Genomic DNA, 264,721 nt, shown 5'->3' on the forward strand with positions numbered 1-264,721 from the left:
CACCATATTTGAAGGGTCATAGGGTCACCAAGTTTTCTGTTTGCTGCATTAAATAAAGATCATAACAGAGTCCAAAAAAATGAAATTTTGTCCTTATCTGCTCTCTAACCCTACTGTTGAGCACAGCCAACAACATGAAATTGTTCTTCTTTCATGCTCACTTAATCTCTTCTAGTTTATTTAGTTATGCTTTTTCCTAGGCAAATACATCAATAGACAAAGAAAAAGAAAAAAAAATCTGTATCAATAAAAGTACATTGCTGTTGCCAAGCAGTCTTCTATTTAATCAACAGATCCCTTCAGATCTATCCATGTGAAGCCACAGAAGGACTACAGAGAACATGTCACCAAAGGGTTATTTAATCTTAGTGAATGGGGGAAGGGAAAAAGAGGTGTATTTACCAAAGAACATACTGTTTTTAGAACACTGAAGGAACACTTCCCAAGGTCTATATACCGAATACTCCCTGTGAGGAACAGAAAAATTTCTGCATGCCAGGCAAGAAGGGAACTTACACAACAGGATTTCAGTCTCACCTGCTCGCATCAATCCTGTCTAGTAAAGTCAGTGGAATAAAATGCAAAAAGGGGGAGTGCAGTTTCTTCAGCAACAGTGCTCAGACAGTAAGAAAAAGGCTTCTATCAGCCAGCATCCAAAATAACCCAAGGTCAGATTTCCTGGAACGCAACTGTAGAGGGCATGCACTTGAGCATACAACCCTCTGCTGTTCTCATATCTCCTGATTCTCTCCAAGCTACTGATTTACATCTCCCACCTGCTGGGTAATCATACACTATCAGGAAGACTTGTTTGCACTATCTCAAGGATTGCTGGTTTTAATTTCTGCATTCTTGGGGTCCAAAATCTCAGGTGACTACCCTCCTACACAGTTCCAAAAGTAATCCGAAGGAGTTTCTAGTTGCCTGAGACAATATTCTACAAGTCCTGCTTGGCAGGTGTTTTTAAAGGATTTTCAATCTCATATTGTTGCCTGTCAGCAATCAGATGAAAAACTTCTTGAGCATCTGGGGTTACATGTACTTGGGGTTTTACACTTAGTTGAAAAAAAATAATATTTATCCAACAGATGGAAACGTGATACACTAGAATCTAAAGTAAGCATGCCTTTTGAAAATCTCATGCCTAAGTCAACACCAGTAGTCAGCAATAGATGGCTAAGATTTCAAAAGTGTCATTGCACACAACAGAGAAAATGTCATAATTGGTCTTGTTATTGTTTTTACTTAAGAAATATTGTCTCTATAATCTAAAAAAAAAAATAATAATTCTGATTAATGGAGAAAAATCAAATACGTTAGTGAATTTGCTTTCCATCGAGAAATAAAAGAATCCAACCTGCAAAATTTCTCAATAACACCTGGTACACATTTAAAAGTATTTGCCATCCTAGCCAGGTTGATTAGAAGGACGACAAAAAAACAAATAAAAAAAATTGCATCCCTATTTAATGCTTGTATGCAGCAATGCACCCCATAAAGACATAACTGCACTTGACAAAAAAGAATGGCTTCTGACAGTTTATTTTATTAAGCTGCAGAAGCAAAAGAATTATCTGTTTAAGTTGTCTTTATGCAAGTGGAGATTGCCAATTTATGTGCAGAAAAGCTATAAACTATCACAGGAAACAAACTAAACACTGGACCTAAACAAACAAACAAACAAAAAAAACATAATTTTAACATTGCTAATCTTGGATATTTAGTTCCAGAACTGAACTTTGCAAACAGAATTTTCATCTAACTAGTAAGAGGTGGAACAGCTGTGTTTGTATTAACAGGTGCAAATATTACCTCAATTTCCTTTACTTCAACCACATACTGTGGCCTCAGAGCTACTTATGATAACTGGAAAACATTCTGGGTGTGTAGACTATTATAATAAACTTTCTGAAGAAAAAAAATTAGTCAGCCTAACATTTTGATTGTAAAATTTATCACAAGCCACTGGAAAAAAAGATTTGACATTTCATCCTGAAGAGCCTTTTGACAACTATTATTCATGGAGGTAAAGTTCAGGAAAATTCAGTTCTACTTCCTCAGTGATAACATTTATGAATATCATAAATTAGACTGTAACAGAGTATCTTTAAAGATTTTGTTCTGCCTCAAGACAGTTTACAGATTATATAATACATATTAACACAGTAAGTCATCTGCACATATTACCAGAACATACCTGCCTTTATTCTTCAGACTTCATTTTTATTTAAATAAGCATCTCTGCCTTATATAATAACACTTTATGAAAATAGTCAACCATATTCGTAAATATTTTTTGACCATGTACTTGGAAACCAATTATTTCTATAACAATCTTTGGTAAAATATCTTCCAATCTTGTGCAGGACCTTCAGCTTGTACCCAAGTGCACTTGAGTACATACAAATCATCTATGCAATTACATGCACAGAAATTTCAATACTTGGGAATCTTTTGTGTAGCAATCTTCTTCCCTGGATCTCGTTTACTGATATTGTTTACGTTTCAGATCGAACAATTTAAATTCTGAGGTATTTCCTACTTTCCAAATCCTTTAGATGCAAGGTTAACGTATTTTCTTTTTCTTAAAATATATCTTTCGCAATGTTTTCTACTTGTACTTCTCATGGGTATTTGAAGTTAAGCATATTTCACAATACAGATCAGATCATGGCCCTACAGAATCACAGAAGTTATTCTAAAGAACAAGTAACTTTCCCCCAGCAAAGTCTCTCTGAAATCTACTGGAATCTCTCACTGGTGTAACACGTACTTAGCAGAGCTAATTTACCAATTTTACAGTGCTGCTGATAGATGTTTCTGTCTTAAATGCGTATTGAAAACCACCATTTCTCACAAGCCTTCAGCAGAAACATAATTTTAAGCTTCATTTCAATCAATTATAATGAACAAAGATAACAAGTAAAAAATGTGTAGTTATTTGTTCTCATGGATCTCAAATCAGCTGGCAGTAAAATTCCTGATCCTCCCTGTTGCAGTTACTCTACAAAAGGCTGGAGGAGGGAAATGCCATTTTGGTATTTTACAGTGACTTTTTTTTAGCATAGTTGCTTAGCTGCTAAATAGATAGGAACACACAGAAAGATTCAGAAAATCAGACTGGGAGTTGAAGATAATACAAAAACCCACAGGGAATTAATTAACTCTTGCATATGCTGAAGCCTTTTTTCAAAAAAAAAAAAAACAACCCTGAGGAACCGGATGGCACTTAATAATCAAACAATGGTTACAGTTACTCATATGATTAAAAAGATGTCCACAGTAAGATATCAAAGCTCAAATACTGAGGGGTCAGAGACTTTCCAAATGTGGCGTGCTAGACAATACTCTTGTTTCCCAAATGGGAAGCTGAAGATGGTGACCAAAACCCAATAAAATTTAACTGTATGAAGTTCAACAAGGCCAACTGCCGGGTCCTGCACTTGGGGAGCAACAACCCCAAACAGCACTACAGGCTGGGCGATGAGTGGTTAGAAAGCTGCCTGGAGGAGAAGGACCTGGGAGTATTGGTTGATAGCCGGCTGAATATGAGCCAGCAGTGTGTTCAGGTGGCCAAGAAGGCCAACAGCATCCTGGCTTGTATAGGAAACAGTGTGGCCAGCAGGGCGAGGGAGGTGATTGTCCCCCTGTACTCGGCTCTGGTGAGGCCGCACCTCGAGTACTGTGTTCAGTTTTGGGCCCCTCCCTACAAGAAGGACATGGAGGTGCTCAAGCAAGTCCAGAGAAGGGCAACGAAGCTGGTGAGGGGTCTGGAGAACAAGTCTTACGAGGAGCAGCTGAGGGAGCTGGGATTGTTCAGCCTGGAGAAGAGGAGGCTCAGGGGCGACCTTATCGCATTCTACAGGTACCTTAAAGGAGGCTGTAGCGAGGTGGGGGTCGGTCTGTTCTCCCACGTGCCTGGTGACAGGACGAGGGGGAATGGGCTAAAGTTGTGCCAGGGGAGGTTTAGGTTGGATATTAGGAAGAACTTCTTTACTGAAAGGGCTGTTAGGCATTGGAATGTGCTGCCCAGGGAAGTGGTTGAGTCACCATCCCTGGAGGTCTTCAAAAGACATTTAGATGTAGAGCTTAGTGATATGGTTTAGTGGAGGACTTGTTAGTGTTAGGTCAGAGGTTGGACTAGGTGATCTTGGAGGTCTCTTCCAACCTAGATGATTCTGTGCTTCTGTGAAAATTTAGAAAACCCTCCATCTCAAAGAAATGAAACACTGCTCACCTGCTGTTCTTAAGAAATGACAAGAAATCCTTGGCAAGAAATCCTTAATTTTACTAGTTTCACAAGTGTTTGCATTATGTAACCATCTTCAGTCCCATCATTATTACAGAAGTATCATATTTCTCTGTATTTACTGCTATAATATTTTACAGGAACAACTCAGAAGAATACAAATAACAGCATTGTCTGCAACTAATGCTATAGAAGTAGTTGTGTGCTGGATTTCATACTTAAATTTATGAATTCTCAGGAATTATGGAGAAGAAGAAAAAATTTGAAATCAGGGCAAGTTCTCTTAGTTGGCTTTATAAAAAGGTAAATATTGAAGGCTTTCAAACAGTAAAATTGCATATGTAGAAGACACATTTCTGTCCATGTACTCTCCATTTTGGTATTGAAACAGAATCATCACTTATTAGATTAGTCCTTCATTTTTAACCCAACTACAGATGGCTTCCACTGCTAACACCCCTATTTTGTACTATTTTCCCTCTTTCTCATCCTATCAGAAGGAATAAATGCTGGCATAATTTGCTAAGCATCAGTGAATACAGAGATAATTTATTTTTAAAGGGGAGAAGATACTACTTCCTTACAGTCTGGCTGAGCATGTTAGCTTTTGGAACCATCCACTCAATGGATCCATCAACGTGAGTCCTTATGTTCATATCAGGAGTATCCTTTTGAAGTAAACCTCCTGTTCATTCCCTCTTTCCCTTGTTGACATGGCATAGATCAGAGTGCATCCAGATATCCTCCAAATGAAACAAAGCTGAAAGATGCACTCTGCAGAGTTTGAATGCCCTCTAGACCCCATCAGCATGTTTCCCTCCATTCAGAGAACATAATGTCTATGCATACTTCCAGAAGGGCAAGACTGGGAGGGCTTCAGCATCTCCCTTCCAGTCTCTCACATCCTTGGCACAGATGACAGCACCACTAAAACACTTAACTATAGTGCCATCCTGCAGCTCTTCTCCATCTCCTTCACTTTACTTGCCAGATTGACTCAGTTCCTAAATAGGGCAAGCGAGACTGAAGAGCTGAGGAAAGCAGTGGTGCTGTGTGAGAAACACAAATAAAAGCAGTGTTGTGACAGGAAAGCAGAAAAGAGGGTTTAAACCCTACCTCCACCTGAAGCACCATTCCATGGGATCACCCACAGCATGTGATCATTTCTATTTTTAAATGCTGTATTTTCTAACATGAGTCAATTACCAAGCTATTTCTGATCTGAACAGGAAGGACGGCGGAACAACTTTCATCACAGCTGAACCAAAATTAGAACTGAAAATGGATCAGCTCAGTTCCTTTATTTATACTAACCAACTTTAGGTGTACCTGTGTGAGCCAGTCAGAATTAAAAAGAGTATCCGTAAGCTCCTTCTCTAGATACTGGGGATCAGAATTAGGTTTAAAGTGTTACTCAGAACACAGCTTAAATTGGGCGTTGGAAGGTGCGTGTTCTCTCCCAAGCTTTTACTCAGAAAACTGGCTAAATAATTCAGTCAGCTAAATTAAGTGATCATCTAATAACAATAATTACAGTTACGTGCCTAATCGATGTCCATAAGATTTACCCTTCCATCACCTACAGTGTTTGTGTGGATCCAAGCACACTGAAGCCCTTGATCAGAGATGAGCTTCTGAGCAGGCTTACCCAACAGGACAGTGGGCTCAACAGGAGTCAGCAACGCATCTCTGCTGCCATGAAGGCCAGCCCCATACCAGACTGCATTAGCACGCCCATAGCCAGCATACTGGGGGAAGCTTTTATTCCCGTCTGCTCAGCATCTGTGAGGCCATTTGTAGAGTAGCCTTTTCTGGAACACTGAGGCCAGTTTGGCCACTCAGTATGAGAGAGACACTGACAAACTGGAGGGAGTCCAGAGGCAGGCCACTAAGATGGCAAGGGAATTAGAGCACATTACGTAAACTGAGATTAAAAGATCTGGGTTTGTTTAACTAGTACAAAAAAAAAAAAAAAAGGCTATGAGGAACACAAATGTAGTTTTCTACAGCCTACAGAGGAGTTAGAGAGAACAGAAAAGCAGACGCTTTCCAGAGGTGCACAGTGAAAGAACAAAAGGCAATTCTGACTGTGCACAAGGACAAAAATTCCTCACTATGGGAGAGGCTAAGCATTGCAGCAAGGCCCAGGAGAGGCTATGAAAACTCCATTTGTGGAGATTTTTTAAACTAAATAGGGCAAGGCCCGGAGCCTCTGAAATTAACCATGCGTTCAACAGGACTGTGAACTAAATGACTTCCAACATCCCTTCCAACCTAAATTCTTCTATGTTTCTAAAATTGAGACACACAAATTACACATACAAAAATGTAAGTTAAATTGCATGACATGAATTGGCGAAAATCAATATAAAATTATTTTTTAAAATGGTTGTGCCATTTGGTGATAGCAGAAGCATTTTTCTCTGTGGCAGAATGGAGATACTCTAGCTGTAAAAATGACACAAGTTAAAAAAAATAAATAAATCTTTAGTAATAACGTGGTGATTGTAGTGAGGATGTTTCATTATTAGAAGATTGGCAAAATGGCGCTGGAAATGCAATCAAACACTAAGGTGGCAGATATGAATTCATGAAAATATTAAATGTTTAAGCTGTGTTAAAAATGCAGGAAGACTATTTTCTGTACTGTCTGATGAAGCCCTGCTGCTGTTTTTTTCAGAATAACTGATCTGTCTTACAATTCCTTAGGAAAGCTTGCAAACACAGAATTAGAGTAATCAATATATTACAAAGACATTAGTAAAAATACTGAGGTATCCTGATGTAAAAAGATATAGATCGTGGTGGAAAATATACAAATATAAATATTTTAACAGCCCAAAGACAAAAGTAATTTTATGCACCAAGGTTGTCCTTGAAGCTAGTTACACATGAGGGAAATACTTCTAGAAAAGAAAAAAATCATTGCCTTTTTCCAAACTATTTTGACTACAAATGATTCCGTTTTCATATCAATTCAGTACAATTCAATGCAGCATGTTTACATTTGGAGTTTACACCTGCAATTACATAATTTTATAGATGTATGTATACATAAGTATAGGGTCAGCCATGGATACAGCAAAATGCTTAATACAAAGATTTCTTGTTTAGTTGCCTAGCAATAAGATCTGACTCCAGACAGCTAACAAATACTGATTAGAGGATTGTATAATTATTTAATGCATCCAATGGATCATAGAAAAAGGAACATAAGGCTCTTTAAGAAAGGAAAATGCTAAGTCAGAAAAAATCAGTTCTATCCAGTGAAATCTATTCAGAAAATATGCGATACAAAGAAGCTACAATATCTGTACTATAAAGAAAGCCTCAGTCTGTTCAGGAGGTCAGTATTTTTCATTGTTCCCCTTCTTTTAGCAGAAAGTTTAATTCCATCTTGGCTAGTGGATGTGGCTTTTGAATTGCTGTGTTTAACTTTGTCAACTCCATTCAACAGTGTTTGGAAACTAGAGAGACAGAGAGATTTTCAGAATTTGAACTGGAGGAACATTACAGCATTTCTCTTCCTGGAAAACACAGTATAATAGCAACAGGAAGTTTGACGACATTTACTACACTAGTGGAGAGGTGAAAGTCCACGCTTGTTTTTTATTCTGTAGGAACAGTTTTAAAACTGCAGTGATGCCTTTTAACACATTTATAAGGTCTCTTCTCTCAGTTCTTGTCTTATTGCAAATATTTTTCTCTCAATATTTAAAAGGTAGAACAGGAAGGTCACGAGCCAAAGATAGGAAGCATATTCCAAGTCTAGCGCAGCCTGGAAGTACTTCGTTCCTGAAGTAGTGCTTAGGTTGAACTTCTTCCCTTACAGTCTAAACTGAGTATGTACTTAGGGTTTGTCTACACAAGGAAGTAAAAATAGAGGAAAACTAGTCTCAGTTCAGAGCCAACTCTTTGCTAACTCCCAGTATAAACGTCCTTACCATACAGAAAGTAAAGGCATTCTATCCCATTCTGAAAATGGATTAAGCTACTTTGAACAAAGACAGCCCTAGTAAAATCCAAAGGTATATTCACGCTCCACAATGCAGTGCTATACAAAAAATAAGGGAAGCAAGTTTCAATATCAGAGGCAACATATGTCTTCCACCTACTCATATATATTCTGCTTCTTAAACATTCCCTAATTTCATGGATAGATACTGTACATAGTTTTGCATTTGGGCTTGAAAATATCTTCCAACTGTCTACGTCTGTACAGAATAGGCCATCACTTCATACTTAACACTGATTTTTCCAAGAAGAAAAATCCTTAATTTCTCTGTGTTCTTTCCCCAATATTACACTTTGCTTCATAGACCAATGAACTACATACATATTGATTTGGTCTTGTACTGTGGCCTTTTTGTCTGTGTTATGGCAATGTGAAATACCCTTAAACAGGATATAAATTATATTTACTATATGAAAGTTCTTAATATAACAGGAATTTACATTACTGATTTTTATATGTTGTTCAGACACTACAGTGGTAAAAACTACACAAATACGTAGAAAGCAAATGCAGACAAAAATGAAGGGCATGCAGGTGAAACCATACGAATCATGGTAGGTAACTCAATCAGTGTTAATTTACTGAGATGTGAATTGTGTGGTCATTTCATTACAGTACTTTCTCTGTAATAGTAACTGAAGGATCTCTTAAGTATTGATGCAACTACCTATATACCCACTTCCTATATGCTAAAAAAACTAAGAGCACATAATACTTATTCACACACATGCATTAGAAGATGCTTGTTTAGAGGGATCAGTCAGTAAAGAATAGAAGGACTGGGATGAAAACCATTGTTCCTATATACATCTGCAATTTTCAGACTGTACAAAAAAAGTGCAGTCTCTATTCACCTCTCTCACAGATCTTCAGAACAATATGGCATTAAAGAAATACATGTTGTCAACAAAAAAATTGATAATCTCATTGGAAAAAAATGTAGAGCTACTAGGGATACAGAGTTGGCTCTGGAATCCTGTTGATTTTAACTAGTTTTATATATATTATAAATGTATACATATATATTTATTTATATTATTGTATATATTTTTTATACATCTACACTCCCATGCATGGCCCATCCCTGGAAGTTTTTAAGGCCAGGTTGGATGGGGTTTTCAGCAACCTGGTCTGGTGGAAGGTTTCCTTACTCATGGCAGGGGAGTTGGAATTAGATGATCTTCAAGGTTTCTTTGAACCCAAACCATTTTATGATATTTTGGGTTATGAACAGTGTTTTCAGAGTTTCTAAAAAGGCACAAATTGAATAGAAACCTCCAAGGTGAAAGTAATATCCTTCCATTAGTTTCCTCATTTGGGGCAACACGATAATCTTTGCATTTATTCTGATATTTTAAGTACAGAATCCAACTTTTTTTTACCCTCTGTCATAAGAAATAATAGCTTGAGCTCTTAATTCAATTGACACATGCACCTGTACTTCGAGCTCTGCTCTTCAATTTTTTTATTCTCTTTTGATAAGTCACAAGAAATGTACCATATTAAGTTTGAACTCTTAATTCATTGTGAAAATAGTAGACTGTATAACCCACTTTCATATCTGCAGGTCACTATTAGCTTAATATTAAAAGTTCTGCTACCAACTGCCTAACAAAGGCTGTGTCTAATTTGTAAGATGCACTCAAACCAGTATTTATGAATATATTTACAATACTCACTGCTTGCAAACAAATCCACGTTGTCCATGTGCAACAAGCCAACATATCTTACTTGGTATATTGTGACAATAAAACATTATCCTGCATTTGATATTTTCCAGTGCTTCACATTGCACAGGAAACCAATATACTTCACATTCCTGACCAAGTGATCCTAGCTACTTATGGTTACTCCACCATGGAGAATGTTAAGGGAGATGCTCTGGTGAGTATTTTTACATTCCACATACGAAGTGTGACTAGTCTTTATATCTTCTTATCTAAATTATACACCAGCAAATAACTATGAAATTGTCTTAATAATTTGATAGTAAAAAATGTGTTACACATACGCATAGCCAAAACCTTTTTTTTTTTTTAGTATGACCTAATATCAGATGTTATCAAGGTAAATGTACCATAAATTAGATTCACAGTATCATAAGTAAGGTATCAATTATTACCGCTATTAATTATAAGGCCTGCATAGCTCCTACAACTGAGTAAGGAAAAAGGCATTTTGTTGTAAGCACATTTTGTATACTTCTATATACTACTTTGGAGATCTCTGCTCACCATCTAAGTAACCATACTTAAAAGGTATGCAAAGTAAAGCAAGAGTGTTGTACCCAGTGAAAGTAAAAAATATCAATCCTACTCTGTTTGTTGTCCTCTTAGTCAAGTAAGACCTGCCTGTGGGGCAAGACTTTGTCCCTGAAAGTAAAGCCCTTCAGACTCTCCCTTTAAAAAAAAAACAGTCCATGAAAGCAAAGATCAGTATTTTAATAGTCTGACCACAATTCTTTAGAAACGATGAATGGCAGTTGTTATCTATTTCAACAACACACATTTGTTAATAACACTGTAATAACATGGTCATAACACCATACAGCGGAAATGGCATCATATGTAGCTAGATCATCAAGTGACATCAAAAGGAAACCAACAGTGTTCTCAGGACTTTTTTTTTTTTTTTTTTTGGTCAGACAACCCCAGTTTCATTAGCAGTGATTTTCCTTCAAGAGCTGAGTGAGCAATTCTGAGATGTGACAGTGGAAGTGCCAACTTCGTTTCTTGTAAAAGAAAGAACAGTTTGAAACATCAGTGCCAACACTTTTAAGAACAGCTCTAGCAAGACTGAGGAGTGAGATTTCTGACATTACAGTTTTGTTTGTTTACTCTCCAGTAAAATTTCTGTCTGCAAAAGCTTCGTCTGAATCCTCATACTTGCTGATTCTGAGACCTTGCTGGCCTGGAGTATAAATACCAAAGTGTTTTTTAATCTTTTTCTTGTTAACTGACCAAACCCCAGAGAAAACAATGACTGCTTCTTAGTAATATTTATACAAGGGGATTACAAAACAAAACAAAACAAAACAAAAAAAAACACATTAAATTTCATCAGATCTAATAAATACAGAATATGACTTCACATCTGGGAAACACTAATACCACAGTGATGTTCTGCATTTTTTAAAGAAGTCTGAAGACTTCTTTTAGATTCCTTCTGCCTAAAACACATAGATCAATAATGTAACAGTTTGAATAAAGGAGTGACAACTGACTGATCAAATTTGACCATACTACCTAAGATGTGTTTTCTGTTGAAATATTCCTTGTCTTGATAAAGGCTTTTATCTCATGAAGCCCATCTGTCAAGAAAAGATATCTAGAAAAAGATTCACTATCAGAACAGAGGAAGTCACTAATAAGTTTAGTATATTAGTGGCACAAATATCAGATCTTCAAATGCTGCATCTTACTCGGAATTTCCGCAGATCTGTGTGGGCCTGAACATGGATAACAATTTATTTTTGATTTTTTGACCTTATTTCTATTGAGAAGTGAACACAATCTCCAGCAAGTAGAGAGTTAAATGTCCTGTTCTGCTTTTACACAGGTGCTCAGGGTAGGTTAATGAGGCCACACTGAACTAACTAAGACACAACCAAAGTTTTAGAGAGCTACACAACTTTAACAGAGGAGAGAAAAGCCCTTAGAAGAAGTTTAGAAGAAGTGTCTGACACATAGTTACTACAAGGCAGAGTATATGTACAGGTGGGTTGGTTGTTTTGTCGTTGTTTACTTGGATGTTTCTTTAGCAGTTTTGTTATACTTTGGGCAGGATGAACTTTGGTACAGATAAAATCTGCCTTTTTTAACTTGGCTTCCAACCTTTGCAATTTTTGCTAACACAGTAAAGAAAAGCAGGTAGAGGAGAGCATGCTGCACCCAAAGTTCACTTCCAGTCAATTCAAATGGAGTCTAACTGTTCTTGGTATATTTCTTTGCATTTCCTTTGTATGTTGTACTACTGCTAACAATATTACCAGGGAGCTGAAAGCAATCCCTTTAACTGTAATCTTCTTAAAATAAATATCATTTCTGCAAGTGACTCTCCTGATCTTGTGTTTAGGAGGAAAATGAAAGTGAGGGAAATGTGAAAAAGAACAAAATTGAACTTCATGCTAAATAAAGCACAAATTATCTTTTTTCCATTTTTAGTACACCTGAGCACCATAGTTTACGCCTTTCATATTTGTGCAGGAGCAATGCACCATTTGTTCTCCCTTTTGTAAATGTTAGCAGACAGTTTTACCAAAATAAGTGTGGGGTTTTTGTTGGTGGTGGTTTTCTTCAACATATTCTGCTTAAAACCAATCCCTTGTGGGTTCTGAATGCTGTGAAAAGTGAAACTAGGAAACATAGCTTAGAGCACTGAAAAAGGAAGATTCTTATGAGGACTCACAGAATATAGCTATTGTTCCACTTTAAAAGTAGACAGCTTCAATCACCTACAGAAAATAATAGGTAAATTGCCTTGCTGAAGTCCTTGGACTTCTTCTGTGCCTTCTATGTAGGTACACACAGGAAAAGTAATCTTAGCTATATTTTCTTAATTATCCATTAAACTGTACTATATTTCTAATCAGACAGTCTTACTAGTCAAAGTGAATTTGGTTTAACTGTTTTTTCTAACTTACTTAGAAATTCTTTATGATAATTTAATTTAGGACACCTGACTTAAAGTACTTCTGTTCTAATTTCAATTAATCTATAAATGCAGTGCATTTAGACTCATCTTTCAGAGTGTTCTGCTGACACATTCTCAATCTAGTACTATTTCTATTTGTCATAGTGCAATCATGATTCTCTGTCTGGTCAGCTAAAATACATTCTAGGAATATATTTAACAATATGGTTGCTGGAGTGGGATAAATGGGGAGCTGGCTGAGAACAGAGTTTTTACTTGAGAAAAATCAGGACAATGGCAGAGGATAAGTGTGAGGAACTCCAGAAAGCATTTATTAGGCTGAGAATGGAAATTTTCACTGGCAGAAATAATTTTGACATCATTTATATATGTTTTGGGTTCTCTTTGTGCTTTAGCCCCTTAGAAGAGTAAGAAGCTTAGCTCTTAATGTAGTATTCCACCATAGTTTCTAATCTGCAGAGGTGGTCAAACCACTTTGTCTCCTTTAATTAGAACAGGTATCAAACTTAAATCACCGACTCCTATCTTTCTTAAGCTTTCTGCCAATGTTTTTCCAAAGCAATAGTAATAAATCTGCTATTTTCTAAAGCAGCTAGATGAAAAAGAGTTGGGATGTTTGAAATGGTTTTACTCTTATTTTTAAGCAAGCACTCCATTGCTCTGCTCTCAGCTAATTATCTGAGAGCTACTGCATTTAATAATTGAGTAAATGAGTCAATAAAGTACACAATATGGATAAAATGCTGAGTCAAGTTCATCCCTGATGTAACTAACATGAGTCAGTAGTTGCAAAGATAAGTCCTTTGGTGTTTGTTCAGGGCCTAAACAGAGTTGCAGTTGCTAAAAAATATAGTACTAAGAGTCTATTGAAGGAATAAAAGCTTTTGATTATCTCAAGTGTTTTTTATGTCACTCATCTAAATATTTCAGTCCCAAAAGGCTAACTCTCACAATATCTGAACAATATTGAAACTACAAATTATCTAGGAAGTTAATCTCTAGAAAATGTTGTAATTCAACCTATCATCTCGATTTATGAATCCAGCTATTTACATCTGAATCAAACACATTATCTGTGGGCAGGTATGTTAACTTGGCTTCGTTTTACATGTGACTTCTGTTCTGGATACATAATACGTAAATGTTAAGCAGGAAAGCCTTGCAAGACTTAAATTCTTTCAGCAAGCCATTTTTATTAACCGGAATAACTATCTAGTACGAAATTATGCTTGTTTCTATTTCCTCACTCTTAATTTTGCTTTAAAACTTTCTTTTTATCACGGATGTCCAGAAACAGCATCCCAGTTGGAGATTCTTCTGATTACAGGTATTTTAGAGTACTCATACATATAGATTACATTTCCCTTCTGCTCACCTTGCAGCCTCTCATGAGATTGCTCCCCAGTCATAATAAGACAGCAATTCCTGCTATTCCCACAGCTAAATGTGAGACTGTTGCCAGGTGGCAAGGCCATACTGACTCAGAACTAGCTCAAGAACCAAGCTTTTATCATCTGCTTTCAGACCTTCTGATTTAATTCAAAATTGCACTAAAGAATCTGAACAAATAGGATCATGCTATTTAAATACATCTCTGAAGTATTTTTACCTTTTGTTAGTTATTATTCATTTCCTAAATTCAGTATATTTGTGAAGCTGGCTAACTTGAAATTATTCTCTGTTGCTGAAATAACTTGGATTGCCCCAGGGAATAAAATACTTTAAATCCACAGAACACATTTGACATTTTCTTCCTGAAGTATTGCTGTATGGCATAAAACCATGCCACATGAAGACAGAAATACTTACAGGTTAGTAAAAGCTGGCTTTAGAGTAATTTCTAGCTCCTTCCTAAAGTCTAAGCATCTTCAGATTTTTGGCCTGATTCAGGCCAAACTCTGATAATGTTTTTGGTTCTCTTCTTCCTTCTCTCTTCCAAATCTAGGTATAAGCAACAACTTGGATAGGAATGAGAAAAAGCTTCTTTTATGTGATTCCTTTAGAAACAAAAGCTATTTCACCAAAATAGGAAACAAATAATAATTTCAGTGAGTAGCTGCATTTGCTTTCAGTGGACTAAGGTACAAAGAATGCCAATGTTAAAATATTCTACAGAAATGCAAGACAACATCCTATAAGTAGATTCAATATAATAAAAGGAACTGTCTATTGTAATCTAATGGTTTAATGTTCTCGAATATATTTAAAAATACACATTTGTAATAACATATAAAAGCAGTAATAATCTTTTTATTTTAAGGAAGGGTATTGAACCTTTCGGACAATTAACAAGGGAAAACAGAAGGACTTCACTGACTTCCAAATGGTTAACCTGGATTTCCAACTATTCGACTAATTCCACTGTATTTTTGCTTTCTCTTGATGAAAAATGCGAAGTAGCTTTTCTTCTTCTGCCTTTTAGCTCCAGTGGATCTTTGATCCCCAAATAACAGAAAATCTGTCCCTTACAGAAACCTAACAGACTGTTAATGCTATCCTTTGTCATTAATATAAATTATATTAACAGCAAACATTTCATGATTGCCCTTATATGTGAATACTACTTTAAACGGTAAGAAGATGCCGCGTTTCTGCCAGTGGAATAGCAAAGCAAACAGCTAGGAGTTGCTAACTACCTCCAGTAAAGCCAAACTTTACAAGCAACCAAAAGTATATACATATTCTGTGGGAACTCCTAGTGTTTCCTACACGCAAACCCCAAACTGTGATATAGCATTTTCTACAGTGAAAAAGGAAATACTAAATCATTTTGATAATACCAAGTGCAGCATTTTAATAATAAGTAGTAGTTTCCTATCCATGCTTCTGTGTTCATCAGTAATATATTTCTATAAAGGTAAGAGTAATGCAATGCAGCTATAGGACACTGATGCTTTTCCAACTCAACTGTAATGTGCGTTCAGCTCCATTAGGTGTTTATGATTATGATAAGTATTTCATATATTTCACGTAGAAGGAGACTACTACAAAACCACTTAAGCAAGCAGATTACAATGGAATAAAGCCAATACATTTTCAAACTGATACAAGGATTATTACTTTCTAAACACTGTACAATTAAGCCACAGAACTCCCTGAGGCATGATATTGGAGGTGCCTAGATGATGTCAAAATTTGACATTAACGTTGATTAGACATTGGAATACTAATAACTATAATATTTACAAATAACAAATATGCTTTTAGGTAATTTAAACATAAATTGGCAGTGGTTAGGAGAAAGAAAAGCTCTTCTCTTCACAAATAATGAAAATGGTAAATTTTAAAGCTCCATTACCTTACTGTAAATTTGGTGCTCACCAATGTCTGAAACAGAACATTGCACAATGTTGTCTGGCACGCTTAGCCAGCTGATCCTAAAGAATATGAACAATTCTGTCACTTTAAAAGACTAGAGAATGTAAAAAAAAATAATGCAGTTTACATGGGTCATTGAAATTGATGACTTACTGAGAAGATGGTCACTGTTGTGCGTTTGTTTTTTTTCCCCAAACCACACTGGAAATATATATGCAGTCTTCCTCCTTGAAAGTTAAGATGATCATGCATTAGTGCAATATTGGCTGAGAATATTCACTCTTCTAAATAGGACTGTGAAGGCAAACTAAGCTGGATTGTTATGGGCTTTGCCTCAGTTTCATTAGTTGCCTGTGTAAGCATTCACTGATGAAATACCACTCTCTCTGACACTTCAGTGTGATTCTAGGCAGTTTTCACTGGCTAACTATAAAGTCACACTCCAAATATCTTTAAATATTTCTAGCAAATAAGTACCATTAGAGTCCTGTCAAACAGTAACTACCAGACTAATTGTTATACTTGAAAATCTAGTGAGTCTTCAGGCCCTGAAGTAGAGAATTAGGATAATTTTTTCAAATATACCTGACAAAGCATGAAGGACTGCTTCTGAGTTGCACGAAATCCAGGTGCTGATTTGAGGTATAGGGGCTCATATTTCAGAAGAAAACTGCAAAGGATTTTCCAAAGAAGGGAAAAACAGAGAAGTGACCTCCTAGGTAGTTAGAAGTCAGTAACTCTTTAGAAGGGTAAGAAAGGTCGTGCCTCAGTCAGTATTGTTACATCAGCCACACTGAAGGTCATTTCTACAAGATGTTGAGAAATTTGATACCAATAAATACTCTTCAAATTAAAATCCTGTAAAGCACAATCATTAAGCCTTCTGAAACACTTTCATACCATATTATACAAATGAGGCATGTAATCAATATATCAGTGCATTTTTCCAAAACACCACTGTGAACAATTTTAATAACAGTGCATCTGTACAATATAAATGGGTTTGCCATTATGAGAGTTCCTCTACAGCAGAAGGGGGGGAAAAAAAAAAAGTTGTTTGAATGAAAAATGCAGGTGTGTTTTTCAGGTGTTTTTTTTTTTTTCTTTCTTTCCCAGACCTCCTTTCTACAGTTCAGCCACACTTGAGACAGACTTCTTTCATTGGAAAATCTGTTCGGTTAAATGTTGGTGCCAGCTGCTTCAGTCATGTGTCAGAACTATGTAAGGCTATGGAGAAAAATGAGGGTTACAGACAGAAAAGCTGTTTAGGAAGTAAGAAGGCAGGAGGTCGTTATGTTGGGGACATTAGCATGAAGTAAATTAGCGTGTGAATTTTCAATTACTCTCAAGTAATTCTGTATATGGATGTTTTGGTTAATATTATGTGCATGTCTGTACCACTTAATGGTGCATTCTGCATAAAACCCAACCTAGCCAGATCCACAACCAGTACAGCAGCATCAATATAGAGACGAGGTGCAGTATTTAATGAAGATGGTATGGTGCCACACTGCTACAGTTACCCTGTCATCAGGACTCTGGCTGGAATCTCCACCCAGCAGGGCTCAGCTTTGTAATCACTGCAACGCAACCTACTACACAGGCTAACTCACGGTGATTCCAGCTTGGCAGTAGTAAGGAAAAACTCCCAGTCTTGCAAAGCTCCTTTCCCACATTTTTGGGGTTGTTTTGGTATATGAGAGCAGGCATTCCAAATTCTGAGCTAAGCCATATGTGCAGCAAGGCACATTCCTCTCAGTCAGATGCTGCTTCTGTGGCAGCAATTCCTGTTTCTGTCCCACGCAGCCTGCAACATACTACGTTCCTCACAACACTTCTTTGCAGACCAGCTCTCTCCCCCAAGGAACTAGTGGCAGTACACTCCAGTTGAAATTATACACTGATTCTGCAAGTTCAGACGTGCAGGAATAAATCCAGAAGCACCACTACATAAACTGCAAAACACTTTCTTTGAATGAAAGCATTGCTAATGTTCAGGATAAGGGCTAGAGAAGAAATGAAAGCAAGAAAGTGGGAAAATATATAGACAAAAAATTATGGACAATGAGAAAATGCGACTAATGGGTGAAACTTGAAATTGACAGCTATAAAATTCCAATTGCTTTTGTGTGTATGTGTGTAGTCAGGGGACAAACAGGAAAAAAAACACCTTTAGGTAAATTTGGTACTAAATTGCCATATGAGCAATTAGACTGTCACATCCTCAAACGTGAATAATGATATGTCTTTCACATTAGTTAATGGAATTTAAGAAGCAGGTGAGATGTATAAAATAAAGGGTATTTCATAATATCTTTTGTCCTCCTTACTACAGTTCATTGCCTTCATCAATTGTGCTAGTGCAGCTGGTCTACGAGGCTAACACGCAGATGTGAGGGAAAGCTATAAGCAGCCAAGCACAGAAACTTATGTTCCTACCTGCCAAAACCAGTGTGACCTATCAAATAGCATATAACCTGCCAGTCTTAATATAATGCAGGAATGAGGCCTAAAAAATAAAATAAAAATCACAGTTTTAAGAAAACAAAGATCTTTTGCTACTATTCTCTTACCAAGTAAACATGTTTTTTCCCTGTTGTTTTAGTAATAAATATTTTATAGTATGCTTTAAAATACACAAAAAAACTAATAGTTTAGTCTGTCAATATGCACCAACCATGCTCCATGCTTTGCAGGCTTTCTATCCTTTCAATTAAAAAAAAAAAGGGGGGGGGGGGAGGTTCAAGAGAAATTCTACATAATTGTGGAGTTCTGCCTTAATGCAGCATTGGAATATTTATGTTGCAAACACTGCATGAGAATATTCTGTAGTCCAATGTAAAACAAAATCCTTACTTTCACTTTGTTTTTTTTTAAGATGTACAAGTATTTTTATTACTCTTTCCATTCTGAGAAATATTTATTTGAATAACATCAACTCATTTTAATACTGCTTTAACTCTTGTTGGCCTTGTTACAAATGTGTCCACTGACCCCTTGTTTCCAAATGAATTCCATTGATTTCAATAGGGTTCTGCACAGTTCTGTTCTTGCAAATTCACATGCAAGGTCCAAGTTTTTGTAGTGATCTGACTAGTGTTAAATACAGAAAAGCGCAATTATATAAAAGCTCTAGCATGAGAAGTACCACCTACTGTCATGTTCACCCTTACACTACTTCTATCTACTGAAAACTTACTTTCAGATAGTTTGTTGAAGATTTTGCATAACAATCTGATAGGTAAACTGTTCTTGAAGTTTATGAGTGTGAGAGAGGTTTCCTGATCTTGCACAAAATTTCATCCTAGATAAGATGTGAACTAGGAACTCCTGCATGACAGCACCCTTTAGGCCTTATATAACTCTTGGGACATAGAAGCAGATTGTGTTGAAAGCACTAGGAATGAGGTTGGCTCTGGGAAACTGGAAGTTCTGAAATACCATTTGTTTGGACTTGCTGACTGTACGGTTCATGAGTTATTATATGTATCCCTTTCTCCTAGTCATCTGAATTATGAGTCATGCCAACTGAAAGCGGAAGGTGTATATGTGAACAAAGCAGATGTGTGTGTTTGTGGAGATTTATTGTACGGTTTACTTAGCTCTTGTTTTCTGTCATTTCCCATTTAGGACCAAGAAATTTGATTATTTGGCAAGTCCATCTACCTATTACCTCAGTGACAAATTGGCTGTGACTGTTAAACTCCAAAATCTCAAACTGTTAAATCTTTTGAAGTTTCCCATGACTCCCAACTTTCACCTACCACTAAAAGACTGGCTACCTTCGTTTTGTTCAACATAGAAAGCACGAAAACCCCATCAAACGTGTGCTTAGCACAGCCAATATGTGAAAATGGCTCTCATGTTCAAGACTCCCTGTTGTCTTTTTAGGCTCCTTTTCATGCAGGATGTCTTGTCGTGGATAGGTCAGCTAAAAGCACATGCAGACACGCTTTCTGGGTTTGGAAACTAAACCTGAAATTAGATCTGTACAGACAGGCTTTTGGAGCTCAAATAGCAAGCGTCCTCCTTTGGATCTGATTGCAAGCCCTGGGCCGCAGTCGGTAATGTTTTTACCACAGCCTCACAGAAATTTGAAATGTGCTCTGAATGAAGGGAAGCCTACGCTTAAGAAAAACAAAAAAGAAAACCCAAACACTTATGTACACGCATATAAAACTATCCCTTCTATGACGGTGACAGAACTCACACTCTAGGCCTCTAGAACTGGGGGTTCGGTGATGCTTGAAGCACAGGAACAAACAGGGAAGGAGAGAGGCAGCCAAGCTGCCGCCATTAACCAGGTACGCCACTTGCGCAAATTTCCCTTTCCCCCTTATGCCCTACCGCCACCTATGAGGCGTAAATGCTTTCGCGAATACGGCTGCTGCACTGCGGCGATGGCACGGTTCAACCAACCTCGCTCCCTCCTCCTCCCACTTGGACGTTGAGGCCACCCCCTTCCTCCGTTGTGATTGGCAGGGCAGGCGGAGCCCTTCGCAGCGATTGGCGACCGTTGGCGGCAGGTGGGGTAGGTTGCGTGAAGGGTAATAAAGTTAGTGGGGCCGGCTCGGTGCGCGCTAGACGCGACGGCGAGGCGGCTCTCTATGGAGGTTGCGGAGGGAAGTGTCGGGCGGTTGCTGTTCCTGCTGTGGTGACTCGGAGACTCGCCCTGCCCCGCGCGCTCCCCCCTTCCCCTCCCCGGCCCCGGTCCCCGGCTCCCCTCCCCTCCCCCCCTTCTTTCGCCTTTTCCCCTGCCCTCGCTAGCCGCCGGGACCCGGGGAAGCTGACAAGGCCTGAGGGAAGGTGAGGATTTCGGGCGTGGTGGGAGAGCGGCTTGGGCTTGGGCGCAGGGGGGAGCTGGGACCGCTGCGGCTGCTGCTTAAAATGGCGGCGGCCCGAAATGGCCGCCATTTTCTCGTCGGCGTCTTGTCGCTTTCTGCTGCACAAAATGGCGGCTCCGGTCGGCGGACGCCTTGGCTGTCCGCGCCCGGGCTGCCGTGGGCGCTGAGCGGAGGGGTGGAGGCGATGGGCTGCGGAGGGGAGCCGAGCAGCGGCGTCGGAGATTTGAGCCGCTTATCTGCGGCGAGGGAGGTCGGGCCGGGTAACTGCCGCAGGGAAGGGGGGACTGCGGTGCCCGGGGGGCTGTGGGCTCCTGTGGGAGCCGCGTTGCCGGGGGGGTTGTTTGCTCTGCGGTCCGTGGTGGGAGGACATCGGTACGTAGCTACCTGTGACTTGCGGTTTTTTATTTCTCTTTTTCTTTTCTTTTCGTTTTTTCCCCTTTCTCCGCGTGCCGCGGACGGGAGAGCGGATTACGGAGAAGGTGTTCTGCCGGCGGCACCTTCGCCTCGCCCGCTCGGGCGGGAGGTGGCCGTGCGGGGAGATAGCGGCTTCTCGCACCCTTCTCCGGCGGCCCGGGCCACGTACTGGGAGCGGGGGACGCCCTTTTCCGGCGGCGAGGGAGCGGGGCCCGCTCCGCTCCCTGGTGGAGAACAAAGAGCCAGCTGGGCCCCTGGCGCCGCCTGAGCCTGGAAACGGGCGGCGCCCGTCGCGGGTGGGGGAAGGGGAGGCGGCTCGCCGCGCCCGGAGCCGCCGGCTCCATGCGGCAGGGCAGTGCCTGCGGGGGGCGCCCCCGCGCTCCCGCAGCCCTTTTGTTCGCGGCGGCCATGTTGGGAGCGGAGCGCCCGCTCCTACCGGCTTCGGCTGCGCGTCCCGTTGCGCCTTCCGCGGCCCGTCTCGGCGAGGCCGCGGCTGTGCGCGCCGTCACGGCGTAGCCGAACGGCCGGGGATGGGGCCTTAAATTGTCCGTGATTTTTCCGGGCTTCAGGGGCGTGATCAAACTTCTGCTACGTAAGCAGTGCGATGAAATACTTCGCTGTTTGTCTTACAAGATAAAATTTGGGGTGGGGAAGAACAGTTCTTTTATTTTTTTGGTGGTGGGGTTGGCTGTTTGGGTGTAGATATAAGATACAGCCTATTCGCTAAGTTAAGTGTGCGTTCTGTGGTGTCTTAGTCCTCGCCTTCAAACGTTACTACTTGATCCTGGGATGATTAAAATTAATTTGTATGGTGTATCAATAAAGAACTCTTCCAGTTCTGTTGTATGAGCAATGAAAATTATTTCCTTGCTTTTGGGAGGTTGACAGGGTAAAAGCTTGTTGAGGCATTTGCACTTCCAATCCCTGATTCCTTTTGCTCTTTGGTCCTTCCCCCCCATTTGGAAAACATGGGTATCCTGATGAAATGGGCTTTCCTGTGGGCGGGAAGTGTTATAAGATGGATACTACGATTGCTAGTAAAACAACTATAATGTGAATACTTGATTTGTCTTTCTAGGTTTTGTTTTTCCCCACCCCCGTCAATTTAATTTTATTCTTTTGAAGATTCTTCGTTGTCAAGCCGCCAAAGTGGAGAGTGCGATTGCAGAAGGGGGTGCTTCTCGTTTCAGGTACTAATGCTTTTTTCAGTAAATGAGTATTTGCACTGGAAACTCTCTTTTGGAGTGGATTTTAAATCTGTTGTCTTGAGTTGGCAGTAATTATTGCCAGTACTGACATGCAGTGGAAAATGTTGGTATATTGAACTTATGCAAACTCCATGATTTGTTCTTCAACAGTGCTTCTTCAGGCGGAGGAGGTGGTAGGGGTGCACCTCAGCACTATCCCAAGACTGCCAGCAACAGGTATGTTTTCCTGTTTTTTGAATTGTCATCTTTCAAAGGCAGAGGATAAGTGATGGTGAATAAAGAGCTGAAAATAGTTTATTTTTAGACTTGTGCAAAGAATCCTGTTGAGTTCAAGTCACTGTCCTTCAGTCTGTGGCAAGGTACAATACCTATAAAAAAAAAAAAGCTTGTCATAATATGGTGATGTGAGGTGGACAGAGCATTTTGTGCGTTTAACTTAAAAGGTTTAGAGGAATGGTTTTAGTGTTTTGGGGTGGGGTTTGAGTTTTTTTTATTTTTTAATTGTTGAATGAAGGCTTTGCTGTACAGCATACTGCAGTGTAGATGGGGTATAGGTGCATGTTTTTGGTAAAAGTAAATGTAGTAATAGTCTATTTAAGACAATACTGGAAGGCCTGTTCTTGAAATTGCTTCTGCTTATACAATCTTATTTTTTGAAATTTTACAGCGAGTTCCTGGGGAAAACCCCAGGGCAAAACGCTCAGAAATGGATTCCTTCACGAAGCACTAGACGAGATGACGACTCCGCAAACGACAAAGAACGACATGATGCAATCTTCAGGAAAGTAAGAGGGTAAGTTTTGTGGAAGATGCTTTTCCTTACTATTATGTTTTGCAAGATAGTAACAGCAAGTTGAAGGAGAGGAAGAAGTGCATGTCTTGAGTTCTGCGGAGGGTTGAGGAGACTTCTTTAGAAGGAATGAAGCAGAAATTGATATCGCACACAGCAAGAATTTGCTGTTGCTGGCCTAAGAAGCAAACCTTCTGAGAGAATTAATCCTTGGGAGGACACCTTTTGTTCTTAAAACAAACAAACAAAAAAAGGAAAAATTGGGCTTCCCTTTTCTGCTTAAGAGACTAACTAGTAAAGGTAAACTTAGGTTTAAAATCACTTGTAGTGTGGTTATAAAATTTGTAATAGGAATTTTTGTTTCTGTTTGTTCCTCTTCAGCATACTAAATAAGCTTACTCCTGAAAAGTTTGACAAGCTATGCCTTGAGCTCCTCAATGTGGGTGTAGAGTCTAAGCTCATCCTAAAAGGGGTCATACTGCTGGTAAGCTGGCAGCTTTTGTTTTTTTACAACTGTTTTCTTGCGTGCTAAGAATAAGAGGTTGGATTTTATTGATGAGATACAGAAGTAACGTAGCTGATCTGATGTTTGATAATCCAACCATGTAGAAATGTTGTTACCTCTTGTATGAAAGGAATATACTGGTGAGGAAATAAGAGTTAATGCTCTAACATTCTGTTTGGAAGTTTTGAGAATCACTAAATGGTGCTGGAGATTTTTTTTATTTTAATCTTGAGACACTAGTTAACAGGGTTCATTTCCGTGACCTGACCTCCCTCCCCCTTCCCATCTCACTGTTGAACAAGCCTTAGTGTTCTGGGAAAGCTACCATAGGTAGCTAGCTGTTTGTACACAAGTTAAAACCATCATACTGTTTTCCTAAATCTGAGATCAAATTGGTTTCAGTGTTGTGATGAGTAAATTTAAACTTGTCCCATTGTTGCTTAGTGATTATGGAAGCTCTTTAGTATGCACTAGCTTTTTTTACGTTTCTTCAGCATTAAGAATCATTTGTTAAGCATACAGAAATAATGGATTTTATTTAGCAGAATAGCAAAGAATATTTAGATGTTAGAGATCATGTAGAGTGGTAGTATCTTGAGTGTCTTGCATTCCATTTTCCTAATAAACTTGCATCCTGCTACGTTACCTTACTCTAAATATGTTTATTTAGATCGTAGACAAAGCCCTTGAAGAGCCCAAGTATAGCTCACTGTATGCTCAACTATGTCTGCGACTGGCAGAAGATGCACCCAACTTTGATGGCCCATCTGCAGAGAGTCATCCAGGACAGAAGCAAAGCACAGTGAGTATTTCTCTGGCTGTGGAATGATAAACTTTGCTGGCATGTTTAGTTGCATAGATGAGCTTAACTATTTTCTGTGTTCTGTTTTTGTAGACATTCAGACGCCTCCTAATATCTAAACTTCAAGATGAATTTGAAAACCGAACCAGAAATGTTGATAGTAAGCTTTAAAACCAATTTAATATGGAATTTACTTCTCATCTGTTTTCACAGCCATCTTAAATAGGATTCTTTGTTTTCTAGTCTATGATAAGCATGATGGTCCCCTCCTCCCTGAGGAAGAGGAACAGAGAGCCATTGCCAAGATCAAGATGCTGGGGAACATCAAATTCATTGGAGAACTTGGCAAGCTTGATCTTATTCATGAATCTATCCTTCATAAGTGCATCAAAACAGTAAGTATTTGGGTTGGGTGTGGGCTAAAAGCAAAATAGTATTTCTAACTAAAAATATAAATACTTGTTCTGGGAATCTTTGACCATAAAAATCAGTGTTTACTGTCAATTATACCACTCTTGGAAAGAAACAGTCTTCTGGTCCAATTAAAAAGAAAATCTGGCTTTGTTTAAATTCATGGGAATTGTCTCCAAGTGATACTTTAATCTGGCCTATACATAAGTACTGCAGGTAGTTCAAAGTACGTGGACTTGCATGAGTAACAAGTGCTTCAATTAGCGGTTTTTAATGAAGTTTATTTATCTTCGGAACAACATGTGTTTCTGCATGTCCTGCTGTACACATTTGTTGTTTGTTATAAATAGTCATTTCTACTATGCTGAAACGTTTTAATTCCCTTTTAATGTTTCAGCTTTTGGAAAAGAAGAAGAGAGTCCAACTCAAAGATATGGGGGAGGATTTGGAGTGCCTCTGTCAGATAATGAGGACAGTAGGACCTAGATTAGACCATGCAAAAGCCAAGGTATGTATGTATCTACTGCAGTCTTCAAATTAGTTTGTAAAAGTCTTTCCAGAAGGCTGTTGGGGTATTATTATGCTGTCATAAAAATGAAGAATCAGATTTTTCTAACTGCTATTTGAAGATACATCAGTCCTCATTTGTAACGTCACTTTTTTTTCCCCCTCAGTCCTTAATGGATCAGTACTTTGCCCGTATGCGCTCCTTGATGTCAAGTAAGGAATTGCCAGCAAGGATTCGTTTCCTGCTGCAGGTATAGTGATAAAATGACTTACTACTGCTTTTTTCTCACCAACTTGTCTTGACTCTTAGCCTAATAATCCATTATGTTCCAAGGATACTGTGGAGTTGAGAGAACACAACTGGGTTCCTCGCAAAGCTTTTCTTGACAATGGACCAAAGACTATCAATCAAATCCGTCAAGATGCAGTAAAAGTAAGTGTTCAGTGTAAAATTCCGTGCTTTGCTTCTGCTTACGTGGTAGAGGAAGTCCTTACACTGTTCAGTCCATGGCACAAAACTCATCTTTTGCCACATACAAGTATTTCTCTTAGTGAAATGTGACAGTATGGGTTTATGGGTTAAAATCACAAAGACTTACAGTTTAGATCTGAAAACGTTTAAAAGGACTATTACTCCAAACTGACCAAAACAGTAATTCCTGTTTTAAAGGATCTGGGAGTTTTTATTCCTGCTCCTATGTCTCAAGGGATGAGAAGCGACTTCTTTCTGGAGGGACCCTTTATGCCACCCAGGATGAAACTTGACAGGGACCCACTCGGAGGGCTTGCTGATATGTTTGGACAAATGCCAGGTATGCAGAAACTGCAAGGGTGCTGCTGGTGATCACAACTGTACTGTATTGAAGACAAGAACAACAACAAATGTTTTTCGTCTCCTAATAATATAGGTAGCGGAATTGGTACTGGTCCAGGGGTTATTCAGGATAGATTTTCACCCACCATGGGACGCCATCGTTCAAACCAACTTTTCAATGGCCATGGGGGTCACCTCATGCCTTCTGCTCAATCCCAGTTTGGAGAACTAGGCAAATCTTTTCTGAAAAGTCAGGTAAGGAAGAACATAGAGTGACTTGAGCATGTTAGAAGCTCTTCTACAGATGCGTATGTTATGGATTGTAGCATACTTGTATTGAAAGGCTTCCCTCAGATTAGAGTCTGATAAGAACTGATGCTCAGCTGATGCAGGAACTCTAAACCATTTCTTAAAATAGTGCAACAGATGCAAGGAATACACTTTTCTTTTTACTTTAAGAAAAGGTGCATGTGGCTTTGGTGGGTCAGAATGGTGTGTTTTTTATTTAAAAATTAGCCCTGTTTTTAGGGATAGATGCTACTCTCCCACCACCCCTGCTCCTTCTTTCTCCCTTCCTGGCAAATAGAATCTTTGTTCCTCTGGTCCCTCTGGTACTACTTACCATATGATGTACACCACTCCATCATCTGCACTTCTTTCTCTATATCTCCCTTTCTGAAATAGGGGCAAAGCCAGCTCTACCATAACCAGAATCAGGGACTCTTATCCCAGCAACAAGGACAGTCGAAGGATATGCCACCTCGGTTTTCTAAGAAAGGACAGCTTAATGCAGATGAGGTACATTACATGCCTACATTACTTAAAGCCTATTCTAAATATTGCCCAATGATTATAGCAAGACGCGTTATTATGAGGACTAATGCTGGAACTCTTTCTTCTACTTCTCCTCTTCTTCCTCCTACCTTGTCCCTTCCTCTTTCACCTTACCCCTCACTTTCCTTAGGGTATCCAGCGTCCCATGAGCAAGACTGAGATATGAGGGCAATTTCTTGGGGTGTCCTTTCCTTTTCCCCACACCTCCCCAAGAACACTACTCTGACATCAGTTCCCATGCATCATATTGATAACGATACATTTTAATGAAAACTTCACAAGATCCTAAACTCTAGAAGCCCTGAAGTGCTGGACCAGGCTAAATTCCTTTTTTTTAAGGAACTGGCTAGTAGGCAAAATGTCAAATGCCAAGTAAACTGCATTGTTACTTCCAGTAGGTGTTAAGAGAAATATACGTATCCTGATCTCTGAGCGATTGGCAGAGTTTCATCTTAGCAGTAAAACTTGACAGCGAACACGCTAAATATCTTCTTGGTCTCTAACATACTGCATCTAAAAGGAGCAATTCCAGATCTTAATACAGATGGGACTTAAAAAACAAAACAAAACACCAGTAACTTGCAGCAAGCTGTGATTCACTGAGTCATGCTTTTGGGGGTGTTTCAGTACATATGTGGCTTAGTCTGGACTTGAATGTTACATTGTAGTAAATGGAAATTCATGTTTCAGTGGGGTGAGTTTGCGTGAGTCCATGGCTGTGTAGTTCTTGGTAAAAGTACTTGAATCAGTTTGAGGTTTTTCTGACTGTTCACAGATTAGCCTGAGACCTGCTCAGTCTTTTCTGATGAATAAAAACCAAGTGCCAAAGCTTCAGCCCCAGATAACTATGATTCCTCCCAGTGCTCAACCACCACGCACTCAGACACCACCTTTGGGACAGGTAAATATATGTACTGTATATTAACTAAATTTATTTTGATTATACTTTCTGCATGTGTGTAAAACTTGGGCTACTTTCTAGTATGCAAAGGGAAGGGGGCAGGTTTTCACAACACAGAGCAGGATGTATGGAAAAGAACATCTGAAGACATGAATTTAACATCTGTTTGTACATATTTGATACTAAACTTGATAAAATTTTCTTTGAAGTATAAACAACACTGTACTTCAAAGAAACAACTTCTGGTACTATCTCTTTTCAGCCTCCTCAACTTGGTCTTAAAACAAATCCACCACTTATACAAGAAAAGCCTGCAAAGACCATCAAGAAACCACCACCTTCTAAGGAAGAGCTACTTAAACAAACTGTATGTTAAATATATTACACAGCTTCTTGAAAAAAAAAAAAAAAACCTTTTAAAAATGTATGCTTGTCTAACTATCACTTTTTCTGCAGGAAGCTGTTGTGACCGAGTATCTGAACAATGGAAATGCTAATGATGCTGTCAATACTGTGAGAGAAATGAGAGCTCCAAAACACTTCATTCCTGAGATGTTGAGCAAAGTGATCATTCAATCCCTAGATCGATCAGATGAAGACAAAGAGAAAGCAAGTACTTTGATCAGCTTACTCAAACAGGAGGGAATAGCCACGAGTGACAACTTCATGCAGGTACTGTGGTCTAATAGCTTCCCAGTCCTTGTTACTTGACTGTTCGTGATGTCTAGCTTAGATAAAGGCAGTTAACAAATTTTAAGTCTTGCTGATCTAAGGAAATTGAAGTAGTGTATAATCTTCCGAGAGGTACGATAAGCAATGAAAGAGGAAATGCAGGTATGGGATTTTGCAAGCAGGGAGCCTCTCAGCAAGTGACTTAATGGGAGAGAGAAGAAAGAAAGACAGGCTCCTATGTAGTGAGAGTACTGATACACACAAGAACAAAGTTGCTTCACTGTTCGAACTTCTGTCTTTACTGTTTTGTAGGCATTCCTGAATGTATTGGACCAGTGCCCCAAACTGGAGGTGGACATCCCATTGGTGAAATCCTATTTAGCACAGTTTGCAGCCCGTGCCATTATTTCAGAACTGGTGAGCATTTCCGAACTGGCTCAACCACTGGAAAGTGGCACCCATTTTCCTCTCTTCCTGCTTTGCCTTCAGCAGTTAGCTAAGTTACAAGATCGTGAATGGCTAACAGAATTGTTCCAACAAAGCAAAGTGAATATGCAGAAAATGTTACCAGGTAAGAGTTGTCGTGTAACTGTTATGATATTTAATATTACTGAGAGAGAGAATTTTTCTTCAAGTGTTTTACACCAGAGTAAAATAGTTACTTTGATGCAGTCAGCTCTCGATACATAATGAGGATGGTGTTTCTAACAGGTTTTCATGAATACCAGCACTTAAGCGTATCTTATTTATTTGTCAGAAATCGACCAGAACAAGGACCGCATGCTGGAGATCTTAGAAGGGAAGGGACTTAGCTTCTTATTCCCGCTTCTGAAACTGGAGAAGGAATTGCTAAAGCAAATAAAATTGGATCCATCCCCTCAAGCCATCTATAAGTGGATTAAAGATAACATTTCACCCAAACTTCATGTAGATAAAGGATTTGTGAATATATTGATGACCAGGTGAGATGGTGTCCTGATATAATTCAGGCACATGTTTTGTCAAGCTACCAATAAACAGTTAACTGTACAGAGTAAGGGTATACATTGAGACAGGTATGAAAGTTACTCTAGCTGGACTTCCTCTCTTAACACCAGTTGTATTGGGAAAGAGAAGTAGGTCTCTCCAGGTTTGCGTCAGTGGGAAGTGCTTTGCTTGGGGAGGAGGAATGTAGAACAGAGCGTTTCTAAAATGTTTCAGAGCCTTAGCAGAAGCATAGCTAGGATCTCGCGGTGCAGTCAACTATAATGCTAAAGGTGCTATGCATGCACATAACTGCTGAAATAAGCAGAATACTTAAGAAACAATTCCACCATTTTTAGTAATAGCAAATTGAACATGAGTACTTGTCTTTGATAGTTATAAAGCATAAAATCTAGCTGGCATATCTTAATGTAAAGATTTTTTTGTCCAGTTTCTTGCAGTATATTTCTAGTGAAGTAAACCCACCTAGTGACGAATCAGATTCTTCATCTGCTCCATCAAAAGAGCAACTAGAGCAGGAAAAACAACTGCTTCTTTCCTTCAAGCCAGTAATGCAGAAGTTCCTCCATGACCATGTTGATCTGCAAGTGAGTGCTTTATATGCACTCCAGGTGCACTGCTACAACAGTAACTTTCCAAAAGGTATGTGCATTATCATCTCAAACAAAACATAACTACCGTGCTTGTCTCTGTGTTTTTCAGGCTTGTTTTTGTATCTCTTACAGTCAAGTAAGCTGTTCAGATTATAAACCTAACAATGTAAATTGTATACTTCCGTAGGCATGTTACTGCGCTTCTTTGTTCATTTCTATGATATGGAGATCATTGAAGAAGAAGCCTTTTTGGCATGGAAAGAAGATATTACTCAAGAGTTTCCAGGGAAAGGCAAAGCTTTATTCCAGGTAAACTTGATAGTAGCTCTGTTTCTTGTGGTATCTGCCAGTAAGTCCTTTTTCTTCACTTAGCACTATATATGTAACTCTATAGTATTATAGCAGAAACACTTTCAAAATGAGTTGGGGGGTGGGGAGGAGTAGTCTGCAGAAGTGTATAGAGGGGAAACAATTTCTGTTGCCTTCAACCAGTTTTATGTAACTGCAGGTGAACCAATGGCTAACCTGGCTGGAAACTGCTGAAGAAGAAGAATCTGAAGAAGAAGCTGACTAAAGAACCAGCCAAAGCCTTAAATTGTGCAAACATACTGTTGCTATGATGTTAACTGCATTTGACCTAACCACTGCGAAAATTCATTCCGCTGTAATGTTTCACAATATTTAAAGCAGATGTATGTCAATAGGATATCTTCTGCAAAAGGTTTTTGTAGTATGTCTTAATAGTCTACAATAAAAATATTTTAGAGTATCTTTAATGTTTAGATAACAGTGTATTAGCAGCATGCAATAATTACATCATAAGTTCTCGAGCAGAAGCAGTCTGTTGCAAGGGTCTTCTTTGCTGCCAGTTATCATAGGCTGTTTTTAAGTTAGAAAACTGAATAGCAACACTGAATACTGTAGAAATGCACTTTGCTCAGTGTAATACTTGAGTTGTTGCAATATTTGATTATCCATTTGGTTGTTACAGAGAATCCTTAACTGTAATCGATGGTTGTTGCCGTAATAGTATATTGCCTGTATTTCTACCTCTAGTAATGGGCTTTATGTGCTAGGTTTTAATATCCTTGAGCCTGGGCAAGTGCACAAGTCTTTTTAAAAGAAACAATTTACTTGCACAAAAACTGATCAGCTGGAGAGATGAATTAATGCCCTTTGGAAGAGGTTTTTGTGGGTGTGAAACATGACATGGTGAAAAATTTGAATTGGTCCCCTCTATTATAGTATTGAAATTGAGCCTACTTAATTTATCAAGACATGTTCATGCCCTAATTTTATATACTTGTATCTATCAATAAACATTGTGATACTTGACTTGTTTCTGAATGTCTCCCAGTAGGAAAAACTTAGACAAGTAATTTACTTGCTGAAAGAAACATCAGTAGGTGCTGACTTAGACTGGGACCAGCTTATAATAAATGTGTCTTTATGTGTGAATGAAATTTAAAAAGTCACAGACAAGATTAGACACTGCAGATTTGCTATGACAGGAGGGAAGTTAAGAGATTCTGCTGAAGAAATAGTACGAGCTTGCTTTGTGGTCCAATGTATCCTTTATCAGTGAGTAACTTGCTTTTTTTTAACTTCCTAATGCTGTAAACTTTCCCAGGTCACGTGCATGTTGTTTTTTTTTAAGTGGCACTGATGATTAGCTGCCTGTTTTTCAAGTAATCAAATTGGCAAAAAAAAAAAAACCAACAGTTTAATGTTATTGTATAGGCTTGAAATGTCATCTATTAAATACTCTCAAAATACTTCCTAGAACTTTGTCCCTAGTGAAATTTTGTTTCCTCATTGGTACTTATGATTTAACTGTCAAAAGGTGGTATGTTTGTAATGGCAAAACACTTTTCTTGACTTTTTGCCAGTGCTGGAAGTTCTGTTGGCTGCATAATCTCTCCTGCATAACAGAAAATTAAAATTGAACATGAGAAACAACTTCAGATCTTAAAACATCTTGCTTTGAGGGGAACAATAGTTTGCAGTTGTGCACTTTACAAGTGTTGTGATGAGGGGAGTGGGTGTGATTCTTACTGTTTTTGCTGGCAATTTGCTGTGAAAGACAGGCTTCCTAACCTGCAGCTAAAAATGGCGTCCTCTCTTAACACTTCCAACTTAGATTCCTTCAAGTTTTTTCAGGTGGTAGCTCACTGAGGGTGCTGTATGAGATGTGTACAGTGTGTAGTCCAGTATATTAAAGGTACTGTACTGTAAACCAGGTCATATCCGTAAGTTAATTTGAATTGCTACCAAACATTTCTCTACACTTGAACATTTGCTGTCTGCATTTTGATAGAGCAGTACACAGCTAGTAGTAAACATGAGAGCAGACTGGATTCCAGTTCAACTAAGAGAAAGTATGAAGTACAGTAAGGCAGCCTGAGGTAAGGGAGCTGGCTGCTTTTGATGTAACTGACTTCTGTGTAATAGTGGTGATAGTTCCATCTTTGGGCCTCCTGAAGTTTTTTAACAGAACATGCTACTTCCCAGTCATGTCAGCTTTCATAAATTGAAGGCTATTCTGTATCTCCTTTCTTATTTGTAGAGGAATATAACCAGTGATAGATCTACAGGAGCAGCAATACTCACTTCTGCTTCGTGTCATTTCTCAGATAGAGATGGTCATTGAGTGTTTGTCCTACATTATAAAGTTCAAGCATAAAGTTCAAGTTCATAACTGCTATGGGATAGTAAATGTGGAAAACACACTTTAATTCTTGTTCCTTCATGTTCAGCTGTTTGTTTCAGCTGATCAGTTAAGTGGTGCATGGCCCCATAATACTGCCTTCTGTTTTAGTTGTAGGTTACTGCATACAAAATGCACTCAATCCTAAGTGCTGCAAAGCTGAACCCAGGAGCTGTAAGCACAGTCCTAATTTCTAACTATAAATGTACTGTAGAGGTGAGACAAACACAATGCTATATAGGAGGTGCAAGTAGAACAATCCTTAGTTAAAACTTGCAGAATAGAATCAGAACCTGCCACTAACTTTCACCAAACTTTCCTGGAGAAGGTCAAACTGGCACATGTAGACTGAGTAGCATAAATAAGCCTTGTATTCTTGCCCAGTCTTCAGTCTAATTACTGTGTTCTCAAATAGCTGTGCATGAAGACTTCCTTGTTTTTGTAGCTAGTTGCAGATTAGATGAGGTGAAATCACTTTGGATGCCCTGATTTCTGCTAGAGAAGAATAAAACTCTTAAGAACAATACATACCAACTACATCTTTGAAAAATGTGGAAAAGATTATGTGCAGGACAAAATACCCTTAATTCTGAAACTACTCCATTGGGAAACACACAGCATGCATATAGTCTCTTGAAACTGGTAGAAAAAAGGCTTTTAAAACTGCACTGTCTTACTCAAAGTGTTATTTCCACAGATCAGGAAGAAGAGCATCTTGTTCTAAATCTACTTGTTTCTATTATTTGCATAGTGCAGTCAGTTTGGTAAAAGGGATAGGTGCTCAGTTCATCTAACTTTTGTGTGACAACTATGAGGTACGTTGTATTTTCAGTGTAAATAGTCAAGTCACGGTCCAAATTAAATGTATAACTAATCAATAATGGCTTTTATTAGTATGAATTTTGTGAAGTATTAGGTATAATACACTACATGGATTGGAAAAAATGCTTAATAAACACAGTCAAGAAGTTTACCTTCTGAAATGTTGAAGATGATGTTGAAGAGATGGTTCAGGATCCATCTCTTCCACATCAGTTGCGCAATTCTTGGCAAAGTCCATGAAAAGCATAGTCCTTTAAATGAATTGATCCGTATTAGATTTAAAGATTTGTGCAAGAGTAGTTACTGCTTGCTTAGTGAAAATGAACACCTTTTCTAAGAAGTAGCAAGTATTAGAGCTGGACTGCTGTTTATTTTTACCAGTACCAAAGGCTACACAGTCTCTTTTTTAAGTTGTGCTCTGACCCTGGCAATCGTTTATGTTTTGACTTTTGAGGAAAGTGTACTAACAGAAGTTTCCAAGCATCAGAACATCTTTATGACTTTGCATAGTTGTTTTTTTGTTGTTGGTAGTTTTTGTTTTTAATGAGGAAAACTGCAAGCAGCAGCCTTGTGTTGTGGAGACGAGGTTGGGAACAGAACAAAATTCTGGTTGAGAATGTGAGTTGACTCACGAGCTTTTGGCAGACAGAAGCTTCCATCTGCCTACTATTTAGAGTTGAAAGTTCTAGTGGTTTCTGTAAAGTCTAAGGCTGCATCTGGAACACGAATTATAGTTTACGTTATAATCCAGGCTAGCTGCTGCAGTGACTGATAAAAGTTTATGGCCAGTTCAAATTAGTTCATGCCTTTCACATCAGTTACCACACAGCTGGAGTAGCATCTGAAGGGAAAGCCTGCCTTACCTGTACCTGGACAAACCCACATTTATTAACAGTTGCTTGCTACACTGCTTTTTTTCAAATACTACTCAGATGGCCTTTCCCGTGGCAAACAAATGTGTTGGAATGTTCTTGTTCTGTGGTGTGGGTGTGTTTGGAAAGTGCGGTGCCATTGACATCATAGGTATTCCCCTAAACTAGATTAAATTGGGTGAAGGACTGATGAGGTGGAGGTTAGTATTGTGAAAGTTGATGAACAGCAAGACTAGCTTTTAGAATGTTCTTAGTGTTCTGCTCTGTCTTCCGCCTCATCCCCTTTAGGGTAGGGAATTTTGGACTGTTCCTTTGAACTTACCCAACTTCTCCTTCTGAATAATGTTAACAAAGGAAGGGTGGGGTGGGGCACAATACTGTAATGAACACCTCCTGAAACAAGGGTGACAGTGAGTGTATTTAGGAGAGAATAAAGCAGTAAGAAATACATTGTCCCCTTCTGGGAGCAGAGGGGGCATGCTGTAAAGGAAAAGGAATGTGGTGATGCATGCCAGCTTATGTTGACATAACACAGAACTGGCATAAGTGTATGCTGTTTAAAACATGGTCTGTGCTCAAGTATTTTTGGAACATTATCACCCACAGTTTGAAGAGGAATGCACAGTACACACACGTGAATTTTGAAGGGTTGCTTAAGTTGCAGTGAATGCAAATGAATTTTAAAGCCAGTGAATTCATACAGTTGTAAATTGAACCAACATGGAAGAAGGAAATTAAGAGTGTGAGATTAATTGGCAGAATGCATCAAGATGTCACTCACAGGTAGAGTACTTAATAATATTAAACACACTTATGTGGAGCTACTTCTCCCTCGCTTCACACAAATTGCCATATCTTACAATTTTATTATTGCTGCTTATCTTGAAGGCCATTGGTCAAAAACCAAAGAGTATTCATAGTCATCTTGCCTCTACAGGCAGGTATGGTCTTAGTTCAGTGGGGAAAGGTCTGCTTGTAGGCACATCTTTATATGCTGTAGCCTCAAAAACAAAATAGAAATACCAAGATGCAGCTGAGACTTAGGAATTGCACGGCAGATCTACAGTTGTGGTTACTAGGGTTTAATAGAACTAATAATAGCAATTTAAAGGAGAATATTTTAATATGGCTTTGGGATTTCTAGAGTTCTGCATCTGTTCCCAGTACAACCAAGAAAGGACAACCAAAGCAAGCTTGTCACTGCTTCAAAAACAGCTGCATGGAAGAACTTCGCTATCTAGTAAGACACAAAAAAGTCACTATCTTCTTGGATCTATTACTCTCCAGGTATTACAGAATAAGTTTCACTTCTAAGTGAGTAGGAAGTCTTTGTAATTAAATCAGGCCTTTACCTCTGAAGTTCAGAGACTGAATAAGAATCCTTAGGTAGAAGGACTTCCTTACAATTGGGAAGATTTGCCCTGAACAGCTTGGAAGGATTAATTATAAGACGGATAGCATGTCTTTTAATGTGGAGCTGTTAAATTGATACAGGCTCAGCTGGATTCATTTTACAAAGTCTACACACATTTGTTTTAAAAGGGTCCATACAGTGGGTAGCTGGAGACAAATGAAATGTTATTTTTAACGAGCTGAATAAGCAGCCATGACAACAGAGTTATGCTTGGTGTAAATACATGGTTAGAGTGAGGAAAGCAACTATCTGACAATGATTTTTTCATCTTTAAATATTTTGGACGTAAATCTTGCATTTAACAGTGAATGTGCCTAAAGTATCTGATGGGCAAAACATTCTCAGAATTCTGTTATCTAAGAAGCTATGCTTGTGAAGGGAAAAGTGGTCTTTAACTGCTTATATAAAAGTACGTGGGGGACGAGGAATTTATAGAATTTCAGCTGTTAAAAATATTTATTTCTGTTAGGGCAAAGTGAAACTCAAAAAATGAAGGCCAGGTTATTGAGAACATTAGAATTAAAACCGAAATACAAGGGAAGGATAGATTTGCACTTCCATAACAATTTTCTTTAAACTTTTAAGAAATGGTACTATATTCTCTCAGACTTGATAAATGTATTTCAAGATTTATCAGTTTAGGATGTAGCACAGTGGGGGACCAGCCTTTCTTGAAGAGTAATTGCAATTGCACAAATCTTAATAAAATGTTCAGAATAGTAGTAAATTGCACTAAAGTTAGAGTTCACTGCAGTAGAGTCTTGCTGTTTCCACTGTTAGTCTGATCTAGCACTGTCCTCTGCATCAGTCAGCTCAGGAATACATGGTATGATCAGATACTTGAAAATGCATTTAATTGGAGTTGATCTCTTAACACCTTTCCCATAGATGAGACTTCGAGGTTATAATGGGACTAATATACTTTTGGGTTGAGAATTTACATTGAAGCTTTGCAGCTAACCATGATATTACGTTGCCATTATGATGAATCAGCAATAAAGCCGCATCATACAAATAAAGGTCTGGAGAATCAATTCACAGCTGCCCTTTTAGATGAGTTGATCTCCACAGCAAAGTAATAAACAAGGTGCCAAGCATGCTCATTATTAGACCATCTCTGCATTCCTTCCGAGCCACATGTACAAAGCATAGGAAAGTACTACTAGGGTAGGTATGTTACTTTAAAAAAAAAAAAGTAAAAGCTTGATCAGAGGTGCATCTGCTTTCAAGACGACATGGATACGGTGATTATTTGCTAGTTCAATAATGTATCTCTGTGTTATTTCTTGCTTCAGTGAAAAGTTCCATGGTGACCTGCAGTTTCCGATAGTCTTCCATCTACAGAATGAATATAATGATTAATAATGATACCAACTCATTTAATTCTCAAGACTGTGAAGTATTTAGGTATGAAAAAGGGTCATTCATCCATTCAATTAGATAAACAATGATGTAGAAGTACAATTTTGATAGGTGTCATGCAATAAAAGCCAAAATACCCTACCTCTGAGTTTTGGCATGTCCTCAAGAGGTTAAACCTGTGGCAGCTCATTGAAATCAGGAGTACCATACTGATACATAGCAGCCCATTAGCTGGAATCTCTCTGACAAAATCTATCAGTATTATAAACCATATCAAAGTTTATGTTATTCTATCAGACATTGTTACTGAGTTCTTGTCAATGCAAATTCCATAATAATCATGAAGGGCTGAAAAAAACTCAGAATTTCAGGAAACAGCCCGACATCCAAGTAATTTAATATTTTAAATACTTTCCCAGAAGACTCTGCATCATTATGCCTGTTTATAGGATCAAATTTCATTGAATCCAACTCTTCCTCTCTGTTGTACTTTAAGTGCAATATAGAATATAAATTCAGGCAATACTGTTATTTCTGACATCACACAAGCTTCAAATTTCATCTTTAAGTAGAAAACAGTCAAGATAATAAAAAAGGTTGAATGGAATCCTGGTCATCCACCATTGCACGTCTCTGTGCAATAAAATATGTAACCAGCAGCTGAAAAATTGGACACTACACCCTGAAAACACTTAATAGGATGAGCACAGGCTTTTTTATAAAACAGTACATTTTAAAATGGCTAAACATATAGGTATGCCTGAGACATCTGTGATATCATTACATTGATAGAGTCCCCCACTCACTGCAACTATAAATTTGAGTAAGAGTTATATACTGTAGTGTGAAGAAATCACTTACCATAAAACCTCTGAGAGCTCCATCTTGATTTCTGAGAACACTGATTCACTGAACACTTTCACAAATCCACAAGGATTCTTAAATTGAGCTGACACTATCAGAAAATGAAGCTTGCTGTTAACATTTGCTGAAATAGCAGATTATAAAATCAATTTGGAAAAAAATGCTGAACATAACAAAATCTTATAAAATCCAAAACACGAAGGGAACTAGTAGATAAATATTGTATGCAAATCTGTTCTTGAAAATCTCCAAGTTTCAGCGGGTGATGAAGACATAAGCTACTTGAATCTAATGAACTGCTCGTGGAGAACAGAGGGGTAAATGAAGACTAAAATTGAAAACTAATTCAAATGAGTAACAATACTGTCTTGAGCTACTGTTTTGCAGGGTGGGATTCCTCTTATTTAAGTATCCAAATGTTGAGTGTCTAGACACCCATACGTTCCTTAGGCAACAGACAGAGACAGGTTCCTCAAAGTGATTCATTCCAACTACTTTAGATAATTACCTTAGGATAGGATAACTTGCCCTCTGGGGATGCCTGTCCCTCTCCACGGACTGCACAAGGTGTCTAGGCTGCTAATTTTCAGATGTCTGAAGATAAATGAAATTCATCTAAATCATCTGGTTGTGTAACACTGAAATAAAATTTGCTGTAACTCCATACAAACACACAACTGCACTGTACACAAGTTGTGTGCTGTCCCGGTGTTCTGCCATGATTAGACACATCCATGTTCTGACACTGAAGGCATAGCACAACAGTCTCTAAAAAGCATTAGCATAATAAAAAACATTATGAAGGTCAACAAGGCCAAGTGCCAGGTCCTGCACCTGGGGCACAGCAACCCCAAGCAGTGCTACAGGCTGAGCAATGAGTGGTTAGAAAGCTGCCTGGAGGAGAAGGACCTGGGAGTACTGGTTGGTAGTCGGCTGAATATGAGCCAGCAGTGTGTTCAGGTGGCCAAGAAAGCCAACAGCATCCTGGCTTGTATAGGAAACAGTGTGGCCAGCAGGGCGAGGGAGGTGATTGTCCCCCTGTACTCAGCTCTGGTGAGGCCGCACCTCGAGTACTGTGTTCAGTTTTGGGCCCCTCCCTACAAGAAGGACATGGAGGTGCTCAAGCAAGTCCAGAGAAGGGCAACGAAGCTGGTAAGGGGTCTTTCAATAATTTAATTAAACATAATAAAATGGCTACCAACAGTCTAGCAAAATGTTACTGCGTTGCTATTAGAAATTAAACGCAATATAATGGAAGTAATAATATTTGATTTTAAAATAGTAGCTGAAGACCTGAACAAGTTCGGGTTCTATTATTTTATGTATTGTACAACCTCAGTAGGAAATCATCCTGGCCCAAAGCAGCTTAAGTTGTATTCAAGTCACACAAACTGTGAAAGGGGTAAAAAGACTGAGTGATCATTCCTTAGCATATAGGTAGCAGTGAGAACATACTACGTCTAATTCAGTTCTCCTGATTTACAATTTGGAGCCGATCTCTTTGCCCACCATGTTGTCTTATAGATTTCTTAAAAGTAATCAAAGATGCATGAAAACAGTAAGAAACACTACATCACTTGGGCTGGAATAAATAATTAGGATGTTCTGCAAAAGAAGAATTGAAAGCAACTGCTAACATTTGTAGGCAATCTAGGACAAGACAGTAATTCAAAATTTATATTTCTTTCCCCATTGAGAATCATCCATATATAAATACTGTAGACGTTAACAACCTTTTATGTACTAGCATGCATTGCAGACAGCTGATGTGGGCCATGGTTTCTGTCTGAATCTCAGCACTGTTTGATGGAACTGCACAAATCCTATTTCATGGAACTGGACAAGTCAGCTTAGATCCATGATATAGTTAGAAGGGGTGGTCAAGACATGTTTTTCTTCATGTGGTCCATTACAGCTTAACCTTCAGTTAGAAACACACAATTCTAATAAAAACGCTGCTGCTTATGCAAAAAATACCCATACAATTGCAAACATTGTTTTTGTGTGTTAACTAAGCTGTCTTCAGCTGATGTCTTCTGTAATACATTGTCAATTAATATCTTGCTGTTTCAGCTCAATAAATCGTTAGCTTTTTTTTTTTTTTCTCCAGTGCACATGCAAACCCCATAATGTTTAAGGATGGTGGAAATTGAAAAACTCATGGGTGAAGTAAGCATCTCTTTGGACATTCTCTTCTTCTGGGCTCGCTTTTTCAGAGTGAAAGACAAAATAAAAGATTCAAGGTAGAAATACAAACAAAAGGGCTTTTCCATTAGAAGAAATATATAATTAAGTGTCAAGACCATAAATAATACATCTATTTTAATCACTGATCTGACTTTGTTTGTCTGTGTCCTTTGCCACCACTTCCAATAATACCGCTTCATTTGCATGACAACATGTAATTACATTATATCCATAATTCAGCTAATGTATTGTAAGGTTCTTTCACCTTGTACAAATTATGAACTCTGATAGACCCTTTGTCTTTCAGTTTGCTAACAGTTCTAGGCTCATACAATGTCTCCATGCTACATACAGCATTTTCTAGTTCTGAGACAAGAAAATTTAAGCACTTTCTTTTAATTTCCATACATCAAAATCTAGAAGGACATTTTCTGCAATTATTTTCCTTTAAATTGTTGACTTGCTAGTATCCCACCCTGCACACCCATTTCTAAAACTTTTCTATCCTCCACCTTCTCCTGAAGAGTTCAAAAGCTTATAGTCTACACTCATAGTTTTTCTAGTGATGTCCTCAAAAGCATGAAGTTTAGTGAAAATCACAGCAGAGTTCCAAGTAACAATGCTAGAGATATTCTTCACTAGTATCTCCAACATCCGAAGGATGTTCATTAATCTTCTTTCATTAGTACACTTCTTGTGAAGCAGGCTTTGATATACAGAAGTTGACTCATTTTGGATGACTCACAGCAAGGAATAACAGACAGCTGTCTGTCATGATATGCTGTGCTAAGACTGACTATAGGTCATTCTCTGAACCTCTGCAATCCAAACAGAAGGGACTGACAGGTTGCGATCCATGAACACAGCAAAATAAGAACTGGCCAGAGTTTTAGTAAAAGCAGCGAGTAAAACCCAAGCTCAAATTCACTAGTTAATTTCAACTGATTCAATGAAATTCAGTAACACTGATGGGAAAGATACGTGGTATGTGTCTTAAAGGGCACTTGCCATAGAAAAACAGCAACAACTTGCTATAAAGGCTTGTAATTCCCATTCCTCACAGCTGCATAAAATGACTCTACAAACATAATCACTGGCATACCTTTACATGAAGAAAGCCAAAAGAAGTGCCTGCACACAATTCAGATCTACTGTGATAAAGGGAAAATGCACTTCAATCAAACCCAGCAAAAGCTTAGACTGAAAGAAGAAATGAGGAACCCTCCAAGATTACAGGTTAAGACTCCTGCAAGTACACATTAATCCCCATGATACTGTGAACATAAAATAAAACAGCTGAATGAAGATTAAAGAGACCAGTTCATATGAATAGCAAGAGTAAAATCCAGTGCATACAGCCAGGTATACGTCTAGGGAAATGCTTTTTGTTTTTTTAGCCAGCAGAGTCCTCATCTTCAAGGATCATTTAATAGAACCTCAGCTAAATTATAATCATTTGAGGGAGGTAAGAACTGAGCAGAAATAAGCGCTGATATTGAGACAAAATCCAACATTTTGTAGCTCGTCAGGAGAGTAAACAAGCTGAGTATCTCCATTAGGATACCATAAAAAGCTGAAAAATGCGCCTGACTCCTCAGTATAGCTGTTACAGCAACTTGGACATACGTGAAAAATTTGGGGCTGGCAACAGGTCACCAAACTGAAATATTAACAAATGTAGTCAGTGCCCAACAGTAAGTGCAAATATTCTCAACAAACATGTCCTTGCTGAAATTTAGAAACAGATACACTAGAAGTTAAAACATAGAAAATTGAGATCATTTTGACTAATATCACCAACTTGAATTTCTGCATGAACATGCTTAGTTCCTACAAACTCAAATGATCTAAGTTTCTCCTTCCTTTTTAGTGCTAGAGAACAGCTACTGACTGAAATTCTTCCTCCTCAGCTGATCCAGGACAGGTTCCCACAAGAAAAAGGAGTATAACATAACACCTTTTGCCTAAAGACTCTTGTGAAAATGGGAAGTGTATTAGGCAAAATTTAAAACGGCCTAGTAGATAGAGACAGCATTGAGCGCACCCTCAGTAAGTTTGCAGATGACACCAAGTTAGGTGCGTGTGTCGATCTGCTCGAGGGTAGGAAGGCTCTGCAGGAGGATCTGGATAGGCTGGACCAATGGGCTGAGGCCAACTGTATGAAGTTCAGTAAGGCCAACTGCCGGGTCCTGCACCTGGGGCACAACAACCCCAAGCAGTGCTACAGGCTGGGCGATGAGTGGTTAGAAAGCTGCCTGGCAGAGAAGGACCTGGGAGTACTGGTTGATAGCCGGCTGAATATGAGCCAGCAGTGTGCTCAGGTGGCCAAGAAAGCCAACAGCATCCTGGCTTGCATAAGAAGCAGTGTGGCCAGCAGGGCGAGGGAGGTGATTGTCCCCCTGTACTCGGCTCTGGTGAGGCTGCACCTCGAGTACTGTGTTCGGTTTTGGGCCCCTCCCTACAAGAAGGACATGGAGGTGCTCGAGCGAGTCCAGAGAAGGGCGACCAAGCTGGTGAGGGGTCTGGAGAACAAGTCTTACGAGGAGCGGCTGAGGGAGCTGGGATTGTTCAGCCTGGAGAAGAGGAGGCTCAAGGGCGACCTTATTGCACTCCACAGGTACCTTAAAGGAGGCTGTAGCGAGGTGGGGGTTGGTCTGTTCTCCCACGTGCCTGGTGACAGGACGAGGGGGAATGGGGTAAAGTTGTGCCAGGGGAGGTTTAGGTTGGATATTAGGAAGAACTTCTTTACTGAAAGGGCTGTTAGGCATTGGAATGGGCTGCCCAGGGAAGTGGTTGAGTCACCATCCCTGGAGGTCTTCAAAAAGACATTTAGATGTAGAGCTTAGTGATATGGTTTAGTGGAGGACTTGTTAGTGTTAGGTCAGAGGTTGGACTAGGTGATCTTGGAGGTCTCTTCCAACCTAGACGATTCTATGATTGTGAGATTCAGTATGGCCAGTTTAGAGCAGTTCAGACTGCACTGCAAGTTGGACCAGAAGTGTAATGAGTCCTGAAAGCGTAGAGAGTGGTAGAGATGTTTTGCATTCTCTAACTACATCTTCAGACTTAGTTGTGAACCCTTACCACTGCATGGAAAGTCAAGACCGGTATTCATTAGCAACTTGCCTTTGCTTGAAAGAGATGTGGTTGGTTCTGTGAAGGATCAAGATAAACGTTAAAGAATATTAAAAAAAGCAAGCACTCACAGAAAAATACACACCGATCCTCTCCTACTGTACTTTGAAGAAATTGCATTCACATTTGATGAGAGCAAAATCTTAAGGTGCAACAGAGCTCAAAAGAAAACTGTTAATACAGTCATGCAAATTGTTAGTGGAAGCACAACAGAAGCTAGGAGTAAAAGTAACTTCTATAGTAAAGTAGTATTATAATTCCATGTATTTTACTCGGGAATAAATTACTGCTATAATGAATTTAAGAGCTGCAAGCCATCCAGCTATCTCAGAAGGCAAGAAATGCTGCCAATAGCATGACAGAGGCATTATTCTACCATTTCTATTTAAGTAAAAAAAATTACACATCATGAATTAAGAGAAAATACAACTTCCCCCCCCAATTACAGTGATATGACTTTGTATAACCTTATAGCTCCCATTAACCCTCCTAAGGGGAATAAAAAGCTGTTTTGTTGCTGTTCAGTTAAAAGCAGGTAAAGAGGGTAGTGGGTAGCAAAAGGCTTCTTTTTGTATCCTGCTGATTGGCCGCTTGCTTTTCATCCACTTCAAAGCTTTTCAAGACCCAACCTTCTCCTTTCTGACTGTGGAAAGCTCCAAAAATGCTCTCCCTTCCCAGGTAATATAAAAGGTGTTTCCATATGTATTTTATATTTCGTGAAGGTATTTCTCCAACTGGCTGTTAGATCTGAAGACCCTCTCAATACTTAATCAAGAAAACTTTTACATACAGAAAAGATATATTTTGCTACACTCTACTCCAAACCAAGACCTTCAGATCTTTCATAAGGAAGACAATTAATAACATGACACTGAAGGCTATATTAGTAGAGATGCATCTGAAGCATCAATAAGTTTCTAAAATCCTGTTAAGTGCTGTATGCTTTTTTCCTTATTGTTGTTAAAAAGATGGCAACCCTCACACTTGGCATTGCTGCCAGTTCTTCGTTTGTTTTACCTTGTATATATTAGCTTTCTTTTAGTTACATTTAATCCCTCTCACTTTTTGCTTCATAAAGTAAACCAGTGGTTTGGCATCATACGTACATACCTCATCTGTCCACTGCTTCCTTCTGATTCTGAAAGAAGTGAGGACCAGGGTTGTGACTCTTGACAGGAGAATCATTTCCTGTAAGGGCCACAAATTTTCCTCAAGCATGTGCTTTCAAAGCCATCTAACTTCCAGTTTTGAAGTGTGGCAAATCTTCTACCTAAGTGACTCTATATTAACAAGAAGACTGAGTTAAGATTCAGTTCTGTTTCTAATCCAACAAACAAGGTAGCTGTTCTTCTGTTCTGCATGTTACTACTCAATTAAGTTTACGTAAGACTACTTACAGAAACTTGATACCGTACTGAGCCAGTAAAAGAGATGTCTCAACTGTTCTACATTCGACTTTGTCTGCTGTTGTTACCAACAGCCCATAAGCACATGACAAAACATACACAATGAGAACAGCTAATGCTCACAGCAAACCAGAAATAGCAGCATGGGAAACTTAGCTTTCAGTTAGTACTTGAAGTTAGGTATCAGTAGTGACAATCTGGACTTTCTAAAAAAGAAAAGGAACATAGTTTAGGCTATACAATCTTTTAAAAACAATAGCAATACACGATCTTCTCTTAGTGAATGTCTAACTTGATGACCAATGAATGAAGGTAGAACTCCCCCACCCATACCAGACTGGTGCAGAAGACTTTTCAAAACTTCAGGAAAAGACAACTCTAAAGAGAAATCAGGTTCACTTCAGTCTACAATACAATAATGAACACAGAGCATGAAATACGTTCACTCCAACAGCCATACATTTAAGCTAAAACCCAGTTAAAGACTACTTCCTCAAAACACATTGCTTTGTCAAATTTAACATTTTCAGGTTTTCTGCTTATACCATTTAAGGCTTTAAATAAACCACTCGAAGCAAATGAGCAGGAACATTTTATTGTGACACCGACATCTTCATCTATGTCAGGTAATACGGAAATACCTCAAAGTTTATTTTTTTGACCTGCCAATTTAAATACTCTATCTACATCTGTATCATTACTTTATAAAACTCCTTTAATATTTGCTTCTTTTTCACCTGATTTACCACAGAAACAAAAGCGAAAAAAAATATCAAACTCTTTGAAATATACGGAGTTACATCATGGCAAATATGTTCTCAAATATGTTTTTTAAGAGAAAACATGAAAAACCTCCCTACTGACCTGTAATCAGAATGAGAAAGAGATAAATATCCAAAGCTCTTTGTTTCATTTGTTAGGATTTTTAAGAGTCATCTATGCACGTATAAACACAGAGCACACAATTTCAGCTACACCGGAACAACCTACACCGGAACAACCTAAACTGAGATTTAACTTTCCGTAGTTTTTACACGCATTCCATCCTTGGTGTGCTGATTTTAGTACAGGGCTTCTGTTCCTCATCCACAGCAGTTTGAATTTAATACACCATAATCCAACTTAGAGAAACATCCATTAGCTGCTAATAGAAAGAATCACAGGAAGGTTTCCACAACAGTTTACTAAAACGTTTTTTCCCCATCAGTTTTCAAATATAAAAAATTGGATTTTCACTAGAACGGAAATATATTTACATGAACATTTTAAAAAGACGTCTGTAATTTAGATCTAATCACTGTCATCTGAACCACCTTCAGACCCCTCATTGTTAGATCCTTCTGGTTCAGATTCGTTACCGGATCCTCTGCCAGAACCCTCATTGTCAGATCCTCTCTCAGAATCTCTGTCTGAGTCAGCACTGCGAGAAGCTGGGCGAGATTCATTTTCTGAACCACCAGAACGACTCCTTCCCGACTGCACAGACTCATTGTCAGACTGCTCTGAATCTGACCGTCTCCTTTTTCCGGCTGATCTATCACTGTCAGAATCTTCCTCAGATGCATGGACACTGGATCTCCTCGGACTACCTGCCTCGCTACCGGACTTGTTTCTGTTATCAGAATCACTATCAGAAACAATGTGTTTACTGTGCTGCTGTTCCTCATCATCTGAATCACTGTTGCTATTCCTGGCATGTCTGTAGGGGGAAAAAAACAGTATTAAAAGATGCAATGCTTATCTTAAAAAATAAATTAAGATGCTAGGATTTGAGTAATGTTAGCATTATCTAAATGAGAAAGGGAATGGAATCATTTGTAATGGAAAGTGATGTTATAAGTACAACGAAAGGCTTCTGATTATCTTCTCATTATCTTATTATTATTAATACTGTCATTTCTCTTGAAAGCATACACTAAAACTCCAGTGCTTGAGAAGATAATAAAGCTTCTTACCCATCATCAGCAATTTTAAGTTTATCTTCATCAGAAGAATCATCACTAGATGAAATTATGGCTTTTGATTTGATCTTTCCTTTCATTGAAGGAGGCAGACGTTCTGGTTTGGGCTGCACGGGCAAAAACAAAGGGTTGCTTGTTCACATGTCTGGTTAAATCAGAGTGGCACAAACACTCAAAAAATAAGACGTGCTTCTAACGTTCTAAAATAGTTTGATCAAAATTTTCCGTTTGCTATCAGATATTGCAGAAGGTTTACGAAATATTCTTTTCAACCCCGAAGCAGCTATAGCAATAGGGAAAGGAGGACAAAAGGTAGTTTGCTACAACAAGTTTTGTTGTAATTTTCAGCATTAATAAGTCTGTCAAATAGAGTAGTGCTGGAGTCCAAGTGCATATTTAGGAAAAAAAGCCATTCAGCATTTAACTTACAGCCTTCTTTTTCTCTGCTTTGGGTGGACGTCGTTTTTTAGGTCTAGGACCATTTTCATGTTCTTCATCATCACTTCCCTCATCTGCTTTCTGGGGTCTTAAACAGAATCATATTTATGTGATGTAAAGTATATCACTGCAAAAAAACTTTACACATACAAAACTTCCAGTCTCAAAATTCAGCTGATCAAATGTTATTCATTCTTCTCTTGCATAAGTACTCTTAATTTTTGTTTAAGAATACATAAGACTTAATCCTGCTAACCGCTTAACAAACATTCATTTATGTTACGAAGCACTGCATAAGAATATATTTAGAGCTGTACTATTTCTCATGAGAGTCTAACATTGAAGTACAAGTTACCTCCTCCTCTTTTTCTTCTTTCTCTCTCCCTCTTCTTCTTCCCCATCTTGTTCACTACCACTGCCCTTCCTCTTCTTTTTCTTTCTAGACATTGGCAAATCTTCATCACTGTCATCGTTGACAAACTCATCAAATTCCCCCGCTCCTTTTTTGGAACGCTGTAATAAATAAAAGCCCCACAATATAGCTTGCTATTCATCTTCCAGTTAAAAGCTACCAGACAACAACTCAAAATAGAACCTCTCCGAACACATTTTTGAAGACATAACACAGACCTCATGTCAACTTTCCCATTATCTCTGGACTGGTATCACTGAGAAAGTGATTCCAAATTTACACATTATAATCTTCTGTTATTTTTAAAATTGAACAGAACAGATTTTAGTAATGCTGCCTAGTTCACAACTTAAATGTTAATTTCCAATTTTTACATCAGAGCATTAAATCTGTGCTGTTTCACACAGCAGAGCTTAGGCAGCTTGAAATTAAAACCCCATGCTATACCGAGAGAATGTTTACCAAAGAAAAAAATAGAGGTTAAAAAAAAAAAAAATCTGTTCTACCCTGCCTCCACCACCACCACGTTTTTTCTCCTTTGATCCTTCTACTTCACCAGTGAACATCAGAATATTCTTGGTCTTCTCCACGTATTGAGCTCTTTGTTCCAGAAGTTTCTTCTGTTCTTCTTTCTCTCTTAGGCGCTTCTCTTCCTGAAACAGAGAAGAAACTAACCATTACTATTATAGTTGTATTATTATATTCAGAGGTGTTTTTGTTGACAAGCAACTAGAATATTGACTTCTACAAATTCCACGTCATAAAGGTTTTCTACAAGGCCTGTACTGAAGTAGGCAAAATTCCAAAGTAACTTTTGTACCAAGTGCTCCCTCATTGGTCCCATTAGTACTAAAATTTGATAACCTTAAAAGGTTTGCCAACACTTGGACTTCATTATAAAAATAAAAATCTATTTTTAAGGCAATGGGAAAGAATGAGTATCACCTGTTAGCTGTAACATCTTCTGCTAACATTTACTATACCTAAGAAAAATATCAACTGGATATTTCATCAGTAACACCAGGCACCATCACAGAGCAGTAGGAACACTTTAACACTTTTTTTTTTTTAATTCAGTAAAATGTAACAGAAAAAAACCTGTTCTTTAAGTAGTTTTTGGCGAAGCAGTTCCTTTTCTTGCTCTTGCTTTGCACGCAGCTCCCTCTCTTCTTCATCCTGCTTGCGTGCTCGAGCCACGTGATACTGGGCTTGACTCAGTAAATCAGAGCATTGCCTATAACATGCAAAGGTTTCAAGTAAAGGAAGGTGGCAGACACATACTAAAAGGAGTAACAGTTTCATAAAGGGTATACATCACAAAATTATTTGTGACAAAATAAGCTACCTGAAATACTGCAATAGAAGACCAGTAGAGATTTTTGAGTAAACTAACACATTTAATATTAATATAATTTATCTTTAAGATGCAATACACAACTTGGAACTTACTGGTTTACACTTAAAATTTAGCCAATTCAAATACATAAAAATCACAAAGAAATCATTTCAACCCATCTGAACAGCTTCAGAACTATGGTTAATAAAAAGAAGTCATTTAGTCTGAACTTATTAGCAAACCTAATCAGAAAGGTAGTCACAAACTTTATCTAAAAAAATCCCCACAACTGTATAAGAGTTAAGGTTGCATTAAGTGTTCCAGTCTCGTAAAACATTAATGAAAGGTGCTTTCAGTACCATTCCTTAGCTATGTTACAATGACAAATTCTTTTACTATTAAGAGATAGAAATTTTCTTCTCCATACAAAATGCTTTAATAATATCTATTTAAGATGTATAGTGCATGATTGCCAATAGAAGTTATTTGTATGTCTATGTAAAAATAGGGCAAACTGCATGAAAAACATAAGAAACAGGCTTAAAAGAAAACTGATTTGAACAGGCTTGTGTATGAACACATCACCCTGAACAAAATTTAAAGACTAGACATTGTAAAATATAAGTATTTCATGTTTTAATAAATGATCCACTCTAGTCACCAAAAGTTATCTTAAAAAAATTTCCAAGAAATCAAACCTGTTAAATTATCATTAAAGCCAAAACAGGGAGAGCTAGAGATCTTTAAATAAGTTTTCCACTCTCCCCTTGATGGAAAATCTGCTATTAAAATAGCTGAAGTTTTGCAGCCTCTCGTTGATAGAGGAGAGCACAAGTTTAGAGTTTTAGACTGCACAAAAACATTAGAAAGCAAAGACAGGAAGAGAAAAAAAAACAGTAACAGCAAGTAACCCTGTAGTTAGATTTCTACCGTTCTATGAAATAGCTAAAATTTTGGAAAAGTTTTATTCTGGAAAGAAAAAAAATAGAAAAAAGATAACATTCATTCCAGTTCCTGAATGATTTCTTTTTTTTTTTACCTGGCTTCTGTAGCAGCAAGTGCCAAGTCAAATCTCATCTTATCACCCACTTTACTCAAGTAACTGAAGTACCTAGATGATAAAGACAAGCAAAAAATAGTATTAGTTATATGTTTAGTGCAATTTTGCCTTAAAACATTTGCTCCTGAATTACAATCCTGTACGATGCAACAGAAGACAAAACCCTCAATTTTTTACTTTTAATACAACAAGTACATTCAGAGATCTCAAATGCAAGACATACTAATTTATTTTGTCTCAAATCTGTCCAAAACAGCCTCCCCGAATCTAGTTCACAGGCCCTAGTGAATATAATGTACCCTCAAATAGACAGGTAAGCTATGATGATCACTGCTTTGAAAAGAGTTTGTAACCATTTAAAGGAAAAAGAGAAGGACAGTCCAACTTTTTTGAGGTTGCCAGTTTCCTTTCATGTTTATAATGAAGCGTTTTCATGCTAGATTGAACTCTAAAGGCTTGAGCCTATGAAGTAATTCCCCCCTCAAGTTTAAGCTTACGGAAAGTGTTCTCCAAAAGTTAAATATATCAGACATTTGATTTATTTTTTTTTTTTAGTAAATTGAATACCAAATAAAGACATGAACTCACAAGTTTCCAACTGAATTTAAGATAGAATTTGTTTCTGAATGTACACTGTTTGCATTATGTAAAGCACTAGAATTTCTAAATCCTTGATTATATGAAAAGTTTTCTGTAGCTGATGAAATAATTGGAATACCTTTGTGCCAAAGATCTGTTTTGGTCAATACTATAGCAAATTATAGTTGCAAAGGAAAATGAAGAACTAATCTCAGGCCGCAGTTCCTGCCACTATAAACATCTGAACGCCACTATCTATCCTGGACATAAAAACAGAGCTAGGAGAGAGCTAGCAGAGCTAGCTTTTGTGTTTTTTGCACTGCCCTGCTAGCAAGGAGATTGGTGGTGCACAAGAAGTTGGGAGGGGAACACAGCCAGGAGAGCTGGTCATAAGGGATATGATGTCATACTTAGCAATAGAAGTCGGGGGAAGAGAAGGAAGAAGGGGCTGGGGAAGAGGCTGTTCAGAGTTCTGGCATTTGTCTTCATAACTGTTGTTGTGAAGCAGCTCTGCTTTCCTGGAAATAGCTAAACATCTGCCTGCCAATGGGAAATTGTGAATGAATTCCTTATTCGGTTAATCGGTTATTGTTTTCTCCCCATAAAGCTTTTTTTTTTTTTTAAGCCAAAGACTATAGATTTCAAACAAGTTTCAGAACCAGCTTCTGTTCTTAATTTATTAATGTGCTTAGGCTTTACTTGCCACCGAGAAGACACAGTTATCAAGGACTACTACTCATTAACTAGGCTCATATAATATAAAAAATTTCATTTTGAGATCTAGTTTTAAACTTCACAGGTTATTTTGAAAGAAGTCCTCCAAAAATGTATTAAATTTGCAGAACAATTTTCAATGCATTTTCAACTAAGTTCTTCTAAGAAAAAGTGCCTCAACCATAATACAAAACTCCTTGGGAAATATGTATTGGCCACCTGGCCAAATAAAAATAATTCTGGAGCCAAGTCTGAACACACAGTTTTTGTCAGGCAAAATCATTTTTCTGCTAGAAACTCTAGAATTCCATACAGTGTTTCACTGGAGATAATTGCTCTTCCAATCATAATTTCAGATCTACACTGCACTTTTACTGTAAGGAAACTGAAATATATTATCATGATTAGTAAAAAAAAAAAAAAAATCAGCTTTACCTGTGGGCTAGCTCCAGTTCTTTCACAGCATTAAGCACCTCTTTTAGATTGCTTTTTTCATCTTTCAGGACAGAGGTAGCTAGTCTTTGTAGCACTAAAGCCACATTAAACATAAGGACTGTATCACTTGGTGCAACATGTCTGGCCTGTAAATGAAAAGCGTGTTTTTAAGATACAACATGATACAGAGGTATACAAGTAAGGTACACCGAGGTATACAGAAAATAAGCACCACTATTTCAATTCAAGATACTGAATTTAAAGAGACCTAAATATGCAGCAATTTACGCTAATTTTACTGTGATCTATGATATTCTATATTCATACCTTCAACAAAGTTTGTTTACATTCCTGCAATTTCCCACATTTGAAGAGTGCCCGGGCCAAATATAACAATACTTCAGTGTTTTGATGCTTATAGAACTTCCTGAGGCAGTTCTCATACTGAAATTGAAAAATAAAATTAAGAGGTGACAATGGTTAGTTATTATGGTTAGCTAACTACATCAAATGTTTCCCTTCCTAGAAAGTATTACTGCTAATGTGCTTTTTTTTTTTCCAAAAAAAGCAGCATATCTGAAAATTGGCAGCAGTCCTGAAGGCTCTGTAGGTCCTGAAGTATCATAAAATGCTTTGCAAATACCATCTACTGCAACAAAACCCAGCAAGACTCATTTTTAAGAGCACTCTCAGTTATTTTATGTGGTATGAAAGAAATCTGCTTTCTTGGTTCATAGCTAAAAATATACTTAATGTAGTAACTCCATATATCTGATGCAATTAGTTACAAAAAAATTCCCCACCTTTAAGATAACTCAATATCAAATTAGTCCTGTCCACCTAGCTGAATAACTTGGCATATCTAATTATTTCTTTTACACTGTATTTTCTTTCACACTACAGCTGCTCTAAAGTGTAAAAGACGACTTGTCACTATGTTTTATGGGCCTTCAATTAAAGGTTCCAACAGTTAAGAAACCTCATCCTTTTCAGTAACAAGTGCCTTTTTGCCATACTCTTTTCTCAAGCCATCTTTAAGTGATTCTAAATCTCCAAAATATTAAAAAATACAAAACAACCTTTACTTCCAGCTCAAATACAGAAATCACCCTGTAATGCCTGAAATCACTACAGAGGGGTCGCATGGCATTGTGAGCATCCAATTTTCACTCACACTTAGAGTCAAAGATTTTGCATTTAGCATTAAGTCTGCCCCAGATTTGTATACTTTATGGTAGAGAACTCACTAGAATACTTGTTGTGGCTGCAGCAAGCTACGCTATTAAAATTCAGTTTATCTCCCTTTGAGTGCAATATCATGTATATCAAACTTGGGCTTGTACCAACTGCATAGGAGAAACCAGGGAACAATAAAACACCTCAGTGAACAAACATGGTTCTTCTAATAGCCTCACACAAATATATTGGCAAATAAGTATAATATTTTTCTGACAAATCAAAAGGTGAAAGTTCACTGCATTGCTAAAATTAGATTTCTCATTAGGCTTTTTTCAGTAAAGACAGACAAGGTCTTAAAGAAGACAGACTTGAGTCAAATAACAGAATGCATTACATCACATTAACAAAGACTTTTACCAGTAGTTCACTGGAGGAGAGTAACTACTGAGCTCTTGATCAGGTATAAAAGGTCCAGGATCTTATATTCCTTATAACCATCACAAAAACCTTGAGGATAGTTCTGAGTTAAGTATTTTTGAGCCTTGATGTGGAATAAATCCTCACTAAACAAGTTTTTACTGAGCTTCTATCCTGTCCAACATACAATTTTTTAAGCTTGCTTGTATGTTTTTTAATCAACTAACAGAACAGATTGATACTTGGAAGTTAGTTTGCTTGAGCAGGTTGAACTAGATGACCTCAAGAGATTTCTTCTAACATGATTTACCCTGTGATTTTAATTGTGGCAAAAGAAATCATGCCAGTCAGCTCTTCAGACAGCTCTGATCATTCTTGCAAATGATTGCATAAATAATAAGAATAGGAAGTGCTGGTCTTAAAAAAAAAAAAAAAAAAAGCATCAAATTGCATTTACTAATTTCAGTAACAACTGAAAGTAAGTCACATACAGTAACTACACTGACTGAAACCTCTGACTAAAAACGAATTTCATGACCAAAATTTTAACTCAATCACATTTTAACTCTGCTACATGGAAAAAGGGTACAAGTGGGGAAACGCTTTGTTAACCTTATCTACATTTGGCAGTTTGTTTTTAAGTCTAGAATGGACAGCCAATATTATGCTAGAAATAGACCTATAAATAGTTAAAATATTATTCAGAAAACTAGCAGCTGCCGGGGACAGCTAAGAAACATCAAGAAGTCATCTAACCCAACATATTATGTAGTTCAATTTAGAGATGTTACCATCTGCACAGCACTGATGTACTGTTTTTGTTCTACATAGATATGTGCCAAATTCAGCCACACATCACTGATATCTGCTGTTGCCTCTCTCACTTGTGCAAAAACATCACGAGCTTCACGGAAATATCCTTTATGCGCCAAGACAGCTCCTAAGGGGAAAGTAATATGTACAGTGTAAGCTTCCAGGTTCACATACTATGTACTCCTGCCAAAGAAAACAAAATATTGCCTAAATCAAGCTCCCCGTTAAAAACTGACATAGCTGCCATATGAAAGCTATTCTTTCATGCGCTCTATTAAATAGTGTGCAGGCCCTGCAAAGACAATTCTACAGATATTAAAGCATGAAACATAAGAATATCATCATCACCTCTGACGTAAGGAAAACTAGTCTAACATTCACCTATGCCATTAGCAGCATACAAATTCTTTGGATCATTTCTGAGTACTTGCTTGTAGATTGCTAATGCACGGTCTTGATGACGCTTCTCCTGTGGAAAGAAGTATCCCAGTTGATCACTCATTTCTACAACAAGGTATATAAGAATCTACCCAGTATTTTTATGGGCTGTAATATGCCAAATAGGCAACGAGAAGAGCATTCTGAGTAGCTAACAGCTAACAAAAATAAGTAAAACCATACGCAGGGCAGACAGATGCTCATTACCTTTTCTCTGTCCCTTGTGGGTTGATGTAGAGTCTGCAACCAGACATTGCCAAGAGCCAGCATGGAATAAGTATCATTTTGTGTGGAAGGCTGCTTCAATATTCTTTCAAATTTCTTCTGTCCTGGACCCCACTCTTGTTTGGCCAAATGAAGATTACCAATCAGAGACCAAGCATCTGGATGGTCCTGAATTAAAAACTCACTGTCAATTGCAAAGGCAGCATTTTCCCCTGCAAGGTTACTTTTCCAAGTATAAAATAAATTAAATTCCATATTAAATATATAAATAAAAGAGCAGACTATAGCAGTTCTCTCTCCTTCCCCTAGTTTATGTGAACAGACAAAATAGAATTGCAGCACAAGAACAAAATTGAAAGAAAAACCTGGTATTTCATGTGTTTTAACTTCAAACACTTAAAGGGTTACACACCTGATTTATTTGAAGCGCCTCTTTAAACCAATCAGAAGCCTCATAAAAGTTTCCTTTATCCCTAGCCATAGCTCCCAAGCGTAAGTAGCCTAAAAATAAAGAGAAATAAAACAAACAAGCCCAGAATCAGGAAACAGGTTAAATTCATCTCAAACAAGCAAAATAATGGCAATACATGAATTTCAAAAGCAATCTTTTCTTGACCTGCTAAGGACAGCAAGCATAAAGACACCTTTCATATTCTACTCAGGATGAGATGCACTCTGTAAAGAGGAACTTCTATCCACAGCAATGATAAAGAAATTGCAAATTTCTAACACTTCAATGTAATTTAAATGTTTTAAATTGTTTTCACAAGTTAAAGACAATTCAGAAACCTCAGATAAAGCAGGCTACATCAGTTACACAATTTCTCTCCCCCCACATTAAACAGCTCTCCCACTTCTGCAAGCTTTGGGAAGCGCAGCGGGCAATGATAGACCACCAAAAAAAAAAAACCCAACAGATTATTCTGAAGCATATTGCATGCTGCAGCTTGCTAGGCAAGGGCTACCTCCTCTCCTTTACAGGAAATATCACAGATCAGATACTTGGGGGCAAGAGGAAAGGTAGAGCGAAGAGCAAAAACAGGATGTGCCATAGCAGCTGCACCAATGCCCTCAACAGCTACTCTTCCCTGGAAGACGACCAAGGTCCATGACAGAGACACTTTGGTAGAATCACTATTTCCACTGAGCTAAGTAGTAGGTGTGGTTGCAGAGGCTGGCCACGTCAAGTGGATGGCCTTGATTGTACTTGAGTGCTGAGGTGCTAAGGCTTTTGGGTATGGGTGGAAGGGGAGCAGCAAGGGAGCAAAAAGCATCCAAGTCTAGACAAGCTAGTTTGCTAGACTTTTGGAATACAGTAATGATCTACCAATAATCAGAAGCCTCAAGCCTGGAGACGGGACTATAAAGATGGTTCAGTCCTTAAAAACAGTAGGTATAACAGCAAGTAGGTAAGCAGGCCCCAAAACTACTATGAAAATAACTAAAGATAGATACAGGGAGACAAGAAAACACTGTGGATGGAAACATCTCTGGTATTTTAAGGAGGACGGTGGAACTGAAATATCAAACATTTCTTACAATCAACATAATTAGGATGTTCTCTTAAAATGTTTTTATACAGCTTTTCCGCTTCGTGAAATTCACACATCGCCTCATATAGTCTGGCAAGGTTATAGGACGTTGTTACAGAGATAGCATTGTAATAATGCTCGTCATGTTCAGCTTCTGCTTTTGCACGATCCAACGATGCCAAAAAATATTTCTAAAGTATAAAAAGAAGAAAAGAATAAAGCACTCCAGTATATTCTTAGAGGAAAAGTTCAGGTGATCATAAAATTCAGTTCAAACTTTGAATTATTACATACCTTTGCTTCTCCTAGGTTTCCCAGCCTGAAGTGCAGAGCACCCACATTATTCAAAATCTCTGGTGGGACATCAGCCTGCACTTTCTCTTGCAGAATGCGTGTGGCTGTACCATAAGCTGACAGTGCACCCTTTACAAAGAGAGAGTGGATGACAAACAGGAGAATGAGCTTCATGTGCTCCTATAACAAGCATTGACACAAACAGGGTGAATTACATGTGTAATACCTGTATATCAGTCTGTTCTAGAATTTGGGCTAGCTCAATCCATGCCTCTACATCATCAGGATATTGTTCTGTGACTTTCTTTAGATGTCCCTGAGAAACAGCAGAAAACAATTAAACTTCTTTGTGAACATAGAAATTGTTGTAACAAACCTCAAAGAAAGAGCAAAGGCATTGACCTTAATACTAGAAACCATACTGAACCACACTGGAAAATAAAACATTCTAAACATCTGCACAACTGACTAAAGCTTGGAAATTCAAAAGAAAAAATTCACATTACTTTCCTTCCTTATTTCTCTTTTTTTTTTTTTTTTTTAAATAAGCTGTTCTAGAGAAACAGAAGCACAAACTATTACACATATGAACACAAGAAGCTATAATATGATGGCTAATATTAGGTGCATTTATTTACCCAGCATTAGATTAAAAAAGTCTTTCATTAAAGAAAAAACAAAAAAGCAAAGTAACACCATCCTTTCAGATAAGCTAAGACCAGTGCTTTCAGGAAATCACTAGCTATTATTACACCTTCAGGAAATCACTACTTAATTTGACATTTTCAGATAATATTAACAGACTGGAAGAATTTTGCCTTTTAACAGCATCTAATACAAATGTGAGGCCAGAGCTCCCCTAAATTTCTGGAGTTGTTTTATCCAATGCCCAGTAGGAATCCTAGTTCTATGCAAAAGCTGTGGTTCACCACAGTTAAGAGGATCTCTCATGACAGCCAATATTAAATACTCCACATTTACAGTCAAGAAACCCTGAGCATCTAAAGGTACAGACTCCGATTTCAAGTCTGATTTTCAAGTTCTACTCTTGCATGTAAAAGTATGATGCAGGCAGAGGCAGAACTCACCTTTGCAATATCCCGTTTCTCCTGGTCTTCTGAGGCCGCATAAAGAGATCCAAGGATTTTCATAGTCTCATAATTGTTAGGATAGGCTTTCAAAACTTTTTCAAAGCATTGTGACGCATTCTCCTTATCCCCTCTATAAATGTACATTTGACCCAATCCAAAAAACGGAAGTACAAAAGAAGATGAGGCAAACTGAGTGGCCTGATAGTAATACTGGAAAGCTTGATCATAATCTTCCTAAATAAAAATTAAAGAAAGAGCAGGTAGGGTTTTCACAGGTAAGCTTTGTATGAACTTTTATAGCCAGAATATTAGGTGTAATCTCAAAGGGAGTTTTTAAAAGCTGTCCTACCTGTACATGAAAAGACCTAGCCAGCTGGTAACAACTCTCCGCCTGCATTGCTTCAACTTCGGTATTATGGAAAGCATGAAGGGCCAAATGTTGTACTTTACCGTAATCCTAAAATAAATTTGAAAGCCTTCACTTTATTTGTTGTCAAGTGATGTATTATTTAAACAAGGATAGGTGGTAAATACAGGAAAGCTTTAGACACAGCACTGACTAAATAACGATAGTTTTAGTGGTTTCTTTTCTTTTCTGTATTCCATATCTACAGCATATCTTAAAGCCCAGAAGAGGGAAGAAAAACAACAAAGAGACAAAGAAATCCCTTTAGGACACAAAAGTGAGCTTGATTTAAGAAATAAGTGCACTTTTCTTGGCTTTCCTAAGAAAATAATATTTAAAAAATCTAAGTCAAAAACTTTACACTTACCTATCTATACTAACAGTTCCATATTACGCACCACTTAACCTGATGAAGTGAGATTAAAACTAACATTGGAAACCTTGCTGTTCAGAGGTTATCAAGTATTCGACTGTAAAATTCCACAGGCTTTCTACTTACCTTCTTGAAGAAGAAGTGATTAGCCAAATGGTTCAGCACCATTGGATTACTGGGATCAATTGTGTAAGCCCTAGAGAGAAGTTGGACACCATTCTTGATGGAATCGGCCTAAAAGAAATATTCACAAGTATCATCAGCATCTCAATAGCTGTATCTTACTAAGATTTTAAAAATTATCCTTCAGTGCACACTGCTTCAGGAACCATAACATAGTCCTTGTTAGCCTTGCAGAAGAAAGTAAATTCAGCTGCCAGCTTTCCTCCCTGAAGCACAAAGACCAGAAAATGAAGCCATCACATAGGGTGTGGAAGAGAAGGGAAGAAAACAACAACAAAAAAACACAACACAAAACCCATTAATACAATAAAAGAACAGAACAGGAATTTCTAGAAAAAATAAAATACCCAGCCTTTGTGTCTTTTGGCATTTCACTCTCACACCTCTGATAGCCTTCCTTCTACTGTTCAACATCCCTAACTCCTGTTTGTTTTAGGTTTCAACATTTTACATGTGAACAGAAGTGAAAACGTTTTCATGTTCCAATTCTAAACAAGAAACTCCGATGCTGAATTAAGAAGTACTGTAAATTAAGTTCCAATGAAAAACGGCAGAGGTTACCTACAGGCATTACTACAAAAAACATACCCTTTTATAGAGAAGTCTTACTGTTTAAAGAAAGCTTTCTATGGCTACTAATTTCACTTAAAAGTTCAAGTCCATAACGGGTCAATAGTTGCTACTTATTTGGGACAGCAGAGAGATTTATATCACAAGCACATCAGCTTAAATTTGTATGCGTTTCTGAAAAGAAATATAAAAATAAAAGATATCAAAACAGAGATACCAAAAATGGCATCTAGTAATCATGTAAAAATCTGTGCTATTATTATCAGCAGAAAGCTAAGCAAAGTAATCTTATTGAACTTATTATGTTTTACAAAGTTGAGACATACGGTAAAGTCCAATGAGCAGCAGCTCAAACACAATTTCATTTTAAAATGGCAGTATCTTTCTAATACTATCACAACAACATACCCTGGTTAAGAAATACTGAGTTATTCTTGCCTAACTTTCAAAGGCAAAAGAGGTTTTATAATCACAGTATTTATGTCTGACTTTTCCAGTAATTTGTTTCCTGTCCAATTTCAACTACATCTAGTAGATGGGCAGAGGTCTCAAATCTCCTACACACTTGAATGAAATAAAACCAGAGAGGACAAACCTCAGTAATAATACAGGGTAACCTCAACCCTCATTTGACATCGTAAGATCTTTAAGGAGGGGGGGGGAACACTGCAAATACCTACACATGGAAAAGACATCAATTAGCAGTTGCATCTTAGAGAGAATTTTTTCCCTACAGAAAGCTTTCTTCCTCCCCCATGTCAACTCTTTGATGTTATACTAATTTTGCAGTGCAGTTACGGAGACAGTTTGAAATAAAATACAGACAATACATTCCTCACAACCAAACCTGAGTGGGTCAGCTTTTAATTACAGCTATTCAAAGTTCAATGGGACTTTAATCAAATGAGTTAAAAGACCTCGGGGGGGGGGGGAAGCAGGTTTCATTAGTTGCTTACCCATGGAATTATTTATTATGATCTGATTTTAGAACATTTTTGGTTGTCTCTGTGGTTTTATTGAAAAACTCTCATGGCTACATTCACCCAAATTATTTATGGAGGTCTAAAATATTTTTCTCTATGACTTACTAAACCAAGTCATTTTCAGATATTCTGTACTAAAAGAAGGTCTTTCTAGACAGTTATGTATTCTACAGAAAGCAATACTGGAAGAACATTAAAATTTAGCAACACGCAATTAAGCAAAAAAATTTTTTTTGTTTTGTTTTTTAAATCTTAGAGGTCCTATCCTCCCCAATAACTTTCTTAACATGGAATGACCATCCATGTGATCTGACTGACCATCAGATATTCCGAATTCAATTAAGCTATATTTTTTCTAGTGATACAACATCTAGAGAGGTAGGATCACCAATTTACCATTATTTCAGACTGGTTAAAATTAGTTGTCTATTCTTTAGTTTACTATGCAGCACACATGCCAAGGTAGTTTCAATATAACTTGAACACTTGTTTGAACATTCATATTCCATAAAGCCCTAAAAGCCCAAGACTAACCTCCTGAGACTACGTCTTTTACCTTCTTGCTAGCATAATGCTCTTCCAAAAAAATTCCTGATACTCTGGAATACAGCTGCCATTGCAAATGAGGTCTCCAAGTATTTGGTTACTTTCCGATCATCCTAAGTACAAACTCGTTTAGTTAACCTTCATGGAGTTGCAAATGACTAAGTAAGGCTGGCTACTAAACAGATCTGTAACTGTTGCTCATTAAAGAGAGATTTTTAAAACTGTTTTTTTTTTTACTAGACGCACATTCACACGTCACCAAGGATTTTTATTACTTTAATTAAAATAGAACTAGTTTTCTGTACTTACCATCTCTATTAGCAACAGAGTTGAAGGTTTTTAACCACAGAATAAAGTTATACAGCATGTGCTGCTTACACCTTAAGCACAAATCATTCATCGTTCAATAGTAACACTAGCTAAAATGACTGAACCACAAATTTTATTACACATTTTTAAAAAAGGAGCACCTCTCAAAGGATAAAAAGTTTGCTGTTTTAGGTAAGTCAGGTAAGTATGGTTTCTTGTTAAGTTGGACCCACCTCTTTGTTATTGAGTTCCAGAACAGCCAGTCCAACCAAAGCCCCTACGCATTTTGAATTGAGCTCCAGAGCTCTGCTGAATGCCAAGCGAGCTTTTTCCAACTTGTTCAGTTTTACGAAGCAATGGCCCATACCTAATCGAACCTCAGCTAGAAAACAAGATGACACCATTCAGAATCTGAACATTTCAACAAGAACTTGATTTATTTTACACATTCTGGACATTAATACTTCTTTAAAACCTATAAAGCCTTTTAATGATTTGTTGTTTTTAAGGGTAGCCTCCCAAGCTTGGTAGCAAAATTAATTTTAATAGGTTATTAAGACGTTATTTCCTCATACACTCCAGAAGACCAGTCTGCATCTCCAGAAGATTCAGATAGGAAGCAAATAGAACATTACTTTTATGGAAACATAATAGAAAAAACAAAGACATGAAAAAAAATTGTCAGATGAAAAGGCTGGAAATTTCTTGGGCAGGTCAAGTACAGCTGAGACCAGCAGGCCTCCAGAAAACACAGATGAATAGACAAGTTCGCTAGGTGTTTTGCCTCCATCAACTGATTCAACTGCTAACAAAACGCTGTACGTCACCCTCTAATTTCCACGATCTGTACAGATGAACTAATACAGAAAACTTCACATCATATTGCTCTTTCAAGATGCTTGCAGACTAGGAACGCAGAGACATTTATACGCAGTACCTGAGTGTATGTGAGCAGGGCATGAGCAAAAGATGTCTATTTAAAAGTACAGCTTGCATTTCTAAATCCATTTTGGGAGCAATGGTTCTTATGCTAAGCCAGACTACAGAATACACATCAATTCTGTAATAAGTTATTTTTCAGATATGTTATCAAAAAGCATATCACATCTCTCAAGAGACTTTAGAATATATATGATACCAATGCAAATATCCTGATACTTCTAAATCAAATGCATAGCTTTTACAGCTGTTATACACAAGTCTCCTGGATTTTTGCATTAAGAAAACCATACAACACAAGGAGAGCTCTTAGCGTGCACTACAGCTAGAATTTTAGATTTCAAGTCAATTCATTATTAATGCCAACTTACTAATGTAATTTTCTTAACTTTTATTCCAAGAGATTGTAAATAAATTATTATAGTCTTGAACGGCATCTTCCTCCCCACTCCATACAATTTTAACTTCTCTTACACGCAACTTCTCATTTTGCAATAGCTAATTAGAAGGTAATAATCAGAAAAAACAGAAAAGCATTTTCCTCAGCATGATTGCTTTCTCTAACAATTAAGGAGCACTGCAAGTCAACAAACTAAACTCTTTGATAATGAGGGTGTGTGTTTTTCTTTTTAGTGGAATTTATTTTTTGATTTTTGGACAGCTACAGAACACACACACAAAAAAATTAGATACTTCAGTTAGGAAGATCTGAGTTAGACCTTTCCACTACGAAATAGCTTTTGTCTTACCTGGGCAACCTGGATTGGTACGCAGTGCTTTCTTGTAGTAGGCAAGGGCTCCTCTATAATCTTTCTTGTTGAAAGAAATGCATGCTTTACCTGTTATAACACAACAGTTGCAAATAAATCAAAAATATACACAAAGCAGTTAAAAAACAGCTCAATTCTTATTTGGTGAAGTTGTACCAATTTTCAAATGTTAGAATTAAACACTAATAAACAATTAAAACACTAACAGGAAATTCAGACAACTACAACTGTTTTATCTTAGATAATGTCAAGCATATTGAACAAGCAAAGGAATACATTAAGTTTACATTTTCCTGGTTTTCTGCATAAATTTAGTTCTTTCCTGATCCAGAAGAAAGATGCTTGCTAAGACTAGATTCATTAGTGAACAGAGAAGAATCAGTTTTACAGCTGACCCCTTGGTACTCATGGTATCCTCATCTTAGAAGTATAAAGCTTCACTGATGTCATCAAGAAAATTTAAGTAGCTGGACTGGATGTAGGCAAACAGGTTTTAATGCTGTACCACATGATTACAAGTGAAATTTCCAAATTCCAAAAGCTTCGTTCAGGGGAGAAGTATTTACAGTGTCGGCAGGATAAAAAGCACGCTGCACGCTCGCACTGTGCTCTGAGGGCAAGTTTCACATCGTAGAACTAAAGGCTTTAATTGCTACATGAACACAGCTAAAAAACAAACCCTAACCAAACCAAACAAAAACCCCAAAACAAAGATAAAAGGTGTCAGGATGCTGGCAAACATTGTACTTTTTCCTAGCTTTTCCATCTGCATATGCTTCCCATATTTAAAGTAATCTCCATCACACATTTCTGGTCAAGAGCACATACTTCATACCCTTCTTTATCTCTCTACTTACATACATACCCCCTTCTTAAGCATAACTCATTCCAAAACTCAACTGAAGAGACCAAGTCAAATACTCAAACTCATACCGAGAAGGGCAGGAATATTATTTGGAGACTGGTTAAGCACAAAATGGAATTGTGCATCAGCTTGGTCCATCTTATCACCTTCAAGCAGACAAAAACAGGCTCTTCCCAACAAGTGATTCTAGATAAAGAAAACAAAATGGCCACTACATTTATTGTCATAAAATAGGAAGACTGTGCGATAGAAAAGATTATGCAATAGGACTCTTTCTACGATTAATTGATTTCTCTTGCATCAGAATGAGAGAAAAAAAAAAAAGGCCTTTATCGCCTACTGAAGTTCACACACGATCAGACAAAAGAGTAACAACCAGCCTCCAAACCCCCAAAGGTTGAGTTATATAGTTCTATCAGGTGTCCCAAGCAACAAATAATTATTCCTGGTAGCATCAAAGACATTTCAGATACTTACAAGTTTTACGTACACATACTACGCATCTATAAACAAAAGCCTGAGCATTTTCTACCTTCTCTTTACGGAATTAATACTTGCTTTCTTTAGAAGCGGTTTTTTGAATTCACAGAAAACACTAAAAAATTCAGGTAAAAAGAATGATTAAAACAATTACAAACGTGGATTTTTACACAGATTGTTTTTACCTGATCATACATGATGATTTTGTCAGCCATCGTATATAATAAGGTAGCTTGTGTAATGAGCTCCTTCTTGTTATCTTTGTTCTTCTCCTTTCGAGCTTGCTGTACATAGTATGCTGCCAGAGTATCCAGACATGTCATCTGATCTTTTTCATGGTCTCTGTAGTCCAAGTTTCCATCTATTCGTGCCGCTTCCAACAGCTTCACAAAGTCTTCTGTTTTCCCTTGTTTGTAGTATTCCAGCTATAACATACACAGTTTTAACAGATGGATCCATAAGGCACATAAGTATAGGGATAATCGAAGACATTCTGATATCACCAGTTTTTTTTCTATCATCATCTCAACTTAGTTTTACATTAAAACACAGATGAACTCTTGCAACTATTTATTATAAAGAATCAACTGTTTTTCCTCTGAACGTCTTTATCTTTTTGCATATTTCACCATACTTCAACAGTATGAAGTGCCCCCATCTTTTTATGAAGTACATAATCAAAGAAGCAAAATGGTAAAACTAAGGATTAAGAAAAAAAATTAAAAAGCAGGCCTCCAGCAGCATTGTTTCATTAAAAAAATAAGCTTAAAATGTTAACATGCATATGACAAATCAAAAATATCTGGTCTAGAATTGGTTATCAAATAACCAAATTAAGTTCCAGTTCGGAATTCAGTTATCCCTGGTCATAAAAGTACAGAAGCAGAAATTTTTCTTGGATAATCTGAATAAGCAGTTTGCATATATACTAACCGCTAAGGCGATCCATATGTGTAGTTGCGTGTGTTCCTGTTTCAGTATACTTATAACTTCATCACCCTCAGGTAACTGATCAAAGTCGAGCTCGATAACCTAGAATGAAACAGAGATTTTCTTTTCATAAAGTATTAACAATGTTATTTATTATTGAGCTCAAAGCAAACTGGACGTTTCAGCCTTTAAGACATAAATAATTCCTTCCATTTAAACAGAACTGTGGACAAAGAAGTGACGGCTTATTTTATTCTGCAAAATACAGAAGTGATAGCCTCTCACAAATATCTGAGAAAAGATAGCCCAATTGTCGAGATACTAGTCAGGGAAAATAGAGTTGATACTTCAACTTCTTTCATCACAGCCTTCAGGCTCAGAATGTTCACAGTTCAGCTAATAATCAGATAACCAAGTTGCCTTGAAACATCCCTTCAAGAACTGCTCCATTTTAAAAACTTACAGGTAATACAAATCCTGCAGATAATACAAAGATCTAAGATACAGTTAAAACTTTCCAAGTAGTCAGTTATCAATACCCAAAACGTACCTAAGAACCCTGCAATTTTCGTAAAAACATCCTTATGCCTCAAAAAATCAAGAGATTTATTGAAGTGGCAAACATGACAGATAACAGACTAAATTTCTGATCATTAATAACCATAGTCACTCATAAGCAAATGAAGTCAACAACTTTTCACCATGACGTTGTTATTTTCCAAGTACTATTTTGCCAAGTTGATCTACTCTTCTGATAGGGAAAACAAGGAAAAAGGAACAAATATTCTCAAGGAGGCATGCTCAGGAATGCAATTTGACTGCCTGTTAGTTCACCTGCTACTCAATCACACTACCACCTTTGATATTAGCCATCTATGTTACTATTCAGTTTTAGAGTAAGGAAACAGTGCAATTGTTGCACCCAGGTTTGTCCCATGATACCAACGCAGGTTCTATTACTCCTACAACGGGGTTACAGCCATCCAGTTTATCAGGACTTACTGTTTTGATTACCCAAAATCAGAGTACCAGCAAAAATTTTTTTCTACAACTACTGTTATTTTTAGTTTGAATGTTTTTTAATTTGGGCAATACCAACAACAAACTAAGATCATTATTAATGAAAAATAGGTATTACCTACACAGTAAATAAATATGGAAGTAAAAAAATTGTGATAAGTTATATTTCATAGCAGCCATTAGTGATTAATCCAAAACTTAGGACTCAAGTAGTTCTAAGCATAAGTTGAAGAACACTACCAAGATCAATTATTCATGTTGACACCTATTTCTGTCACAGAACAGCGTTGCTCCCCCACCCCCCATATAACCTACAGAGAATACACCACAGAAACACCTTTGTGAGACTTAAGGACACATTAGCAATTGTCTGGAAACTTGTTAAAGAAAGGACAAGGAGTTAATATATACGTTCACAAAAAGAGTTCTTCAATCCATAAACAACATGTTTCAACACCTTATTCAGGTAAACTACTGAGTTGATGTCTGCTGCGAGGTGCTTCAACTTCAAACTTTCCACTACCCTGTGAATTTCCAACTACTTCTATCAAATCTGCCTAACCTCGGCTTGTGCCAGATTACCTTAAGTACAGTTAAACAAATCCGTGAATCCACCCCGAAATAACATCGCAGAGCAGACCAAGCGCCCCACTTGCGTCTTTGTGAAAACTCCCTCAATGGAAAAATCGGTGCAGTCAGGAACACCGGTGTCTGACCAGGAGGAGACTCGAGGCGGGCAAGGCACGAGCTGAGCGGCAGGTAGCGCTCCCAGCGGGGACCCGGCTCCTCCGCGCCCAGCTGCTCGGCACACCGGCTGCGCGGGGCCGGGGCCGCCCTCCCTCACGGAGGAGCCCCGCGGGCAGCCCCCGGCCCCGCGGACAGGCGACAACCACCTGCACCCCGCAGCCCCTTCCCGTCCCATCCCCAGGCCACACCACCCCGACTCGCCTCATCGGTGTCCCGCAGGGGAATCTCGATAGAGCCCCGCGACATGGTGCCGGTGACGAGGCCGCCACCACCCAGCAGCCGGCCGCAAGCGCGCAACGGCCGCGGCGCGCGCACTTCCCCTCACTGCGCCGACTGACCCGGACGTGCTCGGGCAGAGGGGCGGGGAGAGGAGGCCCGGCTCCGCCCCCGAGACGCAGCGAGCCAATCGCCGCGAAGAACCAGCCGCGAGGGCTGCCTCGCGCCCGCGCGACGGGAGGCGGGAAGGCTCCGGAGTGCCGGTGCGCGCGCGGCCGCGTTGCTGAGGTAACGGCGGCCTCGCGGGCGCCCCTCAGCGAGTGGCGGGGCCCGGGCCCCCTGCTCGTGGCGCCTCCCGCCGCTCTCCGATGGACACCGACCCCTTACGTGGGAGCGGCCCCTTCAGGACGCCGTGAGGGCGCAATGGGGGCTTGCGGGCAAGTATGTGTGTGTCGTGCAGACCTACGCAAGTATACACACAGGGTCACACTGTGTATTTATTCACACACACTGATAAATTCAACAGGTGGCGCCTGGTTGCTCTCTGCTTGTGAGATCATGAGTCCCTCAGGCAACGTCCCGTGGCTTTTTTAAAACGCTAAAGACTTCCAACTGAACATATTAAAAAGATTTTTCCTATGTTGGTGGAAAAACAATCACTTTATAAATCCAGATAAGTGTTATCTGACTAGCTCAGGTAGCGTAGCATCGTTAATACATATTTGCAATTTTCTAGGTACAACTTAGCCAAGTATTAATTTTCAAATTATCTAAGTGTTTTTAATTACAGATACTGAACCTAAAACATTTTTGAACCTGGCTACTGATCCATGAGCTTGTTTTGTGTGGCAGGCCCATTCAGCTGTGTGGAGGTGCATGAGTAAAGAAGAAATTACAGAATTGGGTTCTTAAACTTCCAATTAGCACAGCACATGTATTGATGAGTTTACGTAAAACATGGGATGTATAGCAACATTGAACAAATCTTGAGTATTTCTGAAGCTGTACCAAGGAAAAAAAGACTAGTAAGACTAAAAGCTCCTATTGCATTTCTACTGAGATTAGAAAAAGTGACATATTACTTACACAGCCTATTAAACCCTAAAGCAAACTTGACTTTGGTCTGTAGGTAACCATCCACATAATACAGAATTTTGACTGAACAGAATGTCATAACTGTAAAACATTAAATTGTTAAGTTTCATTTTAAAATTACTTTAAAATTACTATAATAGAATGTAGTATAATATTAAATAACTTGCAGTGTCAGTTGCTTTCTGCAGCAGAATTAATATTTTTAATTACTTAACATTTTGAATTTGAATGTTTATTTGCGCACTAATTATTCTGAACTGAATTGCCTGGTCCAATAAAGTGTAACTACCATGTCTCCTTGAGCTCCATATATACCATAAATACGTTTTGTAGAGCAACTTCAACATGTGACAAGAAAGTGGAGTGACACCAAAATTAATAGAAAGAATTAAAGCGTGTGCTCAAAAAATGGTGGTTTTCATTAAAAAGATGACAAAAATATTATAGAGAGCAAGATGATGATAAAGATCTTAAGCCTTCTTTCTGATTTATAAGCCATTTTTTTTTCACAAAAACTGTTACTTAGATCTGATAATGAATGTTGAAGCAATTTGGACTGAAGAAAGACTTGGGCAGTATGTTCCCAGGGTGTTTTTTCATCAGTTTCTGTGGTTTCCATGGTTTTTTTCCACAGAAAAAAGCTAGCTAGCTTACATGAAAGATTTTATAGAATAATGCCTTAAGAATATTAAACCAAAGTTAGAAGAAAAAAATTATTCTTGCTTTTTGAGGATAAATCTGACAAGACATTTTGTTTAAAACTTTATTACTGCTACAGTGTATATATAGCAAACTCTACTGACTTTCTCCTATTTGCACTTGAAAGCAGGCAGTCTCCTTCTCTCCAGATACACAGAAAGCAATAAATCACTACCAGGTATGTAGAACCTATCTAATGTATAAAAGATTGTACGAGCTGAAGGAGCATAACGTGTTTTTTTTCCCACTAAGTTCTTAAAAACATTTCAAGAAAAGTGACTATTTCTCTTGCTGTCCTGTGTTTTTATTTCATTAAAACCAATTACGAAAATTTAAATTAATACTTTTAAACTTGGATTGTTATATCAAAAGTATTGATATAAATAATAAATCTATAGCAAATTGAAGTTGTACTTGCGACGTGTTATAACAATATAGACAGCAGAAAAGATTTAAAAAATCACTACCACATGTAATTTTAAGCCTTTTTCAGGAATGTAAAATGAGCTCAACTAAGCTACTTTAACAACAGAATAAAAAGGCCTTTACCTACCTGATTATTAATCTTTGGAAACCAATTGCTATTTGTATTTGAGGTGCACGCACGTAAGCTTTTATTTAGAATAGGTGAGTGGTCAGGGCATGGTAGTTCTAATAGTAAAACTTGTTTACTTTGTTAGATAAAGTTGCGCCCCCCCCTTTATTTATTTATTTATTGCATTCTGGGGGAAAGGAGTAGAGATGGGAATGGTTTTAGAAATCTTCAGAGTATAAGTAGTATGAATTGTTGTTCCAACAGTCATTTGCAACCTTTCCATTCAGAGCTATGGAAAACAGAACTGATACTATACTGCATTTTGTAAAGTTCAGGATTGTATCAGGGAGCAGTGAGGGCCAACTGCTCCCTTAAGAAGAGTAGCCAAAAACTGAGCATGACAAGGGCCAGCAGGGCCAAGGCTTTGGTAACTGATACTCGCCCCAGTGTACCTGAGCATAGCAGACATGAGATAAGTCCATAATGATGGGGCAGATCTGAGGTCAAGGTGGTCACCCATCAGTGAGGCAGAATCACATACAGCAACAACAAACAAGATCTAAATGGTCTGTTAGTGACTAAGTAGATTCTTCTTGAAAAGGTAAGCCCTCACCTGAAGCATAAATAAGTTTTTAGACAAAGGTCTAGATCAGTAATAGCTACAGCTAGGCAAATGCATAGTTGTGACTGAACTACAAAGCAAGTTTTCTGCCTTGTAACTCAGGTGAAAGTGTAGGTCCTGGGCTGAGTTTAAATAGGGCTCCTGGGCCCTGTAGGTGGGGATATGGCAGGATGTACCAGGTAAGGCTGGTCAGGGTCATTAGAGCTTATTAATGCACTTCTGGGCCTTCTGGTGTGTGTGTGTGTTGAAGAAAAGGTAAGTGGGTTTAGTAAAATTCTGTTTTTTTTTTTTCTCTCTCTTTTTTATTTATTAATAGAAAATATTAACAACTGAGTTGATAAGCATCTCAGTTTTTTTTTTTTTTTAGGTAGTCTGATAAAATGTTAGCTGTGTTCTAGAAGTTACTGAATTAGCTGTAATTGTAAACTTTCCTGTTGTAAGGAGTTAAAAGTTTTGTCGTAGTAGTAGGAAGAGTATTTCTATAGTAACTAGAGCAAGCTGTATTCAATGTACTTTGAACGTTATAGGTATTGTTTTGTGACTAGTCTTTTTATCTTTTAACAGAATGTAAAGAAGTGTAGATGTTAAGCAGTGTGGAGCTGTAAGAATAGATGGTATTTATTAACATTTGCATGTATTTATATTAATATTTTGTTGAAGGTGTGATGTTTTTACAACCTTTGAAATGTCTTGCATGTTTATCAACATTTGTTTTCACATATGCTGTAAGAAGTAATAACTTCTTTTTGTTTCTCAGAGTTTTCTGCATAATAATTTTCTTTTTTAGGTATTTAATAGAATTAGATCCAATTGAGTTAGTTATTTACTAGAGTCAAAAGAAGTATTTTGTGCGTAAAAGTCATAAGGTGTGTCTGTGATAACTTGAGTTTTGCAAGCAAATTACGTATTCAAAGATGAGAAGAGAATGCTTTTGTATCTAAGGTATAAAATTCTGCAACACTTATATTTTATGCTGAACTGTGCTGGTAAATTCTTCCTGATCTCTCTTTGTCAATTTTAGGTTTGCTAGGCTTTAGTAGCTCTCTTGTTTCCGTTAACAGCGTGTTTTCTTGAATTCCCAGCACCACAAATATTAACAGAGTAGTAGAGTAAGTAACTTGAGTTTTAGCTTCCGCCATCAGTCTCTAGCACGAAAACTTCTGTCTCCTGAAGACCCGAAAAGGAGGAATAGCTTCACAAAAACAAGTTCAACAGCAGACATGTTCTAAATATTCTAGTGTATTCTGTAAGGCTTAAAAACTACTTTCTCACAGACTCTCTTAACCAGCACTAGTGTACTGAGTACTATGGTGTTTTAGAGGTTCTGTTCTCTGCTCTATCATAAAAATACATCTTTGTGTTTATTATCTGAAGGTTGGCTGTATTTTGCCTGAGTTGTGTGAATTGTGACACGTTTGTATTTGGGAATATCGTGGAACTGATGCTACAGCTGTATTTCTATCCACTAGCATTCTTCCTGTGGGGTTTAGGGAAGAATTTCTGTTTATTTTTCCGTAGATACAGAACTTGTTCTGATCCTGGTTTGCTTCCATAGGGTGATTCTTAGCAACAAGTGCTTCTGTGAAGTAATCCTTTAAAATTGTTGTTGCAGTTAACAGTCTTTGCACTGATAACTTATGTATAGATAGACTTCTTCCATCCCTATTGCATTTAGATGTTGTTTAGCAAGTTTAAAAGTGTTTGTTTTGTTTTGTTTTTTTTTTTGAAAAGTACTGTCCTGGTTTTGCTTTGCTTCATAGAATTATTCCTAAAAACTGTAGAGAGGCAGCTGTAGGTTGCAGGAGGTAACATTTTATGGGAAACAAATGATGCCATAAAAAACTAGCAGTAAAAATATAATTCTATGAAGTTATTTTTCATCATTAAAATACCCAAAGTTGCTAAATACAATACTGTTCATGAAATGCTTTGTGAGTGCGGTATCATTACTGCCACCTTCAGGCAATAAAAAGAATGATTAATTTTCAGTCGCTCCTGTTCATGGAGGGAGCTGTGCTTATACTGTACAGTGAAGTTTGGTATTTTTCCAAATCGCTGTCTTGCATTTTTATTTTGGCTTTATTTTCTTCCCATTTATTCTTATTGTAGTATGTTGAAAATAAGCTTACTTATTTTGGGAAGCTGTTATTGATAAATGCCTAACTATTAAATGATAAATTGAAATTGAATGCTAAACATCTCCTATACAAAGACATATCTAGCAAAGAGATTTTTCCCCCTTGGTGAAGACTTGTTTTCAGGAGTTATGCAGTAGCATTACAGATTTAAAATGTATGTCAGCAATTAGTAGGGCACGTGTGGGTTATTCCAAAGACTGTAGAGCTGTCAGGTGAAATTGCAGAGCTGAAATTTCAACTATCCCGTAGTATAGGTTACTTGCTGGAAAAGATTATTGTCTTTTAAGATCTTTATCAGATTTATACCTAGAGAGATTTTTTTTTTTCCCTAACTTATGTACTTATGATGAACTTCAGGAGTTTTGGCATTGTGTATATAATATTTCTTTTATAACACCTCATTTTACAAAAGCTTGCACGTGAACAGGATATAGTTTTTTTTTTTAAAAAAAAAAAAGAAAAGAAAGAAAGAAGTGGAGATAGAGACTTTATACTTGGCCAAAGCTTTCTTCTGGGAGAATTCCTGAGGTTTGATGTAATGTTCTTTCAAATGAAGTTGCTAAACACATAGATCAAAATTACCTAACATCTCAACAGAGCAATTAGTAGCAAACCTAGTATGAGGCATTGATCTCTAGCATCTCCATCATCTTCTACTGTTTTTAAAATATTTTTATTTTTTTTAAATGCTTTTTGAAGGGCTGGGGGAAGCTCATGGGGAGAGTAGAATTTCCATATCAATTCTAGAGGGATTATTTTTAAGCTTTTTTCCTGCAAGCCAACCTCTCCTTATTTGAGGGAATGCTATTTTTGTACTGGAAGTCAAAGGTAAAGCAAGACTACAGAATAGATACAGAAAGCCATGTATTCTGCTCCGATCATTGTACTTGAAAAATGCTGTAGTAGCAGTGGAGGTACTGCATCTTATTTAAAATATTTTTCCTTGCTTTTTGTCACTATTAAAGCAGTTCTTTTCATTCTGAAATCTGTGTATGCTCTCTAAAAAACATTTTGATAACAGAAAGTTAAAGGAAGGGAAAATGCGTTATACAAGCAAGTACTTGAGTATAGAAGTCAGTTCCAAAAATAACAATGAACACTTGTGCTGAAGTTCTCAGGAAGGATGAAGCCTGAGAATCAGCCTGAAGATGAAGAAAGCTTTTGGGAATATGTCAACAAATCTTACTGCTTCCTGTGGGTGGCTGGTTGTTTTTAATGTACTTTTCATGAACTTGTTTTATAATATAAACTACATATTGACTTCTATACATAGAAATTAAATACGAAAAGTAACTTATTTTCTTGTTTCTAACATCCATAGTCTTTTCTCTGGTTATTTACTTTTCTTCTGTGCCCCTTCTCTGTCTTCTACAGAACCACATTAATTCTTGATTTACCTATTTTTTTAAATGCTTAGTGGCAATCTTTAAACAAAACTCTGCTCTGACTTTTTTTATGTAGACCTCTATCCTGCTAAATGAAATCAGAAAATCCGTTTAGTGTTCTGTGACTACAAATGCCCCCAATCTAGTTTAAAAAAATAAAATTTAAAATTTATTTTGAGTTCTGTGTGCTGCAAGAAACTTTCAGAAAATTCAAAGCCTGTTTCTAATGAGCTTGAAAACATCAAGAGTAAAATGCCACGTCTTCATGAGGAATGTCACAGTCTGTGACAGATGTTGTTGTCTGTCTCAAATGTTGCAGAAACTCAGTATTATTTATCTTTTATATCATTTCCTTAGAAGAAAAATAAAAATTATGATGACCATTGTCAGTCTGTCCTATATTTCAGAGGTGTTGATTTAAGGCATTACAAGGAGTGACAAGATTTTACTGTTTCCAAAACTTTTTGAGTTTCTGCTTGTGTAATGTTCTGAATATCTAAATTTTTTAGATATAATTAGGAGACCCAAGCTTGGAAGTCTTGGTCCTCTATTGATTTTTTTTTTGGAACCTGTATTTTTAATGTTTTTGAGTAAACATACAAAGTTATTATTAAAAGCTGGTCCCTGAACCCTTTAAGATCAATTTCATAATGAGGAATGCTAGAATAGGAAAGTTTGTGTTTTTGAAGTAAGGTATATGTACATGCACAGAAGTATTATCCTTCCCTTCATTATGCACACATCTTGTATTTAATATATAGCATTTTATAATATAGCATATAATATATATTTAAAATATTAAACCATGAGCAACCTAGCTCTTCAGTCTATACGAATTCATAAACTTAGATTTCATGCATTTTCCTCTAACGGAAATACTGCTAGAAGACACAGCTGTAAGTTGAACAGTAATTACTCCTAATCACAGCATTAGTTGTCAAAATTTTGGGACTTTATTGAGGTTTACTTTGTTCTCAGTGTACTTTCATATAATTATACCCACCTGGCACACATGAATCTCTAATATTTCATTAACATCTTTCATGCTTTTTTAAGAGTCAGTAATTCTTGCTGGGTACAACAACTTTACGCTGTAGGCAAAAAAAAAATATCTTTTTACAGGCAAAAGATAATAGTTTTAATCTTTTTCTACTCGAAGGTAGAAACTATTATTCTGCTGTAACTAATTACTAACTGTGAAGTTTAGAAATATTTTCTGTATTTTAACTTATCCCAAGATGAAAAAAAAACCTTAAAACTTAAATGCCAATTACTATATAATAACCTAACATTCATCTTTTATATTAATAATTTAAAAATTGTTATCCTCTAATTATGAAAAAGCATAAATCAGACTACTTTAAAGCTCTGTTGTAACAGCGCAACGTGTGGCTAGCTTTTAATTTCATTATGAAATGTCTGTTCTATGTTTCTGTCTTGCACTTCATGTGTTTATTTCCACATTTTTCTTGGAAGGCCAGGGACATTTTGTTCGGTTATTTGAGAAGTAATGTGGATGGATGCCACACTTGTAGAAGACTGTTTTCATACCTCATATCAACATGTAATTCAAGTTTACAATTAACTTGATGCATGCAAGTAGAGCCATATGTTTTTAACTTAACTAGGCATGTACTTAACTACTTTCTTGCATTAAGGCCTCAGATCGGAAGAGAACCAGTAACAGTTACCAGCCAGAAGCAAATCCTATTTTGAGATCCAACATATTTCAGTGCATTCCTCTGAGGGTACTTTCTTGCTCAGATTCTGAAGGTGTATGGTAAGTGGGTAATGGTGTGTAAGCAGCAATGAAAGTCTTTGTAAAAAGTAATTTAATTGAACAAGTACTTGTGAACTGTAACATTCCAGAAGTAGGTCAGAGCATCTAGAAAAGAAAAATAATATACTGTTGTATGTTTTTCAGGTGTTCCTTTCCTCCTCTTCAAAGTACCTTTTTAAGTAGCCGTTTTCTGATACATCAGGCTAGTTACACAGGGAGATACTGGAATTAATATTCTCAACCTGAGTTGTTAATGGAGTCTAGGCTATAGTTCACAGGAGTAACAAGCTACCAGGCTAGAAATACTGTATTGCAACGTGCCTGGAAACTGTTGGTTTTGCATGTTAATAGAACAGTACATATCATTCTTTGAGTAAGACTGACTAGTGTGGGGAGTCAAACTAGCCTCTGAGAAAGCTGGATGTGGCTGTCTGCCTAGAGCTCAGATCTGATTTCACTTGCCAAAGAGCACTAATAGTACTGCTAGTGTCACTTAGTCCTTTGCTGCTGAAGCTGCTGTCCATGATGCAGCATGTTTATAAATATAACTGTTTCCATCTGCAAGCTCAGCCTGGGATGTAATGTTAAGTTGTGTTCTTTCCAGCTTGCACATCATTGCTACTAATAAAGCTGCTGGTGGAACTTAACCAAGAATCCTGTTGATTCAGGAGCCAGTAAAGAAATTCCCAGAACTATGTTGCTTCTGCAAGGGTGAGTAAAAGTTTGTTTATATCAGTCAAGTGACTATGCACATACACAGATCAGATTATTTAAAGGGAGGAGGAATCTGCTTTCACAAGTTACTCCTTCTAATTATTATCTCATTGGATAAAGGGTGGCTTCCGTTTGCATCTCAGCACATTATTTTGCAATTTGAAATTTTGCATGGTAACTCATAACATGCTGAAAATGCACAATTCATAAGGTAAACACTTTTAACCACTTGAATATTGTTCAGGTGTAAATCCTTCATGTTAACTAAACGTGACACTACTCAACAAGATAGGTGACTGATGGAGGTGAAATTGGCAGATACAGTACATGTGACAGCTGTGTGAATGAAGTCTGAAAAAACAGGTGTGTGCGCCTCCAAGATTCTCACTTTTTTAGTCTTTGATATTTGTGATATAAAAAGAACCTTCTTTTTTATCAGTGGGAAGGGTTGTTATTTACTAATTTTTTTAAAATATATGCTACTTAGCTGTGACATGTTGTATGGAGGCTGTACACAAAAAATATTCTGATACTCATCTGGATTAAACCGTAGTGATAGTAAATATTCTCCTCTCATAATCACCAGTTTCATTGTTGAACTTTGCTGCTGAAACTTTTCAGAAAATTTGGCCTGAATTTCACTTCGTGTCATTTAATGCTGTTATGTCCTGTTCAGCAGTACATAGGAAAGATGTTTTTACCTTTCTCTAAGGTAATGTGTATAAATTGTGTCTTGAGCATGTAGGTGGAGTCTGTTTGGCAGTTAGTAAACAGTTGTGGTTTCACAAAAGGCGTTGTGAAACACTGTCATAAGAGATGTGAAAAACTTGAATCCTTTGAATTCACCTACGAGTAGATGTCTCCTCTGCAGATATTTCTCCTAGTAGATCTTAACCCTAAGTTAAAAATACCTGTATTACTTTTCCTCAGAAAAGGTCAATCAAAGTGATTTATAATAACTGCTTTTACTCGTTAACTAGGGAACACAATTAGATCAGTATGATCTGTTATTGACCATTGAAACAGTGTAGGAATACAAAAAAAAAATAAACTCAAGCACAAATTTTGCAATGGTATGTCTAAAATAGAACGCTTCTGCAGAGCTCTTCAAAGATTAGACACTAATGTAAGCACTGCTGAAAAGAATCAATTTGCCTAGAAATTAAACTTAAGTAGACCAAAAGTTTTGAAGGGAAAACTTTGATTTCCTTCTGCAAAACTTTATATCAAATGAAGCAATTCAATTCTCATACAACTAAGAAACTTTAGTAGCAATAAAGTTGATAAGTGTTCAGAAAAGTTGTCTTCGTTTTTTTTCCAAATACATCTTACCTTTTTTTTTTTTTTACAAGCGTTTTTGGTTTTGTCCTCCTAAGTAGAACCTGCCAAGAGTGACAATTGCACAATAACAGTTTATTTATTAAAGACTGTAGGTTTACCAAGTTCTTTTCCCTTTCACTTGTACCATTTTGTATATGTAAAACTATAGCTCAGGCAGCTGGAAGTGAATGGCTGCCAATTCTTCTGATCACTCTGATCTTCTGTGTTTGGGAGATTTCTCCATAATATCCTCTTTTAATCTTCTCCTCCAAGTGACCCATGCAGACTGTTGCTAAATCTTTTTATGTGCTCTGGATAGGGTTGTTTCAGAGCATTGACGAATGCTGTAAAGCATCCTAAACTGTTATGACGTGAGGGAGAGCAGACCTACTTTGTCCTTAAATATACATACTTTTTCCAAACTGGCCTCTTAAAGGTGTTGATCCCTATTGTCCATTACTGTAAACCTAGAGATTCAGCCTACCATACTTTTTTGAATGTTAAAGAAAAAGAGCATTTTTCAATTAAATTTCCTTCCTTCATGTGCAGGAAAAGTGTTAATGCACACAATATAGCCTCACAATTTTTGTGTGTAGATAATCAAGCAGTGTGAATATCGACAGAGGGCAGTATTGAGGTATAAATAGAAGTGCTTTATATTTTAAAAAAAAAAAAAAAAGGTCTTTGTTATTCCAGTTCCTCTTCATAGAATCACAGAATAACTTACAATGAGAAGTATCTCTGAAGGTCATCTGTTTGATCCTTTTCTCAGGAAGCCAAATTCGAAGTTAGATATAATTGATTGTATCTATGGTGATTTCTCTACATTGTTAGTTATTCTATAACAGCCTGCAGTCAGGTTAGTTTTCCCTTGAAACCGCTATTGCATCCAGTTGTGAGACTGAATGCAAAACATGACCAGTGCTAGTGTAGTTATTTTTTTCTGAATATAAAAGGAAAAAAGCCCCTTAGCCATTTTTGCTTACAAGGCCAGAAAATAGCTAGCTTAACTTCTATGTCCTTGTCAACTTTATTAATAAAACTATTTTTAAATGTAGAAAATCTAGAGTTAGGATTGGCTATGTTAAGACAGTTGCCCTGTCTATCACTTTCCAACTCTAGCAGAAGCCTTTAATAAATTGACCAGACTGCAAATATTGTTTGCAGTATCCTTGAGAGAGGTGTGTTTTAATAACAAAAGATCTCCTATTCCTCTAATTTACATGGGACTTACTAAAGTATTAAGTTATCTACTGTGCTAAAGTTAATTTTGGTGTTGCAGGAACAAGTAATAGTTATTGTAAGGGTATGAGAGGCTCAGTTTTAATTGTGCAATACTGTTTGCAGTGTTTGCAGCTTTCTGTGTGTTTCAGAAGACTAAAATTTAGATTACTTTTTATAAATAAAGAATGAAACGAATGAGTGTTCTTATACAGGTATTGAATGACTGCTGGTCTGTAATTGTGTATTCAATTTAGGTGGAATCAAACTTTCAAAACTGTAACTTTAATAACCTCTTTAGTATGAAGAAGCCATTTATACGGCAGTTAAGAGGCTAATGTTCTAGTATGGTAGCACTCAATAAAATATACTTGTTTCATCTTTAAGACGTTGTAGAATTAAGAAACTTAGCAATATGCCATCACGCTTAGTTTTGTTATTTAATGCTAAATTTCATCTAGCTGTTTTGAATTTTCATTATAAATTTGGTAAATTAGCATAGCCAAACATCATTTATAGGGTGTTGAGAAATAAACATGTGTTTGATGTTAGTCATAAATGCAGTTTGCATGATGGAACTTCTGGAAAAACAGCTATTCTCTACCCCATTAACATAAGCAATGGGGTTCAGTTAAATCAGCAGTTTAGATTCCTGGCAACTATCCAAACAAATTAGGTGAAACTAGCTTAGACAAATGCATCACGTGAGCCACAAGCATTTTGGGTGTTGCTGTGTATGTATCCTTCAAGAGAAAATAGTAGTTGATGTGGAATTGAACGAAGTCTAGAAAGTACTGCAGGGACCTTAAGTGAATACAGGTGAGGCAAGCATTGCTCTGTTATCAGTACCCAGCAGACCTTGGGTATGGTATGTCTTTGCTTGTGATCAGAACTCTGGCAGGGATTATATGATTGTTTAGAAGCTATGCTGCTTCCAGGCCTGCGCAGCTTGGGTGGGCCCACTTTGAGTATCAGCACTGTTTCCATGAGTCTCTGGTTCCTGGAGCAGCATGAGACTGCTCTTTGTGCTACTGTTAGAATTATCCAATTAGTGTAAAAGTTGGAGATGGATCCAAAGAAGTAGTCAATATATCTGTCATGGACAAGGAGTGTTTTCCTTCAGTGAATGGGAAAGTTTGTCATGTAATAATTATGTGAAGTGAGAAAATGTACTCAAGTTAGTACATTATATGAAAATTAACAATGTTTATAAAATTTAGAAATATCCTTGATTTTAAATATTTTAAGTCTTAGTTTTTCTCATCTTCAGAGACTGATTATTGAAATCAGGAAAAAAAATAAAGTGTTATCTTAAAAGTACAGATGAGAAATACTAGCTGTAGAATACAAGTAGCCTTAAACATCTGTGAAGGTAGCATGACAGCTGAGTGTGATTGGAAGATGATGACCTGGAGGCAAGAAATAACATATGTATGGAGTTTTAAATGTTGTATGGTATAGAAGACTTGGGCCATGCAAGGTATAGAGAAGGAAAAATCAGCTTTGGAAAGCAGTTAATGATGAAAGCTGGCTATTCTGTGTCCCAGCTGTGAGCGTGTAATACCTGGGCTTCTGGCAACACAAAATTCACAACTTTACAGTTTCAGCAGTGTTAATGTGGGAAAGGCCCCTACTGTACACTTCACTCTCTCCTGCAGTAAGTGTAGCTCAAAAGGGAGATCGGGGCAATGATGAAGAACTGACCAAATCTTAACAATGTGAATGGCCTTTAAATTATTACTCTCAAGTCCCAAGGTACAGCAGTAAACACCACAGTAAGCACATTCATTACTCCTGATGACAGTCCTTCTTGCAGTGAGTGTTGTTGGTAGAAAGGAATGCAAGGCCATTCATTGTATGACCCAGTAACAGGAAAGAGCTGAGATACATGAAATTATGTGGGAAAGCAGGCAAACTACACTTTTTATACTGCAAAAGGAGCATACCTCTAATGCTTTTAGAGTGGGTGTTAAATTTACAAGGAAAACAAGTAATGATTTTAGCTATGACCTGAGATCAGAGTTATTTCTAATCGACTAGGCTGAAGCATGAAACACTATAGATCCTCTGTATATATATATAGATCATCCTGTGTTTTGGGGTTCCCCCTCCTTAGCTCTAGTTTGTTGCTTTCAAATGGCTGCCAAGCAATTTTGTACTTGCATATAAAAATTTTGTCTTGCGCACTCTTTCCAAAAAAAAAAAAAAAAACCAAAAAAAAACAAAACAAAAAAGTGTCTGGCTTTACATGACAAGCTTTACTTCAGTCTTCAATTTCATAGTGAATTATTGGGGCTACTTTGTGATCTTTTTTGTTATCTTAATATTATAAAGCTTCATTGTGACTCTTTTGGTGTACCTATGTTCTGTGATGACCAATTGGACCCTTTTCAGTTTATATTCTGTTACTGTTCTAATGGGATGAGGAACAGAAAAGGATATTGGTTTATTTTTAGCTTTCTTCCTTTGGTCTGTGGCTTGTGACACTTTTCTGTGGAAATTACCCATATGTTGCCTTAGCAGTTTTTAAGGAAGAGTTAAGCTCTTTATTATACAGAGGAGGTTGACATCCAAGGTGCTGCTTTTGTTTTGACAACTTGACTTTTGTTCCAAAAAACTAATTTAAAATAATCAGTGGGATTTACCAACAAGGTATTTACCAAATTTTTTATTAAGTTTTTTAAATTAATTTTTTTAAATTATTTTTAATTAATTTTTAATTAATTTTTTAAATTAATTTTAATTTTGTTATTAAGTTTTATTAATTTTTTATTATTTACCAAATACTTTTTTTACTGTGGGATACAGTAGAATGAATTTTAAATCTTTCCTTTCCCCAAATTTATTTGGAGTCCTTTTTTTTAAAAAAAAAAAAAAAAAAAAAAAAAAGGATATGGGGGGTTTCTTATAAGCACTTGTATAGGCACTTGTAAACATATGTTTCTTGGATTCCTGGAATTGGAAGCAACTGTGTGTATTATGTCTTCCTAAATCTCTGTAGTTAATTATCTAAAACTTTATAAAAACAAACAGATCAGATCAGTATATCTCATAAGAAAGGTTTTATTTAGGTGCTCTGCTGCAGGTCTTTCTGAGGATAAAATTGGTAGGAATTTTCCATTTACTTTGGAAAGACTTTCACTGCTGGTAATGGTGGATTATCTATGGGAGTTTTTTAGGTTGTGGAATGTAGACAGAGCAACCATATAAAGGAATAAGGCAAGCCTTTTGCCTTTCTTTCATTCTCTTAGGCATTTGTCAATCTAATTATAATCTTGTGTAACTTTTTCTAAGAAATGATAAAATACTTGAATGGCTATGGTTTCCGGAAGCGGGGTATGTCTGTCTGATTCTGCAAAGTGCCGGCCTTAATGGGATTCTGAGGCTTTAAGGCTTTTAAATTCAACTAAATTCTAAACCAGTAACTATACTCACAGATATATCATAGAGTAACTTCTTAAAATTTTTTTGCAACATTTCAAGTAAACATGGCGACTAGGTACTGAGCAGATGGTAGAGCACTAAAGAATAATTGATGAGCCACTATTATTTAAGTAATCTATTTTTAAAGTTGTCTTCTCTTACTTATTCCTGAGATAACTAAAATATATATATATATATATATATATTTTAAAAATCTGTAATTCTATGTAATTATGTAGTGGTTAAATGTCTGTAGTGTATGCATGACTAGAGCAGTGGGGAGTAGCTACTTTGCTCTGGGGTGGAGGAAAAAAAAAAAAGCGACTTTGCTTTTATGGACTAATGATAGCCAAATCACTTCAGATGTTTTTTCTGACACTTTCTCAAGTCTGTTTGGAGACTCAGAACACCAATTCAAGGATACTGTAGTGCTTGTGCTTATATCTTGACTTGGCAGTTCAAAACCATAAACGTTGAACAGCCAATGCTAACCCTGTTTACTTGTGAAGAAGATAAGACAGTGCGCAGCTGATGTGGGAGTACACAAGCCTGCTAACTTAGTATGTATATGCTGCTAACACAGTGCTTTCTGTACCATTTGTGTTCTGTGTGATACCAGAACAACTCAAGCAATATGCGTGATGGGAAGGATTGCTATTTTGGAGGCACCATTAGGAATACAAGATGTTTTGCAGTCTGAGTGAGAAAATGGCTTACACAGAGTTAAATGCAATGGATTGTATCATAGAATATCCCGAGTTGGAAGGGACCCATAAGGATCATTGAGTCCAACTCCTGGCACCGCACAGGTCTACCCAAAATTTTAGACCATGTGACTAAGTGCACAGTCCAATCGCTTCTTAAATTCAGGCAGGCTTGGTGCAGTGACTACATCCCTGGGGAGCCTGTTCCAGTGTGCAACCACCCTCTCCGTGAAGAACCTCTTCCTGATGTCCAGCCTAAACTTCCCCTGCCTCAGCTTGTAGGGCTACTTATTGCAGATCCGAAGACCTAAGTACATACATGTACTAAGCTGTGTGCTGCGTGAGCAGCATCCATGTTGTCTAAGCTATGACTGCAAAAATAGTAAGGTTTTTATTAGTGTATTAACAAACCTTTGTAAACTTGGTAGAGTTGTTACATACAATGTTTATAAGCACAGCTACAAACATATGAGCAGTGTACTTGTTTGAAAAGTACAAGCCTCTTACTGAGCAAATGAAAGGTACCTGGAAATGGATGAAATCCTATGCTGAATGTTTAAACATTGCACCTTCTTGTTATACTTAGTAAATCCTGACTAGTTTGCTAAATGCAGAACTTCTTTCATGAAGGTGGCTTAAGACAGTACTTTAAGGGTGGGAAGTAACTGGCAGCTGCTTCTATGGGTGGGAAGCTGGAGCCAGCAACATTGAATATACAAAGTAGTGGCATTGGTTGTGTTGTTTGTCTCTACTGTGTTTATGTCCTCCACCTCTGAGGAATGTGACAGACTGTGGTTTAAGAAATAGTGCTCCTTACAATGGCTTTGCTTTCCGGATGCAGAAAGCTTGGAAGAAGGGAGCAGTGAAGCAGTAGCACATAATTGCTTTTCTGAAGATGGATGGGGGGGGGTCAGTCTGGTTTCCTGTGGGAAGGCAGAAGAAATCCTATATCATATGAGTGCTGGGATGAGTCTCCTGGTGATGGTGGGCATTGTGTAGGGGTTTCATGGAGGCATGGTATTCCTGATTTTGTTGTTGTTTTGGGAGACTCATTCTCTTTGGTGTTATTCTATGTTGGTCAAATGTGTTTGGGAAGCTGAGGGCCTGAAGTCAAGATTCTTAGGCCTAGAAATTTAGGTCTGGCATAAGGTGGAATCTTCTAACCCACTTTATTTTTAAGGGTTCATGTGGAGGAATTAACAAGAAAATAGTTGAATATAGATGTTATATATGTCCTTGTGCTGGATTATACCTTGCCTCACATTACATCTTAAAAATCAACGTAAGTATTGGGGGGGGGGGGGGCCTGTGTGTTTGTTCTTGTTGTTGTTCTCCTGCAATGAACCTTAAGAACTTAATTTCAGTCCAGGTATGAAGCATTTGTGGAAGGTTGAGTGGAATGGCATAACCTTAGTGTATTCTGATTGTGCCATTTCTATTCATAAGAATGTTAGGTGCTATTGAGGAAATAGCTGCTAATGCATGTGCTGCCTCGTATTTGACAAAATACCATGGGACTTGCCTGCTGACATCTGTGTCCGTATTTTTTTTATTTGCTTAAAGTTTCTGGGTAAGGATCTAGGAAAAAAAACAACCAAAAGTACACATAGGAGGGATGCTGTATGACCAGTAAATTTTAAGGACTGAGTATTGTGAACACTTTATTATTTGGTGAAAATTAAGTGAAAATTTGTCTCCTCCTTTGGGGTGTGTGTGCAATTTTATTTGGCTATGGAAGTAGATTGCTTCCCCACTTTTTTTTTTTAAAGTTAGCTTATCTGTGGCTGCCTGTCTCTGAGTTCTATAGTTAAGCAGGTATCAAGTGCTCAGTACAAGCACAGAATTTTATTAAACTTCGGACTGGCCAGATATTTTCTTCGTAGTAAAACTCCATCTTTGTTTGCCAAGTTTAATAATTACCTGTATTTAGGAGGGGAAGCTTGCAGTTGGCTTTGAAGGGTATCACTCTCTGTTCATCAATCAGCTCTTTTTTGAACTTTTCTCCTTATGTCATCCTGAATGTACAGAAGGAGCTGGTATGTTGAATAGATTTACTCTTGAGCTGTTAGCCTTCAGAGAATTATTAGCAATTGCAGATCTCAGTGTGCCCGAAGAGTAGAATAGCGGAGCGGTTATGGATTCAGCTCTGGTGGAGAGGCTTCTATTGCTCTAGAATGATCAACTGGTGATTGTTGGAGGCTGCACAGGACACTGAAGGCAACTCTGGGGATCTGTGAATACCAGTTGAAATGTAAAGAAGCATCTTTAGGACTTCCGCCTCCTTGTTCCTACCATAACTTACCTCTGAAGGAACTGTTCCAAGTCACTGCTGCCTCATTCAATGTCTATAGAAACTTGTAGAGTTCTTTTTCTTTCTTGTCTTTGTCTCATCTGTGTATATCCTTTGTATGTTCCTCATTTTGTCATTTTCAGCCATGAGCATGAAAGTCTCCAGTTCTGAAAGATGAGAGCTGATCTTTTGAATTTCTACATGCCTGTGAAGAAAGTGAAAATGTTAATATTTTCTAAAAAGACAAATATTGAGAAGTAGATTGTTCTCACTTCTGTATGTTGTGTAGGAAATTGAGTAATAATAGAAGCAGATAGAATTTCAAAATACCAGCACAACTACTAAAGTTGGCTGTATTCTCTGTAGGGAAAAAATCTGGAATTTTCATTGGGGGATCATAGTTGGCAGACAAGGATTTTAACGAGACTGAACGCTCAAATACCTTGCAGCATAGAGGTTATGATAGCTGCAGGCAGTGGGTGTGGATGAAGAAGAGATGCTCAGGTGGGAGGCTATTTATGACAATAGCAATTAGATATACTTAAATGAAATACGTAGAGAAGTGAATCATGAAACTACAGTAAAGAAGTTAGCGAGATTATAGCTGTTCAAGTACCAAATGGTACACAGAACATCAATTTACTCAATTATAATCTTCTCTGATTTGTTTATCTGATATGGCCTAGCTGCTGTGATAATCAAATAAAAAGTAATAATTTACGGAATTGTAATTAAGTTGCAAGTTAACATCTAGCTGTGTTGTATTGGTTGGCTTCTTCCTTTTGCTGAGTATTCAGAAGTGGTGTAATTCTTAATGCTTTTAAGAAGTATTTGAGAACATTGCATAAAAATCAAAATCCAAGGTTTTGACTTTTGTCATGACAATTTTTAGATTTTTATGTGAAATTCAATGTCTTAGAATTCTCACTAAGTTTCAGGCAAGTAAGCATTTGTAAACGGAGCCTGCCATGATGGGATAAAGTGAATATATTTTAGTTTCCTAATGTTTAGCTATCTTTCCTGCTGCTACTGCCCTTCTCCTTTTCCTTCCCCTTGCGTAGTCTTCCTGTCATTACCACTTGCCAGGATACTAGTAAACGAGCCATAAAAGCGTTTCCTAAGCACGCTTCCATTGATTTCATTTGGGTTTCAATGTTGAAACCCAGAGAAGAAAAAGAACCACGAGAATTCAACATTCTTCTAATAGCACAGTGCTCCAGAGCATCAGATGTTTAAGTAATCCTATTGTAGTTAAGTTTCTCTTTGTGAGATGGTTTTTTTCTGGGAAACTTTTTTTGGTTTGTTTTTTTAGCCTGCATTTGAACTACAAAATCTGTAGCACATTCAAGCCTAAGTCATTTTAAGTGAAAGTAAAACAGCAGTGTATTTGTCTGTGCAGAACCAGAAGAGCAAGGCAGAAATTATAGTTGAATAGGATTTTAGAAATCAGGTACTGTTAGTTTACAGCCAAGATGATTTTTTTATTTGGATGTTTTTTGTTGTATTGCAGAGTAATATAGTTACGAACAGGAAATATCAAGTGATGCATTTTTTATAGCAATACAGTTTTATAATGTGTAACAAAAAATTGGAGTGATGGCAATGCTAATTACTGTTACAGCCAGTTTATTTATAACTGAAAAACTACTTTTACACTTGTGTTCTAATTGTCTTGTTGTACATGTCATAACATGACATCTGCTTGTATTTTTCTGCAGGAAGTAAGCTGTTTAGATAGTAACCATCTTGAGGATCTGAGAGGGAAAATTTAATCTGCTGTTTAACTAGTCTATATGAGAGGAGAAAATGAGTCATCATAACTAAGGCAGGGGAAGAAAAGGATAAATAAAAGCTGCTTTCAATAGCTAATAATAATTACAAAAAGTAACATGCTGGTCTTATGATCTTGCTGTTCGGAGTAATATTTCTAATAGCAACATTTCTTGGTAAACTCGTGGAAATGAGTGTCAAAACATTTAAAGGAATGCCTGCATTCCCTTTTAAATAATAAGTATTTTGGCAGGCCCTGGTTTTTGGTGAACTGTGAGTACAGCTTTCAACAGGACAGGAATTTGTATGTAGCCACTTGAGGCTTTATCCAGCTCCTACTAAAAACAGTGGCAGAATTTGTGCTGATATCACTGTGTGGGTTTGACCTCAGAAGTATGCATTTTCTCACAGTGATAATGCTTGCTTTCCTTTTCCCTGTAAAGACAGAGTAGTTTTACTTCCATATGAAAAGGTACAGCATGCAATGAATTGTAAGCACTGCTACTTTTGTCTTCTGTTTCAGCTGCAATAGGCCTATACCTAGTAGGTATACCCATATGTCTCTATATATTCCTGGCATGAATTGGCATTGGTTTCATTCAAATGTAGGATTAGGAAATATGCAAGCACTAGGTAAAATTTTAACTCTCCCCCCATATATTTTTTTATTCCCTTAGTTTTGTAGGCTATGTAAGGCAGGGTTTCATACTGAAAGCTGGTTATTTATTTTCAAAGGGCAGTGTCAGAAACAAACATTTTTGTAAAGACATACTTGCCCTTTTCTGTACTTCTTATTTTGGCATATATGATAATCATAAAGATGCTTTTGATTAAAGACAGTTGTTAGGACAGCTATATGAGACAAATGCTGTTGTCTGAATTTTAAGAGAAATGGCTTTATCATTCTCATCAGTTTTGCTCTTTTTTAAGAAAAAGGGAAGCTATGCAAGCTTGTTCTTCACTTACTTTCAGGAGAAAAAATATATGCATCTATTTAAAAATTTGTTACTTGTTTTTAAAACCGTTTATAATAAGAGCATATTTTAAGTATGGATGAGCAGAGAGAGAGTGCACTCTCAGTTCTGAGGGAGTGCTGTAAAAATGCATTGGAACTAGTCTTTGCACAAATGGTGCAAGTGCTTCAAGCAGCTTAGCTGTGGCTTCCTGATGATGGAAAGAATTAGGTTTCCACAATGCCTGATAAAGGTCAAAATCCTTTACAAAACAACATGAGGAATGAGCAGTTGTTCAGCAGGTAGAACATTTAGTTAATGTTTCTTTAGATCATTTTAACTACTGCATATGTGAGTTTTGATATTCAAAATGATAGGAACTGATTTTAACATCTTTCTTTTAACAACTATTGTCATGCATTAACTCCTTACTTATTTGTGTCAATGTCTGATACCAAATTTTTGTTTAACAAGCAGCACCTAAGTCTACAATACAGTTTAACTGTTGAGCATTTTCTGTATTCTGGAGGAAACTGATTACAATAGACCATTATTTATTGTTCGTCAAAATCTAGCTTTTGCAGGCTCGACAGGAATGTAATGGAAATACTGCTGTCAGCATTATTACCTAGCACATCCTTAAGACCTCAGCTGTTCATAAATAAACCTTCCACAAACACGTTACCAGATAAATGTGGAAATACTTAGGGCTTTAGCTGTAATAAATTCAAATGGTACCTGCAGTAGAAGGGGCAGTAGTTGTTTCGTTGATCTCACTGAAGACCTAATAGCTTGAGAAAGCAAACAACTTCCTAAATAAATTGAGAAATGACTAATGTGCTGGGATGTTGTCAGTAAAGTACTCATCAAGCTTAAGTAATTTGAAATCTGTTTGAAGCCTTTTTTTTATATACAAATTTACGAATAAAAGAAAGATTCCTTTCAATAGGAGTACGTTTTCCTGTCTTAGTATAAACACAATATTGGCGATTCTTAACTATATACTGTAATCACATGCAAAGCCTAAATTAGTCTGAAACCTGCTTTTTTTTTTTTCAGGTGATGAATGCTATAACAATTTCCCCTTGGAGATGTTTTTTTCAAACATAAGCATGTAAAATAGTTGTCATAGATAATGCATGCTATTAGTAACAGTTGTATGCCCCCAGAACCTTCAAACAAAACCTGTGAAAGAATTCAAAGCTTGTAAAATTAGGCCCTCAGTTAGGAAGTGATTTTTGTGTGTGTTTAAAGCCTTGTAAGCAGAAGTTAACTAATGCAGTTGCAAACTTGTGTTTGTGTGTGTTGTATAGTATATATCAGTGACCTGACTGTAATAAAAAAAAATGACTATTAAAGGATGTTCTTCTGGAGTCATACTCTCACCCATTGTCAAAGATACACTTAGTGTTTTTTTGATTAGTTAGTATTATGTCTATTTAAAATAAAGCAGTGTTTAATTATCTGTGAGTCTTCAAAAATCTGTTACTGTCTCTTAGGGCACATTCTGGGCCTCTACACATGCTGCTGTCAATCTTTCCCAGCCCTGTCTGGCCTTGGGAACTTTTCCAAGCAATTGTATCTTAAGGTTTGTAAGAAATAAATGGGATATGTGACTTAATGTTCTTTTATTTTTTCTTTATTCCAAAACAGAAGCTCCAGTAATTGTGTCTTAGTCTTCCAAAATATCTTAGGCTTTTATAAATCTCAGCTTTCAGCTGAAGAGGATTTATTCAGCTGATGTTCACAACTTCTAAAAGAAAGTCTTTCTTTATTTAGGCATCTTGCACAAGGAATAAATACTTAAATAATTGCTTGTATTACTTTTAGATCTTTGTCCTCTGAAACATGAATAAACTTGGAAAGTAAAATCAATAGAATGCAGTAGCACTTAACAGAGAAAAGACTGATAGGTCTCTTATGTTCTCAGTACATGTTTTTTTTGGATATGATGCTTGCAGTTGTTGAATAGAACTTTCTATATCAGGTCTTTCAGCTTCACTTGAGTAAAAGACGGTTTGTAATACAAAACTATATCTGACCAACTATTTGTTTCACGCTCTAAACAAAGAGCATTTTTATCCGCACCTGTATATTTCAGGTGGAATTTTCAAAGCACTTACTGCTATAAGACTGTGCCTACTTTGAAAAAAAGAGCTCTATCATCAACTGATTGTGCTGGGAGAGGCATAAAGGCGGTGCACTGGAAAAGAAAATTTCATGCAACTGTTTTTTATTTTTTCTAAGTCTGTTGGGTAAAATCATTTTGCAATAAATGTAAATTTAGTTTTATAGTCTCTATGCCTTGCAAGAGTGATTTCAGTAACATAGTGCAGTTTTACTTTGTGAAGCAAAGTAATACAGCACAACTTTGCAAATGCTTCATAATTGTGAGAATCTTTTCATCCTATGCTAAGGTATTCAGTTTTTCCCTGTCTTAGAGTGGAGCTTCCATGTGTACAGTGTTGCTCATAGTGAAAATACTCAATCCACAAATCCACTTACTGGCTTAGTCAAACCACAAAATGGTTTGACTATGGGGAAAAATGTCTGTATAAGAAACAGACAACCCATATTGGTTCAGATTTGCATGAGTAAGTACTCCCTTTGCTTTATAGAAAAGCTTTAGATCAGCTTTAGATCACTAGGTATAGATTACTAGGAGTCAATTTTTCATGCTTTTTTGAGAGGTGTTCACAGATCTGAGTTTCTTATCAGTAAGCTCTAGATTTTGAATTGGAAATTTTTTTATTTAATTAAAAGTTGAAAACCATGTAGCATGGAAAGTGTAATAGAGTTTCTTATTCTGAGAAAAACAGAAAGCTGAGGAGAGGGAAATGCAGATAAATGAAATCATGAATTATGTAACCTGAGCAATGGAATACTGCGATGGCAAACAATAGCAGTAGAACAACAGTTGAAGGCCAGAGTTTCTCATAGTGGTTGTTTTTTTAGTTAAACATGAGTCATACACTCTTGAGGAGAAAGTTATGCCTTGGAAGAGGACATGTGAAGTATGGTTAATTAGTGTAGTAACATTGTAGCTGGCCCATTCCTTAGGGTATTTTAATGTTGTGCCTATCTGTAGATACATCTTCACTTTACATTATGTATGATGTGACATACATAATGTAAAGTGAAGGGCCAGGTCAGTGAGATGGGGTTATTCAGTATTGTAGACTTGATGATCTTTGTATCTGGCCCCTGATCCCTCAGGATACACATGTCTATAAAATCATCTGCTATGGTCAGAGAGATTTAAAAACTGGATAGGAGGGCTGAGGAGCATATCGTGGCAAATTAGAGCTCAGACTCGGAGCATTTGCCATGTGTCATCTGCTGAAGTAATGAAGCATGTGCTTACCCGCAGCTAAACTGATCAAAACAAATTTATACTATGTGAAGTAAAAATGCATTGCTTAAACCTCAGTTAAATATAACTTATAATTGGTCATTTGTTAAACTGTAACTAGACTCATATGTAATCATTTCTTCTGTCAGCTGTGGCTTTAGAAGTAGCTTAAAATATGAGAAGCGATAAAATGTTTTTACTAACATATCCTAACCTTCTCATAATTTGGAAGGTTAAATTTTTGAACCAATTCTGAGACAACTTTGACATTCACCTAATGTAATTGTTGTTTGCTTTCCTTTTTTTGTTGCTTGCTACTTCGAAGTGTTTTATTTCAGTTTTTAAAATTATGTTAATTTATCTGTTGCTGTCTTTATAGTCTGAAAAGGATGTCAAACTTGCTGAGAAATACAAGTACTACTTGAGGTAATGAAGCAGTGACTTCTCAAAGACTCATTTGATTTGCTTGGTTTTGGCAGTGCTCACTGCTGAACAACACATGGAAACCGGCAAATATGTCAGTTTCAATGGGCACTTAGAAGCAATGGTTGTTGGTAGTTGCCACTTTGTAGCTCTCACCAAGGTGAGAGTTTAGATGGGTGTTGCAGCATTAGAAGACTGTTTTATCCCCTGTGAATTAGTGCTAGTAGTTCATGAATGTTTGTGTTCCTCCTCCTGAGAACCTGTTTCTTCCCCCTTCCCCTTGAAATAGAAAACATTTGCATCTTGACTTTTTACTGTTCAAATTTACTGAAAACACACTCAACTCTGACAACACAGAACTGGCTTTCTCCTTAAACATATGGATACTACCTGCAATCATTGCATTGCTCTTGTGGTCCTTCCTTCTTATCCATTACTTTTCTTCTGAATTACAATATCACCAATACACTTGTTCTGTCTTTTATCATGGCTTTGAGAGAACTTCAGTAAAAGTTAGCTGTAAGCAGGTTTAAAATGTGACTTTGATCAGCGATTTAGACAGCTGACAGTTTTCACTGACCTTTTCCCGGTTTCTGGAATGCAGAAGAAAACTGATGTTTCCTAAACTGGTAAAGGAAGCGTATATCCACCTCTTGTTAATAGTTCAACGGTAGTTCAAAAGTTATTTGTCAATCCCATTCTTTGTGTATGCTGCAAGGGCTACAGTGTAGATTCAATTAAATGTAGTTACAGAATCACAATACTTTGTGCATAAGCAATGTGGTCTCATCTAATAAACTCATGTTTAATATGAAAAGTTCTATATTAACTTCAGTGTATGCTGTATTGTACATATTAATAGTCTCTAAGAAGATATATTGAAGACCCACCTTCTCCATTGGACTTCACAAATATGTTGCCACTTCTTAGTTTCATTTGGTTTTTCTGTATGTGTTAACTGCTACCCCTTCATTGTCAGATTGGTGCTGTTAATTTTCCATGTTAAGAGCTGCCTGCAGAACAACTGGCAGTAACTTTCAAAACATCAGAGTTGTTGTAAAGAAATACAAGCAATGGGATCAAATAAATTCTATTGAAAAGAAAAAAATCTTAAGGTATTCTCAAAGCTAAATGAAAAGTAGCTTTGTAAAAGTATAATAGGAATCCTTCAACTTTCATCTATTTTTCTTTGCTGGGCATTGTAGTCTGTTCGGATATCCCCCAGCCATTTCAAGCAATCTTTGTACTTCGATTGAATGGGAGAAGTATGAGCTATTTGTTCTAAATCTATAGCAAAAGCTGCTCTGCTTCATGGTTGCTAATGAAAATCTTTGTCCTCGCCTCCTTCAGAGGCTAGAAGGGCATCTCTCTGCAAAAGCTGCTAGCAACTTATTTTGTTTCTCTTGGCACCCTGTAGTTTGTCCTTTTTGGGGACAGGGGTTGTTGTGTGTGCATGTATATCTGTTTTCTGGTAGTGTTTTCAAGTTCATAGCAAAATAAGCTTTTGATTTATTTATTTATTTTCCCAATACTGTATCTCAAGTTTCAGCACAGTGACTATTTGGTAGGAGTTGAGACAGTAGTGATAGAGCATGTAATCAAATGTGAAAAGTATTTTTGCTTTATTGGCAAGGTAAATTTTGAGAAGAAAAATAAAGTAACTGTGTGAGCAGATGTGGATAGACTGTTACAGAGCTGTGTTTTGTCTGTGATTATGTAAGAAATATTGCTACTGTTTCTGTATGTAGTTGCAGGGCTTTGTATGATTTGTACATCATTCAAACTGAACTTTAGTCATCCTTTAGACCTGTTGTGTTAGGCTAATCTCTTAACCAGGCAAAATATAATTAAGGAAATCCAATCTATTTCACATTATGCCCTTTAAACCTACTTTAATGTGATGGTTAAGACAGAAGGTGACCTTGAAAAAAGGAATGATGAGTCAGACTTTTGAAAGAGGGGTTAGGAAACTCCCCACCACACACACACCACAGCCCCTCCCAGTTACTCTACCCATGAAATTCTCCAGGGTATGTGACTTGGTATGTGTCAATGTGGAACTACTAGCTGCCCTACATATTACAAGTAAGAGCAGAATTTTACACTGTTAACCAAAGCTGCCACTTATTAGGAACACAGGTGATTGCAACAGGTCAAATTATAAGGGACAAGTGCCAGGTGATATAGTGCAAGGAAATTTAAAGCATTTGTGTAGATTACCAGCTCTGTGCCCATTTGAGGGTGCTGTCCCTGTACGGCTGTAACATGACATCTGTGGTTGAGAATGGAATGTTACAAGTAATGAATTCGAATGTAGATACTTAGATAAAATCCTATAAGTAAACTTGTGCATTCTGAAACAAAAATGCAGGATCACTTTTTATTCTGTATGTCACTCAGTTTGAGGCCTGTGGCAGAAACTAGGTCCACAGTCATTCATTTGCATTTTGCTGTTGAGTTGCTTCTAATCTCACTTTCCATTTCAGCAGAACAGTGTGACTGCTGAAGTCTCCAGATGTCACCATGAAGGCCTTTTCAGTTCCTTAATGTTCACTGAAGGGCCACAAATCCAGAGATCTGTGATGCTGAACTTCCATAGTTTGATTTAGTAGAAGTTTGTCTTCCAAAATGGGATTAAGCTGTGCAGTTGCAGTGTTGTGGAAGCCAAGGTTTTGACTAGTGGTATTGAGAATCTAGTAAAATGTTTGAGTGAGTGGACATGTAGGATGTTAGTGCATCAAGTGGTTTATTGACACAAAAAAATTAATCCTTTTAGCCTTTATACGTCAAAATACAAAGGTTGGAATGATTATTAATAAAGTATTAATGAGATCCAGTGAACTGTGCATATGTCTAAAAAGTATGACACACCAAACAGTAATGCTCAATTTTGAACTTCATGGAAAGATAGTACTGTGAAAGAGAATTAAATGGACAACTGGAAACGAAATTAAACACCATTATATCTCAGAGACATAACATCTTAACTGTGTGTAGCAGATTTTTGAACATCGCTTCCCAAATGAGTAAGTCTGGCCTATCAAGTGGGATGATAAAGAGGTGGATGCTAGATCTAGTCATTTTAATTACTTGGATTTGTTCCATTGAAATGTGGTTGCCAGGATATTGTTGCCTGAGTTATATAGAAGACAAATGCAGATGCTATACTCTTGCTGGTACAGAGTATAGAGATGACAACACTTTTTTCAAAGTTTTCCTATTTGAGCGTTTTTCATGTGGTTTTGGATCAAAAATATTGTTTAATAGTCATACCTTCTACACATGAAGTGTTGCATTATTTCTGTTCGTTAGCGTGAACAGAGAAGTTACTTTGTATGTGAAGAATCCATCTTAAAAATGAGAGACCACAGCAAGGTAAGAGATTAAAATTTGAGATGGATATTTTCCTTCTGTGTCTGGTTTCATACTTGCATAAATCAACATGTTCAGATTATTAATTGAGCATGCTGCTCAACCAAATCTTACTTTTTATAGACTAATACAGGGTTACACAAAGGCTACATGAAAGTAGGATAATTCAGGCTGCTTCAGACCACTTGTCTTGAAAGAATTTATAAAAGCTGTAGCCCCTGTGCACTTCAGACTAGTCTGTGACATGGATACCAAGGCAGCAGAAATGAGCTAGCTCAAGCACTAGCTGAGCAATGACAGCACAGAGCTCGCTAGGTTATTGCAATGCTCAGACTGAATCTTTGTTCAAGTTGAATTAGCTATACTTGACCTGGGAGTCTTAGAATTGTACAGGCTCAGAAGAGGACTACTACTCTGAGTCAATAACATTGAATTTGAAGGGGAGGTGGGGGGTGAAGAATAAAGTTACTCCTACAGAGCAAACATGCAGTTATCCTCTTGTAGATAAGAGAGCACATACCTTCAAAAGCCTAATTGGTATTAAAAGGTCTTCAATTATTCTCTTCTTTCCCTTTCTTGAATTTACTTATATATTTTATTTCAGTGTAGAGTGTGTGGGTTTCTTTAATTGCCTCTGAATGATTGGAAAAGGTAAGTGTCTTCAGGTTAGAAAATGTTGCACAGCCTTTCTGTCATTTGGTTTAGGGGCTACACGTAAGGATCTGACTTCAGTGATTTTAGGTTTTTCCTCTGCTGGTTAATACTGAAGGTTTTCTGGGTTTTGGATTTTTTCTTCAAATCTTTAATCAGAAAGCATATCATAAACTTGTTTTTTAAATATTCTGAAAAGTTATGTATCTAATAACTTCAGGTCCTTTTGTTGGAGTGATGTCTGCTTAATATTGTAATGTTGTATTCTCATTCTACTGTGTGTGTGCAAACAACCCTCCTTCCCTACTCCTTGCTCCTGTTCCTTGCAGGAGTTAAATTTTTAACACTCAGAAGTATTGTCCTGAAGTTACTGTGACCTGCCTAAGAGATGACATATTAGCATGAGGCTTTTCTCATGATCATGTTAAGGCTGAAGAATATTTTATGCATATACTTGTAAGAGGCTCTCTCGCTTCACTTTAAAATCACTTTTAAAAATAGTTATCTGTTTTACCACATCTTTTTATTTATGAGAACAGTGTTGACAACATAATGTTGGAATACTTGCTGTTAAGAATACAGAAATCCAGTGGGCTATAGGTTGATCTAGCTATCTAAGGAGAGGGACAGAACAGGAAAGCTCTAAGTAAATTCTTAAAACTGTGTTTTGTTTTGTTTTGTTTTTCAGGTAGATAGTCACCCAGTGTTTAAAAAAAAAAAAAAAAATTTCCTGTGGAGTCATAACACATGCTACCAAAAACATAAGAGTAAATTAAAGTATATGCAAAAGGGAAAGCAATGTTACTGTACTAAAAAAAGGGACATGAGGTGGCATCAGGTAGTAAGACCTGATATAGAAGAAAGAATTACGTTTTCTTCAAAGACATCTCTAGACTTCTGATCTAAGTGTTTAAAGGCAGGCTAGTAAAATGGTAAATAACTGTTACTTCTGAGAGTGACTTAATCCTAGGCTTTATTTGAGGAAATCCAGGAACTTTTCAAATAGCACTACTGTTTTATGAAATTTCCATCTGCAAGCATAGTTTGGTTTTATTCATGGTGAAACTTATGTCCTTTTCACTCTTTGAAAACCTGAGCAGTAGATTGGAATTTGCTGCATGTTTTAGCAAACAATAGGTATTTGTATGAGTTGTGTTATGACTTACTGCTTATAAGAGTTTTAAAACACGGTCTGCTCTCAAATTGTGCCACAAATGTTGGTTAGAGTACTGAGCCCCAAGGGCTTTCATGCAGTAAGTTTCCAATGGTTTTGATATGCAGTGTCATACTTTCCTCCTTTGGCTCTGGTGCTTTTATTTCTCCTGCTGCTTCACAGCAGTAGGAGTCTGATTCCTAACTGTTCTGGAAACATCCTGAATGTTTTGTTTTCTGTCTTGTCTGTGGGGACAAGCAAGTGTCTAAAAGTTTGCTCACATTAAAATGTACATATGGAGTATAGTTTAGCTCTTCAAAAAATTATGGAAATAACACAGGAAACAATAGTTGTGAGGGAGTCCTAAAACATGGCGCTTTATTTAATGGCATGAGAAGTACCCACTTTCAGCAGCAACAACACCAAAAATCTCACTTTGTCTTCTCTCGTCTGCCTGAATCAGTTGGGGCATGAAAGATAGCATCATAATTGCTTTCTAAACTGTAATGTTCATCCAACTCAATTCATTTTAACCTGACTAGGTTTTTTGCTGTTTACTTTGCCTGTTTCTTAATGATATTTTCCCAGCTAGAACATTATGCTAGTCTCTTATTTGTTTCAGTGGACTTAGAATATGACTTCCCAAGAGACTGCTTTTCCTTTTTTTTTTTTTTTTTTTTTTTTTCCCTCCTTTTAAGGAAAGGCAACTCCTGAATCCCATTCCTAAAATGGATGAAACTGGTAGTCTTTTCTAACTCTGGCCAGTGTATATTCACACTATACTTTTTCTGTGAGATGAGTGAGGAGACTTCAGCCTGTTAAATCATTACATATGTTCTGTTGAATTCCACTTAATTTGCATGTGTACACATGGTCTGTGGTAAGAATATAGTAGGAGAGCTTAAGACTTCCTAAGCAGTATTTTTTGCATGTCATTAATTGATTATCTTTCTTCCAATCCAACATGCAAGTACAATTGGAAGGAGACATTGTCATAAATGAAAGGAAGCTTTATAGATTATTTTTATGTGAAATTTGAATCACTAAGGGTATGTGCATATGATTTCTACACACGTCTCATTGACACCTCAGGTGGTTTAGGCAACTATTTACCAAGCCACTTGTGTAAACACCTTGTGTTTGTTACCTCTTCTATTTCACGGTGATCTTTTTTTCTCCTTGGAAGTACTGGCAGGCTTTGTGTTTATAGCTTATATAAAAAAAATAAAACAAGTGTGGGAGGGATAGTTCCACCATATAGTGATAGTATGAATTATAATTGGGATAATTTGTTATTATAGTCACTTTACTTGGTTTCAGCCGAATGTCAAATATGAATCTTAGAGGAATTTTCTCCAGAGTGTATGGATAAAAACTTGTTGTCCAGTTATACTTAGTTTCTTGCTTTGTCAGGGGAAGAGGCTGCTGGTTTTATTTATTTATTTATTTTTTCTTGGTGGTGGTGGCTTTTGGTGCTTTGGTTAGTACTTGTGTTTTAGTTGGGTTTATATTTCCTTTTTTATTACAGAGCACAAAAGAATCTTTTTTATTCTATATTTGATTGAATTCCAATGAAATTCAAACTAGTAAAATTCTACTGAAGCTTCTGTAGAAGTCCAGTGTAGTTTTAGGCTCTATATAGCTCTATTTATATCCATATCTAGCTAACGTATCCTTCCTTATCCAAGGAAGAAAATGGAGTTACGTAGAACATTATGCAGAGCTATAGTGTTTTCTGATTTCTAGAACTGGTCAAAATGCATGACATTTGTACACACTCATTTAAGATTTCAGTTGTTTTAAACTTGCAATCCGATCATATGAAATTTGACACTACATCTTTATATGTGTTTAACTGCCTGACATAAAATATTTGTACATATTCTCTACTACAGCTTCTCTGCACATCCCTGTCCAATGGACTTAATTGCTGCCAATACATACTGTTTTCTTGCTTGTCTGCTTTTTACTGAAGTTTGTAGGGTTTTATTTCAGTTGAATATAAACTATCAACTATTCAGTCAAGTATAAAACTATTTTTGAAAAGATAAATCTGAGTTAAAGGATTTTTAATGATAAAATTGCCGAAGTAGAAATACATACATTTAAAGAACTTTGGAAAAATGTGTTTTCCAGACACAGCATTCCACTTTTCTTCCTACAAACAATGTAAGACAGTGATTGCTATGTAAACAAAAATACTAATGCCCATTTTGACTTGATCAGACTTTGAGAAGTTGATAAGAAACTACTTGAATATTGGGACTAGTAAACATTCAAGACAATAAAACCTGCAAGGAATTGAGTGAGGCAAAGAAATTTAAATGTAGAAAACATCTACCTTAGAATAAAGCTGAAAAATCATTGCAGGTTGTTTTTGTTTCTGTTTTTTAAGGGACTGGAACCATAGAAGAGCAAGGTAAAATGAAACCAGTTGGCATTAAGGCCAAGTGAGCAGGGACACAGAAGCTCACAGAATAAAATATAACAGTTCTCATACCCCTAGTTTGCAGTAGAATATAGTGGAGTTAGGCCTGACCGCAGACTTCTTCATCTTTGTTCCATTTTCATCATTGAGGTGGGATAGAAAACAAGTTTCGGTAAGTTGAGGTAGAATTCCCCCAGCATGGGAGAGTGAGTTTCCCTTGAGCGTCTTGATTGTTAAATGGGTAGTCAAAATACTAGTATACCACTTGAATTATTGCAAGATGATGTATTTTTGGTCAAAAATAAAACCCTTCAATGAGAAGGTACAAATGTCAGCAAAGATTTTAAAGGGAAGATTTCTCAGCTGCAAAATGTTAACTTCTACTTGGGGAAAGAGAGGAGAGACATGTACCGCAGGGTAGGGGGTAAGTGGTCTTGTTGCTGTGATCTGAAACCATGTACATAAGCACCAGGCTAACCCTGTGCTGATCTTTCAGTGGGGCTTTCCCCATCATCCTTCTGTGAGAAACAAGGGATTTTTTTGTATTCCCTATTTTTATAGGGAAACAAATGGTTATCAGGAAGTGTTAGTCAACTGTGCATTTTTCCAAAGGGGATTTAAATGCTAGAGTGAACAAATAATACTTTGAACCTTAGCACTTCGATACACCTGTTCAGAATGCTTTTTGTTGCTGTTCTCTGAACCAAACTTTGCCTTGCAGAAGCTGGTAGTTCATGGCTATAAAAAGCAGCAGGCCCTATAGTCTAAAAGGCAGACAGGCAAAACGTGTTGAACATCCTTTTCTTCACCAAAGCCCTGTTCTGTTGGGGAAAAAACTTCTGTGCCTAATAATACCTTTATTTTAGTTGTCTTGTTTTTAAAAATAATTTAGTTTTGTCAAAACTTTAACTGCTTAGTTTTCAAAATGTACGAAGATTTCAAATGAATGGGTTGTTAACTTTTAAGGGACATTTAAGGGGAAAAAAAAATCTGCAGGTTATATTTACCTTTGTAATTTAGCGCTATTTCTCCTGGCTTTTTTTTTCCTCAGAAAGAAATTAGGGTTTACATTTGAGTCAAGTAAACAAAGGGTTGGTGGTCTGGATTTATCCTTTTTCTAATTTGTGGTGTCCTATCTGTCCTCACGAACCTGTCTGAAAATATTAAAGGATATCATTTCCTTTCGGGCTACTACAATTCACTGTTTCAAGTTAATTTTACAGATATTTTAAAATAAGTGCCTTTTGTCTGGGGTATTTTGCACTTGTAACTGAGTGTAAAAAGTCTTTTACATACACTTTTAAAAACTTAGTCGTCCATATAAATAATACACAAATTGAGGTCTGTAACTGCATGAATGTATGCTGCATTGCTTGCATATTTTAATGATGTGAGTTAAAAAAAAAAAAAAAAAAAAAAAACCAAGACATTGGCATTATACTGTTAAAGCAATTTTAAGAATACTGCAATGCATGAACTTTCAGTTTGCAGCATAACAAGTACCTGGCATTACCCGTTCTGGTATGAAAGAGCACTATGTATGTTCTGAGGATGCAGACAAGAATGAGACTTATTTTGAGTATTTATATTGAGGAATCACAAAGAAAAAATATTTTTCTTGATGTTTTGAGCAAGTTCCTTTATCCCATACAGTTTGGATACCTTGAAGCATTAGTAAAACTCTTTAAAAGAAACACGTTTCAATAGACAAAGAAGGATGAAAACTGGCAAGTATGTTACACTTGAGGAACTGAGGAACTAAGAGGGTTTTGCTTTTTTTTTTTTTAACTGTCTATTCCTTCAATAGACAATTGAAGGGGGAAAAATACGTCAAATAAGTGAAGTTTTATGTACATTTGCATAGCTTGAGGCAACAGCTTGGAGAGGGGTGAATTGTATTTAAATCTCAGGCTACCTGGAATTCTATAATTCTATAGCTACATAACTTGTCTTCCTCAGTGTCACACAACTGAGCACTTTTGCTGTGGATTTGGATACTTTACAGCTGATACCCATCTTTGTTTTATTTTTCTGCATGCAGCTGCCTTTTCTCCAGCTCTTTCCACAAAGGACATTTAATTGAATCACCTTGTACAATAGCCAGACTTCAGAGGGAAGGGAAAACAGAAGTGCTTTGCAGCTCTCAGCCAGGGAGGAGGGGGATTCATAAACTTAGACTGAAAAGCTGCTTTTGAGAATAATGCAGGCACCCAGGATAAGTATGTGACTTGTGTTGTTTTTGTTTGTTTGTTTTCTTTTGGTTTTGGTTTTTTGAAAATAGCACCTAAAACACTTTGCAAAGCCATGTGACTAACTCAAGAGAAATGGTGGGAGCATTTCCACGGAAAAGGAATGCTGATAATCATTTTAGCCTAACTGAAGAAATCCTCTGCAAATACAACTATTTCTGTCAGTCAGGAGAGGATAATGATGAAGCAATAATGAACAGATTGCTTTTGTCCCTTGGTAAAAACTATGCAGCTTGTTCTAGGGAAAGCATTCTGTCAAAGTTGATGCTATCATCATCCACATCAGCGTGCGGCAGACTGGAGTATGTTTTTGTCCATGCTGCGTTTGCCTTTCTTAGAGTATAGAGGACTGTTTGGGGGGATTTGAGCACATGCTTGTGTTTAAAACTCTTCAGAGTGGAAGAGGAGAACTTTAGATAACAAGTTGCTGCCAGTTGTTATCAATCGTCTAGTAAAAGCCAGATATTCTTCACAACATCTGTGGGGTAGCAAGTAGAAAGTGGACTGACTTTTCACCTGTCCTGTTTTGTTGCTTCTGCATCATCAAAATAGGGAACCTGTTTCTGCTCTGCTTCAACTTCATTGGAGGGAGAAGGTGATATGAGCTCAAAAATCTAGGAACTGTCGGAGTATTGCTATGCCTAGTAAAGTTGGTACCTTTTGCTTTAAAATGTATGTAGTAGTGTGGTGCTAACAGAATCCCAGATACAATACAGAATACAGAATCCCAGATACAAGTCTTTAATTGGTGTATGTGAATATACTTCTTGGCACAGTTAAGTGTGTGTGTATATATGACAAGTAAATTTTTCTTACTACAATGACAGTGTAAGAATATAAAGTGGCTGGACTGAAGACTAATTAATACATTTAACATTCAGTTAAACTCTGTTCCAGCATCATCATAGCTCTTCAAAGTTACTGGCTTCTTACGTACACGCTGCTATTTATATGTTCTCTTTTTCCAAGTGGATAACTGCAAATAGTGTTGGTGGTGTTTTAGTTTTGTTTTGGATTTTTTTCTGTTATGGGATACTACTTGAAAGGAAGGTCTGAGACAGTTGTGGGTGGAGACTGTTATAAATAAAGCAAATGCTATCTCAAAATATAAAACGATAAAAACTTTTTTTGGTGCTTAAAATGCAACACTGAAGGTTTCATTACCTTATTGCAGCATGGCACGATGTAAGTGGTTATGCATTTCTAACTAAAAGAATGTCAGTATCTTGTTTTGTGAAAGTTCAGCGTGTATTGTAAGATGATAAAGATTTTAAAGTATAGCTTCTGGGTATCTGCTTATCAGATTTGTTGATTTTCTGCACACAGAACTGCTGTTAAAGGCTTATGCTATACAGGATTATCAAAAATGTTTGTATGTTTCAGAAAAATAGAAAATCTGGCTAATAACTCACAAGAAAAATTGATCTTGCTGGTGTTTCTGAATAAAAAACGTGACTTTTTTTTTTCACGTTCACTTCAAAGAGATGCCTAGGAAGGGAATGTGCAGAAAAATGGGTCATCTGGTTGTCTAATAAGAAACACCAATCAGGAAATTCCTCTCAGACTTGTCTACAGAAAGAAATGTAGGAATTAGTAGGTTTTAGGAGATAGGAGGTGATAAAGATGTGGTCTAGATCACAGGGAGGAAGGATGAAAAGGGGGGTGGAAAGGAGCAGGCAGACAAAAGAAATTCTAGTGTTGTATTGGTACTAGTATGTCTTTGCAGCTAATCATGAAATAGTGATGTAGGCTGTTTTGGAGGCATGACAGAATGCAAGGTGCTTTAAGGGTGATCTGGCAAAACTTCTCACTGGAAGTGCAACCCTTTAAATGTTGGCAGGGAATGAAGCACCACTCCTATGCTCAACAGCTACTATTGTGCAAAGCTAGGAAAAAGTAAAATAAATTACTCCGTTAATCCCAGCCTTCTCCTTATTATGCTGCTCTCTGGGAGGCAGGCAGATGTTTAGCTATATTCATATACAATATAAATAAGAGGCCAGTGAACCAGGAATGACTGGCTTTGTTTCAGGTGCTTTAGATCTTCTCAAGTGACAGAAAGAATCATAGGATAAAATAATGGCTCTAAAAGAAGCTGTACAGTTCGCTCAGTCAAAAAAGTTTGTGCACAGTTGCTAGATGCTGAATGAGACAAGTTGCATTGAAGTTAATGGTATATGCTGATACTGAATATGCATATCATATACTGAATATGCATAATCAATGTTCCATTCTGAAAAGCTTAACTGCTGAATTATTAGCATATGCTTAGTATAAATCTGTTATTTGAGAGTAAAATAAATGAAAATTGGATAACGCTAAGGGAACAAGCAAAAGTCATGGTTGCATCCCTAGGTTGAATCCTTTCCTTGTCAAACATCAAGTAACTGCTGTATTTTTTTTCCAAAATGTTTTATATATATTTTCAGTGCATAAAATGTTACCTTTATTTTTGGATACAAGAACCATGCTGACCTAAAAACAGTGTTTTCAGGCAGATCGTTTTAACTCAAGTGATTACAATTTTCTCAAAATTTAAGTAACTCAAACTGCAAAACTGGTCTGTCAATGGAAAGTGACAAACATTACTACTGATGCTTTTTTACTGTTTTTTCTTTTGTTTTTCTGTGTTGTGTGGTTTTTTGGGTTTTTTTTGGTTGTTCTTAGTCTCGTGTGTTGAATTGCACTACATTAGATTTCTCTCTTAAGGAAGAGTACAAAAGCATGAAACATCCAATGAGCCCTGCAACAGTCTGGTAGCAGCAGTCCATACAGTCAACAAAAAAAAAAAAGTGAGTTAACAAGACTTTTCTCCAGAATTCTACTTGGAGAGCTGGAATAAGTTTTCTATCCTCATTTTTCTTTATGGGCTGCTTGAAAATTCTAGAATAAATGATGAACAGTAAAATTCCTCTGTTGGTAACAAGTATTAACCAAAATTGGTCTCTGGTAAGAGAAACCCTCCTCTGGCAGGGTTTTAGTTGTTTTACTTTCTGCTATAGGAATGTACTGTGTTCCTGATAAAAGCTTCCAATACTACTTCATAATCATGTTTATTTTTTCACTATGTGGTAAATGTACTTTTCAAGTTGTCTTAAATCCTGGGGCCATTAATTGCATTGGTAAACATGCTGGATCAATATGTGTAGGATATATGCTGATATTAAGTTTCACATGTGATTAAGAATTATTATTTAGGATTAATTTAGGTCAGGAATGTCAGTTCAAAGTCTAAGTATGTCTGTCTTGCATTCTTTTCCTAAGCAAAAGCAAAGTCATGCTTTCTTTCTATGGATTAAAGGATCTTCTTGCAAAATTTTAATTTCCTTTCACTGGGATTAAAATATGATATGAAGTCCAAACCTCTTCCTGAATTCAGTATTCATACTGTAGTATAACTCTACTATTTTGGCCTAGATTAGTGTCTAGTATTAGTCTCGTTCACATGTACTTCAGAGGTCAGCAGTATGCTGTTGTGTGTACACACATCTGTGTGGAAAGAGAAGCCTGTCTTCCTGTGGAATTTTCTCCCTTCTAATATTTCCCTTCTGCCAAACTCCTTGCAGGCAAGGTAAGATGAAGCTTAATATTCAGCTTGGAGTGAAGATTAACCTCTTCAGCTTTTCTGTAGCAATCTCCAGAAAAGTCATTGTAAAACATTATCCTGATTCATCTTTTTTTTTCCCCCCCTCTTGGACTCCTGCTATTATAGGAACTTCACTTTTACGACTTTTAAAAAGAAAAAAGGGGGAAAAATACTTGAATATGGTAAACAAATATCCAGTGGTTTCTGTAAGTACTTTGTGTAACGTTTGTCCAGAAAGACTTGACTAATTAAACTGTGTTTGACAGTTTGGATCATTTTATTGATTATCTAGCAAGGGATGCTAGTAAACAGATTGACATTTTGTTTCTTGGACTCTGTCTCATGTAGAGATGATTAGCTGACTATTTTGAGACTGAGGAAAAAAGGTTAATTTTATAAGTAAAGACTCTTTATGGCGTAATTGGTAGGATTTTGGAAGTGCTTGAGCACTTCTTTCTGAAACATCTTTCCACATAACAGGGACTAGTTCATAGAACTATCTATATGACCTCAAAGCAAATTTTATTTACATTGGTGTCCGTATAAATGTTTTCTGTAAAATGACAGGGCTACAGCATATGTCTCCTTACTGTGTTCCTTTTTGTTGTTTTCTTCTGACATTGCATATTCTTTTAACCCTACATTTCTAATTCATGTAAAGCATTTCTGATATGGAAAGTGGGAAGCGAAAAAAAGAAGACATCTAGAGAAGCTGCTGCACAAACATTGTTAAAAGGACCGTAAAGTTTTGTTATATTTTGCACAAATAATCTAGTATATTTACTCAGCTGACTGACAGTGAGTATTGACTAATACAATCCTGGGGATCCAGCATACGTTTTAGTTCAAGTATTCTAGATTCCAGTTGGGATTTAGTATTCAGAAAAAGAGTTGAGTTCCAGATGTGGAAAGTTGCCTTGTATATTTCTTTCTAATATATTTACTTACCAGACCTGGTAAGACCTTACCAGACCTTACCTTCTTCATTTTTATATTTTGTTTAGATCAATCTGCCAGATAAGATAACAAGACAGTGTTAGCTGCGTACATAAATAATGGATGCCAGCGAGTGTGAAGATTCCGCTTTTCTATGCATTATAGCGGTAGCAGCATACAAGCCAGAAAACCCAGAGAAAACATGAATTTGAAGCAAGATGAATATTTAAATAAACAAGAAAAAAAAGCGTGAGGAAAAAGAAGGCACGTAAGAAATCTGGGCATAAACCTGAGGCTCAGTTAACTAGTTTTTCCAGTTGAGGAGAAATAACATGATGGCAAGAGCTTATGTGGTTGGTTCAACAAGGAAAACTCAGTGCTTACTGGCATTTGTGACACTGGCTTGAAATTGACACAAATGCATTCTATATGTGATAGGGCAAAAGTCTTAAAACTGATTTTAAAAAAGTCTGGATTGTTTTTTACAATGAAATATAAAAAAATTGTATCATAGAACTCTATTTGTAAGTGCAAATATCACTTCTACTGCAAATTTTTAGCTTGTCTGATTAACAATTTTTATATTTTAATCAAAAACCAAACAGTGTACTGCCATATCTTGCCACTTGTATTGTCAGATATAACATGGATCTTTTTTTGTCACATGGATGAAGATTATGTATGGGCAGAAAAGATAATAAGCAGTATTTTAATGTAATCTGTTTTAGAGTCCTGAAGTGTCAGTTCTTCAAGATAGTATGGGAACTTTTATATAGCTATCTTCTAGGCATTTCTCTATACATATGATAGAGAAGAATTTCCAGTTTTGTTTTGAACCCATCAAAAGCTCAAATGAAAACACAAGCTTTTGAGTTAATTTTCATGTCCTGACTGCCCAACTAAAGCCAAAACTAGAGAAAAATAGTTTAGCGAGATTACTTATCTGCTGTTGCCCAAACAAAATAGCTTGCACTTAAAAATGGCTGTGCCCCAGAAAGAAAGATCCTCTCTGAATTATTTCAACATGACTGTGGTGTTCGTACTTGTGGTCATCTCTTCAAAGGCACAAGTAAAAAGTCTTAAATCTAGGAAACCCAGCTCATGAACCTTTGTATTGAAACATACTCTATTGCTTCTTGATGTGGAAATCAAGGAAACAGGAAGTTAACTGGTGGGGGCACATGTATTCTATTTTCAAGCCTTATTTATTCTCCAGATAGCTACATTTGAAGTAGTTCAGAATACTTATAAAAGAAAATTTGATGCTGTTCATGGAGGATAAGTTACCATAATAAGAGCAACATAAACATGTGAGTTCTGTGACAAAGGTATGTGTGAAGGCGAAACAGTTTGCCACTATTGTATGTGGCCAGGCATTTATATCAATGTTTTACAAGAAGGTGATATCACCAGGTTTTATATAAAAATAATTAAAATATATATATATATATAATTATATGGGATGTATTGTTTTATGTCCTTTATACATCTTTATCTAGTTAAAGTAATTGAGATTTTAGCTGCTAAGATTCCCTCATTCAAAAACTTGGATGTTAGCTAGAAAGTTTCACTTGCTTTTGGCCAGAGACCCTTCAGACGTGTTTAACAAATCCATGGGCAAAACACTTGCAAAATGAGCATGCTGTTAGATACAAGAATATACAAGCTGTTTCAGGAGCTGAAGATTGGAAGCATCATTTTCCTTTTGCCTATACTTCTGGGGTCCTTCTGTGTCCCCCATATACTGTCTGAACAGCAGAGGTAATGTTAGTGTGGTGCAAGTAGATGGGCCAGACAAAAGAATTGAGACTCATTTGCTCTAGGTTTCTTCCATAACAAGGGCATTAGCTGAACTTTCTTTATAAGCTGCTTACTTAATGATGATTCTAGAAAACTGAAAATATTGACACCTCCATTTATCAAAAAAATTTGCTTAAATTTGGCCAATGGTATTATAGGATGCTAGACAAATGAACAAGCGATTTAACCAGTTTCCTTTCCTAGGGGAGAGTAGTGTGAACAGGCAGTAAGCAACTTGTTCTTGCCCAAGCTGGGTTCAAAGCAATTCTTGGTATGAAAGGGATGTATGCAGATTGAAGAAATATACAACTTCTGTGCAGGCAAATGGAACACTTGACACTTGCGACCTAGAAACTGAGAAAATTAAACTGAAAAATTATGAATTACAGGTGCTAGCAAGAGACTTCTGTAGTTGCAAATGACTAGATGAGAGACGTGTGTTGTTTCAAAGAGTTAGGTAGAAGGCTAACTGTACTGGGCAAGAGAACATTTGGAAACTCAAGTTTGTGGGTATTAGAACAGTGATCCAAGAAAATGAGCGATGTGTTAAAATGTCTATTGGTGGGCCAGTAAGTGGTACAAAGAACATCAAAACCTCATTTTTGAAACGTGTGTGTACTCTCATCATCTTGATTCAAGTTTAAATGACACTGTTACAAGTTTCTCAGAACTCTTTTCCAGTGTTGATTTTTAGGAACTAAGAATGTCTTAAGTGTAGAATATTAGACCTACTAATGCAAGCTCAATCCTGATATAACACAAATGAGGTTCCCAGCCTTTTATTTTCTTCTTAAAGGGACTGCAATATACTGCAGTCGGTTCATTTGGTTCATTTTCACCCCTTTCTTATACAAGTATTCTCATGTTTCCATCCATCATTCCTATATGGAGCATGCTTTAAGTCATATCATAAAATCCTTACTTTCTTCTGTCTGATCTGTTTCTGCCTTAATGGTTTTGATAACTTCTTTTTGATTATGGCTAATAACTTAGTAGCATCATTTGCTCTAAAGCAGCCTAATATGTCTCTTCTGTAACTCACTATCTGGTCACTTCATATGTATTCACGTGCAATTTTGTGACATTTCCCACTAACAGCTCTTGTGTCCCTACTTGAACTGCAGAAGTTCTTTTGGACAGGATTTGGCTTGCTTAGATTTAAGAACTTAAAACCAAATAATTTGGGAAAAAAAAAAAAAAGCTCCAGGGCTGCAGTAAGATCTATGTCAACTTGCATGTCATTTTCCTGCAGGTACCTGAATATACTGTAGTAAACACTTTGTTCCCCTCTTTGTGCCCCATTTGCAGCTAGATTCTCTAGATTCTCTCATGGGATACAAACAAACAACTTCTGTGAACTTCAGTGGGAATTATTCATTTTCTGTGAGTGGAGAGCAGAGCCCATGACTGGACTGAAGCCAACGTTCTTTAAAAGTTCACATGCCTTGTATTTGCTCTCTAATTTAGACCCTTTCTGACCAAAGGGGGGAAAAAACTGAAAAACAGTAGTAAGAATTTCAGGGGAAAAAAAATCCCCTCAAAAATCTGAGGATTGACATACTGTGATGTAAATTGTATTTAATCTGTTCTTCCTACTTGCCCGCTTTCTTCAGAAACGAGTGAGTAGAGCCTTATATGCAGTGAACTTGAAGAATGCTAATGGGATGTCTACATCACATTGTACTTGGAGTACTTATGCCAGAATAGGAAAGCCTTTTATTCTGTAAGTCCCCGAGGCAAGAAAGAGGCTTTCTGAAGAATTACTTTAAATTTAAGCTCTCATTCTAATGTTAGACAGCCTGTTGGATCTCTGAGTTAAAAATTGCTTCAGCTTTACTTACTAGTGCCAGATGTAACATTGACCTTAAATGGTAAAAGCTCCCAAGAGTGAAAGAGAGGCTGGCCTGAGAGGAAAAAGAGGAATAACTGAAGTTTTAGGTAAGTAATCTCTATTACCGAGAATAAGCTCTCTTTCAGCCGTGGAACAGAACAGAACCATATTTCTTCCTTAAAGGTACAGTGCCTTGTTGTTATGATATCAAGTAGTTCATTTTACCTATCTTCTTCCCCCAACCCCCACCCCAGTCTCCATCCCCATGTCAAATTCTACCCCTTTTTCAAGTTTTAGCTGCTTAAAAAGTGGGTGAGATTAACAAAATGTAGTTCTTTTTATGTACTGTTTGGGAATACACAAGAATGAAAAAGAAAAAGCTTTGTTAATTATACCTGGGTTTGATTAATCAAGGTACGTAGGCAGTAATTCAAGGCAACCTGGTAGACAGATACTGTTATCTGTATGGGGCTAATCGTTGGAGAGTATTAGCTAGCAGGAGTACATATTACAGGGAAACAGACACTGAACAGATTTCTTTTTTCTTTAATTGTATGGCTTTTCTTCCCACATGCTTGCTTTTAACAGTGCTGAAGTTGTTCATTTTGATGGATTACCTACTTGTGTCTGGATCCTGTCTTTTAAAAAGACGTTTCCGGAGCCATTCCTTTATACAGTATATATTTGGTTTTAATCCTATTAGAGGTAAATTAATACCGTGAAGTTGTCTAATTAGAATGCTGTATGGGGGGGGGAGGGCGGGAGAACAACAACAACAAAAAAACACCAACCTTTTAATATTAAAGTATGCTTGCTTTAATATGAAAAACATGTTTACAATTTCCAGTATTTCAGTCTTCGGGTTTGTCTGTGCTGTTTGGTAGCTATTCTGCAGAGAAGCATTTTGTGTTTTCTTGGCAAATTCTAACTTTTGTTTTTCATCTAATATGTATGTTAGGATGTGGCTTTTTTCAGACAGCGGTATGTAAACAATATGTAAGAATGAGGACATTACAAGGAAATGCTAGCTGAAATTGAAGACAGGTTTCTGTTACCAACATATTAGCAACAACTCATGTTAGTGAGTTGATTTTCAAATCACATATGGCACGGTCCCATCTGGTGAAAAATCCTCTGCAATCATCAGAAAATTTTCCTCCTTGTGGAGTGATTAAGCAGTAAAATTAGTTTATGCAATGCAGAAATTGGGATAATTAGGAGTTCTGAGCATAGATAGTGTTTTCTGAAAGTACTAACTGCTACTGCATTTACACTTGATATGGCAAAGGGTTGTCTCTAAGGAAAGTTCACTTAATCCACCTTCAAGAGAATGTGATGAATACGTCTTGTTTACGATGTTGCAAAGCTCATAATTAGTTTTTCTCTGGACTGTCATTAGTGGTAAACAATGTACTACTTTTGATCTCCTGGCTAATCTTCATGTTTTATATCACAATTATAGCCTAAATCAACAATTATACAAAGCTTGGAGCTCTATAATCTAATGACAAATCCCATAGAAATCTGTTAGGCAATTAGATTTAACAGTGGAAATTAAGAAAGTCTGATATATTAAATGCTGAATACTGGGAGTCCTAATTTTTTTAATATTCCTGTAGTTTTCAAGCCTACTAATGCCTTTATCCTGATTTGCTGGTCTTGCATGTGTTACTTAACTGGTGATATTTTATACACCCTTTTAACTTGTGTGAGTATACTCAGTTTCGGTGGTATTTAGAAGGCATTTAGGTCTTAATAAATAGCCATTTTCAACTTTGTATATGGACTAGAATAACTAATGTATGTAACTTGTCCAATCATGAACTGTATATTTCTAAAACATGGTATTTCATAGTATTTCAGCAACTGTTGTTCTTCTCAGTATGTGCAATGCTTTTTTGATAATTTAAAATGTATTACGTAGTGCCCATGTGTAAGTCTATCTTCTGTAGAGATGTCATGATGACGATGTGTAATTTGATACAAGAAGTACAAGTTGCTCATTTGTGCATAGTGAAAATTGTGTTCACATCAGCGTGCTGCTAAGGGACCTAGGGTTATCAGTGTACTTAATTTAAAGCCATTTGCTTTGCAGCCCTCTGGATTAAGCTGCAAGCTTAAGGTTGTTGTGGACAAAAAACTTGCATACTTCCCTAACTATAGTCCTATGTATCTAGGACAAAAGTAGAAAAAAAAAATCTAACCAAAAGGAGGATGGAAGAAGCTGATGGTAAAGACAGTTCCAGTCTGCTCCATGACAGCTTTTAGTGGTAGTTTGGTGACAAATCATTTTTCCAAATGCTGGATAAGGTAGAGTATTGCAGGTGAGATATAAGGAATTGACACTGAAAAGAGACAGCTGTGAAAGCTTTTCATGTCAGGAGTCATGCTTGTATGTTCCTTATACGTCATGGAGTTCTCCTGCCTCATGTAGTCACTGTTCCTAGGGAATTGTACAAGTCCAGGCAAAGAAAGTATCAAGTGGCTTGTGAGTGGAATGGTTAAGAAAATACTTGCCTTTTTTTTTTTTTTGTGGGCCATTTTAAAAATCTGGGACACAGGTGAGCAGAGAAAGATCTTTCTCCCAGCCTGACTTTCAGTCTTCCTGTAAACTAAACAGAAGAAATTGGTTGATGTGTTCTGCTCTTGTACTTCCTTTGAAAAGTGTGTCAAATAGATGTTTTGGATCTCAGTTTCGCTGTCAGAAAGGAAATGTAAGAGTGGGTGATGGATCTTTGTAAGTTTTTACACGAGTGACTCAAGACATGAATTATTGCTTATGGGCACGTGTAGTGGTTTGTGAAGGAGAACTAGAACTGCGACTATTGTGAAATGACTTTGAAATAATAACTGAGTCTCTTCTTGGAAAGTAGAGCCCAAGAATTCTGAAAACAAGAGAGGGATTTTATATTTAGAGCAAGTGGGCTAGTAGCCTTAGGTTTTGTTGGAGATCTTAGGCTGTAACAGCATCCCTAGGTGCTGTACAACAGCATCCTTCTCAGTAGGTAGATGTGACAGGCTTTATCATTTTTCATTGTGTTTTTATTAATTTTATGATCTGGAAATCATTTCAGAAATTCATTTTAAATAGGTAATACCAAATATGATAAGTATGTGAAAGATTTAAAAAACAAAACAAAAAATAATAGCTGAAGTTAAGAATGCTTTACTATCTGCTATAACTCTTACAAGCCTTTAAATATTAAAAAAAAAAAAAAAAAAAAAAACGAAGTCATTAGCTATCACAAGTCAACAGGGACCTGCAATAGTGTAGGTATGATCACTTATGGGCTTGGACAAGTAAGGCTTGTAGAAAAATATATATATGTATATATATTTTTTTTATTCTAACACAGATTGTTTGAGGTGGAGAAAATGAAAAAGAGGAGGGGAGGGAAACATGCAAACTTTACATACGCACTTGACATATGTTACCTGTCAATATGAAATTTTCTTTCCTTAACTACTGTTGAAGCATATTTGGTTGTGTCCTATCTTTACACAAATTAATACTTTAGAATCACTGTGTTCTCCCCTGATTTGTATGCAAATATATTTGTCATGATGATTGTCCAGAGCCACTATATACTGGGGTCTGCTGGGCTAGTTCTTGCAATTTCTGCAGACAGCAAACCAACTGGAAAGTTAATATAACAAATAGTGGGGGTGAAAGTGATTTATGTAAGAGTTGCACAGATTCCTTTACAAGATGTAAGGCTTTGCATCCTGGAAATGGATTTATGGTGCAAACTCTGTGGTGGTGGGTCATGTATGGCAATTGCTTTGGGCTAGGGCCTTCCCTTCACAGTAAAATTTTTAATGTTTAATTATGCAAAGTGTTTGATAATGCTGAAGCTGTACATAGGGAATATGGCTCTGAACCTTTGCTTTTAAAATCAGTGAAGTTTCCAGTGACTGAGTGGTGTCAGGCTCTTGGTGAACACCACAAATGTAAATGATGTGTTAATTAGTGGGAAAAAGTTGGAAATCAAGAGAAATTTGGGTAGGAGCAGAGTGTCTATTTTCACCCATGTTATTTTGGACTCCAAGGGATGCACCAGTGAGGGACAGGATTTGTAGAATGACAGTAGTTTCTGAAGTTTTGGAAAAGAAAACCCCAAGATTTAATTTTTCAAATGTGCTTCTGGTTCCTCTGAAACTTCTCTGAAAAAGGCTTTTTCAGAAAGGTGTGTGTGTGCGCATGTGCACATATAGTAAAATATTAAGTAAGATACATAGATTAAAAATTCCTGTTAAAACTTCCAAAGTTGTGCTGAACTGTGGCCTAGCTGCTGAACACAAATCAAAAAAAGAAGTGTAACTGTAAGGCAAAGGACAGCTTGTGGAGAGGAAGGGAAATATTTTAACAATGTATAAAAATACACACATGCTTCCCAATTACAATCACTGAATTTCCTGTATTTTTCTTTCTACATAGTGAATGAATGTGGGTGACCTCTGGGCTCATGAAAATGGCTCAATATAATTAGTGGCCTAGTTGCAGTGGAGGGTGGAGCTTGCCCCAGGAGGAGGTGCAAAGTCAATGCCCTGTACAGCATCTCAGACTGGCAAATCTTGTGAGCAAATCTAAATATTTTTATTGCCCTATGCGAGTATAGTTGTGCCTATCATCTTAACTTCCCCAAGAGTTGTTGCAGTTAAATTTTATTGTTCCTGTTCTTTGACAGGTATAATTATCAGGATTGCTCTAAAAGCTGTTTTAGTAGGTACAGTAGTTTGTGGAGCAGACTGTAGAAAAACAAGTAAATGTATCAAAATTCCCAAGTATTTTAGATACTTTAAAGCAAGCTTAGAAGACTTGAAAACTGCTCTGTTTACTCACTGAATTAATTGAAAAAAATATTTGTAGGTCAGAGGAAGAATTTGTGGGATACGTTCTCAAGTCTCAGCATGTAAAACTCAATTTTATCTACGTGCTGAGGTTCTGGGGCCTGATGGAAGTCTCTCTTGCATAAAACACAGTATTAAACTATCTGTTCCAAAATGCGTATATTGTGTGCTATAGGAATAGACTCACTGGAGTATGAACAACTTTGTACCCTTCTAAGAAGCTTTTCACATTTCCTGTTTTTTTTTCTTTGACATTTCCTGTTTAACAGATTTAAAATGTTTTTGTTGGTAAAATGGCAAACATCAACCATCCCACTCTATACAAAGTTGACATATAACCATAACAGAAAGGTGAATAATAACTAAAGATTCTTCGGGATATCTGTACAGTTGCAGCTTGGTATTTCCATGTCTAGGAAGGTGTTTGGAAATTACATTCAAATAACACAAGTGTCCTTTTTCACTAATCACTTGTAAAAATGCTAAAGTGATGAAGCCCTCTCCCCTCCCCAGCACTATACCAGAGAAAAGTAGGCTTTATTATGGAAATGATGAATAGTACTTCTTAAACCACATGGCAGATCAGACTCAGTTTTTGTAAATCACTCTTTCTGCATTTGGAATGTTCAGAGCTTTGCATGTGTACATGAACTAAAAGTCTGTCTCAGTGCATTTTGATCCCTCCTCAGAATCTGCTGCCACCTAATATGAAGACTTCTGTTTCTGTTTTTTTTGTGTTTTTTTTTTTTTTCCTGTTACTTAGTAGGTAAAGATCAGACTTTAAGAAATGTTCTTCCCTTCAGAGTAGGATCTGGGAAGTTTCTTTTTCATCTTTATAAAAAAAAAAAGGGCACAAATTGACATAAGATTTTCATCTAACCTTGATTTTAGATGATAGTTACAGTGATATGCTTTCTCAGGACAAAATCCATTGAACTCACAATGTGCCTTATGCTTATCTCTCTGATTTAGAGGTTAAAGTAATGCAAGAAAGGGGGAAAAACCTAACTTCATGAAGTGGATACTGTACAATCATCTTGTATACTTATCTTCTGAGCATCTGCTCAGAAAATAAAACAACATGCCGCTTTGACATCCAAGAAAGTGCTATAAAAAGTCTGTTGCTATGTTTAAATGCCTACACTCAGTTGCTATAGCAATAAAGCTCTCAGAAATGATGTACGAATTGCCACAGTTCATTACCAGCCCTTTCTGGGACAGGGAGATTGTTGGACTGAGAGGATGACAAAGGTCCTCATATTAGAGGAGAAAGCTGCCATGTAGTTCCAGGTGCCTTGTGCTGTCATCTGTGGGCAAAATGTGGCCTAAGTGTACAAATCCCAATGTAGCTGTGTCAAAAGGGACAGTTGTAACCCTACTCGATTCAATTGCCTCTTCATTGCTTGTGTGACAGAGCTCAATATTTTGAGCAATTTCCCATTTCAGTGCAACACAAGTTGCTGAAAATGTTTTTCTCTGAATTCTTCCTGTCCCTTCATAACAAGTGTGAAAATCAGCATACAGTGTGCAGCAGGCAGTATAGGTTTTGTCTATAACAGTACAGTTGTCAGTCTAAAATGCCCTTGATCCTGAAACAGCTATGAGAATCCTGCTCTCAAAAAAAAAAAAAAAAAGGAAAGAAGAGAAAGAATAGCTGATGGAATCTTTAGTATCTCTCTGGGGCTTGATGCCTTGAACATTCACTTGCTTTTTGAAGAAAGCAGGAAATTCAATTTCCTTTATAAAAACAGAAAATTGTTACCTCTAAGCTCAGGATGGGATTGCATTGTTATTTCAGTCATCTCTGTTTTGTTCTAGTCTACTGAGGAAGACTTTTGAAAAAAAAAAAAAAAAATGGGCCAATGTTTGAAAGCAACACAACTATTCTGTTCTCTGTTCCTCGTTGATTGAAGAATCTTCAAGGTCCAGCTGAGGTTGACTCAAACTCTGTAATAATGTTTGTGCACTTCAGTTTGAATGTGATCTTGCTAATTCACAACAGTCACATAACTATTTCAAGTGTTTTCCTTAATGTAAGCTTTGAAGTCCATTTGAGAGGACTCTAATAAACATTTTCACCACTGATACGTTTGTGATATTTCTATGCTTCATTTACACTAATGTAAATTTTACAGTTCATAATATGTGGTTATATGAACAACCTGACTTGAAGGGGAGGGAACAGGGGGAGCAGAGGAGGAGGAGATGTGTGAAACTGTAGCTTTTAAGTTCCATGAACTGTCAAGTACCTGAAATGAAGAAACATGATTTTCTACAAAACACTGTCCTATACCTATAGCATTCTCACCCCAATTGTAACAACATAAATTGATTTTGTATTCCATAGCTCTTCTGTATAGTCTGTTCTGGATGCTCTATTCCTGAATTTGCATCTGCCATGGAAAAACAAGCATCATGATATCTGCCATTCCCTGGGTCAGCCTTGGTTGAAACTGCTCACCAGCTTCAGTTACTGCAGGAATAGATGGGCTTGAACATACAACAGTCTGGCTACATAAGCTTCTTTCCAAGAAAAAAATAAAAATAAAAAAACCTTGTGCCTATGGGCTAGGGATGCATTTCTTGTTAGGTATTGGCCACTAGCCTTCTTTGTTAGCTATGCATGTATTCTTTCCCAAATCTATTTTTGGCTTTGTTTTCCGTGGAATAAAGATTGTGCTATTTTTCTGATTGTCAGCCAGCTATCCTTCCCCCTTCTTCCCTGCCCTCCCTCCTTTCCCTCCCACTTGCCTTTGAACTTGTCTAATATGTTGAGTTGGGCCAGAGAGGATCTCAAAAGTATTAAGTTCCAATAGATTTAGTGAAAAGAGCTGGTGTGGCAAGAGGAGAAACCCAGGTTCGTGCTGCTGAAGGCAAAAGGCTGCACTGTGAGCTGAAATGATCACTGATTCTGTTTGACCGGCTGTTTGCAAACCTGGCATGTGTGAAGCTCAAAACAAGGCACAGCAAGTGCTGTCTTTTGCCCCTTCAGACTGGCAGGAGACTAGGAGACAAGTGGAATTATTTTGGTGGGTGAGAGAAGATACAGGTTTTGTTATTTTAATGATTTTGTTCTTTGTGTATCTTATTTCAGCTACTTGAGAAAAAGCTCTTTTCCTATTTTCCTAATGTGGAGAGACAGAGGTTACAAACAGTCTGTTTGTGCACTGATATCTTAACTTCAGTTTGGAAGACTTTCACAAACTTTTATGAAACACAGATCATGAAAACTACACACTGATAACTCTTCTGTGATTTCACACTGAGTTCTAACAGTTGGTGGCAGTTTTTATGTCCGTCTTCTTTCCAAAGCAGTGCAGAGCACTGTTAGACTGTGGAGCAGACCCTTTTCTGTTTTGCAGATTTTTCCATCAAGGCTGCAGTACCTAAAGGGGAAAGAGCTTAGGTTTCTGTAGTCATTGGGAACAGGCTGTAGACTCTACTTGGTCTGTTCTTTAGTCAGACTCGTGGGCATGTTGTTAATGGACAGGTTCTTCCCATGGCAAATAAATGTCAGTTGCCTGGGAAGAGGCCCCTGTTTTAATCAGTCTTTCCTTATGTAACAGATGTTTTGAAGCTCAGCCAGGGACAATAAAGTATTATCCAGAGAGAGCAGCCCTGATCCTCTTTCTGGCTATTTGAAGAGGGCAGCTGATGGTCAAGAATCTGTTCCCTGAAAATTTCCATGCATCTGAAGTGGTTTCTCCCCTAATTATGCCCCTAAATGTTCATGCATATTGAAGGTCAGTGTGCAAACTCCAAGGCTGAGGAGATTCTGAGTTCCACGTCACAGACACTGCTCACTCACACCTGCTCCCATAGGTACCCTTTTACGAGCTAACTTCCATTCCTGAACCTCCAATGATAAATTCCCACTGAGTTCAGTTCTCCTATGTTTGATGGTTATAGACATAAACATAACTTTTGATTGCTATCCCCTGTCATAGCTTTAGCTTTTCCTTTATAATATGCAGCCTATTTTCCTTTATAATCTGAGGATTGCTCGGTATGCAAATATTGTTTAGTAGGTCAGATCACATGTACTTCATTCTCTTTGCTTCTGCTTTCATGGGTTTAAAGTAACATTGGGAAAATCTTGGCATCAAACAGATGCTTACAAAACTGAAGGGAGATGTTGATCCTGCTCAAAAATAAATAAAGAAAAAATCATCTCCCCCCTCTGGCTTTCTTCAGCTCACTTTACGAGCTGAAGGCCCCTTCTGTTGAAATAAACTCATGTAAAAATGTCAGAACAAGTTCTCATTTGTTCTTAAGTAAACAGTTGAGATACTTTCTGTTAGTAACTGATAAGTTATTCCATGATTATTTCAAAGAAATTAACCTGCGTTAGCATCCTGTTTTCTTCCTTTGCTTTATCTGTTTGGGAGGAGTTATTTGTTTTGCTTAGAAACAAACAAACCTTTGTCTAGATAATGTTAAATTTGTTTCTTTTTCTGCTTAAACATTCCAACAGTTACCCTGTTGAATTTTCACTGTCCTTTCTTCACCTGTGCACCTTCTCTAGGGCACTATGCTGACCATGACAGTTCCTGACCTTGAAATCCACTTACAGGTAATACCTGGCTTTCTGGTTGTATTATTTGTAACTTGAAACAGTTGTACTAATTTCTCATTTGGCGTCTCATTCAGTGAATTTGATTGGAGTCTTGTGCATATAAGAGATGCATAGGTCAGCTACTTGTTATTCTGCTAACTTTTAAAAATATTTCACAGCCATTTTTGATTGATTAACATGTATGTGAGCATTCACTAGTTTTTAAAGTGGGTGCTGCTCAATAAATCTATTTTAATTAAATTGCTCATCAAAATAAATAGTATAAATTAGAAGATATGGAACACCAATGAAATATCTGCATAACAACAGTTTCTGTGTATATACACTTCTATTGAGACAGATGGTAGCTTACTGTCTGTGACAATGTTAATACTTTTTAGTCCAGATCAGACATTGAAGTTAATGAACTAGAAAACAAACAAAAAAATCATTGTTGAATTGCTTAACTAGCAATCAAAAGCGATGTTTTTGTCTGTAACCACCAAACGTAGGAGCGCTGAACTCAGTGGGAATTCATTGTTGGATGTTCAGGAATGGAAGTTAGCTCATAAAACTCTCTATGGGACTGCGCATTCTTGATAACTGAAAAGTACAATAAGTATCTGACAAAAGTGAGATTTACTTCAGAAGAGCACAAGATCAGAAAGGTACTATTAGATAATGTTTTGACTTTAATTATAGTACACTTTAACGATTAGGACCTACCCTAAAGCTGCATTGCATAATACCAATGTCTAATAATCAGTACAGTTGAACAAGTAAGATATGGCCAATTTCACCCAACTAATTTGTAAACTGATCATTTCTCCTTCACAATGATAAATCTTAATTCTTCAGCTTTTCCAAATAAGTGTTTATCAATAGGGTTATGTTGCTAGTACTTTGCATGTTCTGAGGTTCTTCATTAGGTGGTCTTATAAAATAAAATGAAAAATTAAAAAAAAAAAAAAGGCATTACCAAAACATTTGCAGGATATAGTGAATGATGTACAGGGACATATACAGTGAAGAATCACATCTCTTGATCAGTTCCAAACTGACCTATTGCATCCCTAGCTGCCTTAAACACACAGTTCTAATATTTTCTGTTGCATTTGTGCTATGAAATAATGATTGGTGACATTTCTATGTTTCATTCAATTACAAAGATTAAGTAATGTACTACACCAAATGTAAAACATGCTCAACAGGTTTTCAATATACAGACCTCCTTAAGGAATATTAACCCATCAGAGTAAAGGGTACTTCTGAGAAATCAATTAAATTATTTCTGCGTACCTTTGCATAGTAAATTGACTAGAAAACATGTGGAACTTACTGATGCCTGAGGAACTTACTGACGCTTGATTTTGTCTTGGCATAGTTGTAGGAATGCAAGTGAAGGCCAAGTATGAACCTGATGAATGAGCTAACTGAAATTGTCGTTATTCCACCTTGCTGCAAAAATTAGGGAGAAAATACAGTTTTAATATTAAAAGCACTACTACTATGTAAGTGGTTACTCTGTAATTGAACATTCACAGGGTTCTGCAGTACATTGTTCACTTAGGGTTGTAAATAAAACAAGCTATGTGATTGAAATTTGCTTTTTGCTTCAACTTAGTTCAAAAGCAAGCTTACGTGCATTTAGAATTTAAGAGTTTTTCTTTCATATGAATGATAAAAAATAATTTTTAAAATGTGGTACCATTCACTAAGGTTAGCAAATTGATTTTTATGGGACTTTTCGGGGGGGGGGGGGGGGAATGTAGTTCACCTGTTTATTTTTTTTTCTAGTTGTTTTTTCTGTTGTTTCTTCCAGAAATCATTTAATCATTTCTCTGAGTTAACTGGCTAATAAGTTTGGAGGAAAAAAGAATAGCTGTCTATGGCTTTGAATGTAAATATTTCCTTTAACAAAAACACAGGAATGTCATGTTCAGTTAGTAACTTTAACTTTATCCTCTTTGTTCTGGAGAAAAAAAAAAAAAACAAACAAAAAACTTTTCTCTGCAAGAGGGTTAAAAACAGAAAACACTTGGAGGGAACACTTAGAAAATGAATTTATTGGGTTAGCATTAAGCACCATGGAAATTAAAATAAACATTGTTCTAACTAAGAAACATTAACAACAACAAAAATGTTTGTGTTGGAAAAAATCTTTACATGGTTTAGAAACACATTCAGCACAATTTGACATCATGTTATTTACACAGATCAAATAGTGTAATTGGTCTTCATTTAAATTTAGATATATTAAAGCTAATTTTTAAGTGTATAAAAGCATTGTATCTTGTTTCTTAAGCTAGCATGGCAAGCATTGCTTGCTCATAGTTGCATATTATAAAGAAGAAATAAAGCAAAGATATGAAAAAAGATTAGTGAAGCATATTGTCCTGAAGCGTTTATATAAAAGCCAGTAATTCTATTTGTTCTAGCTTTCTCATTTCTTTCAATTTGTGAGGCAAAGCTGTTGGGAAGATGGTTTCCTAATGACTGAAGCCTGGATGACTGGAGATTTGGATAGAAGAGAAGACTAATGAAGGGAATTAAGGCTTAAGAAGTTACAAATGCCTTTTTCCTTGAAGTAGTCATCATAGTGATAGAATGATCAAGTTATGTTTTGTTCCTACTTTGTAGCAAATGTATGTGGTTATTTGTTTAATAAGGTTCTCAATTCCAATAATTTTAACTGGAAGAAAATATATCCTTCTAAATGCTTGATGCTAACACATTGTGTTTGAATCACAGAAGCTTTGAACTTGAAATACATACATGATAAAGATGATAAACATTTCATAACAATTGCTTTCCGGGCCAAAGACAAGAACTGAAATTAAGTAGTTTAAATAAGAAGCATGCCTGTAAAAGTGACTATGGAAACAATTGTACAAGGTAGATTGAATTTACTTATATTTACTTATATTTCCTTTACAATAAATCTGTTGCTTGAATTTAGTATAAAAAATAAAATGTAATGTACTTTAAATTGAATTATTCTTAATGTAATTCCTCTTGATAGCCAGAAAAAGGAAACATGGCAAAATTTTATAATGGAGGCAAATAATTTAAAATTATTTAGTGACATAAGGCCATTTTCTTTCCTTAGTCATTTGTTTTCAGTTTCCATTTTGAGAATGTGTGTGCAAAAAACCATCAATATCCCTAATCTTAGATCACTTATCAGTATTATGTTAGGATTGCTACAGATTGGTGGGACAGATTCTCAGTACTGATAACTTTATAGTTTGTGAGCTATAGAGGTATGATTTAATCTGTGTCTAACATGCCTCAACTGAAGAGGTAATGAACTAGAAGAGCATATTCCTGTCCAAATCAATTTGGCATGGCATTCTAAATGACACTTGTCAATTATTATACTTCCTCTCCTCTTCCAAGATAAACTTTGAAACCTTTATCATCAGGATTTCAAACTTTTGCTTGGTTACTTTCTCAAAACAAAATTTTACTACTTGGTTTCGTGAGCTGTTTCAGATACAGCTACCGTTATGCATTTTGACATATAGCTTGAGAAAATGCAGGATAACAAGGGCTATACTAGACAACAGAGCTGAAGTTTACAGTAAAAGTCTGGAAAATTATATGAATTTCTAGGAAAACATGGTGTTTCTCTTAAAATTATTAGGCTGAAAAGGAGATGGTATTGCAACTCCTCACTAGTCTAGTATCAAGAGTTGACATTTGTCTTTTTTTTTTCCCCAAAATTTCTTATTGGCAAAATTCTGGGTAGCCAAGAAAATCTCTTGCGATGTCAGTGGGTAAGGTTTTTGACTTTCTTTTAGGAATGACAAATAACTTTAAGTCCCTTAATGTACATGTTTATGCTGAGAGACAATTCTAAAAGACAGATGCTTGCTGCTTTCTGAGTAGCTGTCCTTGGAGTGAAGGTAATCATCAAGTAGATATTCAGAGACCATGAATGAAGTGTAGTAGGTATTTAAAAAGAAAAGTTCCCTGACTATTATCATATTCCTTTGATTGTCTGTACTACCAAGATTTGATGTTAGTGAGCTTTGATTGCTTAATCTGCCCTGCAGCCTTTACAACAGGAGGACAAGATGTAATCCCTAAGGTGAAGGGCACAATATTTATTTTCGTGTTGCAGCAATCCAGTGCAAAGAAAACTTTGAAGCTTCAAGATAAACAAAACATACGGTTTGTCTCTTTGGAGCATTTCTGTACTGAGTAGAAGCTTTGATTGTGCTTTTCATTAGTTGAAAAGAAAGTAGGGTGCTTACAGAGTTTTACAGACAAGAATTGAGTACAGTTTGGCTTTGATCTTGTGCAAGGGTTGTTAGCAGTCTATGTACAGTTAGCATATGAAGCATATATAGCAATATAGCATATATAGCAATAGTGCATGAGGAGTTATAATGATATATATTATCTTTCCATTGTTAAAACAATCACATTGTGTAATTTCTCATATAGGTTCAGCTTACTAAGTATGCCAGGAAAATATTACTTAGTGTGAAATAGCTTTTGAAGTTGTGAAATCATGTGACTGATACCATGTAGTCATTCTAATTATTTTTTTGCAAAATTTGAATGCCTCAGGAGGGAAGGTCATCCATCATATGTGAGAGCAACTTTTTTTTTTTTTTTTTTTTTTTTTTAACATTTCACTGACTACTGAGACCTGACTTATACTGGCTGAACTAGAAACAAATATTAGATAAAGGGAAGAGCTATTTTCAGCCTGTGTCTCAAAATGGTTTATTCCTGTCAGTTTGTACAGATGATTTGACAAACACAAAATCACATTTTTTCTGACTCAGCCACATGTGAGGCATTTGGAACAGAAGTGTAGGCAGTACTGTGCAATATATCTGATAGGTAAGGCAATGGCAAAGTTTAAATATATATATATATATAAATGTTAGGCTGAGGTAATAAGAAGGAAGAAAGAAAACTGCGTAATAATCCTCTGTAAGTGTGTGTGTGTGTGTGTAAAAACCTTTCTACAAGTCTGTTTCGTGATCTGCTGGGGAGAGACAGATGGGAAGATGATTTTTACTGGTTCTCACCTATGTTTTCTATTAAATAGTACCACAGTAAAATGGAATTTGCTTTATACAGCTATAAAATTGGGAATGTCATCTATCGTGTGTGTGCATATGCTTATGTATATGTAAGATGGTATGAAGTTTGAAAAGTGCTGGATCTCTCTTTTCTCCTGCAAAGTTCAGTACTACTCGTATGATGATCCTTAATTGTTTTAATAAGACTGAAAATATGTTCAGTGACCTGCCACCCAAATACTCTCTTTAAAACATTTAAAGTTTTTTCATATTCAATAACCTAAAATTTGAAAAAGCAAGGAGATGCCAAACATTCTTATGAGATGTGTTTATTTATTCAAGAAGGCAACTTAGGAATTCAGCACAATACTATCCTATGGCAACAGGATTTTAGTCCTGGCTGTGGTCTTAGCACGTATGTGCAATGGGAGAATGAAAAACACTTCTTCCATATTTTATTCTCTCTGCTGTAACATCCCTTCCTTCAGCAATGCTAAACACTCACAATGGGTATAAAGATAATTATCCTCTGTTGACTTTCTAAATATCAGTTTATTTCAAAAATTGAACCTGCTTCTACCGTTCTCTGGAACATACCGTTTAGAACTGGATATCAAGGTCACACAAACCATTCACCTAATCCATCGTGGTTGAAAACATCTTTAATACCCATCTACAAGAGTTGGAGCTCTTTGGGTCCAGAAGCTGTATAACCACTGCTATTACCTCTCCTCTGAATGCACCTAATCCTTTTTTGAACTCACTCACGTGCTCTTCTTTTTACAACTTCCTGTGGCAACAAAGTCAATTATATAATTATTCACTGTATGAAAGTGCTTCTTTTGCCTGGTATCTGCTTTGGGCATCCTCTTCTTGTACTGTGAGGAATTGTGAGCAAATAATTTTATTATTTTTTTTTAATTTCTAACCTGTTTCTACTCAAGAGTATCCCTTTTTCAGGTTGAAGAGCTCAAGACTATTTTTGCATAGAATCCATTTGCAATTTCTGTTGTTCTTTTCTCTATGTATCCTTTGTATTTTTCTGACATTCTTTTTGAGATGTGACTAGAACTGTTGAAGATTTGGACTTGGTACAATCATATTCTATTTTGTTCTCAGTTCTTTCCTACTAATTCTTAACATTTTTGTGTTTTTGGCTGATGCTGAATGCTGTTTTCAGAAAAGTACCCAAAATGACTCAGATCTTTTTCCTGACTGGTAAAACGTAACGATGGGCTCTGATTTAGCTAAGTATATTTTAAGTTTATTTTTTCCATGTGTGTTGATTTACATTTTTTCAGCAGTGTCCATTTCATAATTTTTAGTTACTCGATATCTTATTACTCACCTTGGCTGGCTTTAGATCTGATTATCCCATCTCACCTTTCATCAGCTGTTGTTGTACATGCCTTCTTTTCCAGATCCTTCATGACAATGTTGAACACCACAATCCCTATGGGAGTGTCATCTCTGCAGCAGAAAGACAGACCTGTAACTCCTACCCCTTAACTTCTTCCTTAATCTGAGAAGTCTTTTTCTTTTGTCCTGTGAGTTTTCTTTCCTTCAGATATCTGGTAAAGAATCTTTTCAAAAACTTCTCTTGGAAAGTACGTATGGCCTGTGTTAAAATGCTTGTTGTCTTCTGTAAAGAAATTTAATGAAACAGCAAAGTCTGGAATCCTGTACAGGCCTATCTATATCATTCTTATAGCTACATCTATTCAATAATAACATCTTACGTGAAGATCATAACTGTCCTACAGAAGAAATTAAAATAAGGAACTAGAAACGAAGTCTTAGATGATGATAAAATTAAAAGCAATCAGTCCTCAAATGAGATATGTTTCATTTTGGCAGAATACTAAAGCACTTCAAGGTCAATCTCAAGGAGGTGTTTGGACAGAATGAGCATCCTTTCTTGTTTATTGTTTGCTTTCATCTCAGTCTCTTTAAGATTTTTATTTCCCCTCCAGTACCTCATGTAGTTAATGTGCAGTGTCTTGTTTCCATCTTTGCTGGAATGCTGTTCAGAGGCATTCTAAAACCCTAAAACTTTGTTTAATAACATAACTTCTGAAGCAATGGTATTTCAGCATTTCTTCTGTTTTAAATTTCTTAGCAATATAGTTGTATGGTACTGTTAAACTGCAGTGATTTGCTATATCCTTTTAAAGCACATTTTCTAAATAGCCATTTTCCCTTGTTCTATATTTTTTGTTTCATAGTATATTAGATGATTGAATCTTTCTGTAACATTCTACAACTGTTATAAGGTTAAGATATAAAGTAGCCCCAATTCCATTACCTCAGCATAACTTTCAATGTTTAGCTTATTTAATAAGACAAGAGTTAAAAAAAAAAAAAAAAAAAAAAAGGAAGACAGTAAATGTTAATGTATACAGACTATAGACTTACGAGTTATCTATAAGCAGGTAAATAATATATTTAGTTTATTCTGATTATATATAAAATTATAATTGGATATCTATCACAGTTTGTTAAGACGGTAGTGACAATAGAAATACTAAATTTGAGCACAGCTGATCAAGCACTAAGAGTGACTGGTTCTGTTAAGTTTAGATCAATATCAAGATGTGGTTATTGCTTTTCCCCCATATTGCCACTCTGAGCCTCTACCAGAAGTTATCAAACTTCTAACAGCTACAATGGATCAGGAAATGTCATGCAACCCCAGTTTGAGCTAAACTGCAGGTTGTGAACTGAGAAGACTGAGAGGCAAATACATGCCTTATCTACTTATTCTTACTGTAGAGGTAGTACACTTTGGAAGAGACACAGAGGACGACTAGAGTGGAATCTTATATTTCAATGGCAAATCTTGACACAAGATATGTTCTGCTTTCCTTTTCAAGTCTCCTCCGTAAGTAACTCTGCTCCCTTTATCCCCTCCTCGCTTCCCCCATTTTTCATTTTAGGCTTTGAGGCCAAAATTTAATTTATATATATTATATATATATAAGCCCAGAAGTCTGTCACTCTCCCTGCAGAAGTAATTCTCTGGTTTAAGCTCAACTCTTCACTCGGGGCTTCCTGTGCCCAACACTTATTTTAAAAAAATAATAATAATAATAATAAATGAGTGTGCTTTTTTTTAGATGTTGATGAGATGAGATTATGCATAAAGCTAGTACATTGTTTTTGGATCTACTCCTGGATGTAATCAGTAAAGGAATGCTGTTGGCTGAATAATTTTATCAGGGAAAGATTTTGACAAATTGGAAATGAACATTTAGCTGCATTCAGTTTATGCTGTTTCAGAAGAGCAGAGCTATTGTTTGGCTCAAAGCTTTGCTCTGAACTGTATAATTACCCATAAAAATGTGGCTTTTTGTTACACTGCATGCCAGTCAATCCATAAAAATTCCTTTCTTGTTCTGATAGCTTTGATCTTTTCTAGCTTTCCTAGTTCTGTTTTTTGGAGAATAATCTTCGAAAACTGCAAGAATAAGGTTAGCAAACAATCTGTTCTTACAGCCTTAGAGCTTTGTATTTGGTAGCTTTCTAAGGACAAGAAAAAGTTGTGTTTTTCCTACCAGGCTTTCCAGCATATACAAGCCAATCAAGATTTTTTCCAAATTACTGCAAATTATAATGCTTCTGAATACAAAACTTCAGCCAATAACCAAAATGGGCCTCGCTTTCTTCCATGTGAGTACCTGTAAATCCTGCTGAGATGGATTTAAAAGTAGGAGGAATTACATACTTTGTTTAAATCTCGTTTTAGGAGCTTAGCTTTGAGGTTGTACATCTGAAAATGCTGATTTCAACATAGTCCATGTTTGGTGTACTTCTGTGTTTCCTCAAAGTGAGGAAAGCAGCAGTAGGTGGTTAAATTCTTAGAGTCCTGACAGTTAGTATCTTGAGAGAAAAGCAATATAGGAAGATTGAGTTGCTATTGGAATGGATAGTCGATAGGAGTTCTCTATTTTTGAGGACACCCGCAAAATAAAGCCTTGATTGTCATGGCTTTTTTTGCATCACAGTGTTTTCCTGATCCTGGAATTCTGTAGACGAGGACTTCATATGATCAATATAGGGGAAAGGCAAGTCAAGAATCTCTTACTTTTGTATTAGTAACAATCTGTCTTCCCTTGTTTTGGATTCTGATAAAGCCTAAGAGCAGAGCTTTGAAAACACAGGAAATATGAGCTTGCTTTTCCTTTCTCATGGACAGCTGTCGTTTTTCTGACCATCCTTACAGCAAGTCAGCAAATGTAATCTTTGTTCTTTCAGAACTGATACATGCTTTCTCCCCTTTTCCCCACATTAAAATAAAGAGCTTAGTGTGTTTTGTTTGTTTTTCCCTCCTGAAGCTATCTCATTTGCAAATAACGATAAAGCAAGGGCGAATTGTTTCTTCTGCAATTTTGGCTGTGGCTGCTAGACTGCAGCCACTGGGAAGTGTCCTTCTGGTAGACTTTCTGTTCCTTGACTGTATTATGTATAGTTCAGGCCAAGGAGATGAATTTGACATCTAAGAGCAGGAGAGAATCAGAGCACTTTGCTCCTCAAGCCAGAGATGACCTGAGAGAGCCTTGCAAGTACTTCCTGAGATTAGGTCTCCCTCCTGGAACATCGATAATTTCAGACTGGGGACAAGTAGGCAGAATCCTACTTCTTTCAAGTTATCAGTACCTTTGTAGTTAGTTGTAATGCCGGTATGATGCATCTCTCTATCAAAAGTTCAAATTAAAAGATGCAGGGCAGTTGAATCCTTATTTCAAGGACACCTTTGCATTGGGAGTTTGTTCAGATTTCTGATCGGAATCAGAACATGCTCCAAAGTACAGAAAGTCATAATGTAGGTTGCTTGCAGGAGAGATCATCTCTAAAAGCTCACCAAATTTTATTTACAACTGAGGTTTACATCACTGCTGTGGCTGCATTATGAAATATCCTCCTGTAGAATGCAAAGGAATATTTTATTTTATAAGACATAAGAACAACTGTGTCATGAGCATCCCTAATGGCACAGTTTCTATGCTAACAGTACTCCTGCATGATGTGTGGAGTTTGGATAATGTATTTTACCTCAGTCTCAATTACCACATCATCCTGTCTGATGGAATACCTGTACAACCTTTAAATTATTAAATCAAATACTCTTCATTGGTTTCACCCATAAGTTCATAACTGACAATTTAGCATAATTAGCTAAAGAAGGAATACTTAATGGAACAGCTATGAATAAGTTCCTCATCTGAGATTCATTCAGTCCACAGCTAATTTAGTCAGTAAAATGCACACTGAATTTCTTTGCTAAATTTAGCAGTATCAGGGTGGCCTTTCTCACTTCAGATATGGTGAGTCTGTTTTTAAATCTCAGTGTTATTTTTTAAAAAAAAAAAACTGTCTAAACTACTGAAAGTCTGACTTCGTGTGGTACATAAGTTGAACGGTCCTCTTCACAGCACACCTTTTAAAAAACAAAGTTAAATAAATAAAGAAAAAGATTTGTAAGAACTTTGTAGTGTGAAAACGATGCTGTATGAATACATCTGAAAGGTACTTTTCAGCATATTTTTATTATGGTCCCAGAATAGTATTTTCAGTAACAATAACACAACCCACAGAAAACAGTGGATAGTTCAGCATTATAAGCAAAACGTCTTCTGCAAAATATGCTTGCAAAACCTTGTATTGCTTCAATAGGTCCTTTGAGCAAGAATAGGACTTTTGGCATGGGTTTTGCATTGATTTTTTTCCCTCTTTGGATAATCCTGAAATGAATTATCATGCTTTGTCCAACTAATTTTTTATTACTACGTCCTGTTTCTGAAGCTTGATATTTATATAAGAAATTAGCATAGCTGTTAGCTTTCAAACTGTTCATATTCCCAGCAAGAGCAACTGACGGTCGGCATTACAAAACTGGCGTGTTATTGCTTATTCAGCCTTCTAGATCTTATGTTAGCAGGAGTGAAGGGGTGGGGTTTTTGTTTTGTTTTTCTGACCTAATACATCATGGATACATCATCCCTGTATCCAGTTTGAGATGTTACAGTATAGATGACTGTGCTGTTGAATGACTGGAAAAAGTGACTGGATCATTGGGTTCAAATAATATAGTTCATACTCTGCCTGGCACTACAGGTGAAGGTGCTTGAGGGTCTGTCCTTTTTGTTAGACGTGGACATCAAACAGAAACACACTCCCAACAGATTTATTTTACCACAACTTATTTTGACCCCCCAGGATGTTGTTAAACTTGAGCATAATAAGGGAGAGCCACTAAAATAGTCAGTAGGTACACATCCTGTGAGGGGATTGTTAGGGAACAAACTGGTATTGCTTAGCCTGAAAAAAGAAACTACTTAAGCAGGGTCTAACAGCAGTCTTGCAGTATGTAAGATGTTAATGAAAACATGGACTCTCAAACTTTACCAAGGTGCATGGCAGGAGAATAAGAAGCAATGGTAATCAAGTATGACAAGGGAAGTTCCAATTGTACATAAGAAGAGAGGGAAGAATCACTGGGGAGATAATTAAACACTGGAACAGGTCTCAGAAATTCTGCAGCTTGCCTTTGGAAGTTTTCAACTTCCCATTGGACAAAGTCCAAAGCAACTTAGTCTAGTTGCTCAGTGTCAAGCCTGCTTCAAGGAGAATTCTTTGATTCTGGAAATTGATCCTCCAGTCTGACCGCAGTAATGTATAAGCGTGGTCAAGTAAACAGCACTTAGTCTGCAAAATGACAGCTTATTTGAATAAGATGATACTATAGTTACTTCTTTACTGGTGTAAAGCAATGTTTTAAAAACTCTCCGAAATTGGTTTCATTATTTTTTTTCTCGTAAGCAAGAAAGAAACATATCCATGCTCTTTTGGATATGTTGATTTTTTGCAATTGCAAACAATAGGATTTGTGTATCACTGCAGTAAGCAACTGGGAATCTGATTTTGTGCAGGAAGCATAAATAATACGCTTAAAATAAAATACTTTTTTTTTGCTGCTTTGCCACTTATCTATGCAAGATGGAGAACTTTAGTATAACCTCCTTGCTTGAAAGACTGCAATTGCCTTTTAAGAGCCCTATTTATTGTTAATTTGTTCAACAAAATATGTCCCCTGGGATTGCCATTTCTAATTGGGAAAGAAAGAATTTTGTTAAATTTCTTCATTTGGAAAATGTTTTGCTTGACTAGCAACAAGACTCATGGGTCACTAAGTAATGCTGTTCTGCCCTAATTAACTTACTTATGTATCTGAGTTAGGTCTTTGATAGTAACTTTCTTCAAATTATAAAAAGTAGATATCCAGCTATGCTGGAAAACAGAATATTTTGCAGAATGCTTGTATTTTCAAATACAATTTTTACATATTACTTGATGTAACAACCTTTAGATTTAGAAGAAGAAAAAAACAAACACACACACACACCAGCAAATTTGTTTTCTTTTTACATTAACTAAGAATACAGTCAAATGCCAATTAGAGAGAATTTCAGCTCAGGTTCCCAACTCAGCCTACATCACAGACAAAAATAAATGTGTAACTAGAATGTGATGTATAATACATGCAGTCTAAACAGTAGCAATGTATCTAGGTTTCTCCACATCTTTGAGAGGCAATAGAAGAAAAAGAAATCCAAATGACTGTTACTGACTTCGTGATGCTTATTTATGCAAAACTATGTTTGTCTGTAATATTATCTGCTGGTATTATTTAAATACTGTCATTAGCAATGTCCATTGGGCTCTTTATCAATGTACAGTTCCTGCATCAGATAATTCTTTCAGGACCACAAGACCAAGATTGATGCTACCTCCTAAACGAACTAGCATGTTTCTTACAAATAGTAGGTTATTTAGGAGGAGGAAGAGACCAAAATCTTTTGTCATGTCATTTTTAGTTCTTCTGTATTTTCTCTTATTTTAAGCTCACTACCTTCTATGTTGTAACATGATAGGAAGTATCTGGAGGAAAAACTTAGCTCTGGATTCCTTTTAAACCCTCCTGAATGACACTTAATGTACTATTCTCCCACTCTTCTTCACACTTTCTTGTATGCTGTTTGTTATGCTTAGAAATCCTTATTCTCCATGCCAAATATCCACCCACTCCATATTCACAATGTTCCTGTAAACTGCATTTCCTTCAAGGCTATCAAAAAAATCTGCAGTTAAGAAACATATCAACTCTGCCTTGTAATCTGACAGACTTCTGATCACCAGATTTGCTACTGCAGGCTGAATTCTTTAACTGTGAATGAATCAGGGCCTAATTTTTTCCCTAGTATCACGTGTGCTATCTTATTCATCAAACGTATATATTAAAGTACCCCAACATTCAGCCCAGCTGGTTTCTTAGAAGCCATCTGCCTGGGCTCTGTTGTTTGTTGTCTTGTTCCTGTCAGTCTAGCTGAAAGCCCACTGATGATTGAAGAGAAGAAAAGAGGTCACAAAGAAGTAGGATGAGGTAAAAATTTACGTTTGTAAGTTAACAGAATGCGTGGAAACATTTATCTCTAAATTACAGAGTGTGGGGGGGTTGCTTTTATTTATTTATTTATTTATTCCATTTTCATAAAACAAGGGAAAGAATTGTTGAAATGATAAAAAGCAAATAGTGATGAGAGTGATTAGTTGAAATTTAAAATGCAGGAGGCCTATGTAAAATTTTCAGGACGATATCATCTGTTAGGCAGTTCTGACTATTTCAAGACCTAAGCTGGCACTGGACATACATATGCACTGTGTTATTCATGTGTAGCAAAGGTCTGTTAAATGATTTGCAAAGACAGATTTCTGTGACGTAAATGATCTACCATGATGAAAATCATAAATCTCTACCTGGTTCATTGTTGGACATCTTTTTCCTAAATAAGGATTTGAGTGTAAACCTTTAGTAAGGTCATTGAAATAAAGGTAGTTTTCACTGGTGTTTGAAAGACTGAACCATGTGCCTTGATATTCATTTTCATATCTTCCACTTTCTGAAGAAAAGTACTTGTAAGAGAAATAAACCTAAGCATTGACTGCTAACAAAAGAACAATAATGTAACTGTTGCTAAAACAAAGCTGACAGATAATATTTCACAGCCAAAAAAATGCAGTTTTCAGATACAGTTGCAATCTTTTAATAAGTCTTAACTTTGTGTTTATTTATGTTAAAAAATAATTATCTCTGTGTGAAATCCTAATGTCTAATTGTTTTTTTCTTTTAAAGTATCAGGGAAAAGCCTAAAACTGAGACCAAAATGGATCCTACTGGAGTTAAGTACATAAATCCCAGAAAACACAGTATGTTAATCTGTTGGAGTTAGTTACTGAGTTTCTTGTTATGCTGATGTAAAATTTTGCATGCACAACCAAATAGATGCTTGCTGTATTTTTCTTACACTACTATTAGTTTCTTTCTTGGTTATATTATCATGGAATCATAGAATGGCTTGGGTTGGAAGGGACCTAGAAGGTCACCTAGTTCCAACCATATGCCATGGGCAGGTTGGAACTCCAACCAGTTCAGGTTCCCCAGGGCCCCATTCAACCTGGCCTTCAACACTTCCATGGATGGGGCATCCACAGCTTCTCTCTGGGCAACCTGTTCCACTGCTTCACCACCCTCTGAGTGAAGAATTTCTTCCTTATATCTGATCTAAATCTACCATCTTTTAGTTTAAAGCCATTACCCCTTGTCTTCTCAGTACACTACCTGATGAAGAGTCCCTCTCCAGCTTTCTTGCAGGTCCCCATTAGGTACTGGAAGACTTCTGTAAGGTCTCCCTGGAGCCTTCTCTTCTCTAGGGTGAACAACTCTAGCTCTTAGCCTGTCTTTATAGGAGAGGTGCTCCAGCTCTCTCTTTGTTTTTGTAGCCTTCCTCTGGACCTGCTATAATAGCTCCGTGTTCTTCTTAAGCTGGGGGCCCCAGAGCTGAATGCAGCACTCCAGGTGGGGTCTCACAAGAGCAGAGCAGAGCAGAGGGGGAGAATCACCTCCCTTGACCTGCAGATAATTCTTCTTTTTATGCATGCCAGGGAATGGATGGCTTTCTGGGCTGCAAGTTCACATTGCTGGTTCATCTTGAGATTGTCATCAACCAACACCCTTAAGTCCTTCTCCTCAGGGCCACTCTCAATACATTCTCTGCCCAGCCTGTATGTGTGCTTCGGATTGCCCCGAACCAAGTGCAGGACCTTGCACTTGGCCTTTTTGAATTTTGTAAGGTTTATTGTTCTGACGAAATTATTCATGTTTATCCCCTTGCTCTTAGGTTGCAATCTGGAAGCATTATAATTGTCTAGAATAATTAAGTTGTATTAAGTTGTTGGAGGATTCTTCTTGGTACTTCTCAAAATGAAGGTAGATGCCTTGAATTCATGTAGTAGTTGCATACACTTTGCTTGCAAAAGTGTCATTCTGTATGGCTGTAAACAGAAACCCTATTTTATTTATCTTCCAGGTTGCACCTTGTATAACTGTATGGATATTATTGTAGGAAGAACTCAAATCACTACCATCATTACAGAGATACCTTATATTAGTCCTGGGGCTATGACCATGTGTTTTAGTGAACGATGACTAAAATGCCATCTTAATATATTGCAAACTAGGTATTAAATTTATGAGATACCAACTTCTTAACATAACAAATAGATGCAGTAGAAAGCCATTTTTTATATGTCGTGGATAATAAGGAAAGTATCTTCTAATTTCCATGTAGTATGTCTTGTCACATAAAAACGTAAATGAGTCAACTTTAGCTGTTTTTCTTTTCCAGTGGATGTTCATACTATACAAAAATTTTGAAGTGCCAGTGCAAAATCTTAAAGGTTTTCTCTTAAGACATTCAGAATCTGTTGTTATATTGTTGTTTCTTGGTTTTCAAATACTGAAACCGCTTATGTATGCCAACAAACTGTGTATCTTAAATGCTGTAACAATGCTTTGTGCTTGAGAAGGTTCCCCTGTGATACAAACATAAGAAAAATACTCTGGTTTCCTCACACTTGGTTTGAATATAGGTGCAAAACATGATTCAAAATGCTTTATTAATTCTGTATGCTTTTACAGCTGTATAAAAGGAATGCAAAAATATACCTTTCTAATATGGTAACTTTTTACAACCACTTTGCAATACAACAAAGAGGAAAGTTACAAAAAGCAGCTCATAGTTGTCCGGTTCATCTGTGTTCATGAGTACATAACTCCCATTGTTGACAAATGACAGTTGCTTCACTTGACCGGAGGCAGCATAAGCTCAATAAATATTAATAAAAGTGCTTTCTTAACTGTTCATTTCTGCTCTTTTTTTTTTCCTATATCCTTGTGATGTGACACAGCATTTGAGGTCATCTGCCAAGCTATCAGTGGAGATAGAGTAAAGCACCTTTAAGCCTTTGCTAACGCGGTGCTCAGCTGTGACTCAGAGGGTAAGTTAGCTGATCATACTTAGCTTTCTCTGCTGTGGTAAAATGAGTTGCAGAGAGAACACAGTGAAAGCCAAGGGCCTCTAAATACTTTTCCCTTTTATGGAGTGGAGCTCCCAGATCACCATTTCCTGGAGATTGTACTCTAAGCCTACACAGTGGTAAAAGTAAGTTCTCTGCATTCACTGATCTGTATCTGACTACAAATTTGAGCTCGGGATCATTTTTTTCCTAACTATTTTAAGCAGTAAGTTTACAATAACAGACAAATGTTAAGAAGCACTCCATCCTCTCTCTCTTTTTTTTTCCCCTTTCTTTCTTTAAGTTGTCTCATCTTAATGTGGGAATAAGTAGAATCTGGTGAACAGCATAGGTATTTTGTTCTTTTTTAACTCATTTTGTAGGTGCAGAAGGCTTGTGCAGACTAATGTTCTAGAACTTCACCCATGTCTCTTCTTCTTGTGACATGTGAGTTAATAATCTCTACAAGTATTCAATTTTAAAAGGCAATTTTGAAGATCTTGCAATTTCAGGAGTTGTTCTTGGAATCATTTACTGTGATAAAAATACTGCAATAATCTCATGACAGACTTGGATAGGACAGAGCTAGTCCAGACAGAGCTTGTTCAATGCCTAGCAAAAGATGAATCTTGCAGTAGTGTTAGTGACTAGGATACTAACATGTTCTTGTGCACCTTGACCAGTTTTAAGGTGCAGTTGTATTTTGGTATCTATCCTTTCAGTATCATAAGGAATAATTATTCTGTGTGTTTTACTTAGCATTTCACTGTCTTGCATGTATTGTTAACAGATCACTTTCTTTTTTGGCTGAAATATATTTATTCTTGTAGGAGATAAAGCTGGTGAAGTTAATGGCAGCATGACTCCAAAAGCTGTTCAGCTGACAGATGAACCAGGCTTAGTACCAGGATAGTTGTGCTCGCTGCGCTTTGGGTTAGGCTTCGATAAGCTGTTAAGATGTTTTTGTAGGTAGAGATGCTGAATTTCTACAGGTTCCAAGGCTGTACTCCTTTCTAATACTCTAATGAAAAAGGAAAAAATGTATCTCTAATAAATTCTTCAAGGACATTTCTTTCTTTTTTTTCTACATCTGTGAGATGCAGATAAGCTCCTCTAGTTCTTGGCATTGTTCTGATTAAGCCCTCTTTTTCTATGTTTTGTTTCTCACTGACACGTACTGGGGCTAATTTTCATTACCTGATCAAATAGGCATAAGGTCACTTCAACAAAAAGATGGAAGAAGAACATTGCTTCACTAGTATCTTACGGTTCCATCATATCTAAACCTTCCCATTTCCTACTAGTATGAGAAATCAGTAGTTAAGACATAAAATGGCAGAACTCCTTGCACAGCGTGAAGCAAGAAGTTTGCTCCACTGGTTATATGCATTTGCATTTATAAGATGTGATGTTTTCTAGTTAACAAGCACAAAGTCTTTAAAGGATTTGGCCTACTGGTTTTAAGAACACTGCACAGCTTAAAAGTCATCATTCAGAAATTCTGATTGATATAGTCTATGAATTAAACTATATGTTTACATATTTTGTTGAAATAGCAAAAGTAGTAGCCCTTATTTCCACACCCAAGCAGACTGTAGCAGTGCCATCAAGGTGTGCAGATGCTCTGTTTGTTTGAAGAAATTTCAGAATATGAATAAACATATGCAAGCTTTTTGTTTTTACAGTTCTCAGAACTAGAGTTTTCTGGAGAGGTATTAGAGAAAAAAAGGTCAGAAGAACAAATATTGCCACTTATCAGCCCCACAAAGACTTGGAACTTTTTCCTCTCTTTAAGATAGCTTTTTAAGGAAGTCTGAGTAAGGTTCTAATTGTGTCAGAAAGTGGCTGAACTCAGCTGACTCCAAATCTGGGGGTTGTTAATGTGGTGTGAATTCATCTTTCTACCCTCCATTCTCACTTGGCTGTACTTTCTATGCTGCATCTCTAAAATAACACAGCTTGAGATTTTTCCCTTTCTATTTTTAGATAAGCCTGTTGACTTCTTTATCTTTTAAAATTTTCTTTGCTTTTTAAATCTGAAAAATGAACTGAAACTTAATGTGCTTAATAGCTCCTTCTTGTATCAGTATGACTTGCGTTACTTTTATTTTTGTTGAATTGTACTAGGAACTCATCTAAGACAAAAAATCAGTTTGATGTGTAAACTTATACAGCTCTGCACAGGACTCTGGAAATACACTTTTGGCCATGGCTTAAAACATTCCTGATTATTCAGGCCTAGCATTCTGTTGAACTGAGCCTATCAGAACCATTATAAATACATAATGCAAATGCTAACAGAGCTTGGATAAATAGCCAAATTAATCTTTTCCCTCCCTTTTCCCTCCCTTTTCCCTCCCTTTTCCCTCCCTTTTCCCTCCCTTTTCCCTCCCTTTTCCCTCCCTTTTCCCTCCCTTTTCCCTCCCTTTTCCCTCCCTTTTCCCTCCCTTTTCCCTCCCTTTTCCCTCCCTTTTCCCTCCCTTTTCCCTCCCTTTTCCCTCCCTTTTCCCTCCCTTTTCCCTCCCTTTTCCCTCCCTTTTCCCTCCCTTTTCCCTCCCTTTTCCCTCCCTTTTCCCTCCTTTTCCCTCCTTTTCCTCTTTTCCTCCTTTTCCCTCCTTTTTTTTCCTTTTTTTCCTTTTTTTCCTTTTTTCCTTTTTTCCTTTTTTTTTTTCCTTTTTTTTCCTTTTTTTTCCTTTTTTTTCCTTTTTTTTCCTTTTTTTTCCTTTTTTTTTTTTGTTAGAATGAGTTCTTGCAAATACAAAAAACGGTTAGGATGCCAGCATATTGTTACAGAGATGAAGATGAAGAGCAAGTCCATGTCATTTTTTCATTTCCATGCCTCTGTCTGATCTTTGTGTGTTTTTAATAGTTGGTGACTATTGTTTAGTACAAAAATACTTAACTGCTGAAATAGAGGTTTAACACAACTGCTATCTGCTTGATCTCTGTGGGTTTATTAAAATGTCATCTTAAATGTCTGTTTTCTGTGATATTAGGGACTTTAAAGATGATTTTAACATGTTTATTAAGGAAAAATATATTTTTGTTCATGGAAAACTTCTATTTGTTTGCTTTTATTTGGAGTTAGAGGTGGGTAAAATTGTGATACAAATTGAGCTTTCACTTATTGCAGTAGAACTAAAAATTAACCTGTAACAGGTTCTACAAAAGCTTGAAACTTGCTCTTACAGTGATTAGCATATCCTGCTCCAGGAAATAAATATACTGTTTGGAGACAGTGGGGGAAAAAAAAGAAAATAGTCATCTCTATATTGGTCTTCATAATGACATAATTTGTGTTGCATCTTTTCCACAGTCTTTACCAAAGGACTTCAATGGAATAATGGTATTTTTTTCAAAAACACAGTAATACTCACAGTAATGCTCATGTATAGATGTTTTTTCAGTGTATTAGTTCTACATGAAATTTCAGATGAAGTGGACTTGTATCTGATTCTCCTAGCAAAAGAGAAAATGAAGTTTCCAATAGAATGTGAAATAAATCTAGTAAATGCATAGGTCTTAGCTACTTCCGTAGTCTAAAGTTTTCACACATTATGTAGGTTTTACAAGTTCTGTGAAAGCTGAGGTGAGGAACTGTCACTACTGAGGCTGCTTCGGTATTTCCTGTGACTTTCTTCTGTTGATTTAAAATAAATATATATATGCACTGTGTGTGTGTGTTTATATGTATGTATAAATATATAGTATTTTGACAATTTTATTTTCTTAATTCTAATTTAATTTTAAAATAAAACAATAAGTTCTTTAATAATTTTCCCTGCCCTTCCCTGAAATGGATAGGAAAACTGTAGAAAATTAATTTTAGGTTGTCAAATGCCTTGAAATTTAAATCATCTCACCATCACCACTCTTTTGCTCCATCCATCTTAGTCTCTAATCGAATAAAAGGGTAATGATGAAATTAGTAATTCATCAATTTTGGGAGAAGATGAGGTTTTAGACATTGAACCTCTGCTGGATGTGTATATTCATCTCCTTGACTTACTATTGAAGTTGTTACTACATTAGAGTTTCAATGTGTAGCTCCATTCTATGCACAGCTGCAAATTAACTGTTAAAGGAATATAGTTTACTAGTGCAGTTGGTTACTGTATACCCGATTGTCTCTGATAACCGCCTAATCTCTCACCTGTAGGCGCCACCAAGGAATCGAATGATTTATTTATGAGGACTGTTCCTTAGCTGTCCGGTAGGTGTCAGAGTAAGTCTTGTAATACACTGCAGCTAAAAGGATTAATACCTCTGATTTCTCTAGTTCAGACTATTTTACATGCTTTAACGCTTACAATATCCGTGTGAAGGCAGTAGCTAAAGTTGATACTAACAACAATAATTTTCTCAGCTAGTAGACAGTGATTTCTTTTTCCCCTTTCAGGCATTACTGGTATTTTGCTTCAAAAGTGTACCGCACAGTGCTTATGCAGATGTACACCAAGAATCTCTTTTTAAAGTGTTTGAAAAGTTAACCTAGGCCTTTAAAGTGCTTCAGCACATGCTCAAATAAAGAGTGCCATCATCTGGGTTGCCAGTTTTACTCCCAGAGCTTTTCCTTTCTTTGAGATCTGAGATCATACTCTGTACCACTAGGACTTTGTTGGTTACTAAAAGGCATATTACAGATATCCAGGATGCTGCGTCCTTCTTGGAAGATCTTTAGAGACGGTAGTTTAATCACAGCCAACACAGTCACAGTAGAAAAATACTAATAATCTGTGAAATGGAGGGGAGGGGTAGGAATAGCAATAAGCATGCATTTACTAAATTACACTTGACTTGAAAGCTTTAGTTAATAAAACTCAAGACAATGCTTTTACTTTTAAACCTTGATACTGTTTGTTATCGTAAAGTGATCTGTGTATTAGAGCATAGATTTTTTAAATGGATTTGACTTGTATTTTTGGCATCTAACACAGCCAGTGGATCACAAGGCCTCTCAGTGCTTATGCCTTCAGGCTAACTTGAAACAGTCTCATTGTCAGCAGTGTGTGGTTGTATTAGTCCACGTTGCGGTTCAACGTACTTCACACCGTCCACCATGCCAACCCTACCTGAAGACAAGGATCAACCAAAGGTGGCACAACACAACAGTTCTCCACCTGCCAAGGTAAGAACTCTTACAAATGTATGTTTCTGATACTTGTTTTGGAAACCTGAGGCTGAAACTGTTTGTTTGTATACATTTAGGAATTTGTAAAATAACATCTAGTGCCTTGCTGTATATCGGTGGGTTTTGATTAACTGATGAAGCTATGAATGATCTTTCAGTTGCTCTCTCAGAATTTTGTAAGTATTTTATAGATTAAGGAGTGGAAATTGAATTGATGTTATTCCAGAAAACTTTAATCTTTTAGAAAAGAACTTAGATTTCTACTTCACAGTAAACTTGAAACATCTAGTGTTGCTTTTATAGATGTATGAGATGATATCCAATTTGCGTGTGTGTGAAAGAAGGAAATCTGATTTTTGGTTTGTACTCAGTGCTATATTTGCCATAGTAGTAGCTGAAAATATACTGAAACTATACCAAATGCACGTGGGTGCTCCCTAGAGACATTCATCACTTTGCTAATCCAATTTATTGTATACATAAAGTTTAACATGTTTTATTTGCAGATAAATTTAAAAAATCATTAAGTGATGATGGTTTTGCCTTTTAAATAATTTATATCACTGATAAAAAGTAGTTTTACGTTCTAACAGTTTTTTGTTGTTGTTTTTAATAAATTGTTAGCTGAAGTAAAGAATTACCAAGTCACAGGTTACCCAGATCGTCCTGTTTGATGTAAACTGTTATAAAGGAGGAAAGGATTTACAATCTGGCACATCCTCAATTAAAAGTGTGTCACTTACTGGATTTGAGGACACTGTATTCTACACTTTAGGTGAAAACATCCGCTACTTCAGCATCGCTGGAAAATATTGTCAGCAGTGAACTCTACACTGATTTGTCATGCATTCCATCCAAATTGCACATTGTGCTGAGTGTTAGTTTCCTGGCTTGAGATAAACACCGTAGATGGATACAAGTTTATCAGACTTCTAGCTGAGAAGAAACGAATAAGTCAAGAAGGTGGTTTGTGTATTTGGTTTTCATTTGTTTATTTTGCTTTGTTTTTAACTCTCCCATGTGAAGAGTATTTGAGAGTACCAAGACTTGCTAGATAAAATGCACCTGGGGGAGGGGAAGCTAGCAGACATCAATGACTCTTCCTCATTTTGTTTCAGCAGATGTTCCCCACCTTTTCCTTGAATGCACAAATGAACGTGCGTTCAAAGAACACTTCTGAAAAAAAGGAAAACAAACCTTACATTGTGCATAGTTTCTTGCCTATTTCGAGTACCTTTTTATTTGATGGAAGAGCAGGGCTGTATTTTTGAAATTCATTTTGAGAAAGCAAATCTGGTTTTCCATTTCAGTTTTTCTTACAGCAGCCTCTATTCACCATTGTGACCAATTAAACATCGGGGTTGCTGAGGGAAGTAGACATGAAGCTCCCTTTAACACCAGTGTGAGACCAGTTAGCCTAATTCAAAGCATTTTAACCCCTTGTTTGGAATGTCATCTGAATTAAGAGCATTTAGTTGAACTCTGTGTGCTGTCCAGTTAAACACACTGGAAGTACTGAACATTTTAAAAGTGTTCCATAAAAAATAATTTCTCCCAGCATAAATCAGAAAAACTCTTAGTTAGGTGTCATTTTTAGCCACTTCTACGTTTTAACTTAATTAGATTTGTTTCACATTAAATTGATATGTTTTTGCTGATATCCTGAATAACTGATTTTAGGCTTTTAGCAAAGAAAATTAGATCCTTAAAAGTTAGGTTAAAAGATTTATAGTATCCTACTGTTTGTCCTACACTTTTAGGATTGGTTGTGAGATGCCTTCTTTATCTCTTTTCACATGAGAAGTTTTGTCGTTTTCCAGCTTTCTCTTCTCGTTGTATCCTGACCACTATTTTTCTGTCTAGTCTGACTGCTGAGGAAAAACATGTCTCAAGCTCATAATATTTTTGTTACACTCATTATTCCATCAGTCAAGAGTCTGCATTTATTCTTTTCTTCTTCCTGTTTAAATGTGTGTTCCACTTTCATCAAATCACTGCATGTTACTTGTTTTGTTCTGAAGATGTCCCATGCTAATTTTGTCTTTTGTCTCTTTCAACTAAATATAGTTACTACAGAATTTGATTACCTTCCTTACAAAGCTCTCAACTCAACACTTCACTTAAACATATAAAATCAAGGTTATTTAAAACCCCCATCTTACTCAAAAAACTGCTCTGAGACGTGTTATTTGTCTGAGGCCTTTTATGTGAGTATCTGTTTTGGACCAAATTTATTCTGCAATTCAGTCAAGTCCTTTCATTGTTTTCTGAGGATGAGGCCATGTGGCAGAGGATTTGTTTTTCAATGCTTTAAAGAATTCAGGTGGTATACAGGAAAGCTTTATCATCTGACTGTTCCGGCATGGTAGCCCTTGTAGCAGGGATGCATTTTCTCCATTGCTGTTCAAATCCATCCAAATTTGGCTGGATTATGAAACTCTTTAAGCATGTTTTCTGTATGCTTAGCAAGGGCTTGGTAGAGCTTAACAGCCAGAATCTCTGCAGATCCCATCTACCCTGAGCATCCTTGAGCCTCTTCTACAGCATCTTCTAATATGGAAAAAATTGCATTTATCTTCTCAGCCCTGCACAAAACCCCTCCAACAGGACTAGATAGCACAAGATCATCCTTGTAGAGTGTGTGAATGGATTCTCATGTGAACCATAGAGGTGGAGTCAATTTTACCCTCCATTTGTATGGGAGGAATGCTTGGGACAAAAAGTGAACAGAGACTGATAGCAAGTAGTCACTGGTGCTAGGAGGTGAGGCAGCTATTGCAGATGACTGAAGAACAGTTTTGTCTGGAAGCTAACATGGAGAGGGCATTTATGGGCAGGCAATAGGAAGGTGATGGAAAACCTCTGTCTCATCCTTGTGCAGTTGTACAATGTGCAAAAGTATAAGCTTCCAGTTAGAGCTCCTGTTCCAAGATCTGCATATATCAGTCTGAATGCTCCTTAGGGTATGATTTTTCTTTGTTTCTTTGAATTCACCTGGCCTTGAGAAGAGCTTCATATTCTAGCTCTTATTGCCACTCCATATAAAAAAGATTTGGACAATAGGAACTATGACTTTCCATCTATGTAAAAGTTGAACTGCTATAGTTGCTGACTGTGATTAGTGTTTTCTACCTGACCTTAACTAGCCTTGACTATGGTCTTTTCCTTTTTTTTTCTTTTTTTTTTTAAATGACCTGTTTTTAGAGTCTTAAAATGGAATTGAGTGATTTTAAGGCTGATGTTCTTATGTCATGAAAAACTTGTACTCTTTGGCAGTGATGAGATTAGTATAAACAATGTGCTTGTGTACTCAGCGTGGCAATCACCTGAATTTGTCATTGACAAAATACAAAATAAATAACAAATTGTCATAGACAAAATACATTGATACTTAGTAGCATATTCAAGAATTCTACTAAAAATTGCTTTCAAGTTATTATAATACAATATTACTTGTGTGCTTGTATCGCATAATAAATGATGCTTTTACATTTTTACATTCACAATGTTACAGGAATATTTTTCTTAAACTTAAATGTTCCTATTTTCTTGGCATGTTTCCTCTCCTGCTCTCCTTTGATTAGAAATGTAAACTTGTCCGGAAAAGTCATATGAGACTTATGACTATAGAACCATGTAGCTGTGTGGAATGTATTTATTTATTTATTTTAGTTTTAAAAAATAAATCAGATTGAATTTACAACCAAACCAAGAACTCTAAATCTGATGTCCAATTCAAAACTTATTTTATTTGCATTTGAGAAGAAAAGTTGTGCTATATGCTGCATTATTATAGTATTTTCAAAATTCTTCTAGAGTTCTTTGAATTAATCAGAATATATTAATTCAAGGAGAGTAAAATGTTTCACTTAAAGATGTTGAAAGGTGTTCTATTGTATCTGATACCCAACAGCTACATGACTACTAATATTTTTCTGTATGCATATAATTTCACTTCAATTTATACTCTTGGCCACTTGTTTATTGTAACAAACATTATGACTACACTAATTTCTACACCTGACATTAGATGACTGAAACAAAATTATAAATTGATGGCCTTCATTTTGAAGAATTGAAATTTCTCTGCTCTAAAACTTAGACAATAAAAAGCTGTTATAAAAACAGTAATTTATGCATTTAAAGAATGAATCGTGTAGTGGTTTAGCTTATCAAGTCAATCTTAATGAATATTACTAAAGTAACTAAACTTGTTCTGAATTTATTACATTTGTGTCAGCCTGTAGTAGGTAAGCGTTCTTAAAAGGAGTAAGCACAATTGAGAGTAAATGTATTTCAGTAAAAGCAAAATTAGGTTTATAACAGCAGAATGTAAGTGGCTTTGTGCCGTGGGTAGTAAACATGCTCTTTTAGCAAATTCAGAAATGTCATAGAATCACAAAATGGTTTTGTTTGGAAGGAACCTTTAAAGATAACCTAGTTCCCCACCCCCCCCACCCCCAACATCATGGACAGGGACACAAACTTCATCTAATCCAATGCCAATGGAAGTAAAAAAAAAAATAAATAAATCTTAGGGAGCTTTGGGGTGTAGTTTCAAGAGAAATTTAGACTCAAATGACTAAATAAGGAAGCCAGTTACATTTTGAGAACTTAGAATTATTATTATTATTATTATTATTTTTGGATCTTACAATCTGATTGATGGCAGTTCCTTGCCACTTTGGAGAAGCTTTCATTCCAACTATAATTACTTGCACTGCTATGGTATGTTCTATACAGGATTTTACTTGAAATTAAAAATTGCTACCTTCTAAAAGGTGCCTACACTCCCTCCCTGCCTATGCCCCCCACCCTTCCTCCCCAGAATAATTTTGCATTAATCCCTTTTTTTGATTTCTTGACCAACTGAAGAAACAGGATTGGTTTTGTACAAGAAAACCTTTCAACAACACGGAGGTTGATTTCATTTGATTTGTGTGTTTGTGAAAGAATCTAAATGTAGTACATGGTGGTAGAAATCCACAGTTCTTTATTCCGACTTGATACATCTCCACATCTGCATTTGGGATATCTCGCAGAAAACAGATTCCTTCTCTTCAGCTCACTGGCATCACTGTGGTGGAAAGTGTGGAGTTAAGTCCTAAGGGCAAGTTATCATATTTTTTAAGAAGACAAGTGTACGTTGATATTTGTTGCCAGTTTCTCTTGTCACTTAAATAAATTGCATTGTTTTTATTTAAATATTGCAATTATGTATTCTTAAAATATTTTTTTCCAATTAATGGAAGGGATAAACAAGTAGAAAACTGACAAGATGACCACATAATTTTATTTATTTATTTATTTGTTTTTTTCTGGATAGCATGTGCAAACTTAATATGATACTTATTCAAGTTTTCATGGTACGCAACTAGTATTTCAAAGTTTGTGTACCTAAATTAGCCCTGTTATACAAAGCTGTTTTTCACTCTTGCATTCAGCTCTTAAGTTCTTTAGGTGTTAGATCCATTCAGTAGAAGAATGGATTGTTGTGTGAAAAAATCAGTTTGTCTACCATTATAAGGTTTTCCCAGAATTTGCATGCCTATTAAGTTAAGCTTGTGTGCATTAAACCTTTGTAAAGATAACAGTCCAGGTCTCCATCACTTCTTTTCAGCAGTTTAACTAAAGGCCTCTAATTGACATATGTTTTATCAAATAAAATCTAATTCTCACTTAGTTCAGTCATTTTCTCTTTAAGCTAAATTGACAAACGCATTTTTATTTTTCACATCAATGTTCAGTGTTTTGAATTTCTGTTTAACTATACTTTTATTTCTCTCAAATCATTCAGGACACTACTGTTGAAGGAACAACATGCAGTACACCTTCAATTGTTCTTCCAGAGAATGCAGTTATGCCTGATGTAGAAATTGATAAAAATCTGGTTAACAGGTACTACATAATACATTACCAATCTATGTATAAATTGTACAGTAATTCCAGGATCTGTGTAATGTTAAAAGATTATTGATATGTCTTTGTAATTAGATTATATTTTATTTCTATTTTGATTATTTTGGAGTATGGGTAAGTGGGTTGATGGGAGTACAATTGATACTGCAAGAGTAGAGTTTCATGTGTCACTAATCCTGCCAACCTAAATTGGTGTCCTTTAAAATTTACATGAACTTTCTAATCTTTCAGAATAGCATAATTTGAAACTTAAACAAAAATGTGAATTTAAATTTTGTACGTTTTTAACTAACAATTGCAACTTTTGAAATGCATCTTTCTGTTAGCAAATAAAATATGGCCTGGTGAGGAAAAAATTATTTGGTCCTTCTGTAGGCATAGAATGGTGTGTGTGCCCTACAAGGTTGACTGACAGTTAAATTTCTCATGTTCCATGCATGGAACACACTAGCCAATGTGCAATACTTGTCTGATGTCCAAATTTTAAACGTTTACTTGGACACCATCTGTAGGCAATTGACATGCTGGGGGGCAAGTACCCCACCCTCCCTCCATTGGAAAATTTTCAATTTAGTAGTTAAATCCCTGATTCTGGTCTATTAATTACATAATACCAGTAGTGCTGCCTTGAATTATATAAATATTTCTGTTGAAGCAAGAAGAGCTTTGTAGACTGATACGAAGTTATGAAAGTTATCCTTGTGGTTTTTTTTTTGTTTTTGTTTTTTTTTAAATCTTACTGTTCTTTCAAATAGTGAAATTTTTCATGGTATGTTCAGCCATCAGTGTTGACTCTTGCAATTGGGCATATCTTATGTAGAAAATCTTTCATCTGTTTCTTTTCTGAATTAAAGAACTAGCTATATGACCATCTTTTGGCAGTATTCATAGTGTCATGCTGAAAAATACACATTGTAGCAATGATATTTGCAATCTGTTAGAATTTTTTTCTCTACTGAAAGGAGAATGTAGCAACAAACTGTTGTTTGATTGTTCTTACAAACAATCTGCATCATCTTTAAATTACTCAATGTTTTTAATGACGGAATGTGTGGTTTTGGCAAAAGATGCGCTTGCAATGTATGACAGTTTGTAAGGCTTAATTGTAAGTTCAGAATTTCCAAGGAGGCTTGTGATAATAAAAATAATTTTCAGGTTTTAACAATAATTTGGCAGGTATTTAATTTAAATTCTATGTTTAGCATCTTATAGTCTTGTCAACTGTTGAAAATACTTCTAAACTTTTTTATTCTAGTATATTAAATATATCTTTGAGAGTGCATATACCTTCCAGTCTTGTGCATGTTATCTTTATATTGAATTAAAGCAGATATTAATAACAATTTAAGCTGATGCTGGTGAAGCTACTGTTATTGCATATGGTATACCTTACAAAAATTGTAGGTAGCTTGTTGTTGCTGGATAACTTTGGATTTGTTTTGTTTTGTTTTCCACACAGGACAATATTATTAGATATTAGAACATATTCTAACACTAGCCAGCATCTTTAAAATTCTCTTCTCACTTTTTTTTTTCTCTGAAAAAAAACAGATGCAACAAGTTTAGGTTCCTTTTTCAGCGCTCTTCTTTCCATTCCTGTCTTATATCTGTTCAGTCCTCCTTGCTGTTTCAGTGTAAGAACACGGAAACTGAGATGGGACTGCTTTCCTGATCTAGTGAGATAAAATATCAGTTGAAAATTGAAGTAGATATTTTTTCTAAGATAAACAGTTGGAAGAACAAAGTATAACACCTAAACACAGTAATTTTGAAGCAGAAGTTTGGGGCCATTCAGGTAGGCCAGGCAAGAATAGCACCTTGAGGTTAAGCAAGTTGCTGAATTGAAATAACAATCCTGTTTGACGCTGAAAACTTCAATTTTCAGATGAATTAGGGTTATTTTTAATCTTCTGATAAAACATACTTCTTGACCTGGAAATTGAATTTACTGATCTGATATTAGACTTGAATTATGGGAAAAAATAATCATAAAGTATCAATCAAAATCGGTACTATAATTTGCTTGTATCCTTAAAATGTACCTCTCTGAACATCAAGATTGTTTAAGAGTTAGAATTATAATGCAACCCTATAAAAGCAGCATTACCTGCTGGATCAGCACTTAATTTTCTGATGTCGTTTAAGATGTTTACCTGCTATGTCAGTGTGGGAGCCTAAGAAATTATCTTAATCATAAAACTTAGTTTAGGAAACACTATCAACTTACAAAGACTAAAAATTACTTTTTGTAACATACCTATTTAGGTGAGTTTCATGTCATGATAGGAATAACTACTTGCTTTAGTTTGAGAAATTGAAAGTTCACAGTATCTGAGGTTATCAGTAAATGTCAAGTAATTTCTGTAATATTCCTTTGTTCTTTAGTCTTCTTTTTTTTTTTTTTTTGTGGCATCCTCCTGTAATTTTTTTCATTTATTTTTCTCTCTAGACCTCGTAGTCCTCATAGAAGACATTCTAACCGTGCCACTAGGAATTCAACAAGTTCATTGACTTCTGTTGGTAAGAAGTGATTATTCATTCAAGCTAGGATGTTTTCTCTGAATATGTGACATGCAATGAAGATGTAAATAGAATCACAGAATCATCTAGGTTGGAAGAGACCTCCAAGATCACCTAGTCCAACCTCTGACCTAACACTAACAAGTCCTCCACTAAACCGTATCACTAAGCTCTACATCTAAATGTCTTTTGAAGACCTCCAGGGATGGTGACTCAACCACTTCCCTGGGCAGCCCATTCCAATGCCTAATAGCCCTTTCAGTAAAGAAGTTCTTCCTAATATCCAACCTAAACCTCCCCTGGTGCAACTTTAGCCCATTTCCCCTCATCCAGTCACCAGGCACGTGGGAGAATAGACCAACCTCCACCTCGCTACAGCCTCCTTTAAGGTACCTGTGGAGTGCGATAAGGTTGCCCCTGAGCCTCCTCTTCTCCAGGCTGAACAACCCCAGCTCCCTCAGCCGCTCCTCGTAAGACTTGTTCTCCAGACCCCTCACCAGCTTCGTTGCCCTTCTCTGGACTCACTCAAGCACCTTGATGTCCTACGTACAGTCTGATTGTCTTGACTAAAGCTTTCTTTCATGTACATGCACATCTGTAATGCATACATAGGGAGTGCATGCACAGGGAATACTGATAACATTTTAGATAGTGATCGTGAGTTTATGAGCATCTTTGACTTAATCTCAGTGGGTAATCTGTGGTTTTGATGACTTGCTCTAAAATTGTGAATATAACAGCATTATAAAATGAACAGTCAGAAATTTTTAATTAATGCAAGCTCAAAGTTCAACTTACAGATGTTTTGTGCTGGTTACTCTGAAGTGCAGCAACCTATCTGGATACATGAAATACAGCTCTAATTCTGATGTTTTCAACCCAGACAACAGTGGTCACGTGATTGATTTGGTAAATGATCAGCTGCCAGATGTCAGAATATCAGAGGAAGACAAAAAGAAGAACCTTGAATTACTAGAAGAAGCAAAGAAAGTGAGCGAGAGGTTTCTAATGCGCAGAGGCAGAAAATCAAGAAGTAGCCTCCCTGAATCACCCACAGGTACGTGCAGATTCTGAAGATAAGATTTCACATTGTACTTCAAAGATCTGCAAAGGCATAAATAAATATCTACTGTAACCCATATATTGCTACTGTAGGCATACACTTTGTTAATTTGAAGGTTAGAATCCCTCTGTCTCTCTTCACAATTCAGTATGAAGCAGAAATGACCAATCTATATTCAAATGTAACAGTAGAAGACAATGTTTGTAGGTGTCTGAATGACACACTGCAGACACTGTAATAGGAAAGCAGGAGCTATTTCAATTGGAATCTTTAAAAAGTCACAAATTTTCTTGTCAAGATTTACTGCCTAGAGATCCTATTGTAGTTAAAATTAAACCTTAATGACAATATATGAATATTGTGGAAAAGCATACCACCCAGACATAATTACACAGACTTTTATTCTAAATATAGTTGTAAACTAAGCTAACTGGACCAGATCTTCCTTTAAAAATGATAGAATAAAATATTTTGTTCTAGAATGTCATTTGAAATTATTTTTCCCTCATAGGAAGTGTTTGAAAGTTAGGACAAAAATGTCATTTTTATTGTGAAATAGGACTTTCATTTAGCTTTGAAATACCATTTCAAAACAGAATTCTGTCTTAAAATCAGCTTGACACTTTCTATAGGGAAAAGAAAACTTTAAATCTTTTTAAATTAAATTTCTCTTTTTTTCTAAATTCCTTGAGTTCTTCTCTTGTGCCCACTCCTCTGCAATGCTTACAATCTCATAAAACTGAGGGGAATGATAATTCTGGGTATCAACAAAATTTATTAGTTTGTGCTACGTATATGAGATAAAACCTACTCTAAGTTCATAATTGGCAAAAACAATTTGGCAATTAAAGTAACTCGTCATACTTGGGACAAACACATGACTGTTCGATAACTATGAGATTAACGTTTTAATCTTGCATGAATTAAAAAAAAATCAGAAACCACAAGCCTAGAGAATAAAATTACTTTTTTATTTGTGTCTCTTGTTTTAATGAAGCAGTTTCCCCTACACTTAGTCCGAAAGTTTCACCAGTAGCATCTCGGAGCAACTCTCTCACTCTTCCTGTTCCATCAGGTAAAATGATCTATGCAGGTTCAAACCTTAAGTTATTAAAAAATAAAATAAAATAAAACAAATTTTCTTAGTATCTCTGGAGAAGTCAGAATCTATACATTCAAGCATCTCCTGAATATTACAAAGCTCTTTAATACCTATGATATATAAGTAAATCTTGATATATGATGATGTATAAGTAAATATTTACTTATGTGTTTTTGTTATATTTTGCTGCTGTGGTGCTGCTTGGCTACAGGTTCCTTTTTACTCTTTTCAATAATAGATGTTTGAGAAGTTCTAGTGTTCTTTCACTTTTTGTGTTTCAGATTTAATTTTTCCCTTTTAAATAATATTTTATGCATTGAAGTTTTCATCTTAGATGTAAGTGTGTGTGTATATGTGTTTGCTAATGTTGTGGTATTAAAACTTTTGAGCAAAACCATCAGGATACACCTTAATCACACATGTCTTCCTAGGATCTGATGCATGCGAAACTACTAGCGTCGAGTCAGTATCACCAGGGCCGGTAAGAAAGAGCTGAATATTCTGCACAGTAACCTGATTATTAAAGGACTATATTATATTACACTGTTCTGTTCGTCCCTGAGGAAAATAGGAAGTTTTCAATGCTATTTTCAATACTAAAATACAATTATTAGCATGTTTTCCTGAAAACTGAGAAACTAATAAATGTTAATTCTGAAGACCAAAATCCATGATGTAATGACTGCTGAAGGATCACAGAGAACTGTGAAGTATAGAAAATGGAAACATATATATGATCTTAATCTATGGGAAAAACCAATCCCTGAAATTACTTCATAAATAAATATAATGATGTAAAAAATATTTAAAGTTCATCTATTAATATTTGTATATAACGCAGCATAGATGTCAAAGAAAATTTTGTAAGACATACACAACTTTCTTCCCTCTTTTTGCTAGAATAACAGAACTGTGAAAGAAGATGAGAGGCAAACTGCAGAGGTAAGTGTTTGATATGGTGTTGTACAAAATCAGTGTTCTTTCAAGAGCCCTTCAAAAATTATTTCCATTGTCAAAAGCACATGTTTAAAGGCAAACATCAATGAAAATGACTCTATACAGGGAAAATCCATCATCAGAGCAGGGGAAAAGAGAAATCCACTCTTGTTTCTCTGTTTTATATGTGTCTCTACTTTCAGAATGCTGCTAAAGGATTAACGGATCGAAGGCCAAATGATCAAAGGAAGATTTCTCAGGGAAGGTTGGTTCCACGTTCTGCTGGTTTTGAAAACTCCAAAGAAAAACTGTCAGAACAAAAAGAAAACTTTGATCCGCGTAAACATATAGATACTTTGCCCAAATGCTCCCCTTCAGGCAGTGATGGTGGCAGAATGTCTCTTAACACTTGCATGAATGTTTGTGAAAATGAACTTGCAAAATCATTCCTCAAGAAAGCAAAAGAAAATGATGCTCCTTTAAGAACCTATTTACCAGGAATAGGAAATACAGACCCAAAACTAAAAATTCCTGTTCCAGAAATGAGGGACCATAAAGTTTCTTGTAAACCAGAATTTAAACTATGTGGGCTGCGTCCTCCTCTACTACGAGCTGTATCGTGGGATAGCTTGGAGCCTGGACAAAAAGATAAAACACCTTTAAAACTACCATCTGAGGAAGAAAAAAGCTTTGGTGGTAATAAATCCAGCAATCAATTTAAAGCATTCAAAGACCTCCAAATCCAAGTTCAGCCTGTTCGAATGCAGAAATTGACAAAGCTCAGAGAGGTGAGTCCTAGTTATCAGTTGTATCCTGTTTTAAAGTTATTTTTGCGTCTTAGTAAACTTTCAACTTGCTAGCATTTTTATTGTTGCAAGAAATGTATGTTAATATAATGGCAAACAATTTCAGCAAAATAAATACAATATTGTATCATTTTTCCTTTCCAACTTTAGTAAATTGTAACCTGTAACTAAATACCATGGAATTACTATTTCCTAGTTCTTGTCAAATACGCTTCAACTGCGCTGTTGTCTCCTCCTTATGCATGTGCTCTTGCACATAGGGGGTTTTGTCTTCAGGAAAAACAAATTGTAATACTGGTGTCGAGGAAACACTAATTGCTTTCATTGTGACAGAAAGGTGAGTATAAAACACAATAATTCATTTTTGCACAGTTTACATGAACTATAAACAGGAAGCAGTTGATTAACAGCCATGTCATTTGTAAAACATACTTTGGAGTAAAATGATCTATTTTGGTTTCTAAAGAGTTTTGTAGATCTGAAGAATCTTTCCTTCCTGAGGATATAACAATATTCTCTTTAAAAGGGTCACTTACGCTCTTTCACTTCCTTTACTTCCCTGTACTATGCTTTTTCTGTTCCTTCAGAATTTTCTTCAGAACCAGAGAGACAAAATACTAACTGGCTGATTTCTGTGTGAAAGGGTTGAGACCTATGTATAAACAGAAAGCTTTAATTTGAAGTTGAGATAGTTGTTATACTTTTATGTAAGGGCTTACAAGATCTTCTGTCTTGTACTATTTGTAAGTTTTCTTTGGATTTAAAAATCATTTTTGCTTTGTTCAGCTGAGTGGTTTTGTGTCCTGTTTACCTTTTGCTATTGTCCCTTCTAAGGGTAGTTGTCCTGTCATTCAAGATTACAGGCCTTTGCAATATTGTTACATTTACAAGATCTCAGAGGACAGGAAGTGTTTTTAGCATGCATTTTTGCTTATTGAACATCCTCAGAAAATGTGCCCAGAGTTTTTGAACTGAGTGCCCCTGAGAGCAGATAAGCAGACTTAGAGTTTCGAGTTCTAACATGGTGCAAATCTGTCAGCCTCTTGAAGGACAGTATTGGACTCTGAAATCTGTAAATTAATCTGTTGCTAAATAATTGTCTTAAATGTTTGTCAAAAAGAACTTTGTCTGAAATAATTAAACCCTAAGAATTAACTACTGTATTAAAAAAGTAGAAATAGCATGGAGTGATGCAGCAACTAATGTGTATAGGACCTTTAAAAGGGGGAGAAGTAGTAGTTCCTTCCCTTAACATCATAATAAGAATATTTTTTTCAACCTCCGCTAATTAATACTTTAAGACAAGTACAGGGCTGACAGATCTGAGGACCTCAAATTTCGCACTTTGGTTACTTCCTTTCCACTGTAGTGCTTGGGAATGACAGCTTGGTTATTCATCTTTTCTTGTTTATGTAGAACACATTCTTACTATATATGTACTGGAAATGTTCATATAGAGGCACCTGAGCCATATGACTGAGTGTTTTCATAGCTGTTAAACGGCTATAAACAGAATCAGAAAATTAATACAACATGGCATGTAATTCTAGTTATGCAGGATTTGAGCTCTGACTAGTTGGAGTTGTTTACTTATAAACAAAAGCAGGTGTTTACAAATTTAAAATATATTTGAGAATATGAAAGTAGGAAATGAGGAGATGATAGAAGGAGAAAAGATAATGATGTGTAATCCTGAGGACTGTATTCTTCCCTACCTGTAGGGAATAGTGGTACAGTAACAGTGAAGTATTAACTTGCATCTACTAGCACACCCAGCTTTGGTGTGAGTAAATCCTACTTTGGTGTGAGTAAATCCTAATTTTCTGTACTTTCTCCTTTCTGGAATACTAGCTTGCTACTATGTTTTTTTCACATTCATTTACTAAAATTCCCTTTTTGTACTTGGGTAAGGGGCCCATGTTGCAAATCTCTATTCACATGACCAGGATTTTTGCTAAGTAATGCATGTATGAAGTTTGAAATATGTGATACTGATATTGTAATAACTATAACTTCATGTAAATATCTCCATTATGTTTATTAACTAAAGTGAATGTTATATTTAGTGTTCGTTTGTCAGGTATATTTATATTGAGATTTCTAGTTAAGTTACTTGTAAATGTTACTGTTTTTCTTAACAGGAGCATATTTTGCTGAGAAATCAAAATTTAGTTGGACTTAAACTTCCTGAACTTAGTGAAGCAGCTGAACAGGAAAAAGGTGCAGTACCACAAAAGTGTGAAGGAGTGTGTCTTTTTTACACACTGATTTTTTTTAATATAATTAACTGATACAGAAAAATAAAACATTTCTTACTTTTTCAATTACAATACTAGATGTACTGAAGCAGTCATGGAGGAGGGTAGTAAATGGTGATTGAGAGACCGGTAAAACTAGTGATGTTTTTTGATTTGGCTGTTGATTAGGCTTGGGAAAAAGAGGAATGCGTCTTCTGATCCAACAGCCAATAACATGCCCTTTGCTCTGTATGGTTCATGCATGGGGAGCAGGAATGGAAGGATGCAATGTGAGAGGTGTGATGGTTTGTATGCTCTGGGACTGTTTCACAAGACCTCAAAGCTTCTGTTACACAGGGAGATGGCTGAGATATTACACTTCATGTTACCTCTGAAAACAGTCTCATCTTCCGTTTGAGTGAGACAAGATGAAAACACGCTTCTTGTCCTCTACCTGTGTTTAGAGTTTGTATCTTTGGATTTTTCATATGTGGTAGTATTATTCCTGTCGCTCTGCTAGTACATTTCCCAGAAATTATTTAGTGGGCCTTGTTTGAAATTGTAAAATAGTTGCCATTTTACCGGTCTGTTAAACAATTTGGGCAAATCTGAACCTTCTGAGAGGAAAATATTATGAAAAACTAAGCATTATTTTATTCAGCTTTTCAACCAAGAACTCTTGAGTATCATGAACATTTTGAAGTCTACTGCTCATATAAATGATAGCACATTAAAGGTCAAACCCTTGTCCTCAATGGGGAAGGCAAGTGAGGGGTCAAATCCTTAGCTTGTTTGTTAGGGAGACTTACTTCCTTACATTGTCATAGAAGCCACCTTTTCTTTTTAAGTGGAGCTGTAAATTTGCTTGAACAATAGCAAGTAGCCAGCTGCTTCATTATTACTATTATGAATCAAATATACTGGCTCCATCATGTTTTGTTATTAATGCCAAGTTATTGTGATCATCTTAGTAAACACAACTGTGCATCTACAGAAGTCTAGATAAGTGAGCTATGTTAGGCAGGGGACCTTGTGGTGGTAGGCTGTGTTTCTATGAGGACATACACAATGGTTCGAAAATAATTAGACTTTTGAATATAGAAGAAATGCACAGAACTTAAACATAGCTGGAAATAGGAAGAACCTACTGTTCTTTTCTGCTTTTCATGATAATGTCCTCCACATTCAAAAAATCTGAGATTTTTCACACAGTTATGAACATCTAAGAATCTGTCTGTTATGCTAAATGAACAGGAAGCCTGGGCAAAGGTATCTTCCCAGGTCTCTGATCAAACTGGGGATCCTGACTTTCCTACAGGAGAGTCCTTCCATAAATTACGGCAAGAGGGGAGGATAAGGTAAATACTATGTATGAAATTAAATAAAATGAAAATAAAAGTTAAGTAAAATGAACTTTAAAAAAAGATAATTTGAGACATATCTTGGTCCTTATGAAAGTAACACAAGTAGAGAACACAATTGCTACCTTTTTGTCCTGTTTCAAAGAAAATACAGTGTGAACAAGTACATGCTGTAGATTCATCATAAGTGGTGCATAAAATCTGTAGTATAGTGTATTATACTAGAAATATTATTGGCAGGTGACACTGAAAGCCTTATAAAATGACAGTACTCTATGAAATTTAAGCTAAAATTTTCAGAAATGATTTAACTGTACTGCTAAAACACACATGCAAAAATGCTAGGTTAGATGTTCCAGTAATGAATTTGGTTGCAGTCTGAATTGTAGAAAAAAATGCAATAGTTATTTTTCAGTGCATTAGAGACTGTCAGAGCACAAATTACTTCGTTCTATCTAGATAAAGAGTGACAGTTGTAATGGTAACTCCTGTTGCCTCTGTTCAAAGGGAAGACAGGAGGAGTGAGTGATGCATCCTCACTCAATAAAGGAAGTAACGTTATGCATTAAGGGGTGGAGAACCTCTTCTTGTTACCCCACTTTTGTTCCCAGCAGAGGTGGGATGAAATCCTCATTGACTTTTAAAAGGCTCTGCTTAGGTTAGGTCCTATTAGACTGTGAGATGACGACTTCATTTTTAATGCATACCTTCTCAAATAACGTTAAAAAGATTTTTATCTGCAAATGTCTTTAGGCCCTTCACCTCTCCCCTCTCCCACTGAAGAGGAAGAGACAAAGAATAGCTCTGATGTCATGCCCAGCATTCCTGATGTATTGCTGCGAAAACTACGTGTGCACAAATCTCTTCCAGGAAGGTAAAAGCTCTTCAGAAGTAGGAAGACATGATTTGGGAAAGGCATACTAATGGTTTTCAGTGAACTCCCTTTATTAAGTTCCATTCAGGGGGGATCCATATATGTAGAGAAAGTGTTGCATCTTAAAATGTGTGACAGATTTTCTGAATAGTTTGGGGAGTGCACCAACTTTCAGTAGCTGACAAACTTAAAAATGAGTTTCTAAGTTCTACTTAAAAAGTCTGAAACTTAACTTGCATACTACAAATAAATTTTTATACAGATTTGTTACCAGTCTGTCCAATCTTGGTTTCCAGGATTGCTGTTACAGATATAAAATCATGCTGAAAGGGTTAGTATCTCTTGAGGCCAGATAATGTTTTGATATGGTAAAATTTGGACATGAGAGAATTCAGCAGTTTTTCTGCAAGAGATGATTTTTCAGTGAGATTAAGTTTGTCATTTTGCCTGCTTAGTTGAAGAATTCACTTGCAAATTCCCTGACATTGAGGTGTTAAGCAACCTGCTCATAACTGCCTACTTGCACATCTGTCATGGCTCAAGGGTTCCTTTCCCTCTTAATCTTTGAGAGGAGAGGTCTGCTGGGGCCTGACAGGACCCACCTGTTTCGATGAGGAAAACATTTCATGACCTGTAACCTAGTGAAACTGATTGAGAGGGCTTTAAACTAGGATCAATGTGGGAGGGAGATACCATTAGGAACACTGAGGTTAAACCAAGGGATGGTACTTCACTGTCTGAGGGTGGCAAGGCTAATGGGAGCATCTGTGCTGCTCCAAGGAGTGCTGCAAGTTCAGGAGCACATCTGAAATGTTTGTATACCAGTGCATGCAATATGAGGAACAAGTGGGATGAACTGGAGGCTTTGGACCTTTCCCAGAGCTGTGATATCATTGGTATTAGTGAGACTTTATGCTTTAACTTTTGGTTAGCTCTGAAGTGGTAAGGCAGTTGGACTTGGTGATCTTTGAAGGTCCCTTCCAGCTGAACTGTTCTATCTTTATGTAATCTGAAATAGTTTACACATCCATAACATGTGGACAGTGTAGAACCATGTAAGAGATCATTTGAAACTAGAGCTATTGCTGCCTAATGCAGTGTAAATAAAACAAGGGAATCCTCTGGTCCATACCTCTTCTGAGGTGGAGTTAGAAGAGACAATACTCGCGATGTGTTTGTCCAAACTTCTAGAAATACAAATCTCTGATCTGAGTTTGCTACCATCCAAGTTGAACATTTTATTGACAGAATTTAAGTAGAATTTTCCTTTTTTGGGGAGAGGTTTGTTTAAAATTATTAACATTATTTAAAAAAAGGACATAATTTGAAAATAGTATTTTGCTCTAGCCCATAGGGAATAACATAGGGATGAAAGCTCAAGTAAAGCATTTATCACCACGTGCCTTGCATATTTTGCACTACTTTAGAAACTGAGCATATTTTCTTTTTGTTTTATATTAGAATAAAGTTCAGATTCTTCCAAATTTCTGCATAAGCCTTTTCTTTGAGAGAAATAGAACTGTAACAAAAAAAAAAAAAAAGGCATAACAATCAATCATCAATCAACATCAAAACAATACTCTTGAACTTCTTTCTAGAAGGACTACTCCTTCTAGTAGACTTCCTTTTAGGAATAACAAGAAGTGATACGAATACTACTGTTTTAGGCACAAAATGGTTTTCCAATACACAGGGCATATTGGCCTCCCATCTTCTAGTCACTACTTTAAGTATCAATATATTTTATCCACCAAGAAAAATCAACTGCTTATTAATGCCATATGTATTGACTTCTACGTTAGGGTTTAATGTTGCAGCCAATATGACAACTAATATCTGAAACTGTACAGTGCATGATAGATATGTCAATCTCAACTTCTGTCACTGGCATCCACTAGGATTTATGTATACAACTCCTTCCATTCCTTGCAGATGTTTTTTCTTCACTTGCACAAAATTGAATAGCTCTCTGCACTATGGGAAGAACTGCAGGGAATAAAAACCTGTAAATTCAAACACATGGGATGACTACCTTAAAGTGAGATCTTGTAGTATACTGTTCTCTATCTCATTTCTTTTATGGTCTACTATGAAACCACTTTTTGGTAACTTTCTCTAATTTTTGTACAGTTAGTAATCATTCTTTGGGTAGAAAAATGATAAAACTCAAGCACCTGTTTTCTCAATGTCATTCATTGTCAGCTAACAATAATTAGCTAAGTTTGCAAACTTCTAACAAAACAGCTAAAGCAAGTTGGTACTGTATACAGGGAGCTGGGTTTTGAATTCTACCCATCTGTGATTTTGTGTGATCATCATCATGAGGTTTCAGCTGTTAAAAGAAGTAAAACAGGTGAAGTTAATAACCCCAAGTCTAGTGTATTAGATCACCTGCAACTCCAAAAGGGTAATTTCTGTCTTGCTCTTGTACTTGGAATTTGTCACAACATAGTGCAGATACACATAAATGTTTGCGCTTGCCAGAAACTTTGGTATATTTCTACCAATACTTAAGTGATACTGTGTTGTTGCTAAAAAAAAAAAAAGAAAAGGGGGGGGGGGGGGACTTTAGCCCTTAAAAGAAAAATTTAATTAATTAAATGGTGATTTGACAAAAAGAAACCATAAAATATTTAAGGCAAGGGCTTCTGTTATTTTCAATTCAATATTTCAATAATTGTGTTTTAAGAGACAAACCTAATAAAATCTTAATTTCTGTGTTTTCATTTATAGCTCCCCTCCGCTTACTGAAAAAGAAGTTGAGGTAAGTGTGTTCTTAAAATGGTAGGTTTAGGCACCAAGTGTACCATTGCTGTATGTTCTTGTCTAAGCTTCTGAATAACACAAGCTGTAACTCTTGATTAAAGATTCATTTAACAGCTTTCAGTGATGCAGAGTGAATTTTATCCCTTAATATATGTTTATTCTGTAGTTAAATTAGTTAAAATCTTGGTTATGCTCCTGATTTAAATTTGTCTTTAATTTCATGTGCCTCAATTTTAAGTGGCTACTGTAAGTCTAAGGGTGGTTATTAGAATCAGGTAATCAGATATTTTGCCAAAAATATTTTTCAGGAAAAAAAAATGGAGCTCAATTCAAACAACATTTTTATGTGATATGGGCAATTGCCCCAGGCAACATAAACAGTTAAAAGACTTAAGTAAAAGTGTTTGTGCATTCTTTCTAATAGCATATACATGTTTTGTAAATTATTGTAATAAATTTATATGTAATAAGGATCTTATAATAATGTTGTTTCTACTTTTTAAAATAATATTATAGATATGATAAAGCTAGGAAAAAATTGAAATTGAGACCAGAAACCACATTAGTTAATTGCTTTTTTTTTTTTCCATTGGCCAATAGGAGCTCAGTTATGATTTTCAATTGTATTTTGCAGTTAGTTGACATATTTTTTACTTTGTCAGTTCTAGCCAAGAAATTGTTTATGGGTTGCCCATTATCTGGGTGGCTTTGTTTTTTGGTATTTTGCTGCCTTTTTTTTTTTTAATGTACCAGTTAAGAATAATTATTTATTTACATAGCTGAAATCAAATGGAGCTATTGGTGACTCATTCTTTACAAAGTATTAATTGTAAGCAATAAATGCATCTGGTAAAGAAAGAAACAATCTGTAAAAGCGTGGTTTGAGAGAATAAAAATGTTAGCACTTAATCTTTTGCCTTTGGTGGTAGATGTTTATCCCTTAGGTAAAACAATGATAATGGTGAGCTCATCCCTGGATTTCCTCTGCACAGACTATCTGTTTAAAAACCTTGTGGACCCTTGGAGGAAGTCCAGCTAGAAAACAGATTCATTGTGATTCTGATACTTCTGGTAGGCTACTTCCGTCGTTGTCTCTCTGCTCTACTGAACTTCCAGAGAAGCATTCGTGAAAACATTTTAGAGGAAATAAAGAGGAGTCATTTTTTTTAAAATCTGTTTTTTAAAATATTTTCAGTTTTCTATTTCAATATTTATTTAAGTACTGAAGCTTGTTAAATGTGTGTCTTATTTATAAGTTGTTACTGGAAATTACAGTACAGTGGCACTTATTTAAAAATGCCTTTTTTTTTTAAATCCAAACAGAATGTATTTGTACAGCTTTCCTTGGCCTTTAGAAATGATAGTTATACCTTGGAATCTAGAATTAATCAAGCAGAGAGAGAGAGAAATCTTACTGAAGAGAATGCTGAGAAGGAACTGGAAAACTTTAAGGCAGCCATTACGGTAAGAAAACAACAATAAATACTTCTCTGAACTCTAGCACACATTCAAGTGCGCACACATTTGAAATGTGTGACTGTGCTTGCTTATACTCACTGTACATTCAGCCACAAAACTTCATTCTGTGCTGCTTGAGCTCATTATGTAATTCTCTACAGTTGAGAGTGCATTTTCTGCCAGGGTGGGCCACTGTTGCTGAAAGTGTATAGAGGATGTTGCCCTGCCCTGCTTCAAATTCTATAAATTTGAGATTCAGTTATTGGAAGAAGCCTGTGACAAAGCTAATAGAATGCAGAACTGCAATTTGAGCTCTGATTCCTGCTCTCTTGAGCAAGACCACCTTCTTCAGCAGTAACCTTCAGGTGTCTCATTAGGTGACATACTGAAATGATCTGAAGCCTGAGTCCAGAGGTTTATGACTTGAAAGATCTTCTTAACTGCAGGTAATGGAAGGTGGTATAGGAAAGAAAAGAGTGAGGATTACATAAAGAATGCGTGCAATCTTAGGAACAGGTTATATTTATTCTTTTTTTTTTTTGTAACTGAAACGACACATATATCTCTGAGATATGTTAACTTATGTGCTGCGCACAGTTCTGTGCAAAAATGGAGGAGGTGGATAGATAGCATGCTTCTAACTGAAATAGCACCTTACAAGGAAGTGTTGCTATAGCTTTGAGAAATAGTTAGGAGAATATAAATTTTTTCCCATTTACTTTATCAAGAACATCAGGTGAGAAAGGAAGCAGTTAAACAAAGTTTGTATCACCTGGAATTCCAAATCTGCATGTACGGATCAATTGTTACTGGAAGGAAAAAAAAAAAAAAAAAAGGAAAAAAAAAGCACTTGGGAATATTTCATGGATGTTCCCTTTTTTCCCTGTTTAAAGAGCAAACGGAAACAACTTGTAAAATCTTAAGAGGTTTATTAATTATAATATTTTGTACACCTACAATTTTTTTCAAGTAATGTATAAGTGTTCTTTCAACTGCAAACGACTAGTTGTTATATTTATGTAACAACCATTTGTTACATTCAACATGTTGAAGAATCCCTAAATAGGTAACAAGGACCATGTTACCAGCACAGGGCAGATGTAATTAGCTTCCACAGAATTACAGAATGGTTGAGGTTGCAAGGGACCTTTGGAGGTCATCTTGTCCAAGACCTGTGCCTGAGTAGGGACACCCACAGCAGGTTGCTTTTGTCCCCTGACCTTGTCCAGGCAACTTTTGAAGATCTCTAAGGAGGGAGACTCTACACCCTCTCTGGGCAAACTGTTCTAATGCTACATTACCTGCATAGTAAAGGAGTGCTTCCTGATGTTTAGACAGAACCTCTTGTGTTCCAGTTTGTGCCCATTGCCTCTTGTCCAGGCACTGGGCACCACTGGGAACAACCTGGCTCTGTTGTTTCTGCACCCTCCCTTTACGTATTTATACACATTGAGAAGATACCCCTAAGCCTCCTCTTCTCCAGGCTGGACAGTCCCAACTCACTGTCTGTCCTCATGGGAGAGGTGCTCCAGTCCCTTGATCATCTTGGTGGCCATCTGAAATGATCAAAGGAATGGAGCACCTCTCCTGTGAGGTTGGTTTCTCTGGTTTATTAAGTTCACAAGCTGCAGTCTGGCTTTTACAAGCTTTTTAAGGTACTTTATAACAAAGTGGCAACTACCATTTTCATATAAAAGTTTTTTTTCTTTACAATGGAATAATCTAACCAACAATTAAATGATGTGGCAGCTCCTGTGTAAGGTGTACCATATTAGATTTGCTTCTATCCAAGTGTGAAGTTATCTTCATTTCTGTAGGACAGGCACATGTTAAATGTTTCAACGAGTTTGACCAGTATTTAGGATTTTTTTTATCAAACTTGTAATAACTGATGTTTTATTCAAAAACCCAGCTTCAAGAGAAAGTGGATTGATTCGCATGAATTTCAGATTTGCTCAAGGAAATAAGCAATTTACACTTGCCAAGAACCAGTTGAAAATCTGAAATCTCTGCATGTTTTCCTCATGCATACATTTTCTTATGCCTTCCTGGGTCTTACAGTCAAATTTAGGCTGCAATTTGTTAACACGCTGGCTTCAGTCATAAGGAAATTTAAGAAATTTTTGTCATTGTACTTCTTGTTGCACCAAATTTATCATTCTCTTAGCTGTGTTCCTACACCAAAGGTTTGCACTACAAATGAGATTTCTCAACTGACTCTGGTTAAAAAAACAAACAAAAAAAAAAACAACACTAAGTCTGTCTGTAAGTCTGAACTAAATTTTATCAGTACTTCTTCTATCAGTCTTTTCTGCAAGTAGAAAATTGAATCAATTCAATTCAAATTCAATCAAGAGATGTTCACTAATGCTTTGGTTAATAAAACATCTAAATTCACTCTTGCTTTTGGTGACTAATCCGATATGCTTCGGTGCTTTTCACTATTAAATTTGAGCTATCAGAGTGATAGTATTAATCAAGTACATAAATGTGTGTACTGACAGATGAAAAATGGTTAAGAAATTGCAATTGCCATTTGAATTACAGGCCATATTGGTTTCTATTACTCTCTTACTTCTCGATTTCTTGAGACTCCAACATCTGGTTTATTTTCAATACGGTTAAAGTGTCTTGGATCTGAAAGAACATAAATGGCCTTCTTAACACCGTGTGCCCAACAAACAAAATGTTGCAAGTTTCAGGAATCACTTTTAAGTAGTACTTAAAATAAGCTTGGTATTTGTAAAGTTCATAAGTAGATAGTCATGATTCGTAACTGATTTCGAAATGAGAAATATTACAAGTGTGCTCAGCCATTTTTAACCTTTTGAAAGGTGTGCCTGCAATATACAGCAAAGCCCCCTTCTGAGACTGCAGCAGCACTTGCTAGTTTGTCTCTGGTGGTAGAGATGGTGTTCCTCTTTGTCTAAGAACTCATCTGTGCATAGTTCTGCCTGGACATGTCTTACACTGGTTCTGTGACTCAGGCCAGCTCACCTGACCTAAGAGTGGCAAGACATCACAGCAAGGCTTATGTATTTTCATTTCAGTCTTCAGCTCATTTATGGCATCACTATGAACACAGAGAAGCTTACCAGAAGCTATTGGAGGATATTGCTGTTCTGCGGCGTTTAGCTGCTAGGCTATCTAGTCGTGCTGAAATGGTTGGAGCTGTTCGCCAGGTAAGAGCATCCTGGCATCTAACAAATGTATCCTCGCTGTATGTGTTTACTCTCTTTTTTTTTCCCAGACATAGCTGAAGGTTTTCTGAGCCCTTTGAATTTTATATGTCATTTTGGGTGATTAAAGACATTTATTATAGTGTCAGAGAAGATACCTTTTCAGTCTGGAAATAGAATTCAAACAGAAGATTACCCATGAAACTACATAATGTGCACAATAGGAGCATACATATTATTCAGAATTATAGCTGCAGTACAAGAAACATTTTACATCAGTGCAGCATAAAAAAGAAAACTTCTGTGGGTCAAAAAGCTCAGCTAGTTCAATAACCTGTCCTCGGCAATAGCTGAAGTCAGACAACTATGAAAAGCTGTGTTAGTTGTATAGCAGGTATAAGTGACAACGCAGCAATACCCTCCTAGGCTCAAAACTGTTACCTCTGCCAAATGAAGTAACTAAGCTGATGCCAGTGAGACCTTCAAAGGTTTGAAAGCAAGGGCATGTATACCACATAACTGATCATATAGGCACACAGGTAGTATATAAATATTTGACAAAATAATTGATGATTTTCTCTGGATATATATTAATGCCTTTGTGTTTGTGTTCTAATAAACTTAGGAATTTGTAGTCTTTTGAGATATCAGTATTCTTATGTACAATTATTCCAGGTCTAGTCCTGACAGGGGTCATGCACATAGAGGCAAATGATAAGTTTGAGAAGTGTAGAGGTAACTTGAGTAATCCTCTCCTTTATTCCTTAGGAGAAGCGTATGTCAAAAGCAACAGAGGTAATGATGCAGTATGTGGAAAATCTAAAAAGAACATATGAAAAGGATCATGCTGAGCTAATGGAGTTTAAGAAACTTGCCAATCAGAATTCTAGCAGAAGCTATGGTGCATCTGGTAAAAAAAAACAACAACAACAAAGTTTGTATTGCCTGTGTACAGAGAGATATATAGTGCTATTAATAAGTGATGTATCATGAAACCTCTTCTACAGAAGTAGACTTAGAAAATTATAGATATATCAGCTAAAATATGTCATATAAGCAATATTTAATGCTACAGTACGGTAATTTAAAAATCACTGTCACTTATCAAATTCTGATGAGATCCAATAAAATTTTTATTGGCCTCTAATGTAAGTGTAAATGTGCAATGTGCAAAGCTTACACAGTTTTAATACAGCTACCTCTGAAATGACAGTTAATAGCAAAATTTTATTACTGCAAAATACTTTTTTTTTTTTTTCTACTTTATCTTGCCTAGCTTGCCAGAACCTCAAATATGAATATTTTCTTTTGGAAAAACTTACATAAGGAGGAAAACAGTAGGCTTTTATCTAATAAGTGAGGATAGTAATGGTTGTTTTGTATGTGTTGTGGAGTTGAGTTTGTTTGTTTCTGTTTGTTTTAAGTTATTATATCTTCTGCAGGTGAAATTGAGGCCAGAACTGTGTGACAGATAAATATGCAGTCACTACAGATATTGACTAAATATAGTATGTCTGAGTTTGAAATGGAAGTGAGGGCTCCATTGATATTATTACTCATATATTCTAAGACTATTCTTTTCTGTTTTTATGCAGAAGATGGAGTACCTCGTTCATCTAGATCCATGTCTCTTACTGTTGGAAAGGTATTTCTGCAATACAAAGAAAATTAAGTGAACATTTTATGTAGTGAAGTTTCTTTGTCTACATACATTCAATCTTATAGTCTGTGTTCAAAATATAGTAATGGTTAGTTCTCAATATTCATGTAGTCTAGTGTAAATGCTTTGTAATTTTGCATGTCCGATTAAGGATGACTCTATGGAATACCAATAATGCCTACTTTGAATCATAAAGGGACATATTTATTTAGGAAGAGTCATATTCCAGGCCACATACCGGTGCTGCAGAAGGTGGCTTAGGTCCCTTGCATTGCTCTAGTTCTTCAGTGAAGAAGCAGTACACTGGATCAAACCTTTCTATTTGAGGGATTCCAGGAACATACCATTTTCATTATCTTAAGTATGATATCGTGTTCAGAAGATGGATGTCAATAATAATTTTTTAAGTGTCGCTTGTTTTTCAGTTGCCATCAGAATATCTTGTTTGTCTTGACAAAGCATTGAGAGAGGGGAGCTTATTTCAGATTGTTTTAACTTGACTGATTAATAACATTAACAAGACCACGATTTTATTTCTCTGAAACTTCCTGTTGCTGGAGTCCAAGTTTATTTAAAACCTCCTAAAATAACCAGTTATTTGAGAGACCTAAGTCCTGGTTTGGCCATTATGAAACTTGGTCAGAGGCATTACTGAGTCTAGTATTTCTTTTCATATTTTTATTTGGGTTGTACTTCTTTATATTTAATTTATTCCTATCACTTCTGAGTGCTGAGCAGGAAGAATTTTCCCTTTTGTTAGGAGTACATTAGGTGTATCTCTGTCATTAATGAATAGGTAAAATTGGTCCTGTCTAGATCCAGGATCGTAGAGTAGGTGATCCTATGTATATATTCAGTAAACCTGTTGAACTTATTTTTTGTCAAGTTACCTAGAGCAGAATCTTAGAAATGTCTGGATATGCAGTAAGATGATGCTGTTAGATGCTATATGTGCTTGTGTTTTTTTGTTTGTTTGTTTGCTTTTTTACTCAGTGGGATGCATAGATTTCACTACTTGTATAACATAGATAAATTATTTGGCTTCTTACCGAGTGACAGACTTATATGATCTACACTTGAGCTATAATATAATGTATAAAGCTAGCATATGTTTATCATATGAAGGATTTCCATGGTCTTTGGGAAATGTAAGCAATGTCACATGATGCTAGATAAATATCTAACAACTCAAGAGTGGGGGGGGAAAGCTTTCTTCCTTTGTGGAGGGAACGGATGTTATTGTTTCTGTAATAATGTGTAGTTTTATTAAAAATAAAAACTAAAAAAAGCACTATATCCCGGTGAGTACAGTATATCATAACAGGTACATAGCAAGAGAAGAGTATCATATGTAACTTCATTATTTTCTGGTCTTCTGGTATTTTTCCCCGTATCAGTACGTATCTGGTTTAACCAAAGATAATAGCCTTTCATGAGAACTGACAGTTTAGAATATGCCTCCTGTGTCACTTATGTTATTGGGCTTTCAGAGTGGAGTAAAAAAATGCGAAGCTTCCCTGTACAGAAGTTTGATTCTCACTAAGCACTTGCCATGCCAGATAGTACTAGGAAGATAGAAGCACTAGTAGATAGTAAGTTTGGGGGATGTTCACAGCCCTAACAGCAGTTTACCATAATTTTGCTGCTAACTCTCTTAAATGTCTTCTTGCTGACATTAACATACATACCTGACATACCTCTTAACTTTCAGAATTTTTCTTTGGCCTATTTTGTTGTATGACAGAAAAAAAATAATGTTCTTTGTCCTAGAATATGCCTCGGAGGCGAGTCAGTGTTGCAGTTGTTCCTAAATTTAACTCCTTGAACATTCCTGGTCAGTCACCAACAGCTTCACCTATACCTTCAATGCCATCCCTAGTAAGTAAAACCTACAGTTGAAAGGTACGAGGCTTTGTTTAAAACACTTTTGCACAGGGCCAAGCCATAGTTACTAAAAAATGTAAACCCTTTAATTGGTTAAATTTGACTACGTCCTAATGAATGGGATGGACAAAGGTAATTTCTGTTGTGTAAGGGACTATTTTACTGTTTAGTGTTTAGTGATCAATATATAACAAAGAAAGAGACTTGATACTTTCTTGGAGGAAAAAAAAAACATTGTAGAAGGGAATGCCACAGAAAAATTGTTATAGTGCTCAAATCCAGTATTTATTGTGTTTATTGTGGGTAGAGGGAGTAATTTGTGAGCTCTGTATTAAAAATACCTTGCTGGTAGGTATGGGAAGAAAACCTAAGTAGCACATTGACTTTGTCATTTTACTGAAGACTCATTTGAAATTGATTCATGGATGTAGCATTTATCGCTCATTTTCAACTTACAGTCTGAATCACCAGGCAATGGAAGGAGCAATATAACATCTACTCCTGTTCTGCCAGCACTTCTAGAGAAGTGAGTTTTCTCTATGTCATTTCATTACCTATTGAATCTTAGTATGAAATGAAACTGTTACTCGTATAATTTCAATCTTTCCTGACAGAAATTATACAAAGGCATAAGGTATGGAAATCAGTGGCACACTATTGACTCAAGTTGATTGCAAGGTGTGGTAACTATTTTATACTATATCATCATATGTTGGTTTTTTTTATGTACAAAGAATTTAGAAGCAGAACTAAATCTAGTCTGCTATGATCCAACAGTCATTGCAACTCATCAAGTAAAAGATGCAGCAAATTATACATTTGAGTAGGGCCTACCTTTAGAACTCAGCAAAACTAAGAGTATTACATATAATACATGTGGATTTTTTTTTTATATTTCCTGGAATTAATTAATGCTATACCTAAAGTTGGCCATGAACAGCCCTGGGTATGCATGTTCTTAAATTTTACTGTCAGCATAATTTAAGTTCTTCTGCTCTTGCCTTCTCAACATATGGCCAGCTGGTAAGAATTGTATTTTGAAATACTATGATATCCAGTGTCATGCAGGTTTTAAAATTTACATGAATAAAAAAAAATGAAATTAAGAAGTATAACTTATCATAATGCTAGATCATCAGAATTTTATAGAAGTCAAAACAATGACTAAATTGAGTAGTAATTATTTCTTAGTATACATGTAAACATAAACATTCAGCTAAATGAAAGCAATAGGATTGAAATTTTAGTATAGAATAGAGACACGAAACATTTGTGGGTTGGTTTTCTTTTTTTTTTTCAGGCTGTTAGACAAGCCAGTACCTCAACGTCTATATTTTTCTAGAACCTATAAATTGCAACAAGATCCACAAAGGTGGATGATATGAAAACATGATACTGGGATGAGAACAGAAAGCATATCCAATCTGTTGTACAAGATCTTTGTAAACTATTACCATTATGGATACAAGTCTTTTTGCATTTGCAAACCCTTGTGTGTGTACACTTTATTCTTATCTCTAGCCTGTGCAGAAAGCATAAATAAAATTGTCAGGCACCTTTCCAAATACTTAGCTCTTTCAAGAAATGTTGCACATTCTAAGGAAGCTGCTTGCTGATGTTTCAGAAGTAAAACTTACTTAGTAACAAATCAGTGATGTTTTTTAATTATTAATACTATTACTTTGGTGGTTTAGACTGTTTACAGTATCACAATACAATATCTGAAATGCTGATTTGAATTAAAGTTTGATAGGATGCTTTAAATATTGTGCAAATTAAAAGTTTAAAAGAATTCAGATCACAAGTCAGTACAGGATACTGACTTTCACATACTTTAGATTAGTGCTGAGAAAGGAAAAAAAATATCTTATGTCTTTGTTTTATCTCTGTACTTTACGAAAAATGAAAATATGCAACAAGCGGGAAAACAAAAGTTATGAACTATGGCAAAAAGCATTGCCAGTGGTTGTTACAGTTCAACAGAACTCTGCCAGATTCGGATCATCTTTTGAAGCTGTACAGAAATCCTGAAGGAAAAGAAAAAGTATTAATATTTCTTACTGGTTCAATTAAAAAAGAAAAGTAGTTATCAAATATCAGACTTTTCTTCAGTTTTTCTTCAGAGATCCTTATGGATTGATCATTACAGAATCAGGAATCACACAAACTAAATTGTTCCTATGCAGTAGTATACTCCAAATACAATACATTTCATCAGTGGTGTTTTTGCTTTTTCTGTTTCTTTTGTCTTGGCAGTGGAAAGACTAATGGAGAGCCTGATTGTGAAACCTCAACTTCTGCACTAACACAGAGTGGGTTGGATGAGATCAATCCTGAAACTAAAGCCAAGATAGAAGAGGAAGCATATAACAAAGGGTGGGAATGTTTTACGTGAACTAAATTTTAAACGTGCTACCAGATATATTTTTTATAGTGTGATTCTAAATGCTAAATAAGCAACATAATTGATATAAGCTCCAAGAAGATGGTCACAATTGAAGCAGTATGGGAAGCAATGTGAGTGAGCATCACTTGTATCTGCATTGTGGCTGTTCACTTTCATCCATTATTTATGTTAGCCAGTCTGGGGGAGAGCAGTTAGAGATTCTGAGTTAGATGGGTGTTCATATGTTGATAGTACTCAGCTTCATAATAGGACAATCCAAAACAACTTTCTAAAATGCTTTTTCTGAAAGGTGTACATGGAAATGAACAAAGAGTAGACATCAACTTTTGCAGTAAAGTCATATTGTTTGTGTGACAAATTGCTTTACACAGCATGTTTTGGGGCAATTAACAACTTTGGCATCTATTGTTTCCAAATGTTAAGCAAAAAACTTAGTACTATGTGTAGGGAGACAAAAGTTCGGATCCCATTCTGCAGATCCAAAGTCATCTATATTTTGCATTGATTTCTATCTATTCTCAAAAACGAAACAAACAACAACAACAACAAAAAAAACGAGTAGGTGGTCAAAACGATTAAAATAACAATAAGCAGAAATGCTCACTAACACCTTTACTATAGACTCTACTATAGTGCTCTGCTAAGGACTATAACCTTTTTTCTTTTGCAAAATAAGATTTGCTAATAGAACTAAGATAACCCTCTGTTGCTTTTGCAAGATTTACTAATAGAACTAAGATAATCGTCTATTAAGGAAGTGTGGCTCTGTGGCATATTCGTAGTCTTTAGCTCATCTTTTCTCTTGTTTGAGTGCTGCAGCAACACTGTGTTTTATTGTACGTGACAAAATTTTTCTAATTTTTCTAATTTTTCTTTACATAGGACCATGTTTATGTAGCAGGCTAGACTAAGAAAATTTTTTTGTGTTAAAGCTATCAGGAAGGCTTAAAGAAAACCAAAGAACTTCAGGAGCTGAAGGAAGAAGATGAAGAGACACCAAAAGAAAGTCATGATGAGCATGAAGAAAGTGAAAATGATGAGATAAAAAAACTGAAAAGCAGGTGAGACACTGGTGTGATGTGTCCATACTATAAGAGCCACTTTGTATTTGTGGTACCCAACCATGTATGTTTTATGCTATTATTTTAGCATGTTTTCTTCCAGTCTAGGGAAGGATTTTGCAAACAACTAATTTCACAGAATGGCTTATTCCATGTTAGTGCAGTTGAGGGGAAAAAAAAATCCACAAAAGTTTTTTAGATGCTAAAATGCATCTCTCAGTAGACATGCATTGTCTTATGAAAGTTGTAATTCAGGAATGTGATGCCCCTATTTGTGTCATATCTCATTCCCAAAAGGTCCTAGCCAGTCTATTCACCTAAGAATCTTTCAGTACATCTACAAGCTGAATGCAGATTAACGTGAACTCCTCAGCTATGCTGGACTCAAGGCAGATGCTTGCTCCCTCTAGAATCTCTATAAATGCTGCAGAACATTATGCTGGAGCTAAAATAGCCTGCCTTTCAGCAGAGGGTCACATTTATTACATTCATGTGTACCCAATACTCTTTGTGTATGGTATGGACTCTTGAATCCTCTGCGTATCATACCTTAAACATTTGTGCCTAACCGAAAAACTTTTCTGAAATTTTCAGCTTTTTTAGAGTTGATTGTATCCCGCGTGGTTCTACCAACCCCATTTGATATACCTGCAATTTCTTGCATTTTTAAAAGCAAAGAGACTTTTGCATTACAGAGGAATTGAATACTGGCCAAAGCAAGTAATATGTCTAAACCCAAGATAAGGTAGGGATCTCTACGTGATCCCAAGGGACTCAGTCCCAGATTATTATGATTATAAACAGCTGTTAATTTGAAATTTCAGTCATGTTCAGAAGGGCAGCCATCTCACTAGTCATGAAACTCTTAGGAGGAGATGTTTAGAATATGTTATAATGTTTAGCTTAATTGAGCAAGCTATGAGCAAGGCAGAATTTAAAATTGTGTCAAGCTCTGAGATTTGCCAGTTGACAGGTGGGAGAATTAGAAGCCAAGGTTATGGCTTGGTAGCTGTCTACAGTCATCTTGCAAATATCACCCATATTTGAGTATACAGTTATTCTTGAAAGAACTTAAGTTCTTTCTCTTTTCTGGCAAGACACTTGTCTTTGGAAGAGAAGCGATGCACAGTACATCTATGAAACATCTCAAATTTAAAAGCTTAAGGTAATTGATTTGCCTAATATTACTATATAACTTTTTCCTTTTTGTTTTACAGCAGACTTGAAGTCATCATTAATTATTTATATATTCTGTACCCCAAACTGTGTAAACACTGGAATGTGGTATGGCTTGTAGTGGCTGCGATAATCATTTTTGCTGTGGTGTTGGGAATTTACCATTCATACAACTCCTGTGACGAAATATCAGAGGGACCTGAAGGCAAAGCCAGCTGTTCTGCTGTTCATCAATATTCATGGTGGAACTCAGGATTCCAACATGAGCAACACACTGAATAATAAACGAACAACATGTATTTATGATACCAGAGAAAGCACAGTATTAGAACACAGTTGTTAAAGGTAGTGCTTAGTCATCTTTATGGTTAGTATATGTCATCTGTTGCACAAGTGAGTTATTTCACCCCAAAGTTTGGGGATACATTATGAACATAGCTTGCCAAAATGATAATTTGGTAAAGAATTATGTTTGTCTTCTTACTGTAAATGACTGATGTGATTAAAGTAGTATTGAATCATGATAAGGTTGTGGCAGTAATCAGCAACCAGCAAGGAAAACTTGCACAAGATGTTGACATCTCTCCTATGGTTTTGAAGAAAAATCATTAAAACTATATTTGCAGTTAGTGCTTTACTTTACAATTCCTGAATTTGTGTTTTGGTCAGGTTTTGTTGTCGTTGTTGTTCAAGTATTAATGGCATTTAATTCCTTCGCATTTTAAAAGTCTAATGTTTTTATTCATTACAATTGGGTAGAAATAGAAGGCCTTCTATGTCATGTTAAAATTATCAGACCACATGCCTTGCTGATACAGTAATTTCATAAGAGGAATTATCTGTATGGTTATTTAAATGGAATACTAAGTACCTCTTATGACATACTTTAAGAATGGGACCACCTCTTTTTTTGAGTAGGATATACAACAAAACCTAAAATGAGGTCTAGGTAGTACAGTTGATATTGTCCAATGGATCTTGGAACTTCTGAGGTATCACAGACATGCTTTGTAACAAATTTTGCTACTTATCTGAATAACTGTGTGGTTTATGCCACTCAGTCACTAAACATTACAGCAAAAAGTAATTGTTCAGACAATTAGATGTGTTGCTGAAGTCCAATATACATCAGTCTTGGATATGGAAAACATGTCCAATCCCTCAAAAAAGAAAAAAAAAAAATCTTCAAACCTGTCTGTAATCACAGATAAAGATAATTACAGTAAATGGACCTATTGCTAATATTAGAAATGGATGTCATTTGAGATCTGCAGTAGGAACATAGTTCTGTACACTGCCAAACCATACAGGTGCCTATATGAGTGAGGACATGAAAGTAGTGATGACCATAGAGGTCGCTGCATGTTTTAGTAGTTAATTTTCAGAATCTTATGCCAAGTATATAACTACTTTGATAAACTTTCAAAGCTAAACTACCAGGTCATGGCAGATTAATCTTTGCCCAGATTTTTCAACAGATTTTTCAACAGTTTTGCCTGTTTGGGAGTTGTGAGTTGCTACCGAGGAATATGAAAACCTGCAAATTTTAGACATAAGCAGTTTCAAAAGGGTGAAACCATTATCCTAAAAAAGAAATTCATGCCTAGGACTGAGACCAAAATGTATGTCACTCAAGGTATACCATATGTACCTGTCGAACACCACTTCTGATTGAAGATGAACTATGTTTGTCTTCCATAGCTGTATGCTTGAATCTAACCACAATATCAAAATCAGTGTGGCACTTAATTGCACTCTTGTGTCTTTAATTCTTTTGGCATGTTCTGACTAACAGGTCTGTTTTACGGACAAATAAGAACATTATAAAGTACTGTAATTTCAGCTCAGATGCAGATAATGTAGGCTTATTTTCTTTTGGTGTAAACACTGAAACTCAAGCTAACCATCACAGAAAACAGGTTTCTAACGCAATCAGAAATTTAATTCATGTGTCTGGCACTAGTAACAAATGTCATGCTGGTGAATTTTGGTTTTTGCATCTCTAGCTACATCTTTGTTAAAATAAAAATACATGGAGAAAGGAGGGGGGGGGGAAAAAAGTAGACCATTACCAACTTTGGGGGGAAAAGTAAGTAAATCCATAAGCAGTTGGTAGATTTGTTTTTTTTTTTTAAATTATTATTTTATTTTGTGTGTGTTTGTGTGTGTATATGTATATATACATTTTTGTTTTGTTTTGAGGAGTAGAGTAGAGTGTTTAAGGAAGTTCAAAAAGGATAATGGGAAAGTGTCATTTGGTCTGATATTGTAATTGCTAAAGAATAAGACCAAAGAGAGTTTCTTGCAAATTACTTGGTATATGTTTAGAGCATCTAACTATTAAGAACTACTGTGACATTTCATGTACTTCTATTATTTAAAGAAACTTGTCAGTGGCTCTTTCAATACTTGTTTATTAGAACCAGCTTCCTTAACTTAAAAATCTTTAGAAATAGTGTTGGTAACATAATAAGGCAATAAAAATTCTGGGTAAATAGTCCTGAAGATTCAGAATCTACTATGCCAAAAATTATGGCACATACTTGATTGTGATAGTGGATATGTTAGTGTACTGAGGAAAAATTGTTAACAATTGAATTGTCTCTAATTGAATTAATTTGCTCTTATTTACCTCTGCACTGATAACTGATCCAACACCCTATTTTAAGTACATGTGGAAAGTTATTGATATCAATAAGACTCTACAACTGCTTAATGTTAGGCATGTGCAAAGTTTCTGTTGGTCAGTGTGTGACCAGGGTCTTCATTGTCTTTTGGAATTCTGTACAAGGGCAAATTTCCGTAAGTAGTTGTACTGATTAGAACTGAATTACTTGCGTGTCTAAGGCGAGTGTAATTTAGCCACAAAGTTATTAATTGTTATGGGGAATGGACAGAAAGAGGCAAGGGATTTCAATGGAGATTAAAAGATGACGATTAAGTTGATGAAAATATATATATATTTTTGTTTTACCTGCTTGGAGAAAACTGTCCACTAAAAATAACAGATCACGGTGACTAACAGCACATTAAATATTTTTGCTTACATTTTTCAGTTAAGTAATGAAGACACCTTTTTTGATAGAAAATTAGGTTGAGATCAAAACCTATTCTAGATGTAGCTTTATCTGTTGGATATTAATTTTCTTTATCTGTTTAAAAAAACAGCAACACGTTTAAAAAAAACAAACTTCTGTGTTCAAAGATCACATCAGATAAGAAGAAATAGATTTATTATTTATGCTATTAATATTGAAATAGTTTTCTTGAGGTGCAATATTTATTTTTTTTGTTTTAACAAGACACATTTTATTGTTTCTCCTGCACAGCACAGATGTTTCTAGTAAGAGGAATTTTAAAAGAACACTATTTTTGTGTATCATATTTATATTTGTAGCATTGTAAGATTTTGCACCAGTGTGCTGGTATTGTACTGTATAGTATCACATACTTGAGTTTTGAAATAAAAGTATGGTTTCAAAGTCCTCAATGTTGCTACCTTAAAGATTTATTTTTCATATGTGCTCTGTCTGCATATTAATGGCTATCTTCTTCTGAAATGCCAACTGCATAATGTAGTGTCATGTTACACATACCAAAGATCTTGTTCTTAGTCTTTCAGTTCTTCAGAAAAATGATGCAGAAGAATCAAGCAAACTCCCATTTTGATAAAGTGTTTGTAAGCAGGGTCATCCTTGTCATATCCTAAAAACAAATGAGAGGAAACTGAAATATCCTGGAGAGAGTTTAACTCCTGCTTCAGAGAGAGGCTGCAGGTCACTGAGGAGATGGAAGACTGAAAGGTAAAGGAGACTGGGAGGTTAGGATTCTTTGAGTGGTGTTCCTGTTGGCTTGGGAGGTCTGGGAAGCCTGGGCTTTGTGGAGAGGTGAACTGCCAGATCAGCAGGAAAGAGACTGCTCTATTTCTGTGAAGAACATACTTGTCACAGCTGAATCTCTGGTGGTCTGTTTCAGGGAGACAAACTTTGGGACAATGACAATCTGGAAAGGAATGGCTGTTACCAGGAAAAAAGATCCTCTTATTTGTATATTTCACACAAACATCTTTTTCTTCTTAACTTCTCTTTCCATTGTTGATGCTTCAGGGTTCCTTTAGAAAGGATTGTAGAGAACAGTCTGTTCTCCCCAGCACAAAAGTCTTCCATTTAGCAATCCTCATCAACTTTCTGAAGCACATAGGTATGAGATGATGGGATTTTCTTTATAGCTTACCATAAATATTTTGTCCAAATGCTTATTAAACACATTCAACAGAAAGGTGTTGTTGTTTTTTTTTCACCACAGAAGTTAAGATGAAGACCCGTAAACAATTTAGAAAGCTTTTGTTAGCTTTGCAGTCCAGATGAGTGATCTTCCTCATAGTTTTGCAACAGCTGACAAGTAAAAAGGAAGAAACTGACCAAAAAAAAGGTTATTAAGGCTCATTTCATCATTCTAATTTTTTTCTCTCCTAATCTGTATTTTGCTCTAACAAAACCATGTGGAAGGAACTTGTATTTTTGTTAAGTGTTACCAAGGTGTTCATCTCATATTTTTCAGCTAAAAATTGTATTAAACATCAAGAATGTTGACAGAGTTTGACTAAAGGAGCTTTGCTGCAATGAGAACAATTGGCATAAAGTGGTAAATCATGACAGGACAATTAGCATGCAATTTTAAAATGTCTCTCTTGAGAAATCCAGCTTTGGAAATAATTTTTCAGGGTAGGGAATATTTAGCAGTTCAAGGTAAGCATGGAGATGGTCAAGTGTTGTACTATTTTCAGTGTTTTACTGTCACAGACCACTAATCCATGAAAGCAGCAGAATAACTAGTAATTTCTCCTACATAATGGATTGAAGTGAATTCATTTAGAACCTGCTTCAGTTGACAGTCTGATTACAGTATTGCAGATTGTCATAATTCTGTAGAAGCATGTAAGTATAGCACAACAGAGGCAAAATAGAAATTAGAGTAAGAAATTTGTCTCAGATCTCAAGGAGCTTTGCCAACATTCAGTTCCAAACCACAGCCCAAACACAACCAGATCTTAAATTTCTTTGCTGGTAATAGAGACATCATTTCATTAACCACAGCAGCATCTGCCACTGGGCTCTGTAGATGTCTATATGGTAGTATCCACATAACCGTGGTATATGCTGCTGTAAGAGGTGGGACCTGTGCCACATTACTCTACTAATACTTTCTGAAGGTTTTCTAAGTTATAGCTGCCAGGATTATCTGTGGTTTGAATCAGTCTATTGAAATAACTGTTTATTGGAACTTCACAGAAGACAGATGTGATAGGGACAGTGGTGGGAGCCAGTCCCCTAGAGTCTCACAAGGAATCCCATTTATGGTAGCACATCTCCAAATCTGTTCAAAACCAAGTATCAAATTACCTATGCATTATGGTACCTATTTCTGCATCGCAACTCTCAGGCAAAGGAAGGTAAAAGCACTACACGAAGGCATAGAGGACAGTGGGGAATGGATGCTCTTCTAACTCCAAAAGAAAAATGCTCATTTTTGTTCTCTTTGCTGTGATACAATAGATAATTATGTTTATTTACCAGATAAATAGCGTGAGTAATGTGTTGTTAATCAGTAAAACAGGAAAAAATAACAAAAAAACTTTCGGAGTGTTTACTGACTTAGCAGTCTACCAGTCTTATCTCCCTTCCTCAGCTGTGTTTTCTGCGTCAGCAGTAGTTAAATTTTCCAGCAAATGCTGAAAGAGTTAAAGGTGATCAGGGATTTCCAGTCAGTGACCTCACCTTTGTGTGGGATAGTCAACGCATTTGCTCCGACATCCTTTCTATGAAGCAGTGCAGTGACAGCTGGAAGTTGCTTTCAAGAAGTCATCTCAAAGGCAGTTTCAAAGGTGGTCTGACAGTATCCAACATCTTAACTTTTCTCAGCACAGAAGACAAATCACCTTGAATTTCTCAATTTTCCGAGTTTGTGACAATGACAACTTATTTTGGAGTTACCTCAGCAGTGTTTTCAGTCTGGGTTATGACATTCATGACTCAAAATTACTTTATAACAGGTATGTAAAGTTCCACTTTTTAAAATATCCTAGTTGAACAGTAAAGTACTCAAAAAAAGCAGCTATATTTGCAAACAAAATGGGAGAAAGTGTCTGTTTGTAGATAGGCCTGCTAGCATAGGAAACCACAAGATTTTCATAATATGCAATGAAAAATACTCTAACATATAGGGGAAATCTTTCACTGTTTGTCTAATGATTTGATAAGCTCAAGTGTTATGTAAATGCTATAGAACTGCTTGTTCTAGAACTTTGGTTGTGCGTTTAGGATTAAGTTTAGAACTATTGAAATGTGACTTTATATTATTGAAGACAGCATAGCAAATAGTTTTACACAATCCTCAGAAAGCACAATGTGTGTGAAGCCAGATTTGTGAAAATGCTATTGCTATTGTTAATGCTTTTTTTTTTTTTTTTTTGTCTGATTTGGCAATATCCTCACAGACTCTTGATTTGCAAAATTGAAGGAAATGTGTGCCAGGATCTTGTGGTTCATCCCCAGGGCAGGCATGCTTGTATCTGGTGAATACAATGCAGGAGTTCCTATTCTATATAAACTATCTGTCTGAAAAATTAGCAGTGGGAATTGCCAACTTCAAATTTTATCATACTTAGATAACGTGCTTCCCCCAACGCTATTGTATGTGCCTATTTTTTGAATCAGGGTCATGTAATACCCATTTCTTATGTAAGTTAAGGAAATGTGGATGCCTTATAACCTTATGTATTGGGTTTATGTGCCAAGGGTTTGGTAGTGGGGGGCTGCAGGGCTTGTCCCTGTGAGCAGAGCCCAGCTGTTGCTCTGTGTCCGATAAAAGCCAGTTTCATCTGGCTGCAAAAGGGACCTGCTGCTGGCCAGAGCTGAGCCAGGGAGCAACACTGGTTCAATCTCTGGAAGAGCAGATTTAAGAAAGAGGGAAAGAAAGAAAGAAAAAACAAACAAAAACCAACCAAACAAACAAACAAAAACTGCTGACCTGCTTTTCAACCGCAGCTGGGAGAGAGAGGAGTGAGAACGAGCCCTGCAGACCCCAAGGTCAGTGCAGCAGGAGGGCAGGAGGTGCTCCAGGCATGCAGCACAAGTTCCCCTGGGGCCTGTGGAGAAGGCCCCTGGTGGAGCAGGCTGTCCCCCTGCAGCCCATGGGTCCCATATGGAGCAGATCTCCACGCTGCAGCCCATGGAGTAGCCCCTCGTGGAGCAGGTGGATGTGGCCTGGAGGAGGCTGCGGCCCATGGAAAGCCCCTGCAGGAGCAGGCCCCAGACCGGAGCTGCAGCCCATGGAGAGGAGCCCACGCAGGAGCAGGTGGTCTGTTGGGAGCTGCCACCCGTGGGGGACCCGTGCTGGAGCAGTTTGCTCCTGGGAGATGGATGGACCCTGTGGTATGGAGCCATGTGGGAGCAGTTCTTGAAGAGCTGCAGCCTGTCGACAGCCCCCACAGGATCAGTTTGGGAAGGACGGCATCCCATGGGAGGGACCCCACTTGGACCAGGGGCAGAGAGTGACCATGAAGGAGCGGCAGAGAAGTGCTGTGGACTGACGGCAGCCCCCATTCCCCGTTCCCCTGCACTGCTCAGGGTAAAGAGGTAGAAGAGGGTGGGTGAAGGGAAGGTGTTTTTAGTTTTAGTTTCTCACTATTCTAGTCTGCTAGTTATGGGTAACAAATTATTAGTTTCCCTATGCTGAATCTGTTTTGCCTGTGAAGGTAACTGGTGAGTGATCTGTCTGTCCTTAACTCAGCCCTTGAGCCCTTTCCATTTTATTTTTTCCCCCTTTTCCTTCGAGGAGGGGGAGTAAGAGAGCGGTTATGGTGGAGTATTGCTGTCCTGACAGGTAAAATTACCCCATCCCAGTAGCTGCTAGGATATCTGCAGATACCAAATGTATATCAGATGTTTCCAGATGTTTCACTGTAGGAGTAAATGTTTGTTCTATCCATGTAGAAGAACACTACATCATTGTTGCAGATAATTTATTTTCATATCTGCTGAAAGGCTTCTGAAAGCAACTGGGCTTGACTGAATTAGATGCTCAAGTCCTGTTGAAATTCCATGGTTGAAGTACTTAACAACAGTAGATTCTTCTACAGATCCCAATCACTGAATATATTTTTGCTGGGGAAACAGCTTGAGTCTTAAGACTATCCTTTCCAGCTGTTAGGACATCCTTAGTTCCCATCTAAGAAACACTTAGGGTACTTACTCATGCACCCTCAGCTCATCGGTTCAGTGCTCCCGTTAATCTCATGGCTCATTTGCAGTTGTGCCTTGGAGCTCTGTGTAGTATGCCTGTGCCCAGTCCAGCTGACTCCTGTGCTGTTTTACTGCTGGGCTTCACGGATGGGACCACAGACTAGCATTGTAGGTAGCCTTGTCTTCAGGATGGACTTCAGGCATGTGCTACAGGTAGCACCTTCTCTTGCTGTTCCCAAATGAACTTTCTGATGAACCCTGCATCTGACATGTTCTCTTGCTCTCTGCCAGCGCATAGAAGCTGCCACAAACCTGCCACAGTGTGGCCCTGCTTGGGTACCACAGGGCTGTGCCCTGATTGGTGGGGGCACCGTCCTGCCTGTGCTGCTGTCACCCACAGCTTCTACGGCTTCTGGCTCATCTCTTCTTGTGGAACAGCCTCACTGTTGCTGCTCCCTGACATCAGCAGCCAAACTCAACTCTAACAAATCAGAGCGAGGGCCTGGGGCAAAGCAGAGATCAAGAAACAACAGCTTCTCCGAAAAGCAAGAGGAGAATTCATGCACAGTAAATGCAATATCCGTACCCTGCACAAATTATTTTCTTCCTGTTCTGTGACAAATTTGTCTTGTGAGATTCTTCTGTCCGTTTTTTCCCACCTTTCTCAGTAAAACTACTGTTCACAGAGGACCCAAAACACAGATGTCCTGTTATTAGTAGATAAACTCAATAGAGCAAAGCTAAAAGGACACGTGTGGGCAATTTGTGGACCCAAAAGGATAATAAGCTTCTATAGGATTAGTCTGTCTCCTGTACAAACTCGGTTGTCTTTAGTACAGAAGTCAGAGGTGATTTAAGAGGTGATGAAAAGTTTTGAAGAGGTTACTATTCTCTTTCTGGATTTCTTTTGCATACTGTAAACCCATCTGGAATATAGTTTGAAGCTGATAACATTTCCAAAATGTTTCTTTCACTTCTCCATTATGTTTTAAAGAGCTTAGTAAATTCTAAGATAAAACTTTGGACCATGTCCTACAATCACTTTTCTTACCACTTAAGACTTAATTTTCTGTTACTGAATTTACATATTTATTGTGCTATATATCTATTATGCAATTCTCATGTAAAAAATACTTGTCCTGTAATTGGTTTACTAAAGACTATAACAGTTCTAGGTAACTTTCAAAGGTTTCAGGAAATTCCATTCAATCAGCTGCTCAACTTTATTTGAAATTTGTGAAGCTGGTCATTGAGAAACCCATACTCGACGTTTTTAAATATATGTATATATATTAGTTCAAATATAAAGATAGGAAAATAATTGACTAATTAACCAATACTAGTCAAGTCTGAGTATAAAAGGTAGTAGGGGAAGAAAGGAATTAGGTATCCTAGACAAGGAATGGGGGGCTTGAAAACTATGGAAAATGAATTGCAGAATGTACAGCAGCAGCTGTGATGGAGGGAGATCCAGAAGAAAAAATAAAAATCTCAAGAGGACTGGGAGTGTTCCCTGTTAACAAAAGGGAATTGAGAAAACTTAATGTTGGAGTACCTGTCTGACACCAGAAATAGTTTGAACGAAATGAAGACATACAGGAGGATATTCACAAAGACACGCTGACTGAAAGGAAGACATTTGACAGTAACATGGAAGAAATTTGACACTGTGAATCATCTTCACATTGGGACTGCTTGGATAGACTTGAGGTCCTTGATGCCTAACACACACACCACTGAGCAACAGTGCTTCTCTGGATCCTCATACAGCATGTCTGGCTGGTCTTACATTCAAGTCAGGCCTGGTTGTTGCTATGATTTCACTATAGGGACTGCTATGGTATTCGCTGGCTCACCTGCTGTGTGTTAATGGGGGGCCAGAACATCCATAGCTGCTGAGATAAATTCACCAAGTTCCATGATTGCTTTACCCAACATTTAAATCCCAATAAACTAAATTTAAGAACAACAGAGATGCATCTCTTATCAAAAGCCATTTCCAACCCCACAACACCCAGTGGGAACAGGACTGGAAAGCCTGCCTTTCTTTTTGCCCTCCACACAAGGTGAGACATCTGTTTTTCTCATGGTAGGAGTGGCTTGGCTGCTAATTCTGTGACTTCATTCATAACATTCAATTTAACTTCTCTTGCTAAGAAATGATGTGGTGGATCTGCAGGTGTCATTTAATTTTCCCTTGAGAGTTTGTGGACTGACTGTTGTCTGATGCACAGGTTTTATGAAGTATTCATTAGTGTACGTACCTTGTAGGCACAGAGTTTGAAAAGGAAATCCAGCAAGTAACAACTTTAGCTATTGCTTATCTGAAATATTCGCAATGAAATGTTGAAATGTTTGCAAGCTTGCATAAATACAAAAAGTGTCCCTACTGTATTCAGTTATTCCAGTTGCATTTTGTTGTGTTGTGTTTTTTTGTTTTTGTTTGTTTTTTTCCTTGATTTGTTGTGTTGTTTGTTTGTTTTTTTCCTTGATTTTATTTTGCCAAGGTATGAGGATTTTCTTCGTGGGGTATCTGAAGCTGTTGTTTTGAGATGATTTTTTCATACAGGCTATTCCTTTTCATTTAACATGGTAATTACTAAATGTAACTGAAAAAAAGAAAAAAAAAATCTAGCATATGCTTCTGGGGAAACATGGAGACAAAAGAGTATTATCTTTTTCCTTGTCTGTGTCAAATTCTGAATTCTGCCCTGTGTCCTTAATACAGATAAAGAAAGACTAGATACTAAGAAACTGGAGCAGGTGTAATCAGACATTAGCTATGCCTTTTCTAGTGCAGGTGTCATGGATACTGTGCCAATTGTGGCTTTCTGAAAAAGCTGGATGAGTTGCCTATTGGAAAGTAATAGGGGAAAAGTGTCAAATTCACCCCACCTATCCCCTCTTTTCCTACCACCTGCTTCCTGCCAAGTACTCAGTAAATTCAACACATGACAGTGCCTGGGGAAAAAAATATCATGCCAAACTAGAAAATAAAGTTAAATTTAGGAGGAATAAGGAACTATAATAAAATCTTTCTAGTAAGAATGTTATACTGACAGAATCCAGTCTAGTGCTTGAGTACAACTGCTAGTTTTATCATTTTAATTAAAAAAAAAAAAAAGAGAAAGGAAGAAGTGTCTGATTACTTTTCCTATTTTGAATGGTAAGTTTGACAAATAACAGCAGCTTTACTAAGAAGCTGACTCTAGGTAACAACACAAATACAACTAAATATGCATTTAGTCTAATAACAGTCAAACCTTTTGAAATTCTAGACTATTGAGAAAACTTTATTGTGAAGTATGTCTTTTTGCTAGAAATTACTTTTCTACTATCCTCAAGCTAGAAACTTTTAAGAATGTGCAATTTGAATGATATCTTAAATTCCAATAAATGTTAGTATTTAATACTAACCTTGAATATTTATGTCTAAATTACAGGTTCCACACTTCCACCTTGCAGGATCACAGGTGTAGGTCTTTATCTTGAGGAGAAAGTGAATTTCTCAGAAGCAAGTACTGCATGCAATCAATTGAATCTACAACTGGCAAGTAAAGACCAGGTTGAAAAGGCTTTGAAACATGGCTTTGAAACATGCAGGTATATGACATCAGTTAGCGTCTCATTACCTTCAATAAACTCCTTTACCTAACATGAGGCTGGTGACAAATCTAATATTAAAAGGACTGATGATTTTTATTGTAGCTACGGATGGGTGAAAGATGGATTGGTTGTAATTCCTCGGCTAATATCCAACAAGAAATGTGGTAAGGGCAATGTTGGACTGGTGCCATGGCATGCTGAACACTTTAAAACATTTATGGTTTACTGCTTCAATTCTTCAGGTATGTAAGTATAACATTTCTTGTGTTTGGGTTGGATTTTTTTTAATATCTGCATGAAAAAATTCATAACAAGAGAGTTCGTATCACCTGGTAGCTATTTTCCACTGATCTTAAATGTTGTCTAGCTGTATTTAGCTCTGTGGGGAGAAGCTTTCAAGCAATACAGAAGGTCCATTCAGTTCATCCAAATTAATAAGTTGGTGCTGCCATGAAAGCTCTTATAAAAGAGTTGCTTTTACCATTCTGTAATGTCAACACAATACTTTTAATAGGTTTTTATTATTTAGGCATTTTGATTTGAAGGACTGTAAATTGAATTGCTGACCATGAGTCAGCAATTTGCCCTTGTGGCAAATTTGCCCTTGTGCTGGCCAAGAAGGCCAGCAGGATCCTGGGCTGCATTTGGAAGAATGTTGCCAGCAGGTCAAGGGAGGTGATCCTCCCCCTTTGCTCAGCCCTGGTGAGGCCACACCTGGAGTACTGTGTCCGGTTCAGGGCTCCCCAGCACAAGAGGGTTAGAGAACTGGAGCACCTGTTGTATGAGGACAGGCTGAGAGAACTGCACCTGTTTAGCCTGGAAAAAATTGAAGACTGAGGGGAGACCTCATCAGTGTGTATAAATATCTAAGGGGAGGGTGTTAAGACCATGGAGCAAGTCTCTTTTCAGTTGTGTCCAGCGACAGGACGAGAGGCAACGGGCACAAACTGAAGCACAGGAAGTTCCAGCTGAATATGAGGGGACACTTCTTTACTGCGAGGGTGACAGAGCACTGGAACAGGTTTCCCAGAGAGGTTGTGGAGTCTCCTTCTCTGGAGATATTCAAAACCTGCCTGGATGCCATCCTACACAATGTGCTCTAGGTGATCCTGCTTGGCTGAGGGTTGGGCTAGATGATCTTCAGAGGTCTCTTCAGAGGACCGAAGTTTGCTGAATGGTGAGAAAATAAGAATTTAACATAGGGATGATTCTGCATTTCTTCATCTTAATAGTTAAACTATTGCCTGTTCTAGGTATGTCTTAGCTAAAACATTTGATAGAAACTCATTTTGTCAATTTTCTTTCTGGTTGCAATGTCAAAAAACATTTGAAAACTACAGCGGAAAAAAATAAAGAGCCTCTGTCATTTAGGTTTTTATTATAGAATCAAAGAATGGCTTGGGTTGGAAGGGACCTTAAAGATCATCTGGTTCCAATCCCTCTGCCATGGGCAGGGACACCTCCCACCAGACCAGCCTGCCCAAAGCCCCATCCAGCCTGGCCTTGAACACCTCCAGGGATGAGGCATCCACAGCTTCTCTGGGCAACCTGTTCCAGGGCGTCACCATCCTCTGAGTGAAGATTTTCGTACGAATATCTAAACGTCCCCTCTTTTAGTTTAAAGACATTACCCCTTGTCCTATCACTCCCTGATGAGTCCCTTTCCAGCTTTCTTGCAGGACCCCTTTAGGTCGTGGAAGGTACCTAATAAGGATAAAAGGTACCTAAAATAGCATTTATCTTAAAGTGTGTTATATATTGGAAATATTTGAAGCTTGAAACTGCAGTTAAGCCTTCTGCTCTGCAGGAGGTCGGGGTGTGTGTGTGTGTTTAATACGGACTATTACTCTAAGTATTGTTCAGGAGGAATAGATTATTGGTATGCAAATACAAAATGAGCATCGCATTTACTCCAAGTGTTTAACTATGTGAGTAATGATAAAAAGGGCATAATCGGTGTCTTAGCTACACATATGAAATAAGCGTGCCTGATTTGGATAAGGCAACAAATAATTTGCAGAAGGGAATGGCTGGGTAACAATTTCCGCAAATGTGCGTGCAGTAAGTACAAACCTAACAGAAGCATAACCTTTACGTGTTTCCTTTCTCTACTGCAGATGTTCAAATTAATTCATGTATACCAGATCCAACTACAAGTAGACCATCATCAAGTGCACCAACGGACTTAACTGCCTCTTCAGGCTCAGGTTTAACTGAAAACATCACAGGAGTGCCTAACGCAACTGAGACGGAACGAGCCTTGAAAAATGTGAAATTTCGGGTGATATGTGTAACTGAAACAATATTACCAACAGAGGGGACTACTACAAAAATGCCAGAGGAATACTCACCAATTGACTCTCCTAACTACACTTCCCGTGCTGGCTTTAAGAACGATGGCGTTGTCTTTGGAGGTAAAGGCTATGGATGGTAGCTCTTCAGTTAGGAGAGCTGGTTAGTTATACAGATGTTAGTAGGAAAACTGTTTACTGCTGGTTTTGCTTGCTACTCCAGCATACATTTTTATATAGCTTAACCTGGAAGCAGAATAAAATGTTACAGTTTTGCAAAGGCAAAGCTTATAAGGCAGAGAGTTGTTGTTTTTTTTTGTTTTTTTTTAAGTAATTTTTAAGGTCTTTTTATGACTTTATACTTTTTGATAATATTTCAGTATGAAATAGTAGAAAGTAATTTTGGTTAATGTGATTTGCGGTGAATATATTCCTGAGAAATTCTTAGCAAACACCATGTGCTCACAGTAATAGAAGAGTCTGCAGGCTCTTAAAAATTCCATTGCTTCTATTGTTTTTAAGGAGAATAGTGCTTTGTTCTCCAGGTATGAGGTGTGAATAACAAATCCTAATATACAGCAACTGAGGAATGGACTAAATATGAGAAAAAAAAATATTCTAACTGGAAAGATGATTTGTTAGAAAAACATTTTCTTGGCAAGTTGTAAAAACTCTCCAATGAGCAGATTACACAAACATCTGTCATGGACTGCCTAAATACCTGTTTCAATCTCTCAAACAATGAACAGGAGTAACAAACATTTTGAGATCCCTAATACCTCTGTTCTTCTGCACATCTACATGTATGTATCTCCTACACAAGGCTGTCTTAAGAAGAATCTGGATTTATGTTCATAAGCCTTTAGAAAGTCTGAATTAAGAATAAATAAAAACTCTATGCTTACTTCACTTTTTTCTCTAGGTATCCCCACAGCACTCCTTGTACTGGCAGTCATCTTCTTCATTATTTCAGTTGTTCTAGCAGTCTGCTATATCAAAAAGTAAGATTTTTCTTTCTTTTCTTTTGTACTGAGTTAACTTCTAGAGTACAGTCAGTGAATTTTTTACTTATATAGCTAAAGATCAGAGATGTAATGACATAAGTGTAGGACAAAGAACAAAATCTTCATCCCTGCTCTGCAGTTAAAGTTTGTTTTTGCTGTTACTATTACCATTTTCAGGAAAGAAATCAAGGACAAGTATTACCTATCTTTGATTAATCAATCATGCCTAGTGTGGAACATTTCTGTGTCTGTCAAAACAGCAACAACATTGAAGTGTTGCTTCATTGAAGTGTGCATCTGTTTATATAAAAGACTGTTCATGCAGCTTTATTTTGTTTCTTTCAATGTCAAACTTAAGGGAGTAGAAGTTACTCTTGTTCACAAAAAAAAAAAACGTTGAACTCATTTGAGTCATTTATACAGATCTTCAACATGGAAGATCATTAAATATCAAAAAATTGTATGCATTTCTAACATCCTAGCCCAGCTTGCATTTTCATTATGTACCACAAATCCTGAATATGCACTGTCTGTTTCAAGGAAAAAACTAATATAAAAATATTTCTTTAAAAAGCACATTGCTTTCACAAGTACAATGATCCAGCTTGCCACTATTCTCTGTGGTACTTTTGCCTTGAGTATGGCAAGGAAAGCTAATTCTAGATACTTAGCATTTTGAGTAATGCTACCTAACTATGTCAGTGTTGCTGCTTTACTATCTTTTTTCCTATTTAAAGGTACAAGACAACCTTCCCATTTTCATACAAGAATCAGAAAAAAGAAATGGTTGAAACTACAGCTCTCAAAGAGGCTGAGTCAAATGACAAGACACCTGAGAAGGAAACAAAGAATAATGGAAAAAAGGTAGAAGAGTCTAAATCCAAGCCTGAGGCCACAGTAAAATGTTTAGAAGCAGAAGTTTAAGACGAAGAACGTACACTTCTTTTTAGAAATACATAAAGCAAAGCACAAAACTTAGCAATGCTTTTAAACATTGGTGACTGTAAATACTCATGAATTAATATTTTGTCTATCTTAACATACGAAAATGTCTTTTTTAATAATTACAACTGTAAATGCTCTTGCAAAAGAACATGGTCTCTTATTTACCTGAAATAAATGAAACATCCATATTACAGCTCATTTTTCTTAATAAAGAAGTAAACAGGAATCTGCTGTTAATGACATACAGCGTGTAAGTATTTCCACAGAATTCAGATCAATATGTAATGAAAAATTCCTTTTTATCCGGCTGGAGGATGTCTGCTAACTTAATGTCTAAAATAAAATGATATTGTAGCTCTTTATCATGTAGGGTAGTTTATTTCCGTTAAATAGTTACTGTTTTTAAAAAGTCTGTTTACAAACAGAACAACAAATCCATTTAGAAATAAAAAATAAAAAAAAATATCAATATATCAGCCCACTTTCATTCAAATACCCAAGAAGAGGATACAAGGATGTTGATGTGTTCATATATATATATATATTTGTGTGTGTTCATATATATATAGAGAGAGAGAGCAACAAGTAACTTTCTTAGGTATCTTCATCATCTAATTTACTGTTTTATTTATTAAAACCTGTATGATTTTTATATCACATAGTTGATGGGGAAAAGAACCTTGAAGAACATCTCAACAGTTATATTTAAGGTCTTTGTGGATATTTAAATGTAACTTTCAAAATAAAGACCTCAGGTATTATGGGGCATTTACAGTACTTCATAAAAAACAAACAAACAAAAAACTTTGGTTTGTCTGGACCATTTATTCTCATGAAAACTGTCTTACAGGAAAAAGAACTCATATAACAATAGTGTTACAGAAGTAATTAGTTGATATAAAATAAAAAAATCAGCAATTCATTAAATATTTTCTTAACAAATGGTTTGAACAACCTGTATTTATATGTGAAAGGTTACTGTGGCAAAATAAGTTTCTTCTTAGATCAAGTAGCTTGAAAAAGTCTTAAATAAAATGCCAAGCAAACTGTTCACCTACATGGTATTTTCTACAGCTAGAATACCTAGTTACGAACTTCCATTTTTTGATTCACAGAAATTTAATATTTTCCCAGTGGTTATATGTTCCCCTAGATAGCAAGTTACAGGGTAATGCTAATAGCCTACTTAGAGGAATTGCTGTGTTGTTGTTTGGTTTCTTTCCTTCCCTCTTTTTTTTTTTCTTCTTCTTGATAGCTCGGAGAAATTTCATGGCTCCAAGAGACAGGGCTGCTGTGTTGATATGCAGCCCACCACTGCTGCAGAGAGAGTGTGATTCAGTACAGCTCCAGAAACTGCTCATTTTAGAAGTCCATCCACAGAATTTCAACAGAAAAATCTGCAACACAGGCAAGCACTAGGTACAGACTTTTCCCGATCAGTTAAGTAGTTATTCTCCTTGCAAGGTACTTTAGGAACACCATACACCTCTGCTTGCCGTGCACTGAAAGCATGCTACGCCATGTGAACACAGAGAGCAGGAATTATGCCATCAGGAAAAGCCACAGCCATCACTTGTCATAATGGTATCAAAATAGCAAATGGGCTTAAAGATGCAGGCACTGCTAATGGATACAAGGTAATTTTCGACTTTTTTTGTGACATACTATGATTTCCCTTTATGATCTGTCTTTTCCAATTTTTAGAGATTAGAAGTTATTCTGTTTCTTTCTTTTTCTCACCAGTATGTGAAAATTATCTATCCTCTGTCTTCTACTAATGTTACCTCTGTTCCACAGGTATATAGGTACTAACTTTCAGATCATTGTATACACCCCTGAAAAAATTAAAAAAATTGTTCTCTAGTTTCCCTCAGGCTGGAAGTTTGTAGCTTCTGTTTTAGATCTAAATAAGGGATTTTATGACCAGAAGTGTTTATTTTTTACTATTTTTAAATCTGTATGAGTTTTTAAGATATCACCTTAATGTTTGAATGTCTCTTTTTATCACGTACCTTAAAAAGTCTACTTTCGTTCCAACCTGCCTGCTGACGCTTGGCTACACACAGGGTTTGATTTGCTCCCCTGCATACTGCTTTACAACCCTCCTGGAACAGCCCCAACTCAGCATCATGGTGCTGCTGTACATCTCCTCTCCCTGGGCCTAGTCAGAAGTGTAAAGAACCTGCTTTCGCTTACACATAATTTATGCCAACATTCTGAAGGCTAAGGTGAAGCTTCTACACTGTTCTGTCTGTAATAAAAGCTAGGTGCAAACACCACTCACCACGTACTGTATTTGATACTGTCTGTATACAAGTAGTACTCAGTCACATAGGAATTAGTCCAAAAGCTTCTTGCTCATGCTTTAATAGAACTGCGCTGGACATACCACTACAAAGCAAACAGGAAACATTTAATTTCCAGACCACGTATCAAAAAAACCCTAACCCCTTAACTGATAGCGCCACAAGTTTAAGAGGAATCTTTCACCATGTTGTGAGTCTCAAGCGTCTTGCTTTTATTTTCTTTACCAGTCATTCTCAACAATGACGCTGTTCCTTGTTGTCTCAGACATGGGGTTATGCTCGAGTGTCTTACACGAGCGATTCATTCCACCTTGCTCGGTTTGTGTCAGTCATTTGCCAGTAGCCCTCGTCGGCTTCCCCCCAGAGGTTACAGCTGTTTGCTGACCTTCAGCAAAAGGGGGGACGGGCGGCAGGAAACCCAGCCGGCTTCCCCGGCCAGCACAGTCCCGGCCGGCACTCGGTGTGCCTTTCTCGTGGGAAGTGCGGCTGGCTGCGTGGAACAGAAGCGGGCAGGAAAAGGAAGCGCTACTCCTTTTCTCCTCTCTAAGTCACACAGAGAACAAAACCTCCACAATTAAACCTTGAAGCATCAGGATGCGGGTGGCGTGGGGGCTGGTCTAGTATTCCTGTTCCTAAGCGGCGAATCGGCCGTGGGCGTTGGGCGCTTTGCCGTGTGCTTGCTCGGTCGTTTTTTTTTTTGCAGAAGGGCAGCCAGGGCTGCCCTCGGCCCCCCCCCCTCCCCGAGGCCCCGCCGCAGCGCCAGGTCGCTCGGGGCCCGCCGCCGAGCCCTGGCAACCGCGCGGCGTCACCGGGGCGCGCCGGGAACCGCCGCCCCGCGCCTGCGCTCAGCGCCGGGGCCCGCGGGGAGCCAGCGGGCCCGCTCCGGTGCGGTCGGGCGGCGGCGGCCAGCGCCATGCCGGGCCGCTGCGGTAAGCCGGCGGCCGGGGTGGGGGCGCGGGGCCTGCGGCCGGGGAGCGCCGGGGGGGGGGCCGCTGCCGCGCCCGTCGGGAAGGGCAGGGCAGGGCAGGGAAGAAGGGAAGGGAAGGGCGAGGCGGCGAAGCCCGTTTGCCCCGGGGCAGTGTTAGCCTGCCCCGCCCCAGCGGCGGGCGGCGCGGCCGTGACGCAGGCGGGCCGGGGCGCTTGGCCCGGCCGGAGCCCAGCGGTTGGGCGCGGTTCAGCGGCCGCTCGGGGCAGGTCCTGCGGCCTGGGCGGCGGGCCGGGGTGGGCCGGGGCGCCGCTGGCTGGCTGCTCGGGTCCGAGGGGGCAGCGGCTCGCGGTGCGCCTCTGGTGCGGCCTGCTCGGCGCTGGGGGTGCTGCTGGACCCCAGTGCGGCGAGCAGCAGGCGCCACACGGCGTTGTGCTTGCCAGGAACGCTGCTTGAGCTAGAGGGATCCCTTGAGGTGGAAGGTGCGGGGTGGGTGGTGCTGCACGGGTGGAAGGTGGTGCTGTTGGGAGGTGACAGCTAGGGGTGTGCTCCTCAGAGCGGCTGCTGAACAGCCCCAGACAAGCAGAGAAGTGAGTTCAGCGGGAACACATCCATTTGGGAACAGAAACTGATAACAAGTCAAACAGTAAATCAGAAATTTGTTTTCTTAGGTGAAATGCAGGAGTAACTTATAGAGCACTGGGGTAAGAACGTGCTTTATGCTGGGTATCGTGTTTTACTTTCCTCGTGCCAAGATCTTGGCAGCTGTACGCCATGTTTTTGGGGCGTTTGGTAGACAAATGCAGCTTTACATACACATGGGGTCAAGTTCTGTTCTGTGATGCTTCTCATAACGGGTTTGCAATGCAGCTGCTACCACATTATTCAGCATTTAAGGTTGATACTATTCTGCAGTTTGTTTGCTATTGCAGACCTCTGTAGAAGTCTTTTAAAGGTGTGAAACTAATACATTACAACCAACAAACTGTACAGACAGAATTAATTTGTATTAAAACAAAAAGGCAATTCAAGACAAATAAAATAGAGGGAAATCATGAAGCAATGTTAGATGAGAGTGAACAAGGGGAGTAAATAGATAAAGACTTTCACAATCAAAAGGCATAGGGGAGAACCTTGTGAAAATTGTTGGGGAATAAGATACAGGTGTAGACGAAAAGTGAAATAAGTTGATACTGGAGAGGTTTGAGCAAGTCAGTTCAGTGATACATCCTAAAGTTGAGTCTTCTATGCAGATTAGGCCAGTTTCACTGATTCCGGAATTGGTTTATAGTAATTCGGATTCCTTGACTTACCAGTTTAAGAATGCTGTGAGAGTTCACTGAGGTGCCAAAGTCAGTCTGATGTAGGAAAACTAACTCTTAATGTAATGCCTGTGTGCAGACATACATTGATATGTTCAATTGTAGATGTTCTGACTTTCACAGATGCGACCTTTTTTCTTTTGAAAAAACAGGTTGTCATCATAATCTTGAGGTTTTGTTTTCCATTCCATTGGATGCATTTATATGTGTGCGTTGGAGTTGCTGAAAAATCTGCATGCAAAGCAATCTCTATTTAATATGAGTAATGCTATAAGCAAAATAATTTATTATTCATGAGCTGTTAAAGCTACATTCCAGTCTTTTGCAAGTGTTCTTTTTTGTTTCTGATTCGACTATTGTTCAAGTTGCATTGTTGTAGAATAATTAGACTGGTTAGCAAGCAGCTAAACTCTTAGACTAAAAGAAAGAAAGGGAGCAGCCATTCATAGAACACACGAATGTAACTCTTTAAAATCTTTTTAGCAGATGCTTTACCAGTGAATGAGAACTCTTGATTTGAGGTGAAGAACTTCACTATGGGTCAAATTTCAAGCCAGACACAAACTGTAATGAACAAGTTGCCAGAAAAAGTAGCAAAGCATGCCTCTTTGGTTCAAGAAAGTGGTTTCCTAACGTATGAAGAATTTCTGGGAAGAGTAGCTGAACTTAATGATGTGTAAGCCTTATTTTGTTTCCTTCTTTTTTCATGTTTTACGGAGAACTTGTATGCAATATATTCTTCTGGGCTGGCTAAGCCAGGACTAGCTATCTGGTTTTCAAATGTTTCCTTTGGATCTTAAAGCTGTAATGGTTGTAATGCACTTAAAAAACAAGGCCATTTCTCCTCCTTAAAGTGACTTTTCTCCAATACTCTTCTTTCTGCCAGTGTTGCTTCTCTTAGAAGCTCACAAGAGGTAGACATTTAGCTCCGTCTTTTTGTGTTACCTGTCACCCTTGCTCTTCTGTCCTCCACCAACCACCTAAAGATGCCATGCTGTGTCCTCTCTGCCCATGACATTTGATAGGAAGTAGCAATATGAGCTCTATAAAGAAACAGTGGAGCAACCCAGGGAAGGTAGTACCTGAGACAGATATTTGTGACCATTTCCTCACGAGAGGGAGTGGAGGGGAAGGTGCTGATCTATTCTCTTCAGTCACCAGTGATAGGACCGCGGAAATGGTATCAAGCTGAGGCAGGGGAGGTTTAGACTAGACATCAGGAAGAGGTTCTTCACCGAGAGGGTGGTCACATACTGGAACAGGCTCCCCAGGGAAGTAGTCACTGCACCAAGCCTGTCGGAGTTCAAGAAGCGTTTGGATTGTGCACTTAATCACATCGTCTAAAATTTTGGGTAGACCTGTGTGGTGCCGGGAGTTGGACTTGATGATCCTTATGGGTCCCTTCCAATGCGTGATATTCTATGATTCTATGTCTCTGGACATGCAGTGCTGTTCCTCATTAAAAAATGAGATGCGCTTTACTATTTGAAACCAGTGACCAAGATAATCCCAAACAAAAGGCTGCATAAGTAAGATTTTTTCATAGCATGCATTTTGTTTGATATATTGACAGTAAAAAGAAAAGAAAAAAAGCAGAGTTGTTGTTTTCAGTCAGTATTTATGGTATAAAATGGGCTGAGGTGGAAAAGGGGTTTTGCTGAAAAGAGTTTTTTTAGTGTTTGGGTTTCAGTAGCGTTTGCTGTTTAACTATAATGCAAAGTTGTATTCAGTTTAAAAAATATCTTGTACAATGTCATGCTTTTATGAATGTCTATTGCATCGTCAAGAACAGACAGCTACATTTGGGGTAGATGGATTTTGAAGAATGTTACCTTATGTTTCACCTGAGAATCTAAGTATATTTCAGTATAATTAATTCCAAAATATCATTCTTGTTCAATTTTTTTTAGTTCTTTACAGCATTTACTTTAGCCTGTAAATTTAGTTTGTTCTCATTCTTGTGGAAAGACCATTGTGTCTGTATTTCATTAAAAAAAATAATAAATCATCTCAGGGCCACCTGAAGCTTACTGCTTCGTTAATATATGCTAACAAAATACACCTTTTCTGCATGTAATGGTACTTGCTTTCCTTTTATATATATATATATACATGGTAAGGAAATAAACTTTCTAGATAGCATAACAGGATTGTATGACTACTGTAATAATCAGTGAAAGTATATTTGAATTAAAATGTCTGTAAAGGATGCTTACGTTTTGTGAGGTTTACTGTTCAATTTAAAATGAAATGGACTGTATTTTATATTGAATGACATGCAAAGAAGGTCACTACTCTAGGATAAAAAGCATGTAGGTAAACAATAAATGATGACATAGTAACTGAGGTTACTGATCTTTGCATATCTAGCACATAACATTAGATTGATGTTTCTTTATTTCAGTATTGCAAAATTGGCTTCTGGGCAAGACAAACATCTGTTATTTGAAGTGCAGCCTGGTTCTGATTCTTCTGCGTTCTGGAAGGTGGTTGTTCGGATAATCTGTACTAAAGTAAGATTGCTGAAAAATTTAATTTGGCAGGGGTTTTTGTGTGTAGATGTTTGAGGACTGTCACTTTCATTGGTAAAATCCAACACCTGCTAGATTTTTGATTTTGGTACAGGTGGATGTATTCATGGATATTATTTGAGATAAATCAAAAGTCTAGATTTCTGCAAAAAGCAGGTTAACAAAAACACTTTCACGACTAAGTTTAAAGGAATGGTATCTTCTAATGGTGCACTTACAGCCCATTAATTACAAATTCATATTTGACTTTTGAGATGACTCAAGTGATTATGGACTAAATGATCTTTAAAGTTCCTTTTCAACCCAAACCATTCTATGATTCGTGGATATCAAAGAGTACAACAAACTGGGAACCATATAGTTCCTTAATAGATGAAGTAAGCCAGCAATTCAGAGCATTATAGTTGAGCTAGCATAACTGTATATATCCTGACTCCTTATAAAACCAATCTAAATGTTAAATATTTAACTATTTCTTTGAAGACCATGACAAAACTTACTAAGGTTGCTCTTACTTATAAGGAGATTTTTCCTCTGTGAATCCTATCAAGATAACATACATAGATGGTTCTGAAGCCACTAAGCAATCTTAATGTGCAGTTCAAGCCAAGTGAACGTTCAAACTTTGTTTGAAATGAACAGTTTGTAATTTTTTGGTTGCTGTTAGTTTTCATTAAGGCCACTATCATTGCAGGCTATTTTCAGCTCAAATGTGAAATGACTGATTATTCTTTTCCCTGTTTTAAGGTTAACCCATTTTTTAGGCGTTATGTCCCTGCTTGCTTAAAACTGAATCCTTCTGAGCAACGATGATAATTGTCTTGCCCCAGAAACGTAGTCCTAACTGTTCTTCAAGAGAAAACAGAGAAGAGCTGTATTTTCAGATCTTAACTCTTACTGAAGTGGACTGCAATTTGCTAACACTGTGATGGACAGTTGGGAAAGTGGCTACTGTCATGAGAGTTGCAATTCATAAAAAGAATTTTGATAAATGTACAGTAAAAATCTGATATAAAACTGTATTTAACAATTCTTATTTCTTAAGGTAAATAAAGCAAGTGGCATCGTGGAAGCTTCAAGAATCTTGAACTTGTATCAGTTTGTTCAGCTTTATAAAGATATTACCAGTCAAGCAGCAGGAGTTCTTGCACAGGGCAGTACTTCTGAAGAAACTGCAGAGAGTTTGATGTATGTGTCATCGTGCCAGGCCAGCTTATGGATGGGAAGGTATTTTCATATACTTAAGCTTCTGACCACAGTTAAAACGTAAATATTTTGGAAGTTGTGTGTAAAACCTGAACTGCAAACACATAATGATCAAAACTGCACGTGCTTAGAAGATGCAGACTTTATCATTGCGAGCATTAATAGCACATCTCTTGTACCAAGAGAGCTGCAGTGAACTTGGTTAAAATTCTTTTGGCACTACTATACCTTAGCTTTCAGGACAATCATTTTAGTGGTCAGTTTTAATATAAACATTGTATATGTTGTATCTCCTGAATAAGGAAACAGGAGGAAATGGAATCAGCTGCAGCTACAAATCTAGGGATTTTGACAGTGTTTGTTTAAACAGATTTTGTTATTGTTCCACTTAAACTTTCTCTTCCTCTTCTACAATTTGGCATGTGAAAGTTCCCATCTGTTGCCACTAGAAACTCATCAATTGTGGTAGTAATTTAACATGTAAGACTGGAAAAATGTGAACTGTCTCACACATGTTGACATCCTGCTTTGTTAACTAGAGGAAAAGCAAAAGACTGAGGTCAACACCTGCAATAACTTCAGTTCAAATTGAATGTAACAGCAAGAAGGTGCTCACCCTTTCCCTATGTAGAAATGTTGGTAGTGATAATGCCTTACTTCCAGCTTTCTGAATCAGTTCAGTGTTCTAACTTAGTCTTAAGTAAGGTAGTTGCTGACCTTGTTAACTCTTCTTAGTGTCATATTCCAGCTGTTAGATTGAGAAAAGGGTAAACAATGTTGTCATTAAATAGAGCACACTTTTTTTTTTTTTTTTGTAAGCCAGTGGACTGCAGAATGTGCTCTTTTTGTTCATGTTCCTGTTCCTCATATTTGGAAACAAATAATCTTCAATTATTAGCTGTTCTGAGTTATTAAAATGCTAGTATCAGGTAGCAAATTTGGCGCACATTTAAGGAAGCATATTTTCCTGCTCTTTCTCAAAGATGAATGTATATCTAGAAATGGCCTTTTAATTAAACAAACTACCACAACCTCAAACCAGTTGGTTGTGGAAAACAAGTATTACTAAAGTCAGTGAATAGATATATGGTTTCCTAGATTAGTTTCATTTTCAGGCTTTGAGATGGGGAAGATGAACATCCTATTTCTGTGTGTGTAAACTTCTTTGCTTAAGGTAGTATTACTGACAAATAACAAAAAAAAATGAACATACTTCTCTAATATGATGGGGTAATATGCTGTAATTTATTGAGCTGGCATTTTCCAATTGTATCTTATCCAAGCTGTTCAAGTCATTCAGAAGAATACAGCCTGAAGCACCTTGAAGTATTTTGCACCTAGGAAATTGGTTTTCCATGGTATCCTCCAACTTGCCTAAACTCTGGTCACCTTTAGACGTTGTTCAGCTCTACAAGAGCTGTCTGTCACTGTCCAAAAATAGCAAATATTATCTGTTTCATTCTTCTTCTTATCTTAACTTCTTACACTGGGAATGATACCCTCTTTCTCTGAAACATACAGCTCCTATTCAGAGCATTCCAAAATATCCATAACTGCTTTATGCCTTCTGATAGTGAAGAGAAACACATTTCCTTAGTTTATCGTTCTTATATTTTGCCATTTCTTCAGTAACTTAGTCCTATAGCTAAGTCTTAGATTCCAGAAACATTGTAAATAGGGCACCAGTTTTGTTTTAAGTGCTTGTGTATATATACCAGCAAGTTTCAAAGACTGAAGTATTATCAAAGGGTAGCATTCAGAGCTGCGTGGGGGAGGGAAATGAAAGGGAGCAAGTCCAAAGAATACAGTGGGGAATCAAAAGATCATATATATGTATTTTTTTGAAACTGTGCTTTTCGATGTACATGAATCAGCATCTGCAGTTATACAAAAAATCTCCTGGCATTCTAAAGTAATTTCTCAAAAAGCAAATTGAAAAGGAAGATCCAAGAACCTACTGAAGAATAAGACAAAAGTATGTTAGTTACTGTTCATTAGCTGGCTAATCCATACAGTTAATGAAATTACTCTGTATTTGAGCATCTCCAAGGACACCTAATCTAAAGCAGTTTGGTCAATAGTCCTTGAGGTGGACTGTCTTTCCTGAAATGCTATGTTTTCTATAGTGCTGCCTCCGTGCCTCAAGTCAGAGAAGGGATTCCCAAATCAGGTTTTTTGTAAAACCTAAAAATTCCAGGACACTTAACTAGCTGTTTTGCATATGAGCCTTGACTAGTTGGGTCATATCTAGTTGGATCAGTGAAAGTTGAGGATTCTCTGTACCTTCTCATGCTTGAGAAATCTTGGTGATGCAAATATTTGAGATGCTGCTGTTATGAACTTGAGATACAGATACCTGTTATTTGAAAAAAATGAAGATGGATAAAATGAAAGCATCTGTCCCAGTGAGCAATCTCAGTTTTGAACTCCCCTCACACTCAGAAATACCTGGAAGCTTAACTGGAAAACCTGGGGTAACAACCAACTTGGGAGGAAATCTTAATTTGAAGGAACAATAATGAGGAGTGTATTGCAAGTGAAAACAATGCTTTTCAATCTTATGAGCTGTTTAGCTTTTGGCATTTTGATGGCATGTGAAATTAGTGAACATGCACTCCAGTAGTGAATCCTCTTAACATGCGTGCTTTTGTCACATTTCCTAGGGTTAAGCCAGAACACAGAAATTTGACCAAGTTCATTCTGAAATATTTCAGCCTGACAGTCTGTGAAAGGAAGGCAGATTCTTCTCCTGCCTTTAATGTAAACAGTGTTTCTGTTCATTGGCCCAGTCCTGTGATATGTAACAGTTACAATTTACATTTCCCTTGTTGATACGAAAAAGGATTTGCATAACCCTTTGCAACACCAAAAGTACAACATGACAGAAAAAAATAAATGTGTTTTCTAACTTAGTCTAGTTTGGTTGCTATTTGTTGGTAGCTTGAGGTTGTGTCAGCTAACATAGAATGGGATGATGTAACTACTTCATCCACAAGACTACGTCTTCATCGCAGATAAGTACAGGTGTTCTGTTCTGTCCATTAGTAATTTTTATGAAAAATGTTGCAACTAGTGTTTTTACTAGGGCATAAATATGAAACTTGTTTGTCATCTGGGAGAAAATACTGCCTTCTCTTCTGCAGGGTTAAACAACTGACAGATGAAGACGAATGTTGCATCTGCATGGATGGACGTGCTGATTTGATCTTGCCATGTGCTCACAGTTTCTGCCAGAAGTGCATTGACAAATGGTAATAGATATTAAAGGTTATTCATTATTTTATAGTATGCACTGCTTATCTGACTTGTTTCAGTTTGGTCTGACAGAGTCCTTAGTTAGTTGCTTAGAATTTAATGTTTAATTACAAAACATTGTAATCTTGTTTGAAAACTAGAGAAAAATAGGGCATATGCTGATGCTGGTACATTATGGTCCACAAATCTCATAAAAAGCTGCTTTTTGAAGAAAAAAACAGTAGCTTGCAAGAGTATGCAGATATGAACGTAAGTTGGACCATCTTATGGCCCAACCATCTGCGGAATAGCTATTAAAGGAATTTTTGTCTGTGTGTTGTGCTTTCCTTTGAAACAAATATACAATTTACTAATTATTTTTTTCCCACATGACATCCTTATCTCTGAACTGGAGAGATAAGGATTTGAATAGTGATTATTCGGTGGATAAGGGATTGACTGGATGGCCACAGCCAGAAAGATGCAGTCAACAGCTTTATGCCCAGGTGGAGGCCAGTGACAAGTCGTGTCCCTCAGGGGTCCGTCTTAGGAGTGGTGCTGTTTGGTACCTTTATTAATGACACAGACAGAGGGATCGTGTGTACCCTCAGCAAGTTTGTAAATAACACCAAGCTGAGTGGTGCAGTTGGTAAAATCAGAATGAAGGGAAGTCATCCAAAGGGACCTGGACAAGCTAGATAAGTGGGCTCATGAGAACCTAATGAGGTTCAGCAAGTCTAAGTGCAAGGTGCTGCACCTGGGTCAGGGCAGTCCCAAATGTGAGCACAGACTGTGTGAAGAACTCATTGACAGCAGACCTGCGGAAAAGGACTTGGGGGTGCTCGTGGACAAAAACCTTGACATGCACCAACAGTGCACGCTTGCAGCTCAGAAGGCCAACTGTATCCTGGGCTGCATCAACAGAGGAGTGGCCAGCAGGTACAGGGAGGAGATTGTCCCCCTCTGCTCAGCCTTCCTGAGGCCCCAGCTGGAGTACTGCATCCAGGTCTGGTCCTGCAGCACAAGAAAGATGTGGACCTGACAGAGCAGGTTCAGAGGAGGACTGCTAAGATGATCAGAGGGCGGGAGCACCTCTCCTATAAAGAAAGGCTGAGGCAGCTGGGTATGTTCAGCCTGGAGAAGAGAAGGCTCCAGGGACACCCCATTGCTGCCTTTCAGTACTTTAAGGGGGCTTATAAGAAAGATGGAGAGTGACTTTTTACACTGGCAGATAGTGATAGGACAAGGGGGAATGATTTTAAACTAAAGGAGGGGAGATTTAGTTTAGATTTTAGGATGAAATTCTTTACTCATGATGATGAGGTCCTGGAACAGGTTGCCCAGAGAAGCTGTGGATGCCCCATCCCTGGAGGTATTCAAGGCCAGGTTGGATGGGGTCCTGGGCAACCTGATCTAGTGGGTGGCATCCCTGCCCATGGGAGGAGGGTTGGAAACAGATGACCTTTAAGGTCCTTTCCAACACAAACCATTCTGTCATTGTGTGATTGTACTAAATGTATCAGTTTTTCTAGGAAACAATTTATTCTTAATAGCAATGCCTTGAAATGTTTCTATAACGTACCTTACATGTTCAGCCTCATACTAAACTGAACAGCTTTTCAGCTTCTGCATTTGTCTGATACATCAGTTGTTGGAAAACAGAGAAATTGCTTTCTGTAGGAGAGTAGCTCTCTCCACTGGCCACACAGAAGACCTACAGGGATTAGGCAGTGTTCTGGCAGTCTAGCATTAGGTGATACGGATATTCTTGGAGACTCCTGACTAGTTAATCCACATGATTTTATATTTTAAGTCATAATGCATATGACTTGTTTTGTGTCTTTTTCAATGGCTTATCAAGGAAGTTACCTTTGTAATACTTGCTCAAGAAAAAACATAGTAAAAGTCTGTGGATCTCTGAGTATAGTCAGTCATCTATCTTTTCTAGGAAAATATTTTAACATCAGCATTACAGGGCTTATTTTAGCTATCTTGGTGGAGAATGGATTATATTCTACTGTGGCTGATGCATCAGCTGAACTAAGTTCCAGTTACACTACTCTTTTCTAGTATGCAGTTTCTAAAGTTCATCTCTTCTTAACCTAGGCACGTAACAGAGACTCACAGCTTAGAAGCATAATTGCTTCAGACACCTAAGTGGGTGGAAAGGGACTCTGAGGGGCCAATTCTAAACTTTAGTGGGCTGATTGATCCAGGAAAAGGATTCCTTTTTCTCTTTACAGAGGAAGCTTATGGAGACTGGTTTTTGAAGTACCTCAGCTGTATCTCTAAACATAGGAAGAGTTAATTTAGACCGTTTAAACTTTCTGGAAGGTGTCTAGATGTATTCTGTTTTGCCTGAGCAAACTCAGAACATGACTCCAAATTTATCACTCATTCAGAGATAAGCCGCATTCAGACCTGTTGGCAAATCTTTCTTGTAAGGAAAAACTTCTGAAACAAAAAAAGATACTGGAGGTCTCATCCCATTAACCTGATGATTCTTTAAGTTCTCACTGGGTTGGCTTTTTTTGTTGTTGTTCATTGGTTTGTTTGTTTTGGGGGCCAGAAAAAAGATTATAAATGAAAAATAGTCATTTCTCTGGATTTCTGACAGGAGTGATCGTCACAGGAGCTGTCCTGTCTGTCGTCGCCAAGTGACTGGGGCAAGCGATTCTTGGGTGGTTTCAGATGCACCTACAGAAGATGATATCGCTACTTACATCCTTAACATGGTAGATGAGGCAGGCCAGCCTCACAGACCCTGACACTGGCCAATAAGCTGACAGTAGTAGAAGCACTTGAAGCTTTTGTTTTCACGAACATCTGGTTTTACCTCTTGTTGCCGTTCTTCCAGTCTTTTAATTCTCGGCTGCTCTGAATCTATGTTGTTCTTTTAAAACACAGCATATATGAGCCAGTGTATGTGTTTGCAGTCTTAATTATTAATCTGTACTTTCAGTGAACTCTTTAATCATTAACAACAGTTATTTTAACAGTAGCTTTTGATATTAATTAATAATTTGACTACTAGATGAAGCTGTTTGTAACAACACAGCTACAACTGCTAACTGCTGTTTGAACATCACAGTGTACTGTTACTGAAGATGCACCGTGTTAGATGGATTGACCTCAAAGTTATTTTCCTTAAAAACAGCCCCTTTTAGATTCATGACAAATACAAATAAAGATGAGTTAGGACTAGTGATTACTGATTTTAAATTTTACTGCTGAAACTTGAATATGTTACATTGCCTATTCTTCAGTAGCCAGTCTTGCTTGTTTTTAGAGTTAACAGATACCGATTTCTATCTGTTCTGCTACAAGTTTTAGTATTAATTATTTTAAATCTGTTTTGGAGGGTGTTAGACATCCAGGTAAGTGTACTTGTGCATTTACCGTTATTCTTCTAACTAGATAATCTCTTATTTATTTTTAATTGGTTATTTAGCATAGCCTCATTAGCTTGAAAACATAAAAGTTTAACACACAATCCTAAAAAAGTAAATCACTTCCTTTCTATATTTTTTTCATCAAGAACACCCACAATTATTTTTAAACAGGCATATCTGAAAGGAATGACTTTATTTGAATTAGCAGTTAAGGTGTAGTTTAGTCTGATGCTGTGGTTTTATTTGCTTCTCCTAAGTTTTCCAAGTGATAAAACTAGGTATACTAAGGATTACAAGGTGATAATCTAAGTAAGTAAGGTGCTGTGCTTTCTATCTACAAGTGCAATATGCTTTTATGTAGCAGAGAGAATCTTCTAGTTTGATAATAGTTATGTTTGCAGTGAGATATGCATGTGACAATGTGGGAAAAGGGAACTGGAGTTCAGCAGTGTATTTCTGTCTAGCAGAGCTAAATCTTTAAAGAGCTGAGTTGATACAGTCTAAAACAAATTGTCATCATTAGTATTCAGGAAACCACATCTTAAGCCTCTTTGGCTTAAATAATATTGTGGCAACCGACTGCTGTTGTGAAGACTGAATTAATGAATATATTTATTTTTGATATTAACAAAGACTCCTCTTTCAACTTGAGGCTGTTGAGAAATACTCCACTGTATCATTTAAGGGAATATCAGCATATATCTTGCTTATTGTAAGACTGTATTTTTAATTGCCATACTTGTTCAAATTTGATGATGCCATAAGACTAAGGCCTTTTATCAGAGAGTAGTTCTCAACTACAAGGTGTGTACACACACCGATAAACACATTTGGGTTATTTTTCTTAATTGGCTAAAAATAATTGAATTATGTCAATGACCAAATTTGGGGAATTCCTCTGTTATACTTCTATTTGCTAAGGAATATGCACATCATAGGGCACCCATTTAAGCTTGGTTTGTGGCACAGTTGTCAAATTTATCATAGACATTTAGACAGATAAGCAACATACTCCTGTTGTGCGTATCATCTAAAAGCCAATATGGCTTAATGTATAAATCTCTATTTAACTATTCAAAAATCCATTTATGAACTATTTTTAGAACCATTTTAGAACTATTTTTTTCCTTTTGTTAATCCTTTGATATCAATGAGGTATTCTTCAGAATATATATGGACTGTTTAGTTACATAAGGGCAGTTATTTGGGCTGAAAATTGTAATAGTCAGGGATTTTCCACTAAAATATTCTCAGATGGTCCTAATCATATGCCAGTTTGGTTTCATTTTGCTTTTTGAGCTTGCATTACTCCATATTAAGAACTTTAAAGTCACATTTGAATTTTAAAAACTGTTTTTTAAAAAAACCCCAGTCACTGGAACAGAAAAAGCCTCTAAATCTGCTTCAAGCTAACTTCATTTTTCAAGTATTTTGACAATTATACTTCTAAACTGAGATTTTATAAGTTAACTTTATGCTGAGACCTTACATGAACTTCATAAAATATAATTTTGTAATGAATGCAAACAGATTGTTAATTGTAGCATAATGACACTTGCAAATACAATATAAAAATAGAAAATTATGCAAAAATTAATTAAATAGTGAAAAGTAAACTTTGTATTCTGTACAGCTTTTTTAATTAAGTTGCTTATAATTCACACTGCTCTGATGTAGGTACTGTAATGTGTGGCCTTGTAAAATACATGTACTGTATGTTATACGGGATAACAGGTATATTAACACCGAAAAATTAGTAATTTGGTTACAGTTGGTATTTCCTATTCTGAAATATATTTAGCAACCAATTTTGGAAAAGAAATCACGCTGGCAGGGACATGGCAGTGTGTTCCAGAAGCTAGACCTTAAAATGTGAATTAATATGAATAACTATAGGTGGAGGGCATTAGAACTGAATCTTCTTGTGCTAAAGTGAAGATTTCTTACAGATTTAAAGTGAAAATATAATTTAAGTATTATAGATTGTATTAATAGCTAAGTACATTCCAATATATTAAAATTTGTGTATGAATTGTGCAATAAAGTTACTTTGGAAGAAATAACAAGCTTGAAGAATCTCTTAGCTTTAATACCACAAAAGTCTGGAAACTGAATTTTAATCTGTATTCAATTCTATCATGCAGATGGTATGGTTAAATGTCATAATGAGTCAGAGGTTTCTCAAATGTTAAAGCGTGATATTAGCAAGGTAGCTTAAATGCATCTCTGCAGAAGAACTCACTGTTTCTTCCTTTTTCTCAAAACAAATAAATTGGAACATTCTGCAGTGGTGGAAACAAACAAACCTCCACTTCTCAAAAGGACAGTATCAAGCAGTTTTTTTGGGGGGGGGAGAGATTTATTTATTTTTTTCAAGGAATTGTGATTTATTTTGTATGCAAGTTAGTCCATTGTGTTTTTGATAATAATTTAAAGTTTAAGAATGGTAAGGTGGGAAAATCCTTTCTTCTCTGATTTCACCTGTTTGGGTTTTATTTGTGTTTTTTTTTTTTTTTTTGGGGGGGGGGGGGCGGGGTCAAACAGAAATTAAATCTATAATAGATGTGTTTCTTCTGTCTAGCTGCTTGCTTTATCTGTTTGGATCTTTGGAAGCCAAGTGAGAAATGAGAGAGGAATTCATTAACAGGTCAGGAAATTAACAATTGCAAAACATACAGTTGACAGAGACACCAAGAGGTAGAGACACCAAGAGGTAGGTGAAAAATTAAAAAAATGTTTATATTTAGTATGTTTAAAGATTAGGCATCAAATCAATGTGACATACATGTTTATTTTTTTAGTGGTAAATGGCATATTTAGCTTGTATATCTTTCCTTTTAAAGAGAATTCTGTGTAGAATTATAAAGGTTTTCTAATCCCTATTCGTCCTAGTTCTGGAATCACAAAGCAAACTGTGAGATCCCCATGCTGTAGGTTTAAAACACTGTGCCTTGCTGAACCCTGGATCAGCAGCCTCCTCAGGGTGCCTTAAATGTAATTGGGAACCGTATGTTAACCTGTCTGCCCTTAAATCTTGATATGACATCTACCCTTTAGTTCTGCATCTACTAAATACACATGGTCTGTAATGGAAGAAATTATATTGTGACTAATACTACAGTAATGAATTCTGTTCTTTGTTTTTCTGTTGCTAAACCACTCTTGAAAATAAGTTGCCATGAAGCTTTACTTTCACCTGCTGTAAGTAGTGACTGGAATTCTGCCTATAAGCATTTCTTAAAAATTATTAGAAAACTGATTTTTTTTCTAGTCATCTCTTCAGACGCTTGTCTTCTAAAGCCTCCTTTTTATTGTACAGCAACATACCTTAAAGACTTTTTTCCCATTGCTCCATGTAGCTGAAAGTAATTTGAATGGTACAGTGTTCTTCTCCAGTAACCCCAGAGTTCTGTCACTAGATACACAATTTGCTGTAAATTAGCCTTGTTCTTATCAATGTTACATCTGTAATGGATTTGACAAGTTCTTTACTTTTATTATCTGAGATGTCCATTCATGCATTAGGAGGTGGGTGATTGCTTACCTTGCTAACCTAGCTATTGAGGTTAAAATATTGAACTCTGTGCATAAGCTTCATAGGTGTGAAGTTTAAAAAAAAAAACGTCTGTTTTGGGAATGTGGATGGAACTGCGCCCCATGTTAAGACTGGTGGAGTGAAAAATGCTATTCAACAGATAATCAAAATGAGCAAATTTCTTTGATTCAAATTAGTTATTAATATATTTGGAAACACACAGTATTTTTATGAATGAAGCTAAAGTTAGCCAGAAACTTCCCTTTCAGGAATTCGCTTGTATGTAGAACAAGGTAGGGTTTTGGTACAAAAGTCTATGCATCCACATTAATGTCTCTCCAACCCACTTTAATAGACCTTAAAAAAAAAAAAAAAAAAGTATTTTTTCATGTGGGAGGGTACTTGTTAGCCATAGTTAATGATTAATGCATTAGCAGTGTTGTTTTTCACATTATTACATATATTATAATGCTTAATGTTGGTATTTAGTGTTTTGAGAAGTATAGGAGAGAAATACATGTTATTCAGTTATGTATGTTCCCAATTTGCTACTCTTGTGCTTAATGCGCACCAGCTTATTCAAAAAAAGCAACAAAAGGTTTGTACAGAGAGACACATTTTAATTTTCATCTGCAAAATCTTTATTTTCTACTGAAAAAAGTAATTTGTGTTAAAGTCTTTCCCTCAGAAGTCATCTTTACTGCAGCAGAATGTTTATGTTGCTATTAACTATTTATTTCAGTTTGTCACTTATAAACTTCTTGGTTTTGTTGGTTGATTTTTTTTTAATTTTTATTTTTTGGTCAGATAAGGCTGTTCTGTGTGCTTAAATTGTTTCATCTGTGGGTGTGTCAGAACTGCTTTCCAGCTCCCAAATTCAGTTATTTTGACTTATACTTTAGCACTAAGATGAGGCTCCAATATCAGAAGAGCTGCAGCACGCCCTACCCACATTTCCACTTTGGATGAGCACAGAGACAAGATACAGGGTGGGTAGCCCTGCAATACAGTTTCACCTCAGGATGTAATGCCAGGTCATCTGTTGGGATGAATCAACATAATTGGTTTTCATTAACACTGGGTTGCTCTAAGTCAGCTAAACATTTGCTCCCTTTCCTAAATAATGCTTATTATCTTCTGTATCTATCTCTGCTGTGGTTTTTTTTCAGTTTTCATGCTGTGGTAATCCTTCATCTTTGGTTTAATCTTCTGTAATACTAACAATTATATTGCAGTTTTTTAGTTATACGTAAATGCAGAGATTTTCAGCAGCTACAATTTTATTGAGAGGCATACAAACACAAAAATCCTATCCAGATTTTTTCATTTATTTATTAATGTTTAATGCTTCCACAAGAACCAAAGATAAACATCATTTAACCCAGGCACAGAAGGAGAAAGCAGTTCTCACAGACATCCCTTCCTTTACCCTCCTTTTTCAGGCCAAAATGTTAACTAGGCAACTAGAATGGAAAGGTTAGCCACAAGTAAAGAGCAGTGACATATATGAGAAGGTAAGATAGGTCTGGTATGAAGAAAGACTTGCATTACCCGGTAGCAGAGTAAGTGCCTTAAATCTGCTAAAGTTCTCTAAAAAAAAAAAATGGAAGAGCATCACTAGAAGTAGTTCAAATGGATGTTTTAAATACCAAATAACCATAATTAACCATTTTAGTGTGAAAGTGTAAAATGCTCTGAGCTACCAGATTTAAGGAAGTCTTGAATAACGTTTGAATCTTAACACCAATGAAATGATGAGAAAATAGGCTATTCTCCCATTCTGAAGCACTCCTCCCCCCCCACCAAATCACCACCTACAGTGATGTTCTTCTAGTCCCCTTCTGTTTTCTATTTGGGTAAAATAAACAGTGGTGTAACCAGGTTGGATCTCAACACTGTCTGGGAAAAAAATTACATCAGCAATTGCCCAGTCTCACATTTGAGTAAATGTGTCCAACAGTAATTCAGATGGCATTAATGCTCCAACACTGGATCTGCCCTTTGTTACATACATATCCTAATATTGCAAGGTTATTTGAAACAGCCAATACACTTGTACAAAACTGCGATTTAAAAAAAAAGCGCTCAAGGTCTGGAACATGAGAATCAGTAACCTGAGACTCAGTAACCTTTTCCAAATTGAAAGATGACCAAAAGAGACATAGTAATGGATGCCTGAAAGAATGTACATTTGTTTTCCTAAATATAACACTATTAGCTCAATTCACGCTTAAAAGCAGCACCCAAGAATGCACTGAAAGGAGAATTTGTGGTAATGGTCATTTGTGTGTTATTGTTATTATTGTCAAAAATCCAGATTACTGTCTCTTAACAATGAATACTGAAAGATTCAAATAGTTCTGTCTTTTGATTTTTTTTATTTTTTTGTTTTGAAAAGCTACCACCATGCTAGAACCAGAACCAGATGTTTCTCAGGTCAGGGAAGCAGAACATGTACTAGAACATACAGTAGTATAATGTCAAGAAAACTAAAAAAAAAAAAAATCTAAATGACAAAAGAAGCCATAACAGCAATGCTTAGGTGAAGCAGCCCAAGTAAAGCAATGATTATGAGATGAAAAATACTTAAAACTTAAAAGTTAAATTCATCAAACAAAACACGTTGCTGATACAAAGTAGATACAGTTGCTTTTCTCAAGTAAACAATGTTATGTTTATAAAAATTATTAGGGTGTTGTACTAATGAAGACAAGACTTCTGCATTTTACCAAAAAGTACCAAAAAGGCTGTAACCACTGTTTTCAGACCATTGTAAGAAAATTACACTCTTGGATCCTGGTAATGCATTATCATAGAATCATAGAATGGCCTGGGTTGAAAAGGACCTTAAAGATCATCTAGTTTCAACCGCTCTTCTCTGGCCAGGGTTGCCAGCCACTAGAGCAGGCCGCCCAGAGCTGTATCCAGCCTGGCCTTGAATGCCTCCAGGGATGGGGCATCCACAACCTCCCTGGGCAATCCATTCCAGTGCCTCACCACCCTCTGAGTGAAAAACTTCCTCCTAATTTCTAACCTAAATCTCCCGTCTTTATTTAAAACCATTCTCCCTTGTCCTATCACTACCAACACAGGTAACCAGGCGTTCCCCCTCCTGTTTATATGCTCCCTTCAAGTACTGGAAGGCCACAATGAGGTCTCCCTGGAGCCTTCTCCAAGCTAAACAAGCCCAGTTCCCTCAATCTTTCTGCATAGGAGAGGTGCTCCAGCCCTCTGATCATCTTAGTGGCCCTCCTCTGGACCCATTCCAAGAGCTCCACATCCTTCCACATCTGTTAAGTGAGCTTCTAGAAATTTCTAACAGTGAGGCCAATAGGTATTGTTGATTAAGACCTCAGAACAATTTCATGTTACACAGTTGAACAGTATAGCACTAGTTCGCAGTGCTAGCTGCACAAGGGATAAAAAAAAAAAATGGCACTAGTGGAACATTGAGACCTTAGGCTAAATGGCTGAAGAGCTCAAGACAAGTCTTCTGCCACCTGTCTGCAACCATATTTTGGATGAAGAATTCCTCTTCTATCCCTGCCAACACTGCAGCTCCCTGAATGACCTGAAGTCTGTTCCTGTTCCCCAGGGCACCCTGCAGCAGCGTTAGTTCCAGGCTGCTTCCTAGGAGTCTTTTTTCAGGTTAATTTCTCTTAAGGGGCTCTTACGGGTCTGTACAGTTATAGGCAATGAGGGGGAGTTCTTCCTTCCTTCACTTTGCTATTTTCCTGCAATCACCATTCAGGACAGCAGGTACATAGGAAAAAAAAAAAAAAAGAAATTGTCTCTGAAGGTATTGCTTTCAGATCCTATAGCTTGTGGAGTCTTTCTTCAATAAATATATATGTTTATGCCATTAAGTTGTTTAGTTTAGGTATTATCACCAACACACCTTCTGTCTGCATTTACAAGGGAAAGTGAGACCTGATCAGCTCCTGAAAGGAAGGATGTAGGTATCCAAGAGAAGGGCCTGGCCCAAGAAACTTGAGTGGCATGAGATATTTGATACAGTAAAAGCTTGCAAGGTTCTAGGTCTATTAAGGCTTAATTGGCTAAGTTTTGTTATTTGCTTTTTATGCATTAGTTCTGAATTACTGTTTTAAGATGCCTAACCTCCCAGTTTATTGTTTTAGATATCCAGGTCTCTAACTGTAGGCTGAGGATCTTAGCTTAGGGACTACAGGCCTTCAGATGAAGTAATGTAATATTGAATTTACAGGCATCTACATCCTCTGTTTGCCCCTAGCCTTGAAATCCTTTTTGGTGTGAAACTACCTGCAATTTCTACTATATGGAGATACTACCTTTTAATATTACTTGTACTCCTTTCTGAGTGAAGTAATACTTTGTCTTAAGAAGGATGTTCAAATAGAACAAAGAATCAAAGTGATAAATACTGCAGTAGCTATATTTTACTAACCACTCTGTCATAAATAAAAAGTTTACATTTGAAATGACCTCTTTCAAGTGCGGTAGCTCTGTATAAATAGTTTTGACTTCTCATTCAACTCTGTAATTGACTAAAATAAAAACTAACACAAATTTGTAAAAAGACATCAGAAGTAGGATCAGAACCCAGGTCTGGAGTTTCTACCACTGATTTGTAAGAACACTTCCTTTGTTCAAGTAAAAAATTTCTCATTACATGCAACCAAAATTATCTGCATAAATTTCCAAGTAATTTGAACTGGCATACCCACATATTCTGATTACAAAGCAATAAAAAAAGTGTTCTCAACTTACAAGACAAAAGTTTCCATAATGTAATTACACTTCTTATTACAATGTACAGTAGTGACAATTTTGACACCGTGTTTTCTACCTATTAGATTAAAGAGCATTAATCTGCTGTTCTTCACAGATAGCCTACATGACAACAGGAAACAATTAATTAATTCATCATTAAATGTTTCTACTAAATTTTGTTTTTTCTTGTTTTCCAATTTAACTGGTGAAACATCAAGGTAAAAATTGTGTCAGGACACATTCCAGAATGAGAGGGTAGCCTCTAAATTACACACACCGTACAATCTGCTAGTGAGTAAAAGGGAAGTTTAAACTTCCGATTGGTAAATGCCATGATTGCTACTGAGATTTGCAGGACAAAAACAGGTGAATGTATTCTGTCAGCATCTGCAGTATCCTACGATGCATCTTACAGATGCGTTATCTATAATCTCTGCAGTTTTGCAAGCTACAGTTAAGACTGTATGAAACAAATTATACATAATTCTGAGTTTGCATCTAATATTTACAGCAGTCTTACAAACCCTACTGTTTGTAGAAACTGAAATTTTTGCAATGAGAATAATGCTGTAAAAGAAAGCAGCAAATGCTGTTTACCTTCCATAGCTACTCTATTTTTCTCTGTACTGTTTGGTTATGTCTTGGTAGCATCAACAACAGATGATTCAATATTAATTAGCATCTCATCCTGCTTGGGAATGAAATGTTCTGGTTTCTTTGAGTTTGTAACTACTTTGACAGAGTAGAAATCTCTTCTGTTCTCATAGCATCAGACAGGAAACTAAGTTCATTACACAGTGTCTCATACCTGAAAGCCATCCGGATCTGTGCAACATTTGTCTTTCGAATGTCATTTCCCTCAGGTCCTTCTTTACAGTAGTTCAACCCTAAGAATTTCTGTTTTTCCTGTGAACATGATTAAACATAAAGGAAGAAATCAGTTCAACTGTTTTGATTTACTGCATAACTGAACATATAGTTGAACAATTCCAGTACAAGTGGAAGGATCAACTTTAACCAGCTGGCCATTGACCTTTACATCAGGGTCTTAACCACTTCTGGAGATTTTAAAGCCAACATTTATATATATAATTTACTGTCAGCAGCACATTTAGTTTGGCCTGCTAAAACCCTTTGTACTAGTGTTCAGTCTTCACTACTATATCTTTCAAGTGAGAAGTCAAAAAAGAGGCTTAGGTTTCTTTTGTTAAAAGTTTGCACAAGAGGAAGATCAGTAGTTCTGAATATTGGAAGACACAACAGAATATACTTGCAAAGCCCCTTCACATACTTGTTCCTTGAAAGGAGTGTCTGAAAGGGACACAAAAGAGAGGATGTTCTAAAGTAAGTCTTAAAGAGCATGCCATGGATTTATAGAATTTTAAAGCAAGAAGGGGACTTAATGTAATGTGACTGCCTGTCTGAAACAGAACATTTCATGTAATACTCACTACTAGCTAAAAACAAGTCTTGCTTAATGACTGCAGTTTATTACTTATTGCAAGACATGTATAAAATTACTTGCAGAGGGATACTGGATTAAAGGATTAAAGTTTTGGCAGTAGAGGGAGAACTGAGTATAAACAGGTACGTAGTCTCTGCACATTGGGGGAGATTCCAAAACAAAGCTAATGAGGAAAAACACATCTTTGATACTTTTTAAATGTGAGACTACATAGATATTTTGCAAATATTTCAGTAAAAGAGGATAGGGATGTATTCCAAGTACATCACATAAGGACCTGCTATTTAATTTTCAGACTACTTGCTTCTCACTTCCTACTCACCCTAATATTCACAAAAGATGTTTTTCAGCCACAATTACCTTATCTGACAATCCACTCTGTAACACACTGTTTCTTGCTATTTCACACAAGTCACAGGTACTTAGTTTCCACACCTGGGCTGCAATAGCATATTCCTCCATGAGAGCTTCCTATATCACCAAAATATGTTTAGTATCAAATGATAAATAATGTAAATATGATGTAAATGGGGGTATGCAGTCATTACTAATTAAGGAATTTATACATGCTGTTTAGATAGCTGTGAAAACTTACAGGTTTAAGACATTAACATCACAATTACTAACAAAGAGGATTGTTTATTTAAAATTTTCCAAGGGTGACTGTTAAATAATAGGCACTGGGTATTGAGTTATTTTAGCCTAAGAAATTGCAGCCTGTAGTCCAGATCCTCAAAGGCATTTATTAGACAATTTCAAATGAGATTCTGGGGAATATAAAAATCTTGGAGGATCTAGGCTTAAATCTTTAGTGAATATGCTACATAGACAGACAGGGCAATTTCTCACTTCTAACCTCCCCTACAACAAGGATGTTGGGTCTGACTCTAGTGCGCTCTCACATCTAAGGATGTCCCACACTATGTGTAATTCAGACTGTGTTGCGTTACACCCATGCAGAAAGCCCCCACCTCGCTGTCTCTTCTAGCAGAGTAATGTATATCATGGGCAAGAAGCAAGCCTGGGTGAAGCACAGCAGAGTTTGGCTCATCCTCAGAAGACTGACAGTTGAGCAATGTCATTGTAAGGCACAGCGTGACTCAAGTCTGTGCTGATGACAAAATTGGAGCATCATAACAACCAGTGACCAGGTATTTCTGACCTGCCAGGCCACCCAAGGGCAAAAATCAGTTTCAGTTCACTGAGCAAAGAGCTTATGTGATCTTCAGAAACTCCACATGGTGTTTTAGTAATGTACTTCCCCAGATTTATTAGTAAGGAAACTGGACTTTCCTGGCACTCTAGAGGATTGTTTATGAAGGCTCAAACCTCCCTCCAGCCTCATCCTTCATTCTATACTTCAACAGCCAACACTGGAGAGGCAAGAGTACAAAAGAAACATAATTAGGAAATTAGACATTTCCCTCTGAAACCTAATAGTGAGCAGTAGACTGAGAATGAGGAAGAATAATGAATGAAGTGACTGAAAGACATGGAACTTTATATCCTAAGCAATGACATAAAACAGCTTTCAGGTCATTCTGGGCCTATGAGGTACACTGTTCCCAAATTCAAAGACAAGTGATTTTTGCAATTCTTACCTTTGTATAATGGAATTGCATAGGATCATCTGTAGAGAGAGAGACATGAAGTCCCTTATGTAGAAATTCCCGTAGTGGATTTTTTGAATACTCCAGGAATAGGCTGTTGTTACTAAGTGGAGACATTGCAATGGGTATTTGTGCAAGATAATAAAGATACTGGAGGACAGGACTCTACAAAAACAAACAAACAAAAACAGTCAGCATTTAGTGGTATTTTGGGACAGTGGGGAAAAAAAAAAGAATATCTTCATTAGGGAAAATGGAAACAATATTACAGTGGGAGGATGAAGATCAAAAAATTTATGTTGACACTGAACTCTGTGACTTTTTTAGAAAATATTTAAGAGTCTGAATTGTAAATTGTTACTGATCTTTATAAAAATAATTTATGTTCCTCAAAACAAGACTGCAGCCTTGTCTTTAAAAATAAAGTGACTTTACTGTAGATTAGAAAGCATATATGACTATTAAGGGTGCTGCATTTGATACTAACAACGTACCTGCCCCACAAGCTTGAAGTCACAAATAACATCACATGTATCAAAGCTGCTAAGCCATTCGTTATTTTCAAAACTGCAGTCCAATTTGAGGAGCAAAAATAGTTGTGATTTATTAGACATTACGTGTTGCTGTGCACATAATATAAATAATCTGTAGTCACCTCATCTTTATTTATTACTGATTTTGGCTCAAGCAACCAGTGAATCTAACAAGCACCTTCATTATTATTCTCTGTCTGTTCTGCCAGGTTATCCCACCAAGCTGAGCAGGAGAGTGAAGAGGAAAATACTCTGGGTCATGTGCAGCCTTAGTACTACTATGTCTGGGTCTAATTTTAGGAATCAGTGGTTCAGAGGATAACGTCAGACATGGTTTTAGACAAAACTATTCTTGGATACATTGTAAAATACAGAGAGAATTTTCTAACACTAACCCGAAAATTCAATGTATGAGAAAATTTTCAGAAGAATTACAACACTCATGTTTCAAGTCTGCCACCCACTGACAAATTATTTTAATTACAAAACAGTGGCCTGGGGATGAGGAGTTGTACGATGGTTATTTACTGATATGCCAGAAATAATATCTGTCCTAGCCACGACAGTCAAGCTGTATATACAGTATTGCCGTGTTATACAGCTATGTTAAATTTCATGAACAAATGATGCCAGTTACTCTAGATATAAATAATCAAAACCTTAATCAAAACCTTTTGAATGAATGCTGAAGCACAGGGATGTTAGTAAGGGAAAATGACCTTTGTCCCTGTGCAGAAAAAAACTAGAGCTTTCCTTAAATAATTCTAAGATCTAAAACAAGGAGTAGTAACAAGCTAAAGTAGTTTTTTTCCACTATAACTAAAGTTCTGCTTACAGTAACCAAAAGCAGGCATCACCAAGCCCTTGACATATAAGAACAGTTGATTTTTCCTATAAAGACAGAGCTTTAAAATATTCACATGGTAAAATATCTGTTTTTGTAGCTTAAATAAGAAATAGGAAGCTCTGCTGAGCTTATGCTTTTATGATCAAAGTGAAGAGTAACTTGTGCCATGCTAAGAATATTAATTTGGGACTGTCCAGATAAGTTAATTTGGTGACTGCTATTTGAACCAGTGACTGATGTCTAAGCAGATAGTGATTAGTATAGATGAGCAAGCAAGCAATACCTTCTTCAAGAGCAATCCATGAGAAATGTTGTCTGCTGTCAGAAAGGCTGATACAAGATGCGTGATAGACCCAGCTTCTCCACAGTGAGGTCGAAACAGAAAAGTACACATGCCTCTTTCCCTGAGGAGATTAAAACCAAGTTCCACTAACAAGAAATGCATTATTATCTATCTGTTATGTATATCATTATCATTAATATGGTATTTTAAATAAAAATATATGCATTCTCATACAGTTTGGCATGACATCCCATCAGGCCTACATATCGGCCTATTGAGCTGCTGTCAAATAAGGCAGGTCCCTCTACCCAAGTCTCTTCCACGACCTGATGTATTTGTGTGTTCCTTCTTCTTTCCTTCCCCAGTTACAACTCATTTAGCAATTGCTTAACTACTGGGTGAACAGTTGATCAGGGAATTTTAGTTATTATGCTAGACTTCACACTATAATTTCTAGAACTATTTTATTTGTATCATCAATATATAAAAATGATGCTCTGTTTTAAGTTATAATGGACCCTGTTTATACAGTGCAGACGCATACTCCAAGTCTTTGGGGGTGTTCAAAACAGAATTTCAACGAGGACTGCTGGAGAATATAGCAATTTGAGGATAGATGGTCAGTAATGCTTCTCCTGAAAAAGGATCTGAGGATGTAATCTAACTTTCTGTAATATGAACTACATCAGCAAAGTGTAAAACAGTCCTGCAATGGACTGGCTGTGATGTCTCAAATACTTACTGTGTTCAATGGCGTGAACAGTTTTACTAACTTGCTGATGAGTTGTTTCATTGTCTCACCTAGCTATAAAGATGATTTTATGATTACCTAGGGAGATTTTCAAACAGTAGCTGAAATGATCTTGAGGTTAAAAAGAAATGCGTAAGTTCTGACAGAATCTCTGTTTTTGAAAAGACAAAAAGTGTACACTACAGAGAATGCAGAGAAAGACAGGAGGAAGGGATGACTTTAGTTTTAGTTCTGTAATGAACAGGACAACTCAGCAGGTATCTAACAACTAGACCTGTCTGTTATAAGTACAAAGCGGATGTGTACAAAGTGGATGTTTTTATTATGAGATTTGATCATATAGGCTGGTAGAGAAAGAAATGCTTAAGGTAGCAGTGGGAGAGGGGAAGAGGAGAGGACAAATAACATTTTGATTGTAAACTCGAATAAGACTTGTTAAAATGACAATTTATGTACCTCCTATAAGAAAATTCCCCAACATTTTATAAATAATGAACCAAATCCTTGCAGGGTAAGTGATAATACTGTAATATCAACAGATGACCTCTCTGTGCCTCAATTTGAGTCAGTTGTACAGATCACTTGGCAAATCAGCTATAAATTCAGGAACATAACCTCAAGTTGAATTTCAGGCGTAACTGAGCCAATGCCAAAATTTGCTTTCACAGTCATGATTTCTTATTCAGAATCATACATCCCTGCATTACTTGCCTAGGCATTGGTATCAAAAGTGATAAAACTGAATGAATCAGTAAGGACATTTAAGTTAATTAGCTAGATGTGTGGTTTATATTTATGGCTTCCTTTGTCTGTCTTCGGTAACAGCAGCAGCCCTTAAACTAGCATTTCACAACTTTGTATCTCTGAAATCACCAGGAGATAACAAGCTACCAACAAGTATGTTAGATTTGGAAATCCACTGTGAATCTGGACAAAGACCAACAAGTCAATTTTGTGGGGTTTCTTTTCTTTCTTTTTTGTTTTAAATATATTCAGATTTAAGGAATTTATACACAAATGTCAAATGAAGATATTAATCTGATGCCTTTACGATTTCTGAGTATTTCATTTAAGTCTATAGTTAACATTTTCAGAATAAATCATGTACCCCTCTTGGACTCTTTAAAATCGTTTGAGATAACCTTTGCTTACAAAGATGTATGATTTAGACACAGACTTCAGTCGAGACCAAGATTACTAACTGATTTTTTCTTTCTGGAAACTCATAACAGAGCAAAATGACTACTTACTTCCTAAGGTTGTTTAGCAACATGATGTTGACATACATGTAATACAAATAATAGCTATATGGGGGATTCTTCTCACTGGTCCAGAGGTCAGGGTTAAGGCTTTTGTCAGAAAACATATGGCCACTATGTTTGGATTCATCATCAACACTGTCAAAGCCAGTCACCTGTGGGAGATGAGATTCACAGGAATTAGTGCTTTCAGGAAGCAAACTTTGATGTTACTTACTCTTGTTTCAGGACTTGTTTGCACAAAGCATCTAGTTTCCCTCCTTATGCTAGCAGTCCTGCTGTTCTGCCCTTCTACCATACCATGCAGACAACAGGAATACCATGTCTTCTTTGAAATGTTACCCAAACAGCAACTCTCATTCCAGAAACTAGTTCTACTATGAAGCAGGGTTTGCAGAAGCACAAATAAAGAACAAGCATGAACATGACACATTCCTCCTGTTATGCAGGAAGATGAGTCCTGCCATTGATGCATCAGTGTTCAGAACTGCGCCATCTTAACAAGGCACAACAGTATGGGGTGAGGGGAAAAGAAAAAAAAGTCTCTTAGATACAGATTATAACCCTTTGAACTCATCTGCTTTGTTATTTGAACAGCAGCTGTAGGCCAGAAGCTCCCAGGAAACCTTGAGTTCTGATTTGAGATATATTCACAAATGTCTCTCTTAATGAGGTCAACCAGATCTTTCCTGAGCCCCATCAGGATCTACACGTTGTTTCCCTTCAGTCGCCTCCTTTTTGGAGGTCAGTCTTAGAGGCAAGCTCCTTCACATACCAGATTAGTAGGTTCCCTCTGCGCAAGAGCATGTGAACATTTTTTGGTCCTTCATTATAGAGAGGACTACTGGCAGTACAAATAAATAGCTGTTGAGCTGTTTTAAAACAGTAATAAGTATTCTACATAGGAGAAAGGTTCTTTTAGTGTCTGGCAACAGCTGTGTTGAATAGGAGAGGCTCCATTTCATGTAAGACAGAAAATCCGAGCATACTTACATATTTGAGGAAAAGGTGCAATTCTTTGTGGTCCTTGGGATTGATTGTTGCTTCAAACAAAGGTACAAAAATGTTCTCTAACATCTTCCCAAAACTAGGCAGAATATTTTTTGACCTAAATATATCACTGAAGGGGAAAAAAATACACACAGTTGTGACTATTCTTTAATCATCTTATGTTTTTCATCAGTTTTCACATTTCCTTTCATTTCTGTTTATATTCTAAGGCTTCAGTTTTACCAGGATTGAGAAATCCAAAGTTTAATGTCAGGGCAGGGATTGTTTCTGTGCTTTGTTTCCTGCACTGCCTGGCATTCTGCTTCATCCAGACTCTGCAGAAGTTCCTGAGCGCTCCAGAAATAGTGCAAGTAAGCAGTGGTAGATGTAGTCTCAAGAACAATGACCCTTTCCTTTACAGCAATCCAAGTACTAAAAAGGGAGATAAGGAATCACCCCTCATGAGAGTCTGTTCTCTAGTTTTAACTACTCTAAATGAAAGTAAAATATTATGGTTTAGTGAGGCTTTCACAAAAGAGAGGCAGTACTTCAGTGAGTCATTAAATGCATGACTTAATGGAAGCACTGGTGAGGGGTCTAGTGAACAAGTCTTACGAGGAGCGGCTGAGGGAGCTGAGGTTGTTCAGCCTGGAGAAGAGGAGGCTCAGGGGCGACCTTATCGCACTCCACAGGTACCTTAAAGGAGGCTGTAGCGAGGTGGGGGTCGGTCTATTCTCCCACGTGCCTGGTGACTGGATGAGGGGAAATGGGCTAAAGTTGCACCAGGGGAGGTTTAGGTTGGATATTAGGAAGAACTTCTTTACTGAAAGGGCTGTTAGGCATTGGAATGGGCTGCCCAGGGAAGTGGTTGAGTCACCATGCCTGGAGGTCTTCAAAAGACATTTAGATGTAGAGCTTAGTGATATGGTTTAGTGGAGGACTTGTTAGTATTAGGTCAGAGATTGGACTAGGTGATCTTGGAGGTCTCTTCCAACCTAGATGATTCTGTGATTCTGTGAAAGGAGAGGAACTTTCTCCTTAGTGAGAAATACACTCTGGGAGATACACGCGACTATAAGAGCTCTTTCTCTACTCATATTCCAACTATGCAATTTCAAAACACAAAGCTCAGCCATTAAGGCTGGCAAAATCATCATGGGAGACTGTACTAGTTACAATACACAGTAGTAGAAACACAAACCATTTAATAAAGAACTTAAAGTCCCAAAGTATGCTTAAAAACTTAGCAGTACTAATACTGATTTAAGCTTGCAACTTAATATAACATGCTGGTCATAACAATGCGGGTTGCATTTCTAAGTTCACTGTCATGTAGTCACTGGTCTTGAGGAAGTTTGATGATAATGGTCTTGCAGAGCAATTTCTGCTCCCTTACGGAATTCAAGAGTTGATTTATTTTCATTACTGAATTGCATTTTACCTTGTCTTTGAATCCAACTTAATTTCATCCAGTTGTGATTTTTTGTTTTTAGTATCTTCAGGCTTTAACGTATTTCACAGTTGTTTTGAATAGATTCATACGAGTACATTTAAACCCCATCTCCTCCTCCACCCCCAGACTGTCAGGAGATTTGCAGCAATGGTCAAGAATAAATTTCCCAGGCTGTTGCTTATAAATAGAACTACAGAACAGCTCATAAGCCATTAAAAAAAAAAAAAATCAGAAATTAAAACAAATTCATTAGGATGATTTCAAACTCTTAGGATTACCAAGAACTCACGATTACTTACTAGATTCTGGGAACCTGAATTATCCAGCGCATATTTGGGGAATAAACTTTATGTTTAATGAACCATTTTGCCAAGTTCAGCCATTCATCAGGAGACCGTCCATAAATGGATAATCGGGGTTCTGTATACTGGTATTTACTTTCTTCTAGTTCACGGGCTACTTCCTATTGAACAATAAATATATTCGCTTTAGTATGGACACTGAATATCATTAACAGCTAGTAGTATATTCACCACTGTATTTTCCTCAGACCAGGCATAGCTTTGTACTGTTACCCCTTAAAGGGAATTGCTTGTCTGTTAATTCATTGTTTTTTTTACTTTATTTTAGGTATTTAAATATTCTACCAGAATGCCATTTGAGTATAACTAATTGTAACACCTAGATTTAGAAGACAAAATTTTTGTGCAACTATTCCAAGTATTTTTGCAAGACATATGTTCAAAATTGGTAAATCAGAACAATAATACTTTATACCATCATAAATGACTGCATAAAATAAAGCAGAGCATTAACGAATCTGACCTAGAACTCATGGTAGTAAGTAATTTTAAGGCTATTAATTTTAGACAAGTACTTATGTATATCTAAAAATCGTAGATATCTAGTTCATGAATACAACCAAGTCTTTTCTTGTAAGAAGCAAATCTGAAGCCTGTGCATGTGTGTGCAGATACAGATTTCTGTAGAGGTGCTTTCTTAGGTCTTCCCTTCCCTAGCAACTAGCACCAGCCAACTACATCCTAACAAAATATTAAGCCAGTGATTTGAGTCTTGGCAGCTCCCCATTAGTTTGAAACTGCACACAACTCTGGTTTGAACTTACACACAGTTTAGAGCTCAAACAATTGTTCAGGAAGCAGCAGTGGCTGACTTAGCAGAGGACTTTCTGATAAATTGGTAGAGCAAGCTTAACACTTGAGAATCACTTAACCACACTGCTAACTCTAGATACAGTTATCACAAATCTTTTGCTAACCCTTATTTCTCTACAGCTGGAAAAGCACAAAAATTATTTACCTTGACCATGCGAGCAAAATATTCACCACCAATGTAGTTCTCAGTTTTCAAATACAAGTCCCTCAGCTCACTGGCACCAACTGGATTGTACTTAGAATTGAATTTGTCAAATCGATGAAATGTTTGACGACCCTATAGAAGGAAAAAAAAATAATCTTGGTTTTAAGTACACAAATAGTTTATAAATAAAATTGCGTAGAAATAAAATGCACAAAGAAGAAAAGAACTATGCTTAGTTCAAACATGTGAAGTAATGCATGAGTTTAAATTCTGATTTAATGTTATCATGAAAAAAATGTAGAAAACAGAATTTCACACTTAGAAAACATAGTTTTTTCTCTTTTATTTTGGTATCTTACTTACCGCATGGACATCTAAAGAGTCTACAGTGAGGTCATAAGGGTCCATGTGAAGGCTTTCAAAGACTTGCTTTAAAGTCATCTTCTTGCCTTTTTTCTCTGCAACAATCCTGTCTGGCTCTGTTTGATATGTATGCTTAATAAACCTCAGTAAGTGTTTCTGGTTCATGCAAGCAGCAGCATGGATATGAGTATCAACCTGAAATCAAAATAAGGTCATTCATGCTTGTTATATTTATATATAAACTTACTTCGTTAATTGATGTATGTCAGTGACAACAATGACTAAAGCCTTCTAAAATATTCCTTAAGCAATGAATGGATTAGTGCCTCAGCAAGTCAAAAATGTTTCAGAATCCTGACAGTTTGGTTTGGGGAGGATTATTCAATCATCAGAGCTATCAATAAAATAAAGTAGCTGTCAGTTAATAGTTCCCACTTTATATATAAGGGATTTTTCAACAAGATACATTACAAATGCCAATCACAGAATTTGGATTCAGAGAAAAATTTGAGACTTCCTTAAAGAATGCTCTGATCCTCTAGTATCCTTCAACAGATTTCATCCATGAATCAATGAAGTTGTTCTAGGTACAAACCGTAGTTTATAACCATCCTCTCTGACTGAAAGGACCTGGAATTCTCAGCCACTTCCAAAAGCATAAGTCATTTTTGGTTTTCGACCACATGAAACATTTCAGGTCTCATGCATGTGAGAGATTTTTGTCACCTTTTTCAAGTTTAATCATAATACAGCAACTCATAATACCGACAGGTCTTTCAGTTTCTTCAGAACTGTTCACACACTGAGGGAACTGCAAGCTTCACAGAAGGGCTGAGAGCACTCCTTCATTTTTTTTCTGGAGTGCCTATTTAAAAAAAAAAAATGACAAGAACAAAACAGCTTCCACTGATACTCTTCTCTTTTGCCTAAAAGTTTGCACTGCTATTTGAGCAGCCTGTATTAGATAGATCACAATCCAAAGAAACAACTGGTGAGGTCTGGGAGTTTGTTGGTTTAAGTTTTCCATTTTAAGTATGTGTAATTTCTGCCTCCAGCAGGTATATGCAATGAATAACACAGTCCCCTTGCAGTCAAGGGTTCAGTATTTTTAACTACACAGATAAAGAATAGAAGAAATAAAACCAGGTATATTCCCCAACTTCTGCTTATATGAAAAGGCAAGTAATGCTGATAACTTCATGAGGACTAAGTACCTGAAAGGAAGGAATAGGCCTTAGCAGGGATAATGAGGAATTTAACAGCACAGAAGTATCTTGTGTGTGTGGAGCAGCACCTATGGGTACATTTGCTGTGAAATTCCTTGAGTAATCCATCCTGACTGAACAACAGAATAGCCTAATGCATGTCCTAGCCAAAATAATGAAATGCCTCTAGCAACAAATTACTATCAATTTAAAAGCAAAACCAACAAAACACACACACACACACACACAAAAAAAAACATAAAACACTGTCCTGATTATATTTCACAGTTGACAAAGATAAGCATAAAAGCCCTGGGAACTGTTTGACAGACTCTGAAACTACTCTCCAGTCCAGAGTGCCAGATCCTAGCAGAAGCAGTTTTAGCTCAGTAGTGCTATGGGCTGCCTGCTAAGCTTCACGTTAGCCTCCAGCCCAGGAACTAGCTGGACACAGAGGGCTGCAAGAGCAAGGATGTGTGGTAGAAACAGTCCCAGCTTTCACTATTTCTAACACTTGCCTTGTGCACCAGCTACAATTTCACATAACACTTTATGGTAAAATGTTACTTACTATGATTCCAAACCATCTCCTACCATATATATAGGACAGAGGAACTATGAGGTGCTTTTTTAGACTTACAACCTGAACCATCCTGTCCCTGTTACATATCATCTTGAAACATGTATTACAAACTGACTATATGTTGCTTCCTACTCCTGCAGAAACCTTCTGTAAGCTGGTCTTTTAAGACCTGTCAGTTCAAATATGCTAGACACTACAGCTGAATGAAGAGAAGGAAGAACCAGTCCTGTCTGGACACAACAGGAGGTACAGTACTAATGCACAGGAAGCACTACTGTGTGTAAAATAGTAAAACCAGCTCTGCTTAACATATTATTATGTTCCCCAGAGTACTTGTACAGACATTTGAACCCAAGTGCATTTTATAAATGCTTACTTAAGTTAGGAATTGTCTTCTGTTTTAGAAAAACACTGTTTACTACAACCTGGTCCTGTACCAATGAAATACTATGTACTAGCAGGTTTGGTTATCTTACCTGGGAGAACTAAATAACAGTTAATAGATACATAAGCTCTAAACATTCATGCGAAAGCAATATATAAGCATACAATACCAGTTACAGGGAACCTCAACAAGTATAGTTAATTTAGTTTCAGAATGTGGTAGTTTCAGTGGTGGCTCAGCTACTGAAATTACTGTCCCTTCAAAACTTCCTCTTCCTTTAAATCAACGTGACTCAGCTACTGTTATAAGGGAAAGCAAGGAGACATTTTGTTTATTTTGTTTGCTTGTATGCAAGGATCAGATGACAGAATAGTAACTGCCTTTCTTTTAAAGTCCTGCTTCTCTTTGAGAAATGCTTTTCTCAAGTGTGCCTCTGCAATTTGGCAAGTTCCTGTCAAATCCTCGCCAGTCCCCATAACCATATCAGACACAGCTCTATAGCTAAGCTAACCACATCCGTCTTATTCCCTGAGAACCAAGACCTGCCTTCTTTTCTTTCTCTTCCTCCCTCTCTTGAAATATATTTATTGCCCTGGAGTGAGACTTTCTACCAGAGAATGCTTTTATCAGAGAAGATGCAGTACTCTGGCTACTTTAACTATCCAGTACATTCTAACGTTTATATAACCAGCAACTTTATACCAACAAAAATTTAACAGAGTAACACACAGCTTTTTCTTCATTCTGCATTTTAGGAGCTACTTCATTTTTTGGAAAGGTTTTAATGACTTGAGCTTTGACCTAGCCTAGCATATAATACATTAGTCTTTATGCTCTTGTGCATTTTCACAATTAAGGGTGCAATCCCATCCAAATGAAGCAGCTAGTCATAGAATCTTTAGACATAGCTTATATGGTCCGCTCTGGTTAGGGATTTTTTTAAACTTGTGTTTGAAACATTATCATGTTAGGGAATTGTTGCCAAACTCATTGTTATTTACTATGAAAGACAACTACTAAAAAAAAGTGGAACCTATTCACTTTAAATAAGAGTGACAAATGGCCCCTTTGCCTCCTCCCTCACCCTAAAAAAAGACAAAATTGGTCCCATTCTTAAGCTGGTACTATCCTGTTCTTCATACATAAACTAAGCAAAGTCTTTTCTGGGACATGAATAATAATCCCCTACCACAAGGTTTATTTGCTTCTACTTGCATGCATTCTACCTGCATGTCCAGATTTATTATGCTGCCACTCCATCCCAATTTTTCCTTAGTGAAAAAATAAAAAACACTCGGCTGCACACCCTTAGCCAAGCTCTCTGTAGTTCTTTTTCTCCTCTCCCCCCAAGAGGAAGCATTTTATGCAAGGTCACATTAACCTTCAATGAAAAGAAGGAACAAAATGACTGCCAGAAGCCTATCTTGGAACACATGTGCCTTGTGTGAACTTTTTTTTTTAACCAAATGAAGATAACGGTTAACCCAAAGCTTTCCTTACTTCTTTTAACTCCATCAACCCATTCAAGCAGTGGCAGACATCAGTTTTCTTTCATTAATGGATGGTCAAATTCCCTTCCCTCAGCAATTCTCCAGGTAATGGAGCCAGCCTGTCTTCCTCTGCACCTTCTCATTTTCAGACCAGCCCTTTCCTTGTTGACCTGAGCACCCATGCCATTCTGTCTGCAGACTTTGCGAATGAAACACTTGTACTTCCCAGTCAAGACAGTTACATCTGTGTACAGCTCACAGTGTGGAGTTCCCTTTGCCCTCCAACCACGCCTCGGAGGCCCCCCCTTCCCTAAGCCGCTCTGCCTCCCTCCTCTTCCTGCATTGCTTCCCTTTGCTCCTACTCTCTCAAATCTCCACAAAACATCAAGTCGCATCAATTTCATGGATAGATTCAGTGCATAGATTAATAACACCACAACTGCAAACTACCTGGTGTTCTGCATACGTGCACTTCAACTTGTGCATGCTTCTGCCCCAATAACTACGGGCTTCGTAGACTTCCCAGGGATTCCCCTGCAGCCTCAACACCCGATTGACAGGATATCATTCCACGTTGCACTGACAGATTCCCTGCTCACCAATATATTTACACTGCATTAGCTTTTCAAAGAGGAAGCAACAACCTTTTTCATTACGCTTATTTCTTTACTTGTAGGTCTGTAATAGACAATGAAAGGCAGAAGACAAAATTTTCTGCTCTAGGGCGATGTGTCATACCCTCAGGTCCGGTTGACTGACACACTGAAATAATGGCTGAAAAGAGAAAGCATATGGAAGGAGAACTAGACCATCCATTTTTCATCTTTAGAAGACTATATCAAAGCTATTTGCAGTGAAGGACACCTATCAATGCAGTACATAGATACACTTCATAAAGGCAGCAAATAAATGTTAGGTAATCAAATATTTTGCCTTTACCTTTAAAAGAAAAAAAAAAGGAAACAACCTCCCCCCCAAAAAGAACAATACAGACAAACCAAAGTTCCTATTAAGAGAAACCGCTCCTATACCAAAAAAGCACAGTAAATGCCTCCTGCAATTAGCAACATTTTAACAAAGTAAAAGAATATTCAACATCCTTCCTTTACATTGAAGGCGTATTTCAGCTGAAAGGCTGAACCATCAGCCCTCAAATATCTGAGGCTGTTGGACAAATGGTCTGTTTGAAGCCCAGCTCAAAAACCTCGCATCCTTGTTTATGAAAACAAGATACCCTAGTACACAAAGGCTAGAACTCAGTTGTGTGCTGTGGAGCTAACTTACTACTTTATTTCATTCCTAATGCAGTCAAACAGGAGTTATGTAGCAGTCACTGTGACTGCACTTTGCTATGCATTGGCTGGAGAACGTGGGAGAGCCTTTCTAATGGCAGACTCAAAAGTCTTGTCTAAAGTTAGCCTTCTCCTAAACAGACAGTTGTCCACCTCCTGTGGTGAGCCAAGTGGAGTCAGTCACACTATCTTACCACCTGTGGACTCTCATCTGTGTAGTGAAACGTTTGTCTCATTATTAAAGGGTAATTTTCCAATTCCAGCTTGATCAGTGCAAAACATCTCCCTGTTTGCATTCTGGTCAAGTCCAATACCTCAAATATACACATACACTTCCCTTACGTAATGGAAATCTTATCTTGGGATTTATTATATTGATAAGCTCTCTGGATAACTCCCACTAAACCAGGAAAAGAAAAGGGTAGGGTCAGAGAGAAGGGAAAAGAACAATAAACTCCGATTGTCATGTCAGCAAATAATGCTGACCAGCTTTCTGCTGTACCTTTCTAAATACACTGATTTCTAAATGCAGTGATAGACCTTGCTACTATATTCATGATTGCTTTAATTTTGTTATTTTCCATCAGTTACGTTAGCAAACAGACTGTACCAGTATTTCCATACTAGTGTCTGACAGATGTAATCAACAACTTGAGTAACAACTCTGTCAGGGGGTGAATCTTATTTCTTGCTTTTCATATGGGCAGTTTGTATTGTTAAGGATTGACTAAAAGAGAGACATCCTGAAAATATAGGCCCTAGTAGTGTCTGTTTCCTATTATAAATTTCACTGTTGATACTGTTATTATTAAGGAAGCATTTCTGGTGAGTTATGGATCCAAACGTCACTTAGACTAGCAAGATAAAACGATTATTTGGGGGCTTACAGTAACTCTGTCTACAATGCAGTTTACTTGCCACAGAGAGTGCTTTATAAAAATATTATCTGTAAGGGTTTAAGCAAGATTAATTCTGTGCTGCAAGATTTTTTTAAGCAATATCTAGTAGTAGGACAAGTCTCTGACAGAGAAGAGCAAGCTTGTTCCTGCTATCTTGAATTTGAGTGATGCACATTTTGTGCTTCTGAACAACATTAATTCATTTGTAGACTGGCTTATTTACTCCTAGATAATTAGAAAATAATTACATGCTCAGAGACATTGAACAGTTGCTTTTAAAAGTTGAACTGAGCAAGTAAAGCTTCTCTCTACTCAGACTGATTGCCAAGGGATTTATCTGATCCACACCTGTCCATTGCATCTCTCAGTCACCATATGTTTTATTATTAACACCTCTATCAGCTAGGCAAGTGTTTTATCCGAATGTAGCATGGAGTAAGTATCTTGGCTGGGGTTATGCAAGATAACTGCCAACAAGCTCAGATTCGAATCTTGGCCACTTGAGTGAATTAGCTAACAGATCCTCCCATCCACACTCATAACAGATAAAAACGTGAAATTCATTAGAATTTATCTAACAGTCCATCTGCTTCTGGCCATGTGAGAGACAGAGATACATTCATCAAACACTTTTGCTTAGCAGATTTTGTACTTGACAGTTTATTACCACAACAGTAGCAAACATTCAGCAGCCAGCACGCTGGACACTATAGAGAAAAGCCAAACTGACTTTTTGATGTACTAGCAAACCAAAACATAACAAGAAGGATCAGATTGTTGATCTAAATTCCAAAGTTACAAAGTAAGGACTACCTCTTTCAATTGTCTATGGAAACAACACAAAATGGACCTGAAATGGTTAAAAACACCAGCAATGATTTGTGAAGAAATCTCTCATGAAACTGAAACATTTTCTCTCCAGTAACATCCTTTAAAATTGAAGAAAAGGAAGCAAACTAAGCAACATAACACCGTTGATTCCATGCTTTTAAAAGAATGCAGCTCCCTTGAGTATGTGGTAGGAAATGAAACAAGCTCCTATGATTCCCCTAACCTGTCTCCTAATTAAATCCCAGTGCATATCAGATGCAGCTAAGAATGTAACTCTAATAAGTGTGGGGTTTTTTGTAATGTTGTGCAGGCTTTAACTTTTTTAAACCAGATACTGATGGCAGTATGAAACATGAGTTCAGTTTCCGTAGGAGATCTTTTGACATGTATTTATACACACGCAATTTCAATTTGAAGTGAATTTTTTTACCCAAAATATATACAGCTGTTCATACTGCGGTTTATTATGACTTATCTACATGAAAGCACACAAATGTAGTTGAGCTACCTTTTAAGCGAATTAACTAAACTCAATTAAGCCTCCACATGGATGCTTTTATTCATAATCCAAGCAAGATCAATTTGATTGACTGTTTCACTCCTTTAAAGCAATCTACATACAGTTAAACCCCTTTGATTCTGAAAAGGTAAATAGAGGAGTTTAGCATAATCCCTTTAACACACTTGCATTCAGGTTAATGTTCCTGAGTGTTACCATGTAGTAAAAAATTAGTATTCTGAAAATAACATAATTCAATTGAATAGTATTCCCACACAACTTCATGCATATCATCTACACCTCACACACACAAAAAAGCAAAACTGTTGTAACTCCTGCTGAAAATAATGTCATGTCTTTAATCCTTCCCACACTTACCTTTCTCACATTATAGAAGTCTCGATGGGGATTGCTCTTTAGTTCTTTAAATTCAGACATTTCATTTAACATCTCATGTAAGCTAAATTTGGATTCTAAAAAGTTAAGCCGACGATGACAGTATGTCTTTCTGTAAAAGAAAACACACAAAAAATTACCTGTAACTTAGAACTGTTTGTATTTCAAGTTCAGAAAGACCTTCAAAGGTTTCACAGTAAAAACAGATACTTTTAAAAATGAAATAAAGGGCAAATCCATACTTTGTTTCCTAAAGGTTAACACATACATTGGTCAATATCCAGTATTATATCAGACCAAAGTTACTTGTGAAACCACTAATGAAACAGAACCTATACATAACCACACTGTTAGGTGCTTCACATTGTCCAAATATTTTATCGCTCTATCTGTGCCTAAGCCAAGTTCTTTTAGTAACGATATGACCAGAGCAAACAAAAAAACTTAAAATGAAATGTGATATCAGTTGCTACTATTCTGGAATTGAAAAATCCAATATAGCAGATCACCTTATATATAACAGAAACAACCTATAATCAAGATTTACTTTACTATGAAAATAAAGACTTTTTCCCCCAATGCTTATTTGCTTTTCAATGTGAGCCAAGATAAGGTCCAATATAAATTCATTTTTATGCCTTAGAAAGGCATCTATTGTGTAGATATATCACTTTGGTTTTTTTTTTCCAAAATGGTTTTGTGCGCTCTTCTTAGAAAAGTCATGCTTTTTTGTTCCTGCTTGCCTACTCCTCCAGCTTCACTTTTATCTTCTGTTATGGTTTTCATTTTCTTTTTAACAAATGATACGTTTGTTCTCTTCACCATCTGTCAATTCTTATCAAATCTACAATATTTTTATGTCACTATTAATGTAATACTCAGCCTTCTTTTTTTTTCTACTTCTTTATTGACAATCTCTCCAAGGAACACAAATCCCGTAACAAATTTAAAGTCTGATTCAAACACAGTCTCACTGTATCAGATGCTGATCAAGACCAGTTTGCCTGCTGCAGGCTATCTTTGTTGGGTTATGCTGTAATTCAAAAGAATGGAAGTCTGAAGAGTAGGGGTAAGATTTCACCAGTTTAAGAAGAGCAAAGGTTAAAGAACAATGGGTTCTTGATGTCTAAGAAGGCCCATGTGTGACAGACATAAATGACAGACAGGAAAGCACTTGTTGCAAACAAGGAGACAATAGAGTATGAAAATCTTATGCAACAGGATTACTGAAAAGACTTTTTTCCTCTTGGTTTGTGTATAGTTAACAGGAAGAGTGAATCAGCCTGCAAATGCTTAATCTGAAGAAGCAAAAGGAGCAAAGGATTGCTGCTGTATTCACAAAGATGCTGAGTTTTCTAACATGTCCTACCACGGCCCCTCCTTCTTCTGGCTTCCTTTACGTAGACTGTTAACAAATGCTGTAAAAAGAAGGGTCTTCAGTTTGTCAGTTTGGTTTCAAGTTTGTACTCATTGTCCTTTAATCTTCCCAATATCTGTCTCTCTTGGAATATAACACACTGAATGAAACTGGAAATGCATTTACCTAGAGCATACTGTAAAGCAGCATACTCAAGCTAACTTTGATCTGGAGCAGGAACACTGACAATAACGGCAGGAGCACAGGCTTTTGCTCATGAATAAGTGGTTAGGGAATGGGACAGCTCTGTTCAGGCCAGCTGCTTTGCCAGCATAAGGCAGGCAGATTATGCTGCAGGTGTCATACACAAACTCCAGTAGGAAAAAATGCACCAGGTGTGACAAACTTGTCACATTGTCACCACGACTTGATCTCGAAGTCAGGAGGACTAGGAGTGCAGTGCTGGCAGGCAGGGCAAATAGTTTGGAAGAACAGTCCAGGTTCCTGCTTTGTTCCATCCCGGGATGGATTCTTTTCCTTTCCTGGTGTTGAGGCTATAGGACACTGATGTTTCCAGTACTCAGCTGGGAAGTAAACTTTAAAAACTAGATACACACATTTTCCCTATTCACTGGGCAAGGACTTTGCAGTGTACCAGTCTACCAATGCTAGAGTTGTTATATTTCTGGTTTTTGGAGATTTCCTGGGAGCTTGATGGTTCTGGGAAGTGAGACCTATTTTGATTATGCACGTGCAGATCAGTTTTGCAATACATGAGCAGTTAATTCACATCTGGAACAAAGTGGACTGAGTATATTGCTGAGCTGTTATGTATATTGTACATACACAGTTTCTTTTCATGCAGCAAGAGCAGAGCAGACATTAAGGAATTCCAGACAACTGTTCAAAACCTCAAATTCAGCACAGGCCAAAATAAAAAAGGTGAGGTTCAAGTTTCAAGTTTCAGTTCCCATGCCTCAAGAAGTTTAGGTCAGATTTGACTTGAATGGGAACGTTTGACTGATGTCTTGCTTTTCTGTTAACTGCTGCTCATTCTGCCATGGCTGATGCAAAGAAACTAAAAAGAAAAGAACATACAGCTAGATTTCATTTAAGTCTTTTTGTGATGTGTTAATGCTAGAGAAAGGCAAAACAAGCATGGCTGTAGAATGAATACTTTGAGGAATTAAATATCATAGAAGTGAGAAATATTAAGGTAACTAGCAGCCTGAAGGGGCAGGGAAGAAAGAAAAAGAAAAACATACGTTGGACCATCTGCAATTAGAGCAAGAACATGGCTCAAGTCAAGAGTGTAGGTCTCCAGGTCAGGATATGGCAAACTCCGAGGCTCATTGAGTTCCATCATTTCTTTGTTATCATAAACAAAGGGAATGCCACCTTTTATCTTGATAACATAATCCAAATTGTCTGGAGCATCATCAAGATTGTAAGGATCTTCATTTTCATCTGGGGGTGAATGGAAGTCTGGAAATAAATTTACATTGTATTTAGAAGTGGTTTATATGAAAGGCCAAACAAGTAGAAAGAGAACTTTCTACTTCTATAATATTTCACTTTTAGCAGATCTCAATACTTGCATTAAAATCATATTTTTGGTTACTAGAGAAGATCTGTTGTTACAACATAGCTCTATTCTGACAGACTCATATTTAATTGCAGTCACTCAAGTTATTTAAGTGCCTACCTTTGTTCAAATATTTTAGTCTAATTATTAGAGTTCTATGAACCAATGTATAAATAGATTTAACACTATTCTTTATTAATGTATGATGACAAGTTTCAAATTAAGTTTTGAGAAGTATTTAAATTGGGATGGTTGAAAGTACAGTTTATATTTTAGAACAATCTAACAGTTGTAGACTTCATACCCACCTTCACTGCTTTCACCTTCTGACTCACTGTAGTAATTTTGGAAGTTTATATTTAAGTATACAGTATGCGGCTGTTCTCATATTGAAACATTAACCAGAAAAGAACAGACTGCCTTACTTCTCCACCTCTGCCCCTCCCATAGTCTAGTGAGGTAGACTAGTGCACACACAATACAATTGTCTTCTCTTTCTCTCAACAATCACTGAATACACTTCACCAAGGCAGTGGTGGTGTGTGGGTGGGTGGGTGTGTCTCTGTGTGTGTTAATAAAACTCCTTATTTTTTTTGTTTAATTGGTTTTGCGTAGAACCAAGAAATGTGGAACCCAGAGGTATTACAACACAACTGTAGTTTTCTCCTTGGCCTTCTAATCGTGACTGAAGTACCAGAAGACAGTTAGGATTTGCTCAGTACAGTTTTGTCATCCCTTACAAAATTAATCAATCACAACTATATATTTATGTCAACTGAACTGCATCCTTGCACTCACTCTTATCATTCAGAATCCTTTTACCTCTTCAGTTAAACCAAGACTAAAAAGTAACTATCCACTTTTATCCACCTAAAGCATCTGAACTTATGCTATAAACTGGTATCATACTATAATATTCATAACTATCCATCTCTAACTTGTGCATATTAAGGCAGTGTGATATTTTATTATTAATAAAACATCAGCTTAAAACCATAACTGTAAAAAAATCATTAACCTAACAATAGCTTGGAAATATCTTCTCAGCAGCTGTTCTAAAGTATCTATCCTGTTGTGAATATCCAGTGTACTGTTCTCTTTGCACTCTTTCGGTATAACAAATGCTTGAAAATACTTCTCTTCATTGTCTTCCCACTAGTGACCTACATGCTAATTGATTTAAAATAATATAAAATGTCACTTTACGGCTGAGAATACATTGCCAACAATATGGATTTGTCAACATTGGCAAATCTGAACAGACCAAAGGTTGCTCCACACAGGCTAATCCAACAACTAGCAGTGCAAACAGTTTCATGTATAAGCAAAGCTTTCAAGACACAACCCACTTAGGTGACAAATACGATTTGTGACATATATAGTTGGGAATATGTCCAACCTAATAAGCCTTGTTGAGAGATTGGAGTTTATTTACCCAGGCAGACTGCCCAACAAATGTGACTATCCAGCTTCCAGACCTGACATGGCAAGCGTGCCATGCCTGTGAAATTACTGACTCAGGGCTTGCTAACTGGTATGTCTGTATCATGCTTCAATTTATAACATAGATGAGCTCATAATCCATTTTATTTTAGTATGCCAAGATCAGGAGGAATGACTTTTCACTTGAAGCCATATCCATGTATGTTTTTCCAGGAGGAACACAGGTGTACTATGTACCATCCCATTTGCTGGAAAGAAATCAATGACTGTCCAGTACGGTTTTAGCTTTTAACAGTTTGAAACTTTCTGATCAGATACAGGCTTTATAATTTAAGTCCATCAGTGATTCTCCACCAATTACTAATAGAATAAGTTACAGAGACAAAGACACTCCGAAGAGATCATAACAAAAACCCAACTCACCTTTAGTAGAGTAGTATATGGTTTTAATTCTATATTTTAAAAAGAATAAGGATATTCACCTGGATGCACTTCATCTTCAACCTTCCATTTTTCATGTTGCATGCTACACAAATACTGGGATGTTGTTCTTGGGAAACGATGGTAGGCAAGACGTGAATACTTTTCTCGAATGAGAAGAGCTTTCACCAGGCTCTTGGCAGCTTGTTCATAATCATCAACTGTTACCTGAAAGGAAAGACTGGATAAATACTGACAAAAATAAAATGGCAGTTTTAGTCACAAACTGAAACCATGCCAGTAACAAGGAGAGTGGATTTTCAGAAATATAGATCTATGTGACCTGAGCATAAGGACCTTACCTGAGGTCTCAGGAAGCCAGTGACAGAGGCAGAGTCCAAATGCAACGTGCAAAACATACACACACATGGAATTTCCTTCTCCTACCATATATTACCTGTGTATTCAATGCCTATGTTTTTATCTATTTTAGTTACCAATTTATTTTTTATGGGAATAAGTATAAATAATTTGAAATGACATGAATTCAAGTGCTTTACAAATCAGTCTGTTCATAGAACCTTTTACAGTTTGTTGCAGAGAGACATGATGCAGTATCATTTCACACTTGAAATATATTAGCTGCTTGTAAATGCATTAGCTGCTTGTGGTTTGGAATTTTTTCCTGTAGATACAGGAAGGGAGAAAAATAATTTCTTACCCCTGCACAGTAGTCCCCACTAATTGAAACTCTCTGAAACTCTGGTACGTCGTATGGCACCTGGACTGGCAGAAAACCACTTTGAAGAACTGGTGTTGTAGGAGACAGAACAGGATTGGCAGATGGTGCTTTCCATTCCTGAGATGGAATTTGTAATGATAAAGACTGAGATCGAATCATCTTGAAACTTTTCTTCCTAGGAATTCATGGTATAAAGCATTAAATGAGCCTCAATATAAAACATGAAGTACACTGGAAAACAGATTACAGCAAAGAAATCACCCCCTAAAAAATTTTACAAGATGAAATATCTCATACCACGAGCAAAATGTTGGTCACAAAATATTTGTGCTTTTAGCTTTTATTCCAATGATATTTCACATGGTATACGCTACATACAATTGCACTTACCCTCCACACAAATACAATATGCAATGATTTATTTACAATCACTCTTAGATACCACTAAAATTATTTTGTATCACTTCTTACAAATCCAGTATCAGTGAGTCTCTGGGTAGAAAGAAAACATGATCACTGGGCTTACTTTAGGAGGATTTGATTCTTAGAGATAGTAAGATTAGAATTCAAAGTATCAGAGGAAAGTAAGTGAATGTCACATAAGGTAAGTTGATGTAAGTTATCATGCTATTATACAAACTTTTCATTCTTCCCAAAACATGCAGGCTTTAAAAACTCATCTACTTGTCCAACAACACTAGGCACCAAAATTTCATATAGAATCATTCAATTAAACTTGTAAGAACAAGGATGAGCAAACATAGTTATTCCTTAGGTGGTGTTTGATGAGACTTGGGCAAAAGGCTAACATTGGTTATCTGAGTAATAATATCATATGGCTGTGATATGCAAATTTACTTCTCCCCTCTGGGCAGTAAATGGCTATCCCCCATGGACTTAAAAACTTGGACCCTTTCTCAGCAAAACTGTGATGGATGTGTACCTTAGAAAAAAAAAACAGCTGAAAAAGCATGCTGTAATTTTCAGTGAAGTAATCATAATATCTTGAGTGAAGTTTTGTAATATCTCTAAAAATTTCATTATTTTTCTTACTCAGTTTAAATGTATTTTGAATATTCATCTAATAAGCAACCTGTGATGTCACTTTGTTATGTGCTACAGAAATATTCTCTTCATTTATTTTATAAACTAGATGCCAACACCTTAGTATGTTAGCAAGAACCACTAACAAAGGAAAAGGAATACTGGAATTCTCTCTGGAAGTTGCGTATTACCTCTGTGGCATTCAGCACGCAGTGGTGGTGTGAATAATATGAATAATACCCTATGACCAAATTTCATCCTCACAACTAATTGGAGCCACCTTTGAAATCAGTATGAAATTCTTGAAAGGCAATGTTGGATCAACTGCAACTGAAAACAACTTTTACTCATATAACTGTTCTCTAAGTACATTTCAATCCTTTAGGATAAGGGCAAATACTTGTTCTGTTCCCACATGTAAGCAACATATATGTAACATCCCACTTCCCACTGTTAAACTTGTACAAAACTTAAGGCACACAAACACACAGTTTGATAGAACATTTTTATGAGGCAGTTTCTCACCTTAAAAGTGAAACTTACTGTTTCAGAAGGAAATATACCAGATAGTTGTATGAATAACATCTAGTTTTCCCTTCTGCACTTATGTTTAAGAACATGCCAACTGGAAAAACCACTTGCACAAAGCAAAAACAAGAATCTAAGCCTGCATCATCAGTGTGTCATACCTTAATTTAATTAAACCAACTCTTCTCCCTTATGTTCCAGAAACACAATGCCATGTGCTGCCCAACTGATGGTCTGGAGCTAACAGGGTACATGTGTTTACCTATCAGTTTCAAAGGCTTTCTTGTTTGCCTGTTTTATGATGAGTCTGTACACATCCAAGACTTTGGCATTAGACTGCTGCTGAACTCATGTGACTCTAGCAAATAGTCCAGCCAGTCCACTAAGGTTAAGATACTGGGACAGCCTGACATCAGGGTAAGGCTATCTCCCTCACGCAAGAAAACTGTAAACCAAATCGAGTTTGGCTTGATTAGATTCATGGGTAAACTGAAGATGGACTGTCTGTACATTGACCTAGGAAAATAAAATTCAAAATGTGCACTTTTATAGCTGACAGCAGTTCAATTTTATCTCCATGAGTTAAGGAAACCTACAAATAACCTCATTATGCCCATCCCACTCTCTGTTTCTCCCTTGATGTTAAATGTCAAGACTTTGCTTTCATCTATTTTTACAGAGACTAAAAGAAATATCTTACCACTAGTCGTTTTCTGAAAGTTAAAATTTTCCATTTCTCTGAATGAAACTATTCTATTCAAGGAAAAAAAATTGTCCTCTTTTTTTCCCTGATTCTTTCTTACATTAAAGAATGAGTGAGGTTTTTCCACTTCTACCCAGCAATGCTGCTTGTTAAAGTTGCATAAGCAATATCTATGCTATTGCTGGAAGCACAGCTGAGGAGACGACCTCACCCATCCCCACACCATCTGCATAGCACGGAAGGACATCACACAGGTGCCCTTGGTACCTGCTGTTCACCTTTCTCCTGAAGTAATAACAGGCAGAATGTTATTTGCCAAACATTTCAGTATTATCTCAAACACATTTAAAAACAATTTTCCACTAAGAAAGCAACTAGCAAACAAACCTTTTAGCTGTCTCCACAGACTGTTGTTCTGCCAGTTCCTTTTGAAGTTCCCTTTCCTTGGCCTCTTTCTGCCCAATAGGGCAATCTTCAGGCACGGTGAATAGTGACAAGGCATCTTTGCTGTCTTCTTCTCGGAGGACTTTAGCAAATACTTTCTCCGCTAGGAGCCGCACGTGTTCATCCACCTCTGAGATGTTCAGCTTTGGAAACTGTCTGGGCATCTCAGCTAATAAGGAAGACAGTTAAAAGTTATAAATACAAGTAGAATTAAGATATGTGAGAAATTAGGGTTTGTTCTTTCTTTTGTGGTATGCCTGTTGAAATTAAGAGTTCTGAACAAAAAGCATAGAACGGTTTGAGTTGATGACCTTAAAGATCATCTAATTCCACCCCACCTGCCATGGGCATGGACACCTCCCACCAGACCACATTGCCCAAAGCCCCATCCAGCCTGGCCTTGAACACCTCCGGGGATGGGGCATCCACAGCTTCTCTGGGAAACCTGTTCTAGGGCCTCACCACCCTCTGAGCAAAGAATTTCTTCCTTATATATAATCTAAATCTGCCCTCTTTTAGTTTAAACCCATTACCCTTTGTCCTGTCAGTACACTCCCTGACAAAGAGTTCCTTCCCGCCTTTCCTGCAAGCCCCCTTTAAGTACTGGAAAGCTGTTATGAAGTCTCTCCAGAGCCTTCTGTTCAGAAACTGAATTAAGTAGAAGTCTAAACACAGAATTTAAACTACTGTGCAGTATGCAAGAATTGTAAGAATCCATGAGCATCTTTACTTGTTGGGGCCATGCTAATTTGCAAATTCAGAACTTCTTTGTGTACTCATTGAGGTGGTGTTTTTTTTTTTTTCCTAATAGGAACACAATTTATAACGTGCCAGTTCAGTTTGAAGTATAAAAACTCCTAAAGGAAAGTTAGGAGTATACCTAAAGGTGTACCATACGGGATTTTCACTGCCCCATAGTTCTTGGCTGACTTGGAGATGTACTAAGTGTTAAAACATAAGCAGAAGATGGCCTTCCGGATTGCTTTTGAGACCATAACAAAAGGCAAGGGTATAACGCGTAATGGGAGTGTTCTTTCCTTGTCACATGGTGCTACCTTGCATCATGAAAATTCCTAAGATAGGTACGTGCAGATTTGCCAGAAGATGCAATTTACTGGTATATCTGATAGACCATTGTTTGCAATGTGTGTGTTAAGCTGTATGTACGTACTTGCACTGAACAAGGAAATCACATCCACTCAGTTGCCTGCTTCCTTCTCTGCTGTCACTTGAAAGCAATTTTAGAGCCAAAAGCAAGTTAGAAAAGAACATTGCACATTTCTACCTGTTTCTTTTTTTCCTATTTCTATCCCATTCTTTCCACGAATATGTAGATCATGCAGCTGCTGTGAAATAAAATGGCTGTACAACCAAGTAAAAATGTAGTTAGTTAACTTGGTGGATATTTTTTGTAGGTCATATCCTGTTTTTGAGTTGCATGTGGGAAGCAGACAGCATATAGACTTTAATTTCTTCTTGGCATTTAAATATGATTTTTCTAAAGATATGTTTAATATTTTCAATTTCTATTTAAGTAGCCTTTCATAACAAAATATTTCCATTTTGTTACAGCAGCATTACTGAAAATACCATCTTTAGCGTTTCTTTTGTAGTTTCATTGTTTTATTTATATTTCATTCTTATGCAACGAGTGGATTTTGACATATCTGGTAGCATTCTGTAGCAGAAAAAAATACAGTTCTTGCAAGCACTGTCCAGTACTATTTATTATGTGCTTAAAGAATTTTTCAATGCATTCACAATTATGGAGTTTACAACAAAGATCTAATTCTTATCACGTAAGTTAAAAATAGCAATGAACATCACAAAAAAATGGATCCAAGCCCTGCCAATATGTCCAGCTTGTGTCCAAACCAACATTTCAGAATCCTTCTTGGTTACAAAAATACAAATATATTTTATAAGATGGCATTCATTTAAACAATTTGATGTATGCTGAAATCAGCATGGGGCATGGCAGTTTTTAACCACTCAAGGCATAACTTATCAGCACTCCTATTAGAGTATTTCTGAAGGCATGCTTCAAATTTCATATGCTGATATGTGATCCCTTTTGATATGTGATCCTGTTGTTTTCAGTCTAAAAGATTCTAATTAACATCCACCTGTTTTCACAGTTGCTTTGAGAACACTTTTCATTTTATTCTAAAAGCAAATAGAGTATTAAAAGGTGACAAGAGAAACACTGGACTATAGCATGGCAATTTAGTGATCACCTACATTTTGTTGTGTTCTTATTTTTGTAACGAATTCAGAGGACAGTGGAAAAACTTTACTGATTTTAAAGAACTTTTGATCTGACCCAATGTAGTCTTTCCTCTTGCAGAGTATTTGTTTTGCAATTCGTACTGAGTCTTCATTAAAAAAAAAGTATAACTACATAAGAAACAAAAATACATACATGCTTAGCTGAATGATTTAGTGACAATGCACTAGGATGCCTTAGAAGCATCCAAACTTAGATTCAGTTTCTCAATTTCAAACCTCTATGAAGTCATGGGAGTCTTTCCGTTGACCTCAACGAGCACAGTTGTCCACAACAGCAACTGACACACAGCTGCCAGAAACAAGGACCTTTTGGGCCACTACAGCTATGGTAAAAACACTGTTTCTAGTTAGTAATTCAACTACAGTAAGAGTGTTAGAGATCTGAGTCAAGTGTGGAATATTTCTTCTGCTGCTGAATCAGCAAATAAGATATCTTCAGTACTGGCTGACTAGAACAGGAAAAAATGCATGCTTGAGCGGTTATCATTGGCTGAGTACTTTCCGAGTATAAATGAACATTTTCTTAAAAAATTGTGATCAGAAAAGAAAATGCAGTAGGAAATAAATTGCATGAGAAATCATAATTTAAGTTACTAGAGTAACATAGGTTCAAGTCTGAAAGCATAGCTACAAGTACAATCAATCCTCTGTAGAGAGCAGCATTTTTTTGTTTGTTGTTTTCGGGTTTTTTCCTTTCTTTCTTATAAAATCTGATCTCATGTTCTTTGCTCAAGCAAACGAAAGGTTTGCCCACATCACTTGTAGCTTATGTCACTGAAAGGAGTTTAATAAACCTAAAATAGTCGTGAGACACCTCATGTGAACTGTGCCATCCCATACTGGAACAGGAATGAGGATCTCATATCCTGTATCCTTCTATAGAAGTGCTTGCTGTCCTTTACCCAAGGTGAGTGACTTGGAGAGCAACAGCTCAGCATCCTGATGGGATGGGATGTGATGCGATGGGGATGCAACCACCATCCAGCAAACACTCTCCTTTCCTCAGTCTCCATCGGCACCTTGGGTTCCTGTTGGGTTCAGCACCTTTGTGTAAGAGAAAGGTGCTTCCCTTGAAGCGTGCGGCATAGAACCGATACAACGACCATTTAAAGAGCAGCTATCGATCAGGACTGCCACGGGCTCCCGTACGTACCGGGCATACGCCATTACAGCCGCTACCAGTGCTGCCAGCCCGCACCGCACCGCGCCGAGCAGGCGGGGCCCAGACGGGCCCTGCCCGGGGCGCTCCCGCCGCAGCAGCCCCAGGCCCGCTCCTGCCGGCGGCCAAGGTCCCCGCCGCCCCCAGCAGCCCGCCGCTGCCCCTCCTCTCCTCCCCCCGGCCGGGACTCACCTATTGCCCCGGGGAGAGTCATGCTGCGCCGGGGCGGCTCCGCCACGAGCCGGCGGCGAGGAGGGGACGGCGAAGGGAGGAGCAGCTCCCGCCAGATGCCGCCGCTTCCCTCTGCCGCATTCGCCCGACCGCTACCGCAGCGCCGCCACGGCCCCCCGGGGCGCCGTCCGCCTCCGCCGCCCTGCCCGGCCCCGGCCCCACCCCGGGGGGGGCGGCTGCACGCGGGGCGGCTCCGCAGCACGTGGGCCCCCCCTCCAGCGCGAGGAGCCCTGGCTGCCGCGCGCCGTGGGGAGCCGTTAACGGTCGCCCGGGGCGGGGGTGCGCGCCGCGTTCATACCTCTGTGAGGAGCCGCTCACCAGGCGGGAAGGCGGCCGCGGCTTCGGGCTGCACCTGCGGTCACGGGAGGGGCCAGGGTGGGGCCTGCCCCCGGGCCGCCGCCTCAGAGGGAGCCGCTGTCCCGCGTCGCGGCTGGCCGCTTCCCTTCGGAGGCTTCGGGACAGCCGTCGCGTTGTCACATGGCTCCGCGCGGCCGGGGGAGGGAGCTCACCGGGGCGGCCCGCCTCAGCCCGGCCCGCCTCGCCTCGCCTCCGCCACGGGCCGGCCGGCGCCGGGAGCCCCGTGAGGGCCAGTTTCCCGAGTGCTTCCCTCAAACCACTTCCTTCAAAAGCACTTTCACACACAAAGCTCCGCTTCGGCAGCAGAACGTCGCGAGGCCGGTGCAAAGATGTCACTTGATGAGTAAGTTTGCTGCCAGTGCATCCCTATCAGGAGTATTTTCAACGATGCTCGTCCCTCTGTAGAGACACGGTTCGGGTGCTAGTATACCATAAAAAGCAACTGGAAAATAAATTTACTGAGTAAAGAGCCCAAGACAAATAACTGAAGGTCAAAACAAGCATGACTCAGCAAGAATGAAGACCATAGCATGTTAAATAATTTGACCCCATTGTGAGAGATTCTAGGCCCTGGAGCTGAACAGTTCAGAAATGTTTAAGATAAGTTTAGGTTACAACATATGGAGTCGAATCCTAAGGCATTTAAATAAAAAAGTATCTTTCCAGTGGAGGGAAGCACTGGGAATGAAGCAATTGAAGAAAAGGTCCTTAGTGTAAGATGACAAACAGGGTAAAGGTAACTCCCAAAGCATGTCAGGCATCAGGTAGTTCTGTGTTCTTCCAACTTGGTCAATGAAGAAATGCTCCATTCATAAACTTCGGGGTCTTCAGAAATTCTTTTGTCTCACACAGCTGGTGTGAAAGAAAGGGAAGTAAAAAGAAATTAGGCGACTCTACAAAATACGAGTTGCAAAGAAGACCAGCTGTTTTGAGTCTTATGCTAGTATTAACCTAATATCAACACAATCATATTCATCTATTGTGGGACTTGTGCAAAAAAAAAAGAAAAAAGTTTAAAAAAAGAAAAAAGCGAAGAGTTATGTCTACAGGTATTGTATGAGTCATGGAACTATTGATGCCAGACATTTGAAAACAAGGCAGACATCCAAAATCATAAGATTGGTTTTAAAATAATGATGGTGGAAAAAAAATAGACATAGTTTCTTCTCTTAGCTTGAAAAAAGGCTTATGCTGCATGTGAATGTTTCTCCCACAATAATGGGGAATGTCTTCATGAGCTGCTGCCAGGCTACACCCAGATGAGCCATTTGCTGCCCAGGAAACTACGTACTGTAAGTGTCTGTAATTCTGACTCATGGTTGTCCTGCCCACATGATACATGAGTAAAGGACACCTGTTGTTGTTGGCCATTCAGTACACCCGTTGACTGCTGGTGCATTTGTCCTGATTCCTTTCTCCTGTTTCCCTAGTCCTTCTCCCAACCACCTGCCTGAACTTGCCCAAACTTAGCTGCTTCCCATCCCGGAGTTTTCCTGGCAGTATGGGCTCCTTAGTGAGTCTCTAATCATAATTGTGCCCTCCCTGCCTGCTGGGCTTAGATATCCCATGGCTTCTTGGATTCCTCTTCTCAGCTTGGCAAATGTCTTGCCTCCATGCTTGATTTCATCTCTGTTCTAAGCTACGCAAGGCCTTGTGATAGTTCCCTCATGTGCTGTTGCTGGCTTTCTACCAACCACAGTGAAAGAACAGCAGTCTCAAAGATAACTGAGTTTCTACAATTTTTTTTTTCATGGAAACAGACAGCTCTGTGCACCCCAAGTTAAGAGAATGTGGTAGCGTGAGTTCACATTTTATGAAGACCAGAGAATTCACATAGAAGGGAAAACTTTAAAATGCCTTAGCAAAGAAAAAGCTTCTGTAAGCATTGAGGTACAAATCCATAAGGACCGAGGACACTTGTTCTAGAAGACCATTGAACTATTTCAATTTTCTTTTTTTTTTTTTTTTTAAAGTAGAAGTTAGCATGGGTTGTAAGCATAGAGACATGATAATAAATTGACAAGAAAATGCTTCAAAACCTCTGACTTTTTGCAGAAGCAATTACTATGGCTAGTTATTTTATAAACTGTGTTCAGAACATACATTTGCTAGTGGTTCCAGCTACTTTCGTGTCCTGTCTCTGCTCTTATAATGAACAATTCACATGTACCTTTGGAAAATGGAATTTACACTCAGCTGGCAACTATGAAATAGCATATTTTCAAAGGTAGGTGCTGTGTACACTTCCATGAGCACCTGCTATGCATAAAGGCATTATACTTTGTATCTAGACTCAGAACACCCCAGTGATGTCAGTTAACACCTTGTTAAACACGCACCATCTGACCCATAGAGGAGTCTATCTGCCTGTCCAATTTATGCTTGTATATAGCATATTAAAAGTAGTGCAAGTCTCCAGAGTTATTTTAAATGTTCTAATTCCTAATACAAAATGTCAATACTTTTCTGAAACCACCAGGGTTTTGGTTCACTTCTTTCAGGTAGCTGCAGTTCTTCCAGGTAAGTTTTGCACTGTGTAAAAATAAATTTCTTTTTATGTTTTTAATCTTACTACAGAAGATGAAGTTACCTCCTGCCTTTTACCACACAACTACAATTGATTATGTTTCTTTATATTATTCTTTAAATTTTGCATTTCTACTATGTCATCATTCTGCTTTAAGCCCTACTTTAGAGACAATTCTTTTGGTAACAGTAGTAAAGTCATGGTTGTTCCAATGTAGGTGGTATTTGGACTTCTCTTTCACAGTCGGTCTGACCTTGTAACAAAAAGAAATTCAGCAGAAGTTTCAAAGATTTGCTTGCATGTCAACATCTACTGAGGAATGAACGAAAAGAAAGCACTGATTAATTTTTAGAGTTAGGCAAATGTCTGTGAGATGATTGAAGCTGGCATTCATATTCATCTAAATTAGGAAATGGTCTCTCATTCTCACTTGAAATTGTTTCAGTTGTTGTAAACATAGTGCTTTCATGTGAACACTGCCTTAAAACCTAATGGATTTGAATTCTTTTTTTTTTTTGGTAGATTCATATTATTGACTGCGGTATTCATAACAACAAAACAACTAATGGATCAAATGAAATATTTTATTCTATAATGGGCCGGAATAGTGAATTAGTGGCATCCAAGCAATGCGACACCTATTACTCATTCTTCTGATCTTTAATCAGTTCAGTTGAGGATATGCTTGGTAAACATGCATTTACCTGCTGAAGAGTAACTGATATTCCAACACCAAAGAACACGGTCAAATACAGTAATTTCCAAAAGCTGGAGGGGAAGTGTGTGCCAAGTGTGAAATGTAATTGAATCACATTATCAAATGCTGTCTTCTAGAAGGGAGAAGTGATTCAGCATTTTAAACAAAACAATGGAGGAAAATAGTAATGATTCAAAAAAGGGAGAAAATTATTACAATGAGTGATTGAAATAATACAAAGCCAATTGTATCTTTGTGTTATATAAAGCCAGGAAATCGGAAAGCATCGTCTCTCTTATCCACTGCTTTTGAGAGGTTGTAGAAATTCGTCCAACGTATGAGCATCCAGCCCTGTATTTGAATCAGGCCCAGTTCGGGACTCTTGATACAGATGATTAGGTCTTTCTCAGTATCGAGTTAAACTAGAATCCAGAAATCTAAACGTTTTGTTCCTACTCTAAATATAAGCAGCAATTTTTATATGTTTTGGAGACTGCTTGAAGCTATTCCAGAAAGTATGCTAGGGGGCTACCAAGGAGGAGAAACATGTATTAGGCCAATTTTTGATAAAACCCCATCTTGAATAGGTGTGGTGTTAGGAATATATACCTACAAGATGCATGTATGAATATATAAAATGCAAAATGTTTTGAAAATGACTTTTACTCACACTAGAATTGATAGTAAGTTAGGAATCCAATTTCTTCTTTATTTCAGTAAAATGACATTCTCCTTCCTGAAAGGATGCCTGCAAGTATAATTGTCCTGTAGTTTATTATTATAAAATAAAATACATGTAGTATGCAAATATAAATCTGATTGTCAAAAAAATGAAGTGGAAATGAGACCTATAGAAGTCACAATAGAATGTGATTGTTCAGTCACTATTTTAAAAATAAACTAGGAAAGCATCTGTACAGTCCTAATAATGTCAGTCTGAAATAACAGAAGTTTTCCATGAGTTTATAAATGGAATATACCGTAACACTTTGTTGCACAAGAAAGTTTTACAAGCAAGATGGGAAGCTTTCGTATGTTTGTAACTGTAAGCTGGAATCGTAAACTGTCATTTGGATATTTGGAACGCTTTCTTTCCAGTCAGTTGGCAAATTCTTTGCTGGCATCTACTAACTGCCTTGCTTTGTTGCAACAGCCATGTAAAAATGCCAGTTTAAAACCAGTTTGTCTTAAACTTACTTCGCTTGGAGTTTGCAAGTACTTACCCCTGGTGGAAAACTATCTTGCTCTGAAATTATACATAAATTATCTGAAATTCTGCATCCCTTCTAAGAAGGAGAGTTCTCACTGTATTAGATAAACCTACATGTGGAACTGAAAGATCTTTAATCTGATTTATAAAAAGGAGGATTTTCTGAAAGTTGCATTTCACATCTGTTACATGATGTCCAAATGAAATCCTTTTTAACCACAACTCTGATGTAACATGCCATTTTACTCAGCTCTGTTTTAGGAGGAATTTTATTTGTTTAAAATGCACATAAAATAAAACATTCAGCATGCAGCAGTCTAATAAATTAGACACTGCTAGTGAATGATAAATAATGAAACGCTGAAATTACAGCCCACAATTAAGAGCTCTGTGGTCTGTTATGGAAACTCCCAGAATAAAGAATATTCTGAATTATTTGACTTCCGCAAAAATCATTCCTGAAACTTAAACAGTATGTTTAAAATTGTTTTTCATATTATGTTTGCAGTGGAAATACAGATAGTTTCATTAAGTGATATTAAGTTCTGTATTCGTGTTACTTTTAGACGACCAGTAGGGTTTTTCATGATGATCTATGAGTACAGTTGGCATCTGGATTACTTGGCTTTCAAGTCAGAAATTTAATTCCAAAAAACAGATATCTGTGTGATGCAGGTGGAACATGTAACTGTGCCCAGAAAGTGGAAAATAAAAGATATGGTTTAGACATAACCTTACACAAACTTTATGTAACTTTGTATGAACCTGGGGTTACGTGTCACTTAACTGCAGTCTTCAGTGTTCCCAGAACATCCCCAGTCTTTTCTTCATTTCCCGCTTTAAAGGGATAAGTGTAAATCTGCAACCTGAAAAGCCAGGCATTCTTTGTACAAGGGGATTCCTTATGGCGATTTGCAGCCAAAATAAACATTATCTGTATTGCTTGTGTAGTGCTAAGCAGACAGTTGGCAAGAAATAGAGCCCCAGATGTTCCTATTTTCATGTAGAAACTTAAACTTTCACCTGAAAAAAAATTTTGCTTCTTTATTTTTTCCAGCCTATGTGAACTACAAAATGCTATGGCTATGCCTAAGCTTATGCGCAAAATAGCTGTGAAAGGCCCTGTGTTCTTTCCATAAAGCTCTTCTAAAATATTTGGTACTAGCAGTTAGTGAAATTTTCCATAATTTTTTTGCTACCACATAGATAATGGCAAAATGACGTATTTTATTTGTTGTAAGTGTGGTTTGCCAAGAGGGAGATGCAGGTATGCCGTTACCAGATACCAGGATGTGCCACCCAGGCAGCACCAGTTTGCCAGATGTTGCCTGGCGTGGATGCGATGAGGAGAGGGCTGTGGCACCACCTGCTGCTCCCAGCCGTGGTGCGAGTCTGCTTCTCTCCCTGCGGCTTGTGACCTTGCCGGTGTTATGTAAACTGCAGTTATGCAAGGAATGCAGATTTCACCTTACATAACTGTTCGTTCCTGCTCAATATTTCCTTATGTGTACCATTGGCTCATATAAATTAAAAGAAGGGGAAAAGCAGTTGTTGTGTTATTAAAGAGATATATCTCTGGTTCCAAAACAACTTGATTACATGTTTGCTGCTGTGGTATTTCATACTCAAGCAATTTCATGGAATTCCAGTCTCTTTCTTTACGTGGAAGAAGTTCCCTTCTGTTCAAAAAACCAGCGCATGTACCTTAGTCCTATTTGTGCCGCTTTATGAGGGTCTGAGAAAGACTTCACTGAATCATAGCTCTTGCACAGAATGAACTTAACCTAACATGAATGAAGGGAAATAAAATCCTGTGTATCTCAAGTTTTGCATTTCAGCTGCTGTCACAACCAGAAGACCTGATTCCCATGTCTGTGTGGAAAGGTAGATTAGATTTCCATGTCACTTAGGAACATATGAAGGACTAGAGAAGAGCACCTGGTAGCCCATACTCTGTCTCTAACAGGCATTAGGAGAGATCCTAGAGACAGTGGGGCTGGTTTCTGTTCGTTCGTCCTCTCATGTGCAGACGTTCAGAACTTCTGCGTGTGATGCCTCACTCAATTCCTTCCATACTTGTTTTTGATCCTGCAATTCTAAAATACCTTTTCTTTTTGATTTAGTTGCTTCCTTATTGCTTTTTTGTTTGTTTGTTTTTGTTTTCTTTTCTTCACTTTGTCCCTTTTTCTCCCTGGAAAGACCTTGAGTTCAATGGATACCTTGACAGATTGGTGGACAGGGGTACTCTGCTCAGGATTTTGCTCTGATTCTCAATTTACACATCTTTGCCCATACACTTTCACACCCCTTTCCTTTTTCATTTGTTTCTAATGTCCAACCAGCTCTAAAAGGAAAATCCAGTGTGAACAGAGGCAGTTCAAATGAGTAGATGGGTAGATAGAACCAAAGACAGAACAGTCCTTTCCCTGTTGTGCCTCACCTGTAAAGGTTTATGATTTTTATAAGCTGGAGGTGGAATGTGGGCTGTCCTAACTGATTGTCTTCAGTCAGTGAACATCTTCCAAGAATGAGTCCAGTACCATTTTTAACCACATCTATTTTGAGGCTGACAGCATCCTGTCGTGGTGAGCTTGTTCTATGCTTCATCGTGCACTGCGAGCCAGGGGGACATGAGCCAGCTTTGATCCAAATATTGTATGACCAGATATAGCACAGCTCTTTGAACCGCTAGCTAAGACTACAGCCAGGGTAAGCTTGTGTCTGTCACCTGTGTATTGCAAAGACTTCCACTAACTGATGAGTCAAAGGAATGTGCCACAGATTACCACACTCAGACAACTCGTGTTACCACGGAAAGACAAAGGATCTCTGGGGAGGGTCTCTGCACATGATAAAGCTCCTTTCTAGATCATGTTGCTGAAAAGAAGTAATTTCCCTGGGGAGTAGCTCACATGAAGAAAACTCTCTGAGTCTGGCAGACGATAGAGACTGGAGCAGATGAACGGAAGTGTGAAATGAAAGATGACCTGATAGATTAGTCAGATGTTAAGATGGCTTACACTTGTCCTCTCCTGTATGATCCAGTGGGCATAAGCAGAGGGAAGGGGAACAGGCACTCTTTTCTGATCTAGATAAACGTGGTGGAAAAAATAGAGCTGTTAGACTCATTGCCTGTCTTCTGTAATAATTACTTTCTGATTTTGGACAACCTTTTGTTTACAGAAGAAAAAAAAAAAAGGAGGAACTTAGAATTTAATAAATACTGAAAAAAAATAAAAAGAGAATATCACATTGACTTTTCTTCAACTTGATATTTCAGTTCACTTTTCCTTTAAATTCAGATTGTGGTGTTATTTCATATAGATGAGATACAGATTTTAAACTCTTACATATATAATACCCCAAAAAAATGCATAAAGAAAAACTTGCTGTGTTCAATTATTTATTTATTTAGTAATTGAGTACTGAAATTGGATATTTGTGAAAACAGCAAGAGTAAACTTTATACATCCTATCTCTTTGCCTAAGTATATGCTTTTACAGTTCATAATGTACTGACTGTTCATACAAAATATAGCTACTGTTGATTGCCAAAATAATCCACAAAGACAAAGAAACAGTGATGTTTTCTACAGATGAAAATTGTGTACCTGGGAAGAATGAAAAAGTTTTAAATGTAACTATTAGGGCCATGTTCAGGGTGAACAGGCCTTCAGGTGTTCAGGCCTTGCTCAGCTGCAAAGTTGCTGAGAAAGAAAAAAATGCATCCATTTCTTTTGTGACATGAGGAAGTATGCCAGTTGTGGCTAAAGGCTAGAGAAGATAGCACTGAAATCTCCAACGACATCTCTGAAAGACATATAAAATGTTTTCACAGTTCCAAATGAAATCAGTCATTGATTTTGCTGCTTGATAATATGAAGCCCGTTTTCCCCCACACCAAGGCGTGGGTTGTTTTGGGTCCCTTGTTCTAAAGAGAAGCTTTTTGTCAGCTCCACCAGCTCTGGGGTGATGGCTTTGGAAGAACAGAATCCAAAGATAGTGCCTTGGGACAGGTTTTCAGCATTTTTCAGCACAGTGGGAAGGAAGGGCTTCTTACACAGCTTAGGGATCCATTGCTGCCTTAGTGGTGCCTTGAGTTACTGTTAACAAGAAAAAAAGGACAGTTTTTCTTGCATATGCCAGTTGGACCAGTGCAAAGTGGTTCAAGAATTGGGTGAGCATGTCAACAGATTAAAAACACTTTTGCCAGCTTTCTTCATGTATAGGACCAGAATCCAAAACCTTTCGTTTTCCTCTCCCTAGTCAGCACACAGGCATCCTGTGGGCAAAAATAACTATTAAAGTTCTGTAAAACACGGGAGCGAAACTGAAAGCTGATGCCTTTGTGCTGCTGGTGCTGGCTGTCAATTCCAGTTTGGTCAAAGGCTGAAGTTCGTTTTCTTTCTCTCTCTCTCTTTCCTTCTTTCCTTCTTTCTTTCTTTCTTTCTTTCCTTTCTTTCTTTCTTTCTTTCTTAGAGGCTCTTCTGTAAAAAGTTACATAGTCCATAATGAATGTAAATGGAGCACATCTTTCTGAGTTGTATCGACATTTCAAAACTTGGACAAGATTGGGAAATACTGTATTAAAAAGCCAATAGAGCCACCTAGTGCTTAAATTACAAAAGTTCAGTTATTTGTGTTTTGGACTTCTATATACAAGAACAGTGTAAGTGTGATCTCAACTGTCAAAGAAAGAAAATATAGTCTTTTATATTAATCCCTCAGAATTTTTGTTTCTTACAAACTGCAGTTATTGTTGCTCAAATTAAGTGTTAAAATTGTTTTTGGAGATTTCCATTATTTCGCTAGAGACCCTGTCCCAAGGATAGTCAAGAAGTTTTCTCTGATATTTAGCTTGAACCACTTTCATATTATTATTTTTAGTTTTACATTTTAATTTCCTCTTGGCATTTAAATCCTTTTAGATACCTGTGCTCCTTCATTGCCTACTGCCTAGGGCACGTATACTTGGTTATTCTCTGCAGAGTATACTTCCTACTGTGTACTCTTTTGACAATCTGGTGTATCAGACTTGGTGCAGTGCTCTGGGGTTGGTTAGAAAGCTGGGAAGGATCCACATCACAGGTTTCTTACTTTTTCCTCAAAAGGCTGCAACAAGCTTTAATGTCTGTTAACTCCCTTCCTTGTAATCAATGTGCATGTATGCATGCACCCAACAGACATACACGCAATTTTTACTGCTTTTTTTTCCCCATCCTTTCTCATGTTGAGCTCAGATGTAGTTTCTCAGCATTCGTCACCTAGAGCCGTTTCCTTTACTGTATAGTCATTTTGTCATTTTCTGCCTCTGTGGGTAACTTCTAAAGAATAACAAATATATTTTTATAGTTACTGGCTAAGTAGTCGAGCTGGCTTTTTTCTCCCAGTAGTGTAACCAAAAAAGGTGAGTGCAGATCAGCTAATTCCTACTCACCAAACAGGCAGAGCAGAATTTTGCTGCCCGGTGAGAAAAGCCTGGGGTTGAGGCAGGACTGGAGCTATGTCAGAGCCAACCTGGCAGCTTCTGCTGCCAAGGGAGGTGTAGGACAGAGGACAAAAATGGCCACACTGGGAATAGCCACTAATATTTCTGAGAAAAAATACCTCTTTCTTTATCCATGACTAAAGTCATTCTCCCACATACTCCACTCTGTCGCTCAGCAGAAGTTGACAGACTGGCTTTCTAATGCACTAATAAGGCCAAAGAAGCACTTAAGTGTTGCCTGTTTTGTTGACCCCAGCGGCTTACTATTTGGACAGGATTATTTTGCCTGTTTGTTTTAACTTCAGTCAACCCACAGAAGACGTTTAGTCATGGACTGTGGTGCACAGATATAGGTTGGTCTCACAGTCCAAGCTCAGGAGATTCCACAATGCAGCTGATGTGTCAGTCAAACAGCAATTTCCATACAGACTCCATACAGATTCATACTCAGCACCATGCCTCTTCTGTATGTAATCTTGCACCAATCACTTGTTTGCCCATAGGCCAGTTTTCTTATCAGTAAACATTATGTAATTATCTTTACAGAGATCAAGAGGCTAAACTACTGTTTTTAAATACATATGTAAAGGCATATCTGCTTGAAAAGTGCTGTAGAAGGGCAAAGAACTGTTTTTATTATTTCAGTATCCTCACACTTTTGTAATGATTTTGCTTAATTATCATTGGCAAATTCTATTAACATATTTGTTGTTCATCTTCTACATGTTGTCTTAAGGATGTTCACTGAGACTGTGATCCAGCAGATTCAAAACTAGTTGTATTTATGTGTCCGAACACTCCCACAAACTGGACCTTAACCCAAATGAAATCAATGGGCTAATTGCATGCTAAAAGTTGAGCATGAACATAAGGATTTTGCAGAAATAGGGCCTGACACCAAGAAGTGAAAGTCTGTCAGTGTTCTGAATGATGCCATTCGTAATCACTCTATTTTTTTGTTTCTGTCCAGGTCTGATGTAATACTATGATTTTCTGAGGCAGCATGCAGTGATTTATTTGAATCCTAATGTCCATCATTAAATCTAGCATATGTACAATTCAAAGGTAGGACAAGCACTGGCCATGGTAACATATCTGACTTAGCTTTAGATGTTTAAAAGGTAGTTACTTAAATCTAAGCTGGAGTTCTGACATTCTTTATAGTCTGTGAGAAGAAGCAAACATTGCCAAAAGATGATTTTGATCTCCACATAGGTGCCTAGGAATGCTGGAGTCAATAACCCTAATGAGTCAAATCCCATGTGACGGACAGTGGGATCACTAAAAATCACTTGCTTACCAGGAATCTCAGTGAGGCAGAATTGTATTAGCTGTTTTGGAAGCTACTTCTGGAAGGCCATCTTAAACAGGAGGGGCTATGTAGTAAGAATGCTATCCTTCAGAGGAATCACTTAACAGCTGTACTCCTTTTAGTAATTGCCCAATGTGCTCTGGAAAGGAAACTGAGCAAGCCTTCTGCTTTTTAAACCTATTTTGCTTATTACTGATGTTTTGATTCTTTTTTCTGCACACTAGATATTTAAAGCTTTTAAAAACACTTGGAGTTTTTTAAGTGATTATATTGCCAAAAGTCAAAATTAAGGTTGTGATAATACCACAGTGCATTACTGCTATATTCTGTTTACCAAATCCCTTCAAAGGGACTATCACATTATCACTATGACCTCAAAAAACATGTTAGTCTTGTTTAATCATTAGAACAAAGAGCTGGAGGCCAGAAAGATCACAATACAACAATTAGGGACTGAGAAGAGCCAACAATGTGGTTCATAGAAAACAGAGACAAGAAAAGACATATTTAAGCCTGTGAAGTCTTCCATTTTCCCCAGCTGATGTGCTGCACAAACCCGTGATACATCCATTTTCCCCAGAATTTAAATTTACGTTAAAGTCAACCATGTGCCAAGCTGTCCTGTTTACAAAATCCTTTGTCTACACAAGGAAAATGATTGATACAGCTCTCATAGCATAAGCTAATTCTGCACTATTCTAAAAGCTGCAAGGAGTTATTTAAGAGCAACTATTGTGGAATAGTTTATGCTACGGTGGTTACACCCATTGCTTTCCCTGGAGAGAAAAAAAATCCGTTATAATATTCTAAATATGAACTCATGGTAAACTTTTGCAGCATTTTCTCCAGGACTCTACAAATAGGCAGCTTGAAATAATATCCTGAATGACATTAGTTGTCTCTTTGTTTGAACAGTTAACTTTAAAATCTAGTAGCATGAGTTAGAATGCTTAGCAAACCTTTCTGATTGGAGGCAATCGGGGTTAAGTGTGAGAAGTAGGAGGAATTATTACAGGGACAAAAACTTGAAAGGAAGGGAAGAAAAGACAGAAATGGGAACAGAAATGAAGTACCAGCAAAAGGAAAACTGGAAAGAAGAAAATCAAAGTGCTGAAATAACAGTGACAATCAAGATGGAAATGTTACCTCAACTGAGAAATGATCACAATATTAAGCCTGACATAGTTGTCACAGTACCAAAGGTTAGTTTATCCCCTTGATCTTAATGCCAGGATTCCACTGATATCAGTGTGTATCTTGCTGTAGATTAAGTGTATCATATAGTCCTAAATTTAGACAAGCAGTCATTAAACGTGTAATTTAGCCTTCTCTGCAGAACGACTTTGCACATCCCTTGCGTAGGTCCCAATGCTAAGACAATATTTTCTCCATTGCATGCCTGTGTTTGTTTTACCAGGGTTTTCATTACTTGCTTCATTTGCTCACAATATGTCAAAGCCCAATTCTCTGACGTTTCAGTCTAAGTACATTTTAAAGGAACTGTTTTTTTCTGTTTTGAACAGTACAAAGCAACTTGTTGTTTGTTTCCCTCACTGTGGCAGACATTTCTGTCATTCAAGCAGAAATAAATGCTGTGATAGATTGAAGGAAAAGTATGTTGTTTTCACACTTACATATGGCATGAGCTGAGGAGCAAGTGGAATGCCAGGGATCCATACTGTGTAGCAAGAGCCAGTAAGGACAGAACAGGGAGGCAGAGCTGCCTCTATCAGGCCACCCCTGAGACAGTGTCTGAGATGGCATGCCCCTATCTGTCAGCTTCCCACACAGTTCCTGGATGAGTTTTGCACTTACTGGCAGGATCGGGAGCTAAGTGATTTTACAGAAGCATTGCTTCTTTTATTTTCCTAATTTTTGTATTATTTTTATTTTTTATAATCATAGAAGAAGCTGATAAAGGATTACATCAATCAAAAATGTTATTAATTGTAGTTGGAATAACTGGGGGGATGCTGTCTATGTAATGAAAACTTTTGTCCATTTTTTAATCTTTAAGTGTATTTTTAATGCTGATGTGTAACTGTGTATCCACCTTTGTTACAAAAACCTTTGTATTGTCATTGGGAATAAAGGGGAATCATTTGTTTTAAATCTTATAGCTTGACCAAGCAATTAGTATGTTGAGGAAGTTAGTTGAACCTTTTAATGCAAATGTTTCTTCAGGGGAATGAGACTTCAACAAAAACAAAGAAGCCAGGTACTCTAAATGGGTAGATAAAATGGAACAGGCTCAAGGAAATAAAGGTACTCAAGAAAGAAATGGAAGGATTTTATAGAGGATGGGACTGAAAACATGGGATGAGAGGTCTGTGTTAGCTGCAGTATCAACAGAGGTATCTCAGTATCTCAGTATCAAAAAGCAGTAATGTTTTTAAAATGCATGCAATGTGTGCGGTAGTGCGTAGACCTAGCAGGCACTTTATAAGATGTAAAATGTAATTCCAACTATAGTCTTGCTGTGAGTGCCTTGGAGCTCTGGGAACCAGAGGCAGATTAGCTGTTGGGTCTGTATTTGGAAAGGGGGAACAGAATACCTGTGTCCAGGAAATGTAGGTAACCAGAGAAGCTAACAGAAGAGGTAATGCTGTAGCCTGCTAAGATAATTTCAAGGCTAGAAAAATGAGCTTGCACTGGGAGCCTTATGGCAGAGCTAGACAGTACAGCTGAGTTCCTCTCTTCTGTCTCCCCATCTCTGCCCTCAGGTCGATCCTCCTCGGGGCCTTGCAGTCACATTTTGTCCCTTTCACCTGCCTCACCATACAATAAGCTTATTCACATCATTAACCCTGGAGAAGGATAGATATTCCCCTTTCTGAGGGAGGTGCATCAACTCTTTTTCCCCTGCTAGAGGGGATTCAGTCATCTGCTTGGACAGTTAGACAAGCAGCAAAGCTGGTAGAAGGGAATTGATAGGAGTATATGGGCAGGAGTAACAGGATGGGAAGGAAAGAAGGCCAGCCTCTCTGGGAGGCAGCAAGGCATTATGTCAGCCCAGGTACTTCATGTAACAGCGTTAGCTGCGCAGTGTGTTCACTTTGCCCAAAAATGGACCAAGGGTGACTAGATAAGTTCACAAATAACTTCTCTGTGTGAGATTATCAGGGACACATGGGCTCTTTAATATCATAGAAAGAGGGAAAAGTGAGAACCAAGTGCTATAAGCTGAAGCCAGCAAATTCAAATGAGAAGTTACACGTGCTTTTTAACAGTGTGGATGATTGATCAATGCCAGGGGAAGTGGTTGAGTGTCTAACCCTTGATGCTCTTACCTCAAAACAGTGTACTTTTCTAGAAGTAATTCTTCATTTGAAAATAGTTGCAGATCACAACATAGTAATAAAGGGGTAGAATGTAATGGCTATGACAAACAGGAATCAAACTAAGAGATCTATTGGTTCATCTGGGTCTTAAATTCTCCAAATTCTATGAAAGTTCTTAGAGAGTGTTTAATTCCTCATCCTAGATTTAATATTCTTCTCTCTACATTCAGTTTAATGTTTTAAATGCATGTCTGAAGGCCAGAGGGTTTTTTTTTTTGATTTTTTTTTTAACACAAACTGGAAGCTGAAAACATTTCTGTTTGTCCAAACCTGGAAAAATGCGGAAAGATTATGTTACCAAAGAGAAGGAGAAAAAAAAGAAAAAGAAGGAATACTGTGTACCCAACAAAACCGGGGCAAGAATGCAGGAATGTAAATGTCTTACAGGCTGTTACTAGGATTTTGGATATAAAAATAAGAAATAAAAGGCTGAGGAGTTGCAAAGGTATAATAAGATACAGTCTATTTAGACTAAAAATTGTCTTCCCTGGATTGCTAAAGTGACAGGAAAAAAAAATTAAAAGAAGGTAATCTTATTTGTTTTAAATCTGGAAGTTTCCACTAAAATGCTTGTCTCTATAATAGTTTTTTTTTTTTCGTTTTTTTTAAAGAAAGTGCCTTGGGGAATTGCTAGAAAAATGAGCTTTATTAAGTGTTCATGGCCATCTGAACTACCCACCCATCCAGTATAAATGTGTTCTGGCAAAATAAGTGTTTGTGTTGCCATGGCCTTTCCCATGATGTTATTTTCTTAAGCAAAGGCATTTTTCTAGCCGAGATCTTAACAAGGACACAGGCAGAGCGCCATGATTCAGTCCTTGAAGAGAAAAATAATGATTTACAGGGAATGGTGAGGTAAAGAGATGATCTCAGAGCGGGTAGAGCAGAAGAGTTGGATGTCTGGTGGTGACTCTTTTGCCCAACAGAAGCAGTGATGCCTTCTCCTAACCACTCCAGGTCTGTGGGAGAGTAGTACAGCCTCCACCAGCCCTGCAGAAACACTGAAAGGCCCAGTGCTAAGGTTCTCCTGTAGCATCCTCAGTGTAGGGAAAATCTCCCTTTAAAAATAGCAACTTTTTTTTGCAGATTTTTTTTTGCAGATTGCTTTGCAGATCATACACTTCAGACACAGCCTTACTCAGATCTGGTCATAGGGCCCTGCCCCGTGCACACGTACAGAGACTCTACACAAAAATACTTCCCTAAGGTCTATGTGGATCCATGTGGGATATCTTCAAGACAGAAGATGTGAACTGTTTTATATATTGGATTTTTGTCTTCCTTTGCCCTGCAAAATCCCATTGGGAAGATCCAGTCTAAGAGTTTCACATGGTTTTCTATCCTTTGGCAAGTGAAAATGATTGTGAAGTTTACATTGCTTAATTGTTTATATTCCAGTTTTAGATTAATATCAAAGTGTTTTGTCATAAAAAATAGTGAGCTGGTCACACAAGCATTGAACATTATTATATAGTCAATATAAGTCACAGCTACTAAACAACTAAACTTAATTTTCTTCATAGTGCAAATCACTTCATGAGGTGGTGACCAGTATGTCTTCTGTTCAAAGCAATGCAGTCCACATCTTGCTGATACCTGAATGCAATACCATTTTAGTAAACAGATCAATTACAGGCCTATGGCAAAACAAAGAAATCAACATGGAAAACTTTTTTAACTTTGAAATAAAATTGATTAGCTGGAAACTAAGAAGGCAAACAGGATTTGATAGAAATAACAGAATACACTAGATCTTTACTCCCTTAACTGCTGAGATCCATTCAGTCTTGTGCTCCAGCTCCATTAGTTTTAGAAATCCCGGGAGCAGAGCTCTACTCAGTCCTCTGGGAAACAATTCCTCAGCCTACCAACTCACTATAGAAGTCCTTCCTGTTCAACTCAAAATTTAGCTGTTGTCTCATTAATCTTGTTAAAGTATCTTCAATAACTCGTACTTGTCTTTCATATTCACACCCACTGGAAAAAATCACAAGGTATCTAAGTCAAAGCTGAAGATCCATAGAAAGCAAAACTAGAGCTTTCATAGCAAGCTTGAATGCAGCTTGCTTTATGAAACTAATTCCAATGAAATTAAGACTACTCAGGGGAAGGAAGCAAAAATACCATTAAGTAACACCAGTCCTACATTTGATTTTTTAATATGACCTTTTGAAAATTAGATTAGAAAGAGAATTCCAAGTTAAAATTGAATCAATTAAGTCTCTTGCTCTTGCAGTTCAGGATGTGTCTGCTGCATAAAGCAGTACAGGAACTGCATATTGCAGGATGTGTCTGACTTGTGGTCCTAAGCAGACTGAGTTGTCACAGTGTGATGGAAGGAGTTTACAACCTCCATGCTGCAAGAAATTGGTTAACCTGGAAAATGATTCCAGAGCATAGGGAAAGGGAATCAGCTGCAGAGGATGACAAGGCTGCCAGGAGAACAGCAACAACAACTCAGAGCATAATATTACCTAGAGGGAGGCATTTGTAAGTTAGTGCTGACAGGAATTTGGAGATGTGGGAAACCAAGACGTGAATTACTGGTGCTTCTTATCAGCTGTCACTAACAGTGACTAATTTATAGGTGTACCTCATTTGTGATACAGATTTCCTCAGGTTGCTTGTAAAAACTCTGAAGAGAGATGTCCCCTTTACATTTGTTTGCTCCCTTGGAGTATAAAGTCCCTACAACAGAAAGGGCGTGATGGAACTGGTGTACTTCAGTGTCCCACTGTATAGATGGCTGTATTAGTGGAAGCTGCTTCTAAGTCTGTCTTTGAAAGGATTAGTTTTCAGTTTGAGACTGCTGAAGGAGTGGATATGCATTTAATTTAGCCATTCCTACTACTGAAGCCACAAGTCCTATTGCTGGGTCGGACCAAACCATCTCCACCTGCAAATATGAGTAAGCCTCCTTCAAATCTGATTGTGGAAGACTAATTCTAATGACTTAAACATCTAAGTAAATAAAGATAGATTTGCATGTGTTGCAAAAATTAAGCTATATTAACCTTATAAACAATGAAGGCATATTAAGTAATCCACCTTTAACAAAATGCTTAAGAATGCAATGTAGTTACAATTAAATTCCAAGTATGTACATTATTATTACGTTATCACATATTACATCCAAGTACATACAGAGAGTGCCTCTTACTTCTCTGTTGAGCTCAATCCTACAGATAAGAGAGGTAAAGCAGGCTCTGCGGAACCACAGAAGTTGGTTTGAGCCACTTCCCCAGTTATTTGCTAGGAGAAATGCACTGAAGAGACTTCGGTTTTATCTGATGCAAGACCAGAACAGTTTTCTTAGTTTAGGGACACAGACCAACTGCATGCTATTCCTTTGTTCAGGGCAGATTACAAAGTGATAATCCAGTCCTAATTTTGCTTTTCCCATCATTAAATAAACTAAGGCTTAACAAAATACAAAAGGTATATTTAGTCTAATTATAAAACCTTAATTATAGATGGATACCTTTAGGTTATGCAGTTAAAACGTTGCAAACCTTCATAAAACACACTTTGAACAGTTAGGACCTAGTTTGTGTTCACATTCATATACTGATGGAAGCTGAATTGCAATGGTGCAGTTATATCTTTCATGTTTTAGAAGAGAATGATCTGGTAACGTATTTCAGTTTAAATCAACTATTGAATAGCAAAAGTTCATTATTTGTCTACTGCTTTTTAAACATCAAAGGACTCCTGATACATGTTGTAAATAGTCTGATTGTTACCATTGGCCTATCATAGAGAGGCATTATTCAAATCCTGTTTTTGGTGAAGTCATCTGTTGAAATTCATAAACAATACGCCGTTAATTTCTTGTATAGAAATAAAGACAGCTGGTAACACCCAACAGTAACTTGGTGGCATTCAGCACAGTGGAATTGAGCTTGAAAATGGAGGCCTTCCCAATGCCTGTGACACACTTCTGCCAAAGATTGCCATCTCTACTGCAGGGACAGTTGAACTGTGTGCAAAAATGCTTGCAAATCACCATGCTCTATACTATAAAAAGAAACGGTCCTGATTTTATACTGGAGCACTTTAGAAATGGCTGGATGGATTATTCAGGTTTCCCTGTTGTGGGATGTTAAGAGCAATCAGACAGGTAGCTGAGGGCCACCATTGGTTGAGTCTGCTTATGTCTGTGAGTTACCTTCTCCATATACTAGGGGGGCAAATGCTGAACATCAAAGGAAAGTAGAAATATTTATCATGGCAACTGGCAATCACTTGTCTGCAGCAAAGCACAATAGGTACCCAAAAGTTTGGTTGCATGTTGAATATTGCCTCCAAGATTTTAGAAGGCCAGACAACTGGCAAACCTATCAGACAGATGTGAGTTATGGAAACATTGTGATGGAATTCATTTAATGTTGGATACATTTTTATCCCTGTAAAGATCGTGACATGGCCAATGTTCTTGTGCAAATCCTGTGTTTGTCGTTTGTGTTGGAAGGACTGGAAGACTTCTGCCAAATTATTCAGTTGTTGGTCAAAAGCTGGAAGAAATACCGGAATATGTTCCCCTAATCTTTATGAATTACATAATTTCAGGTATCATGTTGCCAGCATTTTAGATAGTGCTAATGTATCTGAATTACTGGTATGATCCAGAAATTAACTTCATTGCAAATCTGATAAGTTACTATGAAGTTACAACTACCTTTGTACTCTGTAGTTTCTCAGCTGATGCCTGTGGCAAGTGATCTCTGATTTCAAATTCTTAGAATTTGAGAATGTGGCTCAGAAATCTCCAGTGTAGTAGAGAATAGTCAACTGCATCGATAATGTGTTTGAGGTGAAATCTTAGCTCTGCTGAGGCCAATGCAAGTTTGCAACTACTGATTAATAATAATAACGTACAACCGAACGAGGGGCGTTGCGTTGGGTTTTGTTTGTTTTTATTTCATGTTTGTGTGTGCGTGCATTTGTGCCTTCTTAGTTTCTTTTGCCCTAAACCAAATTAGCTTTCAATGTGTTATCAGTTCTGGGAAGCAATGAAATCTCATTCTTCTCTGTATGGGATTTCCTGTTATTGCATGAATAAAAAACAAAGAAAACACTCTCTGTATCTTGGAACCTTCAGAAAGGGAACTGAGGCCAGGGAGAGTACCTGCTCCTTTCAGGAGATTGTGGTATGGTTATGAGGCTGGGAGGCTGGTTTGAGTTCACATGTTATCTGAGACATCAATTATAAAATTGAGCCACTGCAGGTCATGTCATTGTTGCTAGGCACTAGACAGCCACACTTTTTGGTGCTGGGCCATTGTGCAGAGACTGCCTTGGGAGATATCCCAAGGATACCCACTGAGCATGAAAGGAGCACTCAGCCAAGAAAAGCAGGAAAAAAAAAATGTTCTTCTGAAGTGGGGGCAGGGATGCTGTTTGTTTTCAGTCTTTATTTCATAGGAGCCCAAGAAAGGGAACCAAAAAATGAAAAAATGGGAGGACTGAACCTGGGAGAAGGGGAGTAAAAGTGTCTTTTTACATCAAGAACTGCCAGAGCAGACCACTGTTTAAACCTTGGAACTTCATCATTCTTGGTCCAGCTGGCAGTCTGTTAGAAGAGTCCTCCTGAGTCCTGGGTATCCTGGCAAGTTTGGAGAAATGCAGGTTTTCCCATTTCCACTATTGCAAGAGTAACAGTTTGCTTGCCAGAAACACTGACTAGGGGAAAGCTGCATATCTGCCACTAGAGTAAGGACAGAGTTGAGCTGCTGCTTCAGGGACCCAGAGGGAAGTAACTGGACTTCTGTGAGGCCAAGAAGTGTCTGTCAATGTAGGCATTGAAGACAGTTTGCTGACTGCATTATGTTTGTATTAAGATTCTCTCAAAGTGCAGTATTAGTCAAAGCCTCTGCTGTAATATACAAGTTAGTTTTCCAAAGGTTAACTGCTCTCTGCCAAAATAAATTGGTTTCTGTCTCATCATTTCCTGCAGACCTTTCAAAAGCAGGACATAAGCATGTCACCCAGAGCCACAGAAAGGGGGTGGTTTGTCTTGCCTGGCAGCCCTTGAAAACCAACATCTTCCCTGATACTTTTTTGCCTCTTTTTGAAAACATGTCACTGAAAGGTGCTTGCAGCCATAGACATTGCTCTTCACTGCTTCAGCAAAAATGTCCATCCTGGCAAAATAAAGTAAGACAAACTGTGATGCTGCCTGAAGAAAACACTATCGGTCATGGACTTTTTCCAATGGCCATTTATGAGGGGAGCAGGGATTACAACCCTTAAGGGTGAAGGGAAGGCTTTGCCTCTTCCTTGCCTTAGTTGATCTTCATCTCAGTGCTAAAATGTGCCTTGATATTCCAATGAGACCAGGACGTCCTTCTCTGTATTATCTGTATTCTTTTCCGTGCTTTCTAGTAACCAAAAAGACAGGTGAGGGATCCATCAAATTGCACATAAAGAACAAAAGAGAATCACAGGGCAGAAAAGGCACTTTTCTGGAGAAAAATAGAAGATCATGGGAGATAAACTGTGCTCAATTTGTTAATTGTGTTGAATTCAGCAAGGTAAACCATAAGCCTATAACTTTAAAAAGTTACATTCTCTATTGTAAAATATAACAGTCTATATGAGCTGTTACCTTTCTCTTACCACTTTGCCTTTCAAGGGATTTTGGTTTTAAAGCCTTTTGTCCAGGTGAAGGCATATCTACATGAAATGACTAACCTATATAACCATGCATATATACACATCTTTT

General features: G+C 37.2%; 6 protein-coding genes, 1 long non-coding RNA gene and 1 other non-coding gene across 53 annotated transcripts; 5 read left to right on the top strand and 3 right to left on the bottom strand.

Moving 5' to 3' along the window:
- Positions 1 to 16,214: 16,214 nt before the first annotated feature.
- On the bottom strand, positions 16,215 to 20,554 carry LOC126913327 (uncharacterized). The gene is made up of 3 exons (XR_007708373.1): positions 20,446 to 20,554; positions 16,389 to 16,462; positions 16,215 to 16,294 (listed from the first exon to the last, which is right to left on the bottom strand). It is a non-coding gene; the product is annotated as an uncharacterized LOC126913327 (long non-coding RNA).
- A 47-nt stretch (positions 20,555 to 20,601) lies between these two features.
- Positions 20,602 to 31,849, top strand: EIF4G2 (eukaryotic translation initiation factor 4 gamma 2). Its single transcript, XM_050710803.1, has 22 exons — positions 20,602 to 20,766; positions 22,619 to 22,683; positions 22,852 to 22,917; positions 23,369 to 23,494; positions 23,873 to 23,975; positions 24,667 to 24,798; positions 24,892 to 24,958; positions 25,042 to 25,193; positions 25,607 to 25,717; positions 25,884 to 25,967; positions 26,051 to 26,149; positions 26,387 to 26,528; positions 26,625 to 26,785; positions 27,215 to 27,328; positions 28,140 to 28,265; positions 28,528 to 28,632; positions 28,722 to 28,937; positions 29,250 to 29,508; positions 29,695 to 29,899; positions 30,352 to 30,563; positions 30,702 to 30,823; positions 31,023 to 31,849. Exons 1-22 carry the CDS (start codon positions 20,602 to 20,604, stop codon positions 31,086 to 31,088), a joined length of 2,898 nt encoding a protein of 965 aa, XP_050566760.1. The 3' UTR covers positions 31,089 to 31,849.
- On the top strand, positions 27,370 to 27,536 carry LOC118249937 (small nucleolar RNA SNORD97). Its single transcript, XR_004779248.1, has one exon. It is a non-coding gene; the product is annotated as a small nucleolar RNA SNORD97 (small nucleolar RNA).
- A 14,013-nt stretch (positions 31,850 to 45,862) lies between the features above and the next one.
- Positions 45,863 to 67,740, bottom strand: CTR9 (CTR9 homolog, Paf1/RNA polymerase II complex component). The gene is made up of 25 exons (XM_035550263.2): positions 67,530 to 67,740; positions 65,565 to 65,663; positions 64,817 to 65,056; positions 64,220 to 64,337; positions 63,266 to 63,355; positions 61,811 to 61,959; positions 59,113 to 59,220; positions 58,557 to 58,664; positions 58,205 to 58,441; positions 57,343 to 57,432; positions 57,117 to 57,245; positions 56,830 to 57,013; positions 55,703 to 55,791; positions 55,273 to 55,458; positions 55,009 to 55,096; positions 54,606 to 54,754; positions 52,546 to 52,662; positions 52,219 to 52,364; positions 50,470 to 50,541; positions 49,193 to 49,328; positions 48,601 to 48,747; positions 48,038 to 48,195; positions 47,674 to 47,770; positions 47,239 to 47,351; positions 45,863 to 46,982 (listed from the first exon to the last, which is right to left on the bottom strand). The coding sequence occupies exons 1-25, from the start codon at positions 67,572 to 67,574 to the stop codon at positions 46,574 to 46,576; spliced, it is 3,504 nt and encodes a 1,167-aa protein (XP_035406156.1). The 5' UTR covers positions 67,575 to 67,740; the 3' UTR covers positions 45,863 to 46,573.
- Positions 67,741 to 67,754: 14 nt separating this feature from the next.
- Positions 67,755 to 176,853, top strand: IRAG1 (inositol 1,4,5-triphosphate receptor associated 1). Of its 32 annotated transcripts, XM_050711160.1 has the most exons (29): positions 67,764 to 67,985; positions 69,466 to 69,516; positions 75,677 to 75,798; positions 76,403 to 76,509; positions 135,727 to 135,816; positions 136,218 to 136,281; positions 139,994 to 140,047; positions 140,772 to 140,962; positions 141,043 to 141,141; positions 141,741 to 141,928; positions 146,763 to 146,863; positions 149,334 to 149,404; positions 150,288 to 150,461; positions 151,465 to 151,542; positions 152,001 to 152,050; positions 152,470 to 152,511; positions 152,709 to 153,293; positions 155,453 to 155,531; positions 157,663 to 157,783; positions 160,517 to 160,547; positions 161,873 to 162,013; positions 165,058 to 165,189; positions 165,955 to 166,096; positions 166,782 to 166,831; positions 168,617 to 168,724; positions 169,189 to 169,256; positions 170,987 to 171,106; positions 172,070 to 172,198; positions 173,416 to 176,853. In XM_050711160.1, the coding sequence occupies exons 11-29, from the start codon at positions 146,826 to 146,828 to the stop codon at positions 173,654 to 173,656; spliced, it is 2,400 nt and encodes a 799-aa protein (XP_050567117.1). In that variant the 5' UTR covers positions 67,764 to 67,985; positions 69,466 to 69,516; positions 75,677 to 75,798; positions 76,403 to 76,509; positions 135,727 to 135,816; positions 136,218 to 136,281; positions 139,994 to 140,047; positions 140,772 to 140,962; positions 141,043 to 141,141; positions 141,741 to 141,928; positions 146,763 to 146,825; the 3' UTR covers positions 173,657 to 176,853. The 32 variants fall into 32 exon arrangements, with proteins under 32 accessions (XP_035406145.1, XP_050567117.1, XP_035406136.1 ...); XM_035550243.2 differs by lacking the exons at positions 141,043 to 141,141; positions 141,741 to 141,928 and adding an exon at positions 71,060 to 71,109 and having other exon boundaries at positions 67,764 to 67,989; positions 69,469 to 69,516; XM_035550235.2 differs by lacking the exons at positions 141,043 to 141,141; positions 141,741 to 141,928 and adding an exon at positions 71,060 to 71,109.
- Positions 176,854 to 179,344: 2,491 nt separating this feature from the next.
- LYVE1 (lymphatic vessel endothelial hyaluronan receptor 1) lies at positions 179,345 to 189,501 on the top strand. Its single transcript, XM_035550341.1, has 6 exons — positions 179,345 to 179,426; positions 185,061 to 185,220; positions 185,326 to 185,465; positions 187,341 to 187,637; positions 188,437 to 188,515; positions 189,256 to 189,501. The coding sequence occupies exons 1-6, from the start codon at positions 179,345 to 179,347 to the stop codon at positions 189,440 to 189,442; spliced, it is 945 nt and encodes a 314-aa protein (XP_035406234.1). The 3' UTR covers positions 189,443 to 189,501.
- Positions 189,502 to 192,574: 3,073 nt separating this feature from the next.
- On the top strand, positions 192,575 to 206,445 carry RNF141 (ring finger protein 141). 6 transcript variants are annotated; one of them, XM_035550019.2, is made up of 7 exons: positions 192,868 to 192,963; positions 193,366 to 193,398; positions 194,503 to 194,692; positions 196,421 to 196,529; positions 197,593 to 197,774; positions 200,897 to 201,004; positions 203,605 to 206,445. In XM_035550019.2, the coding sequence occupies exons 3-7, from the start codon at positions 194,553 to 194,555 to the stop codon at positions 203,753 to 203,755; spliced, it is 690 nt and encodes a 229-aa protein (XP_035405912.1). In that variant the 5' UTR covers positions 192,868 to 192,963; positions 193,366 to 193,398; positions 194,503 to 194,552; the 3' UTR covers positions 203,756 to 206,445. The 6 variants fall into 6 exon arrangements, with proteins under 6 accessions (XP_035405909.1, XP_035405910.1, XP_035405912.1 ...); XM_035550016.2 differs by lacking the exons at positions 192,868 to 192,963; positions 193,366 to 193,398 and adding an exon at positions 192,575 to 192,698; XM_035550017.2 differs by lacking the exons at positions 192,868 to 192,963; positions 193,366 to 193,398 and adding an exon at positions 192,600 to 192,698 and having other exon boundaries at positions 194,500 to 194,692.
- AMPD3 (adenosine monophosphate deaminase 3) lies at positions 193,487 to 243,538 on the bottom strand. 10 transcript variants are annotated; one of them, XM_035550004.2, is made up of 16 exons: positions 243,027 to 243,157; positions 239,330 to 239,555; positions 236,647 to 236,842; positions 235,988 to 236,153; positions 233,743 to 233,962; positions 231,103 to 231,232; positions 223,541 to 223,735; positions 223,178 to 223,309; positions 222,157 to 222,320; positions 220,408 to 220,534; positions 219,406 to 219,569; positions 217,405 to 217,525; positions 215,733 to 215,906; positions 214,492 to 214,602; positions 213,475 to 213,572; positions 193,488 to 194,247 (listed from the first exon to the last, which is right to left on the bottom strand). In XM_035550004.2, the coding sequence occupies exons 1-16, from the start codon at positions 243,046 to 243,048 to the stop codon at positions 194,217 to 194,219; spliced, it is 2,277 nt and encodes a 758-aa protein (XP_035405897.1). In that variant the 5' UTR covers positions 243,049 to 243,157; the 3' UTR covers positions 193,488 to 194,216. The 10 variants fall into 10 exon arrangements, with proteins under 10 accessions (XP_035405904.1, XP_035405897.1, XP_035405899.1 ...); XM_035550006.2 differs by lacking the exon at positions 193,488 to 194,247 and adding an exon at positions 208,826 to 208,953; XM_035550005.2 differs by lacking the exon at positions 193,488 to 194,247 and adding an exon at positions 209,091 to 212,742.
- Positions 243,539 to 264,721: the final 21,183 nt, after the last annotated feature.

This window comes from Cygnus atratus, chromosome 5, assembly GCF_013377495.2.
Source record: "Cygnus atratus isolate AKBS03 ecotype Queensland, Australia chromosome 5, CAtr_DNAZoo_HiC_assembly, whole genome shotgun sequence".
NCBI lineage: Eukaryota > Metazoa > Chordata > Aves > Anseriformes > Anatidae > Cygnus > Cygnus atratus.

Coding starts and splice junctions, on each gene's coding strand:
- AMPD3 (XM_035550002.2), bottom strand. CDS start 243,048: ATGACTCTCCCCGGGGCAATAG. Junction 239,556..243,026: donor GACTCTCCCCGGGGCAATAG/GTGAGTCCCGGC, acceptor CTTCCTTATTAG/CTGAGATGCCCAGACAGTTT. Junction 217,526..219,405: donor TTGCTAAACAACCTTAGGAA/GTAAGTAGTCAT, acceptor TAATCTCCTCAG/GGAAAGAGGCATGTGTACTT.
- LYVE1 (XM_035550341.1), top strand. CDS start 179,345: ATGACAACTTATTTTGGAGTTACCTCAGCAGTGTTTTCAGTCTGGGTT. Junction 185,466..187,340: donor TTACTGCTTCAATTCTTCAG/GTATGTAAGTAT, acceptor TCTCTACTGCAG/ATGTTCAAATTAATTCATGT. Junction 188,516..189,255: donor GCAGTCTGCTATATCAAAAA/GTAAGATTTTTC, acceptor TCCTATTTAAAG/GTACAAGACAACCTTCCCAT.
- IRAG1 (XM_035550243.2), top strand. CDS start 140,894: ATGCCAACCCTACCTGAAGACAAGGATCAACCAAAGGTGGCACAACAC. Junction 151,543..152,000: donor CACTCTTCCTGTTCCATCAG/GTAAAATGATCT, acceptor ATGTCTTCCTAG/GATCTGATGCATGCGAAACT. Junction 166,832..168,616: donor TGTCTCTTACTGTTGGAAAG/GTATTTCTGCAA, acceptor TCTTTGTCCTAG/AATATGCCTCGGAGGCGAGT.
- RNF141 (XM_035550016.2), top strand. CDS start 194,553: ATGGGTCAAATTTCAAGCCAGACACAAACTGTAATGAACAAGTTGCCA. Junction 194,693..196,420: donor GTAGCTGAACTTAATGATGT/GTAAGCCTTATT, acceptor TCTTTATTTCAG/TATTGCAAAATTGGCTTCTG. Junction 197,775..200,896: donor GCCAGCTTATGGATGGGAAG/GTATTTTCATAT, acceptor TCTCTTCTGCAG/GGTTAAACAACTGACAGATG.
- EIF4G2 (XM_050710803.1), top strand. CDS start 20,602: ATGCTTTCGCGAATACGGCTGCTGCACTGCGGCGATGGCACGGTTCAA. Junction 24,799..24,891: donor CAGGACAGAAGCAAAGCACA/GTGAGTATTTCT, acceptor CTGTTTTTGTAG/ACATTCAGACGCCTCCTAAT. Junction 28,938..29,249: donor CGAGTGACAACTTCATGCAG/GTACTGTGGTCT, acceptor ACTGTTTTGTAG/GCATTCCTGAATGTATTGGA.
- CTR9 (XM_035550263.2), bottom strand. CDS start 67,574: ATGTCGCGGGGCTCTATCGAGATTCCCCTGCGGGACACCGATGAG. Junction 55,792..56,829: donor ACATCCTAATTATGTTGATT/GTAAGAAATGTT, acceptor CTTTATTTTTAG/GCTACTTACGCTTGGGAGCT. Junction 52,663..54,605: donor ACATCAGTGCTGTGCAGATG/GTAACATCTCTA, acceptor TTTCAATTTCAG/TATGAGAACTGCCTCAGGAA.